We start from the raw sequence: 217958 nt of genomic DNA on the forward strand, positions 1-217958 counted from the left end.
AAGATTTATTTGTAATCCATGCACAAATCCAGCTGATTGACGCTGTATGTGCCCTGCAGGGGTTTGGCAGGGAATACACAGCCACGTACCTAAAAGGGTTTTGAGTAGGGATGAGCGAACCGGCTAAGGTTTGGGTTCGTATAAACCTGAACTCTCAAGGTTGTATCCACCCTCTCCACAGAGCGGGCAGACAGCGGGAATCAGAAGCCGATAGTTCAGTCTCATACGAACCCGAACTTCAGCCGGTTCGCTCATCCCTAGTTTTGAGAAGTGAAAGTTATCTCTTCTATGTAACAACTCTCGTAATGTGAATGATTTCTGTGACAGTCTGTTTTGCATAGACCGGAGATCTGAGAAGAGAAATCCTCATTACGGTAAATAATTGGGGACAATATTTGATTATAAGGATGTGACTCCTGTTGCCATATGAGCAGTTTGTTTCTTATACTACTTTATACGCTCACACCCTGCTGGAGCACGATATGTCAAAAGGTATTGATCCCAATGGGTCTCACTGCTGGGATCAGGGGATATAGCTGGGGAAAGGATCTACTCCCAGGCTGTCTGCTCTGTCTGTCTAGATCACGGGTGCCAAATCAGCCCCCCCAGCTATTACAAAACTACAACTCCCATCATGCCTGGACAGCCAAAGCTGCCCTCCCTTCCTCCCACCGAGAACTAACTCCTCCTACAGGGGCTAAACTAAACCCTCCTGTGAGTAGAGGGGCTGAGTGTGTGTAAGAGAAAGAGACTACGAGATAGGATAGAGAACTAACACCTGTAACTGGTCAGCACGTAACATGTGGTACAAACAATTTAACCCTTCCACTCCTTCAGCTGTGCAATAGGGTTGATACACTAGTGACACCTAGTGGGGAAAACACAATACTACATCTCCCACTTGGGTGAACCTGAGGGAGCATTTTACTAAGGTGCCGTACACATCACCCTGTGGTGGGACACAGCTAATGTAAGTGGATCGGGTCACGTTGTGTCTTGCAAGTGGCCATGACTAGTGTTGAGCGAGCTTGCCAAAAGTTCAGGCTTGGCAATGTTCGCCTGCACCCAAACACTCAGCGTTTGACTCCCAGTGTCTGGAGAAGTTGGATGCAGCCCTATGGAGCCCTGGAAAACATGGATACAGTAATTGGCCTAGGCTGTATCCATGTTTCCGGGAAGCCCTAGGATTGCATCCAACTTCTCCATAAGCCGGGAGTTAAATGCTGAGCATTCGGGTTTGGATGAATGGTGCCGAACCTGAACTTTCAGGCAATTTCTCTCAACACGTCATGACCCAATAATCACCCCTCTCTGATGGATTTCTGGTCACGGCCAAGTGTGAATCTCAATGTAAACCTGATCAATTATATTAACTGTGAGACAGAAAGAATCAGGGAACGCAACACATCAATCTTTATGTCCCATGTATCGGCCAAAGTGGCCATGTAGCCCTAGCCTTATTCCACGGGACGATTATCGTTTGGATAATCGTTAACGATTAACGATCTCAAACGACCGCTATTGCGAAAGACCTGAAAACGTTCACTCATTTCCATGGAACGATAATCGTTACTTATGATCGTAATTGCGATCGTTTCTCTTCGCTATTTATTCGCTATTGCGTTCGTATCTATTGAGAACGACCGAACGATGTCTTATTCAATGCGAACGATTTGCGAACGAGCAACGATAAAAATAGGTCCAGGTCTTATTAAACGATCAACGATTTCTCGTTCGGTCGTTAATCGTTAACTGCATTTCAACCGAACGATTATCGTTCAGATTCGAACGATTTAACGATAATCTGAACGATAATCGTCCCGTGGAATAGGGCCCTTAGGGTCCATTTACACAGAAAGATTATCTGACAGATTTGAAGCCAAAGCCAGGAATGGATTTGAAAAGAGGAAAAATCTCAGCCTTTCCTTTATGACCTGATCTCTGTTTATAGTCTGTTCCTGGCTTTGGCTTCAAATCTTTTGCAGATAATCTTTCTGTGTAAATGGACCCACGAATTCTGCGCACGGTCCGTACACATGGACAATGTACTACGCAACGGAATTCCTGGCATCATCATTTATCATGATACCTGGTGCTCCGAAATTGTTAAAATCTTCGCGCTTCTGTACTGTCATAATAAATAAGGATGCTGGGAATTCCAAATTCTGTTTCGTATTTACGGACGGTGCGCAGGACGTGTGAATGCCCCCTTATAATATAGAGTAGTATATATGGTTGGCGTCTACACCTCGTGGTTTTGGCAGGACTCTGAACTCAACACTTCTAACAGACATCTACCTCTTCTGTATAGTCGGACACATGGCGAGACTTGTGGTCAGGGGGTGATTGACGTGTGAGGCGTACAGACATGGCAACCGATGTATTAAGGAGACATACAAACAATATGTACTTTCCATCACCTATAGGTCTAGTGATATTGCAGCAAACAACCCATGACACAAATCAACCGGCTGGTAGCATAGTGTCAGACACTCCTACCAGTCACATACTGGGAGTGATACCAGCGTAGTGACAAAGCTGTGGGAACACGACCTGTAATGTCACTAGACGAGACCTCCTACATGACATGCTGCTGCTGCTGTAACGTCCTGTGCTGATCACTAAGAACCTGGCTGTCAGGCTGGAAACTTCCTCTCTCACTGTAGTGAACCCAGAGCTCGCAGCGGATGGAAACATGCTAGGAAGGTGAGTCTCACGGTGTGCAACCATCAACGTTACAAGAGATAAGCGCAACGGGGGCATGCTCCAGTCCGATCGGCCAGCATTTGACTGCTGCATCCATGGGCTGCATCCAGCTTCTTCAGCCATCAACATCCGAATGATGGACAAACGGACTCGAGCATTCCCCGTTGCGCTAATCTTTAAACGTTACGTCATTTAGCGCAGCTATATGTGCCAGATGTAGCAGAGCCGAATTTGTAATTTCAATTTTTTGTTTTGTGCATTGTTTTATCACTATGCCAAATCTAGTGCCAAATCTACTTTTTGGGTTCTTTTTTTTAATTTTTTTAATTTTATGGAATTGAATATGGAATATAGAATATTTATATTTCTCTAAAAGGATATGCTTACAGGCTGCTGATTTTTATCTTCCTCTTTTTAAAGTTGATTGGAAATATCTAGAATAAATCTGCAGGGTGTGAACCTATCCCTAATCTAGAGCTGGAATTTATAGGATTTGTTAGAACCCATAAATTTGGATTGACGAAATGAATTACGAGCACCATAATTGCTCTATATAACATATTGCGGCTATGTTAACACATGGCCGTATTTATTGGATGGCCGTCATTAGTCAAACAACGGCCGTCATTTTAACGGTGATGTTTCCACTTTAGGAACATAGCGGGAAAGGCGGCCATCTTCTTTTAATCATCGCCACGAATAATGATCATGATCTATATAACGAATTTCCCCATTCCGTAGTGGAAACCTAGCCTCATAGCCTTAAAGGGGAGACCAGAGGTTTGCAATGTGGGATGTTTGTTATATGACAGCACGGATCATTGACGCCATATTGTGAGACCAGGCCTCCATACACAGCACCACTCCAACTAAAACAGTGCGACCAAGATAACAGTATATAGGGAACTCTTTTAGGATATGTTCACACATAGTAGACTGTAGGGTTCAGATTTATGCAAGACAATTCAGAGAGTTTTAACATTCACTTTATTCTTCTTTCAGTCACCAGAGACAGCAAAAAATCTAAGCTGCAGATCTTACCTTAAGGCCATGTTCACACACAGTATTTTTCTCAGTATTTTACAACCAAAACCAGGAGTGGATTGCAAACACAGAAAGGCTATGCTCACACACACTGTTAAAATTTAGTAGATGGCCGTCATTCAACAGCAAATAATTGTCGTTCTTTTAAACAAAGGCCGTTATTTTCCATAAAATTACGGCCATCCGCTTAATTTCAACATATGTGTGAACATAGTCTCTTTGTGTTTTCAATCCACTCCTGGTTTTTGTTGTAAAATACTCAGCAAAAATACTGCGTGGGAACATAGTCTAAGGGCCCTATTGCACCGGACGATTATTGTTCAGATTATCGTTAAATCGTTCGAATCTAAACGATAATCGTTTGGTTGAAATGCAGTTACCGATTAACGACCGAACGAGAAATCGTTGATCGCATTATAAGACCTGGACCTATTTTTATCGTTGCTCGTTCGCAAATCGTTCGCATTGAATAAGACATTGTTCGGTCGTTCGCAGTAGATACGAAAGCAATAGCCAATAAATAGCGAAGAAAAAGTGTCGCAAATACGCTCATAAGTAACCATTATCGTACCATGGAAATGAGTGAACGTTTTCAGGCCAGGCCTTTCGCAATGGCGGTCGTTTGAGAACGTTAATCGTTAACGATTATGCAAACGATAATCGTTTGGTGCAATCAGAGTGGATATAAAAGGGGGTTATAACACTCTTTCTATGTGTGTGTGTGTGTGTGTTTTTACACTTGTGTTTGCTTAAAAAAGCAGCAACAAAAACTGCATATGTGAATTTAGCCCTAATATGGCGTCAAACAGACCAAGTGGGTGTACTGACAATGAAATAGCCTGGATTATCTGACAAGCATATGACGGCCCTATTACATGGAGCGAATATCGTGCAAAAACTAGTGATAACAAGTCCCATGTCCGTAAATGTTGGATATATTTCCGCACCTATATACCTGAGTATTCATTCGTATTTCTTTAAGTTTATGATCCGCACAGGGATTAGCCCCATAGTCATTCAAGCACACTGCTGCTTTCCATGCTGCGGCCTAAAGTGTGGAAACTCTATTCACTGGAACTGAGATACGGAATCGGCGCTGTATCCGACTAAAGAAAAAATATTAAAAAAAATAAAGTTAGAAAACATAAGAAGCAGATTTTAAAGGGAAGTTTCACATTGTTATCTCTGTTCTGTTTGTCTTGTGAAATTTCCCTTTGATATTACAATTCGGGGCAGGAAGCAGCGGCAGATTATCAGATTTTGGTCGGTTGTACAACCATTGTGTTATGGGGGAACCAACCCAGCCGGGGACTGAGCTATGAGGGACTAGGACCATAAAGAAGGATCTGTTCACCTTTTACCATCTGTGGAACTGGTAACCACGTTCCTCCAGCTATACAGTTATGACCCCCTTTAAATGCAAATGTCTGCAATATACTACAGATGCTGTATATAGAGGATTGCACTTTGTTGCTGTACGCTGCTTTTTTAGTTTTCTTATGGCATCAGTGTATGTGTGAGGCGACATCTGCCAGGCGGCACCTGTACACAGCCTGAAAAGTGTGTCCTCCTCACAAATTATAGCTGAAGGTTTGACTGTGTGTAGGTAGGATAACTGTGTGTAATATGTGGCCATAGGGGCCTGATAGATAACCTTTGCAATTATGGCATAAATAGCCGTCCTATGGCGGTGTAATAGTCACACTATAGTGTAATAGTCACACTATAGTGTAATAGTCGCACTATAGATGTGTAATAGCCGCGCTATAAGGGTCTGTTCACACGTACAGACTCGCTGCGTATTTATCGCTGTGAGTTTCTCGCACATAAATCCGCAGTGATACTGATTGCTATCAAGTCAATGTATATGTATTCTCGCTGCGTGTTTGGTGCGATTTTTACATGCGAGTTTTGATTTTCACATGATTTTCACTGGCGAGTTCAACACCACAAAAAACGCAGCTACTTTCAGGCGAGTTTGATGCGAGTTCTGTGCGAGTTTTACGCAGCGAGTCTGTACGTGTGAACAGACCCTAAGGATGTAATAGGTGCACTATAGGTGTGTACAGCCGTATTTTGATAATTACTGGTGTCCAAAAATATGGCCGGAAAATAGACGTAGTGTGATCACACCCTGAGGTCACCATCTACCACAGTCTCTAGTTAAGAAGTCTCAGCCGACTAAACTGAATTCTGAACAGAGAACTGGAAAGGTGAAATCCTACAAAGGTGGATATATACATTGTATTGTTTTGTGCTGGATATGTTGGTGCCATATATACATCATGGAGAATATGTAGTAGTAAACTGTGCCAGAGTATACACATAGATAGACACATAGATAGAGAGATGACATTACATTACAGAGAGAGAGAGAGGGGGGGGGGGGGGGGAGATGGACTGAGCAGTTATGTTAATATGTGATAGATAGATAGATAGATAGATAATAGATAGGAGATAGATAGATAGATAGATAGATAGATAGATAGATAGATAGATAGATAGGAGATAGATAGATAGATAGATAGATAGATAGATAGATAGATAGATAGATAATAGATAGGAGATAGATAGATAGATAGATAGATAGATAGATAGATAGATAGGAGATAGATAGATAGATAGATAGATAGATAGATAGATAGATAGATAGATAGGAGATAGATAGATAGGAGATAGATAGATAGATAGATAGATAGACGATAGATAGATAGATAGATAGATAGATAGATAGATAGATAGATAGATAGATAGGAGATAGATAGATAGATAGATAGGAGATAGATAGGAGATAGATAGGAGATAGATAGATAGATAGATAGATAGATAGATAGATAGATAGATAGACGATAGATAGATAGATAGATAGATAGATAGATAGATAGATAGATAGATAGGAGATAGATAGATAGAATACATGTGGTTTAGGTAACCATCATATCTTCAGCTTCTATATAACCTAACCCAAGTGCCTTCCAGCATTTTGTATATAATATTATTGTATAAAAAGTGTGAAAAGTTGTGAAATTGTTGGTGCAAACACTATTGATCGTGTCTCAGCAGCATTGCCGCAATGCAACGTTGTATAATATGTCTTTGTAACCTCAGCAAATGGATAATACAATGTAGCTGCTATAAACAAGGTGCACATCTAATATACAATATAATGCAGATAAATACTTCTATCCATTGAGGTTCCTTAATAGATTATGGCGGTAATCACAATGCCGGCACATGCTCCATATTGGTAACACAGCTACTATAGGGGACATTATTTGCAGTTTTCACTTTGGGGGGTGTAGTGTCATTTCCCATAAGCCTGAACCATTGGTTTTTAAGTATTTACAGATTGTCTATACCCAATAATGATTGTACAGCCTATACATATCTATTATCTATCTCTCTCCTATCTATCTATCTATCTATCTATCTATCTATCTATCTATCTATCTATCTCCTATCTATCTATCTATCTCCTATCTATCTATCTATCTATCTATCTATCTATCTATCTCCTATCTATTTATCTATCTATCTATCTATCTATCTCCTATCTATCTATCTATCTATCTATCTATCTATCTATCTCCTATCTATCTATCTATCTATCTATCTATCTATCTCCTATCTATTTATCTATCTATCTATCTATCTATCTACCTCCTATCTATCTATCTATCTATCTATCTATCTATCTATCTATCTCTCCTATCTATCTATCTATCTATCTATCTATCTATCTATCTATCTATCTCCTATCTATCTATCTATCTATCTCTTTCTCTTCTATCTATCTATCTATCTATTTATCTATCTATCTATCTATCTATCTATTATCTATCTATCTATCTATCTATCTATCTATCTATCTATCTATCTATCTCCTATCTATCTATCTATCTATCTCCTATCTATCTATCTCTTATCTATCTATCTATCTATCTATCTATCTATCTATCTATCTATCTATCTCTTTCTCTCCTATCTATTATCTATCTATCTATCTATCTATCTATCTATCTATCTCTTTCTCTCCTATCTATTATCTATCTATCTATCTATCTATCTCCTATCTATCTATCTATCTATCTATCTATCTATCTATCTATCTATCTATCTATCTATCTATCTCCTATCTATCTATCTCTTATCTATCTATCTCCTATCTATCTATCTATCTATCTATCTCTTTCTCTCCTATCTATTATCTATCTATCTATCTATCTATCTATCTATCTATCTATTATCTATCTCCTATCTATCTATCTATCTATCTATCTATCTATCTATCTATCTATCTCCTATCTATCTATCTATCTATCTATCTATCTATCTATCTCCTATCTATCTATCTCCTATCTATCTATCTATCTATCTATCTATCTATCTATCTATCTCCTATCTCTTTCTCTCCTATCTATCTATCTATCTATCTATCTCCTATCTATCTCCTATCTATCTATCTATCTATCTATCTATAAAACGGCAAGAGTCTGCAGCACACCGGAGTAAAGGTGAATAATGTTTATTCCATCATCAAGGTACATACAACGTTTCGATTCAATTCAGAATCATTATCAAGCAATGATTCAATGATTCTGGATTGAATCGAAACGTTGTATGTACCTTGATGATGGAATAAACATTATTCACCTTTACTCCGGTGTGCTGCAGACTCTTGCCGTTTTCTACATTGGGGATCCTATGCCAAAGGACTTTCACTGCACAGCACCCATTGCTTTGGATTTGGATGTGCGGCTGCTACCTTGCTCTATCTATCTATCTCCTATTATCTATCTATCTATCTATCTATCTATCTATCTATCTATCTATCTATCTATCTATCTATCTCCTATTATCTATCTATCTATCTATCTATCTATCTATCTATCTCCTATCATCTATCTATCTATCTATCTATCTATCTATCTATCTATCTATCTCCTATCTATCTATCTATCTATCTATCTCCTATCTATCTATCTATCTATCTATCTATCTCCTATCTATCTATCTCCTATCTATCTCCTATCTATTATCTATCTCCTATCTATCTATCTATCTATCTATCTATCTATCTATCTATCTATCTATCTATCTATCTATCTATCTCCTATCTATCTATCTATCTATCTATCTCCTATCTATCTATCTATCTATCTATCTATCTATCTATCTATCTATCTATCTATCTATCTATCTCCTATCTATCTATCTATCTATCTAGTGACACTTGCTTAATCCTGCACATACACCCCCCACTATATTGTCATACTATGTAAGTTTATTATCAGGATATTTTCTATGAGTTATATTGGTTTTACACACTATATATATATATATATATATATATATATATATATGTAAAGAGTTGACCGCCTGTGATGCCTAGAGCTGATCGGCTGCACCCGGCCCTATGCTTGTGGTTTTCCTGATAATGGTGACCGTGTAAGCTTCAATGTGCGGGGGGGGGGGGCTGCAGATCCTGGGGCCGGCGTGTACTTTCTACAACAGCGCTACTCAAAGAAGAGCGCCTTCTATCACTTTTTTTCTTCTTAATTTAGTGTCACTTTAGATCAGGGATGGGGAACCTTCGGCCCTCCAGCTATTGCAGAACTACAATTCCCATCATGCCTGGACAGCCAAAGCTTTAGTATGATGGGATTTGTAGTTTTGCAATAGCTGGAGGGCCGAAGGTTTCCCATCCCTGCATTAGGTCTGTAAGTAGTTCCTATGGGGGAGATTTATCAAACATGGTGTATAGTGAAACTGGCTCAGTTGCCCCTAGCAACCAATCAGATTCCACCTTTCATTCCTCACAGACTCTTTGGAAAATGAAAGGTGGAATCTGATTGGTTGCTAGGGGCAACTGAGCCAGTTTCACTTTACACCATGTTTGATAAATCTCCCCCATAACTTTATTTTAACATTAAAGTAATAGAATTGGGGTCCTTAGATTTTCAGTTCAGACAGTTACTACTTAAAGGCCAGAATTCATGGGTGTCCATTCTAAGCATGCCTGCACCCACACAGGAGAATGACTATAATTGTGCAGCGTGTATACCCTGTATTGTATCCAACCCAACATAGACCAGATGGGCTACAGGCTACAAGCTTAGCAGTGCATGCTGCAATGTTGTGCCATAGTGACTTAGTTGTCTTCAAAGCTCCATAATGTTAATGTAAATATATATATTCTTTTAAATTAGATCACCCCACCCGCCCAAAAAAACAATAGTCCCAAATACTCTCACATTTTTAAAGGCCTTCCTTCTTTCATATACCCTCTTCTCTAGACAAACCACAACATTAATACTAGCAACTAGTCGGCGCGGTCTCCTGAACCCAGTACCCGGCAATTAAGGCTAGGTTCACATCACGATTTTGCAATCCGTCTCACTGTATCCGTTTTGCAAAACGTACAGAAAAACGCGGTGAACCATATTTTTGTGTATGTTCCAAAAAGTCCAAAAAAAAAAAGGGATCTGTTTTGACCCTTTCTTTTTTTTTTTTTTTTTTTATAATGTAAGGCTGGGTTCACACTATATTTTTACGATCGTTTTCTTTTTTTATCTGTTTTTTTGCAATTGTGTGCATCCATTTTGATCAGTTTTTCCATTGACTTCCATTATAAAAAAAAGGATCAAAACGGATGTAGTTGACATTTTTGTGTCCACTAAAAAAACAAACGGATCAGTTTTGATCCACTTTTTTTACAATGGAAGTCAGTGGAAAAACGGATCAAAACTGATGCACACAAATGCATCAGTTTTTTTCATCCGTTTTTTTTTGCAAAAACGTTGTGTGAACCCAGCCTTTGTCAATGGAAAACGGATCAAAACAGATGGCATACAACAACATCTGTTTTTACCATCTGTTTTTGCATCCGTTTTTTTTTTTCATAGAGCGAATAGATTAAATGGATAGTAAAATTGTGATGTGAACCTAGCCTAACTTAAGCGCCTGATACAAGATTCGTCAGATCAATACCTGTAGGATCCTCATCCTCCGTTACCAGACCTAGTATACATTTCTAGGGCTCCACTGGTATGACCACCCCGTACACTTTCTGTATCTTGGCTATCACCTCCTTCCAATAACCCTCTAGCTCAACGCAACTCCACATAAAGTATATGATATAGTATCAAATAATATGATATATATAAGTATATGATATGTGCATCTTCTGAGCCGCACCGAGGACAATTGGAGTCTGCACGTAAGCCTATCCTATGTAAGAATCTAGGTGTTCTGTATACTCGGAGTATATAGAGAGACTCTGTGTGCCTCAGATACAGCCAATTTAGCGTTTAAGCAAGTATATCTGACCATTGTTCATCAGTAATCTGGCCCACGTCAACTTCCCATTGACTACCAGGGGACAACGTGTAAGATAGCAATCTAATAGTACTTATCAGCTGCTGTATGATCTACAGGAAGTGGTGTATTCTTTCCAGTCTGACACAGTGCTCTCTGCTGCCACCTCTGTCCATGTCAGGAACTGTCCAGAGCAGCAGCAAATCCCCATAGAAAACCTCTCCTGCTCTGGACAGTTCCTGACATGGACAGAGGTGGCAGCAGAGAGCACTGTGTCAGACTGGAAAGAATACACCACTTCCTGTAGGACATACAGCAGCTGATAAGTACTAGAAGACTGTAGAGTTTTAAATGGAAGTCAATTATAAATCTTTATAACTTTCTGACACCGGTTGATTTTAGACTGTGACTGGTCTCTAGAATGTGCTAGGAAAAGCACATGCAAAGGTTTCTTTACTAGCTGTGAGCCACGTGATCAAAACTTTTTACACTTTAAAGGGGGAGACTCATCAAACATGGTGTAAAGTGAAACTGGCTCAGTTGCCCCTAGCAACCAATCAGATTCCACCTCTCATTCCTCACAGACTCTTTGGAAAATGAAAGGTGGAATCTGATTGGTTGCTAGGGGCAACTGAGCCAGTTTCACTTTACACCATGTTTGCTAAATCTCCCCCAAATTATACACTCTAATAGGTCAAGGAAATGCCTTATAATCTGTATAATATTGAACAGACATGGGGAACCTTTGGCCCTTCAGATGTTGCAAAACTACAACTCCCATCAGGCCTGGACAGCCAACGGCTGTCCAGGCCTGATGGGAGTTGTAGTTTTGCAACAGCTGGAGGGCCTAAGGTTCCCAATCCCTGACATAATATACAGGAAGCCCCATCTATACATGAGTTGTTGACATATTGGTCAGCCATGCATGACAATGGGAGCTCCCCCAGTGATCTCACTATGAATGTCTTGCAGCCCGTCTTCCCTGATCGAAGCGTGAAACCCTTATTAGTCACAATCTGCCCCTCGACTTCCTAGATTAGTAATAAGAATAATAGTAATAGTAATCCCTGTGTGTTCTATCTCTAAACTCAGCAGGGCTCACGTACAGCAGTGCTAAAAAGTTTGTGAACCCTTCGTTTTTTTTTTTTTGTTTTTTGTTTTTTTAGATTTCTTCCTAAATTTGTCTATCTCAAAATTTCAAAGAAGCTTCAGGAAAATGATCCAATATCACATGCAAAAATATAGAACATTTTGAAGAGTTTACAAACTTTACAGCATCACTACTTTAACCCCTTACAGATCGGACCAATTGTCACTTTTGTGTTTTTGTTTTTTTCCTCCTCGCATTCTAAGACCCATAACTCTTTCAATTTTCCGCCTACAGCGCCATGTGGGGGCTTGTTTTATTCAGGAACAGGTGTACTTTGTAATTGCATCTTTCAATCCGCCATAACATGTATGATGGAACCCCCAAAATATCATTTATGGGGTGAACTTGGGTCAAAAAATGCGATTTTGCAAAATTTGGGGGCTTCCATGTTTACGTAATGCACTTTACGGTAAAACTGGCATTTTTCTTTATTCTATAGGTCGGTCTGAACACAGCCATATGCATGTTTACTAGGTTTTCTAATGTTTTACTATTTTTATTAGCAGAAAAACTTTCTTTTTGCAAATAGGTATATTTAAAATGGCCCCATTGTGACTCTTATAGCGCTTTTATTTTTTCACCTACGGGGTCGTATGGGGCATCATTTTTTTGCACCATAATCTGTCGTTTTTATTAGTAACTTTTTTTTTAGATCAGACAGATTAATCACTTTTTATTTTTTTTTTTATAAATAAAATGTAATTTAAAAAAAAGCAATCCTTGCGTTTTTTTAACGTTTTTTGTTCACGCCGTTCACCGTGCGGGAATAATATTGTTTTATTTTAATAGATCGGACGATTACGCACGCTACGGTATATTATATGTTATTTAACTTTATTATTTTTATGTGTTTTATGTATAAAATGGGAAGGGGGGTGATTTTCACTTTTACTGGGGGAGGGGCTTTGGGATATTTTTTAAACTTTTATTATGTTTTTTTTAACACTTTTTAAGTCCCCTTAGGGGACTTTTACATTATTACATTAGATTTCATACACTGATCACTGCTATGCCGTAGCATAGCAGGGATCAGTGTTATCTGTGATCTTCTGATAGAGCCTGCCTGTGGCCTGTGGCAGATAGTATACCTCCGGTAGTCAGGCAGTGCGATCGGTTAGTGGCAGGAGATGCTCCTGTCACTTACACTTAAACACCGCTACCTGCCATTGAGGGTGAGGGCCCGGCTACTGATAGCAGCCGGTCCTCACCCGCTCTGAAGTGAGCTTAGCACCTGAGCTTGCTTCAAAGCATGGCCCCCCAAGCTGGGCGTACATGTACGCCCTGAGGTGCCACGTCCCCTTAAAGAGTTAAAGGGGCACTCTGGTGCAAAGAAAAAAAAAATTTCTTATAAACTGGTGTGAAAAAGTTATACAGATTTGTAAACTTTCTATTTAAAAATCTCCAGCCGCTGCATGTCCTGCAGGAAGTTATGCATTCTTTCCAGTCTGACACCTCTGTCCATGTCAGGAACTGTCCAGAGCAGGAGAGGTTTTCTATGGAGATTTTCTGCTGTTCTGGACAGTTCCTGACATGGACAGAGGTGGCAGCAGAGAGCACTGTGTCAGACTAGAAAGAATACACCGATTCCTGTAGGACATAAAGCAGCTGATAAGTACTGGAAGACTGGAGATTTTTTTTTTTTTCATAGAAATGAATTACAAATCTGTATAACTTTCTGTCAACAGGTCATTTGAAACATTTTTATTTTGTTGGAGCCCCCCTTTAACCTGTTCAGAATAAACAGATGAGTGAAAGGAGCTTTAGTATAGACCGCCTCTTAGAATAACATATATATATATATATATATATATATATATATATATAGAGACAATGTATATACTATTTTTGCAGATAACAATGGATGGTGAATTTTGTCCAACACAATATTCTTAGCAGCAGCATATACCAGTCCGTCCCCTCCGTACAGCCACAGTTCTTTTTCCTATGGCTTTGAACCTAACCACTGGTGGGAGGCAATGGCTATATATAACCAAGTTCTAAGAACGCTCTGGGTAAAAGCACTTTAAAGGATGTTACTACTATTTCTACAACCCGACTATGTAGCAGAGCTGAATGAGTTATTTATATATTGTCTACAGTGCATAATAGTCATCCATACTGCTAATTCTATATACATTCCATTGTAACCTTAGGACAAGGTGGTATTTCATCATATTTAAAGGACCTTATCGACCCCATAATAATTATTTATATTACCAATTTTGGTTCACATTATTAATTATTATTATTATTTTTTTACAATTAGATGATATAGATGATAGATAAATTCAGACTAAAGCTAAAGCTGTCCATATAGTTCAGATCAGAGCCAACATTTGTGTAGATGCCACACATACACACTTGTCTCAGCTAAACATGGGTGTATTCTAAATGGGGACAGACTCCTCTGGTCGCAGTTTATCTCCCCAAGAAAAAAGGGATTGTGCATGTTGAAATCAAGCATGCTCAGAAACTTCTTTCCCCTGACACCTGCCATCAAGGCGGACCCATATGTGCACTAGATGATCAGCTGATCCCATTGAAATCGGGGCATCTGGCAGATTTTAAATTGTTTCCAAATCAACTGGTTTCAGACAGTTATACGGATCTGTAAATTACTTGTATTTAAAAATCTCAAGTCCTCCAGTACTTATCAGCTGCTGTATGTCCTGCATGATGTAATGGATGTTTTCCAGTCTGACACAGTGCTCTCTGCTGCCACCTCTGTCCATGTCAGGAACTGTCCTATAGAAACCTTCTGCTCTGGACAGTTCCTGATATGGACAGAGGTGGCAGCAGAGAGCAGTGTGTCTGACTGGAAAGAATACACCACTTCCTGTAGGACAAACAGCAGTTGATAAGTAGTGGAAGAATGGAGATTTTTATATAGAAGTAATTTACAAATCTATGGAATTTTCTGATACCAGTTGACTCAGTAAGAAATTGTTTTCACTGGAGTACCCCTTTAGGCTAAGTTCCCTATAGATAAACAAAGGCCATTATTTTAAATGAAAAAATTGCATTGAAGTCTATGGACAACGGCCAGAAATAAATGACTTGTACATTATTTTTCTTTTTCAATACATTGTGTGAAACAACGGCCATTGTTCGCATTCCCTTCAATGCAAATCATTGGATTATGAAAACAACGTCCGTTCTTTTCCTAAAAAGTACAGTGTGTGAGCCTTAATGTGTATGACTAACTCTATCTATAGGGAACCCCAAACAATGACGCACTCCCTCAGGGTTAACCCCTTCTTTTACACATGTGGCCGCCCTTGTGTCTCACGAGAGGTGCACTTTAAATCATGTGCCTGTGCTTTTCCAGTGTGTCAGCCATTTCTGTGACCTGTCGCTTCCTCTGTAGATCAGCAGTTCTCCCATCACCCACATGAAATAATCTAACCTGTGTATTATCGGTAATGTGGAACGCACGCATCATGCAGCGCATGAATAACTTTCCGCCTTACAGGAGAAACATTCATGTATCTGCAATGTACATGCCATCATTCTATTCTTTCACTTCTATCTCATACGTCTCTATCCAAAGTTTTTTTAATACCTTAATGTTAAAAATTAACGTCCAACTTTGATCTGATCATAAATCAGCTTAGGAGAGCATTCAGGAGAAGAGGAATTAGGGCTGGAGACTGCTTAGGAGAGCATTCAGGAGAAGATGAATTAGGGCTGGAGACTGCTTAGGAGAGCATTCAGGAGAGGAGGAATTAGGGCTGGAGACTGCTTAGGAGAGCATTTAGGAGAGGAGGAATGAGGGCTGGAGACTGCTTAGGAGAGCATTTAGGAGAGGAGGAATGAGGGCTGGAGACTGCTTAGGAGAGCATTTAGGAGAGGAGGAATGAGGGCTGGAGACTGCTTAGGAGAGCATTTAGGAGAGGAGGAATGAGGGCTGGAGACTGCTTAGGAGAGCATTTAGGAGAGGAGGAATGAGGGCTGGAGACTGCTTAGGAGAGCATTCAGGAGAGGAGGAATTAGGGCTGGAGACTGCTTAGGAGGGCATTCAGGAGAGGAGGAATGAGGGCTGGAGACTGCTTAGGAGGGCATTCAGGAGAGGAGGAATGAGGGCTGGAGACTGCTTAGGAGGGCATTCAGGAGAGGAGGAATTAAGGCTGGATCCTCTAAACCTCTCAGTAGCTCCTACTCCGTGTCCTCAGCTTTGCATACAGAGTAATGCTGGGTTTACACAGAGCGATTATCGGGCGAATTCAAACGATAATCGTACGTGTAAACGCGGCGAACGATCGAAAAATCGTTCATTTTGATCTTTTAACAGGTTCATAAATCGTCGTTCACCAATCGCAAAAAATTTGCCGATCGTTCCGTGTAAACAGTCGTCGCGCGATAGTCCGGCCGCCCGCAGCCCCGCCCGCCGCCCGGCCCCCCGCTCATCCGCAGCCCCCTGCGCCGGCTCGATCGCCGCCCCTGCCGCTCTGATCGCCACCCCTGCCGCCCCGATTGCCTCCCCCGCTGCCGCTCCGGCGGTGGGGGGGGCGATCGGAGCGGCGGCGGGGTGGCGATCAGGGCGGCGCAGGGGGCTGCGGTTGAGCGGGGGGCGGGCTGCGGGTGGGCCGGGCTGCGGGCGTACGATCGCAAAACGATTTTTCCGTACGATATATCGTACTGTCTAAATGCTGATCGTTATTAAAAAAAATCGTTACTTCGAAATCGTTAATCGTACGATCGGGCCAATAATCGCCTCGTGTAAACTTAGCATAAGGGTACTATTACACGGAACGATAATCGGCCGAATTGGCCCGATTCGGCCGATTATCGCTCCGTGTAATAAATGCAACGATCAGCCGATGACAACGATCATCGGCTGATCGTTGATATAGGTTAGGGTCCTATTCCACGGGCCGAGGAGGGCCCGATCAACGATGTAAACGAGCGGCGATCTGCTAGATTCCACGGCTATTCCACGGCCCAATGATCGTTGAGCGAGGGCTGCAGGGACATCGTTACCGATGTCCTTGCAGCCCTTGCAGCAGCATCATACATTACCTGTCCAGGCTTCTTCTTCGCGCTGTCTTCATCCCCGGGTCACGCGCGCTCTATCTTCTGAATGACCGGTCAGCTGACAGGCCACACTCAGCCAATCACAGGCCGCGGCGGTCCCGGCCTGTGATTGGCTGAGCACTCCATCAGCTGACCGGTCATTCAGAAGATAGAGCGCGCGGGACCCGGGGATGAAGACAGCGCAGAGAAGCCTGGACAGGTAATGTATGATGCTGCTGTCAAATCGTCAGTTGCCCGCCGGCACCGCTATTCAACCGTAGTGATGCGCGGTGGGGGAACAATGATTTTAGGTCTGGCCCTAAATGAACGATCAGCCAATGACACGATCATCTGCTGATCGTTCTCTCTATTTCACCGAACGATAATCGGCCGAATGGGGCCAAATGGGGCTGATCCGGCCGATTATCGTTACTGTGGAATAGGGCCTTTAGAAAGGGATCATAGAAAAGGTTAAACAACAGAGTCTTCTCTGCTACACGTGGTGTCATTGTTTGGATTTTTAAAGGGATCCCAATCTTATTAATGCTATTGGCAGATAACAGTATAATAACTCTTATTTCCTTATTTCTGGCAGATTTTTTACTACTTAAGGATTTTCACTACTGGAAACAACACAAGGAATGGGAAGCTTGCCCAGCAAAAGGGGATATTCCGCGATTGCGACCACCATGTCCAACACTCAGATGGGCCCGGCTGGTAAGAATGGGGACTCCTACCACTCACTGATATATATTTATTTATTTTTCAATAAATCAACAGTACAGGTGATTTTAAGAATCTTTGTAATTGGGTTTATTAGGCAAATATACCATTATCTGCATTCAAAAAGACTTTCCCCAGGTCCCCCCCCCCCTCCTCTCTCTCATACACTGCTCATTATCAGGAAATCTCGACTCTTTTACATCATTCATGCCCTGTGTAACCTATGGAGAGGGGAGAGGGAGATTAGTCACCAGCAGAGAGCAGAGAACAAAGGATTACACAGTGGGACCTGTGTGAAAGCCGGTATTCAGAGGTCAGGGAGGTCAATGCTGACTTCAGAGGAGATAGCCCGGTGATGTAGCTGTAAATTAACTCTTTGTTGTCCTGTTTTGGTGCCTCAACTCCCTCCACCCCTCCCCTCTCCATAGAGAACCATGAAGACAGGGGGGGAGAACTTCAAACTGCTTTCTCATGATAAAAATGCATTTTTCGGCTAATAAACCCAATTACAAAGTTTCTTAAAATGGCCTGGACTATTAATTTCTGCAAGAAAAATTAAACAACAGTTACACTTTACGTAATTTCTGTTACACTATGTTCCCAACAGGGTAAGGCTATGTTCACACAACGTAAAAAATAGAGAAAAGGCGGCCGCTTTTGCAATTTTAAAAAATTTCCATTATTGCCGCGATTTATCTGACTGCAATGCAATGCAGTCAGTAGGAAGACAGACGTCCACAATGTATTATATGACGGACATTATCGCAGCGGACGTCAAAATAATGATCATGACAATTATTTTCGAACGTCTTTTGCAAACAGCGGACGTTTTTTATTAGTTGTTCACGCACAGTTTTTCTTTTGTCACCGTTCTTTCTCCGTTCAATTAAGCCGCATCCAAAGTCCAATTAGTAATCCAAACTAGTATAATGTACCAGGAGCCGTCATTGCACAAGGGAAGCCAGACAGCTAAATGACGTCCGTTATTTCAGACTCAAAATGACGGACGTCATTTTAAACGGAGCTAAATAGCCTTATCCAATATTATGAAAATCATAGCTTTTTTCTTTCAAAACAGCACCACCCTTATCCTCAGGTGGCTTGTGGTGTTACAACTTGGCTCCATTCACTTCAATCTGAACTGCAATACCACACCCAAACTGAAGACATGAGGGGTGCTGTTTTAATCTTGAGACTTGCTACTCTAGGGGGCAGCATCTCTTTAAATAAGATGCCTAATTTGGGATCAATGCATCAGTACCCCCCTCCCCCACAGGCAGGGTCTTAAATAGCCTAAGTTTCAACAAAGGGGATATTAGGAAATTAGAGCAAGTCTTGTGCTCTGTTAAGTTATCTGCATTGGCGTAGTCCCGGAGGACCCCTTTAGTCTGAAGAACCCTCAGCATTGCACACACAGCCCCATTAGTTCTACTGCGGCAAACAAGATGGTTCTTCATCTTCTCTGAGGGTTCCGAGTGTGGAATGAGTTTCTGGGCAGAGTTTATAAATAAATTGTTAGAATTACGGAGGATTGTAAACCAGTGCAGTGTCCTACCGCGCCGTGCCAGGGTCCACCTCCCCGCAGTGCTCACTTTTTCCATCGCTCATAGTGAAAGATAAGATAATAATATGCAAATAGGAAAGAACAAGGAGGCCTGTGTTAGTTGTTCTCTGAACCCAGTGAGGATGTCTATACAGCTCAAACATTTTTTTTAAGTATTCCAGTATTTATCAGCTGCTGTATGCCCTGCAGGAAGTGGTGTATTCTCTTCAGTCTAACACAGTCCTTTCTGCTGCCACCTCTGTCCATGTCAGGAATTGTCCAGAGCAGCAGCAAATCCCCATAGAAAACCTCTCCTGCTCTGGACAGTTACTGACATGGACAGAGGTGGCAGCAGGGAGCACTGTATCAGACGGCAAATAATACACCCCTTCCTGCAGGACATACAGCAGCTGATAAGTATTGGAACCCTTACATTTTTTAAATAGAATAATTTACAAATCTATATAACTTTCTGAAACCAGTGGATTTGAAAGAAAATTTTTTTTGACAGAGTACCCCTTTAAGTGTTTAAAAAACATTTGTTTGTAGTCTGTTATAACGGAAACGCATAGATCTGCGTAAGAATCGTAGACAGCAAACATATAAAAAAATGACATAACTTTGAAAATTTCTTTTTAAATACAAAAATCGTACTAAAGTCCCAGCAACAACGGGAAGAGAAGTGTTGAGCTGTGTCAGCAAATTCCCATGTGAGCCGCTGCTAAATAACTTCTTTTTAGTCCAGGACCCACTTTTTTCTTCTTTGGCCGTTTATGCCAATTGTCTCTTAAAATGGCTGGTGTGCAAATTGCATCGTAGCATTTTCTACTGCAAAAAAAATAAAAAATAAAACATGAAACGGCTTTAAAAAAAAAATTTTAAATAAAAAACAAGCTCAAAAAAATTTAAAAGCACAAATGAGTGACAAAAATCTGACTTTGCATGTAGTCTGAAGGTAGACATAACCTTTAAAATGGGCTCTGTTCCCGCTCTGTCCTTGGGGCAGGAGACAGACTTCTATTGAAGTTTATGGGACCATCTCCTGTATTGAGATAAGGAGAGAAGTGCTCAGATGCGTGCTTCTTCCCACTCATTCTAGTGATCCTGGTTGTGTGTAAATGACACCTTAAAGTGACACTGGCCCCCTCTTTCTGTATGAGGACCTCACTCTACACAGCTGTAAAGCCTAAATTCTGCAGTTTTCATACCTTACTTTATTACAGATTTCTTGGTGCAGTGAAAAATGCTTTTTTTGGGGCGGATTGTGCCATCTGGGCGGGCTTTGCCACTTTGCCCCTCCTACATTGACACTGTAGGCCCTGCCCCTCCACGACCTCATTGGAATGGGCTGACCTAGAGGGGGTTGGGCCTAGACTTCTTGGTTGCCCGTTCCAATGGTCGCCGGGGGGGTGGGCGGGGGGCTGGGTGGTTGGATGTGGGGGGGATGCAGATGATGTCACAGAGGGAAGAAGTTGGATGCAGCCCTAGGGAGTCCTGGAAAACATGGATACAGCCATAGGCCATAGACTGTATCCACCAGGACTCCCTAGGGCTGCATCCAACCTCTTCAGCCCCCGGTAATCAAAGGCTGCACGCTCTTCTCTAATGTTGATATATTATAGCTGGTGGCCACCAGAAGGACATCTACTCATAGCAATATATCATGTATTACTGATGGACGTGAATGTAATATGAGAAGCCTCCTTCCATCTTCTGCACACAGATCCCTATTTAGAGAACTGACTGGTTTGCTGTAACATACGGAAGTGTGCAGGGTGTCTTTCCCACTCGCTCTCAGTGTCCCGCTGCTTCATTTGCAGAGCTTCTTCCTAAGCTGTCGGACATTTTCTAGAGCGCTTTACAGACATGGCTTTCTGTTTTTCAGCAGTCAACAAGTGCGTGTTTGTGGCTTTGTACAATTTCCCAGCCGTTGGCCAAGGTGATCTCAGCATCCGACTCGGGGAGCAGCTGAACGTCCTGTCCGAGTAAGTGACCTCAAACTGCACAGGCTGTATCCATTATATAGGTAGATGTAATTACACTGTATATGTTTTCCGTAGGTATCAACCCAACTGTAACATGCTCAAGTCCGAACATTCCGCATTGGATTCTCGGTAGCTGAAGAAGTTGGACGCAGCCCAGGGGAGTCTGGGAAAACATGGATACAGCCATAGGCCATAGGCTGTATCCACCAGGACTCCCTAGGGCGGCATCCAACCTCTTCAGCCACCGGTAATCAAATGCCGAATGATCGGACTTGAGTTGCTCCAGCTCATCTCTAGAACAGAGAGTCCAATGGAGAAGCTGCAGAATGGTAGACAGTCCATGTTCTACTCTATGGTGCATCACTATGGCTCTGTATCGGGACAGTATTCTTGCATTACATCTAGGGCATCAATATATAGTAGGAGAACTAAAGGGATACTCTACTGCCTAGCAGACTGCTATGTGCCCCATTACAGCTCCATACAAGCTCCATTGTGGTCTGCGTTCCATTCATTGTATGATTTAGGCTATGTGTATATATTCACACACATTAAAAACACAGAAAGGCCACGACCACACACCGTCTGTCTTTGGCCGATTTATTAATAAAAGGGGTTAGACCCAGCTCGGTATAGGTGACGTCCACGATCATGTTATAAGACTATGACCAATGCATGTTGTTTTCATAGGGACGGCGACTGGTGGAAAGTAAAGTCGGTTTTTACTGGAAAAGAGTGCTACATGCCTAGAAATTATGTCGCCAAGGTGTACAACAGGTAACTATACGGATGGTGTCACCAATGCAACAACTGGACAAAGTCAAAGAAATATGGGGGCATGGGTTCAAATCCAAACGGAAAATATCTACATGATATGTTTGTTTATTATTATTATTATTATTATTTGTATATCATTGTTATTCATTATTATTATTGTTATTATTATTATTATTATTTAAATATTAAGATTTATTAATATTATTTGTATAATATTATTACTTATTGTAATTTGTATATAATTCGGATTTATTAATATTAATATTTGTATATTATTATTTTTTTTATATATTATTATTATTATTATTAGTAGTAGTAGTAGTAGTAGTAGTATATTGCTAATATTTTTTTTTATTATTTATGCATTATTATTATTATTTCTTCTTCTTAGTATATTATTATGATTTGTTTGTATATTATTATGATTTATTATTATTTGTATGTTACTATTTTTCATATATTATTATTATTATTTGTATATTAAGATTAATTAATATTATTTGTATAATATTATTACTTGTTATTATTTGTATATAATTAGGATTTATTATTATTAATATTTGTATATTCATATTTTAATATATTATTACTAGTATATTGTTAATATTTTTATTATTATTTATACATTAATATTATTATTATTTTATTATTATTTTATTAGTATTTTATTATTATTTATTTGGATATTATGATTTATTATTATTATTTATATGTTACTATTTTTCATATATTATTATTATTAGTAGTATATTATTCTTATTATTTATACATTATTATTATTTATTTGTATATTAATCATATTGTGGATAAGTATACTATATATGTGCTAAGTTACTAGTAGCACTTAGAGTTCTACAGTGAAAATCTTTTTCTTTCAAATCAACTGGTTTCAAAAAGCTATACAGATTTGTAATTTACTTCTATTAAAAAATCTCCAGTCTTCCAGTACTTATCAGCTGCTGTTTATCCTGCAGGAAGTGGTGTATTCTGCCCAGTCTGACACTGTGCTCTCTGCTGCCACCTCTGTCCATGTCAGTAACTGTCCAGAGCAGTAGAGGTTTTCTATGGGGATTTGCTACTGCTCTGGACAGTTCCTGACATGGACAGAGGTGGCAGCAGAGAGCACTGTGTCAGACTGGGCAGAATACACCACTTCCTGCAGGACATACAGCAGCTGATAAGTACTGGAAGACTGGAGATTTTTAAACAGAAATAAATAACTTTCTGAAACCAGTTGATTTGAAAGAAAAAGATTTTTGCTGGAGTACCCCTTTAAGATCTCAAAGCTGATATAGTGCATTACCTGCAAACATTGCATTACACGTACCCTGAGACAATCCCAGTATTTTTATATGTGTCACAGTATACAGAAGTGACATTATGCTCACACTGAACTTCCCCTATCCAAATATATCGCACAAGAACTTTCCACAACATGATGCCTAAGGAATCAGGTAGTTCCTAACCACAAGTTCCTCATGTTTTTTTCCTTTTTTACAGGTGGTTGTATAAGGGTATAAACCGGGTGAAAGCAGAAGAGTTACTTCTAGTGAGCTGCAACCGGAGCGGTTCCTTCTTGATTCGAGAGAGTGAAACCAGAAGAGGTACAGACCAAGTGTTTCTTCTTCTCTAGAAAACGATAATTCGTCCCCAATCACACCGAGAAATCTATAATGATAAAGATAACATGCAGCGTGATCAATGAACCGGCAGCTATTCACGCCAATACAGGGTAATGGGCAAACAGGATGGAGTAGCTCAGGATCAGACTATACAGGGTTAACTTAAAGGGGTACTCCAGCGGGGAAAAAAGTGCCAGAGATTTGGAATTTACTTCTATTATTAACAACAACCATGAAGACACATAGACCTGCACAGAAGCTGCATCCACAATATGGTGGACTATGGTCACAATCTAGATCAGGGATGGGGAACCTTCGGCCCTCCAGCTGTTGCAAAACTACAATTCCCATCATGCCCGGGCAGTCAAAGCTTTGATGCGAATTGTAGTTTTGCAACAGCTGGAGGGCCGAAGGTTCCCTATCCCTGATCTAGAGTGATGTATGCTGCTGTATGTCCTGCAGGAAGTGGTGTATTCTTTCCAGTCTGACACAGTGCTCTCTGCTGCCACCTCTGTCCATGTCAGGAACTGTCCAGAGCAGCAGCAAATCCCCATAGAAAGGAAAACCTCTCCTGCTCTGGACAGTTCCTGACATGGACAGAGGTGGCAGCAGAGAGCACTGTGTCAGACTGAAAAGAATACACCACTTCCTGCAGGACATACAGCAGCTGATAAGTACTGGAAGACTGGGGATTTTTTTAATAGAAGTAAATTACAAATCTATATCTGCTATAAGTCTCTTTGAGGGGGTCGTACTTTCAGAGAACGTGGTTGTCTGCCCTCAGGAAGTCCTCACACCTGTCACACAGTATGTGGTGTGAGCTGTGGAAACGATGCATTGTAGTAACAGGAAACCATACAGCCCGGTATTCATACGCAGGTGCAGATCACTATTCAGCCATTGTCATGTGTAAGTAGGTCCTATAGTGCATATCGCTGGGGGTTATGGTGGAGTATTAGTGTGATCCAGTAGAAGGGTACAATTATTTACAGGTATGGTGTTGAGGATGCATAGTTGGGAATCGGGGTTAGATACATTAGGGAAGCATTAGGCTTAGGCAGGGCCGGTTTTAGACAAAATGTGGCCCTGGGCAAAGTTGAAGGTGGGGCCCCAAATGCTAAAACATTGTAGCAGCAATTTAAGGTCCCGATACTTTTTTGTCAGCGGTTGGCGCGCTGCTCGAGGTGGGGTGATCTTCTGTGACCTTAAATAAGACCCCTCTGTGCCCTATATAGTAGATAGGTCCCTCTGTGCCTCCATAGTACATATAGTCGGTATCCCTCTGTAGGTAATTCTTCTGGTAGTTACCTCCACCACCCAGTATGTAGTATCCACCAATATAGGAGGCATCTCACTGTAGGTTTTACACCTGTTAGCTAGCCCCCTGATAGTTGCCCCCTCAGCAGATAGCATCTCCACTGATAGTTAAATGCCCCCCGCCCCCAGCACATAGCATCTCCCCTGTTCCCCCCCCCAGCACATAGCATCTCCACTGATAGTTGCCCCCTCAGCAGATAGCATCTCCACTGATAGTTAAATGCCCCCCCGCCCCCAGCACATAGCATCTCCTAGGGCTGGGGTGATGTGGGCAAAAAATAAAATCTCGTTTTTTCTTTTCTCGATTTTTTTTATTTATTTTTTGATGGGTGTAGTAGTATAGGCATAGTGGATAAGGGGTGTAGCAATAGTAGAAGCATATAAGATGAGGGGTGTAGTAGTAGATAAGGGGAGTAGCAGTTTTGGGAGTAGTAGTAGTATCAGGAGTGGAGGTAATAATAGCAATGGTAGTAGAGCAGTATTGGGGGTAGTAGTAGAGCAGTATTGGGGGTAGTAGTAGAGCAGTATTGGGGGTAGTAGTAGAGCAGTATTGGGGGTAGTAGTAGAGCAGTATTAGGGGTAGTAGTAGAGTAGTATTGGGAGTAGTAGTAGTAGACCAGTATTGGGGGTAGTAGTAGAGCAGTATTGGGGTAGTAGTAGAGCAGTATTAGGAGTAGTATTGGGGGTAGTAGTAGGGCAGTATGGGGGTAGTAGTATAGCAGTATTGGGGGTAGTAGTAGAGCAGTATTGGGGGTAGTAGTAGAGCAGTATTAGGAGTAGTATTGGGGGTAGTAGTAGGGCAGTATGGGGGTAGTAGTAGAGCAGTATTGGGGGTAGTAGTAGAGCAGTATTAGGAGTAGTAGTAGGGCAGTATTGGGAGTAGTAGTAGAGCAGTATTAGGAGTAGTATTGGGGTAGTAGTAGGGCAGTATTTGTGGTAGTAGTAGAGCAGTATTGGGAGTAGTATTGGGGGTAGTAGTAGGGCAGTATTGGGGGTAGTAGAGCAGTATTTGGAGTAGTATTGGAGGTAATAGTAGGGCACTATTGGGGGTAGTAGTAGAGCAGTATTAGGAGTAGTATTGATGGTGGTAGTAGTAGGGCACTATTGGGGGTAGTAGTAGGGCAGTATTAGGAGTAGTATTGGGGTAGTAGTAGAGCAGTATTAGGAGTAGTATTGGGGGTAATAGTAGGGCACTATTGGGGGTAGTAGTAGAGCAATATTAGGAGTAGTATTGGGGGTAGTAGTAGGGCAGTATTAGGAGTAGTATTGGGGTAGTAGTAAGGCACTATTGGGGGTAGTAGTAGAGCAGTATTAGGAGTAGTATTGATGGTGGTAGTAGTAGGGCACTATTGGGGGTAGTAGTAGAGCAGTATTAGGAGTAGTATTGATGGTGGTAGTAGTAGGGCACTATTGGGGGTAGTAGTAGGGCAGTATTAGGAGTAGTATTGAGGGTAGTAGTAGAGCAGTATTAGGAGTAGTATTGGGGGTAATAGTAGGGCACTATTGGGGGTAGTAGTAGGGCAGTATTAGTAGTAGTATTGGGGGTAATAGTAGGGCACTATTGGGGGTAGTAGTAGAGCAATATTAGGAGTAGTATTGGGGGTAGTAGTAAGGCACTATTGGGGGTAGTAGTAGAGCAGTATTAGGAGTAGTATTGATGGTGGTAGTAGTAGGGCACTATTGGGGGTAGTAGAGCAGTATTAGGAGTAGTATTGATGGTGGTAGTAGTAGGGCACTATTGGGGGTAGTAGTAGAGCAGTATTAGGAGTAGTATTGATGGTGGTAGTAGTAGGGCACTATTGGGGGTAGTAGTAGAGCAGTATTAGGAGTAGTATTGATGGTGGTAGTAGTAGGGCACTATTGGGGGTAGTAGTAGAGCAGTATTAGGAGTAGTATTGATGGTGGTAGTAGTAGGGCACTATTGGGGGTAGTAGTAGGGCAGTATTAGGAGTAGTATTGGGGGTAGTAGTAGGGCACTATTGGGGGTAATAGTAGAGCAGTATTAGGAGTAGTATTCGGAGTAGTAGAGCAGTATTAGGAGTAGTATTGGGGGTAATAGTAGGGCACTATTGGGGGTAGTAGTAGGGCAGTATTAGGGGTAGTATTGGGGGTAATAGTAGGGCACTATTGGGGGTAATAGTAGAGCAGTATTAGGAGTAGTATTGGGGGTAATAGTAGAGCAGTATTAGGAGTAGTATTGGGGTAGTAGTAGTAGGGCACTATTGGGGGTAATAGTAGGGCAGTATTAGGAGTAGTATTGGGGGTAATAGTAGAGCAGTATTAGGAGTAGTATTGGGGGTAGTAGTAGAGCAGAGGAGAGATATGGGGGTACTTTATCATACAGGATACTGTGTGATTCAGCACCCACCTCCATCATGTACTGCTCAGGGCCTGGTGCCCATAGATACAGAGGGAGGAGGGCCCTGAACAGTATATGGTGGAAGGGGGGACTGCATCATACAAGATCCCCTTCCCCCTTCCTGTATACTGTTCGCTAGGCTAGTATATGGGGAGGGGGTTACTGTTTTATAAAGACACCCGAGGCTCCGCCCACCCGCGGCCGTAAGCACCGCCCCCTGGCCGCAAGTCCCGCCCCCAGTCTCCGTGACCCTCTACCCCCCCCCCCCCCCGCGCCTCCCCAACACCCCCCCCTCTATTTCTTTACCTGGGCTTGCCGTTCCTCCTCCTCTGTAGGGCACAGGCAGCTCTGCAGGAGGGGCGCTCCGTCCTCACAGCTCAGCTCCTTCGTTCATTAGTGGAGCAGAGGAGCTGCTTGTGCTGCTCTGCTTCCTGCTCCACTAATGAAGGAAGGAGCTAGGGGGCCCCTGGGGGATGGGGGCCCTGGGCAAGTGCCTACTTTGCCCCCCCCTAACGCCGGCCCTGGGCTTAGGCTATGTTCACATCGGCATCGGCAACAACGGCCGTACTTAAGGCAGTGTGGAACATTGCCTCTTGTTCTATGGGATCCCATGCTGGCCCGCAAAGAACTCACATGTCAGTTTTCTTCAGTGAATTGCGGCCATAAGAAACTCTGTCAGTTCAGACAATGAAGCGAGCGGCTCCGGCCGCTTGCTTCATTGTGTGCTGCAGGGAGTTCTGATGCGGGCGTGCACTGATGCGCCCGCAGCAGAACACTATGGCCATAAAGATCCTCTTGGCAGAGACCGGCCGTTCCGTGACACGGGAACGGCCGGTCCGATACGACATGGGAACATAGCCTTAGAAAAACATGGCCACTTTCTTCCAGAAACAGCAAGACTCCTGTCCTCAGTCTTAATTTGGATTTTGCATCTCAGTTCCATTGAAGTTAATGGAGCTTAATTGTAACACCACACACAACCTAGGAATGAGAGTGGTGCTGTTTTTGCTAGAAAGTAGTAGATTATTATATTATTACATTTACTGCAACCCATGAAAACGCAGCTTAGATCTGCATCATTGTGGTGACTATAAAGCCTCGAGTTATATCTAATAAACCATTATTATTGCAGGCTCCTATAGTTTATCGATCCGGAAGTCAAATCAATCAACAAGGGATTCTATCAAACATTATCGCATCAATCAGCTAGAAAATGGCTGGTTTTATATTTCACCTCGTCTGACCTTTCCCACACTCCAGGATATGGTGGACTACTACTCCGGTAAGACCATGGAAAGATATACAAACCTAACTACTTCCTTAAAGGGGTAGTAAAGTTATATAGATTTGTAATTTACTTCTATTTAAAAATCTCCAGTCTTCCAATACTTATCAGCTGCTGGATGTCCTGCAGGAAATGTTTCCAGTCTGACACAGTGCTCTCTGCTGCCACCTCTGTCCATGTAAGGAACTGTCCAGAGCAGGAAAGGTTTTATATGGGGATTTGCTGCTGCTCTGGACAGTTCCTGACATGGACAGAGGTGGCAGCAGAGAGCTGCAAGAATACACCACTTCCTGCAGGACATACAGCAGCTGATAAGTACTGGAAGTCCACAGTCACCAGTATTGGATAGATCCTTTTATTTGTGCCCTTACTTGTTTTTTTTTTTCCCTCCCTAGAAATGGCAGATGGAATTTGTTGCATCTTAAAGGAGCCCTGCGTTTTACAAGTCTTCGCCTCTCCCTCCGCTCTGACGGCAGAAGCCACGATTGTCAGGAAGCCAACTCTGAATTGGAGAGACCTAGATAGGTAAACTGCAGATATGTTTTAAGGAATGTCGGAAAAACCTCAAGCTCCTTTTTAATCCTATCTGAACATTGCGGCCCAGACTTATTATTTAAAATTTGCCAGAATCTGGTGTAAAGTGAAACTGGCTCAGTTGCCCCTAGCAACCAATCAGATTCCACCTCTCATTCCTCACAGACTCTTTGGAAAATGAAAGGTGGAATCTGATTGGTTGCTAGGGGCAACTGAGCCAGTTTCACTTTACACCTTGTTTGATCAATCTCCCCCACTGTTTTATACAATTTAGAGCAATCCTGCTGGGTTTGACAAAGGGGTGTGACTCCTGTAAAGGGGCGTGGTCTAAATGCATCCAAAAATGTGCCAACATGCTGTTACCCTGATTTAAAGTAGGCCAACTAATACTTGTTTTAGGGTAGACTGTAGATTGGGAAATACGTAAGATTAAAGGGGTACTCCAGACATAAAATAGATTTAAATCAGCTGTTGTCAGATAGTTATACAGATTTGTAAATTACTTTTATAAAAAAAAAAATCAAGTCTTGCAGTACTTATCAGCTGCTGTATGTCCTGCAGGAAGGGGTGTATTCTTTCCAGGCTGACACAGTGCTCTCTGCTGCCACCTCTGTCCAGAGCAGGAGAGGTTTTCTATGAAGATTTGCTGCTGCTCTGGACAGTTCCTGACATGGACAGAGGTGGCAGCAGAGAGCACTGTGTCAGACTGGAAAGAATACACCACTTCCTGCAGGATATACAGCAGCTGATAAGTACTGGAAGACTGGAGATTTTTAAATAGAATTAATTTACAAATCTGTATAACTTTCTGATACCAGCTGATTTAAAACCCTTTTTCTTCCTCCGGAGTCCCCCTTTAATGGAGTTCAAGATATAGTAATAAATTCTGGATACGGTGCTCTCTTGTCTATGCTGACCATGTTTTTCTGTTCCCCCCAGCTCGGCTTTATTTAGCGAGGACGCCGGCCTCAATGATGACGATTGTCCGGTGAGCCTGGGTCTCCGGGAGGCGGTCAGCTCCTATATGTTTATGACAGAAGAGATGGACTCAATGACGGCTCTGGAGAGGGAGCATCTGTGGAAGACATAGCGGCCTCCCCTCTATATACCTATAGACTTCAGTGGATGAGCACTTGTTCAGGAAGACGTTGCAGGCCAGCGCTGTACGACCGGTGCCGCAGAGGACGGGACTATATTTATGGCAGCCGGGCTGCTTTATCATTTATTATGAGGAGATCTGCCGCCCTGAATGGTCCTTCATGGATATGGACTCTGTATACTAGAGCCAGCGACTAACTGAGTGACCGCAGATACAGACAGACTGCGGGGAATTCAGCGCAATAGAATATGGAGGTGAATGTGAATATAGTGAATATGTGTGCGAATGATGATACCAATAAATGACCAATAAACACTAATGGTGTCCAGTCCTTGAAACGTATAGAATATATATATATATATATATATATATATATATATATATATATAATTAGTGGTTCCTGACATGGACAGAGGTGGCAGCAGAGAGCACTGTGTCAGACTGGAAAGAATACACCACTTCCTGTAGGACATACAGCAGCTGATAAGTACTGGAAAAAGAGATCAATTTTACCAATGATACCAGTATATAAGTAACTATACCTAAAAACGCTGGGGTGAAGCAGCAGGTAAGGTGACAGTTTTGTGCCATGTGGCAAATCATTATTACCACCACATAATGACTAATACCACCATACTGTTACTGAATAAAATCCATTATTTAAACACTTATATTACCCATAATACCAGTGTACACATAATACCGCCACACCAAGAACAAATAATACCGTCACACCATTGCCATTACTCTCACCACGCAGTAACTGTATTGTTACTGAATGAAATCCACTATATAGGACCGTATAAGTGACCGTATAGAGGGAGATCGAGGTCTATGCACTGCAGACCTTATAAGTGATTACAGTGCAGTTACAACCAGTGACATACAAGGGCATCTTCTCTGCATGAATTGCAAGTGGTGCTTTTGCTAATCGATGTTGTTTGCTTTTCCTTTTCTTCTTCATCTGCCTCAGCCCATCATGAAGACTTCTTCTCACTCTTCTCCGGAGAATTTACCAGACAAACATTTAAGGCTCCTCGCTCCAGCACTTATCTCTGTACAAACTCTTTATCTGTATTGCTTCTCTTGGTAACAGTGCTATCTCTGTGTCTCTATATACCCACTTTGGACCCAATATGGGCCTTCAAAAAGCAGGCTGCTTTGTGTCCCCATATAGGAAACATGCCTCCTCTGTACTTCCATATAGTATAGGAGGTCTTCTCTGTGCCTCCTTATAGTATAGGTCCCCTCTGCGCACCTGTGTAATATAGGCCCCCCTGTGCCTCTATAAAGAAGTTATGCCTCCATATAGTAGTCATGCCTCCCTGTGCCCCCATATAGTAGTTAGGCCCCTTTGTGCATTGAGGTAGGTAGCCTCCCCCTCCCCCAGTTGTAAGCCCACCCAGTAAGTGATAACCGAAGAAGTACAGACCGAACGGAGCATGCTCGAGTTGCGCTATTGGCTGATCACATCTTTTGTGCGGCCCTTTAAATCATTGTTAGTCAACTGATTCGGTTAATATGTTGTAAGAACTTTCGTTATCGTTCGAGTGACCTGGTCACACAATTGATCAGGCCTTGTAAAGTCTCTGCAAACGCTCTCCAATCTCGCTGTCACCTGTGTATGCATTTGCCATTTCTTCCATTATCACACTGAATTGCAAAACAAAAACAAAATGCAATCAAGACGGCTAGTAATATAAAGGCAATGCAAAATCTTTGTCTAAAGGAAGCTTAATAGAGCTTCCTAACAGAGGGTGTTATCCTGAAGGCAACACATCACAGCATGTCATCAGGAGAGGCAGGACAGCATGTCATCAGGAGAGGCGGGATAGCATGTCATCAGGAGAGGCGGGATAGCATGTCATCAGGAGAGGCAGGACAGCATGTCATCAGGAGAGGCGGGATAGCATGTCATCAGGAGAGGCGGGATAGCATGTCATCAGGAGAGGCAGGACAGCATGTCATCAGGAGAGGCGGGATAGCATGTCATCAGGAGAGGCAGGACAGTATGTCACCAGGAGAGGTAGGACAGTATGCCATCAGGAGAGGCAGGACAGCATGTCATCAGGAGAGGTGGTACAGCATGTCATCAGGAGAGGCAGGACAGCATGTCATCAGGAGAGGCAGGACAGTATGTCATCAGGAGAGGCAGGACAGTATGCCATCAGGAGAGGCAGGACAGCATGTCACCAGGAGAGGCGGGATAGCATGTCACCAGGAGAGGCAGGACAGTATGCCATCAGGAGAGGCGGGACAGCATGTCATCAGGAGAGGCGGGATAGCATGTCACCAGGAGAGGCGGGATAGCATGTCACCAGGAGAGGCAGGACAGTATGCCATCAGGAGAGGCAGGACAGCATGTCATCATGAGAGGCGGGATAGCATGTCATCAGGAGAGGCGGTACAGCATTTCATCAGGAGAGGCGGGATAGCATGTCACCAGGAGTGGCGGGACAGCCTGTCATCAGGAGAGGCGGGATAGCATGTCATCAGGAGAAGCGGGATAGCATGTCATCAGGAGAGGCAGGACAGTATGTCATCAGGAGAATCGGGATAGCCTGTCATCAGGAAAGGTGGTACAGCATGTCATCAGGAGAGGCAGGATAGCATGTCATCAAAGGAGGCAGGACAGCATGTCATCAGGAGAGGCGGGACAGCATGTCATCAGGAGAGGCAGGACAGCATGTCATCAGGAGAGGCGGGATAGCATGTCATCAGGAGAGGTGGTACAGCATGTCATCAGGAGAGGCAGGACAGCATGTCATCAGGAGAGGCAGGACAGTATGTCATCAGGAGAGGTGGGACAGTATGTCATCAGGAGAGGCGGGATAGCATGTCATCAGGAGAGGCGGGACAGCATGTCATCAGGAGAGGTGGGACAGTATGTCATCAGGAGAGGCGGGATAGCATGTCATCAGGAGAGGTAGGACAGCATGTCATCAAGAGAGGCGGGACAGCATGTCATCAGGAGAGGCAGGACAGCATGTCATCAGGAGAGGCGGGATAGCATGTCACCAGGAGAGGCAGGACAGTATGCCATTAGGAGAGGCAAGACAGCATGTCATCAAGAGAGGCGGGATAGCATGTCATCAGGAGAAGCGGGATAGCATGTCATCAGGAGAGGTGGGATAGCATGTCATTAGGAGAGGCAGGACGGTATGTCATCAGGAGAATCGGGATAGCCTGTCATCAGGAAAGGTGGTACAGCATGTCATCAGGAGAGGCGGGATAGCATGTCATCAAAGGAGGCAGGACAGCATGTCATCAGGAGAGGCAGGACAGTATGTCATCAGGAGAGGCGGGATAGCATGACATCAAAGGAGGCGGGACAGCATGTCATCAGGAGAGGCGGGACAGCAAGTCATCAGGAGTTGCGGGACAGCAAGTCATCAGGAGAGGCAGGATAGCATGTCATCAGGAGAGGCAGGACAGTATGTCATCAGGAGAGGCGGGATAGCATGTCATCAGGAGAGATGGTACAGCATGTCATCAGGAGAGGCAGGACAGCATGTCATCGGGGGAGGCGGGACAGCATGTCATCAGGAGAGGCGGGACAGCATGTCATCAGGAGAGGTGGGACAGTATGTCATCAGGAGAGGCGGGATAGCATGTCATCAGGAGAGGCGGGATAGCATGTCATCAGGAGAGGTGGCACAGCATGTCATCAGGAGAGGCGGGGTATCATGTCATCAGTAGAGGCAGGACAGTATGTCATCAGGAGAGGCAGGACAGTATGTCATCAGGAGAGGCAGGATAGCATGTCATCAGGAGAGGCAGGGCATTGTGTCATCAGGAGAGGCGGGACAGCATGTCATCAGGAGAGGCAGGACAGTAGGTCATCAGGAGAGGCGGGATAGCATGTCATCAGGAGAGGTGGCACAGCATGTCATCAGGAGAGGCAGGACAGTATGTCATCAGGAGAGGCAGGACAGTATGTCATCAGGAGAGGTGGCACAGTATGTCATCAGGAGAGGCAGGACAGTATGTCATCAGGAGAGGCAAGACAGTATGTCATCAGGAGAGGCGGGATAGCATGTCATCAGGAGAGGCAGGACAGCATGTCATCAAGAGAGGCGGGACAGCATGTCATCAGGAGAGGCAGGACAGCATGTCATCAGGAGAGGCGGGATAGCATGTCACCAGGAGAGGCAGGACAGTATGCCATTAGGAGAGGCAGGACAGTATGCCATTAGGAGAGGCAAGACAGCATGTCATCAAGAGAGGCGGGACAGTATGTCATTAGCAGAGGCAGGACGGTATGTCATCAGGAGAATTGGGATAGCCTGTCATCAGGAAAGGTGGTACAGCATGTCATCAGGAGAGGCGGGATAGCATGTCATCAAAGGAGGCAGGACAGCATGTCATCAGGAGAGGCAGGACAGTATGTCATCAGGAGAGGCGGGATAGCATGACATCAAAGGAGGCGGGACAGCATGTCATCAGGAGAGGCGGGATAGCATGTCATCAAAGGAGGCAGGACAGCATGTCATCAGGAGAGGCAGGACAGTATGTCATCAGGAGAGGCGGGATAGCATGACATCAAAGGAGGCGGGACAGCATGTCATCAGGAGAGGCAGGACAGTAGGTCATCAGGAGAGGCGGGATAGCATGTCATCAGGAGAGGTGGCACAGCATGTCATCAGGAGAGGCAGGACAGTATGTCATCAGGAGAGGCAGGACAGTATGTCATCAGGAGAGGTGGCACAGTATGTCATCAGGAGAGGCAGGACAGTATGTCATCAGGAGAGGCAAGACAGTATGTCATCAGGAGAGGCGGGATAGCATGTCATCAGGAGAGGCAAGCCAGCATGTCATCAGGAGAGGTGGGACAGTATGTCATCAGGAGAGGCGGGATAGCATGTCATCAGGAGAGGCAGGACAGCATGTCATCAGGAGAGGCGGGACAGCATGTCATCAGGAGAGGCAGGACAGCATGTCATCAGGAGAGGCGGGATAGCATGTCACCAGGAGAGGCAGGACAGTATGCCATTAGGAGAGGCAGGACAGTATGCCATTAGGAGAGGCAAGACAGCATGTCATCAAGAGAGGCGGGACAGTATGTCATTAGCAGAGGCAGTACGGTATGTCATCAGGAGAATCAGGATAGCCTGTCATCAGGAAAGGTGGTACAGCATGTCATCAGGAGAGGCGGGATAGCATGTCATCAAAGGAGGCAGGACAGCATGTCATCAGGAGAGGCAGGACAGTATGTCATCAGGAGAGGCGGGATAGCATGACATCAAAGGAGGCGGGACAGCATGTCATCAGGAGAGGCGGGACAGCAAGTCATCAGGAGTTGTGGGACAGCAAGTCATCAGGAGAGGCAGGATAGCATGTCATCAGGAGAGGCAGGACAGTTTGTCATCAGGAGAGGCGGGATAGCATGTCATCAGGAGAGGTGGTACAGCATGTCATCAGGAGAGGCAGGATAGCATGTCATCAGGAGAGGCGGGATAGCATGTCATCAGGAGAGGTGGTACAGCATGTCATCAGGAGAGGCAGGACAGCATGTCATCGGGGGAGGCGGGACAGCATGTCATCAGGAGAGGCGGGACAGTATGTCATCAGGAGAGGCGGGATAGCATGTCATCAGGAGAGGTGGGATAGCATGTCATCAGGAGAAGCGGGATAGCATGTCATCAGGAGAGGCGGGATAGCATGTCATCAGGAGAGGCGGGATAGCATGTCATCAGGAGAGGTGGCACAGCATGTCATCAGGAGAGGCGGGGTATCATGTCATCAGTAGAGGCAGGACAGTATGCCATCAGGAGAGGCAGGACAGTATGTCATCAGGAGAGGTGGGATAGCATGTCATCAGGAGAGGCAGGGCATTGTGTCATCAGGAGAGGCTGGACAGCATGTCATCAGGAGAGGCAGGACAGTAGGTCATCAGGAGAGGCAGGACAGTATGTCATCAGGAGAGGCGGGATAGCATGTCATCAGGAGAGGCTGGACAGCATGTCATCAGGAGAGGCAGGACAGTAGGTCATCAGGAGAGGTGGCACAGTATGTCATCAGGAGAGGCAGGACAGTATGTCATCAGGAGAGGCAGGACAGTATGTCATCAGGAGAGGTGGCACAGCATGTCATCAGGAGAGGCGGTACAGCATGTCATCAGGAGAGGCGGGACAGAATGTCATCAGGAGAGGCGGGATAGCATGTCATCAGGAGAGGCGGTACAGCATCAGGGGAAGTTAGCAGAGGCTCAAGGGTGGTCCTGAAGACATGTGCTGGGCTCAGCAAGGTGAGTATATTTTATTATATTATTTCATACCGAGATGGACTCATGTCAGCAGGGATAGCCTGCTAAACCAATCTCTGGCCACATCAGTGTCCCATCTCAATCAGTGATTGGCTAAGCAGGCTGTCACTGAAGAGTAGAGTCTTTCATAGATGTAGAAACTTAGAGGGAAGAGCAGGGCACCAGAAGATGTCACACTGGGAACTAAATACAAAAAATGTTAAATACTCAGATAACCCATTTAAGGCTGGATTCAGCCATTCCTTGTTCGCTTCTTGAAACACGGACGGCGAATCTTTGTACTGAACTGTTTCTCCGCACGGCATGATGTATCAATATCATGTCGGGTGGCGGGAAACAGTTTGAATCTCTGCGACAGAGCTACGTGGCTCAGTCACCACAGTCCCGCAGAGTTTCAAACAGCACATACAGCAGCTGATAAGTACTGGAAGACTAGAGATTTTTAAATAGAAGTAATTTGCTAATCTGTATAACTTCTTGCACCAGTTGATTTGATTTTTTCCCCTCTTTAATTGTAAAGTGTAATTGTAATTTCATGAAAACTTTGACTATGTCAGCAGTTTTCATCTCTGGGGTCTGGGTGCTAAAATCCCACCAGTCTTCCCATCTCTCTCTTCCCTGCAGGACACCGGCTCATAGGCTTTCTATGGAGACTTTGGGGAGAAACAGTGCCCAGCTAAGCGCTTCTCTCTGCTCCTTCTACCAATGGGTAGGGGGGCAAGGTTTCTGCGGCATGTTTTTGAAATGACAATTTCACAGCCTTAGCCGTGTAAGCCCCAGCTAGAGAGTCCTGGCTGAAGCTTATCTCTCCTAGAGCAAAGGGATCAGGTTGTGATTTTCCATCATGTCCAACGCCTATCACCTCAGACGTCATCCAGAGCCCCATACATTCTACGGCCAAGTAAAGTATAAGGTGTATGGAAACCTTAAGGCTGGATGTATTCATTCTGATTCTGGCTGAAGACAGCTGTGGATTTCCCATTGTTTTCACTGCGCTGTGGTAAGGGTTGGTGGGAGGAGAGCTTGTCAGGCTTTATCTACATGAAACTGAAATTGCCTTGATCCTCCTCATCTTTTTTTTTTTTTGCACCTTGCCTTTGTATACATAACGTGAGTAGGTGGGCAGCATTATGAAAAACCTGCGGTGTGTCGCTGTGCGTTAGGAACAAAGTAGGGTACATTCAGGCATAATAAAGTAATTTTATCAGAAAAACGTAAATGTCACAGACACTTCATACAAGGCGGAAAAGACATTTTAAGTCGGCACGTAAACAAGTTCCTAACAATGATCAATCCATTAACCTAGGTGCTGGATCGCAAAGAGTTTTAACATTATAAGAGTCAACATTATATATATGGCCAAACTGCGCTCCACGCTCCCTCCTTGGTCTTTTCTCCGTCCAGAAAAAGAGACCAAACACAGGAAGTCCCCGTCCTTTGCCGCTCACACAAGGAAAGACACCTGTCCATCATGCAGGTTGTATATCAGCTGAGGACAATAATTTAGGCTAATTATATTATTACCTATTACTAATTTTATTATCAGCTCTGCAGCTTACCAGGAGACAATGCTCTTTGTTATGTAACAATTCAGTCAGTATAATATCAGTGTATGGTTACAGAGGTTTTGGTGCTGTGTTACAGGAGAGCTGACCGTACAATGCAAGCAGCCCCAGGATTCTCTGCTACTGAATGTGAATGGGCAGCAGCTGTATTATTAAGCTGTATAGACTTGTCCCGCTTTGTGTAGAATGCCTGCCAATCAATATCAAGCCATGTCTGTGAGCGTGCAAAGGACTGGGACCTGTGTCTGGTCTCCTTTTTTGAACAAATATTGGCACAGAAGGAGCATGGAGCAAAGTAAGGGAGACACCTAGTTGACATATGTATAAAGTCTATTTAAACATAGAAAACCTAATAAAACTGATTTATCTGTTGATTTCTTAATTTATTTATTTTTTAAGCCCCCCTGAAAATATAAATTACTATATGGAAACTATAAAAAAAATTATAAAAGTTATTACAAATGGCTGAAAATTAGTCCTTGTATGATAGAATGAATAGTTGGTGTTGGTACAATTATATTCAGCGTTATTCATGATATATTTTGGTGCTTCTAACAAGGGTTATCTACATAATATGAAGAATAAAAGTTTTCTGACCTGATCACAGCTACAATTAAATATTATATAAATCAATATAAAGTGACATTTATTGTGAGGTTAAATAACAGAGTCTAAAAAAACTAAAGTTACCCTGCAGTCACATTAAAAAGACCCATTTATTTTATTTTTTATTTATTTTATTTTTAAGGAATAAAATATTAAATTTATCATGCAGTTAAAAGAGATACACAATGTATATAATGAACAAATATAAAAAAAAAATACAAACATAATAAATAGAATAAGGTCTTTTTAAGCTATACATTAGTGTATTTTCAATGTATTACTTGTTTCTTTTCACTCACAAAAAAAAATAAAACGAAAAAATAGCTGCAATAATTGTTTTAATTTTAAATGCAAAATTTAAGCTTGGTTTACGTACAGCAAAAATAAAAGCTCAAGACGGCCATAATTGTGAGTGAAAATAAAACAAAATGTGTGGACGATTGAAAAAAACAAAAAAAAACAAAAAAAACTGGCGTATTTTGCTAAAGCATTTGGTAAATGTATTTATTATTTGGACGGTAGTAAACAATTACAGCTGTTATTTGGCAATTTCCCATTGACTTTAGTATAGCACATTATTAGGCTATGTTCACACAACGTTTTTTCAACTCCGTTTAAAATTTTGAGTCTAAAATAATGGACGTGATTTAGCTGCCTGGCCTCCCCAATGACGGCTCCTGGTACATTATACTAGTTTGGTTACTAATTGGCCTTTGGATGTGTCTTAATGGAAAAGTCCATTGAGTTTAATAGTAAAAACGGAGAAAGAACGGTGACAAAAGAAAAGCTGCGTGTGAACAACTAATAAAAAAGACGTCCCAAAATAATTGATATGATTATTTTGACGTCCGCGGTGAAAACATCCGTTATTCAATACATTGTGTGCATTGGACATCCGTCTTTCCATTGACTTCAATGCATTGCATTGCAGTCAGTTAGATCGCGCCAATAACGGACGTTATTTTAAATTGCAAAAGCTTTCGCCTTTTTTTCCTATTTTTGACATTGTGTGAACATAGCCTTATATTGAAAATACCGCAAACCGCAAAACTACTGATGTCATTTTATATTCTTTTACGGTGTGTGGACATAGCCTTCAACTCAAATTTTTGATGATATATTTAAGTATTAAAATGAAATATATATTTTTTTGTTTGTAAATATTTTGATTTATGGTGAAGTTGTTTATAGTTTGAAAGCAAAAACATTTTTCTATGCAGAAGTATAGAAGCCCTGTGTGAACATGAACATTTGTGAACGTATAGAGAAATGCTAAAACCAAGTCTAATTTAAAGTGTCACTTTTTTTAAATTTTTTTATTTTGACACTGTCAAAAATTTCGATTGGTTGGGGTCTTTGTGCTGAGACCTCCACAGATTCCTAGAATGAGTGGAAAGAAGCAATTGGCTAAGAGTCCGAGCACTTTTCCCCCAGCTCATTCTACTGATGGTGGGGACAATCAGACCCCAACTGATCAAAACTTTTGTCCCTATAACATATAAAAATTTTATTTCAATGACAGTCAAATTTTAAAGCTGAAACGTTCCCAACAGTCTCTTTGAAGAGTAAAGAAGCCGTGTGGTTATACGCAGAATTCAAAGGCCTACAACCTCTTTCTTCTATTCCCGCTCTGCTGTGATAACGTGACTTTCTGTTCTCCTTAGTTTTTATTATTCTGCTATCGACCACAAGGTATAAATTAGTGTAAGAAGCAGAGACCAAAGTTCTGGGACACTGTGGTACGGTCATCGCTGTAGTCTTACGTGGTCATCGCTGTAGTCTTACGTGGTCATCGCTGTAGTCTTACGTGGCCATCGCTGTAGTCTTACGTGGCCATCGCTGTAGTCTTATGCGGTCATCGCTGTAGTCTTATGTGGTCATCGCTGTAGTCTTATGCGGTCATCGCTGTAGTCTTACGTGGCCATCGCTGTAGTCTTACGTGGCCATCGCTGTAGTCTTACGTGGCCATCGCTGTAGTCTTATGCGGTCATCGCTGTAGTCTTATGTGGTCATCGCTGTAGTCTTATGCGGTCATCGCTGTAGTCTTATGCGGTCATCACTGTAGTCTTATGCGGTCATCGCTGTAGTCTTACGTGGTCATCGCTGTAGTCTTACGTGGTCATCGCTGTAGTCTTATGTGGCCATCGCTGTAGTCTTACGTGGTCATCGCTGTAGTCTTACGTGGTCATCGCTGTAGTCTTATGTGGTCATCGCTGTAGTCTTACGTGGTCATCGCTGTAGTCTTATGTGGCCATCGCTGTAGTCTTACGTGGTCATCGCTGTAGTCTTACGTGGCCATCACTGTAGTCTTATGCGGTCATCGCTGTAGTCTTATGTGGCCATCGCTGTAGTCTTATGTGGTCATCGCTGTAGTCTTATGTGGTCATCGCTGTAGTCTTATGCGGTCATCACTGTAGTCTTATGTGGTCATCGCTGTAGTCTTATGCGGTCATCGCTGTACTCTTACTGGCTCAGTTGCCCCTAGCAACCAATCAGATTCCACCTTTCATTCCTCACAGACTCTTTGGAAAATGAAAGGTGGAATCTGATTGGTTGCTAGGGGCAACTGAGCCAGTTTCACTTTACACCATGTTTGATAAATCTCCCTCATAGTCTGTACAGAAATTCTTATGACTGCAGCGATGATAATAGACATTAGCAATTAAAGGCCAAATCATCAGATTTGGGGATGACCACATTTATTGTTAGTTCACTCAACACCAGGCTAACTATTAAAATATAATGTTAGTTGACCCACATGGTAAATACTGTAAAAAAATCAGTTCCATAATTACATATTAATGGGGACCATGGTATTCATAACAGATGTATTAAAAAGTTGTGTGTACCTCAAAATGGTATTGATAGAAAATTACAGCTGCCCCTGCAAAAAACAAGCACCCCCACCTCTGTTCAAATATAAAAAAATATTTTAAAAAAATCACCACCAAAATAAATTACAAATGAGAATGATATATAATTGGCAGTGCCACATTATGCTGTCAGCAATTGTTATGGTGTTTATCCTAAAAAAAAGAAGAATGCTAGAAAATATTGGCTGAATTTTTTTCCAACCTTCCAAAAGATAGAAAGAAAACATCAACTCATGGGGGGGGGGGGGGAATAAATAAAATAAATTTATATATATATATATACTGACACTGACACAGTGCTCTCTGCTGCCACCTCTGTCCATGTCAGGAACTGTCCAGAGCAGGAGAGGATTTCTTTGGGGGTTTGCTGCTGCTTTGGACAGAGGTGGCAGCAGAGAGCACTGTGTCAGACAAGAAAGAATACACCACTTCCTGCAGGACATACAGCAGCTGATAAGTACTGAAATACTTGATATTTTTAAATACACGTAAATTACAAATCTGTATAACTTTCTGACACCAATGGATTTGAAAAAAAACAAACAAAAACAAAACAAAACATTTTTTTTACTCCAAATTACCCCTTTTAGTCATTTATTGAAAACAAAACAATAAAAAGACCCTGATGTAATTTGCATATTTATTCACATTGGGACATTTACTATTGAGTCTAAAATGTGCCACTTTTATACAGAGTATTTATCTGTTTTTTTTTTACCCATGACTAATTTTAGAAAATATTCCTAAATTTGTGGGAAAAAAAGTCACAAAAATGTTGCAAACAAATTCCCCTGGTACTGACCAGTCGTAGGCCCACAACCAGTTTGTGTGACTTTTCAAAAGTCGCCAATGATAAATTAGGCACAAATGCAGGATTATGCAAATTTTTGGGTGAATACTCAAAACAATATGGGTTCATAATTAGAACTTAGACCAAAAAGCTCAAAAAATTTAATTATTCACCTAAAAATAGTCACAAAGCCCTTGATAAATTTCCTTTTTTTTTTTTTTTTTTTTTAAACCTTTTTTATGTTTTTTTTGTTTTCACTTTACAGTGTGAGCCCAGCCCAAGCACACTATAGTAGTACATTACCAGCTCGGCCACTACAGTAGTGTTATAGAAATATAAGGCTGGGTTCACACTACGTTTTTGCAATCCGTTTTTTTAATCCTTTTTTTTGCAAAAAAACGGATGAAAAAATGGATGCATTTGTGTGCCTCTGTTTCGATCTGTTTTTTCATTGACTTCCATTGTAAAAATAGAATGGATCAAAACCGACACTTTTTTTTACGGACACAAAAGTAGGGTCAGCTATGTTTTTGTGTATATTAAAAAAAAACACGGATCCGTTTATTTTTTTACAATGGAAGTCAATGGAAAAACGGATCAAAACGGATGCACACAAATGCATCCGTTTTTTGGCAAAAAAAACGAATGAAAAAAACGGATTGCAAAAACGTAGTGTGAACCCAGCCTTAGAAGATATTCCGGGTTTTGAGGGGCAGAATTTTTTTTATTTTTTTACTTACATTCTTACTATGCTGTAACTCACTGAATCGTGATCTGTGAGTCAAGCATTTTCCTGAAAGCTATCTCTTTCAATTCGATATTTCCGCCCTATGATCTGAGCCGGTTTATGATCATCATTAGAAGCTTCATTTCCTTTTTACAAGAAAAACAAGAAAGAGTTTCTATTTCTTCCCCTGTGGGAGGAGAAGGTGGCAGAGAGTGATTCTCTTACAGACAGGTGAGTCAGTGGAGAGAGCGGCCTACTCCCTCCAGCTCCGCACCGGCCCGCACCGCCTTACATTCATTTTAAAGAGAATAACCACAGGGGATTCCTTTTTTTTATCAAGTTGTTATTTGACTGAATTTTTTTTTTTACAGCTGAAAATGAGGTGGAAAATATCTGTAAACCACAATCATTCCAGATAGTTCAACCTGTTCCTCTCACAATTTGTCACTTATCTGTAAGTGTAATGTTAGTAAAAGGGAACCCCTATGAGTGACAACTGGAAGTAACTTGCCCCTAGCATTTGAAAAAAAACAAAAACAAAAAAGTTCTGAAGATGAAGATGACTTCTATCGCGACTACAAGAAAAAAAAAAATCTTTGCATGCATTGGTATTCCACTCAGGCAATGGTGCCGCTATGGGCCATAAGAGGCTGCAGTCTTCACCGGTGCTCGGCACACAAGAGTGCCATGCCAATGCTATTGATAGCACCGTCCCGGCCCGTTACCCGTACATAGAACGTCGCCGTACACAGGAACCGGGTCGCAGTTCAAAAAACGGACCGCAGCACCGGATTGCCTGTGACGGCGCACCTGATGGTACATCCTCTTTAAGTAGGCTTCCCATAGTAATTCCCATAGTGGAGAAGGCCAGCTCTACAATAGGTGGCGGCTGGAGGGGTCAGGTAGAGATTGGGGGGCCTGTATTCACCTATAACCTTATCCTTAGCTGCTATAGTCCCTATAGATGACTGTATTACCGCTATACATCAGAATACTTTTGTACCGCCCTCCTGATATACTAATCTTTTAATGCCATATACTTTCATTACTGTGGCAGCCTGATGCTTCATCCCTCAATGTTTTTTCCAGTCCGCGTTCTATAAGATAGCCGTGTATGGAAAGCACGCTACGTTTTCTTACAGATCTCAGTGTCTTACTATGGTGCTACATACACGTCCCCTCCTCGGACAGCGGTGACACACAAGTCCCAATAGATGTATGATGTCCCCATGATCGGTAGATTCTGAGCAGAAAGCGAAAACCATAAGAAGCAGGCGGCTAACAGGATTATTTTTAGAACCATTTGATCAGCTACATGGAAGGTCATAGGTCAACATCACAACGTTACAGCGTGTGACCCTGAGAATGTGCTGATCAGAGAGACGGATCTCTGTACGGTGACCAAAGAGGCAGAGAGGTGGGGTTGAAATCTTGTTTTTATATTAACCCATTAAGGACTTGGTACATTCGCTTTAAGGCCTAAAATAACAATCAGGTGCATCGCTTAATGAATAGAACGGCGAGGGTGAGGAGACGCCGCTACTACGGTTCTTTCTTTGAAACGCTGCCTGGTCCTGCGCATGGCGCCGGTTTATTCCCAAGCATTGGCCCAGCATGAAGCACTAGAGGCAGGCCTGCCCATTAGTATCAATGGAGCCACGTCACAGAGGGGAGGGGAAACGGTCACACTGGGGGCCAGCAGGCCGTCCTTCCGTGCTTCATGCTGGGCCACTGCTTGGGAATAAACCGGCACCACGTACAGAAACCAGGTGACGGTTCAATAAAAGGACCATGGACGCAAATCCCCATAGAAAACCTCTCCTGCTGTGGACAGTCCCTGACATGGACAGAGGTGGCAGCAGAGAGCACTGTGTCAGACTAGAAAGAATACAACACTTCCTGCAGGACATACAGCAGCTGATAAGTACTGGAAGTCTTGAGATTTTTTTAATAAAAGTAAATTACAAGTCTCTGGCACCTTCTGGCACCAGTTAATTTGAAAGAAATATATATATATATTTTGTTGACTACCCCTTTAACGTGCCTGTTTTAGTATATATTTCTAATGTTAATGTTCTAACTCTCCATTGTGCTATACCTCTGTTATGCCTCTTGGGGGTAATTTAGCTATTGGTTATTAAACTTTAAAGAGGACCTGTCAGGCTCCCGACCCACCGTTACAGCCCCCTATACTCACGTGATCCCGCCGGGTCCCGCTTCTGGATCCGGTCGGGTCACGGAGATCTCAGCCGCTGCAGCCTGGCGCGCGCGCTCCTCAGATGAGTCCAACACTCATAGAGAATGACAGGAGAGTCCAGCGCTCCGTCGGGCTGCAGCGGCTGATATCTCTGACCCGACCATCTCCAGAAGCGGGACCCGGCGGGATTAGGTGAGTATAGGGGGCTCTAACGGAGGGGTCGGGAGCCTGTCACCCTGGCATGGGGGGTGACAGGTTCCCTTTAAGGGTTTGTTAAGTGATGTATTCTTTCCAGTCTGACACAGTGCTCTCTGCTGCCCCCTCTGTCCATGTCAGGAACTGTCCAGAGCAGGAGAGGTTTTCTATGGGGATTTGCTGCTACTCTGGACAGTTCTGAACATGGACAGAGGTGGCAGCAGAGAGCGCTGTGTCACAATGGAAAGTATACACCACTTCCTGTAGGACATACAGCAGCCGATAAGTATTGGAAGTCTGGAGTTTTAATTTTTTTTTTTTTGCTGGATTACCCCTTTAAAAGAGTGGACCGCTCCTTAAATCTATCTGAACTACAAGTGGAAACATTTCACAATGGTTTATGGTTTTATGGTCTGATAAAAGTAAAACGTTTGATACAATAACAAGTGTTTATAAGGTCCTTGCACCACAAGCAGAAGCGGTGATCTATTCTGAGAGAGCATGACGGCTCTTTGATGCGGTTCACAGGATGAACTCATTTTGTTGACCAAATTTCCAAAACATTAAAGACCACCAGCGATAGAGAACAACCGTCACTTCACGTCCTATCACTTCAACCAGTGCAGAAGAGGACTTATATTACACTGACATGTAGTGCTCCAAAAACCCGGATGAAGTGCAACACAGAACTCTTCTTACATAGTTACCAGGCAGCAATAAAGAGGATGTACCACTAGGGCCGGCCCGCCCCTAGTGGGAGGAATCCCCCGCCCCTGTATCACGCGGCTCCATTGATTCTAATGAAGCCGCGTCATAGAGGGGAGGGAATTCTATCCCACTGGGGGACGAGCTGTCCCGCCTCCTGGGCTTCAGCTCCGGCCCGGGACCCGTGGATAGAACGGCACTGTACAGAGGAACCGGGCCGCGGCACCGGCTTCCCTGTGACGGCGCTGTTCTATCCCTGGGTCAGATTAAAGAGGATGTACCTGATGGTACATCCTCTTTAAAGTGATCAACACTGATCCTCTGGTGGCAATGGCGCCTGTCAAGGGGTTGGATATGATAGGCAGCGAGTGCACAGTCAGATCGATTCCTCCAGTCGTATGGGTTCAGCCCCAGTGTTTTCCGTGGCTGATGTTTCAGAGGAATCTGCCCTTTTAAAGAGAATCTGTCACTAGGTTTATTCTGCCTTTAATGAGGGGAGCATAAACTAGTGACAGAAATGCTAAACAGATCGGTGTATTACTTACATCATATTGTTCAGCCGTTCTCCTAATATGCAGGAGAATAGAATTCTTAGCCCAACCTCTCCCCCCGCCCTCCAGCTGCTGATTGACAGTTGACTGCCTATAGACAGTATGGATAGATAAATGCCAATCAGCAGCTGGTGGGCGGAGTTTTCTGCTTCTCATGAATATCCAGGACTACTGGGCTCATGCACATAATGGAGAGGACTACTTGTTGTCCATGTTATTCAGGAGGAGATCTCTAGATCAGCTGAACAGAACAGTGTAAGTGATCCCCAATCACTGCCAAAGTAGATATTCTAAAATTTCCAACCAAAAGTATTGTCACAGAAACGGAAATTAAAACATAACTTTTATTATAAATATTTAAAATGACTCTTGTCAATACTCAAATAGAACATATAAACAAAACAATTATAACGATTTAATCTATGATAGACAGACAATCGCCACAAATGCCCATCCCTAACGGGGTATAACGTCGTATATATGCCTACACTCGGTTATCCCTATAATATGTGGGTGCAGGTGCGGGGACTGATACCAGATGAATAGACGGTCTAGGGGTCCTGTAAACACTATTCTGGACCCTAAACTAGACCTGCCCTAGGCGGAGTAAACACCCTAAAAATTACGACCCCCGCTCTGAAACCTGTTCTTTCTCCTGTGCCTAGCCCACTAACTATCTCACTAGATGGAACAAAGGCTATCTAGTCTGAAGTATACTAGTAAGTAGAAGCTATTCTAAGAACAATAAAGCAAAGGGATGGGTGATGATTATGTACTAGATATATATGTACACTAAATCTGATGAAATAACTGATTACAGGATGCAAATCCCAGGGCTACCTGTAACACCTATGGTTACTTACAATACCACAACCCGCTGTGGATGACACAGGCGCAGCTTCTGTGCCTGTGCCATCCTGGATCATTAATTAACCTAGCTGCAGCAGCAGGCATAGGCTGCAGCAACGTTAATTAACTGTGGAGCGTCGGGAGAAGGTTAAAGAAAACATTTTCCGCCGGAGTACCCCTTTAACAAGAATTATTGTATAAGCTGTAGTAAATTCTAATTAGTATTTTAGAACTATATTATTATACTTTGTTAGGCTCACAGTGTGGCTCGCTGTAGGTCCTCTAACAAATATCTACTAAGAGGATGTTGTTTCGCAGTCAGTGACCACAGGAAGGGGATGTGCTGCTCTTTGACACACAATGCTTAAAAAAAAAAAGCAAAAAAAAAAAAATACTCGACCCAAATGCTAAAAATAGTAAGAAGGCCACCTAAAATTATACCAGTCCCCCAGCCTTACCTAGCCCCCAAATATAATGGTACATATATCACATGGTGACCTACTATCCCAGTTCATGAATGGAAACCGTGCTGATTCAGGTGAGAACGACTTGACTGTTAGAATAAAAGTGATATGCAGATGTAATATGGAATAATTAGACTTCTATGGGGCCTCTGGTGTACCAGTCAACCTCCGTGCAGACTTCAGGGAGACCTCTGGTTTTCTTAGCTAGTATCGGGACTCTGCGATCGCTTTGAGGAGCCCCAATGGTGAACAGAGGGAGAATTCTCCCTCTGTCCTTCCTATAGATGCTGCAATTGCAATTGAACGCAGCACCTATAGGGTTAACTGTTGGGATCCACTTTGCTGCAAGCCTTTCCTGCTCTCCCGATATTCCCTTTAAAATTATGCTAAAAGGGTGTGGAGCAGAAGACAACAAAACCCTACTGTTCTCTGGCGTTAACCTCCTCACAAATGTCTGCGGAAATGGTTGGTGATTGGTATATACTCCTTCCTCCTGCCATCTTGTATACTACCAAGACTCGGAAAGAAAGGAAGTTAGTTCCAGGGGGGCAGGAGATTTGAGCCACTCCCCCTACACCCTTTTTAAAGGGGTTTTCAAGAAATATTGATCCTCAGTCGTGCTACTGGGGAGGACATATCAGTAATGTATACTTGCCTGTCCCGTTTCCCTGACACTGCCGCATCCCGGGCCACCTGCTCTGCACCGCTGTCTTTGTTTAATAACATACAATAACATCCTGCTATTTTCTGTGGGAGCAACAGGTCATCATGTGCAGGGCCGGACTGGCCATAGGGCACTTCTGGCAAATCCCGTGCTCCTCCTGACCCGGCGACTGCTGTCCCTACCGTAGGGAAAAGGAGTCACCGGGCCATGAGGAAGACCGGTACAGGAGCAGGCCGGTACAGGAGCGCACAGTGGAGAAGCTCCTGTGCCGGAAGTCCCAGGGAGCTCTATGATGCGCGCGCGATAGGACGCCACAACACCGGCAGCCGCGCATCATACAGCGGCCAGACCATGAGGAGGGAGGAGCGTGATGTTAGGTGAGTTGGTTTCTTTTTTTCTTTTTCAATTTGCCTTGCGCGGGGGAGCGCCATCTATAAAGGAGGGGAACATTTATAAAGGGGGGAAGAGAGGGGGTCCATGTATAAGGGGGGGGGGAGAAGGGTCCATGTATAAGGGGGAGGGGGAGAGAAGGGGACATGTATAAGGGGGGGAAGAGGGGACCATCTATAAAGGGGGGAAGAGAGGGGCCATATATTAAGGGGGGGGGAGAGAGGGGGTCCATGTATAAGGGGGGGAGAGAGAAGGGGACATGTATAAGGGGGGGAAGAGGGGACCATCTATAAAGGGGGGAAGAGAGGGGCCATTTATAAAGGGGGGAAGAGAGGGGCCATCTATTAAGGGGGGGGGAGAGGGGGTCCATGTATAAGGGGGGGGGAGAGAGAAGGGGACATGTATAAGGGGGGGAAGAGGGGGGCATCTATAAAGGGGGGGGAGAGGGGACCATCTATAAAGGGGGAACAGAGGGGGTCCATGTATAAGGGGGGGGAGAAGGGGCCATGTATAAGGGGGAGGGGGGGGGAAGAGGGGGCCATCTATAAGGGGGTGGAGAGGGGCCATCTTTAAGGAGGGGAGAGGGGTCCATCTTTAAGGGGGGGAGAAGGGGCCATGTATAGGGGTGGAGAGGGGGCCATCTATAAGGGGGAGGGAGAGGGGGCCATCTATAAGAGGGGGCCATCTATAAGGGGGGGGGGGGAGAAGAGGGGGCATCTATAAAGGGGGGGAGAGAGGGGGCCATCTATAAGGGGGGCAGAGGGGGCCGTCTATAAAGGGGGGGAGAGAGGGGGCCATCTATAAGGGGGGAGGGGGCATCTATAAGGGGGGCAGAGGGGCCATCTATAAGGGAGGGACAACATAGGGGGAGAGGGGGCCATCTATAAGGGGGGACAACATAGGGGGAGAGGGGGCCACCTATAAGGGGGGCAACATAGGGGGAGAGGGGGCCTATAAGGGGACAACATAGGGGAGAGGGGGAAAGGGGGCGATCTATAAGGGGACAACATAGGGGGAGAGGGGCCTATAAGGGGGGGCAGCATGAGGGGGGCATTTATAAGTGGGACAACACAGGGGGCCTTCTATGGGGGGGTATGCATAAGGGGACAACATGGGGGGCATCTATATGGGGACAACATGGGGAGACAACATAGGTGGCCATCTATAAGGGGGACAACACAGTGGGGCCATCTATAAGGGGGATAACAAAGAGGGGCATCTATGGGGGGGCATGTATAAGTGGAAAAACACAGGAGCCATCTATAATGGGGACAACACAGGGCGGGGAGTAGATAATAGGGCATGCATAGAGGGGGGCATATACTATAGTGGGCTACACAGAGGGGGGCCATCTATAAGGTGGCTACATAGAGGGGGGCATATACTATAAGGGGGTCACATAGAGTCAGCCTACCCACTAAATGAGGGTGTAAATGTGCAGTTTGTAGAGAGATGAGGATGGTGAGTGAGGAGGCTAATATGTCTGTCTGGCAGATTCTGTGGATTCATGGCTTGGAGAAGTTCTCATAATGGCCCAGGACAGATGGAGAAGAAAATGAAAAGGGAAGAACTCCGATCAGAGAAGACGTCTCCTGTGAGTCACCTGATGTAACTGCACTGTAATGTATATGGTGTACAGAACCTGTGTGGAACTGGGTCTACCTCTATATAACTGTATGAGGTGATATTGGTCTTTTTAAAGTGGATTTTATTCAGTAGTAGTGGCGACATTAGTCAGCATGTGGTGGTATTAGTCAGTATGCGGTGACATTTGTTAGTATGCGGTGGTATTAGTCAGTATGCAGTGAGATTTGTCAGTATGTGGTGGTATTAGTCAGTATATGTGATGGTATTAGTCAGTATGCAGTGGTATTAATCAGTATATGTGGTGGTATTAATCAGTATGCGGTTGTATTAGTCAGTATGCGGTGGTATTAGTCAGTATGTGGTGGTATTAGTCAGTATATGTGATGGTATTAGTCAGTATGCAGTGGTATTAATCAGTATATGTGGTGGTATTAATCAGTATGCAGTTGTATTAGTCAGTATGCGGTGGTATTAGTCAGTATGTGGTGGTATTAATCAGTATGCGGTTGTATTAGTAGGTATGTGGTGGTGGTGTTAAACTCAACACAGTGGTAATAACCTGTAACTGCAGCACCGCGACATAGTACAGAGACAGAAGCTTCTGACCCCATTTACTGTGTTATTATCTGTAATTCCAGTCATGGCCGTGATGCGCTCACAACATTGTCTCATAACTTTTCACCGCGTGACGAGTGGGCCTGTGTGCTCGGAAATGCCAAGGCTGATTTTCAGTCCCAGTCTGGCCCTGATCATGTGTAATGAAACCACAGACAGCGGTGCAGAGCGGCAACCTGGGATCTGGCAGTGGTGGGGAAATGGGACAAGTGAGTATACATTACTGACATGTCCCCCGCACCCCCGGCAACATGCTCAAGTATCAATTTTTCCCAATCTCTTTGAGTATACACATATCCTGACACTTAATTATGTTCATCTTTAGAATAAGGCCACATATAACTATAGAGCAGGAAGTTATGTATTCTTTCCAGTCTGAAACAGTGCTCTCTGCTGCCACCTCTGTCCATGTCAGGAACTGTCCAGAGCAGGAGAGGTTTTCTGTGGGGATTTGCTGCTGCTCTGGACAGTTCCTGACATGGACAGAGGTGGCAGCAGAGAGCACTGTGTCAGATTGGAAGGAATACACCACTTCCTGCAGGACGTACAGCAGCTGATAAGCACTGGAAGACTGGAGATTTTAAAATAAAAGTAAATTACTTAGGTTCTATTGTAACCTAATAAGGTCAGTGAGGGCCTCATGAACTAGTTTTTATTTCCTTTAAAACATCAGAGGAGGAGGTTACCTCTCAGCAATGGATTCTGCAATGGAACTGATGGTGGTGATAAGATCGCTATCTGAAAACTATTATTTCAAAAGGGAAATTAAAAATCAACATTTTTTTTCAGTTGAATTGATGTTAATTGCACAAATATCTGGAAAGTGATACATGTGGTTCCAGTGGTGAAGTGTGAGGCGTGGGCGTGCGATGCAGGGTGATGGTAAAGCATTGTGTATAGACGAAAAGCAGTAAACTTCAAACTGTTAAAGGGGTCGTTCAGCAAAAATATTTTTTCTTTCAAATCAACTGGTGCCAGAGATTTGTAATTTACTTCTATATAAAAAAAAACTCCAGTCTTCTACTTACCAGCTGCTGTATGTCCTGCAGGAAGTGGTGTATTCTCTCCAGTCTGACACAGTGCTCTCTGCTGCCACCTCTGTCCATGTCAGGAACTGTCCAGAGCAGCAGCAAATCCCCATAGAAAATCTTTAATAAAAAATATTGAAACAGAAAACCTCTCCTGCTCTTTAAACTGGAAAGAATACACCACTTCCTGCAGGACATACAGCAGTTGATAAGTACTGGAAGACTGGAGATTTTTAATAGCAGTAAATTACAAATCTCTGACACTTTCTGGCACCAGTTGATCTGAAAGAAATTTTTTTTTGCTGAACTATCCCTTTTAGTGGTCAGAGACTGCAATCAACTAAAACAACACATTTCATTGCCAATCTAAAGAGTCATAGAGGCGTGGCCAGGACAATCAAGTGCTGTGGCCACGCCTCTTTGACTCCAGAACAATAAGTAAAAGCATCTTTTTAGGTGACAGAGATGAGTGAACCTTGAGCAAGTCCGAACCCCAACGGTGCGACATTTTATTACCAGTGACTGAAGAAGTTGGATGCAGCCCTAGGGAGTCCTGAAAAACCTGGATGCAACCTATGGCCTATAGCTGTATCCATGTTTTCCAGGCAGCATCCAACTTCTTGCTGGGATTAGTTGATGTGAAAGAAAATTTTTTTTGGTGAACAATCCCTTTAAACAATACAGATGAGCAAACCTTGTGCATGTCAGAAGCGAGAGAGGGGTAACTGGCGTGAAAGGTTATCGGCCAGGGACGTTTTAGGGCCCTATTACACGAGGCGATTATCGTGCGAAAAATCGTTATATCGTTCTAATTTAAACGATAATCGTTCTGTGTAATTGCAGGCAACGATCGAAAAATCGCTCGTATGTCGTTGATTTAGATCTGAACCTAAAATCATTGTTAATCGTTCGCTGTAATTCCATATTCGTTCGCTCAAGTTCCGCATTTGTTCACTAATCGTTCAGTGTAATTGCACATTGTTCATTGTTTTGCTGTTTTGCTGTAACTAATGACCATTGTTCTGTGTAATATGGTGAACGATTTTAAGTTAACGATAAACGATCTCGTTTGTGATCGTTTATCGTTAGACGTTAAATATCGCCCCGTGTAATAGGACCCTTAGAATGACATCTTTTTCTGATCTCCTTATTAGCTATCAACCAGTGTCTGCAGCTGTGATAGAGCTGATAGATTTCCCCATAAACTGTATTCCCCACCTATCCATAGGGCAGGTAATAAATCCACCAGTTCCTCTTCATCTACATGACCATGAGGAGTTTGTATGGAATGACATTTAAAGGGGCACTCCAGCAAATTTTCTTTCTCTTTCAAACCAACTGGTGTCCGAAAGTTATACAGTACAGATTTGTAATTTACTTCTATTTAAAAATCTCAAGTCTTCCAGTACTTATCAGCTGCTATATGTCCTGCAGGAAGTGGTGTTTTCTTTCCAGTCTGATACAATGCTCTCTGCTGCCACCTCTGTCCATGTCAGGAACTGTCCAGAGCAGGAGAGGTTTTCTATAGGATTTGCTACTGCAAATGCAGAGGTGGCAGCAGAGAGCACTGTGTTAGACTGGAAGAATACACCACTTCCTGTAGGACATACAGCAGCTGATAAGTACTGAAATACTTGAGATTTTTCAATAGAAATAAATTACAGATCTGTATAACTTTCTTACACCAGTTGATTTAAAAGAAAAAAGAAATGTCACCAGAGTTTCCCTTTAAGGCTGAGAGATCCTGTATGGCAGCACAAGGTATCCTTACATATGGTGCCAAATGGTGGTGACTTCGGAGTTACAGAAAGTTTTCTTTCTCATAGATTGCAAAATCCTCCATATGTATAAGTATTAGGTTAAGCGAACGCATAGATTTCCGTATAAATCCATGAACGTCATAGAAATAATCTTGTTCAGATGCATAGAACGGCTTCATAGCAACAAAAAATTGTGCAACAAATCTTCCACCCGTGTGCATGGTTTAGCGGCGTCCCTGGCTATCTTTGTCACTGATTTTCCTTTTCCTTTCCTTTTTTTGTCTCTTTTCTATCTGAAGATAATTTTTGATCAATGTTGCCCCCTGGTGGATGACTCTAGGTACTGTCATTGTCACAATGCACTGGAAGTGTCTGCGGCTCGCTACATCTATATTTGCTTTCTTCAAATATTTTTTAATAAGACACATGATAAACGCTTCTAGTGCACGGGCATCAAACCTTCGGCCCTGCGGCTGTTGCAAAACTACAATTTCCATTATACCTGGACAGCCAAAGCTACTAAAGCTTTGGCTGTCCAGGCATGAAGGGTATGTGTGTCTAGATGTCTGTAAACTGCAAAAAACAAAAGAGAGACTACATTGTTGCATACCTCGAGATCCTTTAAAGGGGTACAGTAGAGGATGTAGTTATATAGACTTGTAATTTACTTCTATTTAAAAATTCTCCAGTCTTTTAGGACTTATCAGCTGCTGTATGTCCTGCAGAAAGTGGTGTATTCTCTCCAGTCCATATCAGGAACTGTCCAGAGCAGCAGCAAATCCCCATAGAAAACCTCTCAGTCTCTGGACAGTTCCTGACATGGACAGAGATGGCAGCAGAGAGCACTGTGTCAGACTGGAAAGAATACACCACTACTGCAGGACATACAGCAGCTGATAAGTACTGGGATGTTTGAGATTTTAAAATAAAATTCATTTACAAATCGGACTTTCGGACACCAGTTGATTTAAAAACTTTTTTTTTTTTATCACAGTATTACCCCTTTAAAAAAATCTCTTTAATGGATGTGATAGCCTATGGCTATATATGTCATGAAGCTTCATTGTCACTGGATCATTTTGGGGCAGAAATACAAAAAGATCCTTTCTCCCCTTCACCTACTACTTCCCCTAGAGTGAGGGCACTGCTGGCCGCCACCTGACATCCATTTTTGAGAATTGGGTGGCTGTCAGCAGCACCACCACTCTGCAGGGAGCTCAGGCAGAGGGGAGGAAGACTGACAGTCTACTGTGTATATTCACAAGTCACTTTTACCTATAAAATCAAAAATTTACATTTCCAATATAAAACCCTCATTGAATAAACCAGACGGAGTGAACTTGAGCCAAGTTTATTTCTGCAAATGAGCAATCACATCCTGCTACAACCTTATACATCTCCCGTCCCTCTACATATTATACAGTGCAAAACAAAGATATGGAAGGTTACAGCGATCCAACAGCAGATCCGATCAGTCGGAGGCGAATAAATGTGAGAAATAATACGTAGCGTTAAAAACTCTGCCGAACAAGGCGAGTAAAGGCGCCGCTCGTCCCATCGATGCTTCATTGGTTGTAACTGACATAGGCAGTAATAGGAATAACGGCCACATACCTCTGATTTAAGGCATTTCATAGCACAACAATCAAGTGTACAACCATTTGCTGCAATACAGTATGATGTAAAGGCAACAACGTACAGGAAATAGGACTCTACAGAACAAAGGGGAGTCATTTAAAGGGGAATTCCAGATTAGAAAAATAGAGCTACCTTCTTTCAGAAATCCTGTTTTTTTTTTTTATTATGGTACTGGTTCCAAGTAAATTATTTTCTAATACTGAATATCCCCTTTAAGGCTACAGGCCTCACTTACAGTGGCCATGCTATACACAAAATCCAATCAGAGTCCATCTTTCATTTTTCGGTTTACAATATGGAAGCTGAACCCTGACTGGTAACCATTCATGACATTGGTCAACAAATCAGGGCGAGCCCATGGTGTATGCAGCAAGTCCGGAGGGCCGTAAATGGAGAAATTGTAACCGATCACATGACACCATTAGGTCTGTCCGGTGATAATGTCCTTTAAAGGGTTTACTCATCAAAATTTTTTACATAGAAGCCGTCCAGTAAATCAGCCGGGTGGCTCCTGTCCGGCTTCAGAAACCCAATGGGATGGCTAATACACGAGTAGTCGAATAAATGGCAGGCCTTGTAGTTCATGAAGAGCCCAGGCACTCTAACGCAATGGAGGGTTGTGTGAAATCTGTATGTTTCAATAGGTTCTTAAAATTAAAGGGGTATTCCAGCCTACAATGCTTATCCCCTATCCAAATGATAGGGGATAAGTTATAATCACGAGGGACCGGACTGATGGGACCTTCCTGTGGTCTTCAAAAAGAGGCCCCAACCTGTTGGAATGGGGTGGTGGGTCACACATATGCACTGCCACAACACTCGGCAACTCCCACAGAGGAAGGGTGGAAAAGGGAGACTCAGGTCCCCATTCTCAAGATCATGGAGGGTCCCAGAGTTGGACCCCCTGTGATTATAGTCGGACAATTCCCAAGGTTGGTTCCCCACTTTGGACATTTGGCGTATCCAGAATACATGACATTAGTGACATTGTTTTCTCCATTCACTTTTATGGTGAAGGAAACAACTGGGCAACTGCCGGGCCCCCTCATGCTTTACACCGCATAAACTTTTAACAAGAACAGGTTGTGGTTTTCCTTTACAGCAGAAGCTATGACGCACAATGGATACCAGCGGTGCCTGTCTTATCCTATTGACTTGTTGGGTTCCGCTAAGGTATTTAGGTGTGAACAGAGACATAAGATGTATTCCTTTGTGGAATCTTTTGGTCATTGGATGAGGGCAACCAAGCATGCTGGAGTCTGATCATTTAGAATTTGATTACTGGTGGTTGAAGAAGTTGGATGCCGCCCTAGGGAGTCCTGGAAAACATAGATACAGTCTATGGCCTATGTCTGTATTCATGTTTTCCAGGACTACATAGGGCGGCATCCAACTTCTTCAGCCACCGGTAATCAAATGCTGAACGATCAGGTTCCAGTTGTGCTCATCTCTACTCCTTCTACAGTAAACAGTAAAATGGATGGTTCTAAAATGTTCGGATATTCTGTCTGTAAACACCCAGAGAGACCAGAAGCCTCACCGATTGTTTTTTCGAAACAGAGAAGTCAAAATTTCGGGAGAGGTGGCTCGCCGCTCTATCTGGCTTATTGCAGGAGTTAGACTCAATAAACTTACAATGGAGCCTGTCCCCTGTATCAATAGTAACATGTTAGTAACATCACGTCCCAGGTCCCCTCTCCTACCAGGAAGCGGCCTGGACCGGAGCTGCAGGATACCGGCAACAGCGCTGGGGCGGGGGAGGAGAGAGCATGTTACTTCTTCCATCCTCCCCAGCAATATGACAAAAATCAACCCAGCCCGGAGTTTTCCATTAACATGAGGTAGAGGATATCTTGGTGCGGCCGAATCAAATCTTCCCCGGCACTATGTTCCCCAGACGCAGCTGTATTAGTTAGTACACAACATGCACGCTGCCCTTCAAGAATTCTCAGAGGACACCATTATGGTGGCTACTTTCATGAAACCATGCGATCAGCAGGCGATTTAGGCCACATTCAGATGTTGCAGATTTACTGCGACAATTTACAGTACAAGTGAAAGGAGTTTACAAAATATATTGCTGCACTTGGCACAACTCTGACGCCTCACCCACCTCAGCCCAAGTGGCACGGTAGACTATGGCATTCAGCTAGAATTACCAGTGTTCTGATTCTGACAGTGTGTGTTACATGATGCACCAGAAATGGAGAATGCAGTATGTACATCTGCGTCATTAGTGGAGATTAGCAAACTTTTAAAAGTTCGGTTGGTTTCATTGAATTTTAAAGAAAAGTTTGGGTTTGTCTGAATCAAACTTTAAACAAACCGATTGCAGGTGTTTAACTGTTTTAGTGCGGTTTAGCAAGTTTACTCATCAATACTTACCTGTCCGTCCTCCCCCGGTGTCCTGCGCTGATTGCAGCCGTCTCCACTTCCTGACTGAGACCAGAGTGAGCGGACTGTAACCCTTGTCTTGGTAGTTACAGCCTGCTCAACCAATCACTGGCTGCAGCGCTATTCCATCTCAGTAAGTGATTGGTTGAGCAGGCTGGAGGCGGCTGCCATCAACGGGGGAACCGGGGGAGTGCGGACAGGTAAGGATACCCTGATTTGTTTTCTGAGTATTAAATTGTGCAGCCGCCATCTTGGATCAGATTTGCTACAAACTTTGCAAAAAGTTTGGTTCAGTACTAAACAGAACGTTTTACCAAGTTTGAAAAAATCTCGGTTGGTGAAGTTCGGTTCGGTCCGGTCATCTCTAGTCATTTCTATAACTATACTATATGGGCCCTATTCCACCGGACGATTATCGTTCACATAATCGTTAACAATTAACGATCCATGGAACGATAATCGTTACTTATGATCGTATTTGCGATCGTTTTTTTTCTCGCTATTTCGTTCGCATCTACTGCGAACGACCGAACGACGTCTTGTTCAATGCGAACGATTTGCGAACGAGCAACGATAAAAATAGGTCCAGGTCTTATAAAACGATCAACGATTTCTCGTTCGGTCGTTAATCGTTAACTGCATTTCAACCGAACGTTTATTGATTTCCAGAGACCAGGATCTGCATATCAATCCAGTAAGACAGGTAACCCATCATATTTCATATATACGTGTCTATGAAAATTATAATGGCCGCTATCTGTTACTCACATTAGAGAACAAGCTTATTCCAAGACAGATGAATAGAATACTGAAGACTAAACATGGCGTCTGATGGTGTTATCGCCCACACCATGTGACTCCGGGCATTCATGTAACACTATTGATATCCCGAGATATACTGCTAACATATAGCTATGGTAAGTTTTGGGTATGTTCACACAAATGGATCAAATTTGTATGGAATTTTATTGGGAAAAAAAAAATAGTAACAAACCTGTAGCGCATCTGCCATGTGAACATACTCTTTAAATTGTAAATATTTGAAATTGTGTGATTTTCTATTATAATAACCCTTATAAGCACATAAATATAACAACGCAATTTAAAAACCTACTATACTTAAAGGGGTTGTCCCAAGATGAAATACTCTGCTACCTGTGCATAAAAAGCATCCAGATGGTGTGACTGAGCTACTGAGCATGTGCGACCACCAGCTCTGACTCATTAGGTGGACATTCTGGGACGGAATCAAAACGAAGGCAATGACAAGGGTGTAACAGCGATATCTATAGAAAGAAGCATTAAAGAAATGATTACAATTGAAATCATGTTCCGTTTTGAGTGATCTATAGGTAAATTATTTATTTGTGGGACAAACCCTTTAAATATACCTATAGTAACATAGTTGGTAAGGCTGAAAAAAGACCTATACGTCTATCCAGTACATTTAATAATATTACCAGTAATACTAATATTTAAGGATCTTTGCTGCCTCTTGTCCATTTTTTTTTTATAGAGGTTTAAAAAATAAAAGCTGAACTCTGATTGGTTACCATTCTACTCTGATAAAAAACAAAACATACTGAAGATGTTATTGCGGGCTCATCGTTTACAATAAATACATTAGATTGTCTGATATCAAAGAGTTAAAACGTCCTCACAGTGAAACCTAATAAATAAGACCGGGCAGAAACGGCCTCACTATGTAATAAAGTCAGTGCAGTCAATGGGATATAAACAAAGCAATAGAAGGTTAATATTAAAATATCAGGTTTCACAAGCTAGAAAAAGTATAATACGTACTGACTCGCTGTTAAATATGTTTTATAGCTGTAGCAAAGATAAGCTGGTGCAACTCTTCAGGAGTCGGTGGTCCTACAAAGGACTGAGGAAGAAGCCTCGAACCAGTAAGAAAAGTTGTCAGCAGATAGTTCTATTAAAGGGGTACTCCAGAGGAAATAAAAATGTTTTCAGATAAAATGGTGTCAGGTTATACAGATCTGTAAATAACTTCTATTTAAAAATCTCCAGTCTTCCAGTACGTATCAGCTGCTGTATGTCCTGCAGGAAGTGGTGTATTCTTTTCAGTCTGACACAGTGCTCTCTGCTGCCACCTCTGTCCATGTCAGGAACTGTCCGCATAGAAAACCTCTCCTGCTCTGGGCAGTCCTGACATGGGCAGAGGTGGCAGCAGAGAGCATTGTGTCAAACTGAAAAAATACATCACTTCCTGCAGGACATACAGCAGCTGATAAGTACTTGAAGACTGGAGATTTTTTTTTAAATAGAAGTAATATACAAATCTGTATAACTTTCTGACACCAGTTAATCTGAAAAAAAAATCCAGAGTTCTCCTTTAACTTCCCCTCCAAGAAATCCTGCCTTAAAGAGGTATTCCTGTCCGAACAAGGATGGACTATAGCAAGCTGATTGGTAGGGGTCCACCTGCTGGTACCACTACCGACCATAAAGACACATCAGAAGTTTAGATTGGGTGTCAAAACCCCCTTAGATGGCTGAGCCTACTGAATGAAGTACTTGCTGAAAGTCTATGAGAGTTTCATCCCATTTGTTCTAATGAGTAGCTTGGCTCCCTCTTACTTAAAGGGGTACTCCGGCCTGGTCGTATTTTTCAGGTATGGCAGGGGGGGGGGGGTATGGATAGCAGAGGTCACTTACCTCCCCGGTTCCAGCGCCGGGTCCCGGATCCCCGTATCCCTGTCCGCTTCCTGGTATGAGCCGCCGCACCAGACGGCAGCCGTAGCGGAGTCCCGCCTCGACCGCTGAATGGCTGAGCTGCCTGGAGACGTCACATCTCATGCCGCAGCTCACACCAGGAATCGGCTGTGGGCCGGGGAGCCGCGATCCTGGACCCGGCGCTGGAACCGGTGAGGTAAGTGACCTCCGCCATCCATAACCACCCCCTCCCCGGCCATATCTGAAAAATACGTCCGGGCCGGAGTACCCCTTTAAACTTCTGACCTGTCTCTATGATATATCAGAAGTTTGCTGAAAGTTCACATCCTGATGCCTCTCTGGCTACAGTTTTCCTATATACCATATATTAAATAAATAAAAAGCGACCCCCAACCATCCTCTTAAATGGCAAATCCTGCTCTGCTGCATAATAGTAATAGTATAAATAATGGAAATGTACTTCTACCAGCAAATCAATAAAATGACCAGTTTATCCTATCATCTAGTATGCGAACAAGAACACAGTGATCAGACTGTAGAGGTTATTCATCACTGATAAACCAGTAGCCACGTGGATGACGTCGCAGGCTCAGCCCACTGCCCCAATATTAAGAAGAAATTTAAAAAAAGGCATTTACAGTATATTATTGCAAATTATTATTATTGTTTTTTTTTAGTAAATGTCCATTATGTAACAAGTAACAACAAGCGGAAACATTCATCAGTAGACTTATATGTCAAATAGACTTATATAGATTTAATAGATGAAATCCACCAAGATTCTTATAATGAGTTTAGGGAGCTGTGAGTTTGAACAACCACCCAATGACCCATGAGCAGCGTCCAATCCTGACACGCTCCATCGTCACTGACAACTAAACTTTATTCTGAAAAGTTTAAACTGAGCCGTGGCACCAGAGAAGTGTCCAGGAGGAGGTGTCCATGACTCTCTCCCACCTGACTCAGCTTGACTGACATGTTTCTTCCTATACACAAAGATGGGAGAGACCTATCAATTAAGCTGAGCCATGGTCTTGGGAGGGGGAGCCATAGACCCCTCCTCCTGGACACTTCTCTGGTGCCATGGCTCAATTTAAAATCCACCAAGGGCAAAGCCCCTAATCAAAAAAACTCAGAAGCTAATATAATACTAAGATAAAGTTAAAGCTTTTTCAAGAACATTATAGTCAACAAGTGCAGCATATCTATCATCTATCACAGAATTTATAATGATTGCTTTAAAGGGGTACTCCGGGCCGGGGGGTGTTTTGGTGGATCGCCGGGAAGGGGGTGGAAATTGAAGCCGGAGGTCACTTACCTCCCCCGTTCTAGCACCAGTGCCCCGTTCGCGCCTCCCGGTACTCAGTGGCCGTAGCGGGGTCCCGCCTCAGGACTCCGGAGTGCCGCCTCGGCCGGTGAATGGCAGAGCTGCCTTGAGACGTCACGTCTCATGCGGCAGCTCTGACCAGGACGCAGCCAGGGGACGGGAGAACCGGTCGGCGCGATGCGGGCACCGGCGCTGGAACGGGGGAGGTATGTGACCTCCGGCTTCAATTTCCACCCCCTCCCCGGCGATCCACCAAAATACCCCCCAGCCCGGAGTACCCCTTTAAAGACAGTGGAGAACTGGTGACACGTTCTTAAAGGGGAACTCCGATGGAAAATGTTTTCTTTCAGATTACCTGGCATTAGAAAGTTATATAGATTAGTAATTTACGTCTGTTTAACAATCTTAAGTCTTCCAGTACTTATCAGCTGCAGGAATTGATGCATTCTTTCCAGTCTGACACAGTGCTCTCTGCTGCCACCTCTGTCCATGTCAGGAACTGTCCAGAGCAGGAGAGGTTTTCTATGGGGATTTGCTACTGGTCTGGACAGTTCCTGACATGGACAGAGGTGGCAGCAGAGAGCAACGTGTCAGACTGGAGAGAATACACCACTTCCTGCAGGACATACAACAACAGATGAGTACTGGAAGACTTGAGATTTTTTAAAAGAAGTATTCCAGAAACAGCACCAGTATTTGTATGGCTTTGCAGCTGTCCCGACATAAATGGAGCTAAGCTGTAATACCACACACAACTATTTTATGGAATAACCTCTTTAATCATGGCTGACCAAGGTTAATTTAACCACATTTCGTACACCAGTATATAACAGGGTTTCCTACTACTGGGGACCTGTATAACCTGCTTAAATCAGTGCAGAAAGCAGATGTTTAGTATTGAATTCCTCTGCACTGCCCCTACAGGATAAAATAAGCATTACAAGGTAAAACGAATGGACTGCTGGAGCAATACATGGACAAGTCACAGCTTCCAAAACAATAGGGGCTCTTTGCAGACGCTTTTTAGCTTATTGATGGAAGTCCTGTGTTGTTTGCGTAAATAAGAAAACTCCTTTAAATCTGAAGTCTTAGACTATTCCATCAGTAGCTTTAATTATCAAGACAGCACTGGTTAAAAATAGATGGCGTCTGCTCAGACAGCGGATACACTGATCATATATATAACATTATTCAAGTATTTAGTTATTATTCATAAAATGTACCTGGACAAAAAAAATACACTTTCAACCTCAAGTATTCATATGGTTTTGTCAATATGCTTAAAGGGGTATTCTAGCAGAATAAATTTTTAATATTTTCTGGGGTTGGTAAAAAAATTAAGAAACAAGTGATACTTACCTACCCCCACTGCCTACCACAACTCCCTATTCCTGACTGAAGACAGGACTTGTTCGCTCAGCCAATCACTGGCCACAGCGATGTGCTGTCTCGGACAGTGATTGGTAGAAGCTGCTGAGACATTTCAACTTGGAGGAGGCAAAAGTTGCTGGAATAGCAGCTGTGGAGGACTAGGACAGGTAAGTATTACTTAAAAAAAATTTTTCTACCTGTAATACCCCTTTAACAAATACACAATGCACAAGCAATGTGGAAACTGTGGAGCACGACATGCCATTGGTGATCGGCTACGGTGTGCAAGGGTGGACAGGCAAACTACAGTGGGGCTGCTCACCATCAGAATAAAGTAGGGGGCTACCAGACACATCTAAAACAACAGTTTTAGGCTACAGCAATGTTGCATTGGTAGAAAAAAATTCAATTTTCAAGGCGTTATCAAAACTGAACCTCCACCGATTGGCAAAAAGTTGCCTTCTCCGATAAGTCACCGAAGATGGATGTTGGCTTGTCAGACGTGAAACCTCAGAGAACTCCTAGAAGAACACAAGCTGGTGGGGGCAGCATTATGGTCTGGGGGAGGTTTTGGGGGAAATTTTTTGAGTCACTCAATGAGGAAGGCACTCTCAACTGATCGGGTATGAATCTATCCTTGCAGATCACGTGCACCCATACAAGACAATGGGATCTTCCAGCAAGACAATGCGACACGTCACATGGCTCGAAATGTCCGACATTGGGTGGAAGAGCATGACCAAGACATCAAAGCACTGACCTATCCCCCTAACTCCGCAGACATGAACCCAATTGAGCACGTGGGACCACCTTGATCGTCATGTTCACTCTATAGATCCTCCCAACACACCCTCCAGATGTGGGATGCTCTACCTACCTACCAGGACCTTATTAAGTGACTCCCAGCCTGTCTAGCTGCTGTGCGTGCTGCAGCGGTTACTCTGGATATTAGCTGGTGCTTCCCTTCTCTCATCTTACAGGCAATATGTGAATGTTCAAGAACTGAGATGAGGTCTATCTGGATTAAATAGTAAAAAAAAAAAAAGGTAAAAGGGTGGGGGGGATACTGCCAAAGCCTTATTATCTGGGGGTCACCTGATCTCCCTGATATCTCTGTACTGTGTAATGCTTCATTTCTCCAGTGGTGGTGCTGTAGGAAAATCGAACATGTTTTGCAAGGTTGTTCCACAGATCATAGCTGATCTCTGGGGATCTCTGGAAAGATTTCCGCTTCGAAAATTTACTTTAATTTTTATGCGGAACTCTCGCTGAATTCTCACAAACTACACTGCGTGTAATTCAGTGAGAACTCCTCAGTGTGCACATTCGCTTACAAGTCAGGTGATTTAAAAAAAAGGGACTTAAATCCCCCTTTAGTATTAAGAATAACATGAAATTCCTCTTTTATTTTTAAAGGGGTACTCCAGCAGAAAAAAAAAAATCTCTCAAATCAAATGGTGTCAAAGATATATAGATTTGTAATTTACTTCTGCCACAGTGCTCTCTGCTGCCACCTCTGTCCAGAGCAGCAGCAAATCCCCATAGAAAACCTCTCCTGCTCTGGACAGTTCCTGACATGGACAGAGGTGGCAGCAGAGAGCACTGTGTCAGACTGGAAAGAATACACCACTTCCTGCAGGGCATACAGCAGCTGATAAGTACTGGAAGATTGGAGACAGAAGTAATTATGAAACTGTAAAACTTTTCTGACACCAGTTGATTTAAAATGAAAAAAAACTTTTAAAATCAACCGGTGTCAGAAAGTTATACAAATGAGTAATTTACTTTTGTTTAAAAAAAAAAAAAAAAATTACCCTTCTAGTACAAAAATACAAACTTCAATAGGATATTTCTTTGTTGATTTTGCCTCAAAAATTTACAGGTCACTGGAATTCGGATCATGATCAGAAATGAGTAAAGCCTGATATTAGGAGGAATTCACCCTGAAGTGGAAAATATTTCAAATAGAACATAAAAAACCATCAAAAATAAAACTCCATGCTAAAAACATTACATAACACTGTTGAACCTTTCCAATATACCGAGCAGCAGACTGAAATTTGCAAATGATAAAAACATTTTTTCCCCCATCAAAATGTTCCATTACACCTTTTCATTGGATTCTTACAAAATGAAGAATTTCCCATAAATAAAAAAAATGCCAAAAAAATCTACATACAGATGTATAAATCTCCCTGCATGTACACAAATAGATTTTTTTTAGTTTTTTTTTTTTTTTACACATGCAGAATGTTCAGGAATTTGCAAAGTATAAATGTAAATGAGTTTCTCTTATTTTCTGTCTGTTCCTGTGGCCAATTTAGTAAAATAAAAATTGAAATAATAACCATATTTTACAAGAATTGAAAGGCCTAGAGAGCATAGAATTTATTAATCAAACTCAGGCAATTAAAAAAGAATAAATAAATTAATAAATCATGATCATAACGTATTACAGTATTCCAGTATGAGACGTTACGGGATTTCCATGTATTCTTACTAGTTACTTATCCGTTCTCTTACACCGTGACATTCAGCGATACCTTTGCAATATTTTTTTTTATAATTTTTTTCATTTTTGCTTTCTTTTCAGGTTTCTACATGAGTACGACATTTACCAAATAGTGTCAATGGGTGAATTTTAAATTTTTTTAAATTTTTTTCAAACTCCGTCCTCGTCTCGACACAAGACAGCAAACCGAGGAAATCTCCCTTTTGATCCGTGACGACTATTCATGAACGCGGGCAGAGAATGCCAAAAATTCAATAATCTATAGTTAACAACATTTGTATGTAATAAGAATTCTGACCAGCAGGGATTGAACCAAAAAAAAAAAAAAAAATTCAAAAAAACAAAACAAAAACAAAACAAAAACAGTGAGTTCCTCTTTGTGCATTTAAGTGGCAAGCCATACGGAGGAACAGATGTTTTTAAAGACCTTCCGTGACTATTCTTTGCCTTTTGTGTGCTTGATCTCTTTCCGCTCAAATACATTTAAGAAAACAAGTCTGAAAGTATCGGACTCCGATGGAGAAAGCTGGTTTCGAGGCAAGTTCTCAGCTACAGTCGTATTTTTTAAATTTTTTTTCAATTTTTTTTTTTTCTGAAGAAAAAATTTCCAAGCAAGTTACTCGGCGCTCACAAAGTGAACCGAGGAAATGGCACACTAGAAAAGATACAAGTATGAGGCAGTAAGAATGAAAGAGGCTCCATTGTGTAAGGCCATCTCTGTATACCGTAAGGTCTTCCTTTGCTCGTAAAAATCTGGGACCGCCGTTGACCAACGTCTGTTTCCAGTCTGACCAGTGGACTTTGGATCCCAGCATCCTGTTAGCCCTCATAAAAACTAAAGAAAACAAGAGTGTTCCCGATCCTGTCATACCCATTCTTGGACTGGCCGTTTGTAGTAGGTAACGTTTTGTTGTACGCCTTTGTTTTTAAATTGGAAAATAGTATATACCAAGACCAGGATGCACAGGGACAATATACAAGGGATTACCACTGCTATAGCGTTTACGGTGCTTGGCACGTCATTTATTGTCACCATGATGTCCACATCATCGTGCGGTAGGTGTCGGTCTTTGCTGTTGTCCACGTCTTTTTGGTTGCAGCCCATCCAGTCTTTTACGATTGACCTTGGGTAACCCACTTCCACAGACAGCTTCTGGTTATCAAATTTCCAGTATTCCTTTCCTTTATAGAAATAAGTATAAGCTGTGAAAGACAAAGACCCGGAGTTATGTAAGAAAATTATAGCAAGGCCGCAACGGAGTAATCAGAGGGTTTGCTTACCTTTACCTGCATGAGAAAATTTAATGGACAAGTTTATGATATTAGCAGTTTATTTCCTATGCTAATGATGCTTTTGGTGCACTGGGGGCGGGGCTACCACCTTGACTCGCCCGCCCCTATAAATGATTCTCAGCAGAGCAGGCCAGTCGGGGCGGATCAGTGCACAGGGGGCAGTAGCCCCGCCCCCAGGGCATCGAAACGGATGGAGGAAGAAGGTATGAAGCTCACATAGGGACATATCAGCAGGTTAGATGCTTTAAAGTTCCTCTTTAAAGTGTCCCTCTATTATCTACAGCAGGGATGGGGAACCTTCGGCCCTCCAGCTGTTGCAAAACTACAATTCCCATCATGCCTGGACAGCCAAAGCTAAAGCTTTGGCTGTCCAGGCATGATGGGAATTGTAGTTTTGCAACAGCTGGAGGGCCGAAGGTTCCCCACCCCTGATCTACAGCAAGATAGAGATTGCAGCCAGCCAGAGAGTGAAACACTTGGCCGAGTGCTTCTCCCGCTTTATCTAGTGATCATTGGGGTCTAAACACCCAGACCCTGACCAAACATTGTGAAATGTATTTTAAAGTGACCGTGCCGATTTATTAAACTCAATACGGTAAACACACATAGGGGCATTTCCGTGACTCTTTAGTATAGTCTTGACGTCTTGTTAGGTGTACACAGAAGTACTTACTCCCTTCTTTGCTCACAAAGGCTCCTTGGGGCGCTTCTGGGATTCCTTTCCATACAGTTATGGACTTTGGATAACCAGGATCAGCCGTCCTCTTCTCTTCATTGTATCTCCAGTATCTGTCCCCTTTGAAGAAGTAGGTTTTGCCGACTGGTTCCCATCTCAGAGCCGTGTCGATACCTTCCCGCGGGAGACAACTCCCCAGCTCCACCAAACTGTGAGGGTACCCGGGCTCCGCCGTCACCTCTTTAAATACCCAGTATTTGTCTCCTATATTGGGAACCGAATACGTCAATTATCATTCCGAGAACTTATCATCACTTTTTATTGACTTTATCACAGCGAGAACTGGAGATTGGGGGTAACGCTACCGGAATGAACCGGCAAAAAAAAACGGTGGAAAATATGTCAGGGACGGTGCATGTCCTAAACATCGGGGAAAGTGCCGCCAGACAGCAGATATCGCTAGTAGAGACGAACGAGCCTTGGGCCCACTTCAGCATTTGACTACCGGTGTCCGAAGAAGGTGGATGCAGCCCTAAAGCTGCCTGGAAAACATGGATACAACCATAGGCCATATCCATGTTTTCTTGGACTCCCTAGGGCGGCATCCAACTTCTTCAGCCACCAAACGATCGGACTCTCAGCTGCGCTCATCTCTAGTCTTTGCTAGTCAAGGCTCCTCTGACTTGATAGTCAGGGGCACAGGGTGGTCTTCAGCCACCCATGTTGTAAGTAAGGAGTCTGCACCTACATATATACAGACATACAGTCAGGTGATGCAGGATTAGAATCATATGCAGGAAATACCTTTAAAGAAGACAAATTTCCCGTCTGATCTTTCGTAGGCGGCATCTATTTTTGGTGGGAGTCCTTTCCAGAACTGTTCAATTTGCATTGGATATCCTTCCTGGACTTTGTTATTACGAAGCCGCCAAAACCATCGATCCTGGAGGAGAGAGGAATAGCACGTGTATTTACACTTATCATGTGATCACTTTTAAGGTAATGCTCATTAGAACGAGCTGGGAGAAGTGCATGGCTGAGCTCTTCTCTCCCTGACTCATTGTGATCTCTATTTTGCTGCAGGCGATGGGCTCCTACCACAGCTACTTTCTTGCAAAAACAGCACCACCCCTGTCTTCAGGTTGTGTGTGGTATTACATATCAGCTCCATTCACTTCAATTGAACCGCAATACCACATCCAAACTGAAGAAAAGAGTGGAGCTGTTTCAGGAAAAAGTAGCCGTGTCTTTCTAGGCCTGGATAATCCCTTTCATTTGTGTATTTGGAGATGAAAACAGCTCATAGGTGGCTTCTGAGTGAGTCCCTATGACATTTCAGATGATGACTATTGGTATGATACAGGTCACCCACAGCAATACTTGGTTGTCATAGTGGGAAAGAATATTAAAATAAGTATATAGCAAAATGTATTCCATCATTAGCTAATAATATCATCTAATGCAGCAATAGCTAGCAGTGTATACTGTATATACTGGTATGTGGACACGTGATCACTGCTATATACAAGTTAGTGAGCGCTCTGACTATGTCCTGATGTCACTTCATTTCAGGAAATCTGACAGATACTGTATAAATAAATGAGTAAGATCCCTGGACTCGGCCCATGGTGACTGGAGAGTGGGCCGTGACTGGCACAAACACATTGAAACTCCCCCTTACTGTTTTAATTAGCAAGTGGAAGAAGAGACGTGAAAAATCCGCCATAGGATCACACACAACATACCGCAACCCGGGAACAGTAACATATGTGTGTGTATAGGTGCGACTGTGAAGAATATATCTCCAATATAGTAGAGTATCATAGACTAATAGAGAGCTCTGCCTATCTCCGGGATTGTATCTATATGAAGGAGGTATTATCTACATCTACAGCAGGGATGGGGAACCTGTGACCCTCCAGATGTGGCAAAACTACAATTCCCATCATGTCTGGACAGTCAAAGATAAAGCTTCGGCTGTCCAGGCATGATGGGTATTGTAGTTTTCCTACAGCTGGAGGGCCGCAGGTTCCCCATACCTGAGCGAGAGGGAAGAAGGTTTCAACACCAAATGGGGATTCTTTACTGTAAGAGCATTGAAACTATGAAACCTCAGAAAGGAATCCAGAGAAAATCTTCACACGTCCGTGGACGTCCATAGCCATTTATACGGTCAGAAAAGACGGATCAGGAAGCCTTTCAGGAGGCTTACGGAAACCGTCAGTATTTCTTGACCATAAAAACAGAGGGGGAAAAAAAACATACTCATCAGCTGCTCCCCTCTGGCTACACCTTCTTTCTTTCATCTCTGCAAGTGAAACATTGGGGTTGCCAGCCACAAGTGTGATTGACAGGGCTGGGAGCTAATGGCTCCTGGCCCTGTCAAACACTGCTCTGCATTTAACCATATGCGCTCCTGATTAGGAGCACATAAAGTTGAATGTACCAGCATCAGCACCTGGCAGCACTTGTCTGGGCTGCCAAGTAGTGCATCCAGAATTGCGGAAAGTTTCTGGATGTGCATCCAGAATTCTGGGTGCTCCCATAAGGCTTATTTTCCGGCACAGACACCCTTCAGGATTTGTCAGTGCCCAATAGAACCCTATAAGTCAGAAGATCTATCTGGGTAGATTTTTCTAACGTGATGAGAGGGTGGTTTCTGCCTTCTTCTGGATAAACACTGCAGAAAAAATTTGCAGTCTTATGGTCTTCCTGTAGTGAAAGGCAGTATGTCTCGTTATAGCAAACCCTGTGGTCTGGCATGGAATTACAAGTCAAACCTTATCAATTACTTCCATATGAATCAATAGATTTCACATGACCGATCTATACAACTATAAAGCCCAATAGAATTCCTATGCATTTACATACAGTACACAATATATACATTGGAGTTGTGCATCCGTAAGTACCGTACCTTAAACACAAACATTTCTCCTCTAAAAAGGGCGACAGTGTTAAAATTTCCATCACATATGTTGGGCCTGTTGCCGGGATGGGAAGGCTTTTCTCCAGGCGGAGGCCTCGGCCTCGGTTGTCTTTCATGCTTTCGTTCTGATGTAGATTGTATCCTGCGCGGTGGAAGTGTAGGCAAAGGTCTTGTAGGTTCTAGCGTTTCTGCAGGGGGACCTTAAAAAGGATAAAAAAAGATATCACGTATCAATATGAGAGCTCTATGCAAGCTCCAACCACCTGTAAAAGAATATAGTGGAAATTTAAAGGGGGGTTTCATTCAATAAGTGGAGAAAGGTTAAACAGGGATGGTCGTTTCTTCGTCTTCGAGCTTACTTCCAGATAGACGTGAAAACTTGACCACGGTCCTTGTCTTACTCATCTTCCACATCTTGCCAGGTACCTAGGAACACTGGAACCTGGTAAACCATCAAAGGAGTAAGTTACTCACTACTGTGTGATATTATAGTGCCAGAGATGAGCACAAGTAGAGCACGCTCGACTCCGATCATTCGGCATTTGAAGAAGTTGGATGCAGCCCTACGGAGGAAAACATGGATGCAGCCATAGGCCATAGGTTGTTTCCATGTTTCCCAGACTCCTTAGGGCTCCAGTGGTGCTCATCTCTGTATAGCACGAACCCCCAGAAGATGAGGCACCGCTGAAAATATTCCCCATTCCGGGAATTCTCTGTTTCTCATCTCCGTCTCTGTGATTCCGCGGCTTCTACATCTGTTTGTTACATAAACAAATTTGAGCTAGGACAATCTGTGTCGTCTCGGTGAGTCAGACGGACTGCTTGGGTTGGCTGTGTTGGCAGTCACGTTGACTTACATAAGAAGCACAGGGCTGCGTGGGCCACCAGTGTTACAGCCTGATACGGGATCGGGAGGCTGCATGTGTACCTGAGCAACGTGAGGAGGGATCCATCACATAGAACTACAGCTGATCCCCATTAGAGCTGCGGGGTAGAGACTGGGCTGCACTCAGGTTCCCACTGCCATAATACAGATGTCTTAGATTTGTACAATGGCCGCATGTCCTGATCCCCATCTGACGGCCACATCCATCTTCAGATTTAGGACTCCCCGGCCCCCTCTGACCTGTTTAAAGCCACTGGAGGTGGTCGGGAAACTGATGTGCATGGGACCCTACTGTACCCTGAAAGATGGAGACAGAAGTATTAGTCATGTTGGATTTCGACGGCCCAGCTGATATATAATCCTCCACCAGAGGAGTCCTGTGACGGTTTACACTCTCCATATAGTCACATAAGCATTCATATGTATGGGGGACTGGGGATCCATACGTATGGGGGGGACTGGGGATCTATATGTATGGGGAGACTGGGGATCCATATGTATGGAGGGGGGGACTGGGAATCTATATGTATGGGGAGACTGGGGATCCATATGTATGGAGGGGGGGACTGGGAATCTATATGTATGGGGAGACTGGGGATCCATATGTATGGAGGGAGGGGGGGACTGGGAATCTATATGTATGGGGAGACTGGGGATCCATATGTATGGAGGAGGGGACTGGGAATCTATATGTATGGGGAGACTGGGGATCCATATGTATGGAGGGGGGGACTGGGAATCCATATGTATGGGGAGACTGGGGATATATATGGGGAGACTGGGGATATGTATGGGGGGGACTGGGGATTCATATATATGGGGAGACTGGGGATATGTATGGGGGGGACTGGGGATTCATACATATGTATGGGGAGACTGGGGATTCATATGTATGGGGAGACTGGGGATATGTATGGGGAGACTGGGGATATGTATGGGGAGACTGGGGATCCATATGCATGGTGGGTAATCCTGATGTACTCCTATGTCAGAAACTGTTACTGAATTCAGTGTAGAAAGCAGCAATGGATTATGGTTGTATACCCTGTGCCTATGTAGAGACCTTAGAAGCGCTCCCATTACTCGTCACTAGGGGTCGCACTAAACTGGACAAAAATTAACAGAAAAAAATAAATCTACCTCTTCAGCAACTCTGAACACTGTTCACACTAAAGTTTCCAGGTGAAATATGGACTTGTGGACGTGTGAATCAGGCCTTAGGATATGTTTCCACACTTTTTTGGCCATTTTACGAACGCCTTTTTGAACGGCTATTATTTTGGAAGCCGTAAGACAAATTATAATGCAGCCGAAACCTAACAAACAAGCGGCCAAACAGAGTGACTGTCAGACCATAGCCAAAGGTGACTAGAGAGGAGGAGGGATTGTATATTAGTATATATCCATGATCAGCGGCAGGGCGTTTACTTGGAATGGCTTGTGGTTTGTTTCATTTTATGTTATTTTTCATTACTTTTACTGATTTTGGGGTCTAGGCCTTATGTCCTGTTTTTACAGGACAGACAAGCAACTCACTGGGAAAGCAGCTAGATGCTGCCAATACAAGTCTATGGGGGGGGGGGGGCTGAGGAGTGAAATGTGAGAAGTGAAAAGCTAACTGTAAAGCCCCTATTACACGGTGCGATGGAGAGGAGCAAATGAGCACTGTCACCGTTTGCTTGCCCCTCCTTCCCTGCTCACTGCCGGCGTTATTACACACGTTGGCAGTGAGCGGGTAAGAGCAGGAGGGGCCATGGAGGGTTGCAGGGGGCTAGATCCTCCGGCCAGCCCATAGAAAATAGCAGTGGTCCTATTCCTCGGAGCGACGGCAGCAGATCGTTGCTATCTAAAGGCCCTATTCCACAGAACGATTATCGTTCATAAACTCGCTCCAACGACCGCTCGTTAACGATAATCGCTTAACGAGCGGTCGTTGGAGCGAGTTCATGAACGATAATCGTTCTGTGGAATAGCGCCTTAAGTTGTTTGTCTTTCAACATGTTGAAAGACAATGACAGGATCAGCCGATATTGTTCATGTCAGCTGATCATTGTCTTCTATTACACCAGACGAGCCCCTCGCCCCAGGGCTTGATTCACAGTTAAAAGAGTATCTGTCACTAGGAAAAACTTTCATGGCACAGAGACATGTCATGTGGAAAGTTTTGTTTGGCCGGGGTTTGAGTGTTCGGACACGGCCAATGAGGAGAACCGGTGGGAAGATGACTGTGCTGTTGTGTGTTCCTCTTCCCGCTGGACGACCCCATAGACATACACATTGCGGCCGTCCAGGTCACCTAACACAAACCATGGTGAGAATGTGCTGTACGCTGACTTCTCCAGGCTCATTCTCATCAGTCATGGACGCTGAAAGCTCAGACCCAAACCAATCAGAACTTTTGACATGTTTCTGTGAGATGTCAAAAGTTTTCTCTACTGAAAGGTACTCTTTAAACTGTTCACTACTGCTCTGTACTGTCCTCCATGCTGCTGCTTATAAGGAGTATTATAAAGACAAGGAAGAGCATAATCCCATCTTCTGAGTGGGCAGTGTATGCCAGACATTATACAGCCTGCTAGTCCAGGGACAACTGCTGTATACATGGCATATAATGGTGCCGCACCTTAAAACACACGACTTATCCTAAAAAGATACCCGCAATAAAAGGTGTTCTCTAAATATAACCCTTTAAATGGGGAGATTTATACAGATTTGTAATGTACTTCTATTAAAAAATCTCTACTCTTCCAGTACTTAGCAGCTTCTGTATGTCCTGCAGGAAGTGGTGTATTCTTTCCAAGCTGACACAGTGCTCTCTGCTGCCACCTCTGCCCATGTCAGGTACTGTCCAGAGCAGGAGAGGTTTTCTATAGGGATTTGCTGCTGCTCTGGACACTTCTTAACATGGACAGAGGTGGCAGCAGAGAGCACTGTGTCAGACTGGAAAGAATACACCCCTTCCTGCAGTGCATACAGCAGCTTATAAGTACTGGAAGACTGGAGATTTTTAAATAAAAGTCCTTTACAAATCTATATAACTTTCTGACCCCAGAAGTGTATGGAGTACCCCTTTAATATATATTTTCTGTCAAATGTAACCATGTCGTTTTATAGATTCTGATTCAGTAGTGGAGTTCTCCTTAAAAAGATGAGTAGCATTGATATCCCAGGTCCTTTACTGTAGTCGCTTAAGTGTGAGGGATCTCAGCATTAAATAAAAAAAAAAATGGCGCCCCGGCAGCTCCACTAATGTAAAGCCTTTTATCCGGTGTCATCCGAGGCGACTGCGTTTAGATAAATGCAGAATTTACTGCCGACTGCAAATTACACTCAATTCCAGTTTAAGGTAAAAAGCGATTCCTTGAGTAGAATGCGCAGACATCATAGATAACGGAGATTATCGCCGCTGCACTAAGAGGCGACTGTGATTTATACGCGGTATGAAAAATACGAGGGAATAAACCAGGAAGCATTGGTAGCAGATAAAAACTCGATTTACCTAGAATTTATTTGATGGGAAGAAATTAAGACCCTTAAGGTTCAGTTCACACGTAGCAGATTTGTTGCAGGAATTTCTGCATAAGGGTTTCAATCTTCGGAAAGCCTCTAAAACACAGACGTCAAACTCGCGGCTCTCCAGCTGCTGCAAAACTACAACTCCCATCATGCCTGGACAGCCTTCGGCTGTCCAGGCATAATGGGAATTGTAGTTTTGCAAGTGGATTCATTTGTGGATTCTCATTTCTGGATTCGTTTTTTCCCCCTATTTTTTGACAGATTTAATTGAAAAACACAACTGGTCCCACAAAAAACAAGCCCTCATATAACTTCATATAATGAAAAGTAAAAGAGGGGTGTTAAAACAAAACTGAAATGTGGCTGTGTTATTAAGGGGTTAACGTGAAGGTCCACCCTAACGATCATTTAGCATTGTTTTTATTTGTCACAACTGGTCCCACAAAAAACAAGCCCTCATATGACTTCATATAATGAAAAGTAAAAGAGGGGTGAAAAACAAAACTGAAAAGTGGCTGTGTTATTAATATGAATGTCCACCCTAAAGACCATTTTGCATTGTTTTTATTTGACTGTATTGGCTAATTTTGTTATATATATAGACTTGTAGAGTATAAGATATATTATGGATTTGTAGAGGATAAGATATATCATTAAATATTGAATGGAATTTTAGAGAATAAGATATATTATAAAAAAAAGTTGGAATAAAATTGGTATGCCTTTTAAAAAAAAATGTAATAGTATTAACCCCTTAGCGTAATTCGGTGTAGATGTATGCTCCATATGGGCAAAGAGTGGAGTCGGCTGCATATATAGTAGTAAGTGGCATTGCAGGTGACTCTGATCTTAGCTGTTTAGCCACCTAGGTGCCATGATTAAAGGCAACCAGCTCATTATATACTTTTTAGGGCCCTAATAAAGGGGATGATTATCATGTGAAAAATCATTATATCGTTCCAATTTAAAGGGGTTATCCAGTGAAAATCTTTTTCTTTCAAATCAACTGGTTTCAGAATTTTTTTTTATAGATTTGTAATTGACTTCTATTTAAAAAAAATCTCCATTCTTCCCATATTTATCAGCAGCTGTATGTCCTGCAGGAAGTGGTGTATTCTTTCCAGTCTGACACAGTGCTCTCTGCTGCCACCTCTGTCCATGTCAGGAACTGTCCAGAGCAGGAGAGGTTTTCTATGGGGATTTGCTGCTGGACAGTTCCTGACATGGACAGAGGTGGCAGCAGAGAGCACTGGAAAGAATAAGGGATTGTACTGCATTATCCAGACACAGCTGCTCGCCCAAACAACCCCACCCCTATCTAAGACTAAGAACAGGAAAGGTAAAAGCTTTATTGTTTGGTCAGTCATACTGTATATTTAAAGGAGAAGTCCGGCGAAAATTATTTTTTTATATGTTATTACTTATGGAAAGTTATATAATTTTCTAATGTACATTAATTATGGGAAATGCTCATATACTGCTATTTCCCTTAATTTAGTGTATCAGGAAGTGTTAGAATTATCTCTGAAGCAGTGACGTCACGACCAACGGTGTAATTCCTATGGAGTGTCCAGCAGGGGGCGCTCTATATATATAGAAGTCAATGAGTACCATTGACTTCTATATATAGTGCGCCCCTGCTGGACACTCCATAGGAAATACAGTGTATGTAATGTAATGTAATGTAATGCACTGTACTGTTGTGACTTTATGAATACATTTATGGAATACTTTGGGGAGCAAGTGTCCTTGCTCCCCAAAGTATCCCATAAATGTATTCAATGAATACATTTGCAGGGCACCGAGCAGGGAGGGAGAGAGGTGCCATCTACCTCCCCCTCCTTGCTCGGTGCTGGGCACATATACAAAGTACTACTCCCCCATTATCTGCAGATAATGGGGGAGTAGTACCTGTGCTATCCCTATCACCGCCCGCGCCGCCGCTCACACAGGGGCTGCTATTCATGCCCCCCGCCGCTGATTCCTCGCCGCCCGCGCCGCTCCTAACTACCCGCCCGCTCGCTCGCCCGCCCCGTTCCTGGCCGCCGCTCTCTGCTCATGCCGGCCGCGTTAGCCCGCCCCCACCCCGGCCGGGGACACCAGGAAGCGCCGTGCTCCCTGCCGGGGTGGGGGTGGGCTAACGCGGCCGGCATGAGCAGAGAGCGGCGGCCAGGAACGGGGCGGGCGAGCGAGCGGGCGGGTAGTTAGGAGCGGCGCGGGCGGCGAGGAATCAGCGGCGGGGGGCATGAATAGCAGCCCCTGTGTGAGCGGCGGCGCGGGCGGTGATAGGGATAGCACAGGTACTACTCCCCCATTATCTGCAGATAATGGGGGAGTAGTACTTTGTATATGTGCCCAGCACCGAGCAGGGAGGGGGAAGATAGATGGCACCTCTCTCCCTCCCTGCTCGGTGCCCTGCAAATGTATTCATTGAATACATTTATGGGATACTTTGGGGAGCAAGGACACTTGCTCCCCAAAGTATTCCATAAATGTATTCATAAAGTCACAACAGTACAGTGCATTACATTACATTACATTACATACACTGTATTTCCTATGGAGTGTCCAGCAGGGGCGCACTATATATAGAAGTCAATGGTACTCATTGACTTCTATATATAGAGCGCCCCCTGCTGGACACTCCATAGGAATTACACCGTTGGTCGTGACGTCACTGCTTCAGAGATAATTCTAACACTTCCTGATACACTAAATTAAGGGAAATAGCAGTATATGAGCATTTCCCATAATTAATGTACATTAGAAAATTATATAACTTTCCATAAGTAATAACATATAAAAAAATAATTTTCGCCGGACTTCTCCTTTAAGTAATATCTAACATCAGACAAATAAAGCTTTCCCGCCAGGGCCCCATAAATAAGACTTTCAAGATTTTAACATGAAGGTTATAATTTCCTGACATGATGGAACAAGTAACTAATGGCAACCAATCAGCGGCGCTCGCCGGGCTGTTCCGTACATGTTAGCAAATGTCTGATTGCTATGGAGTACTGTATATTAGCCGTTCTGCAAATTGCCAGTAAATTACCATCTGGGACTTGTGAAAAGCGTTTAATGTCTCGTATGGTTGAAATGCAAAGTTTACGCCAATTAATACTGTCACACAGACGTAACAGGCTGCTGCGGGGTACAACTGTGTGCTGGGGGGGAGGGCATTGTTTATTATTAAAAGGGAAGGGGATTTTTTTTATAAGGTTACAAAGAAATAATATTTTCTAAAAATAGCACCACCCTTGTTGGTTGACTGGATCTGGTATTGCAGCTTAAATAGGATGTACCATCAGATACACTCTCTTTAAAATAACACATAAATTGAACGGCGCCGGCATGGGGAAGCTGGTGCCGCGGTCCTTTTTTTGAGCCGCGGCCCGGTTACCGCATACGGCGCCGTCCTATTCATGGTTACAGGGCCGGGTTGAAGTACTGGAGGCGGACCGGCCCGCCCCCAGTGGGAGGAAACCCCCGCCCCTACATGACGCGGCTCCATTAGAAGTCCGTTACATGCATTTCATGTCTGTGTTCTGTGCAGAACACTGAACGTGGCCGGATTCACACTATGTAAAACACCAGTCGTTTAACAGAATGGCCGGTGTTAGTGAAGAACATCCCGAAAGGAACTGCAGTACCAGCCATATGATCTTTGTTTGTGCTGAATCGGGATGCGGGCGCAGCCAGAGCTGCACTCTCTATTGTGTAACCTGTCAGGCTTGTGCGGCCACTATTCAATGAATAGTGGCCGCACAAAACTGACATGTCAGTTTTTTGTGCGTCCGCTAGCGATCCTGGACAGAGTGTATACTAAGTGTAAACACTCCGGCCGTGATTCTATAGACGGCAACACAATATAAATTTCCTATTAATCACGACCATTGTTGCAAATCGGCAACAACGGGCGTGATGATTAGGAAACTTACGTTGTTGCTGCTGCGCTGGACAGTTCCTGACAGTTTGCACTATTCACATTCATCTTTTCTTGGTATAAAGTAGTATGGAGCAGTGGGACAAGAACTGCTATGTGAGGAAGGGATCAGCAGAGATTTTGTAAGGGAAAAAAGCAGGAGAACATGCTCTGATTGGGTGAGAAACACAATGTCAGTGTCCCTCTTGGAGGTACAAGGTATCAGGAGTTCTGAGAGAGTTAGGGTAGGGGACACAAGGTAACAGGACTCTGAGAGGGCATAGTTGGGAGGACACAAGATGGCAGGAGCTGTTTGTGTGGGTAGGGGGAGACACGGCCTGCAAAGGACAGTGTAGGAAATGGGTGCTCGGGGGCAGGGCTAAGAAAATGGGAGGAGCTAGTAACAAAAATAAATAAAGCTACAAGATTTCCCTGACCTCCCCCACAGAGTCCACACAGGCCGGAGCTTTTCAGGTTGTTCACTAGCCACTAGCTTCAGAGAGATAAAAAGATACCCAGAGACACTCTAGTTAGTGTTCTACTTCAGCTCATTGGTGGCTGCACTGCTTATTACTGCTGTGTAATGTCCTCCATGTTGAAAGAGATGAGAAAACAGAAAACCTGTGTGTGCAGCATATGGTGCTCAGCTTGGGGGGAACTACCAAATAGGTTATCCAGGGTTAGAAAAAGCTCAGTTACCTTCATGCAAAAACAGCACCACCCCTGTTGTGTGTGGTATTACAATTAAGCTCCATTTACTTCAATGGAACTGAGCTGCACAACCCCACCCAAACTGAGGAAAGGGTGGCGTTTCTGGAAGAAAGCGTTGATCTTTTTGTAAGCCTAGACAACCCCCTTAAAGAAGAAACTTGCAGAGGGGAAAACTGTTAGCAATACCAGATAGGTTCCTCTGATGGGTTATTACCCATATACACACATGATGGCTTAGTCCAGTCAGTCACCTGCGACCACGGAGGTGCTTTGTTACAGGTGCATATGATGGGGTAACGTGTGTGCACTTACCATAAATTTTTTGAATTCCCAGTAGATCATCCTGGGGAAGTTTGAAGTTATGGGTTTCCATATATTGATAGAAAGGAGCCATTATGGCGCTGGGATCGTTGGAGTGCTCCAAACCCAAGGCGTGACCAAGTTCATGAACAGCAACTAGAAAGAGGTCATTACCTGCGGAGACAAGAAAAACTGTGAGCATTGGAGCGGAGGGAGAGACCTGTACTATATCATTCAGTAAGAACTATATAACGTATAATGGAGCCTTCACTAAGGGTTTGCTTACCAGCTATAACAGCTTCAGTGGAGTTCCATGTTTTGTTAAAGTCTACCTGTTGTGAAAATGTTTTTAATGAAATCACCAGGTTGTGATTGCAAGCAGAACTGCAATATACTCGCTTAATTTATACATGCAGCCACTAGGTGTCTCCCTTCCTGTGCTCCATGCTCCCCCCTGCTGATATTTGCTCTTTCCTCTGTTCAGAAAAAGAGACCAAACCCAGTAAGTCCCCGTCCTTTGCCGCTCACACGAGGAAAGACCCCTGTCCATCATGCAGGTTGTATATCAGCTGAGGGCAGCTAATTATATTAATAACTTGTACAAATTTGTAGCTTACCAGGAGACAATGCTCTCTGTTATGTAGCAATCCAGTCAGTATAATGTCACTGTGTGGTTACAGAGGTTTTGGTGCTGTGTGATAGGAGAGCTGACTGTACAATGCAAGCACCCCCAGGATTCTCTGCTACTGAATGCAGATGTGCAGCAGCTGTACATATGCGCAGTAAAGACTTGTGCTACTCCGTGTGCTCTCAGGAATGGCGGCCAATCAATACCAAGCCATGTCTGTGAGCGCTCAAAGGACAGGAACGTCCTGTCTTTCGTCTTTGAACAGAGAAAAGAGCAAATATTGGCACAGAGGGAGCATGGAGCCCAGGAAGGGAGACACCTAGTGGCCATATGTATAACGCTGATTAAAAGCAAATCTGTACTAACAGCCACCCACCCCAAACCACTGATACCGTTCTCTAGTCGTCACAATGCCATGTCCGATTCTGGGGTCAGCCTTCCTCTTAGGGCTAATATTATAGTTAAATACAAGATTTATTCCACTGGTACAACGAGGCGGGGAGTCAATGGGACGAGGCCTAGAGCATCCGTGCCCCAGGTCTACAGCGCCTCTGTTATTTATTAGGACCCTCCTGCGCTGGATGGAGGCGGGAAGAGAGGAACTGCAGATGCTCTAGGCCCCACCCCATTGACTCCAAGTTGCTGGAATAAAACTTGTTTTTAAATATATTACTGGTGCCAGGAGGACGGCCGACCCCGAGACCAGACATAGCATGGTGACGACTAGAGAACGGTTTGGGGTGGGGGGGTGGCCGGTACAGATTCGCTTTAAACATAGATTAACTTTTTTTTTAAATTAAGAGAGGATATTACAAAACTGCTTGTTAATTTCTTTTAAAAAAATTTGCCCACAGTGCCTCTTTAGCTTTAGTGGTCCAGACATGATGGGAATTGTAGTTTTGTAGGGTCCCCACTCCTGATCTATGATATTATATGGTAAATGTGCTTTCAGTACATCCATGGTACAGGCAAAGAGGTCTCTAAGACCATATTAGCTGGTTAAGCACTGCAGAAACCCGCTTTACTCCATAGGATCTACCAACGTAATGGCACAATCTCTTTAACAACAAGGGATTTAGCAGTCAAGAATTAAGGTGACGGCGCTTAACAAGGGATGAAACCACAGCCGTTCTTCATATGTGTCTTCAATGCTTATAAGTGCATGGACGTCCCTGAAGGCTCCGGGGATGTGTAGTTTATTACATGTTATAAGGGCATCATATACTCTATCTAAGTTGTACCAGGGAAGACACACCACTCTTTAAAGGCATCTGGCGATTTATTTATCTTTATTTTTTTCAAATTAACTGGTACCAGAAACTTATATACGTTTGTATTTTAGTTCTATTTAAAAATCTCCAGTCTTCCAGTACTTATCAGCTGCTGTATGTCCTGCAGGAAATGGTGTATTCTTTCCAGCCTGACACAGTGCTCTCTGCTGCCACCTCTGTCCATGTCAGGAACTGTCCAGAGCAGTAGCGAATCCCCATAGAAAACCTCTCCTGTTCTGAACAGTTCCTGACATGGACAGAGGTGGCAGCAGAGAGCACTGTGTCAGACTGGAAAGAATGCACCACTTCCTGCAGGACATACAACAGCTGATGAGTACTGGGAGACCGGAGATTTTTAAATAGAAGTAAATTATAAATCTGTATAACTTTCTGACACCGATTGACCTGAGAGGGGAAAAAAATCACCTGAATGCTCCTTTAACATACAATGTCCTAAACCAGGAATGGGGAACCTTCGGCCCTCCAGCTGTTGCAAAACTACAATTTCCATCATGCCCATCATCCCAGATCCCAAATAATAGTGTAATTTAAAGGACCACTGTAAGGGGCTTTTTTTCTGGGGCAGATGCAGTCTTATATAAGGACCCTGCTCACTGTCAGAGCCAATAACACCTCGAAGAGCTGAGGAAAAAGGTGAAGACCTGTCATTGTAAAGCCTGAGGCCGGGGATTCAGCAGAATGTGATCTCATGGAGTTAAAAGCAACGTGATGACATGATAGTTATCATGAATCATTCCAACATGTCACGTATCAGCTGCATCTAGGGCGACCACAACTTCTGGGAACAATAAGCCATGGGGCAATGGGACAAAAAACGTTCATATACATGCCTTGTACCACATTGTGTGTATTTAGACAAGGGCATGGTTCAGTGCTTAAAGGGGCACTCCAGAGGGAAAAAAAACTGTTTTCAAATCAACCAATGTCAGAAAATTAAGTTTAAGTGACCTATCAGTGACCGACTGAGCAGGCAGTTCTTATGGGGACTGAGAACTAGAAAGTAGTCGTGATGAGCAGGAACATCTGGATGGCAACAGTACGGACAGGGTATCTTTTTTTATTTTTCCAACAACCCATTTAAAGGTAAAAGAAGTATCTAACCTGCTGATATGTCATACAGCGCGCAGGGCTCTGAGGATGAGGGTAAGTCTCTTTGTGTGCTTTGTAGTACACAGTGTTACCTTGGTTTAAGAGTAACTTGGTTTAAGAGCGTTTTGGTATAAGAGCTCACAGTTTTTCAAAATTGTGACTTGGTGTAAGAGCATTGCTTTGGTGTAAGAGCTCCCTGTACTGGGTGGGAGGGGGAGTGGGGGATGGGCATCGTCTGCATAGCGGGGTCTACAGCCCTGTACTCTGACACAGGAAGTCTCCCTTACCTTTCAAATCATAGCAGATCCACTTCAGGCTGGGGCTTACATCAGGGGACAGGACTGTGGGGGTAATCTCTCCATAGCTGTAACCCCTCTCTCCCCGGACAGAGAGTGCTGCATGTATGTGCCCACATCTGCCCTGCTCATTCCTTCCTGCTCCCTGCAGTCTCTGTCAGTCCTGATTGGTCCATGCTGAACACCCTCCCCCCTTCCCCATTGTTGTCATGTGACCACACAGACCTCTGCCAGCAGCCCTGATTCTCTATTCTAGCCTGTTGTACTACGCTACTGCATTATGGGGATCTGCAGTCCCATCCTGTATCTACAAACTGCTGCTGTGTTATCAGGTTTATGCCCTTACTATACATTATACACCACATGCTGATACTATACTGTACAGTAATTTATAATATCACATAATCTGCTGTTTCTGAATGTTTGTTTCATTCGTTTTACCTGTTATTCAGAATATAAAATCATTATTTTTGGGGTGTGGAACCAATTGTCTACATTTCTATGATTTCTTATGGGAAAATTTGCTTTGGTTTAAGATTTGGATTTGGTTTGGATTACAAGCGCGGCCCCGGAATGAATTATGCTCGTAATCCAATGCACCACTGTATTACATATGTAGACACTTGATAAAGAGACCGGATCGGTCTTGAAACGCGTTGTGTCGCTGGCATAATTCTTTTAATAAATTTTATGATATTTTATATCACTATTACCTCTTGGACCTGCGCCTGTTTTACCCGCCTTGGAGTGGAGGAGGATACTGACAGAATGCTTGTTGGTAGAGATGAGAGCATCTGCAGCATGGTTGAATACCAGTGGCTGAAGAAGTTGGATGCCGCCCTAGGGATGCATCCAACTTCCGCTATGAGTAATGAAACAATGGGACTTCAGTTGCGCTCACCTGTACTTGTTAGCAGTCAGATGGGCCCAACTATAGGACCGTCTCTGGTTACCCGTAGGCCCCATGCATTATATACCTGTAAGAAGCAGTTATACAGGCTCCATAATACAGGCCAGTATCTGTATAGGCTCCGTGCTCATGAAGCTCACCGCTCACAGCAGCCGCCTCTTTCCTTATCGTCTCCTCCTCCTGAATGCAGCCTTATTATAAAGCCTATCCCCGGGAGGGAGGAAACTATGGGAAGTCATTTACTCATCCTTTAATGATACAACCGCTAACAATTTACTTTGTAAATAGGGAAATAAAACATAGAAAAGCTTATTTAATAAGGGGAAATAAATGCAAATTTCTGCATCTTAGCCGGTCACCCCAATGGGTATAGGTACTCTCGACATATGCTAATAACAGTCATACGTCTTTCCCAGCCTAAGGCCTATACCTGCTCTCTGCTGCCACCTCTGTCCATGTCAGGAACTGTCCAGAGCAGGGAAGGTTTTCTATGGGGATTTTCTGCTGCTCTGGACAGTTCCTGACATGGACAGAGGTGGCAGCAGAGAGCACTGTGCTGACCTATAACCTATACCTATGTTGTTATACTCCTAGTAATTCCATTAGTTAGGCCACATTATACCCCCATGAACCAATATAATACATACACCATAAAAGATATCTCACCATCATGATTAGAATTCCCAAGAGTCCAGGGCTCATCCGAATCAAAATGTGTATCTCCCCCTATGCCAGGTCCAGGGAAATAGGCATGTGCTAAAAATCCACCCTCTCCGTCAAATGGCGAGCTGTCCCCGTGAAATCCAGAGGCAAAGAATATCATAATGTCGGCTTCTTTATGTGACGTTTTAATTTCTTGATAGGGGATTTCTTCGAATGTAAGAGGAGTCACCTTCTGCCACACATCGAAGGCCTGGCGGATTGCTTTTCTAGTGTCCAGTTCTCCTACTTTAGGAGTATAATTGTGTATGCTGGAAAAGAAGACATGGAAGATATACAATGAACGCCAAAGGATGTCAGACAAGGCATCTATAACATGCTACCTCCACCTATGGCCCACAATTCTGCTGGAAAGTTTTGAGCACAAACTGTTAACAACTTTATTGCACTGATTCTGAGGTTTAAAAAGCATGAAGAATTGTGAATACAGCTCTGGACTACAGCTTAGGTTAATGGAGTATTCCACTCAAACAAAACTTTTCAAATGTTGCTGCCCATTATGAGACTAACAATTCCTTTCACACTTGTTATTATCAATTCAGTCTCTTTCACTCAGTTCTGAGATACAGCTGGCAGGCTGTATCTGCAACTCTTTTTTTTTAGATTCTTTGTAATGCTGGGAGGGTTAATCTGAGCTTATCAACTCGTTTACATCAGCTGTCTCAGAAGGAAGGGGGGGGGGAGAGGGAGATGGAGAGAAAAGCTCAGACACAGATTTTTGTGTCTTCACCAGAAAGCAGCAGCTCAGAACTGGGGGAAGGAGACTGAATAGATAATAACAAGTATGGAAGGAATTGTTAGTCTCACCATGGACAGCAACATATCAAAAGTTGTTAAAGCGGAATATATCTTTAATGTTTTTATACAGTTAGGCACCCTTCACAGGTTAGGAAGATTTCTGACCCATAGGGTTCTATTGGGCATGGATACCCTTCAGGATAGGACATGTTCTATAACTTTCCAGGAAGCCCCATAGAACCCTATGGGGGCTTCCGGAATTCAGGAGGCACTGCATGTTCGCCCTGGCCAGCGCTAGTACCTGGCAAGTGCTGCCGGCTGCTGATACTGACCCTTTAACTGTATGTGCTTCTAAACAGGAGCACATACAGTTAATGCAGCATTGTGTTTGGCAGGTTCAAGAGCCATTGGCTCCCAGCCTTGTCAATCACTCTTTCGACCAGAGACAGCATTATACCTCCAGCCACAAGAGGCCCCTTGTTCAATGTGGAATAAATACATATTGTGCATCTATCACAATGGAGGGGTAGAGAGGAGGGCGGCTCCAGACATGAGCGGCACCATTAGCTTTGTGGTCACAAGCACTCATCTCTCTCCGAGCAGAACGTACCTGTATGTAATGTGTTTCTGTCTCCACTTCTGGCCTGTTAGTGCATATCTCTTGTTTCTTCTTTTATGGCTTAAGTGAGGAAGGTCAGGAACCCCGCAGCGAGGCTTTTTCATCCACCTACATGATCATGACGATGGAAATAAAGAGCAAACACCACTGTGATCACTGATCCAAGGAGCCAGGAAACACGTCAAAGTTAAAAGCGGCCATGACAATAGACCTGACACTTGTCTTTGATTGTGTAGAAGATTTCAGCTTTTCTTAAAGTGTCACTGTCGTTTAATTATTATTATTTTTTTTTTTGCAGAAATCAATAGTACAGGCGATTTTAAGAAACTTTTTATTTGGGTTTATTAGCAGAAAAATGCATTTTTATCATGAGAAAGCAGTTTGAAGCTCTCCCCCCCTGTCTTCATGGTTCTCTATGGAGAGGGGAGGGGTGGAGGGAGATAAGGCACCAAAGCAGGACAACAAAGAGTTAATTTACAGCTACATCACCAGGCTATCTCCTTTGAAGTCAGCACTGACCTCTCTGACCTCTGAATACCAGCTTTCACACAGGTCCCACTGTGTAATTCTTTGTTCTCTGCTCTCTGTTGGTGACTAAACTCCCTCCTCCCCCCTCCCCTCTCCATAGGTTACACTGGGCCCGACTGATGTAAAAGATTTGAGATTTCCTTATAATGAGCAGTGAATGAGAAAGAGGAGGGGGGGGGGCGACCTGGGGAAAGGCTTTTTGAATGCAGATAATGGCAGATTTGCCTAATAAACCCAATTATAAAGTTTCTTAAAATCGCCCGGACTATTGGTTTCTGCAAAAAAAAATATAAAAATATGACAGTGACACTTTAAAGGGGATATTCAACCATAAAAGTTTTCTTTCAAGTCAACTGGTGCCAGAAAATACCAGAGATTTGCAATTTACTTCTATTAAAAAAAAAATCTCAAGTCTTCCAGTACTTATCAGCTGCCGTATGTCCTGCAGGAAGTGGTGTATTCTTTCCAGTCTGGAGTGCAGGAGAGGTTTTATATGGGGATTTCCTATTGCTCTGAACAGTTCCTGACATGCACAGAGGTGGCGGCAGAGAGCACTGTTTCAGACTGGAAAGAATATACCACTTCCTGCAGGACATACAGCAGCTGACAAGTGCTGAAAGATTTGAGATTTTTTTAATAGAAGTAAAATTACAAATCTCTGGCACTTTCTGGCACCAGTTGAATTGAAAGAATTTTTTGGGGGGAGAATAACCCCTTTAAATGACGGCCATTGTATTGGATTACACGTCCTATACAGCAGACCGGCTCATTGCTTATTCTGCACAATATTTAATATATATATAATAAGTGCGCTATAGGGTTCCTAGATTTAATATAGACTCAAAGTTAAAAAAGCTATGAAAATTTCATGGAGAACATTGTGAGAACTTGTAGACCTGAAGGTGTGTGAAGCCGGGGAATGTCCTATTCCTATGTAGAGCAGTAACATATACAATTCCAATTTTACCTTTATTAAAAGAACCAGTAGGTGGGATGGGAATGAATGATGTATGGGGCTGGATTGGAGATTACATTATTTAAAGGGTAAAAAAAAAAAGTTTTCAAATCAACTGGTTTAAAAAAGTTATACAGATTTGTAAATTATTTCTATTTAAAAATGTCTAGTACTTATCAGCTGCTGAATGTTCTGCAGGAAGTGGTGTATTCTTTCCAGTCTGACACAGTGCTCTCTGCTGCCACCTCTGTCCATATCAGGAACTGTCCAGAGCAGCAGCAAATCCCCATAGAAAACCTCTCCTGCTCTGGACAGTTCCTGATATGGACAGAGGTGGCAGCAGAGAGCGCTGTGTATGGGCAGGTTAGGGGGTTTGATCTGGATATATAGGTGAATATAATGTGTAAGAATGGAGGCATTATTCTTCTCTATGGTGATCATCCAATTGTTTCGGGTCAATGATTATTGGTCCCACGGTTGTAAAGTTCACCACGGCTAAATAAAAATTATCCTTGGCGACTAATGGTAATTGGCGCGACATGATATTCCCAGGTGGTGCAGGGCTGGAAGGAGGTTCTCTATGTAGAAAAAATGTCATGGCGTTTAGACCAAGATGTACAGAACGGTCTGTGACTGCCATGGGGATGCCAATTATGTGGACGTTATATGATTTAAAGGGAATGTGTCACCTACATTTTCTTTTAGTCAGATACTAAAACGTATTCTTTAATTCTAACCTGTTTCTAATTTCTGACTACATTTTTTTTTTATTTCACTTTTTGTACATTGTTATGAGGGCAGCCATTTTCCTTGGTCTGTTTTTAACAGCATTTAGTGACATGCTTTACAGCAAGCCTCATGGACATAGACAACAGTAGACTGTCTGTCCCCTTGAGTGTGAAGCATTACTGAGCGCTCTCTGTGACCTGTGTAGAGGTCATTTCACAGGGAGCTGCTATTGTTTCCTCTATCTACTGGTGTCACATGACGCTGCAATGCTGTACAGATCACTTTACAGCAGCCTCTTCTTATCATTACAGACACAACAGGAAGTCTCAGCTTAGTTTTAGCCCCAGTGGTGAGAATGAAAACTGCAAGATGTCGATGTCAGGATTATTTTATAATATAGATAGAAAAATAGAAAATTAGAAAACGTGTCGCCAAAAATTCTTTAAAAAATTTGTCTAACAGAAAAACATAATTTACACAATAAGTAATTTTCTAGTGACACTGTCCCTTTAAAGGGACTGTCTATTGATTCTTCTGAGTAAATGTAGCTAGGTAGTGTACCATCCTGCCCCAATTTGCCACTGCCACTCTGAGGTGTTCAGCACTACAAAAACATGACCACTTTTTCCCTCTCTTGTCTCCAGTTCAGATGTGGTTTGCAATTAAGCTCCATTTACTTCAATGGATCTGAGTTTGAAACCATACCCAATCTGGAGGCAAGAGAGGGGGGAAAGTGGCCATGTTTTTGTAGCGCTAGATAAACCCTTTAACACATCAAAGTGCTCACTGAGCCAATCAATGACCACCGTGGTGCAGGGCAGGCGAGTACACATTTTTTCATCTTGGTCTGGACGCTTTTACACATTGAACCCAGACAACTTTTTTATGACAAACACAGTGGAGACCCACCAATGACTGACCGAACAGGAACCCGCCGTTAGCAGCGGGGACTGGGAATCATTGGAATGGCATCTGCAGGGGATCAGGGCAGGTGAGTATGGCTTCCTTTGTACTTTTACAGCACATATTAAATAAGTTCTGTGCTGTTGGAATACTCTTTAGGGTACGTTCACACTTACCGGATCCGCAGCGTATTTTCTGCAGCAGATCCGCAGCAGATTTCATTTAAATAACTGAACACAGCATCAAATCTGCACCATCAAATCTGCTGCGGATCTGCTGCGGATCCTGTAGGTGTGAACGCACCCTCAAAAAGGCAGTTACATGGCAAAGCCCTGAGAATCTTTGATCGCAGCCATAACAGGGGTAATTAACAGGTTTTGCAGCATCAGTACTGGGTTAAAGATGCTGCCAGATAAACATGGTGGTCATTTAAGTCAATGGTTGTTCATGTAATACAAATATGTTCCGGATGCTTGTTCTCTAAGGCATATAAAAAACAAGTATGTTGGTATGACAAGCCCTTTAAATGTGTGACAGCAGTCAGTACTGGGGTATGGATTTATTACTGTGGAACACGAGGATTACTATATTCTTTGAGGGTGCGTTCACACCTACAGGATCCGCAGCAGATCTGCAGCAGATCCGCAGCAGATTTGATGCTGTGTTCAGTTATTTAAATGAAATCTGCTGCGGATCAGCTGCTGATCCGCAGCGGATTCGTAGCAGAAAATACGCTGCTGATCCGGTAAGTGTGAACGTGTACCTTTATGGTGCGTTCACACCTACAGGATCTGCAGCTGATTTTCTGCAGCAGATTTCATTTAAATAACTGAACACAGCATCAAATCTGCTGCAGATCTGCTGCAGATCCTGTAGGTGTGAACGCACCCTTAAGGACTTTTTTCTTGCCTCTCGTGGTTAATATATGACAGTACTCACACCCCATCTGATCCCACCACATACCCCCATGATTTAGTATATGACTTACTCAATGGTCATTTGGTCCAGCACTCCAGTCACCGGGATCCCGTAGAACTGCTGCATTGTGGCCACTGCAGACTGCATAGCTTTTCCTGAATGTAAAGCTGATATTCTGATATCGTATGGGAGCAAATAGCCATACGTCTTCAACCAGCTCTGCCGAGAGAGAAAAGAAGTCAGACATGAATCTCGGGAAGGTCTTAAATATATCTTTTATTGCTTTAGTCGCGGCCAAATGTCACCTGAAACCAAGGTGTCAGCACTTTCACGCTGCCCTCACCGCCAGCGGTGTGAAATATCAACAGTGAACTATAATCTGGAATAGAGATGAGTGAATCTCGAGTATGGAGTCCTGGAGAACATGGATACAGCCATAGGCCATAGGCGATATCTATGTTTCCAGGATCTTACTCGCCGTTCTTTTCATACTGCACTGTTTCGCATTAAAGTCAAGGCAAACACCGTCCATTGTTTCACACAATGTATTGAACAAAGGCCGTTGTTTGCTACTGCCATCATAATAACCAGTTGGTGAGTTATCTCTGGCCGTTGTCCATAGACTTCAATGCATTTTTTATTCAAAACAATGGTCGTTGTTTATACGTTGTGTGAACATAGCTTAAAGCTGCATCAAAGATATCTGAGCTATATCATAGACAAAACAGGTCAGAAACAACACATATAGAATAGTGTGAGATCTATATATCTAAAACAGTGTTCATGGGGATTTCTTTTGCTCTGCACAGTTCCTGACATGGACAGAGGTCCAACATGATACATACACAATAAGCCTATAAAAACGAGGCGGGAAATATACTGCTCCTGTACAGTAGGGCTCTAAGGGTCTGATCCGGAGTGTGTTCCAGCTCGGATACCCTGGCTCCCATGGATGGTGATATGTTCCCCCTTCCCTCTTGGTCTCGGCCCCTCTGGGCCGCTCGCAGCCTGCTTCCATTCCTCATTCAGTCAGATAGTCCTGTGTCAGCGGAAAGGATCTGCATATTCATGAGAAATCTGGTGTCTAGTCCCCCGCCCAGAGGCTTCTCACATACAGAGATGTGAAAGGTGAAGAGTGTAAAGAAATTGCAATTTCTTTTTCTGTCTCTGTAAATAATGACATCACCGATATAATACGGTGGTGGCAGGATGCTCGGCACAGTACTGAGGGATGGGCAGGTAACAAGGCCTCTAGGTCACTAAGGTCCTGTACACACAACATTATGGCTGTCACCGTAACTCCGACTCATATAACTATGGGCAGAACTACTCCCATCATTGGATATCTGTGGATGGAAGGTTTATTCTGGATTTTGGTTCTGTTTGATGTTACTCTCATTGAGTTTTGATGCTTTCCATATTATAAAGCGCTTGGTGCAGGCACTGGCCAACATTGGAAATGACCAAATTCTGTATACTAACATGTGCACGGCCGTGTCCGTTACCCTCTCCCTGCTCTGGCTCACACTGCACTGTGATCATCTCCCTTTCTCTCAGCCTTATCTTTCTCTCAGCTTTCTCTCTGCCCTATGGCAGCTTCTCTTGCTTTGAGTTGGCCTCCTGGAGGTTCGGGCTCCCTCTAGTGGCAGGCATGCACCTGTCCACCTGTATTTATAAGCTCAGCCCACAAATTCAGGAGCCTTCTGGCATGTTCTCCTGAGGGTATATATAGTCTCCACCTCCTCACCTCTTTACTCAGTTGTTGCTGTTTGTCAGTCAGCAACCATGTCTGTGCTCCCTGTCTCTCCGCCACTTCCTAGTGACCTTCAAGCTATTTGGATCTCATCCATTCCTAGTTCCAGCTCAATTCCAGTGTGAACTACATCCTAAAGCTGCATCCTGCACTTCTACCACAGAGAAAGAGTACCTAGTCCCGGACCTGCAGCAGTCCTTCAGTCGGTGGTCACCGTGGTCCTTCCCTGAGGGTAGTGACCTGGGAGTTTACAGCAGAGAAGTCCACCCTGGTAAAAAATTGGGAGCTCCTTAGGGCCCTATACCACAGGAGCGATAATTGGCCGAAACGGCTCCATTCGGCCCCATCCGGCTGATTTTCGCTCCATGCAATAGAGAGAATGATCAGCCGATGATCGTGTCATCGGATGATCATTCATTTAGGTTCAGACCTAAAATCGTTGTTCGCCAGTGCATCACTACGGTTGAATAGCAGTGTGGCGGCCCGGTCCCGCGCAGTAGCATCGGCTTCGGAGCGCGGCTGTCTGAACTTACAGACTGCTCAGCCAACCACTGGCCGGAAACGCCGCGGCTGAGCGGTCTGTCAGTTCAGACAGCTCGGCTCCAAGTCAATGCTGCCACGCGGAACCGGGAGAAGAAGACCTGCAGCCCGGACAGATAATGTATGAAACAAGGGCTGTAAGGACATCGGTAACGATGTACTTGCAGCACTTGTTTCACAATCATCGGACCGTGGAATAGGCCCAGTAAACGAGCGCCGATCTAGAAGATCGGCGCTCGTTTACATCGTTGCTCGGCCCGTGGAATAGGACCCTTAGACTCCGCTCCTCAGGGAAGGAACGCGACCACACCTCGGTGATCCAGAGGATCCTCCTCCTCGTGCTTGGAGCATCCATTACAACTGCTCATAGGTCTTGGGATTAGGAGTATAAGGAGTGCAGGTCTCTGGATAATTTAAATATTTTCAACCAATAGGGATTAGTGTTGAGCCAGTAAAGTACTTGATCAAGCATGGGGGTGCTCGATCGTGCTCAATGCTCGACTGAGCACCTTGTGGTACTCGAGTAAAGGGAGCCACCATACAACTTTAATTATATCTCCCCCCCCCCACCACCACCACTGCAGTAAATTATTTCATTTTTTTTCGTCCTAATTTCTGTATATTTCGTCTTTTGAAGGAATGTATAAATGAAATATACAAAAATTTGAATGAAAAAAATTCAATCGGTTTCTGCAATACACATTAGAACTCGGGCAGTATGTCGGCAATAGTTCTAATGCGTCTTGCAGAAACCTATTGCATTTTTTTTGTTCAATTCTTTGTATATGTTGTTTAAAGATCCCTTCAAGGGACGAAATACCATTGATTTCAATGTGGTTGGTTAATCCAGTTGAGCACTTAAGCATCGAAAAATGCTCAACTTGAATAATGAGTATCATGCTCGCTCAACACTAATAGAGATGCATGAAGCATGGGAGGTAGAGAAGCAAAGCACGCCATCACTTAGGGAGTCTGTGGAACACTGCAAGTCTACCCAGATTTCAGCTGAAAATGACAGCAGGCGGTCACCAAGGAGTCCTGGGACTGGCGCTAAAGAGGCATGAGGACGGGTGGGTATATAATGGGAAGTGTATTGCCTCATTCCTCCAGTGGTGGCACCTGCTTACAAGTTCTGCCACAGATTACAGCCGATCCCCGGCGATCTCTGCTGCAGAACAATCTTTGTGGTATACCTCATCTCCCCAAAAGTGATTGTCCCACATTAAAAGGACATAAAATGATGCGTCCAAACCAGATGAAGAAATTTCCCAAGTGACTGGAGCTGTTCCTTAAGACGTGGAAGGAACTTGCAGCTTCTTAATGAGCTATTAGGTGTTAGTACAGCACTTATTAGTGATTGGTGTAATGAGTTGAAGCCTCATTAGTTTACCTTATGTATAGCTGAGGATATCTTTCAGTATAATAGACCCGTCAGTCCTTACCATATAGCTTTTTTTTTCTTTTTTTTTAGAAGGACCATCAATTAATTTCCGAACTTACTTCGAGTACTTTGTGACGGATAAAGTTTTAATCCAAACTAATTATGTAAAACATCTTACGGAACAGGCGGCTAATTAGCGCGAATCCTCATGTTCTATATTAGCAATTTGTTAGCGCTCTGTATTGTATAGTGTTAGCGTTCATTTCATCACAGCAAAACCCTGGGGACGACAAGTGACATGAAAGAGTGATAGGAATTGACTCATAAGGTATAAAGTGTCAGATACATACAGGTTGCCACACATTCTGCATCTTAAAGGGTTTTAAATGATGAGTTTAAAGGAGAAGTCCGGTGGAAATTTTTATTAAAATATTGTTTTGCCCTCCAAAAATTATACAAATCCCCAATATACACTTATTACGGGAAATGCGTATAAAGTGCTTTTTTCTCTGCACTTACTACTGCATCAATGCTTCACTTCCTGGATAACATGGTGATGTCACTTCCTGGATAACATGGTGATGTCACTTCCTGGATAACATGGTGATGTCATTTTCTGGGTAAAATGGTGATGTCACGACCCGACTCCCGGAGCTGTGTAGGAAGTGACATCACCATGTTATCCAGGAAGTGACATCACCATGTTATCCAGGAAGTGAAGCCTTGATGCAGTAGTAAGTGCAGAGAAAAAAGCACTTTATAAGCATTTCCTGTAATAAGTGTATATTGGGGATTCGTATAACTTTTGGGGGGCAATACAATACTTTAATAAAAAATTTTGCCCGACTTCTCCTTTAAGCTACTTTACATCTTTTTCTTATTTGTTCTACAGGTTTTATGGATGGTGTTTTATCCGCGTTTACTAGCTGGTGGAGCTTAGCGAGAAAGGGAACCTGAAAAACCAATGTGATGGCTATAAGTGCTCCATATCTGTCTTCTAAGGGTGTAACTATGAAGGAAATAGGCCTAGCAAAGGGGTCTCCAAACTGCGGCCCTCCAGCTGTTGCAATACTACATTTCCCATCATTCCTGGACAGCCAAATCCAAAGCTTTAGCTGCCCAGGCATGATGGGAATTGTGGTTTTGCAACAACTGGAGGGCCACAGTTTGGAGACCCATGGCCTAGTGTCTGGTATGGGGTCCTGCACCCAAGGGGAGGCACATAGTCAGCCATGGGGCGCAGGTAGTGATAACCATGGATAATACAAGGGAAGAGTGGAAGGCCAGTGGATTCAGGAGATGATACAGGTGGCAAAATGATGGTAAACTTTCATCAGCTCTGCGGACACCCATCTGTATACAGCACCCCTGCGGACACCCATCTGTATACAGCACCCCTGTAGACACCCATCTGTGTACACCACCCCTGTAGATACCCATCTGTATAAAGCACCCCTGCAGACACCCATCTGTATACAGCACCCCTGTAGACACCCATCTGTATACAGCACCACTGCAGACACCCTTTTGTATATAGCACCCCTGTAGACAGTAGACACCCATCTGTATAGACCACTCATGTAGACACCCATCTGTATACACCACCCCTGCAGACACCCCTCTGTATACAGCACCCCTGTAGACACCCATTGATAGCACGGCACCCCTGCAGACATCCATTGATAGACAACATGGCACCCATGCAGACACCCATCTGTAGACAGCACAGCAACCCTGTAGACACCCATGTAGACACCCATCTGTAGACAGCACGGCCCCCCTGTAGACACCCATCTGTAGACAGCACGGCCCCCCTGTAGACACCCATCTGTAGACAGCACGGCCCCCCTGTAGACACCCATCTGTAGACAGCACGGCCCCCCTGTAGACACCCATCTGTAGACAGCACGGCCCCCCTGTAGACACCCATCTGTAGACAGCACGGCCCCCCTGTAGACACCCATCTGTAGACAGCACGGCCCCCCTGTAGACACCCATCTGTAGACAGCACGGCCCCCCTGTAGACACCCATCTGTAGACAGCACGGCCCCCCTGTAGACACCCATCTGTAGACAGCATGGCCCCCCTGTAGACACCCATCTGTAGACAGCACGGCCCCCCTGTAGACACCCATCTGTAGACAGCACGGCCCTCCCTGTAGACACCTATCTGTACCGAGTCCCATTGCACACAATGGCCACACACTGTACATGATTTTTCGGTGTGTAACATAGCCCAAACTATGTGCCGGGACCATAGCCTGTGCATACGGCTTTAGATCTATATTCTATAAGAATGCAGACGTCAGATGTCTTTCTTCTAAATCCCGTAGGAAGCCGTTCACATATCACTATAATACACGGGGTTAAAAAGGGAAGAGGAAAAATACTTTAATGGCCGGAACTATTGAGTGCGCCGCTGTTTCTAAATTAATAGTAACTACCTGTGAAGCATCTCGCGCGCAGCTAAGAATAGCATGCAGATGCTACACAATTCCAGCCTCCTGTGGGAGAGGAACGGCCACGAGCCGAGTGTTTTCATCCGTCTAGCAGGATCAGAACAATCACCAGCTGTTCCTCCTATTGCTATGTGGCAGAACTTAATATTATGTTTTTATATTTCTTTCTCGGCGTTATTCGGACACATTGTGCAGCCATGTTACATCGGGAAAATATATCTGCAGAATGAGCAGACAATGGTGGTCAGGCGTGAATTATTTCCATTGCATTGCATTTGATGTGTATACTTCCTAGAAAAACACCGTAGGGGCATAGCTATCATGGGGGCAGACCACGCGACTGCTATGGGGCCAGTGCAGCAGGGGGTGCACATACATTACCCGATGGCCGACACAGTCCCTCGACGTTAAGTTCTCCCAACTCCCCATGAGGCTAGTGACTTCAGGTGCTGGGGGTCTGGGAGAACAGAACACCACAGGACTGTGCTGGATTCATGGGGCCTCATACAGTTTCTTGCTATGGGGCCCCATGAATCCTAGCTACGCCCCTGGTCCACCGACACCAATTAGTTTAAATCAACTTTATACATACGGCCACAAGGTGTCTCCCTTTCTGTGCCCCATGCTCCCTCTGTGCCAATATTTGGTCTTTTCTCTGTTAAAACACAGTCTCAGTCTCTCGGGCGCTCACAGACATGACTTGGTATTGATTGACAACAATTCCTGGGCGTGCACAGTGCGGGACAAGTCTTCACTGTGCATGCGTGCAGCTGCTGTGCGTCCACATTCAGTAGCAGAGAATCCTGGGGGTGCTTGCTTTGTGCGGTCAGCTCTCCTGTCAAAAAGCACCAAAACCTCTGTAACCACACAGTAACATTATACTGACTGAATTGTTACATAACACTGAGCATTGTCTCTTGGTAAGTTGCAGAGCTGATAATAGAATGAGTAAAAGGGAATAATATAATTAGCCTCAATAAGCTGATATACAAACTACATAATGGACAGATCTTTCCTTGTGTCAGCGGAAAAGGACGGGAACTTCCTGTGTTTGGTCTCTTTTTTGGAACAGAGACCAAATATCAGCAGAGAGGGAGCATGGAGCACAGGAAGGGAGACACCTAGTGGCCATATGGATAACATTAATTTATATATAGAAAACGAACTGTGTACTGCCAAACTGCTTACAATCACAACTCCTTTTTTACTTTTTTTTGGGGACATATTTTGATATAACAGGTATACGCACTCTGAATACATACCAGGCTGGAAAGGAGACCCCAAAACCCAGATGCCTGTATAACCACCAGGGTGGAATAGCAATGACATATACTGTGGCAGCCGGTTAGACCCAGTCATTTTTTTTCCCCCGTTGACGCTGACAGTTTTCTAGTACGGCGAGGAGCGCGGCCGGCATAATGTTCCCTTTCTAGTGACTGACTTTTAAATTGAAAAAAAAAAAAAAAAAAAAAAACAACACTGAATTACCCACTGACTATAGTGAACTGCTCTGAAAAACCCTTTGAAGGGGAGGGATAATAAATCAGGACGCACCCTGTACTTTAAGTCTTTCAATAATTAAAAGAGCGGCATGAATGCAGATGTAATATATCATCGTATCTCGCTTCCTCGCTACTAAACAATAGGAGCGGCTCCGGCACGTGGGGCTCCGACGACACCTAATGTATTAGATGATGCCAATCTCCAAACTGTCTAATATGCAAAATTACAATAATGGATCGCCACATCAGGCGAGGAACGACGGCGAGAATGCAAAACAAAATCGCGGTGTGCTCGATAGATGGAGGGATTCTAGAGAATGTTAAAGGGATTGTCAGAGAGTAGACTTAAAGGGTCCACTAGAAACCTCACCCCTCTTCCTCAGGGATTGTCTAGTATAAAGGTGTCAAACTCACGGACCTCCAGCTGTTGCAAAACTACCATTTCCATCATGCCTGGACAGCCAAAGCTTTAGCTTTGGCTGTCCAGGCATGATGGGAATGGTAGTTTTGCAACAGCTGGAGAGCCAAGGTTCCCTACCCCCGCTTTAGAAGGTATTACTAAGTCTAACGGTCCGTTTACACGAAGCAATAATTCACCCAATCGATCGTTTAACAATTTTGAAGCAATAGTTTAGTGTTTATAACGATCAGCGTTTAGACGAATAAATCGTTAGAAAATTAGTTAGAAAAATCGTTATTGTGATCGTTTTTAAGATCGCTTAAACCCATCTCACACATAGGGTGAATCTTCGAAAGACTGTTTACACGAAGCGATCTGCGAATTTTTAGTGAAAGACCGGCGACGATTTGAGAACACGTTGAAAGATCACAATGAACGATTTTTCGCTTACCGCTTGATCGCTCGCGGTGTTTACACGAGCCGATTATCGCTCAAATGCGATCATCGTTATTGCGAAAATTTGAACGATAATCGTTCCGTCTAAATGCACCATAATACATAGGACGATTATCCTGCAAAAAATCGTTATATCGTTCGAATTTAAACAATAATCGTTCTGTGTAATTGCAGGCAACGATCGAAAAAAAACGTTCCTGTGTTGTTGATTTAGATCTGAACGCAAAATTATCGTTAATCGTTCGCTGTAATTCCACATTCATTTGCTCATGTTCTGCCTTTTTTCACTAATCGTTCAGTGTAATTGCACATTGTCCATTGTTTTTCTGGGATCATAGTAACTGCACATTGTTTATTGTTTTGTAAATGATCAAAGTTACGATCGCAGTAACGATCGTAACTAACGACCATCATGTAATATGGTGAACGATAAACAAACTCGTTTGCGATCGTTTATCGTTAGTCGTTAATTGTTAAAAATCGCTCTGTGTAATAGGACCCTAAGGGCCCTATTCCACCGGACGATTATCGTTCAGATTATCGTTAAATCGTTCGAATCTAAATGACAATCGTTCGGTTGAATAGCAGTTAACGATTAACGACAGAGCGAGAAATCGTTGATCGCTTTATAAGACCTGGACCTATTTTTATCGTTGCTCGTTCGCAAATCGTTCGCATTGAATAAGACGTCGTTCGGTCGTTCGCAGTAGATACGAAAGCAATAGCAAAGAAATAGCGAAGAAAAAACGATTGCAAATACGATCATACGTAACGATTATTGTTCCATGGAAATGAGTGAACGTTTTCAGGTCTTTCGCAATAACGGTCGTTTGAGATCGTTAATGATTATGCGAACGATAATCGTGCGGTGGAATAGGGCCCTAAGTCTAAGGAGAGGAGGGCTGGGTGTAGAAAAGTAGTAAGGAAGAAGCTGTGGCCTCGGAAGGACCTGCGATGGCTCCATGCTGTGGTTAAGCAATCTTCGAAGGTTTGGCGGTAATGGCTTTATAGAGAGGCGGAATATACAAATTTACTGTAATATCAGGTTTCCTTCCTACACGCAGAGCAGACAATGGAGGAAGCATCTTGCAGGACACTTACTGAGAGCTTTGCTTTCTTATTGTGCATTTCTATAATATAGAGGAATCGGCGTCTAGAGATGGAGGTGAAGAAGTCTTATACATAACCACCCGGCCGCTCTTCAGGCCTCCCATGAGATCGCGTATCCCAATTTTTGTTTTATAAGTTAGCAAATCATTAATAAAATCCCCGAACAGCTATGAAATCCTCTTCTCCTTGACCGCAATCTACAACTTGTCCCTCTTCTTCTATCCCCATACTGGTATATATGTAAATCTATAGGTCGGTGGTAGAGTATAAGCCATGTTGTGCAGCCTCCAGTAATATTCTGCTATACTCTCTCTTGCTTAGACCTGATCCCACTTGAACGCTGATCCCTGCTGATTAAAGATGAGTGAACCTCAGGCCAGAGACTGCTGCCATGTTTTCCAGACTCCCTAGGGCTGCATCCAACTTCCTCAGCCATCGGTCATCTTTACATGTAAGTGATTTTGTGGAAAGGGGTTGAGGAATGGACAATGTTGTGTTCATTTTTTCGTCCTTTCCCTCCGAGAGTCCCCCACCACCACCCCTCCTTTGGCTTTGAGACATAGACCATGCCTTGCACATCAATCACACTTAGGGCCCTGTTACATGGGACGATTATCATGCCAAAAATCGTTATATCGTTTGAATTTAAACGATAATCATTCTGTGTAATTGCAGGCAACGATCGAAAAATCGTTCGTGTGTCGTTAATAGTTGATTTAGATCTGAACCTAAAATTTGCGTTAATCGTTCGCTAATTGTTCGCTGTAATGCTGGGTTTACACAAAGCGATAATTCGCCTGATCGTACGATGAACGGTTTTGAAGTAACGATTTTTTTTATAACGATCAGCGCTTAGACGGAAAGATATATTGTATGGAAAAATCGTTTTGCGATCGCTTAAGCCTATCTCGCACATAGGTTAAATCGGTGAACGACTGTTTACACGGAACGTTCTGCAAATTTTTTGCGAACAACGATTTAAGAAAGTGTTGTAAGATCAAAATGAACGATTTCTCGCTCGCTGCGTTTACACGTACGATTATCGTTCGTATTCGATCGTTATCGTGCAAATTGGCACGATAATCGTTCCGTGTAAACGCAGCATAATTCCACGTTCGTTCGCTCAAGTTCCGCGTTTTTTCACTAATCGTTCAGTGTAATTGCACATTGTTCATTGTTTTCCTGAGATCAGAAGGAATAAACGATCATAGTAACGATCGCAATAACGATAGTATCTAACAACCATCGTTCTGTGTAATATGGTGAAGGATTTCAGGTTAACGATAAACAATCACGTTTGCGATCGTTTATCGTTAGTCGTTAAATGTTAAAAATCGCTCTGTGTAATAGGACCCTTATACAGTTGAGCTCCACCTCCTGGACACTTGCACTTTATATGTGTCAGGAGACAGGTCCAATTTTTTTTTCATGTAGTGAATAATCTTCTAGAATCCTATACATATAGGGACCACATAACATGTGGACTCACACCTAGTACTGTGTTTCTCTGAAAATGAGACCTAGCTTCATCATTCAGTTTTTTGGAGTTGGAGTGCAATATAATCCATACTGCAAATATAAGCCCAGGTTACAGTCAGCTGACCAGATCCCTGACACTGGGTGCTGAGCATCAACCAATCAGGCCAGACTTGTTATGCTCCGCCCCCACCTGCTCAGCACAAGCTGCAGGGGAGGCAGAAGGGGTAAGAAGATGCACAGTAGGGACATTGTATATGGCTGTATGGAGGGTATGTGGGCAACTACAGAGGGGGGAGGGAGGTATACAGTATGGAGGCTACCTGCAGAGGGGGATGTATACAGTATGGGGGAACAACTAGAAGGGGATGTATACAGTATGGGGGAACAACTAGAGGAGAGATGTATACAGTATGGGGGGAACAAATACAGATGGGGGAACAAATAGAGGGGGGATGTATACAGTATGGGGGGGGGAACAACTAGAGGCAGGATGTATATAGTATGGGGGGAAACAACTAGAGAAGGGGGAGGTTTAAGGGGGGACTACCTGCAGGGGGGGTGTATACAGTATAGGGGGCCTTTCTGCTGAGGGGGTGATGTATTCAGTATGGGGGGAACAATTAGAGGAGGGAGGTATAGAGTATGGGAACTACCTGCAGAGGGGGAGGGAGGTATACAGTATGGGGGAGTGGAGAGGAAGAGGGAGGTATACAGTATGGGGGAACAACTACAGAGAGGGGAGGGAGGTATACAGTATGGGGGAACAACTACAGAGGGGAGAGGGAGGTATATAGTATGGGGGAACAACTACAGAGGGGAGAGGGAGGTATATAGTATGGGGGAACAACTACAGAGGGGGGAGGTATACAGTATGGGGGAAAAACTACAGAGGGGGAGGGAGGTATACAGTATGGGGACTACCTGCAGAGGGGGGAGGAGGTATACAGTATGGAGGCCTAACGACAGAGAGGGGAGAGATGTATAAAGTATGGGGGCCAAACCACAGAGATGTCTCTGTGCGGAGATGTCTCTGTGCGGAGATGTCTATGTGCGGAGATGTCTCTGTGCGGAGATGTCTATGTGCGGAGATGTCTCTGTGCGGAGATGTCTATGTGCGGAGATGTCTCTGTGCGGAGATGTCTATGTGCGGAGATGTCTATGTGAGGAGATGTCTATGTGCGGAGATGTCTATGTGCGGAGATGTCTCTGTGCGGGGATGTCTCTGTGCGGGGATGTCTCTGTGCGGAGATGTCTCTGTGCGGAGATGTCTATGTGCGGAGATGTCTATGTGCGGAGATGTCTATGTGCGGAGATGTCTATGTGCGGGGATGTCTCTGTGCGGAGATGTCTATGTGCGGAGATGTCTATGTGCGGAGATGTGCCAGACTATACTACATACTGATCGTGGAGAACGTACGTTAGCAGACATTACACTGAATGACTTTCTAAAAATATCAAACCACTGGGTAGATTTAGTTGTTTCGATTGCCGGGTAACATGGCAGTAAGGGCTCCTACATCACAAATTGTACATTGTTATTTTCCCCCCATGCAATTTCTGTGAGCCAGAGAATCCAAGCCATCTGGTGCCAAATCATCACTATGAGGGCGGTTACATAAGGATCCATGCATCATCCCGCCAATGGGCCAGGTGTGTGAGGAAGATTGCCGGCAATGAGACATGACGGGGACGCTCTGCCTGCTGTACACTACACTTCTTTCTTTACTGTCTTCCTATAAGTGGATGGAAGAGTTGTATATTAGAGATGAGCGAACCTTGAGCATGCACGAGTCCATCCGAACCCGAACGTTCGGCATTTGATTAGCGGGGGCTGCTGAACTTGGATAAAGCTCTAAGGTTGTCTGGAAAACATGGATACAGTCAATGACTATATCCATGATTTCCACATAGCCTTAGGGCTTTATCCAAGTTCAGCAGCCACCGCTAATCAAATGCCGAACGTTCGGGTTTGGATGGACTCGTGCATGCTCAAGGTTCGCTCATCTCTATTGTATACCTATACAAGGGAATGTACCATCTGACAATGACAATGATTATAGAATAATCCTGATATCTTGCAGTTCTCATTCTCACCACTGGGGCTAAACCTAAGCTGAGATTTCCTGTTGTGTCTGTAGTGATAAGAGGAGGCTGCTGTAAAGTGATCTGTACAGCATTGCAGCGACATGTGACACTAGTAGATAGAGGAGACAATAGCAGCTCCCTGTGAAATGACCTCTTTACAGGTCACAGAGCGCGCTCAGTAATGTTTCACATTCATCTCAAGGGGACAGACTCTGTCTATTGTTGTCTATGTCCATTAGTCTTGCTGTTAAGTATGTCACCAAATGCTGTTAAGAACAGTCCAAGCAATATGGCTGCCCCCATAACATTGTACAAAGAGTGAAATAAAATAAATTACAGTCAGAAAATAGAAACAGATTGGAATAAAAGGAAAAGTTTTAGTATCTGACTCTAATCAGTAAAAGAAAATGTAGGTGACGCATGCCCTGTAAGTGGTGCCAGGTTAAGAAACATGTATATATCAAGGCTTCCTTAAGTACTAGCCATAGCGGCATGGGATCAGTATCAATAACAAAGACTGCACGGACGCAACTGAAATACATTGGATTTACTTGCGTGATGACATTGTGAAGATGGATATATCTGGCTTTAAAAAAACGGTTTTAATCCCCCAGACTTGCTGGATTCCGATTCTATTTATGTCGCTATGTACATTGCCCTGAGACCGGGCTGGAGGACACAGGCTTCGCCTAAGGAGGAGTGAGCTGGATTTCTATTGTTATATAAACATGGATTTTTTTATGGCAGTATTCAATGCAATTCAATGTAATCTTCTTTCGAAGAGTAAGGGGGAAGTTCCTGTCATAGACAGCTACCCCATGTGTACTGGTACCAAACGGGGTTATGCAGGATTAAAAAAACACTGACACCGTGCTCTCTGCTGCCACCTCTGTCCAGAGCAGGAGAGGTTTTCTATGGGGATTTGCTGCTGCTCTGGACAGTTCCTGACATGGACAGAGGTGGCAGCAGAGAGCACTGTGTCAGACTGGAAAGAATACACCACTTCCTGTAGGACATACAGTAGCTAATAAGTACTGGAAGACTGGAGATTTTTAAATAGAAGCAAATTACAAATCTGTCTAACGTTCTAAAACCAGCTGATTTTTTTTTTTTCAAAGGAGTACCCCTTTAAGTCTGTTCTAGTAAATGTAAGCATTAAAATAGACATTGCACTTTGGGAAGCTGTGGGCATGAGTAGCGCAGCAGCTGTGGCACCATGTAGTAAAGGCACCATGTAGTTATTCCCGCTCGCTCGTCTACATGGTGTCACATCTGCAGCGCTACTGGCACAGGCAGCTTCACCATGTATCATATCTATTCTAATGCTAACATGCATCATATAGACAATAGGTTGCCTTAGAACTCAAAAACACAACTTTCAGGGGGGAAAAAAACTGCTGTTTTGTCACTTTTTGCTCTGCTGAAAATGATAACTTCCCCCTATGTGTATGGAGAACATAGCTCCAAGGGGAGAATAGCTCCATATGTCATAATACAGGACGTGCATATACAGGGTGGTCCAAAAGTAGGTGGGCAGTATGTGTAATAGGGTTATGAAGGGGGAGATTTATCAAACATGGTGTAAAGTGAAACTGGCTCAGTTGCCCCTAGCAACCAATCAGATTCCACCTTTCATTTTCCAAAGAGTCTGTGAGGAATGAAAGGTGGAATCTGATTGGTTGCTAGGGGCAACTGGGCCTGTTTCACTTTACACCATGTTTGATAAATCTTCCCCTTCATAACCCTGTTAGGGCCCTATTACACAGAACGATAATCGGCCGAATGGGCCCTATCCAGCCGATTATTGCTCCATGTAATAAACACAACGATCAGCCGATGACAACAATCATCAGCTGATCGTTGATATAGGTTTGGACCTATAATTGTTGGGCACCGACCGCGCATCGCTACGTGTAATAACGATGCGCGGCCGGCAGCTGACTATTTGAAAAACGCATACATTACCTATCCATGGTCCAGGGCTCCTCCTGCGCTCTGCTTCTCCCCGGGTCCCGAGCGCTGCAGCTTCACAGAGGCCTGTCTTAGCTGAAAGGCCACTCAGCCAATTACTGTCCGGGACCGCCATGGCTAGTGATTGGCTGAGCGACCTGTCAGCTAAGACAGGCCGCTCTGAAGCTGCAGCGTGCGGGACCCAGTGGACCAAAAGAGGAGCCCTGGACCATGGATAGGTAATGTATGCAGTTTAAGCAAGGGCTGCAAGGACATCGGTAACAATGTCCCTGCAGCCCTTGTTAAACGATTATCGGGTCGTGTAATAGGCATAGTAAACAAGCGCCGATCTAGCAGAAAGTTATTATCGGGCCATGTAATACTACCCTTACACATACTGTCCACCTTCTTGTGGACCATCCTGTATAGTAAGATCTGACAGAAACCCCAAAAGAAAAGAGGTTCCTCACCCCCAAACTCTGAGATCTGTGTCGGATCCTTAGGTCCCAGTCACACAGCGGCGGTAATCTCCCTCTCTTCTTACTGATATTGGATAAATATAATGTGACATACAGACCAGACATCAATGCGATTCACCTCCCCGGAAGACGGCAAGACGCAAAGTAACTAAATTACCCTGTAAAAACCTAAATTTACCACTGATCTTTCCTGCCACAAAAGAAATTGCAGATGAAACACTTATATTCCAACAATATTACGCTCCGCCTGCCGCTGCGTTCTGTGATGGGGTCTGGTGACTGCGCTCCGGCTTCTGCTTTTATGTAAATGAAGCTTATTCTATAAAAGTATCCGCCTGTCTCATATACTTTCTGCTTCCACAACACATCTCTCTCTGCCTGATGTCGGTCAAAACATTCTCATTGCCCCGTACATCCATACGTAAGTCCTGGTAATACAGGGCCGAAACTCAATCATTGCTAACCTAACATCACATGGCCACCAGGACCCTTGATCACTATTAAAGGGGTACTCCAGAGACAAGCATTTATTTATTTCAAATCAACTGGTGTCAGAAAGGTATACAAATTTGTAATTTACTTCTATTTAAAAATCTCCAGTCTTATCAGCTGCTGTATGTCCTGCAGGAAGTGGTGTATTTTTTACAGTCTGAGACAGTGCTCTCTGCTGCCACCTCTGTCCTTGTCAGGAACTATCATGGGGACTTGCTACTGCTTTGAACAGTTCCTGACATGGACAGAGGTTGTAGCAGAGAGTTCTGGCACTTTCTGACACCAGTTGATTTCAAAGAATTTTTTTCCCACTCAAGTAGTCCCCTTTAAATCACAGTTAGGCTATAATAGCTGCACAGCAGTTTCCCCACTCCCAGTATCTTATTGGAGATGCTGCCATGCGGTGGGCGGGGGAATTCCACTACAGGTCTTCCACGTCCGGGTATTCTATGAAACACGGAACATGGGAATAAGGCCTTAGTCTTGTGTGTCTCCATGGCAACAGACTACATACGAACCCTGTGTGTAGTCAGATCCTACAGTCATGGGTTATCTTTCTGCCTCTTCCTTTCGCTATTCTTCAGACTAGAGGGGGTTAGGCTAGGGTCTAAAGCTTTGGCTGTCCAGGCATGATGTGAATTGTAGTTTTCCAACAGCTGGAGGGCCAATGGTATAAGGATACTCTTATGGCACACATATAGCAATAGTCTGCAGGCCAGTTAAACATGGAGAATTTTTCAGCACATACACATTATACTTCTAGGCGATGATGGTTGGAGCGTCTACTTTTGAGATCCCCCAAAAAGTAATATTACCTGCCCAGCTAAAAGAGGTATCTGGTAATTCAGTCTTCTCAGTCCACAGAATAGAGCGGCCCGGGTGCCGTGCCCATAGCGGTTTGGCAGGCTGCTGAGATGAAGGTAAATTCGTGCCCGCTCTATGCAATATGCTATAGCACTGATAGGACTTTCGGCTTGTAGACATTATTCTGATGAAATGAGCTCTGCGGGAAGCCAAGAAAAGCTGAGGTAGAGGCTGTCGGTGTATGAAGAAACATTTATACTGGGAACGTCTCTCATACGCACTTTCTGGAATACATTCTTCTCTTCTTAATCCCATCGTCGTACATCAATTTAATGGTGTGTTAGAAGAGGGAAAAACAAGGATTTCCAACTTAAAAGTTACTAACGTACAAAACTTTATTTTACACGGTGCTATTTGTGTTGTTATTTAGATGACACGTAGGCGAGTCCCCGAGAGAGAAAAGAACGTTATTAAATTATGTCTCCAGTAAGGGCAGCAGTGCAGCTACATGGTGTCCCCAGTAAGGGCAGCAGTGCAGCTACATGGTGTCTCCAGTAAGGTTAGTACTGCAGCTACATGGTGTCCCCAGTAAGGTTAGTACTGCAGCTACATGGTGTCCTCAGTAAGGTTAGTACTGCAGCTACATGGTGTCCTCAGTAAGGGCAGCAGTGCAGCTACATAGTGTCTCCAGTAGGGGCAGTAATGCAGCTACATGGTGTCCCCAGTAAGGGCAGTACTGCAGCTACATGGTGTCCCCAGTAGGGGCAGTAATGCAGCTACATGGTGTCCCCAGTAAGGGCAGTACTGCAGCTACATGGTGTCCCCAGTAGGGGCAGTAATGCAGCTACATGGTGTCCCCAGTAAGGGCAGTAATGCAGCTACATGGTGTCCCCAGTAAGGGCAGTACTGCAGCTACATGGTGTCCCCAGTAAGGGCAGTACTGCAGCTACATGGTGTCCCCAGTAAGGGCAGTAATGCAGCTACATGGTGTCCCCAGTAAGGGCAGTACTGCAGCTACATGGTGACCCCAGTAAGGGCAGTACTGCAGCTACATGGTGTCCCCAGTAAGGGCAATAATGCAGCTACATGGTGTCCCCAGTAAGGGCAGTATTGCAGCTACATGGTGTCCCCAGTAAGGGCAGTAATGCAGCTACATGGTGTCCCCAGTAAGGGCAGTAATGCAGCTACATGGTGTCCCCAGTAAGGGCAGCAGTGCAGCTACATGGTGTCCCCAGTAAGGGCAGTAATGCAGCTACATGGTGTCCCCATTAAGGGCAATACTGCAGCTACATGGTGTCCTTAGTAAGGGCAGTACTGCAGCTACATGGTGTCCCCAGTAAGGGCAGTAATGCAGCTACATGGTGTCCTTAGTAAGGGCAGTACTGCAGCTACATGGTGTCCTCAGTAAGGGCAGTACTGCAGCTACATGGTGTCCCCAGTAAGGGCAATACTGCAGCTACATGGTGTCCCCAGTAAGGGCAATACTGCAGCTACATGGTGTCCTTAGTAAGGGCAGTACTGCAGCTACATGGTGTCCCCAGTAAGGGCAGCAGTGCAGCTATATGGTGTCCCCAGTAAGGGCAGCAGTGCAGCTATATGGTGTCCCCAGTAAGGGCAGTAATGCAGCTACATGGTGTCCCCAGTAAGGGCAGTAATGCAGCTACATGGTGTCCCCAGTAAGGGCAGTACTGCAGCTACATGGTGTCCCCAGTAAGGGCAGCAGTGCAGCTACATGGTGACCTCAGTAAGGGCAGCAGTGCATCTGCATGTTGTTTCACACACTCTAGCACTGGAAGGGGGAAAACAAAAGTCTTCCGGGACACACATGAAATTCTATGAGTTTTTCTACCTTTTGGGCTGGGATACGTAAAAGAATATTATAAAGAAAGAAGTCGACATTGGTAAAGCCACTGGGAGCTGTATCCAGGGTACGGGTGGGAGATCCTTACCCCCCTCCCCCCACTGTGAAATATTTATGTCCTGCCTTGAAATCCCGTGTGTTTCGCCTTCTTCCCACTGAAGAGCTCTGCATTATCATTAATAGTTAAACAGGAGCGGCCGTTCTTCTGCCATCCGCACAAATGCAGGCCAGAGAAGTGCATTGCATCCCGGGCACTTACTGGGGCTGCCATGTTGTGTCAGGGCTCGTTTGATTACAGGGAAGCTTAATAGCTTCTGAAGTCAAAGGGCTATTCGCTTTAGTCCATGGTTGTCAAAACTGCAGCGCCCATCGCAATTACGTCTGACCCGGGAACTTGTCAGCCCCGTTCTTCATGTGTCCGTCCATCAAATTAACACCTGTCTTATATAATGGGAGCCGGGGAAAGTGTTCACTACTTTATTATGTGCATAAAATCAGCCAGGAGAGCGGAGCGGCCCTGTTTACAGGTGGAGGATTCACAGCAAAGTGCATTACAATGCAAAAATGTGCACGGGTGAGGGCATGCTGGGAAATATATGTTCTATATGCTCTATACTGCCACAAAGTGGTAAAAGCTTGGCACTGCAAGGGGTAAAATCCCTACATGGCTGCAGAAGTTGGATGCAGCCCTATGGAGTTCTGGTGGATACAGCCTATGGCCATAGGCTGTATCCACCAGGACTCCCTAAGGGCCCTATTACACGGGACGATTATCGTGCGAAAAATCGTTATATCGTTCGAATTTAAACGATAATCATTCTGTGTATTTGCAGACAACGATCGAAAAATCGTTCGTATGTCGTTGATCGTTGATTTAAATCTAAACCTAAAATTAACGTTAATCGTTCACTAATCGTTCGCTGTAATTCCACGTTCGTTCGCTCAAGTTCCGCATTTTTTCACCAATCGTTCAGTGTAAGAGCACATTGTTCATTGTTTTCCTGAGATCAGAAGGAGTAATGCCCGGTTTACACGTAACGATTATTGTGCGAATTTGCATGATAATGATTTCGAAGGATAATCGTACGTGTAAATGCAGCGAACGATCAAGCAACGAGCGAGAAATTGTTCATTTTGACCTTTGAAAATGTTCTCAAATCGTCGTTGGTCGTTCCCAAAAAATTCGCAGGTCGTTCAGGGTAAACAGTCGTTAACCGATTTAACCTATGTGTGAGATAGGCTTAAGCGATCGCAAAACGATATATCGTTCTGTCTAAACGCTGATCACTATAAAAAAAAATCGTTACTTCGAAATCGTTAATCGTACGATCGGGCGAATTATCGATCCGTGGAAACCCAGCATAAACGATCGCAATAACGTTCTGTGTAATATGGTGAACGATTTCAGGTTAACGATAAACATCTCGTTTGCGATCGTTTATCATTAGTCGTTACTCGTTAAAAATTGCTCCATGTAATAGGACCCTGAGGCTATGATCATATAATGTAAAAAATGTGTTGCATTGAAGTCAATTCGAACAACGGCCATTGTTCACACAATGTGTTGAACAGCCGTTGTTTGGGACAGGCGTGGAAATAATTGGCATGTCAATTATTTCCGGCCCTTGTGCATTGAAATTAATGCAGTTTTCAGTGCAACAACGGCCATTGTTTTACATTACAACGTTCGCACACTGTGTGAACATGACCCAAAGCTGCAATCCAACCTCTGCAGCTGTGAAGAGTCAAATGTCAATTGTTCGGGCTCGGAGAACGTAGCCGAACCAGAATAGTTCTGCATCTCCGCTCAACGTTATTCAGCACATCTGATGAAGATAGGATAGCTTCTATGGCTCAATGTGTATTACGGCCAGCGTTGCCTGCCTGCATTGCAGCTAATAGAAGGTGGATGGACAGTAACAAATCCAAAATTGTGATCCAACAACGGCCGATACAGTGAAAAATCCACAATAAATCTACAACAAAATTTGCACAATTTGGTGAATTCATTTCAGGAAATCTACAATATTTGGATGTCCAACCTCTGCCATGGCAAAGTCAAGTGGCTCAGGCCTTAAAGTGTCACTGTTGTGTAATTTTTGGGGGGGGCATAAATCAATAGTCCAGGCGATTTTAAGAAACTTAATAATTGGGTTTATTAGCTGAAAAATGCTTTTTTATCATGAGAAAGCAGTTTTGAGCTCTCCCCCCTGTCTTCATTGTTTACTTGTGGAGAGGGGAGGGGTGGAGGGAGATGAGGCACCAAAACAGGACAACAAAGAGTTAATTTACAACTACATCACCGGGCTATCTCCTCTGACAGTCAGCACTGACCTCTCTGACCTCTGAATACCATCTTTCACACAGCTCCCACTGTGTAATCCTTTGTTCTCTGCTCTCTGCTGGTGACTAATCTCCCTCCTCCCCCTCCCCTCTCTATAGGTTACACAGGGCTCGACTGATGTAAAAGAGTCGAGATTTCCTGATAATGAGCAGTGAATAAGAGGGGGGGGGGGGAAGTCTTTTTGAATGCAGATAATGGCATATTTGCCTAATAAACCCAATTACAAATTCTTAAAATCGCCTGGACTATTGATTTCTGCAAAAAAAAAAAAAAAAATCACAGTGAAACTTAAAAGGGGATATCTGGAGAGCAGGAGAGGTCCTACCATTTCTACCCTCCGGCGCTCCACTTCCTGCGTTTGCCCGTCCGTGCTGATACTTCTGCAGAGTGGGGGGACATGCTGCGAGCAGTGATCACTAGCCTGATGTTATCGATATCAAAGCTATTGGACATTGCGTATGGACATGGTTTAGCTAGCACACAATGGCCGCAACATGCTTCTGCCCTCTCATCTGCGGGAGTTATACGGGCAGACTGGGGAAGTGTGTCTAATCACAGTCAGAACATATGTGTGTTTTAAACATGGGCGCCTTCTTCTAGAAACAGCTCCACTCTTGTCCTCAGTCTGTCTGTGGTTTTGCACCTTAGTGTTACTAAAGTAAATGGAGCGGATATGCAATACCATACACAACCTAAGGTCAGGGGTAGCGCTGTTTTTAAAAAAGGAAGTAGCTGTGCTTTTCTAATGAAAAATGCATTGCGTCACACAAGGAATACCAGGAATAGGATTGTGAGGGTTCCATTGTGCTAAAGCTTTGGCTGTCCAGGCATGATGGGAATTGTAGTTCTTCAACAGCTGGTGGGCCGCCAGTCTGACTCCCCTGTTTTATGGTAAGGCCCGGACATGCACTATGTGCAAAGATGAAATTAAAGGGGTACTCTGGCAAAAAATCTTTTTCTTTCAAATAATAAATTGTTTTGTAATTTACTTCTATTTATAAATCTCCAGTCTTCCAGAACTTAGCTGCTGTATGTCCTGCAGGAAGTGGTGTATGCTTTCCAGTCTGACACAGTGCTCTCTGCTGCCACCTCTGTCCATGTCAGGAACTGTCCAGAGCAGCAGCAAATCCCCATAGAAAACCTCTCCTGCTCTTGACAGTTCTTGACATGGACAGAGGTGGCAGCAGAGAGCGCTGTGTCAGACTGGAGAGAATACACCACTTCCTGCAGGGCATACAGCAGCTGATAAGTACTGGAAGACTAGAGATTTTTTAAATAGAAATAAATCTACAGAGCTTTGTGACACCAGTTGATTTGAAAGAAAAAGGTTTTCTCCGCATCACCCCTTTAAAGGGCAAAATCTGCATCTAAAAGCATGCTGGTTCACATCACGGATATCTCTACAATAAAGCCGTCCTGAGGCTCGTGGCACTCGGCCGTTTTTAGTATAAGAAAACAATGAATCCCAGCAGCTGGGGCCAGGAGGGACCCACCTGTGTACCATCCCCTCCTGGCATCTGACCCATCACATTGTTACAGCCCCTGTGATCTGCTGATGCCCAGGTATAAGCCAAGCATCCTCCGTCTGCAGTCACATGGAGAACTCCGACAACTAATTGATTTTCGTTCAATACGCGGAAAAAAACGTTGAGAGTGTAATGTTATCATGTCAAAACTGCTAAAACCGGGAGAAACGGGAGACGGGCAGTGTTTGACTTCTCCTATGACGGCTGTAGTGAGTGCGAATAACAAGTGTTACTCAGCCATCGCTATGTAGGTCTCACTGCCCACCAGCTGTAATATATACAGTATGGAGATAGGAGATCTGTCAGTATAACACAGGGGCAGGGAACCTTGGCCCTCCAGCTGTTGCAAAACTACAACTCCCATCATGCCTGGACAGCCAAAGCTTTAGCTGTCCAGGCATGATGGGAGTTGTAGTTTTGCGACAGCTGGAGGGCCAAGGTTCCCCATCCTGGTATAGCAAAAAGCACAGAGTATATTTATTAGTATACTGCACTATTTATAGGTTATAAGGGTTCCAGCACTTATGAGCTGCTGTATGTCCTGCAGGAAGTGGTGTATTCTTTCCAGTCTGACACAGTGCTCTCTGCTGCCACCTCTGTCCATGTCAGGAACTGTCCAGAGCAGTAGCAAATTCCCATAGAAAACCTCTCCTGCTCTGGACAGTTCCTGACATGGACAGAGGTGGCAGCAGAGAGCACTGTGTCAGACTGGAGAGAATAATACACCACTTCATGCAGGACATACAGCAGCTGATAAGTACTGGAACGCTGGAGATTTTTTTAATTACAAATCTATATAACTTTCTAACACCAGTTAATTAAAAAAAACATTTTTTTCTTCAGTGTACCCCTTTACATGTAGTAAACGAAAACATAAAACGCAGTGCGAACCCAGCCTTAAAATGACTGTCCGATTATTAACACTGCAGCATGTCAACGTCCGTCATAAAATTTGAAAGTTTAAGGGGTTTATCCAGCGTTAGAAAAACATGGCTGCTTTCTTCCAGAGACAGCACAGGTCAGGTGCAGTTTGCAATTAAGCTCCATTCACTTCAATAGAACTGAGTTGCAAACCCGAACTGGAGACAAGAGCGGTGCTGTCTCTGGAAAAAAACAGCCATGATTTTCTAACGCTTGATAATCCCTTTAACCAACTGGGAATACTGGTAGATATTACACAAAAACTATAGATTTTATGTAAATTATTTTACTCTAAGGAAATCCACAGCACTAAACCAGCACTGTAGTCTACATGATTTGGGGAAAATTTTTGCAATGATTTTTCAGCAAAATTTCAAAGCCGTTCCGACCCTGTGGGTAGCGTCAGACATAGCACAATATTTATGCTCGAGTTCAATGGTTCGGCATTTGATTACCGGTGGCTGAAGAAAATGGATGCTGCCCTAGAAAGTCCAGGAAAACATGGTATACTACCTATGGCCTATGTATCCATGTTTTCCAGGACTCCCTAGGGCGGCATCCAACTTCTTCAGCCCCCGGTAATCAAATGCCGAACGATCAGACTTGAGCATGCTCCATCAGGATATAATTCCGTATTACCAGGTATATTACCCACCGACCGTCTGGCCACACTGCGCATGCCGTACGTTACCGGTAACCTGACCCGACATTGGCTTGTATTCATTCTGCAATATTTGCTGCATAGGTAATGAGCCTCATCTCCATACTGCACGCAGGGGGCAGCCATATCCTGAACCCATGTTAATCAGATGTTTAACACTCCTTTGCATATTCCCTGGTGTCTGGCAGACATGGATCCGACCATCTCCAGTACATGAGGTGAGACGGCTTCCAACCTTACAGTCTTGTCTGTCCAACCCCGCACATCTTGTATCGTTCTATTGTGTCTGACAGCCAGATAAAGAGATCTGATCTCTGAAGAGGAAAAAATCCTTAGTACTTAGTACTACTACTTCCACCAAACCTACAAAATAAAGAAAAAGGTACATTTTAAAGGGGTACTCCAGAGGGAAAAAGGTATTTTTAAATCAACTGTCGGAAACTTATATAGATTTGTAAATTACTTCTATTTAAAAATCTCCAGTTTTCCTATACTTATCAGCTGCTGTATGTCCTGCAGGAAGTGGTGTATTCTTTTCAGTCTCTGCTGCCACCTCTGTCCATGTCAGGAACTGTCCAAAGCAATAGCAAATCCCAATAGAAATCCTCTCCTGCTCTGGACAGTTCCTGACATGGACAGAGGTGGCAGCAGAGAGCACTGTGTCAGCCTGGATGGAATACACCACTTCCTGCAGGATATACAGCAGCTGATAAGTACTGGAAGACTTCAAATTTTCAAATAGAAGTAATTTACAAGTCTATATAACTTTCTGACACCAGTTGATTTATTTTTTTTCTCTCTGGAGTACCCCTTTAATTCATCCTCGTACAGAGCGAACGCCTCTCACTAGAGGGATCAATAGATAGATACTGTACATAGATCATTGTCTGTGTTTCCTATTTTGATCGAGTAAAATCAAAGACTTTAGGTGAAGAACAAAAAGGATGACTTTGGTCGAAGACAAAGTCTAATCCGCCATCATGTAGGCGCCCTCCTACAACTTAGTCATCCCGACTGATTACTGTAATGAACACCGCACTGAAAGTCACAACATACCCCAAGTCCACCTCCCTAAATCTATACAACTTTATCGCTCCCGTACGATTTGGCGGTTGAGCACGGACGCTGATCCCATCTTATCTGTATGCCATGCCGGCTTTGGCTCCTAATACACTTGACAGCAGAAACATGGCCTTATGGGAGGATGACTTAATGTACTTACTCATATCAGCAATAACACATTCTGTTCCAGCACTGACTTATACAGCCGCTCTGAACCACAGGTCCCAGGCACATTGGAGTTTGCTTTATTCGTTTAATTCTTTTTTATCAGTGACGTTTGTTTCCATGGTTGATGCCAAGATCTTATTAGTATTTGGTCGTCAAAGTCAGCAAAGCCAAAGCTCCTGTTATTTGTCCTGGACCAGAAATGTGAGAAATTTATGGAGAACGTTCTTGCACACTGAATGCGGATCCTACTCATTTACATAGAGATGAAAGATGGTAAAATAATAGAAAGCGCCGTTAGTTGTTTATCATCTGTATCAGAGGGAATACAGGCAAACCCTCCGCAGGTGTGGACTGCACTACTGCATATGGCAGAGGCTCCCAACTTATTCTACATAGTCGGGCAGGGTGCCGTGAGGTGAGATGAGTTTATTGCCTCAGGTGGCATATTGCAGAGTCCCTAAGGGGGACCTCTCTTGTTCTGTACTGTTGGCCCCATTGACCCTATGACATACAGTTGATAGCTGGACATAGATTTGAAATACAAGGACCTGGAATACAGTAATTATTGGTTACTGTCTGTATATCTATTATATAGAAGTATACAGTACACTTTACGCTGTAGGCTGTACTCTACTGTATGTCTAATATATAGAGGTATACAGTAACTTTACACTGTAGACTGTACAGTATGTCTATTATATAGAGGTATACAGTACACTTTACACTGTAGACTGTACAGTATGTCTATTATATAGAGGTATACAGAACACTTTGTGTTGTAGACTGTACTGTACATTATGTCTATTATATAGAGGTATACAGTACACCTTACGCTGTAGACTGTACAGTATGTCTATTATATAGAGCTATACATTACACTTTACACTGTAGGCTGTACTGTACAGTATGTTTATTATATAGAGGTATACAGTACACCTTACGCTGTAGACTGTACTGTACATTATGTTTATTATATAGAGCTATACTGTACACTTTACCGTGTAGACTTTTTACTTATGTTTTTCAAAAGGGGAGGGGGACACCATTTCAGTTTTAGTCATCACAAAAGCTAGAATCGGCCCTATGATGGTGATGTCTGGATGGGATTACTTCACTTTCTTATTCAAGTTACAGTGCTAGAGCATATGAAACAAAGTATTGGTAATAGGGCAGGGCTTAATGTACCCATACACATTAAAGGGTTTCTTTGATTGCTGCTCTTCCAGCAAGGTAGGCCACAAGCAGTAGTGGATTATAATAGGGGTGTTTCGGGCAGCAGCCCGGGGACCTGAGCTCCTGGGGGGCCCATGACCACCCAAAAAGACTTATACTTTCAGTGGTGTATTGTCTCCTGGCTACACTTCTGCCAGGATTTGCAAAAAATCACTGCTTTTTACCGCAATTTTGCACAAAAGAGGTCATTATGACATTATATATCCTGTACTATGAACACCCCGCTAGTGCTGCCATAGTTACAATGGGGTGGGGGGCCCAGGCTCGGTGAACAGCACTGAGCCTATGGTAAAGTTAATCCGCCCCTGGCCACAAGCATTTGACAATTACCCCAAAGCCATTCACCAGTCAGACCTAAAGCAGAAGTCTGCCCAAAACAGAAAATACACTGCAGGCAGGGAGTGCGGAAACACAATAAAGAATCAATACTTACCTGTTCCTTACAGGCTACCCGAGTGCCACCCGACTGCCAGTTTCTTCTGGATTCACGTGTCGTCATGACCCAGTGGGAAGGGCTCACTCAGCCAGTTAGTGACTGAAGCAGTGTCCTGCCCCAGTGAATGAGTGACTGAGCAAACATTCCGGAGCAAAAGCTGCATGAAGCCGGCGGAGGTCCAGGAGCGGTGATGCAGCACTGCAGGGCACTTAGACAGGTAAGTATAGATTCTTTACTGTGTTCTCCCCAGCCCTAGCCTGCAATGTATTTTTTGTTTCGGTTGGACTTCTCCTTTAAGAGGACAAGTAAGCATCTCTTTGTTTTCTACTGGACTTTTTCCTTCATAGATATTCACACAAGCTCTCTGATGTTTAACACTTACATTTCTAGGTATGCTACCCCTTTAAACACTCAAAGTGAGCGTACATGACCAGATACAGTAAGAATAAGAGAATCTGAGATATTGTTTGACTTGCAGATTGTACAGAGCTGATTAAACTATGATGTCACCTGACACCTGATGTCACTGTCAGATGACTCATTCATACATGCCAGAAGCTCGTGACATCCAGTTACTATAAAAATATGACAGCTTATGCTTTCCATTTATCTCAGCTATATCATGGATGCCGCTATCTGAGGAAGGCGAGAGCGTGCAATTACGGGCGATGTAAGTGATGGGTGTTCTGAATCCTGGCCAAATCGACACCAATATAAAAGCGTTAATGCTAAATGATGGTCTAAAGGGTTAGTCCGATGCCAGCGCACTCTGAGAACTACAACGCCTTTGCCAAGAGTCTCGCATGATTGTGATTTCTGAAGGCATACACTGGAATAGTTATATAATGTAGTGGTATTATGTAAGTAACGGTGCAAGCAGTACTAGGAATGGAAATGGAGTATTCTTTCCAGCTTTCCAGTACTTATCAGCTGCTGTATGTCCTGCAGGAAGTGGTGTATTCTTTCCAGTATGACACAGTACTCTCTGCTGTCACCTCTTTCCATGCCAGGAACTGTCCAGACTCCAGACCAGGAAAGCATTGTTATCGGGTTTTGCTATGAGCTCGTAGATCGAGGAACTGCTTTGAGTTCTCCTGAAATTAGTAGGAGCTTAAACAGGGACTCCAGAGAAAAAAAAAGGTCTTCAAATCAATTGGTGTCAGAAAATTACACAGATTTTTTAATTACTATTAAAAAATCCGAAGTCTTCCACTACTTATCAACTGCTGTATGCCCTGCAGGAAATGGTATATTCTTTCCATACGACATGAAGAGAGAAAAGAGTTGTTGCACCTCACACCTATGGCTGACACTAATGCCTCTCGGCTACATTTCAAAACCAACGCCAGGTTGTTGCTATATAATTTGATCAAACCATATTGCCTCATGTACCACGTGCAGGTCCCTATACTAACTCAAAAATGTGTCGGACAGCGACCGCCAACCCCGCAAATCGAGCGCAAGCAGGGAAGGGAGGCCATAGAATGGCCCTGCAACCCCAATGTCACAGGACCAATCCCCAAGGCCCCCCCAAACCCAGCAGGCACCGCCGGCGGGGAAAACGTCTACCAAGCAACACAAGTGTGAACATGGTCTTACTATTTACCAGTGTCAGCCATAGGTGTGAGGTGCAGCGCTCCTTTCTCTCCTTGTCGGTATATTCTTTCCAGTCTGACAGTGCTCTGTGCTGCCACCTATGTCCATGTCAGGAACTGTCCAGAGCAGTAGCAAATCCCCATAGAAAACCTCTCCTGCTCTGGACAGTTCCTGACATGGACAGAGGTGGCAGCAGAGAGCACTGTGTCAGACTGGAAAGAATACACCACTTCCTGTGGGACATACAGCAGCTGATAAGTACTGGAAGACTGGAGATTTTGAAATAGAAGTCATTTACAAATCTATACAACTTTCTGACACCAGTAAATGTAAAAACATTTTTTCCCAGAGATTTAATATAATATTATATTATACTCATAACTAGTACTATATTAGCTTAGCTTGACGATAAAACTGGATATATTATTATATTACCCAACAACCCAAAGTATAAAACATATATCATTTGTAGCCTGATGTAACGTGAATATAAAGCTCTTTGTTGCATAACACATCCGCCCAGCACTTCATACACCGCAACTCTCAGCCCTAAATCCCGTTCGTGACGCCTGTGGCTGGCTCTTTGCCTGATCATCTTAGTGATGAAGCTCCTTCCAGAAATCTTCACTTAGATGTAATTATTGCAGGAATTCAGCGGAGACGGATAAAGCGATTTCCTGCATTTAGGCGTCCTTAGAGCTTGTGGAAATGGAGTATTAAATACTGGGGAATGGTATGAGAAGGTAATGACGATTTTTAGCAATTACAACAATAGAACCCATTATTTGGTGAATGTGGTATAGGCGCCACTTTACGCCAGGTTCAGTGAACCTGATGAAGATGGCGTCAGGCAATTGGCGGTTTATGACCTCATCGTGACCACACATGGTGCTCTGTCATACAGCTGTCAATGACGGGTTGTGCTATGCTACATTATCGACATTATGTTTGCAATAATTGATAGCATTAAATGACAATGCCGTCCTCATAATGGCCCATAAAATCAGCTGGAATTGTCATGTGATCTGTCACTAATGGGTTACAGCAGGGATGGGGAACCTAAAGCCCTCCGGCTGCTGCAAAACTACAATTTCTATCATGCCCGGACAGCCAAAACAAAGCATTGTACAGTATGTCTATTATATAGAGGTATACAGTACACTTTACGCCGTAGACTGTACTGTACATCTATTATATACATGTATACAGTACACTTTACGCTGTAGACTGTACAGTACATCTATTATATAGAGGTATACAGTACACTTTACGCTGTAGACTGTACAGTACATCTATTATATAGAGGCATACTGTACTGTAGATTGTACTGTATAGTATGTCTATTATATAAAGGTTTACAGTACACTTTACTCTGTAGACTGTACAGTATGTCTATTATATAGAGGTATACAGAACACCTTACTCTGTAGACTGTACAGTATGTATATTATATAGAGGTATACAGTACACTTTATGATGTAGAGTAGACTGTAAGCACAGTATGGCTATAATATAGAGGTATACAGTATATTTTGCGCTGTAGACGGTACTGTACAGTATGTCTATTATATAGAGGTATACAGTACACTGCACTGTAGACTGTATTATACAGTATGTCTATTATATAAAGGTATACGGGTGAATGTAGTATAGGTGCCATTTGACACAGGGTTCCGTGAACCTGATGAAGATGGTGATTTATTAACCACAATCTGACCGCACATGGTGTTCTGTCATTGATGTGATGTGTTGTGCTATATTATTTACATTATGTTTGCATAACTGATAGCATTAAATGACAATGCCATCCTCATAATGGACAGTTCTTGGCATGGACAGAGGTGGCAGCAGAGAGCACTGCACTTCCTGCAGGACATACAGCAGCTTATAAGTACTGGAAGACTGGAGATTTTTAAATAACAAGTAATTTACAAATCTATATAACTTTCAAAAAACCAGTTGATATGAAGGAAAAAGATTTTTGCCGGAGTACCCCTTTAAGCAAATACTTGCAACTACTGACAATCTTATGACCTAGAGGCCACTCCCACGAGGATCTCCATATGTACTGCACTCACATAGACAAATGATCTTAACTAGAGATCAGCTTGACGGGAGCATGTTCAAGCCGGATTGTTCAGCATTTGAATATCGGTGGCTGACTGAGTTGGATGTAGCCCATGACTGTCTCCATGTTTTCCAGGACTCCTTAGGGCTGCATCCAACTTCTTCAGCCACCAGTAATCAAATGCCGAACGGTCAGACTCCAGTCGCACTAATCGCTAATCATAACAAAACCAAAGATCTACAGACATAGGTGTAACTATAGAGAACACGGACGCTGATGCCATCCAGGGTCCTGGTATTTTTTGGGACCCTCTGGCCCTTACAATACGGCCGGCACTATGTGCTATATGGAGGCGCTCTTACATACGGTGCACTAAGCCCGGAGCTTCCAGTTACACCTCTCAGGTGGTAAAATGACTGAAAACTCTAATGAGCGAATCCAGGAAAAATAATTTTAGATGGGGATAACTGCGAACGTGACTCTATAACATGTCCCGACGTTCCTCTAAACTCTAATTGGATGAGTCAGAGAGACAGGTAAAGGGCCCCGAGGACAAATCCTCAGCATAAAATCTCCCTTTCTCACAGTTAACAGTCCTCTCACATAGGCAGCAAAGTTCTGTGCCAAAATAGTGGGTAATGTCGCCTCTGGAGCCGGTTATTCTCAGATCTCGGAGTGGCCATTATGTGATGACTAAGAACAGCAAATGACTTTTAAGAATACGAGAAGTGCTGCTCTAAGAAAAGTGCCGCGCTTACAGGTAACGCTCGCTAACAATGTCCTCCGTACTACAAGAGCAGAGAGCGCCGGCACTTGAAGGAATTGTACATTCCTTGAAATAGTTCACATTTAAAGGCACACGGTACAGAATCTAGAACCTGTCAGACAGGTAGACGACTAGATGTTCCGGAGATGTTCAAGGCCTTCTCTTCATCACAATTCACTTCAGTGCAGCGATCCCTTAGGCTGGGTTCACAGTGAGCTTTTGCAATCAGTTTGCAAAACTGATACATTTGTGTTTTTCCATTGACTTCCATTATAAAAAATGGATCAAAACACGTTTTTGTGTACGCTAAAAAGAAGGGTGCACACAAATGCACCTGTTTTTTCATCAGTTTTTTTTTTGCATAAAACAGATGGGGAAAAAAAAAAGATTAAAAAAACGCAGTATAAACCCAAAACTATGAAGACGTGTAAATTTCTTCTATTTAAAAATATCCACTCTTTCAGTACTTATCAGCTGCTGTATGTCCTGCAGGAAGTGTTGTATTCTCTCCAGTCTGACACAGTGCTCTCTGCTGCCACCTCTGTCCATGTCAGAAACTGTCCAGAGCAGGAGAGGTTTTCTATGGGGATTTGACGCTGCTCTGGACAGTTCCTGACATGGACAGAGGTGGCAGCATAGAGCACTGTGTCAGACTGGAAAGAATACACCATTTTTGGCTATGCCGAAGGGCTCATGACCAGAGAGGAACCAAACTACAACAATCCTTGAATGAGCTGCCTCATCAAGACTACCCCTACGTCATAGGCCCCAAGAAAACAATTCATTTTGCAAAAATATGGTGTCTCCCCTTCATTTCAATGGCAGGCATGGAATACTAACCTTCCCAGTTTCAATACCTTGTTTTCTATGAATATATTTAGTTTTAGATATTATTATACCTTCCCTCTGCCAACTGTATTACTCCAACCAACAAAATGAATACACTATATACTCAACTACAGCCGCCCATCAACCCTGGCCACAACTAGTCTTCATAGGAACACATAGTAGATCCCATTGCATCATATACATACTGCATCCACCTTTTCTGCATGTTTTATATGTATATATATATTTATTACTGCTCAGGTCCCATTAGTGAACATGGAGCGCACTTCTTTTAACTATGTACAGCGTGAATTATCTGCATGCATAGTGCTCTCTAAATATTTAATGGTATCCCTATATTGTGGTCAATGCAGGATTATGGGGAATGTATGAAGTTATCTGTCCATACACTTTTCATACCAGGTGCAAATGGTCCTAAATTTCCATTTTCAAGCCCTTAAAGGGGCACTCTAGCAAAAAAATTATATATATATATATATATATATATATATATATATATATTACATATACATTACATATTTCAAATAAACTAGTGTCAGAAAGTTATATACATTTGTAATTTACTTCTATTTAAAAATCTTCAGTCTTCCAGTACTTATCAGCTGCTGTAAGCCCTGCAATAAGTGGTGTATTCTTATCAGTCTGACACAGTGCTCTCTGCTGCCACCCGTGTCCATGTCAGGAACAAATCCCGATAAAAAACTTCTCCTGCTCTGCACAGTTCCTGACATGGACAGAGGTGGCAGCAGAGAGCACTGTGTCAGACTGAAAAGAATACACCACTTCCTGCAATACATACAGCAGCTGATAAGTACTGGAAGACTGGAGATTTTTTAATAGAATTAAATTACAAATCTACATAACTTTCTGACACTAGTTGATATAAAAAACATTTTCTCCAGAGTACCCCTTTAAGATCAGACCAGGACAAGGGGGAGCTGTACAAGGAGAGGCTTTTATATAATATAAGGAACAAAAGAAGGAGGCGCAGAAGAGGCAACGGTGAGTACAGAAGAGAGGGAGATTAATAATGCACAAGGCGCTGTAAAGGGCACAAGACAAAGTCCCCGAGAGATGTAGCTGGTATTGTGGAAGCACAAAAGGCGGCCGACAAGAAATAATGATACATTCAATTATAAGAGAATGGTGCAGCCCCGCAGACTGGAAGCGACTCCTCATGTGCCGATGTGCAGGGAGAGAAACAAAGCTGCTCCAAAGACTGGGAGGCGAACATAGCCACCAAGATAACCATAACTACTGACCAGACGGCACCACTACTAAGGCTGCGGCCTGTGCTGTCATCTGACCAGACAGCACCACAAGTACTAAGGCTGCGGCCTGTGCTGTCATCTGACCAGACAGCACCACTACTAAGGCTGCGGCCTGTGCTGTCATCTGACCAGACAGCACCACAAGTACTAAGGCTGCGGCCTGTGCTGTCATCTGACCAGACAGCACCACTACTAAGGCTGCGGCCTGTGCTGTCATCTGACCAGATAGCACCACAAGTACTAAGGCTGCGGCCTGTGCTGTCATCTGACCAGACAGCACCACAAGTACTAAGGCTGCGGCCTGTGCTGTCATCTGACCAGACAGCACCACAAGTACTAAGGCTGCGGCCTGTGCTGTCATCTGACCAGACAGCACCACTACTAAGGCTGCGGCCTGTGCTGTCATCTGACCAGACAGCACCACTACTAAGGCTGCGGCCTGTGCTGTCATCTGACCAGACAGCACCACAAGTACTAAGGCTGCGGCCTGTGCAGTCATCTGACCAGACAGCACCACAAGTACTAAGGCTGCGGCCTGTGCTGTCATCTGACCAGACAGCACCACTACTAAGGCTGCGGCCTGTGCTGTCATCTGACCAGACAGCACCACTACTAAGGCTGCGGCCTGTGCTGTCATCTGACCAGACAGCACCACAAGTACTAAGGCTGCGGCCTGTGCCGTCATCTGACCAGACAGCACCACTACTAAGGCTGCGGCCTGTGCAGTCATCTGACCAGAGGGCACCACGAGTACTAAGGCTGCGGCCTGTGCCGTCATCTGACCAGACGGCACCACAAGTACTAAGGCTGCGGCCTGTGCCGTCATCTGACCAGAGGGCACCACGAGTACTAAGGCTGTGGCATTGGATGGAATAATAAATGCCATGAATGGCATTACATGGGACATTGGCTCATATGGGACATTGCTGTGACTGGCTGAGATTGCCCATTGCCGTCACTGGCTGAGATGGGACATTGCTGTGACTGGCTGAGATGGCCCATTGCCGTGACTGGCTGAGATGGGATATTGCCGTGACTGGCTGAGATTGCCCATTGCCGTCACTGGCTGAGATGGGACATTGCTGTGACTGGCTGAGATGGCCCATTGCCGTCACTGGCTGAGATGGGATATTGCCGTGACTGGCTGAGATTGCCCATTGCCGCGACTGGCTGAGATGGGACATTGCTGTGACTGGCTGAGATGGCCCATTGCCGTGACTGGCTGAGATGGGATATTGCCGTGGCTGGCTGAGATTGCCCATTGCCGTGACTGGCTGAGATGGGACATTGCCGTGACTGGCTGAGATGGGACATTGCCGCGACTGGCAGAGATGGGACATTGCCGTGAATGGCTGAGATGGGACATTGCCGTGACTGGCTGAGATGGGACATTGCCGTGACTGGCTGAGATGGGACATTGCCGTGACTGGCTGAGATGGGACATTGCCGTGACTGGCTGAGATGGGACATTGCCGTGACTGGCTGAGATAGGACATTGCCGTGAATGGCTGAGATGGGACATTGCCGTGACTGGCTGAGATGGGATATTGCCGTGACTGGCTGAGATTGCCCATTGCCGTGACTGGCTGAGATGAGACATTGCCGTGACTGGCTGAGATGGGACATTGCCGTGCCCAGTGATTGGCTGAGCAGGCAGGTCCTGCTCCAACCTTTTATCTTACATACAGGCAGAACAGATGAGCACAGAGGGACTGGAAGACTGAATAAGCCGTGACGGACCAGGGGTAGGTAGGTATCACTCTTCACACAGACTGAGAGTGAGGAACCAGTGCACATCTAGAACAACCTGGGGAGATTTATCAGGTTTGTAGTAACCAATGAAAATGGAAGACAATAACTTTTTCAAATAGCTGTAAAAAGTTCATCTATTAGTCCAAACAGTGCAAAAATATTGCGTCATTTGGCTAAGAATATCTATAAAGCCACTATGCTCATAAGGGGTGTGCTCCACTGCTGTGATAGAAGGGCTGCCGTTATACATACCGATTGCCATGGCGGGGGAGCGTTTCATAAACACAAGAGATGAGCGCAACTGGAACATGCTTGAGTCCAGTCGTTCTGCATATGATTACCAGTGGCTGAAAAAGTTGGATGCAGCCCTAGGAAATCCGGAAAAACATGGATACAACCTATAGCCTATGGCTGCAACTATGTTTCTTGGATTCCTTAGGGCTTCATCCAAGTTCTTCAGCCCCCGGTAATCAAATGCAAACGATTGGACTCGAGCTGCTCCATTCGCTCTCATCTCTATTGAACACTTATAATATAGTATAATATAGTATTTAGTTCTTTACATTCCCATATTGGTGGATGACATGTGTATCCGTAACTACAGTGGATAATGGATATGGTGGCCTTGCCCGGTAAGCACTATATCACCTACGTAGAACGGGCGACTCTTCTCTAAGCTGCGGCTGATGAGGGTTACAATCGAATCTTTCCCCTCTCATCATTATTATAATGGGGGGGGGGGAGGGGGGGGTCAGACCATGTATCACAAGGGGACGAGGCTTCATTCAGTCCCCCAGGAATTGAGAGATACGATTATAAATTATACACAGCATCTTCAGTCCCACGGAGAGAAATGACAAGAATATATTGCACCAGGTAAAAATCAATGATAATCTCTTCTGGGAAAGACGGGGAAACTCGCTGTAGCTTCTTACCTCTATTACTAGTGAAGGGGCCAGGATTACTGAGAGAAAGGAACTAAGCAAACCAATGGGTAGAATGTCTTCATAGAACTTAGATCTCTACAGGACGCATATCCTGGGGCTACGTAGTGATGACCCTATCATACAGGCCAACAAACCATCAACAATATACCCTGGGCCCTTTTTATATACCCTGTAAAGCCCTCCAGCTGCTGCAAACTACAATTCCCATCATGCCTGTGGGCCAAAGGTTTCCCATCTCTACTTTAAGGAGTCTAAACATCAAATAAGTTTACTATACCTCCTTATGATTCCGGTCTATTACTGTCGATACGGTACATATAATGGTCAGCCAAACACCTATTTGGCCGCCAGCCAGTTGGAAACCCCCCATAGGTCAGCCAGTTCCAACATCCGACATTAATCTGTATCTAAAGCTGGCCATACACATCAAATAAATGTATGCCGAACCCACCATAGGTGATCATCCAATGTGTACGGTGGATTCCTGAGAAGGAACGGCCAGACGGATTTCAAAGTACCCAATCCTTTTGTTCTAAGGGCCCTATTCCACAGTAACGATAATCGGCCGGATCAGCCCCATTTGGCCCGATTAGGCCGATTATCGTTCGGTGAAATAGAGAGAACGATCAGCCGATGATCGTGTCATCGGCTGATCGTTCATTTAGGGCCAGACCTAAAATCATCGTTCTCCCACCGCGCATTGCTACGGTTGAATAGCGGTGCGCGGCGGGCGACCGACGATTTGACAAGCAGCAGCATCATACATTACCTGTCCAGGCTTCTTCTCCGCGCTGTCTTCATCCCTGGGTCCCACGCGCTCTATCTTCAGAATGGCCGGTCAGCTGACGGAGCGCTCAGCCAATCACAGGCCGGGCCTATGATTGGCTGAGTGTGGCCTGTCAGCTGACCGGCCATTCTGAAGATAGAGCGCGTGGGACCCGGCAGTGAAGACAGCGCGGAGAAGAAGCCTGGACAGGTAATGTATGATGCTGCAAGGACATCGGTAACGATGTCCCTGAAGCCCTCGCTCAACGATCATCGGGCCGTGGAATAGCCGTGGAATCTAGCAGATCGCCGCTCGTTTACATCGTTGATCGGGCCCTCCTCGGCCCGTGGAATAGGACCCTAAGGGAAGAGAAGATGATGCTAATACAGCTTCTGCTCATAGCTGACACATGCCTGCACGAGCCAAGCATGATGGGTTGGGAGTAGTGTTGAGCGGACTTGCCAAACTGTTCAGGTTCGGCAATGTTCCCCAAATGTGAACACTCAGCATTTGACTCCGGACGGCTGAATAAGTTAGATGGGGCCCTAGGGCTTCAAGGAAAACATGGCCTATGGCTGTATCCATGTTTACCAGGACTCCTGGAATCCAACTTCTCCGGCCACTGGAAATCAAATGCCTTACGTTCCGTTTCTGGGAACATTGACGAACCTGAAAAGTTCGGCCAGTCCGCTCATGACTAGTTGGGAGAGATAGGGTCCTATTAAACAGAGCGATTTTTAACGATTAACGTTTAATGATAAACGATCGCAAACGAGATTGTTTATCGTTAACCTGAAATCGTTCACCATATTACACAGAACAATAATCATTAGATACGATCGTTACTATGATCGTTATTGCGATTGTTACTATGATCGATTACTCCTTCTGATCCCAGCAAAACAATGAACAATGTGCAATTACACTGAGCAATTAGTGAACAAATGCGGAACGATTAGCGAACCATTAACGATAATTTTAGGATCAGATCTAAATCAACAATCAACGACATACAAAAAATTTTTGATTATCGTTTACATTCGAACGATTTTTCGCACGATAATCGTCCCGTGTAACAGGGCCCGTAGTGTTGGATGAATAGGTGTATGGCCATCGTAAGAGGTGTTTTCCAACAAGTTACGGCCTATTCAGGAAATATGTTATTACTATAGATGAGCGAACCTCAAGCGCGCTCGGGTCAGCCCGAACCTAAGCGCGCGTCATTTCATTACCGATGGCTGAAGAAGTTGGATGCCGCCCTAGGGAGTCCTGGAAAACATGGAAACAGTTTATGGCCTATGGCTGTATCCATATTTTCCCAGATTCCTAGGATGGCATCCAACTTCTCCCACCACCGGTAATCACATGCCGCACGATCGGGTTCGGACCAACATCAGCGTGCTAATACTAATATTTATTTGTATGGCGCCAACAGATTCCGCAGCACTCATCTCTAGTTACTATTTGCCCTTTAAATCTCTGATACCACTAAAATGACTGAGATGTGACTAGAGAACGGACAGAGGATGCTTTACATAACACATCTAAAATGATGGCTGACAGCAGCGACGGATAAGAACCACAATGCATAAGAGCGTGTCCTAGATAAGGCGTCCTAAGTCTATGGCCTTATGATTAGGTTTTGGTCTATATATCTGGTGACCTCAGGAGATTTTTACAAGCAGATTTCCCTAAGAATTATCCCATGACATAAATTGCTGCGTTAGATATGGCGAGTGGTCGGTGAGTGCGGATCTTCTCTGACGTGTTTCTTCTTACCGGCAGATTTGTATTGACAAGGCTGCAACCACAGTGGTATAGTATATCTGCTTCTATGTATCCCAGTGTCTTCCTTGTTTTTTAGCAACCATTACTATATGAAATATATTTGTTTTATTGCTGTGGGATACAAAGACGAGAGCCGGTCTCTGGATACAAATCTATGCTATAGGGAGAGCACTGAGGAGCTGCATGCTGCGTCATGGCTACAGGAGACTATAAATATATATATATATATATATATATATATGCGCCATACACAAGGTTAGGTAGAGCAAGGCATAGGGTTACGTTCACATGTGGCAGGTTTTGTAAATCCCCTTCACTTGTATTGCATAGTAGTCTGGTGCAGATCCAATAACTAGCCATAAATAGCCTCAAACCTGGGCATGCCAATGGGTAGCCTCAAACACAGTCTAGAACCCATATGGTGCCAATGCCAGATCCCGCCCCAAATCCACATCTCACCCACCAGTAGTGTAAGGGCATGTTCACGTGGTCAATCCAGATCAGCATTTTCCAGTGTGGCTTTTAGCTATATAAACGCAAACGCCAAACGGTTTCATCGATTGGGGTCTCATCTGCTAAGATGGATCAGGAGAACAAACCAGATCAAATCAAAGTTTTCCACATTTGTAATTTACTTCTATTTAAAAATCTCCAGTCTTCAAGTACTTATCAGCTGCTGTATGTCCTGCAGGAAGTGGTGTATTCTCTCCAGTCTGACACAGTGCTCTCTGCTGCCACCACTGTCCATGTCAGGAACTGTCCAGAGCAGCAGCAAATCCCCATAGAAAGCCTCTCCTGCTCTGGGCAGTTCCTGACATGGACAGAGGTGGCAGCAGTGTCAGACTAGAAAGAATTCACCACTTCCCGCAGGACATACAGCAGCTGATAAGAGCTGGAAGACTGGCCGCACATGGCTCTGTGTAAATGGATTTTGTGCGGTTGAAAATGATGACCCAGAGAAGAGAGAGAAAAAGTTATACAGACTTGTAAATGACTTCTATTAAAAAATCTGGACGTTTGCTGCATATATCTGGGTGGATACTAGTTTTCTGCTATCTAGATAATAGACAGCATTAATAAATCTGCCCTGCTGTGTTCTTTGCCTACAATAATGTGGGCTTCACACTGCGCTGCAGACGCTCCCTGAATGATAGATGGGCTCCCACCGCTTTTTGCATAAATACGTGAATGTAATTTCTCCAGTGCGAGAAAACCTTGCGGAGCTTCATCCACCATGTAAGAGAGACTGGCCCAGATTTACTATTGTCTGCCCAGTGTCCCACCGTATGATGGGGATTCTATTTCCCATGGTATTTATTATCCTTCTGCATCTGCAAAGGGCCGACTGATTTCCATCTGTGCTAAAAATGGCGCCGGACGTCTATTCAATGAATCCATTCTCAATCGCAAATCAAATTCAATTTATTTACATACCTTTCAAATCAACTGGTGCCAGAAAGTGCCAGAGGTTTGTACTTTACTTCTATTAAAAGTCTCCAGTCTTCCAATACTTATAAGCTGATGTATGTTCTACAGGAAGTGATGTATTCTCTCCAGTCTGACACAGTTCTCTCTGCTGCCACCTCTGTCCATGTCAAGAACTGTCCAGAGTAGCAGCACGGACGATTATCGTGTAAAATATCATTTTATCGTTCAAACTGAGCGATAATCGTTTCGTGTGAATGCCGGCAACAATCTAAAAATCGTTTGTGTGTCGTTGATTGTATCTTTTGAGCTGAACCTAATATCACTGTCACTTGGTAACCTGAAATTGTTATTTGTTAGATATAGAAGAGTAATACATATTTTGGATACACCTGTCACTGTTCTCCTGTCTGTGTTATCTATATACTGGTGTCACCAGTCACTGTCCTCCTGTCTGTGTTATCTATATACTGGTGTCACCTGTCACTGTCCTCCTGTCTGTGTTATCTATATACTGGTGTCACCTGTCACTGTCCTCCTGTCTGTTATCTATATACTGGTGTCACCAGTCACTGTGCTCCTATCTGTGTTATCTATATACTGGTGTCACCTGTCACTGTGCTCCTATTTGTGTTATCTATATACTGGTGTCACCTGTCACTGTCCTCCTGTCTGTGATATCTATAAACTGGTGTCACCTGTCACTGTGCTCCTGTCTGTCTTATCTATATACTGGTGTCACCTGTCACTGTCCTCCTGTCTGTGTTATCTATATACTGGTGTCACCTGTCACTATCCTCCTGTCTGTGATATCTATATACTGGTGTCACCTGTCACTGTCCTCCTGTCTGTGATATCTATATACTGGTGTCACCTGTCACTGTGCTCCTGTCTGTGTTATCTATATACTGGTGTCACCTGTCACTGTCCTCCTGTCTGTGTTATCTATATACTGGTGTCACCTGTCACTATCCTCCTGTCTGTGATATCTATATACTGGTGTCACCTGTCACTGTTCTCCTGTCTGTGTTATCTATATACCGGTGTCGCCTGTCACCCTCCTACTGTTTGCGTTATCTATATACTGGTGTCACCAGTCACTGTATTCCTGTCTGTGTTATCTATATACTGGTGTCACCTGTTACTATGCTCCCATCTGTTATATCTATATACTGGTGTCACCTGTCACTGTTTTCCTGTCTGTGTTACCTATATGCTGGTGTCACCAATCACTGTGCTCCTGTCTGTGTTATCTATATACTGCTGTCACCTGTCACTCCAGTCTGTGTTATCTATACACTGGTTTCTCTGTGCTCCTTTCTGTGTTACCTATATACTGGTGTCACCTGTCACTGTACATCTGTGTTATCCATGGCCGTTTTTCAATGACACATTCCCTTTAAGTGCGCAAATCTCGGTCTACAACCTTCGAAGCCGCCGTGTGACACTACACTGATACTACGCAGGATCTAACCATTCATGAAATGGAAAAGCTGTGAAGCTGTAGATCCTGTGAGCCGGATGGTGGATGAATCATGGAGGGGAGCGTAGTGACCCAGCTGTGACTTTCCACACCTGGAGCCTGCGTGATGTGCAGGGGCAGATAACAAGTCCCAGCTATTCACTGCTGTTCTGCAGATATGGATCCCACCCAGCAGCATCTTCCCACTAAATATAGAACATTGTGACACTACAACTCTCAGCATGCCCAGACATACTATGGTTGTAATTGTGTGCTAGAAGTTGCAGTGTCACCTGAGACCCGCAGGCTGGAGACCCCCGCTCTATACACTGACAGAAGTCGGGTGATACTGCTGACATACACTGGAGACCCCCGCTCTATACACTGACAGAGGTCGGAGTGACACTGCTGACATACACTGGAGACCCCTGCTCTATACACTGACAGAGGTCGGAGTGACACTGCTGACATACACTGGAGACCCACAGGCTGGAGACCCCCGCTCTATACACTGACAGAGGTCGGAGTGACACTGCTGACATACACTGGAGACCCGCAGGCTGGAGACCCCCGCTCTATACACTGACAGAGGTCGGAGTGACACTGCTGACATACACTGGAGACCCCCGCTCTATACACTGACAGAGGTCGGAGTGACACTGCTGACATACACTGGAGACCCGCAGGCTGGAGACCCCCGCTCTATACACTGACAGAGGTCGGAGTGACACTGCTGACATACACTGGAGACCCCCGCTCTATACACTGACAGAGGTCGGAGTGACGCACATTGTATTTATAGGCCTTTGTTCTCTCTGCAGTGTTGGATACGCTTGTATTTCCCAGATAAGCTGCCAGTAGCCGTATCTCAGCATCCTCTCCATGTGCACATTGTCTTTCTGACAGGTTGATCACCAGCCATGTAACAGTACTTATCAGCTGCTGTATTTCATGCAGGAAGTGGTGTATTCTTTCCAGTCTGATACAGTGCTCTCTGCTGCCACCTCTGTCCATGTCAGGAACTGTGCAGAGCAGCAGCAAATCCCCATAGAAAACCTCTCCTGCTCTGGACAGTTCCTGACATGGACAGAGGTGGCAGCAGAGAGCACTGTGTCAGACTGGAGAGAATACACCACTTCCTGCAGGACATACAGCAGCTGATAAGTACTGGTACTGAAAGACTTAAGATTATTAAAAAGAAGTACATTACAAATCTGTATAACTTTTTGAAACCAGTTGATCTGAAAACAATTTATTGCTATAAGATATAACCTAATATATTAAGATAATACCCTAGAATATTCAATGTCAGGGTTAAATGGGTTGTTCACCAAATGTTTTCTTTTTTTTTTTTTTCAAATTAACTCATCCCAGAAGTTGCCGGAGACTTGTAATTCACTTCTACATAAAATATCCAGTCTTTCAGTACTTATCAGCTGCTGTATGTCCTGCAGGAAGTGGTATATTCTTTCCAGTCTGACACAGTGCTCTCTGCTGCCACCTCTGTCCATGTCAGGAACTGTCCAGAGCAGGAGAGGTTTTCTATGGGGATTTGCTGCTGCTCTGGACAATTCCTGACATGGACAGAGGTGGCAGCAGAGAGCAGTGAAAAACTTCCTGCAGGACATACAGTATGGGAAGACTTGAGATTTTTTAATTTGTAAGTAAATTACAAATCTCTGGCACTTCCTTTCACCAGTTGATTTGAAAGAATATTTTTTTTTTTGCGAACTACCCCTTTAAGTTATATCAGATATTATTATTATATATGATATATCAAATACTAGAAAATAATAAAAGAAAGAATTGAAAGCTTTTCTAGCACTAGTATACACAATATAGGAGAATGTCTGCTCTAATTGCCTAAGGAAAGACGCCGTCAGTGAAATATTCTCTATTCTGCTACAGCCAAATAAACCATAAAGCTCGATGGACTCATTGAAATATTTCTTGGACGGCAGAATAAACATAATTAAAGGGGTTCTCCGGAGTAAGCAAATAAAACCCATCTAACAAACCGCGCAGCGTAATGTGCAATGTAGTGCTTGGATCTGGCTCTGGGGGGAGGGGGGCAGGGTTCGATTGTCTTACACCAATCCCTAAGTACGTACGGAATATCATCAATATGGACGGATATATGTCGGCAAACAGAACTCGAAGAAACGGTTCCCGAGATGAGAACCGAGAGACCGAAGTACAAGAATGGATGTATTGGGAATTTTTTATAATAATACAAATGCTCAGTAATATAAGTAAAAAACAAACAAACATATAAACACTGCAAGAGCACAGCAGACCAGGCCGGGGGGGTTCTGCATTACACTGGTAACATACTGGGGCACAAATACCCTTTCCCCCAAAAATAAGACATCACCTGAAAATAAGACCAAGTTATTTCTGAAGTTTTTTCTGAATTGCTAAATATAAAGCCTCCCCCAAAAGTACGACCTACCTAAAAAGGTTGTTTTTAGCCCACCGCCATTGTCCCCTACTTTCACCGTCTGTTGCAGAGCAGCTGCATGCAGGACATGGAGACCGTCACCTGGGCGCTGGTGGCAGGGAATCACAGCTACTCAATACTCACTTCCTTGGTAATGCTTGTTCTACAGGTCCCCTCTTTCTTCTTCCCCTGCTCTCCTAGATCACCATACTACAGGTCCCCTCCTCTCCTCCTCCTCTAGATCACCATACTACAGGTCCTCTCCTCTCCTCCTCTAGATCACCATACTACAGGTCCTCTCCTCTCCTCCTCCTCTAGATTACCATACTACAGGTCCCCTCTTATCCTCCTCCTCTAGATTACCATACTACAGGTCCCCTCTTATCCTCCTCTAGATCACCATACTACAGGTCCCCTCTTATCCTCCTCCTCTAGATTACCATACTACAGGTCCCCTCTTCTCCTCCTCTAGATCACCATACTACAGGTCCCCTCTTCTCCTCCTCTAGATCACTATACTACAGGTCCCCTCTTCTCCTCCTCTAGATCACTATACTACAGGTCTTCTCTTCTCCTCCTCTAGATCACTATACTACAGGTCCCTTCTTCTCCTCCTCTAGATCACTATACTACAGGTCCTCTCTTCTCCTCCTCTAGATCACTATACTACAGGTCCCTTCTTCTCCTCCTCTAGATCACCATACTACAGGTCCTCTCCTCTCCTCCTCTAGATCACCATACTACAGGTCCTCTCCTCTCCTCCTCTAGATCACCATACTACAGGTCCCCTCTTATCCTCCTCCTCTAGATTACCATACTACAGGTCCCCTCTTCTCCTCCTCTAGATCACCATACTACAGGTCTCCTCTTCTCCTCCTCTAGATCACTATACTACAGGTCCCCTCTTCTCCTCCTCTAGATCACTATACTACAGGTCCTCTCTTCTCCTCCTCTAGATCACTATACTACAGGTCCCCTCTTCTCCTCCTCTAGATCACTATACTACAGGTCCTCTCTTCTCCTCCTCTAGATCACTATACTACAGGTCCTCTCTTCTCCTCCTCTAGATCACCATACTACAGGTCCCCTCATCTCCTCCTCTAGATCACCATACTACAGGTCCCCTCTTCTCCTCCTCCTCCTCTAGATCACTATACTACAGATCCCCTCTTCTCCTCCTCCTTTGGATCACCATACTACAGGTCCCTTATTCTCCTCCTCCTCCTATAGATCACTATACTACAGATCCCCTCTTCTCCTCCTCCTCCTCCTCTAGATCACCATACTACAGGTCCCATCTTCTCCTCCTCCTCCTCCTCTAGATCACCATACTACAGGTCCCATCTTCTCCTCCTCCTCCTCTAGATCACCATACTACAGGTCCCATCTTCTCCTCCTCCTCTAGATCACCATACTACAGGTCCCCTCCTCTCCTCCTATAGATCACCATACTACAGGTCCCATCTTCTCCTCCTCCTCCTCCTCCTATAGATCACCATACTACAGGACCCCTCATCTCCTCCTCTAGATCACTATACTACAGGTCTCCTCTTCTCCTCCTCCTCTAGATCACTATACTACAGATCCCCTCTTCTCCTCCTCCTCCTCTAGATCACCATACTACAGGTCCCATCTTCTCCTCCTCCTCATCTAGATCACCATACTATGGGCCCCATCTTCTCCTCCTCCTCTAGATCACTATACTACAGATCCCCTCTTCTCCTCCTCCTCCTCTAGATCACTATACTACAGGTCCCATCTTCTCCTCCTCCTCATCTAGATCACCATACTATGGGCCCCATCTTCTCCTCCTCCTCCTCTAGATCACCATACTACAGGTCCCATCTTCTCCTCCTCCTCCTCCCCCTCTAGATCACCATACTACAGGTCCCCTCTTCTCCTCCTCCTCCTATAGATCACCATACTACAGGTCCCATCTTCTCCTCCTCCTATAGATCACCATACTACAGGTCCCCTCTTCTCCTCCTCCTCCTCTAGATCACCATACTACAGGTCCCCTCTTCTCCTCCTCCTCCTATAGATCACCATACTACAGGTCCCATCTTCTCCTCCTCCTATAGATCACCATACTACAGGTCCCCTCATCTCCTCCTCTAGATCACTATACTACAGGTCCCCTCTTCTCCTCCTCCTCCTATAGATCACCATACTACAGGTCCCATCTTCTCCTCCTCCTATAGATCACCATACTACAGGTCCCATCTTCTCCTCCTCTAGATCACTATACTACAGGTCCCTCCTCCTCTTGCTTATTTCTCTACTCTGCACTGACAAGTCTCACACAGACGGCCCACAAGTCCATCATGTGGATCCACAGGGACAAACGGGGACAAGGAGAGAAAGAGTCATGTGTCTTGGAAGAACTTTTCTCTATCTCTTCCAGCCACATTAACAATATATGCAGAAGTCCATAACCTCAATCAGAATTATTCTGCAAGCCGCCTCTTTTACCGCCTCACGTTTTCTTACACAGTGTTACATTTCTCGGATGGACCGGCATCCATCAATACTGCTATTTCTGATGCATTCTTCTTCTTCTTCCCTGGTGAATGAATAAAATTCAGTGGAAATGGACTTTTCAAGAAGAAAGTAACAGCAATCTTCAGTCCACTACTTTAATGTCAAGAATCACATATCATTTGAAGTTCTGATATTGGCCGTTGTGGTGGGTTATGGGGAGAGATGGAGCTCGGGGGCCTAAATTATGGATAAAATATAGAATAAAATAGACAACCCTATCTGGTGAGCGGCTCCACATCACACTGCAAGCTGCAATACGTGGACTAGGGAAAAAGCAGGCTTGTGAATTTTTATCTTCAAAGGTTTACAGTGGCAGTCAGAGCTCGATGCCGTCCGTCTGTATCGAATAACAATTATATCGACATTTAGGACCAATATTGTTAAATACGTGTTGTGTATAAGGGGAAGCATAGATACAAGGACAGATGAATGTAAAGTCTGTCTATGTGGCTCCTGGTCATTTTCGGACACAACCCTGAACAAGCTGTAATGTAGTCATAAATGGGTCTACTTAAAGGGGAACGATCAGCAGGTTAGATGAATCTATATCCCTATTGTACAGGGGACACCGAGGAGGAAGATATGTCTCTAATCTTCATCCTCAGCACTGTTCTGGTGCACTTAGGGTGTAATTACACGGGCTGATGGGGGCCTGATAATAACTGTAATTTACTGGACCTATTCCACAGCCAGATTATCGTTTAACAAGAGCAGCATGGACATCGATACTTGAAGCCCTTGCTTAAACTTTATACATTACCTATCCAGGCTGCAGGGCTCCTCTTGTGCTCTTCTTCTCCCCGAGTCTCGCGCGCTCCAGCTTAGAGTGGCCTGTCTCAGCTGACAGGTCGCTCAGCCAGTCACTGGCCACGGCGGCAGCTCAGACAGGCTGCTCTAAGCTGGAGCGGGGTAGAAGAAGAGCGCAAGAGGAGCCCTGCAGCCTGGATAGGTAATGTAAATCATCAGTCGCCGGCCACGCACCGCTATTACATGTAGAGATGCGTGGTCGGCGCCCGACATTTATTCCACGGAGCGATAATCAGCTGAATCTGGCCAATTCAGTTGATTATCGCTCCGTGGAATAGGCCCCTTAGTCATGTGCTCCACAGTCCGATGAGACCGTTAGGAGCACAGCCCGTCCCCATAGCACCAATCTGCCCCGTTCTAATGATAATGAATAGAGCGGGCTGGCCGGGGGTCTCACTAGACCATGGAGCCGACAACTAACTGCACCAGAATTGCGTAGGGGAGGAAGATAAGACACATACCTTCATCCTCTGCGTCTCCTGTGCAATAGGGACGTATCAGAAGGATAAATTTGTCTAACCTGCTGATGTTCCCCTTTAAGGCTGGGTTCACACTACGTTTTTCCTAACGTATCCGTTTATATTTGGTTACTTTTAACAGACAGAAAAACGTAGTCAACACTATTTCTGTGTACGTTAACAAAAAAAAAAAAAACGCATACGTTTCTATCCGTTTTTTTTTTTTATAATGGGAGTCAATGAAAAAACCTATCCAAACAGATGGCACACAACAGGATCCGTTTTTGCATCTGTTTTTTTTATAAAACGTATATGTTAAACAGATAGGAAAAACGTATTGTGGACCCAGCCTAAAGGGGCTTGTTTTATTTTTTATCCACATGGGTAATAGGGAGCTGTCCGTGGGGGCCTGATCACTACGATTCTTAATGGTCATGAGTATGGGAGACCCAATCCCCCTGTTAGTATGCAGCAGTGGTAGAATATGCAAACTGCGAGGCTTGTTCAAACTCTACAGGACTGTCAGAGATAGCTCATGACCTTTCCTAAGGTCATCATGAGAAACCCCCTTTAAATACTAAATAGATGTATCTGGAATGGGGAAACAAATACATTTGTCTGGGAATAAAAACATTTTATATGATTTCCTACATATTATCCTAATAAAAATGATCCAATATAAAGGGGTTGTCCCATATCTACAAGGTCATATGGCGAGGGCCCAGCTCTCGCGGATTTTGTCTGTCTATGTATGACAATTAAAGGGGTACTCCGGGGGGGGGGGGAATCGTTTTTAAATCAACTAGTGGCAGAAAGTTTTACAGATTTTTAGTTGCAAGAATTATCAATCCTTAAGTCTCCCAGTACTTATCAGCAGCTGTATGTCCTGCAGGAAGTGGTGTATTCTCTCCAGTCTGACACAGTGCTCTCTGCTGCCCCCTCTGTCCATGTCAGGAACTGTCCAGAGCAGTAGCAAATCCCCATAGAAAACCTCCCCTGCTCTGAACAGTTCCTGACATGGACAGAGGTGGCAGCAGAGAGCACTGTGTCATACATACCACTTCCTGCAGTACACACAGCAGCTGATAAGTACTGGAAGATTTGAAATTTTTTAAAATCTTTTCTCCACTAGCAGTCACAACATCCCCTTTTTAAAAACAATCAGGGGGTCTTGCGAGCTGGACCTGATTCCTGGAACGCTTTTCAATACAGGGAGTGATGAGACAATCGGATCGGGGATTCAGGGTGTGAGTACTATCAGCCCTTTAAGTCAGTCATCAATAAACGCGACTGCAACGTGCAAGCTGATTGTCAATGCATGATGGGTGTTGTAGTTTTGCCACAGCTGGGGGGCCGCAGGCTGGGGAACAATACTCTACAGCATGGATGGGGAACCTTTAGTTGTGCCGAGGTTGCAAAACTACAACTCCCATCATGCCTGGACAGCTTTAGCTGTCCAGGCATGATGGGAGTTGTAGTTCTGCAACAGCTGGAGGGCCATTGGTTCCCTATCCCTACTCTACATCTGCAAAAAGTTGTGTATACCATTAGAAGGACAGCATATCAACTAGTGTAATAGGTACAATCACTATATACGACCAATGGAAGGGAGCAGGGTTCCATCTGCAATAGAATGTACTACCGCCAAATAACTTAATGGAGTTTGCCATGTGTTTACTAGACTCGGGCACGTGTACATCACCTCCTGCGATGACATCTGGGCAGATCAGCATGTTTATAGGAGAGGTCTCTGTTGGATTGTGAGTAATGCTGCTGCCAGCGATACACTAGTATATCATGAAGGAAGGAGATTTCATTTCACTCTTGTTGCCATGAGGATGAGCGGAAAACAATGCGAGAACTGTCACTGCTGCAAAATCTCGCCATCTGGACAGGAAAACGTATATGTTCTACATGGGGCTCAGATCCACTGTACTCAATACAGGAGCGGTCACAAGGAAGGGTCCCTTTAAATCGGGGATGGGGAACCTGCGGCCCTCCAGATGTTGCAGAACTACAATTCCCATCATTCCTGGACAGTCGAAGTTTTAGCAGGACTCACAGGCTTTCTCTATGAGTGGTGGGGGAAGCAGGACTCACAGGCTTTTTCTATGAGTGGTGGGGAAGCAGGACTCACAGGCTTTCTCTATGAGTGATGGGGGAAGCAGGACTCACAGGCTTTCTCTATGGGTGGTGGGGAAGCAGGACTCACAGGCTTTCTCTATGAGTGGTGGGGGAAGCAGGACTCACAGGCTTTCTCTATGAGTGGTGGGGGAAGCAGGACTCACAGGCTTTCTCTATGAGTGGTGGGGAAGCAGGACTCACAGGCATTCTCTATGAGTGGTGGGGGAAGCAGGACTCACAGGCTTTCTCTATGAGTGGTGAGGGAGCAGGACTCACAGGCTTTCTCTATGGGTGGTGGGGAAGCAAGACTCACAGGCTTTCTCTATGAGTGGTGGGGGAAGCAGGACTCACAGGCTTTTCATGAGTGACGGGGGAAGCAGGACTCACAGGCTTTCTCTATGAGTGGTGGGGAAGCAGGACTCACAGGCTTTCTCTATGAGTGGTGGGGAAGCAAGACTCACAGGTTTTCTCTATGAGTGGTGGGGGAAGCAGGACTCACAGGCTTTCTCTATGAGTGGTGGGGGAAGCAGGACTCACAGGCTTTCTCTATGAGTGGTGGGGGAAGCAGGACTCACAGGCTTTCTCTATGAGTGGTGGGGGAAGCAGGACTCACAGGCTTTCTCTATGAGTGGTGGGGAAGCAGGACTCACAGGCTTTCTCTATGAGTGGTGGGGGAAGCAGGACTCACAGGCTTTCTCTATGGGTGGAGGGAGCAGGACTCACAGGCTTTCTCTATGTGTGATGGGGAAGCAGGACTCACAGGCTTTCTCTATGAGTGGTGGGGAAGCAGGACGCACAGGCTTTCTCTATGGGTGGTGGGGGAAGCAGGACTCACAGGCTTTCTCTATGGGTGGAGGGAGCAGGACTCACAGGCTTTCTCTATGTGTGATGGGGAAGCAGGACTCACAGGCTTTCTCTATGAGTGGTGGGGAAGCAGGACTGGCAATGTAAAATACTGAATGAAATGGAAGAGAGCTATATATCTCCAAGCAGCATATCAGGAGAAAGAGGAAAGTTTGTTAAAGTAATGTTTTTGCAAAAACTTGGGATTTGGTTGTCCAGGCATGATGGGAATTGTAGTTCTGCAACAGCATGTTTGACATGTGTGCCTTACATAATACCAAGGAACATGATAGATGATAAAATGTGTCTTGCTATTGTCATATGAGAAGCTCCCCCTGCACACAGAGAGGTCTATGGCCACTTAGAGGGCAGGATTATCTGGCAACGTGTTCTTCGCAGTGATGGCGTCAGCCGCGGCTCCCTAGCCTAATGCCGGCGGGCCGTATAATGTTTACGTTAAATGTATCTAATGCATTTATCAAGAGTCATTTTTCTGTTAAATGACTTTCCAGTTCGATGCTGGAGGAGCAGGCGGCTGATGTCATTATTGATCGGTGATTTCATCTTATTATTGTTTGGAAATTTTATCCCCCAGTAAAAGAAAGAAATAAAATCTCGACTTTCACGTCATTACTAGTGAGCTCTTCTCGATAAGCTTATGTCACTTCTATCAATATCGTCTGAGCAGAAATCTGGTTTGGTCGATAAAACATCGGTAGGATTAAGGGAAGGGTTCATAATAATGGTGCCAGGTAGCGGTGGGTTAACTAGGTAAGACCGGGCAGGCTGAGGTGCCAGATGACTGCTATGACTAGTGGATATACTATATACCAGCCTGTTCACTTCCACATCTTTTCCATCCAACCCAGAATACCAGGACAACTTTTGCAGCCATGACTTGCCTCAACAGAATCTCCTTCCAGCACCCTTCCTACATCTATACCCTATTTAGCCCCCCAATGTACTTAGGTCTTCCTATGGCCTAATACTATAATCAGCCCCCACCTGTGCCAACACATAGTTGTTTATCCTTCCATGAGCCCTCACACTGTAGTTAACTCCATTATGCCCCCACACTGCAGTTAGGCACCCAATCTGCCCCTGCGCTGTAGTTATCTCCATCATGCCCCTGCACTGTAGTTAACTTCATTGTGCCCCTACACTGTAGTTAGGCATGCTTTGTTATCCCATACTGTAGTTAGGCACCCCTTCTGCCACTGCACTGTAGTTATCTCCATTGTGCCCCTGCACTGTAGTTATCTCCATTGTGCCTCCTCACTGTAGTTATCTCCATCGTGTCCCTGCACTGTAGTTAACTTCATTGTGCCCCTACACTGTAGTTAGGCATGCTTTGTTATCCCATACTGTAGTTAGGCACCCCTTCTGCCACTGCACTGTAGTTATCTCCATTGTGCCCCTGCACTGTAGTTATCTCCATTGTGCCTCCTCACTGTAGTTATCTCCATCGTGTCCCTGCACTGTAGTTAACTTCATTGTGCCCCTACACTGTAGTTAGGCATGCTTTATACCCCCATACTGTAGTTAGGCATGTTTTGTGCCACCATACTCTAGTAAGGCCCCTGCAGTGTAGTAACTCCATTGTGCCCCTGCAGTGTAGTTAACTATATTGTGCCCGTACACTGTAGTTAGCCATGCTTTGTGATCCCATACTGTAGTTAGGCACCCTTCATGCCACTTCACTGTAGTTATCTCCATCTAGTGTGCCGCGACACATGGTTGGGTGTGCCGCGGGGAAAGTTCCCCAAACTATGGTGCCCTGTGAAACAGGAGAAAACAATGGGGGAGAGAAACCTGGGGATGGGGGAGAAACAGGGGAGAGAAGCAGGGGGGAGAAGCAGGGGGGAGAGAAACATGGGGATGGGGGAGAGAAACAGCGGAAAGAAGCAGGGGGGAGAGAAGTTTGGTGGAGAGAAGCAGGGGGGGAGAGAAGTATGGTGGAGAGAAGCAGGGGGGGAGAGAAGTATGGTGGAGAGAAGCATGGGGGAGAGAAGCACAGGAGAGAAGCAGGGGGGAGAAGTATGGTGGAGAGAAGCACAGGAGAGAAGCATGGGGGAGAGAAGCACAGGATAGAAGCATGGGGGAGAGAAGCACAGGAGAGAAGCATGGGGGAGAGAAGCACAGGAGAGAAGCATGGGGGAGAGAAGCACAGGAGAGAAGCATGGTGGAGAGAAGCACAGGAGAGAAGCACAGGGGGGAGAAGAAAACAGGCCCAGGATTCACATAAATATTCAGTATAAATACATTTAGAATCTATATTATTAAAGAGTCACTGTCGTATTTTTTTTTTTTTTTGCAGAAATCAATAGTCCAGGCGATTTTAAGAAACTTTGTAATTGGGCTTATTAGCCAAATCTGCCATTATCTGCATGTAAAAAGCCTTTTCCCAGGTCCCCCCCTCCTTCCTCTTTTTCATCCACTCTGAAAAATCTGAAAATTGTGACTTGTTGCAGGAGACGTCCCCTGTCTGTTCTAGGGAGAGGGGAGGGGGGAGGAGGAAGGAGGGAGTTAGCCGGCAGCAGAAAGCAGATAACAGAGGATTACAGGCACGGAGCTGGGTGACAGCTGTAATCCGAGCTCAGACAGGTCACTGGTGACTGTCACAGGAGATATCCCGTGAGGGATTTGTAGATTAACTCTTTGTTGTCCTGTTTTGGTCTTTTCTTTAGCTCTCTCCATAGGAGAACAATGAAGACAGGGGGGAGAGCTTCAAACTGCTTTTTCATGATAAAAATGCATTTTTCGGATAATAAACCCAATTACAAAGTTTCTTAAAATCGCCTGGACTATTGACTTCTGCAAAAAAAAAATTCACGACAGTGACACTTTAACTATATGTATAAAATGTACTTGTAGTGTCATTTTGTGCCATTTTGGTTGGTGGTGTGCCCCAGGATTTTTTAAGTACAAAAAGTGTGCCGCGGTTGAAAATCACTGCTGTATATACAGGCCACGCCATTGCAGAGACTCCCTTGTGTCCCCACATTTTATATAATCCTTCTACGTGTCTCACACTGTACACACACACCCTTGTTCGCTAACTCTGTATATTCACTGCCCTTCTGCCCCAACATTTTATATGGGCCCTCTTTTTATCCCATAGTGTATATACCCCCCCTTGTGCCTGTGCTCTGTATAAAGGACCATATGCTGCCCATATACTGAAGATGTGCTGTATAGAGGCCCCATTGTGCCCTAACACTGTATAAAGGCTCTAATTGTACCCCCACATTTTATATAGTCCCCCTTTCCCTGCACACAGTTATAGACACCTTGCACCTTGATAACATTTTCCAGGTATCCATAGGGGGCAATGAATATATTCCAAGGAGCCCGGAGGAAAATGCATCTTTCTGTCTACTCTTACTGTATTTATAGTACATGCACTCAGCTAAGACCATGCAATGTAATGGGAACGCGCTGAGTTTTCGGCAGGGGTTCATATACAGTTTTAATCTTTGAAGGTTCTCCCGTCCCTTAGGTGCTGTAGTGTAAATCGAGCAATCTGACGAAGCATCTGTATCAGAGGAGCGTGCTAATTCAATCATTTCTGACTAATGGAAAAAGCTATGCAGTAATAAAGAGAACCCAAAGAAGCACTATGCATAAGAGGTGCGCCATAAGGGATTCTCACCCACAGAGGAGTACATAGAAACAAGAGCCTGGTCTGCTTCTATCTCTACTCATTCTCCGTACCCCTTGGAGCGGGGTCCCACCTTTATAGCAAACACATGGCCAGGCTTTATGGTGAGTACGCCATTGTACATTCCTGTAAATTGTGACGGGGGGTGAAAAATACAACATAACTGCAAAGAAGCCCTCCCCAGCAGCTCGGGAGCTCCTCCCACTTTACATCAACCAATCAGGTTCTACTCACAGCTAATGGCAAGCGGCTATAAGTAAAAGAGAGGAAGGGTAAGAGCCCATCCTCCTCTCCTTTAGAACACCTCCCTTCTTCCGCTACCATGTGAGGTCTCCAGGTGTCTACTGGGAAAGAGTGAAAACGCCTTTACAAGCATTGGTGACGCATGTCGCGGGGCTACTGCCAGCAGGAGATATACTGAAATGAATAATAAAGAGAGAGAGAGAGAGATGGCAAAGCTCCCGAACAGAGTGCGAGAAATGATCTATTCTCTTTATTCACCCATGTTGTGACGTTCGGGACCAGATGGTTGTGGTGGTTCACACCCGCTGGACATATTAGTGCACAATGGTGCTTGTACTATTGTTTTATAATGTGTATTTTATGTGTTATAGATATAATTACAGTGTGATTTCTATTATATATATATATATATATATATATATATATATATATATATATAATTACAGTGTGAGCTCCTTGAGATATAGATATATATATATATATATATATATATATATATCATTACAGTGTGATCTCTATTATGTATATACAGTGGTACCTTGGTTTAAGAGTAACTTGGTTTAGGAGCTCACAGTTTTTCAAAATTGTGACTTGGTATAAGAGCATTGCTTTGGTGTAAGAGCTCCCTGTACTGGGTGGGAGGGGAAGTGGGGGAGGGTCATGGTCTGCATAGCGAGGTCTGCAGCTCTGTACTCTGCCCCAGGAAGTCTCCCTCACCTTCCAAATCATAGCAGATCCACTTCAGGCTGGGGCTTACATCAGGGGACAGGACTGTGGAGGTAATCTCTCCATAGCTGTAACCCCTCGCTCCCCGGACAGAGAGTGCTGCATGTATGAGCCCACATCTGCTATATCTGTTATATATATGATTACAGTGCGATCTCCATGTTATATACAGTGCGATCTCTATGTTATTTATATATATGATTACAGTGCGATCTCTATGTTATTTATATATGATTACAGTGCGATCTCCATGTTATTTATATGATTACAGTGCGATCTCTATGTTATTTATATATATGATTACAGTGAGATCTCTATGTTATTTATATATATGATTACAGTGCGATCTCTATGTTATTTATATATGATTACAGTGCGATCTCTATGTTATATATATGATTACAGTGCGATCTCTATGTTATATATATATATATGATTACAGTGCGATCTCTATGTTATATATATATATATATGATTACAGTGCGATCTCTATGTTATATATATGATTACAGTGCGATCTCTATGTTATTTATGTATATGATTACAGTGCGATCTCTATGTTATTTATGTATATGATTACAGTGCGATCTCTATGTTATATATATATATGATTACAGTGCGATCTCCATGTTATTTATATATGATTACAGTGCGATCTCTATGTTATATATATATGATTACAGTGCGATCTCCATGTTATATATATATGATTACAGTGCGATCTCTGTTATATATATATGATTACAGTGCGATCTCTGTTATATATATATGATTACAGTGCGATCTCTATGTTATATATATGATTACAGTGTAATCTCCATGTTATATATATATAATTACAGTGTGATCTCCATGTTATATACAGTGTGATCTCTTTATTATATAAGAGATGGCAGTGTGCTGTCCTCCTGGACACAGTAACCCTGCAGTGCAGTATACAGCAGTGTACGGCTCATGGCTCTCTCAGCCTCCACACTTGAGGCCTGTGGTACAATGAGCCTCCTCCTGATAACAATGACTTGTTAGAAGGCCAGAATGCTTGTCTAGCAACAAATGATGCTGATGTATGACTAGTGCCGGCCGCAGCCAATCCCGTCGCCTCCTCCTTCCTTATAGTGCTGCTCCGTCTATTTATACATTGTCTCCTGAAATATCTATTTATGGAAGACTCTGAACCCCGTAGATCCGCTAATGCCGATGCCGCTGCCGCCACCGTCCTCGCTCCGCTTTCTGCATTTTTTCCAAATTACAATCCGTCATTATCCAAAGAGAGAGAGAGATCGTCTTCCCAAATACTGGGGCACCACGTACCCCACATCATCCTGAGTGACACAGCCTAGGAGCTGCAGATGTAGCAGAGCTGGATTTCTACCCTACTACTATGTTCTTCACTGTCTGCAATTACCTGCAGTCCTATGTAAAACAACAAGCTAAGGGACTAATCTGCAGTCCTATGTAAAACAACAAGCTAAGGGACTATGTAATACAAAATATGACACACACTGAGTTAAAATAAATGTGTTACCTTCACAGCAGTCCTATGTAAAATCAGATATTGTATAGGCAGACCTGCAATCCTATGTAATACAAGAAGTTACATACACTGATAGGAGAGTGAGTTAAACACTTACGTATAAACCTGCAGTCCTATGCAATACCAGACATGAAAGAACAGGTCTCATACTATACTGCTGTATGTTAAAACTGCATGGTTGGTTTTAGTGCAGTCCTATGCAAAACCATAGGTAACACTATATTGCAGGGAGTTAAGATTACTTGATGGGTTTACCTGCAGTCCTATGTAAAAACACAGAAAACAATCCATATATTTATAATAAATAATGTTGTAGGTTTACCCGCAGTCCCATGTAAAACAACGGAAAACAAACCAGATATTTATAATTAATAGCGCTGTAGGTTTGTCTGTTGGAAAACAACAGATAACACGCTATACTTTCAATAAATTGTCTGCTCTGTTAGTTTACCTGCAGTCCCATGTAAAAAACCTACTATAAATTCAGCATGTTAAGACTGATCAGTTGGTGTACCTGCAGTCCTATGTAAAAGCACAGATACACTATATTTTCTGTGAGTTAAGACTCCTCAGTTGGCTTACTTGCAGTCCTAGGTAAAACCAAAGACAACACACTATGTATCCAGTAAGTCTTCTCAGTTTCCTTACTTGCAGTCCTATGTAAAACCAAAGGTAACACTATATTTTCAGTGATTTGTCTGCTTAGTTGGTGTACCTGCAGTCCTATGTAAAAACCTAAGATAACCTACTATATATTCAGTGAGTTAAGACTGATCAGTTGGTTAACCTGCAGTCCCATGTAAAACCACAGATACACTATATTTTCAGTGAGTTGAGTCTGCTCAGTTAGTTTACTTGCAGTCCTACGTAAAATCACCAATAACACACTACCTTTTCAGTAAGTTAAGACTGCTCAGTTAGTTTACCCACAGTCCCATGTAAAAACTAAGATAACACACTATATATTCAGTGAGTTAAGACTGCTCAGTTAGTTTGCCTGCAGTCCTATGTAAAGTCACAGATAAAACACTATTTTAGTGTATTAAAATTGCTTAGTTGATTTAACTGCAGTCCTAAGTAAAACCACAGATAAAACACTATATTTTCAGTGAGTTAAGTCTGCTGAGTTGGCTTACCTGCAGTCCTATGTAAAACCACCAATAACACACTATATATTCAGTCTGTTAAGTCTGCTTAGTTGATTTAGTTGCAGTACTGTGTAAAATCACCGATAACACACTATATTTTCAGTAAGTTATAATTGCTTAGTTGATTTACTTGCAGTCCTATGTAAAACCACTAAAAAACACACTATATTTTCAGTACGTTAAATCTGCTCAGTTGGTTTACTTGCAGCCCTATGTAAAATCACAGATAACACACTATATTTCCAGTAAGTTAAATCTGCTCAGTTGATTTAGTTGCAGTCCTGTGTAAAATCACCAATAACACACTATATTTTCAGTAAGTTAAATCTGCTCAGTTGGTTTACTTGCAGTCCTATGTAAAACCACCGATAAGAGACTATATATTCAGTGAGTTGTCAGCTCAGTTGGTTTACCTGCAGTCCTATGTAAAACCACTGATAATGAAGATAACTCAGTAGAAGGTGCAGTCCCATGTAAAGGCTTGCACTGATCCCTGCTGCACCTGTGTGATGGTGGATGGAGCTGAGGCTGTAGTGGGCAGGCTCACCATGACGGGCAGCCCGCTCCTCTATTGTCTCACTGGAGATGATCGCCGTACAGCAGACGCTATTGGGTTTCACTCTAAACACATAATATGTCACAGGGCCCGGCACAGTAACCGGAGCCGTCCTGGAGAAGGCAGCGCCTCCTCGACATCATGGCGGATAATGGACGGCTGGTGTACCTCTCCCTGATACCTGATCCCAGGGTAAATAACTGTACGCTCCACAGACCCCACACAGCTATATACATTGGTATACTCCAGCAGCATGAAGGCCTCTCATTCCAGGCCACAGTCACCGACTACTACCGACAGAGACAGATACATATATACAGATACATATAAAGAGACAGCTACATAGACAGAGACAGATATATGTATCTACAAAAGACCCCCCATCCCCTAGTTACACCGAGTTATGACAGAACGATTGTTATTAAAGCTCCATAGGCCAATAATACACATGAATACCAGGGGTATATATATATCATACAGTATACAGAAGCAGCGCCCTGTCTGCCAGCATCATGTTATGTGTCTACAGCAGCTACATGCCCTCCCATAATGCAGTGCAATGTGTGCCACCCCTCCAGGATGGGCACCATCACCAATACATGTGAGAGGGGGAGAAAGAGATAGAGAGAGAGATAGATAGATAGATAGATAGATAGATAGATAGATAGATAGATAGATAGGAGATATAGATAGGAGATAGATAGGAGATAGATAGATAGATAGATAGATAGATAGATAGATAGATAGATAGGAGATAGATAGATAGATAGATAGGAGATAGATAGATAGATAGATAGATAGGAGATAGATAGATAGATAGATAGGAAATAGGGAGATAGATAGATAGATAGATAGATAGGAGATAGATAGATAGATAGATAGGAGATAGATAGATAGATAGATAGGAGATAGATAGGAGATAGATAGGAAATAGGGAGATAGATAGATAGATAGATAGATAGATAGATAGATAGATAGATAGATAGATAGATAGATAGGAGATAGATAGGAAATAGGGAGATAGATAGATAGATAGATAGATAGAGAGATAGATAGATAGATAGATAGATAGATAGATAGATAATAGATAGATAGATAGATAGATAGATAGATAGGAGATAGGGAGATAGATAGGAGATAGATAGAAAGAAAGATAGATAGATAGATAGATAGATAGATAGATAGATAGATAGATAGAAGATAGATAGATAGATAGATAAATAGGAGATAGATAGATAGATAGATAGATAGGAGATAGATAGATAGATAGATAGATAGATAGATAGATAGATAGATAGATAGGAGATAGATAGATAGATAGATAGATAGGTAGATAGGAGATAGATAGATAGATAGATAGATAGATAGATAGGAGATAGATAATAGATAGATAGATAGATAGATAGATAGATAGATAGATAGGAGATAGATAGATAGATAATAGATAGGAGATAGATAGATAGATAGATAGATAGATAGATAGATAGGAAATAGATAGATAGATAGATAGATAGATAGATAATAGATAGATAGATAGAAGATAGATAGATAGGAGATAGATAGATGATAGATAGATAGATAGATAGATAGATAGATAGAAGATAGATAGATAGATAGATAGATAGATAGATGATAGATAGATAGATAGATGATAGATAGATAGATAGGAGATAGATAGATAGATAGATAGATAGATAGATAGATAGATAGATAGATGATAGATAGATAGATAGATAGGATATAGATAGATAGATAGGAGACAGATAGATAGATAGATAGATAGATAGATAGATAGATGATAGATAGATAGATAGATAGGATATAGATAGATAGATAGGATATAGATAGATAGATAGATAGGATATAGATAGATAGATAGGATATAGATAGATAGATAGGATATAGATATATAACGGTTACTAAACAGACAGATGTGTATAGATATTAGATGGATAAATAGACAGTAAAATAATTCCCTGCTTATAATATACATATTGTGCTGCTATATATATATATATATATATATATATATATATATATATATATATATATGTACAGGAAATACATGTCTGATTATATATTGATACAAAGTATGTGTATGTATCATGTACTGTGTCCTCTATGTGTGTATATATATATATAGTATAAGTAGGGGTGTTTGTGAGTGTATATGTATATAGATGGGTAGCTGTCTGTTATATGTGTATGTATAAGTAGGTGTGTGTGTATATGCATAGCTGTGTATTCTGTGTGTATGTGTAAGTAGGTGTGTGTATATGTGTATATGGATAGATACTTGTCTATGTGCTGACAGCTGACCCCTGTACACTGAGAGGAATGAGTTAATCCATCCAAAGTTTGAAAGAAAAATAAATCCTTTTCCATCCAAAGTTTGAAAGAAACAATAAGACTTTTTCTCATGGAACTTTCACTGAACTTGTTCAAGGATATACAGCTGGTTTCGAGATTATGGAACTCTCCTATGTGACTGAACCTGTTCCCAGCAGATAATAAACCTGTTCCCAGCAGATAATAAATGTTATTCTATAATTCTCATAAGCAGATAACAAATGTTTTTTAGCATCCTTATGTATGTATCAACATCCTTATGTAAACAATTTTAATTGAACATTTAATACCATATCTGTCAAAATATATCCGTAGTTATTAGTTTTTTGAAGTTGACGACGTATATAGTGTATGACTTTGCATTTTACATTCATATCCATTGGTTTTTTTTCTGTATAAACAAAGGTGGGTTCTCAGAGATAGTTGGAACATTGCTTACCTTAGAAAACTTCTGATATGACACTAGAAAGAATGTTTTGTCTCAAGAACTATTTCCCTCAGAGACATGTTTATCAGTGTTCAAGGACATTCTCAGAGGAAAGTTGCCTGTCTGTTACAGTGGGAATAATGTGAAAGTATCATTGCACAGAATGTGTTATTCTAACCTTTTTGAATAATAATAATGAATACTAATATAGATGCCATTGCGCATGACTGAATATCTAAATCACTAGCACCGCCTCATCTATGTCTTATTAGCATTTGTTACCACCCTATATTTTATCTGTCTATAAAATGTGATCACCATAATAAAAACTGGGGCCATTTACACCAGACTTGTTTGCAAGATACGTTGTCTGTGTCTTCATTCTAAGTGCATGGTGTGGGAGAGGGGATCCGGACCCATTCTCCAACTTAATTAGGAGACAGCCAACAACAGTAGGCCTTCTTTGGGAAGGCACCTCGACATTATTGGCGCCCGAACAGGGACACGCCCATTACATCGGGAGATCGGATGACCTGCACTGCTGTACCAGGGGAGAGAGAGGTGAACAAGGAGACCACAAAACCTGGCCAGGTAAGAGTAAAAAATTTGTTTACTCTTTTCTGTGCTCTCCTCCTTCACATTTTTTCTTACCTACCTCTGCAGAGTAAGTTATCAAAGTGAACTCACGATAGGCGTGTCAATTTGAACTTTGTTCTCCTCTTGTTGGCTGTTCTATGTCTGTTTGTCCTAACCTGTGAGGGTTAGTATATAGTAGGCGAAGAATTGCTCATTCAGGCTAAAACTGTTACCCAGAGCCCGGCCGTGGTTGTCACACAGATCCTCATAAACACGGAGCGTTGTGCAGTGGGAACAGTGCCAGTGCTAAAACCACCTTGGAATGAGCCTAGTAGCCTAACTATACAAGGACGCTGGACAGTGGTCTGGTTGTTTCCAAGGGAAAGATCTGTGATATGCCTATTACTGTCCTCTGTATACTTGGGGTAACTTGTTTTGCAATCTACATAGCAGCAAGAGTGTATTTCAACATAAGAGAAGGAAGCCCTGAACCGTGGAATATTCTAAGTCCCAGCTTTTGGTAGTGATCCGTGGTCATAAGTGTACAGGACACAAGAAAGAAAATCATCAGTTGATCATTCTGGGTGCCTCCTGTTATACGATCACGAAGTAATTGATCCGTGGTCACAAGTGTACAGGACACAAGAAAGAAAATCATCAGTTGATCATTCTGGGTGCCTCCTGTTATACGATCACGAAGTAATATAAAATGGGACACACAGAATCAAAAGGGGTTTCTGCAACCCACATAGTGACCTGCCGATATGGCAAAGAACAAGCAAAAAGGGCAAAAGCAATGTTGAAATATTTTAACATCCAACACGATGCTGTTTTTAACCCCAATACTCGGACTAAAGTCCAAGAAACAAGGGGAGGATTAATAATTGATAATGGGTGGACATGTCATGTGCCGGTTACCAGCAATATCTAGATAAGACAGAATATTGTAGTGTGTGTGGCAGACCCAAGCCACATCATTATGTTACACTATTGTACCCAGTTTATATCTGTATACAAACTCCAGATCCTGCGAAAAGCCAACCTACCTCCAATGGTGGCGTATAGACCCTTTGTTCTGCAGGAATCTTCCCTTTGGTCGGCTGTTGAAGTAGTTACTTTGATTTAAAGTGCCCCTTACCTGATAGTAAGACCAATGCCTTTTGTGGAGGTGGCAGCCTAACCTCAAATAGTGTACATTGCCATGTAAGTGTCTGAGTACAAAGCCACGTACTCAGACAAGGAGAACAGTCCAGCTCATTGCTAGATACAGTACTGAGAGAGCTGAATAGGTTAATTAATGCTGCGTAGTGAAGCAGCATACAAAGTACATAATGTGTGTTATTTGTTATGTTTTGTACAAGGCCATCAACCAGCTCTGAGGGCTGCAGATCACATGCAAGCAGCATTAGGAAAAAAAAAGAATCAGAGCTGTTAGTGTAATGTAATGTCCGCTCCTACATTATATACTGTCGTATTTCAGCCAGTCTTACTAAGCTGGTGTTCCCCTTTAGAAGTATGTTACGTGTTACAAAATGTTGATCATTTTCTGTTGTCCCGACCGTGGAACATTTGTTTATTTAGCTACGCCACTTTTTTGTAATCAGCCCTCAAAGATGGCGACTGAAAGCCAACCACTCCCACATATCATCCACGTCTGTATTATAATTGTGACGTCTCAAAACCATGCCCTAAGCCAACACCCCTATATCCGGTTATCTAGTCCGGTGGCCATTTTAACTCCTGGCATTTCTGTCCTCCGCCCATACTGCTTAGTGTCACTGAGGGGGCGGGCACAGGATTCTCCGATAGAGTCTAACAACTGTTTTGCACATTTATTAATGAATATTATTACCTGATGGAGAAGAAAGTTAGACAAAGGTATATTGTAAGCAGATTTTCTTTAAGTGTGTGTCCCCAACGTATGATATTTCTAAGGAGTAGTAACTTACTACTGTAATATATATGTATTGTTTTATCCCTAGTAAAGCCAAACCCATATCCATGGCTCCAGTCTGCACTCCTTATGCCCCCCAATATATATATAGCAGCCCATTTTGATGGAGTAGCCAATTTTGATATTTTAAATTGTGAAAGATGAAAATGTAATTGAAAGCTCAAATATTAATGAAAGTTTAAAAGTTTTCATTGTAGATTATCTCAGACTTTTCAAAGATGGATGACACAAGACGCAAGGATATATGTTACCGCCATGCAGAGTGACGTTCCACTGCAGAAACCGCTCCTGCCATAAGCTGGAGGTGAGGACAATCACTGAGACATGTAGGATGGTTGAAGGTAACTGTGCAGATGTCTATATGAAGCCCACCATTATGGGTTAATTGGCAAATTAGAGATTTGTTTGGTCCCTGGGCTTACCAAAAGCACTTGAAAAAAAGCTGCCATAGAGTGGCTGACGCAACGTTCACGCAGACAAACCCTGATGCCAAAAAGGGTGATGGATGAAGCTGGTGATGCTGTGGTTTCTGTGCTCTTCCCAAGGTAACAGCGTACAAAGCGTACAAGGGAATGGGGAGATGTTTCCAGTCTCTTCCTGAGGTAACCGTACATAGTGTACAGGTGGAGGGGGAGATGTGGATCTGTTTGTTTTTAAGTCTTTTCCAGAAACAATCAGCAACAAGCTGTGAGACCAGCGGATGGAGAGGAGGTACAGGGTAAAGATGGCAGTCAGACAGTAAGTAACTGTGTTTGCCGCCTGCCTTGTATCCCACTGTAAGTTGTCTGACAAAACCAGCAGAAGGAAGCCATGTGTAATGTGGTGTAGTATCCTCACATTGGGCGGCCCAGGGGACAACAAATATAGCAGAGAGGGTTGTGTACGGCTGTATCGTCTACACCTGCCATAACCTACTGTAAGTAACACCGTAAAGTGCCTGTCTGCATAGTCTGTCATCTTCCTGCCTGTTTCAGGGAATGTAAGTGGACGTCATCCACCTGCCACATGTGGCCTATATAGGTATCTCCTTGTTTGTATTGGTGTCTTCTTTACAGGTCAGCCAAAACTATGGGAGACAACAAAGCCAATGTCTGAGGTGATACTAGTGGCCTTAAAAGAAGCGATATAACTGAGGCCAAGAGTCCAAGTGTCTGTAAAGAGGCCTGTCAGTCAAAAGATGGGTTTAAGGATAAAGGATCCATACCAATGCTACTATTACAAAAAGGATCATATGATATATTATTCTAAAAAGGCTTTGAAACCTTAGGTGATGTATCATTTACACTTTGCTTTTATTTCTATGGTGGTTATTTTATGTGTAATATATGATGATCTCAGTCAGACAAGAGACAATTCAGTAGGATCCAAATATTATATCGGTAATAAGCGCCCAGTCACTTCATATTATTGGTGTATGTATAATACTATATGATTATGTACAGGAAGAGATGTGACCATGCGACCAGTCATTAGACCTGTGGGATCTAATCATAAAGACGTTTTCTAGGTACAAAATAAAGTAAAAAGACTAAAAAGAAGTGGAAATTTTGAGAATCCGGTACTGAAGATTGTGAATTCACTATCTGGTTATTATAAGTGAATCTAGTGGTTACATAGTAGGTCACATTGTGGAGATTTTATTGCATTTACCTGTTGTGCTGTTTTTAATTTATGTGTCAATCAACTTTTTATTTTAATTTTGCCATGAGATAAGATTTGCTCACATCTAAACTTTCCTTTTTCAGAAACTTTTTAAAGTCCTTGTTATAGAGTCACGTCTGTTATATACAGTGATAAGACAATAAGGTTTGGTTATTTTGATAAAATCCGGAGAGGTATTTGTCATATATATATGTTATTTTGGGTATTGATAATAAGCTTTTATTTGTTTTGTTGTAACTAAGCTGTATATTTATGTATACTGTACAGACTCACCCATTGTTTAGTATTTTCTTTCGGTTATTGCAGACCTACCTATCTCATCTGCTGTAAGTTTGTTCCGCCATCTATAACTCTCAACAAATTTTTTAGTACTTTATTTCTGTATCTTATGGTGATGCAAACTTGGGACAAATTAGTTGGAGCCACAGACTATTTAGATGATCAGATATTTGACATACTGGATATACTTAACACCTCAGTAGCAGTACAGAGGCAACTTATGGTAGTTACTAACCAGCACACTGTGGTGCTTGATTTTCTGACTGCTGCTCAAGGGGGGATGTGTCAGGTAGTTGGCCCTACATGTTGTCATTATGTAAATGATCAGGGAATAGTGCAAATCACAGCAGGACTGGATAAAATTGCACAACTAAGGAAAAAACATGATGAGATGATTCTGTCAGACCAGGATAAATGGTGGTCAGGGGCATTAGCTAGCTTAAATCCTGCAAATTGGTTCAATGGTATAGGAGGATGGTTCATGGGAATACTACAAACAGTTTTTCAGATCATGTTGTTTCTTTTATTGGTCTATTGTATAATCAAAGGATTATGCTGTTGTTGTCAGAAAGTTACAAAGACTAAATCTTATACTCTATAAGTAATGATGTTTGTTTCTTTTCCTTCTAGATTGGCGTTATGATGAGGAAATTTCTTGGAGGAGGATATGCCCATGTGGCTCTAGGTGATGGTGTTGGACCCAGAAGCATCCGCACCCTGACAACCCTCGCCGGTCAGAGAGTGTTTAGGGTGCATACTGGGATTTAATCCTGTCCAGGACCCAGATTTCTTCATCATCGCCAAAAAGGGGGGACACTGAGAGGAATGAGTTAATCCATCCAAAGTTTGAAAGAAAAATAAATCCTTTTCCATCCAAAGTTTGAAAGAAACAATAAGACTTTTTCTCATGGAACTTTCACTGAACTTGTTCAAGGATATACAGCTGGTTTCGAGATTATGGAACTCTCCTATGTGACTGAACCTGTTCCCAGCAGATAATAAACCTGTTCCCAGCAGATAATAAATGTTATTCTATAATTCTCATAAGCAGATAACAAATGTTTTTTAGCATCCTTATGTATGTATCAACATCCTTATGTAAACAATTTTAATTGAACATTTAATACCATATCTGTCAAAATATATCCGTAGTTATTAGTTTTTTGAAGTTGACGACGTATATAGTGTATGACTTTGCATTTTACATTCATATCCATTGGTTTTTTTCTGTATAAACAAAGGTGGGTTCTCAGAGATAGTTGGAACATTGCTTACCTTAGAAAACTTCTGATATGACACTAGAAAGAATGTTTTGTCTCAAGAACTATTTCCCTCAGAGACATGTTTATCAGTGTTCAAGGACATTCTCAGAGGAAAGTTGCCTGTCTGTTACAGTGGGAATAATGTGAAAGTATCATTGCACAGAATGTGTTATTCTAACCTTTTTGAATAATAATAATGAATACTAATATAGATGCCATTGCGCATGACTGAATATCTAAATCACTAGCACCGCCTCATCTATGTCTTATTAGCATTTGTTACCACCCTATATTTTATCTGTCTATAAAATGTGATCACCATAATAAAAACTGGGGCCATTTACACCAGACTTGTTTGCAAGATACGTTGTCTGTGTCTTCATTCTAAGTGCATGGTGTGGGAGAGGGGATCCGGACCCATTCTCCAACTTAATTAGGAGACAGCCAACAACAGTAGGCCTTCTTTGGGAAGGCACCTCGACAATATGCCCCGGTATGCGGCCGGTACAGTCCCCCTCCCCGGTGTCGGTCTCCGGTGTGTCCCCGGTATCTATGAGCTGACAGCAGACCCCTGCTCTTACAGTCCGCTCCCCCTCCCCGGTGTCGGTCTCCGGTGTGTCCCCGGTATCTATGAGCTGACAGCAGACCCCTGCTCTTACAGTCCGGTCCCCCTCCCCGGTGTGTCCCCGGTATCTATGAGCTGACAGCAGACCCCTGCTCTTACAGTCCGGTGTCCCGGTGACCTACCTCCACAATGAAGGTCTTCTCTTCCCCGAGCACGGAGAGCAGCGCACACTGCACGAGCACGGCCCACGTCCTCAGACACAGTCCCAGCAGCTTGAGTCTCCGTCTCCTGATTCCAGGTTCGGCCATCACGCTGGCTGTGGGTGGAGGGAGCTGCGGCAGCTACATGGGCATCACCGCACACACACACACACGGCCGGGGATGGATGGAGCGGGGGGTCTCCGCCGCCGCCGCAGCTCGCGAGAACGATGAGGGTGAAGCCGCCGCCGCCCCCGTTATTTGGTAGGCATGGCAGCCCCACGGGCAGGTGAGGCGCCCATCCCCGGGACAATAGCGGGGAGGGGCGGGCCGACCTCGGCGTACCGAGCAGCCAGCTCTCTGTCACATCACACGGCGGCTTCTCATAGTAGCGAGCGGGGGGAAGAGATGATGCCCTAGTAACAGCGCACCGAGGAGAAGAGTCACACGGCGCCGGCCAATGGGAGACGGGGGGCGGGGCTAGTGCTGGAGGGATACAGGGAAGAGAGCGGCGGCCAATGGGAGAGGTGAGAGGGCGGAGCTAGTGCTGAAGGATGCTGAGCGGGGCGCCTGACTCCTGCACTGCCCGGTGATGATGAGTGATGTGTTATTATACAGAGCATCACCATCCATATCACTGCTACCTATATCACCTGGATATCATCACCATCCATATCACTGCTACTTATATCACCTGGATATCATCACCATCCATATCACTGCTACTTATATCACCTGGATATCATCACCATCCATATCACTGCTACTTATATCACCTGGATATCATCACCATCCATATCAATACTACTTATATCACCTGGATATCATCACCATCCATATCACTGCTACTTATATCACCTGGATATCATCACCATCCATATCACTGCTACTTATATCACCTGGATATCATCACCATCCATATCACTGCTACTTATATCACCTGGATATCATCACCATCCATATCACTAATACCTATATCACCTGGATATCATCACCATCCATATCACTGCTACTTATATCACCTGGATATCATCACCATCCATATCACTGCTACTTATATCACCTGGATATCATCACCATCCATATCACTAATACCTATATCACCTGGATATCATCACCATCCATATCACTGCTACTTATATCACCTGGATATCATCACCATCCATATCACTAATACCTATATCACCTGGATATCATCACCATCCATATCACTGCTACTTATATCACCTGGATATCATCACCATCCATATCACTAATACCTATATCACCTGGATATCATCACCATCCATATCACTGCTACTTATATCACCTGGATATCATCACCATCCATATCACTGCTACTTATATCACCTGGATATCATCACCATCCATATCACTGCTACTTATATCACCTGGATATCATCACCATCCATATCACTGCTACTTATATCACCTGGATATCATTACCATCCATATCACTGATACCTATATCACCTGGATATCATCACCATCCATATCAATGCTACTTATATCACCTGGATATCATCACCATCCATATCACTGATACCTATATCACCTGGATATCACCATCCATATCACTGCTACTTATATCACCTGGATATCATCACCATTCATATCACTGATACCTATATCACCTGGATATCACCATCCATATCACTGCTACTTATATCACCTGGATATCATTACCATCCATATCACTGATACCTATATCACCTGGATATCATCACCATCCATATCAATGCTACTTATATCACCTGGATATCATCACCATCCATATCACTGATACCTATATCACCTGGATATCACCATCCATATCACTGCTACTTATATCACCTGGATATCACCATCCATATCAATACTACTTATATCACCTGGATATTATCACCATCCATATCAATACTACTTATATCACCTGGATATCATCACCATCCATATCAATACTACTTATATCACCTGGATATCATCACCATCCATATCAATATTACTTATATCACCTGGATATCACCATCCATATCAATTCAATTCAATTAAAAAAAGCTTTATTGGCAGGTCCAAAATAAACATTTAGCATTGCCAAAGCAACAGAGTATAATAGATGGGGTGTGGGGGAGAGGGGGGGGAGTCATGTGGGGAGCAGGGTGGATATGGGGTAAGGGGCAGGATTGGGGGATCATAGGGTGTATAAAAGTCCATGGTATCTTATAATCCTCTCAGCCGGTGGCAGGTGGAGACATACTGGGCCGCTACTTTCATGGTGGTCTCCTCTTCCCCCAGCAGAATGTGGAGTTTCCGCTCCTCATCTATGGAGGTGAAGTCCGGGATGATGGTGGAGAGTCTCTAGAAGTAGGTGACCCTGGGGGATGATGGTGGAGAGTCTCTGGAAGTAGGTGACCCTGGGGGATGATGGTGGAGAGTCTCTGGAAGTAGGTGACCCTGGGGGATGATGGTGGAGAGTCTCTGGAAGTAGGTGACCCTGGGGGATGAGTATTTGCTGCAGTGTAGCAAGAAGTGGGCCTCATCCTCCAGGTCTCCCTGCTCGCAGTGCCGGCACAGTCGGCTCTCCCGCGGCTTGTATGTCTGTCTGTGCCGCCCCGTCTCTATCTCCAGGCTGTGGGCACTCAGTCTATAGAGGCTTAGGGACTGCCTGTGTTTGGGGTGGTGCAGCCTCTCCAGGTATGGCGCCATGGTGTGGTCTCTCTGCAGTGACTGGTAGATGGTGAGTTTCTGGGAGTTACTTATTTCTCTCCTCCATTCCTCTGTATATTGCCCCTGGTATGTCTCTATTGCCCCTTTTATTTGGGCTTTTGTCAGGGCATGTTGTGGGGTTTGGCTGGACTGGTGGTGGATGCCCTGTTGGGGGGCACATTGGGCCCCATGGCTCAAGGAGGCTTTGTGGTGATAGGAGTCTGGGTTGCTTCTCTGTAAGTGCGCCCAGAATGAAAGCGCCCTCTTCTGTACCTGGAACCATAGTGGGAACCTGCCCAACTCTGCCCGACACGCCATGTTGGAGGTGCTGCGATGGACCTGGAGGAGGTACTTGCAGAACTCCAGATGAAAGGTCTCTGTTGGACTTGAATCCTATTTTGACTGGTCTGGGTAAGTGGCCGGACCCCAGACCTCACTGCCATAAAGCAGGATTGGGGCAATGACACCATCAAAGATTTTTAGCCAAACCCTCACTGTTGGTTTGAGGTGGTACAGTTGCTTTCGTATGGTATATAAGGTTCTGCTGGCTTTTCCTTTGAGGACCTCTATGGCACACTTGAAGCTCCCTGATTGGTTAAGCACCAGGCCCAGGTACGTGTAGCTGCTGGTTTTCTCCAGTGCTGCCCCGTTTAGTGTGAAGGAGGAGATGGAGACTTTTTTCTGACCCTTCCTCTGGAACACCATGACCTTGGTCTTCTTAGAGTTGATGGGTAGTATCCAGGTGATACTACTTATATCACCTGGATATCACCATCCATATCAATACTACTTATATCACCTGGATATCATCACCATCCATATCACTGCTACCTATATCACCTGGATATCACCATCCATATCAATACTACTTATATCACCTGGATATCATCACCATCCATATCACTGCTACCTATTTCACCTGGATATCACCATCCACATCAATACTACTTATATCACCTGGATATCATCACCATCCATATCAATACTACTTATATCACCTGAATATCACCATCCATATCAATACTACTTATATCACCTGGATATCACCATCCATATCAATACTACTTATATCACCTGGATATCATCACCATCCATATCACTGCTACCTATATCACCTGGATATCACCATCCATATCAATACTACTTATATCACCTGGATATCATCACCATCCATATCACTGCTACCTATATCACCTGGATATCACCATCCACATCAATACTACTTATATCACCTGGATATCATCACCATCCATATCAATACTACTTATATCACCTGGATATCACCATCCATATCAATACTACTTATATCACCTGGATATCATCACCATCCATATCACTGATACCTATATCACATGGATATCACCATCCACATCAATACTACTTATATCACCTGGATATCATAAACATCCATATCAATACTACTTATATCACCTGGATATCATCACCATCCATATCAATACTACTTATATCACCTGGATATCATCACCATCCATATCAATACTACTTATATCACCTGGATATCATCACCATCCATATCAATACTACCTATATCACCTGGATATCATCACCATCCATATCAATACTACTTATATCACCTGGATATCAGTGCTACCCAAATCACCATCCATATCACTGCTACCTATACCACTTGGATATCACCATCCATATCAATGCTACCTATATCACCTGGATATTATCACCATCCATATCAATGCTACCTATATCACCTGGATATCATCACCATCCATATCACTAATACCTATATCACCTGGATATCATCACCATCCATATCAATACTACTTATATCACCTGGATATCATCACCATCCATATCAATACTACTTATATCACCTGGATATCATCACCATCCATATCAATACTACTTATATCACCTGGATATCATCACCATCCATATCAATACTACTTATATCACCTGGATATCATCACCATCCATATCAATACTACTTATATCAACTGGATATCATCACCATCCATATCACTGCTACCTTTATCACCTGGATATCATCATCATCCATATCAATACTACTTATATCACCTGGATATCATCACCATCCATATCAATACTACTTATATCACCTGGATATCATCACCATCCATACCAATACTACTTATATCACCTGGATATCATCACCATCCATATCAATACTACTTATATCAACTGGATATCATCACCATCCATATCACTGTTACCTATATCACCTGGATATCATCACCATCCATATCAATACTACTTATATCACCTGGATATCACCATCCATATCAATACTACTTATATCACCTGGATATCACCATCCATATCAATACTACTTATATCACCTGGATATCATCACCATCCATATCAATACTACTTATATCACCTGGATATCATCACCATCCATATCAATACTACTTATATCACCTGGATATCATCACCATCCATATCAATACTACTTATATCACCTGGATATCACCATCCATATCACTGCTACCTATATCACCTGGATATCACCATCCATATCACTGCTATCTATATCACCTGGATATCACTCCTACCCACATCACCATCCATATCACTGCTATCTATATCACCTGGATATCACCATCCATATCAATACTACTTATATCACCTGGATATCATCACCATCCATATCACTGCTACCTATATCACCTGGATATCATCACCATCCATATCACTGCTACCTATATCACCTGGATATCACCATCCATATCACTACTACTTATATCACCTGGATATCACCATCCGTATCACTGCTACCTATATCACCTGGATATCACCATCCATATCAATACTACTTATATCACCTGGATATCATCACCGTCCATATCAATACTACTTATATCACCTGGATATCATCACCATCCATATCAATACTACTTATATCACCTGGATATCATCACCATCCATATCAATACTACTTATATCACCTGGATATCATCACCATCCATATCAATACTACCTATATCACCTGGATATCACCATCCATATCACTGCAATTATATCACCTGGATATCATCACCATCCATATCAATACTACCTATATCACCTGCATATCATCACCATCCATATCATCACTGCTACCTATATCACCTGGATATCACTCCTACCCACACCACCATCCATATCAATGCTACCTATATCACCTGGATATCACCATCTATATCAATGCTACCTATATCACCTGGATATCACCATCCATATCAATACTATCTATATCACCTGGATTTCATCACCATCCATATCACTGCAATTATATCACCTGGATATCACTCCTACCCACATCACCATCCATATCAAGGCTACTTATATCACCATCCATATCAAGGCTACTTATATCACCATCCATATCAAGGCTACATATATCACCATCCATATCAAGGCTACTTATATCACCATCCATATCAATACTACTTACATCACCTGTTTATCAGCTGCTGTATGTCCTGCAGGAAGTGGTGTATTCTTTCCAGTCCAAATCCCCATAGAAAACCTCTCCTGCTGCGGACAGTTCCTTACATGGAGGTGGCAGCGGAGAGCACTGTGTCAGACTGGAAAGAACACAGCACTTCCTGCAGGACATACAGAAGCTGATAAGTACTGGAAGACTGGAGATTTTTAAATATAAGTACTGTAAATTTAAAAATACTGTAAAACAAGTATGAAGGTACCTGCTCAAATCTGGATGGCTGATTTTGGCGCTGACCTATTGTACACACATCTCAATAAAGACAAGAGGTCAATATCTGCCAAGAATTTGATCGGCCCTATAGGATTTGTTTGTCGACCAGTTATCGACATGAGAGCGGGTTCTCACCTTAGGCATCCTGTAGAATAGACAAACGGCCGTTCTACGTATACAGCACATTGGAGGCTGCTGAACAGGAATAGGTAGTAAAGTGACTGCTGCAAAAGTGGAAAAAAAAAAACATGGGGAGATTTATCAAACATGGTGTAAAGTGAAACTGGCTCAGTTGCCCCTAGCAACCAATCAGATTCCACCTTTCATTTTCCAAAGAGTCTGTGAGGAATGAAAGGTGGAATCTGATTGGTTGCTAGGGGCAACTGAGCCAGTTTCACTTTACACCATGTTTGATAAATCTCCCCCTATATAGTCTGTGTTACTTATCTGGTCAATGAATTAAAATAACATTGAAATAGTACCTCATCCATTTCATTAGAAAAGGCCACAACGTGTGATTGTTGTAGATCCCGTCGTAGAGCTCCATTTACATCCATGAGGCTTTGTCTGGTACTACAACAGACAAGAGGGATCTTTTAAAGGGGGACTCCAGAGGGGGAAACAATCAAATCAACAGATGTCAGAATGTTAAATAGATTTGTATATTACTTCTATATAAAAATCTCAAATCTTCCAGTACTTATCAGCTGCTGTATGTCCTGCAGGAAGTGGTGTATTCTGTCCAGTCTGACACAGTGCTCTCTGCTGCCACCTCTGTCCATGTCAGGAACTGTCCAGAGCAGGAGAGGTTTTCTATGGGGATTTGCTGCTGCTCTGCACAGTTCCTGGCATGGACAGAGGTGGCAGCAGAGAGTGCTGTGTCAGACTGGAAAGATTACACCTCTTCATAACCCATTATATGGTAACAAGAAGGGAGCTGTAAAAAGTACAACTTGTCTCGCAAAGAAATAAGTGATGAGATTCTATAAGAATATAAAGCAGATGGATATAGAAATGTGAGCATCATATGTGTAGGTGTGTACATTCTGAAGTTTTGTGAGGCATATGGAGCAGAGACACTATAGGAGTCATTTTCCTTAGACTTTATGCATGTACTATTTCTGATTATTTGGACATTTCTTAAAGGGGTACTCCAGCAAAAAAATAATTTCTTTCAAATCACCTGGTGCCAGAAAGTGCCAGAGATTTGTAATTTACTTCTATGTAAAAATCTCCAGTCTTCCAGTACTTATCAGTTGCTTTATGTCCTGCAGGAAGTGGTGTATTCTTTCCAGTCTGACACAGTGCTCTCTGCTGCCACCTCTGTCCATGTCAGGAACTGTCCAGAGCAGGAGAGGTTTTCTATGGGGATTTGCTACTGCTCTGGACAGTTCCTGACATGGACAGAGGTGGCAGCAGAGAGCACCGGTCAGACTGGAAAGAATACACCACTTCCTGCAAGACATACAGCAGCTGATAAGTACTGGAAGACTGGAGATTTTTTTACATAGAAGTAAATGACAATTTTGCTGGAGTACCCCCTTCAAAAATACCTTGAAACCCCTCGGGGAGACAACTGCCAATTTCACATGACAGAGGAATGAACACAATCTATCCCGACCTCCCAATGACAATTGGATTATTTCCTTGGATCAATCACAGCACTTTTGCTATTAACTAATTACAGTTATTGAGTTTTGTCGTCTCTTTTGCATTTGTGACTAAGAATCTATTAGCGATGAATTGGACAGAAATTTGCAAAAGGTAAGATTGACAAATCAATGGATTTTCCTTACAGTGATCTTACCTACATTATGAGGGTACTGCATTTTGATTAAAGGGGGACTCCGGTGAAATCTTTTTTTCTTTCAAATGAACTGGTGTCAGTAAGTTAGATAGATTTATATTTTACTTCTATTTAAAAATCTACAGTCTTCCAGTACTTATCAGCTGCTGTATGTCCTGCAGGAAGTGATGTATTCTTTCCAGTCCGACACACTACTCTCTGCTGCCACCTCTGTCCATGTCAGGAACTGCACAGAGCAGGAGAGGTTTCCTATGGGGATTTCCTGCTGCTCTGGACAGTTCCTGACATGGACAGAGGTGGCAGCAGAGAGCACTGTGTCAGACTTGAAAGAATATATATATATATATATATATATATATATATATATATATATAGTATAAATTTCATCTTCATTTATATATATATGTTTAGTAATGCACTCTTCATAGAACTGGCTGTGTTGGTTGTGTTGTATAGAATTAATCAGAATAATTGCTTTAAATTGTTTAATATTTCCTCTGTATTATCTGTTTATGTTTTTTTACATGCATTTATTATCTAATTCCATTGATTTTACAGTATTTTGGCTCCAGTAATTCATTACATTCTGAAGTCTGCTGTATGGTGATTAACTCATTGATTAGTTGATAGGACTAATAATTCATCAGTTGTTTGGTATTTTTCGGTAGCTTTCAGTTCGCCTTGTTTACTACGCACCATTTTTGCGCCAAAAGCTACACATAACTCTGAATTGGCTGACACAGTATAGTTACATTGCCAGGCTGTCTTGAAAGTCCAGCCTAATTTGCATATAGTAAGTGTCATGTCAGGTGGTGTCAATGTCTTCAAGGATGCACACCAATCCCTTGCAGGAAGAAGCCAGACATTTCAGTAGAACAACCTGCTATGACAATCAAAGCTAAGCTAAGATCCATAGAGGAATGGCACTTGGAGAAGAGCTAAGGGTCCCTTCACATGAGATACATGTCCACACATCCTGGGCCCCCACACAGTACCCTATAACCCTAGCAGATATACCCCTGTGTAGGTCCCCCTATATTAGATGGACCCCTGTGTAGGTTCCCCTATAGTAGATGGCCCCCTGTGTAGGTCCCCCTATAGAAGATGGCCCCCAGTGTAGCACCCCCTATACTAGATGACCCCCTGTGTAGCCCTTTTATAGTAGATGGCCCCCTGTGTATATCCCCTTATAGTAGATAGCCCCCTGGGTAGTCTCCCTATAGTACATAGCCCCCTGTGTAAGTCCTCCTATAGTAGATGGCCCCTGTGTAGTCCCCCATTAGTAGATGGCCCCCTATGTATATCTCCCTATAGTAGATAGCCCCTGTTTAGTCTTCCTATAGTACATTGCCCCCTGTGTAGTCTCCCTATAGTAGATGGCCCCCTGGGTAGTCTCCCTATAGTACATAGCCCCCTATTTAGTCTTCCTATAGTAGATGGCCCCCTGTGTAGTCTCTCTATAGTAGATGCCCCCCCTGAATAGTCTCCCTATAGTACATAGCCCCCTGTTTAGTCTCCCTATAGTAGATGGCTCCCTGTTTAGTCTCCCTATAGTAGATGGCCCCCTTTTTAGGTCCACCTATAGTAGATGGTCCCATGTGTATGTCCCCCTATAGTAGATGACCCCCTGTGTATTCTCCCTATTGTAAATAGCCCCCCTGTGTACATCCCCATTTAGTAGATAGCCCCCTGTTTAATCTCCCTATAGTAGATAGCCCCCTATGATGGTCCCTGTAAAGTAGATAGTTCCCTGTGTAGCCCCCCTTTAGTAGATGGCAACCTCCTGTGTAGTCCCTCCTTTGGTACATGTCCCCCTGTGTAGTTCCCCCTTTAGTACATGGCCCCATGCTGGTGATAAAAGATCAAAATAAAAATGAAAAAACTCACCTTCCACGTGCTCCACTATTGCTGCTGCTCCCCTGGTGCACGCTCTCCTCTTCTGTCTTCTGGCACAAGCAGCATGTGTTACAGACACTGCCTGCGCTGAAAGTCCGGACACCTGTTAGAACTCCGGGAAAAGTTAATGCGCTCAGGGAAGGCCAGTGAAGGATCTCTCTGCCTGTCATTCATCCTCTATGAGCACGCTGACAGGCAGAACGCGGTGACTAGATAAGGGTGGGGAGCCGCCCAGATGACTACTTTCCCACCACTGCCTGTCACGCGCCCGGGGGATTAAAGTCCTTTTTAGGGGGTCCACAGCTACTGTTGCAGCTGCCCGATTTAACATATCTGTTTTTAAATTTTTACTTTTAACCTACACAAAAAAGTGGTCAATCAAGTTTTTGTGTATGCTAAAAAAAAATTTGTTTTGATCCATTTTATTTTTTTAATAATAAAAGTCGGTGGAAAACGGATCTTTTTCCCCTGAATCATGACGCCATCACAACTTGGGGGAAAGTGACTTTTTAGCGGTGGTCCTGAGGCTGGTCCTTCTGCTCATCGCAGGCTCTGGGAGAGGTAAGTTGTTACTTGCAATCAATTCTCGACCCCCGCCCCCCACCCACCCAAATCGCCGGACTTCCCCTTCAAATTCCCGTATGGATTCAATCTTCCATCGAAAAGTCCAAATGTGCTGCCGGCAACACCGAAACACCATGGTGGATGTCGACCAGTAGGGAACCACTGTAGCATATAACTGGATCACCCCAAGAGAGGACTGCTGCAGTGCGGTAATGTGCCGCTCTCGCTTACATGGCTCCCTAACAATAAATAATAGAATATATTGATGCGGTGTACACCGAGCTCCGTGTAAGCGCGTCTTCTTATATAAATCAGGCGGATATTCCTTTACCAGTCTTTGGATTAGGAGGGAGTTCTGTGCCAGGAAGCCGAATATCTGGAAGCATGTTTATGTATTATCCGGCTACCTACCCAACACATACACTGTTTCAATCCTATATGTCGAAATATTAGCACGCTTATTAGACCTGTCAGCCGGCGCTCACTTCCGATGAGTCACCCTTCTCTGGATTCACTGGCCTCACTTATCGGTGACTCAGACTTCAGCGGCAAAATTCAGCGCTCATCTGTTTTAAAATGTCATTTCCCGAGAAAGATTTCAGCTACGATACATCAGTGTTTGGGAATGGAGGAAAAAATTTGGAGCTGATGGAACGTCATATTCCCACCGCGATGATATAATACCGTACAGGACACATGCCGTCTAATTGTGTCCTATAGTTTTTATACAAAGCAACTGTGAAAGCCCCAATGAAGGAAAGGGGGGACCCCTAAAAAAAAACCTATAAAAAAAAAATGGGGGGTTCCATTTTTATTTTATCTGTCTATCTATCTATCTATCTATCTCATATCTATCTCTCATATCTATCTCCTATCTATCTATCTATCTATCTCCTATCTATCTCCTATCATCTATCTCCTATCTATCTCCTATCTATCTATCTATCTATCTATCTCATATCTATCTATCTATCTATCTGTCTATCTATCTATCTATCTATCTATCTATCTATCTATCTATCTCCTATCATCTATCTCCTATCTATGTCCTATCTATCTATCTATCTATCTATCTATCTCCTATCTATCTCCTATCATCTATCTCCTATCTATCTCCTATCTATCTATCTATCTATCTATCTATCTATCTATCTATCTATCTATCTATCTATCTATCTATCTCATATCTATCTATCTATCTATCTATCTCCTATCTATCTCCTATCTATCTATCTATCTATCTATCTATCTATCTATCTATCTATCTCATATCTATCTATCTATCTCCTATCTATCTATCTATCTATCTATCTATCTATCTATCTATCTATCTCCTATCTATCTATCTCCTATCTATCTCCTATCATCTATCTCCTATCTATCTATCTCCTATCATATATCTATCTATCTATCTATCTATCTATCTCATATCTATCTATCTCCTATCTATCTATCTATCTATCTATCTATCTATCTATCTATCTATCTATCTCCTATCTATCTATCTATCTATCTATCTATCTATCTATCTATCTATCTATCTCCTATCATCTATCTCCTATCTATCTATCTATCTCCTATCATCTATCTATCTATCTATCTATCTATCTATCTATCTATCTATCTTATAGTAAAGGTATATTGGTGGTAAAGATAAGTTTGATGTATCCATAAACCTACATGTACTACAAACTCCCAATAATGATAGAAAAGCACCTCTTCTCTATGTGATAAAATAAATGGATTTCTCTATTAGTCAGCGACTACTTCACCCAGCAATGCATCCTATAATACACACTTTTACTTCCTCTCCACCAGTGAAGCCCCTAAGTAAAGTCATGTTGGTATTCAGGAAATTATAAGCCCCAAATTCTTTACTGGACTTAATACATCTGGTTGAGGAGCCGTTCTCGGGCCGTTAGCTGAGTGCCTGTAAATCACTACATTCGGGGTTCCCACCAGCCACAGAATGAAGTGAAATAGCAAAACTCAATTTGGATGTGAATGGTATGGGGCATCTATCACCTGTTGGCGCGCAGACTACTCTTTCATTTTCCTCTTTCTTTGATGAAAATTATATCCCGGTGCTCGGGGAAGTGACAGGAGATGTGGCGGTGCGGCCGCCCACATTTATCATGGCTCCGGAGAATTCCATATCCACTGACATTTCTCAATGTGTTGAGCTATAGCCATATATTTTTTATATTTTTTTTCCGTCTCCTCACCGATTCTTCCTGGATGATAGGAAAACAATATTATTTTATTTCTCGTTTTTTACTGGACCACCCGGTGTTCACTGATGAATGGCGCTAAGGATATAACCAAGTATATATAACAACCGCACCAGTGACAACCGCACTCATTCAGTCTCCCATTCTGCACAGGGAAACCAGAAAATAAAGGGATGAGACTGGTTATTATTTTTACTGTCACTACCTCATCCATGACTCCAAAGTACTAAAGGATAAAACCTGTAGAGATTGGGGGAGATTTTTCAAACATGGTGTAAAGTGAAACTGGCTCAGTTGCCCCTAGCAACCAATCAGATTCCACCTTTCATTTTCCAAAGAGTCTGTGAGGAATGACAGGTGGAATCTGATTGGTTGCTAGGGGCAACTGAGCCAGTTTCACTTTACACCATGTTTGATAAATCTCCCCCAGGGAGTCGGCCTTGGCCATTTACCCGTCCGTACACATCAGAGATTTATTAGTGGTATCCACCCTTTTACCAGGATCTGCAGACAATCTTAAAGGGGTACTCTGATAAAAAAAAATCATATCCACTGGTGTCAGAAAGTTATACAAATTTCTAAATTACTTCTTTTTAAAAATTTGCAGTCTTCCACTACTTATCAGCTGCTGTATGTCCTGCAGGAAGTGATGTATTCCTTCCAGAGGGCACTGTAGAAGGTACCATCCAAAGTAAGGGCAGCCTTGAAATGCCAAATAAAGGGGTTATCCAGGGCTACAAAAACATGGCCACTTTTCCCCCTACTGTTGTCTCCAGTTCAGGTGTGGTTTGCAATTAAGCTCCATTTACTTCAATGGAACTGAGTTTGAATCCCGACCCAATCTTGAGACAAGAGAGGAGGAAAAGTGGCCATGTTTTTGTAGTGCTGGATAACCCCTTTAAAGGGTGTACTCCAGTATTTTTTTTTTGTTTTAAAATCAACTGGTTTCAGAAAGTTATACAAATTTGTAAATTACTTCTATCTAAAAAAAAAAATGTCCACTCTCCTAGTACTTATCATCTGCTGCAGGAGGTATTGTATTCTTCCCAGTCTGACACAGTGCTCTCTGCTGCCACCTCTGTCTGTGTTAAGCAAATCCCCATAGAAAACCTCTCCTGCTCTGGACAGTTCCTGACATGGACAGAGGTGGCAGCAGAGAGCACTGTGTCAGACTGGAAATAACACATCACTTCCTGCAGGACATACAGCAGCTGATAAGTACTGGAAAACGAGATTTTTTTTTTTTAAGATAATTAATTTACAAATCTGGCACCATTTTATTTGAAAGAATTTTTTTTTTGTTTATGAAGTAGCCCCTTTAAGGCTGGAAAAGACATGTATATTCCCCTGTGGAAACATGATATATTTTGGTGGGAAAATTTTTTAAAAGTTTTTATTAGAGGTTATGTTTTATATTGAACAATTACAGTGAGACCTAGAATACTATTTGATTGTAACATGTCTATGGAATTGTAGGTATTTTGATTATCAGACAGGTACATCTGTGCCCCTCAGGCCTGACTACTACATGATGATACATCACTGTGATGGCAATGTCATGGCCGGGCAGTGATCCAAGGATTCCCCAGCACCTGCCGCAGCTGGACTGTTCAGATGTATAGGCCGGGAATAGGGAACCTTCGGCCCTCCAGCTGTTGCAAAACTACAATTCCCATCATGCCTGGACAGCCAAAGCGAAGCTTTGGCTGTCCAGGCATGATGGGAATTGTAGTTTTGCAACAGCTTGAGGGCCAAAGCTTTCCCATCCCTAATAGATTTGCTGTGGATTTTCCACAGGGACATTCGTACAGCTCCAATGAAGTAGATGGGATTTTTAGTAATTTAAGTGACTCCCTACAAGGGATCCTGGGTGGTCGTGTAATGAGAAGGAATTGAGCAATAGCCTCAGGCTGCAGAGTTTGCTGCGCACCAATGGGTTATAAGTAGACGGCAAGGGAACATCCTAAATAATAAAGCGTTCCTGACAGCCCTGTCTGTGTTAGACTGAGACTATGGATGACAGATCCAGCCCCAATGAGCGCTTTACTCTATTAGGCAGTGTATTCCTGATCTTATTGTCCCAGGCCTACCTACTACATCATGAGTAATACTGCATTTTGGCAGAAGGCGCCAAACGGGAAAAATCTGGTATTTTTTTTTTTTGTTTTTACATCAAGATGCTACTTATGATTTTGCATAGACCAACTTCTGAGCAAGTCACACGCTAAAACTTCTACTAACCGTCCTTGTGTAAGGGTAATATTACACGGGCCTGATAATAACTAGTGATGAGCGAATAGTGAAATATTCGAATATTCAATCCCATTAAAGTCTATTCGATTATTGAAAAACATCTATTCGACCACTTGGAGGTAAAAAACGGAAGCTGGGGGATTTGAATGGCTTATCAAATATTTATCGAATATTCTTCGAACTATTCGATAATATTCGATAGATCGAATACCTTACTATTCGATCGAATATCTATTCCATCGAACAGTATTCGCTCATCACTAATAATAACTGTAAATGAGCACCGATCTGCTAGGTCGGCGCTCGTTTTCTGGGCCTATTACACGACCCGATAATCGTTTAACAAGGGCTGCAGGGACATCGTTATTGATGTCCTTGCAGCCCTTGTTCACTATGTTCACACTACGTATATGTCCGGCCGCATATTTTCGCGGCCGGACATATACGTGTTAAACTACGGCCGGGAATTTACGCAAGTTGCGGCCGGCTACGTACGGTCCGCGAACTTACGCCCGTAGTCTACTTACGCTTCCCGAGCGCCCTACGTAGCGATCTGACAGCGGTCTTTTACTTGGAAATCTTCGCCTAGCCCCGGACACCCCACAGAACCTTTTGGATCGGCACAAAAAGCTGCAAAATGAAGAAATCACCACTACGTACGGGACCGCATGTTACGCTACGGGGGTAAGTTACGGCATTTTCAGCCTCAAACGATGGTCTGGTTCATTTTTTACGGCGCCGCGTGTGATCCGGGCGTAAGTTCGTACGTAGTGTGAACTGTGCAGCCGTACTTCGTATACTTTCCATTGTACGCAAACTACGTAAGTCTCCGGCCGCTTATTCACGGAACGCGGAGACTTACGTAGTGTGAACACAGCCTTAAACTGTATACATTACCTATCCATGCTGCAGAGCTCCTGTTGCGCTCTGCTTCTCACCGGGTCCCGCACGCTGCAGCTTCAGAGCGGCCTGTCTCAGCTGACAGGCTGCTTAGCCAATCAATGGCCGCGGCAGTCCCGGCCTGTGATTGGCTGAGCGGCCTGTCAGCTCAGACAGGCCGCTCTGAATCTGGAGCGCGCGGGACACAGGGAGAAGCACAGCGGACCACAAGAGGAGCCCTGCAGCATGGATAGGTAATGTATTCTTCTTTGCACATCATCAGCCGCCGGCCGTGCACCCCTATTACACGTAGCGATGCGCAGTCGGCGCCCGACAATTATAGGTCCAAACCTGTATCAACGATCAGACAATGACAACGATCATCAGCTGATCGTTGTGTTTATTACACGGAACGATAATCGTTCGGATAGGGCTGGTTCGGCCGATTATCATTCCGTGTAATAGGGCCCTTACAGACAGCGAATGTGCTACTCAACTGCTTTGACTTTGGGCCACACCAGGGAGTCTAAATGCCCTCTAGGTCTTCATCCTGTATCGCTCTCTAGGATAAGGAAGCTGGAGTTCTGCAAATGAGACAGGCGAAGGGTCAGGGTAGGCGGCTTCAGAGGCAGTTAAGACAGCCCGAGTTGGCAACAGGAGAAGCACAGTACAGACGAGGGTCAGGCAGAAAGCATCATTTAAAGAACAGGGCAATTCAGCTAAAACATCAGATAGATACCTTGGATTGGAATGCTAGAATCCAACAATGCTCAGGCAGGGCGGAGAAGGGAAAGCTGGTTGGAATAGGTGCAGGTGGCTTTGGCATTAGCAAGTAGAGACAAGCTGTCTGTATAAATCAAGAGCAGTTGGCCGCCTGGTGGCCAGAGGTGTCATTGCAGCAGATAAAGAAAGAAGATGCTGGAAGACATGAGGACGCTGTTGGAGACAAGCAGCCCCAGGACAAGCATGGAGCATAGCAGAAAACAGGTTTACCTATACCCCCACATGGTTTGGGTTATCCCTAAAGGAGTTGTCATTACATGTCCTGAATAGGTGATGAATCTGTCTTCATAGGAATGATCATTATTTAACCCAGGTAAAAGAAAAGTCTGATTGAATCTTTTGCAATGGCAATAAAATTAATGTTCCTGGCTACACCTTCCCTATGTAAATAGTGGCTGTGTGGTCAATAATGATGAATGCAGGAAGGTTATCTATGCTTCAAAATCTATTGTAAATGGCACCAAATGCATTAAAGGGGAACCTGTCACCCCCTGTGCTTGGGTGAAGGCCGCCCGACCCCCCGCTAGAGCCCCGGATACTTACCCCATCTCGCCAAGTCCCGTTCCTGGAGCTGGTCCCGGGGCGGAGATATCCCCATCTGAAGCCCGGCGCGTGTGCTGCTGAGATGAGTCTGACGCCCATAGAGAATGAATCGAGCCGTCATTCTCTATGGACGTCAAACTCATCTCAGAGGCTCCAGGAGCGGGACTTGGTGAGACGGGGTAAGTATCCGGGGCTCTAGCGGGAGGTCAAGCAGCCTTCACCCCGGCACAGGGGGGGGACAGGTTCCCTTTAAAACAACAAAGGAGCAGTAACTTCCCCTCACTGATCCTGAGACCCCCACCAGCGCCTTTTACATTCCTAATGTCAATCATCCTGTGGGCAACCTGGTCTTCGTTCTGAAGCTAAAGTCATGTGACTGCTGCAGGACATGGGTCTGGCATCAGTCATAGGACCACAATGACAGGTTTACAAAAAAAAGTTTTCAAATCAACTGGTGTCAGAAAGTTATACAGATTTGTAAATTACTTTTGTTTAAAAATCTCTAGTTCCAAAAATCCCCAGTACTTATCAGCTGCTGTATATCTAAGGCCCCGTTCCCACTCAGCAAAACTAGCGGAATTCCGCGGCGGAATGCCGTTAGCCTCCCGCTCATAATGGGAGTCTATGGGAGGTGCGCGCTCCTGCCCTGTCCGCGCTGAAGAATGAACATGTTCATTCTTCAGCGCGGACAGGGCAGGAGCGCACGCCTCCCATAGACTCCCATTATGAGCGGGAGGCTAACGGCATTTCGGGGCGGACAATTCAGCCGCGGAATTCCGCTAGTTTTGCTGAGTGGGAACGGGGCCTTACAGGAAGTGGGGTATTCTTTCCAGTCTGGCACAATGCTCTCTGCTGCCACCTCTGTCCATGTCAGGAACTGTCCAGAGCAGGAGAGGTTTTCTATGGGGATTTGCTACTGTCTCTGGACAGTTCCTGACATGGACAGAGGTGGCAGCAGAGAGCGCTGTGTGAGGGCGGGTTCACACTACGGAATTCTCGCAGACAATGTCCGCGGAATTCCGTCAGCTGTCCGCCCGCACGGGCAGGCGCCTTTCCGCTGGCTCCATAGACACCATTCTATGGGCCGGCGTATTCCGCGATCCCCTGAAATAAGTGACATGACACTTCTTTCAGCGTATAGCGGAATACGCCGGCCCATAGAATGGTGTTTATGGGGCCGGCGGAAAGGCGCCCAGATGTGCGGGCGGACAGCTGACGGAATTCCGCTGACATTGTCTGCGAGAATTCCGTAGTGTGAACCCGCCCTGAGACTGGAAAGAATACACCACTTCCTGCAGGACATACAGCAGCTGATAATTTCGTGGGGCTTCTCCTTTAATGTGTTTTTCACCTGTCCTCAAGATAGGTGATAATTGCTATTCAGGTTGATGGAGGTCGTCCTAGCTGCTAGATCACATGTTTCTTTTCATTCCGAGTCAATGGAATTACTAATGATAATACAACATTCAGCAATTTTCTTTTTTATTAAATCTCTTTTATTGAGAAAACAATAGGAGAGAACATGCACATTATATGGATGGAGATAGAAAATCATAGAGACACAAAGTCATTGCAGTGCAAAACTGCAATAATAACGAGAAAATGTATGTATAGGGTCACCTAATGTTCACGTATTCTCCTCAGTGCTATAGACTTTGAATGGAGCAGGAGGACACAGGCTTGGCTACTGCTCCCTTCTCACTCTTCTTTGTCGCTGTCATAGCAATTGATGTGAGTTCTACCCATCTAAGGGTCCCCTTACACTTTATACAAATTTGACTGCATCTGTTCATTTCATTTCATAAGACTGTCCCGCCCCGGGCTCTGATTGGCTGAGCAGGCAGTCACCCGGGTATGTGATGTTGCAGCTGAAAGAGCTGCAGGTGGATAGAGGCTGTGTAAGGGACTCAGGACAGGTGCTACAAGGCACAAGAATAGGTAAGTATACTTTGTTTATTCTTTTTTCGCACCCCCTGTATCCCTCCCATTTTTCACTTTCATGGGCATTCTCCTTTACACGCGAATGGTCACTTTAAAGGGGAACTCATTTTTTTTTCTTTCAAATCAACTGGTGTCAAAATGTTTTACATATTTGTAAATTACTTCTATTTAAAAAATCTCCAGCCTTCCAGTACTTATCAGCTGCTGTATGTCCTGCAGGAAGTAGTGTTTTTTCCCCACACTGACACATTGCTCTCTGCTGCCACCTCTATCCATGTCAGGAACTGTCCAGAGCAGAAGCAAATCTGTGGTGGTGCGCTGGCCTGAGGGGAGTTTTGGTGGTAGTGTCCCTGCTGGGTCAGCTGGTACTGTGGTGTGGTAGCTGAGTGAGTCTAGGGTCACTTGGGTACTTGTCACGTAACCGGGAGTGGTGTAGGACCCACCCCAGACAGTTTGGCTCCGCAGCAGCACAGTAAGAAAGTTTAACCCAAGTGTACGGGTGAGTGTGGGTGTGGGTGCGTAAGGATAGACCAGAGTCCAATGCTTTAAAAGAATAGAACAGTTTACTTGAGAGAATGTAGTGAAATACAAAGAAAGTAATTTGGTAGGAACACAGTCCAGTGCAATACAAAAAGAATACAATTTTGCACTCGTACAATTTTGCACTCGGGTGCATTTTGATTCGGGTACTTGTAGTGGCGATAGAAACAAGGTGCTTTGGAGAAGAAGGAGCTTTGCAGTAGAGAGAGTAAAAGAGAATGGTTGCCTGAGGGGCCTTGTCCAATGTAGAAATGTACTCTGCCTGGAACAGTAGAGGTGTGTAGAAGAGAAATAGAGAATACTCATACTCACGGATGAACTCTAGTCTAACTGCCTTTTGTCCCCTAGGCGCGGGCTACGCCGACTTCCAACACTTCCCGGTTGTCTGGCACTGCGCAGTGGAACACGTAGACTTTCTGTACCTTTGTTCCACTGGGGTCAGTTCCTATGACAGCTTAGGTAACTGTCCTGCACTTTTAGAGAAGTTCCTGGCGTGGACAAGGTGTTCCCTGTGTGGTTTCTCTCCCCTTGTAGAGTTCTAGCACTGCATAGTGGTTCTGTTGCTCATTAGAAAGAACTGTGGTTGCTTAGTTGTGTCCCTGTCAAACGACCTGGCCAAAGCCAGTCCCTGGCTTGGCTTCAGCAGAGACTTGTCTATTGTGCTCCCTCTCACACTGACTACAACTGACTAACTCCTCCCACCGGGAATTAACTCTTTCCTATAGGCGTCACTGTGTGTGTAGAGAGAGAGAGAGAGAGAGAGAGAGAGAGAGAGAGAAAAAAGATAGGGTGAATAAAGGAGGGAAAGCACCTGTGAGTTGGTAAAGGACAAGACGTCACACACAATATTTAACCCTTGCTATACTTCAGCTGTGCATAGAATAGGCTAACAAACACAGTAGTGACACCTAGTGGGAAAAACACTAACTGCATTGGATACCTCATCCCACTTGTGTGAACCCAAGGGAGTTACCTTACTCAGGTGCAATAAAGTTTTAGGTCCCGTACCAGGTCACCACAAATCCCCATAGGAAATATTTACTGCTCTGGACAGAGGTGGCAGCAGAGAGCACTGTGTCAGACTGGAAAGAATACACCACTTCCTGCAGAACATACAGCAGCTGATAAGTACTGGAATTACAAACCTCTTTAACAAACTATTTTCTTTCTCTAGAGTACCCCTTTAAAGGCCATTGGTCACCTTACAGTTATCACCTATCTAGCTGACAAGTGAAAATACGTCAGACCATAGGTTTTTAGATGCAGAGGTGCAGGGACTATAGTATAGAAGTGTTGCCCACGTGTTGGTGTCCACCCGCTCGCGTCACACAGCAGTCACCAGGGCGCTTGGAGGATAAGATTGTAGATTTTAGGTAACTTGTCATTTCTGGGCACTTTAGTCTACAAGAAAAAAAAGCCACTTAAACTCCGCACTAACTCTAATATAACATTTCCAGACAGACAAAATGTATTGGATGTGAAATGATAATTTGCCATTGCTTGGTCCAGAATGTGTCTGTGGGGAAATTAGAAAAAAAATCTAGGACAAATAATGCCGAGATCATTAATCTAATCACAAAATCCAATTTAGTTGCATGGCTCCTTGTGTCCCGGAGGAATCAAATTGGGCAGTGTGCTATTATTAACACCTGTTCTAAATAATCAGGATTTAGATTCCGCTTTACTTGACAAGGATATAGTGATCGGTCACAGAAACGGTGAGAAACGTTCATCTAAAAAGAGGAAACAAATCAAAGCTTGTGATGACCAGTTATAGCGGGATGTAAATTATACAGACACCATCATAAACCTGTAATAGAAGAACAGTGCATAAATAGAGTCAGATAGTGATCGACCTCCTCCGACCAACTCATTAAAAAAAAAAAAAAAATTGCCATGGCACAGAAGTTTTTTTTTTTTAATGCCGAGACCCCAACCAGGAGATTGACCAGGGAGTGAAATGCACTACTTGCACCAATGCACTTCTCCCGGCTTGTTCACCTGAGCAGTAAAGCCCTAACCAATCAAAACTTTTGACCCTGTTGCCCTTTAAAGGGGTACTTCAATGAAAAAAAATGGTAAATGTCTTCTATTTAAAAATCTCCAGTCATCCAGTACTTATCAGCTGCTTTATGTCCGGCAGGAAGTGGTGTATTCTCTCCAGTCTGACACAGCGCTCTCTGCTGCCTCCTCTGTCCGTGTCAGGAACTTTCCAGAGCAGTAGCAAATCCCCATAGAAAACCTCTACTGCTCTCCACTCTGCAAAGAATACACCACTTCCTGCAGGACATACAGTAGCTGATAAGTACTGGAAAACTGGAGATTTTCAAATGTAAGTAAATTACAAATCTCTGCCACTTTCTGGCACCAGTTGATTTGAAAGAAAAAAAATATAACTGGAGTATCCCTTTAATAACAGTGCTTATTTAAGGCACTGCTATAGGGGGTGCAGAATTAGCAGCTGCAGTCCAGGTCCTGGTGCCTGCGGATCCCAAACACGAGAATGGCCTATGGCTGTTTCCATGATTTTCATCCATCTTCTCCAGCCATCAGGAGTCAAATGCCAAGCGTTCAGGGTTTCTCAAACTTACTGTAGTTTGCTCATCTCTATAAATAACCCATTGTAGGTAAAGTGCCTTGTAGCAGATTTGCTATGGGGTTTAGGAACTTTAACGGGGTTATCCGGGTAACAAAAAACAATATTCTAAACAATCCCCCTTTGCAATACCACCCTATGTCTGATATATAACCTATCTTGCCTTTTTTTCTCATACTTACCCATTCTGGACATCTAAAATCATCTTCTCTGTGTCAACTCTGACAACGTGCTGCTCCCTCCCCCCCCCCCCCCTCCTTTTGTAGACACAGGACATGTGATCTCCTCCCTGGGGGCTGGGTTAGCTGTCTATTGACTTGGTAACCCGGCCCCCTGGATACATCATCTGCACCTGTTCACTGCTAGTGAAAGTTAAAGGGGTTATCCAGCGCTACAAAGACATGGCCACTTTCCCCCTACTGTTGTCTCCAGTTTGGGTGGGGTTTTGAAACTCAGTTCCATTGAAGTAAATGGAGCTTAATTGCAAACCACACCTGAACTAGAGACAACAGTAGGGGAAAAGTGGCCATGTTTTTGTAGCGCTGGATAACCCCTTTAAAGTGCTGCTTCCATAGACTTACATGTGTCCCCAATCCTAGGTTTCTGTAATATAAAAAGTTATAGTGCTATCTCTGCTTGCTGTCAGTGAATGCAGACATATGTAACTGTCTTTGTGTCACAGCTCTGTGTATTCTAAGTGTTATGGATGTTCTTAGAGTCTGGATAGAATTTTTTCATTCACAGTCATCAAGCAGAGATCTAAACCTACACCCCCCCCCCATCCCCGGTAAACAGATGCCTGTTATGCAGTACATAGCTACACCATGTGTGCGTCAGCTCTGCTACATCATCAGCTAGTGTAGCATACATACTGGGGCGATGTGATGCAAAATCAGTGAAAAAAAACAGTCCTGTGGTTACTGTGCCATAGTAATGACAGCAGTGGGCAGGAAAGAAAGCTAAGGGGGCGAGTACACAAATGGACCAATCAGAGAGATGCATGATGGGAAATGTAATATCCTGGCCGCCGCCATCTTGGATATAAATCGGCTTTTAGAAAAACTTGTAACTCAGGAATGGCAGCAGCTAGAAAGACAGGAGACGGCTCAAAATACTTTAGGTTTAGCATTTAATTTTTTTAGCTCTTAGGTGGATTGCCAGAGCGAGCTGTCACCCGAGAGACAAGAGTGACAGCTTGCTTAGCCAATTACTAGCCCTGACGCTGTCCCATCTTAGTCAGTGATTGACTGAACAGAATTTTGGCACCTGCAAGGACCCAGAGGGAACGCGAACTGGTAAGTACGATGAGCTAATTTTTTTCCAGTACTCTAGCCTGTTCCCCCTTGCCTAATGCAGCAATGTATCTCAGACTTCTACATCTTGTTGTCTTTCCTACTGTTACATAAGAATTCTCAATATAATTGCTGGGAAGATAATGCCCGGCTTCAGCATACACGTCCGTGTTAGGAAATAGTCGCACTTCTGGAATCTTGTCTGCGGCGGACGTGGGAGCAAATAACCTGTCATTACTCTCTATCCGCTCTCACACTGTACTATTCCCAATCTTAGACCTATAAGTCTTGTGCTTTCTCCTTCCGTGGAATAGATGTTAATTTACAATCAGAATTCTGGTTTATTCAAGGTCGTCCCTTCTATTCTGATTCCGAATCCCGAACGTAATTTAGTTTCATCAGCAAAGTTTCTCACACGGTGTATACGCCAAGGTTATTAATAATGAACCGGAGAACTGACTTGGGGTCTTTGCTCAGAGTCATATTACTAAACAGATTGTTCCGTGCGTGAATAGAGAACATTTGTACCGTAGACCAAGGCCAATGCCTTCAGAGGCGAATTCATCTAAAAAGAAATAATCTTCTGACTTATCTACATGAACTGGAAGAAAGATACTAGTGGGAATCTATAAGCTGAGGCCCCCTACTAGTTCCTGAACAAAACGTGGTGCATCATGTATTACCATAGGCGTTCTTTGCATGGGATATCCTCTAAGCAGGACCTGGTGGTCGGCCATGAACACTGGAGTTGGGGTATACTGCTCTAAGGGATGCAGCAAAGACAAGGAGCAGTTGGGAGAAGTCATCATGGCAGTCTGGACAGAAGGCAGAAGATAGGAGACGTGAACAGCTGCAATCAGAGACAATTCCCCCGTTGTTACTGGATGTAACTGCACTGTATTCACTTATAATGTTTGCAGTGCACTTGGGTTGAGGTGGAACTTCTATATGGTCACAGTATGAAACTATTATCAATTTTATGTGGCATACACAGTATATGTGGCTATGATGTGGAAGAATATTTTGGCCCTTATATAGAGTTAGGCCATGTTCCCACTGCGTAAGTTTTGTAATAATGATAATAATAATGGCCGTGATTACTACGATGCTTTCGTAGTGCTGCCTTCTAAGGAATCTTGTTTGTACCTTCCCTATATGGTGTATCATCATGCAGTGTACAAGTAACCTTATTAATTGGCTGATGTGCATAGATAGGTTTGACATATACATTAGAGGTTTTCCAAATACATGTAGAAAACATACACCATGCTAGTCAACTAATATTAACATGGTGGTTACAAACATGAAGTGACAGGATGTGTGATGCCCCCATCAGGAGGGGCAATCTCAGTGCAAAAGGAACGAGGGGGGGGGGGGGGGGGTCACTAAACAATACAACTACTTTAAAAGGGTTGTTCACCCCAAATTATTTTTCTTTCAAAAACAAATTCAACTTTCAAAAAGTGCCAGAGGTTTGTATTTTACTTCTCTTAAAAATCTCCTGCCTTCCAGTACTTATTAGCTGCTGTATGTCCTGCAGGAAGTGATGTATTCTCTCCAATCTGACACAGTGCTCTCTGCTGCCACCCCTGTCCATGTCAGGAACTGTCCAGAGCAGCAGCAACTCCCCATAAAAAAACCTCTTCTGCTCTCCAGGCTGGAAAGAATACACCACTTCCTGCAGGACATACAGCAGTTGATAAGTACTAGGAGACTTGATATTTTTTGGTGAACTACCCCTTTAAAGTTGCTGAGGTTCTACCTTTAAAGGAAAGCGTGAATTTCTATAATTTTTTGTTTTTCTTTATAACTATCCACAAAATCAATCACGTATAGGCTATTCGCAGTTAATGCCCCTTTTCCTATCATCATTTATATGACATATAACAGCATTGTATTAAAGATCCGAAGCTCATTGACTTACGGTATGGAATTAAGTAAATGGTTGGTTTCACATTGTATCTAAACACTTAATAATCATAGCTCATTAATTTCTAGAGATAATAAAAAATATAAACAGCACACTCCGATGCAATAACTCAATATAATTCATTACACCCCGAGGGCTTATGCAAATTACACCCACAGGCAGAATTCCCTGGCTCAAAGACTATTCGATTGCTGCTGAAGTTTAGATATGCAAAGTAAAATTATAGCAAACTACTTTATGAGCAAAGTGCCTCCAAGGAGCCTCCATCTTCTATACAAAATAAACAAAAAAAAAACCTTGGAGAAATAAGCTGCCGGGTATTATTTGTAAACAATAACTTGTTAGAGGCTACCATGACCGGGAGAAGAAATGTAATGTGTTATAATGCAAATATAAAGGAGACCAAATGGTTTATTCTTCAATAAAGGTTGAGCTGATTTGACGCTTTCATTCCCCGTAGAGCTAGGATTTAAAAAAAAAAAAAAAAAAAGTTGAATCTAAAATACGGTAAAATTTGATAAAATTTGGTCAAATTTGATCGTTATAGACCTATCGTAATCGGTGAGAAAGTCGCAAATAAGGTGTCCATGTTATAAGTGGTGATAACGGGCATAAATTATAATTGATGGGGTTTTTCTTTTACATTTTTAGGCTATGTTCACATAGCGCAAGAGACCGGCCGTTCCGTGACCCGGCCGGTCTCTGAAAAGATAATCCCGGCCGGTACTGCAATACCGGCCAGATGATCTTTCGGGCCACAGTGTTCTGATGCGGGCGCATCCACTTTGCACTGCATGCTATGGAGCAAGCGGCCGCATCCGCTCGCTCCACAGTGTGCACTGACATGGTTCAATGAATAGCGGCCGCAGAAAACTGACATGTCAGTTGTTTGCGGCGCTGCTAGGGATCCCGACCAGAGCGTATACTATGTGTATACGCTCCAGCCGGGATCCCATAGACAGCAATGCAATGTATATTCTCGTAATTATCACGGCCGTTGTACAATGGCCGTGACTTTACAAAAAATATAAGCTGTGTGAACATAGCCTAATACAGGCCAGCCTGGTTTTGTTTTTTTATGCTTTTTATGTGTTTTATATGTTTCTTAAATCCCTTTTTAGTAATTTGGGCTATGTTCACACAATGTTGTTTTTCGCCTTAAAATGATGGCGGTCCAAAAATACATCCGAAAAACATTGCGTGAACATAGGCCAAATCTGTTATTTACTAATAAGGAATTTAATGAACACATAAAACAGATAAACAAAATGACGTCCATCTAAAAGTATGGCTGAAAAAGGATACTGTGTGGAGGTAGCTTAGGCTAGGTTCAAGCAAAGTAAAATAAAGAGTTAAATACGAGTGAAAATAAAACAATGTGAGAATGGGAGGAAAAAATGAACTTATTTTGCAAAAGCAGGTGGTAAGGAGGATGTTCATTATATGGACGGTCATAATCGATTTCGTCCGTTATTCTGTACTGTGTGCACTTTCGGACAATTTCCTATTGACTTCAAAGGAGATTATTATTACGAGGGGGTGCTGATAAGTCTTTGGCTTTACCCAGAAAGAAACAAGATAGGAAGATGAGACTTTACATGTATTCCACACACTCTCCACCCAAGTTCTGTAAGCCTTGCAAAAAGAAAGATTTCGGTTGTGCCCCAAACCAATTATCCCTAGCGGCCATGGCATCAGAAATGGTGTGAAAGTTTCCTTGAGGTGTTTTTTGAGGTTTGGAAACAGGTGATAGTCGGAGGGAGTGAGATCTGGTGAATAAGGTGGGTACCTAATAAGCCTACCTCCACCAGTTTTGCCGTGGTCGCTTGTGCAGTGTGAGCGGAGGCGTTGTCTTGCAGGAACAAGGTTCCTTTGGACAGCTTACCGAACCTTTTGGCCTTCAGAGCTGCCTTCAATTGGTCCAAAAGTTCAATGTTATACCTTGTATTGATGGTGGAACCATTTTGAAGGTAGTCCACTAGCAGCACACCCTCCTTATCCCAGAATGCCATCACCTTAGTGGCTGATTTTTGCACCCTGAACCTCTTTGGATGAGGAGAACCACTGTGCCTGCACTCTTCTGACTGCTCCTTGGCTTCAGGGTCATACAAATAAATCCACGTCTCATCCATCGCGACCGGTCATTTAAGGACCCACTTTGCAGATCGCTTCTTCATGTTCAGATGTTCATGAATAATGACACCAACACGTTCACGAGAAATCCCCATGATGTCTGCTATTCCTTTATCTGAAATTCACAGATTCTCCAATATGAGATGGTGCACATCATCGACGATCTCTAGAACAACAACCGTTCTCGGTTGTCCAGGACGTTCCTCATCATTGGTGCTGAAATGACCCGTATTATATTTGGTAACCCAGCTCTAAACTGTAGAACAGCATTGATCCCGAAATGTCTGCGACATATCACCATGAATATCCTTCGCAGACTTTCCTTGCAGAAACAAGAATTGTATCATTCCCTGTGAATATCGCCTTAGACTCCGCCATTTTGTTTCCCTCTCCGCCTAGATCACTGTTGCCATAAACTACATACACAAAATTTGGAAAACATACAAAAGACACATGTGTTTTCATGTGATGTAACATTCGTTACCATAGAAACAAAAAAGAACACAAAGCCAAAGACTTATCAGCAGCCCCTCGTATATTTGAAAAATAATAAATTTTTTTGGATGGACGTCATTTTGACACCAAAACGTGTACGGTTCATGCAAATGACATTTGCATTTGCATAAAAAGTTAAGATGTTTTACCATTCCTCCTCTTTCCTGCAAGTCCGGCTCCTGGACCCGGTCCCCGGACGGACATATTGGCGCCGGAAGGTGAGTGCACGCTGTATGTTAATTACCTGAGATGAGTCTGATGCCCATAGAGAGGGACTGGAGCAGTCATTCTCTATGGGCTTCGGACTGACCTCTGCTGAGCGTCCAGGAGTGGGACTTGTAGGAAAGAGTAAGTATCCAGGGCTCCACCGGGGGGGGGGTCAGGCGGGCTCGGTGCCGTCATCCCAGCTGACAGGTTCCCGTTTAAGTCCACACCAAGTATGTGTGAACGTAACCTTGGGATTTCTTAGGGAGTTTTACTTTTTACTATACTATTATTTAAAAATGTACAGGCCTAGGCTTACTTCTTGGCCCCATTTTGAATATTAACACCACATTTTCTATGTACCATTACTGTGGAACAAACCAAGTCATTATGGAATCTTTAGATATTAGGAATAAGGTTCATCTATCAAATGGTGCTGACCCCTTTAAATGTCACATTGGGGGTATAATGCACAAAGCTAAGTTTGGGGAGCACTAAACTCAACCATTACCCTACGTGAAGAAAAGCCTAGCTACTTTTTTTCTTTTTATTATACCTTGCCAACACACGCTCATTCAGCCAACAGCCATTCCTCCGAACTCGTATACAGTAATGCACAGCTAGAGCTATACAATTAGAAATTAACAGTTGTATAAATGTATAACAAGGCCTGTCAATCAACATGTGCCATTAGTCTCTTGACAAAAAGGTATTAGGGCATTAGGGCCCTTGTGTAAATGTAACCTCTCCATTACTTATAGTTAGGCCCTGAGTAAGCAGTTTAATATGCCTGGAAAATGGTGGCCGTTACAAATTTTACATTTTTGCAGCTTTTCAATTTAAATAAATTAAGGGAGAAGAAAATCTGAATCAGGACATTCGGGTCACACAAATCTCACATCATTCGCACTTTGTAAACAATGCTTTTCTTCCACACATACAAATAAAAGACACAATTCAGACACGGCAAAGAATGTTGAAAAATGTGGTTTATTGAAGTGTATGTGTACACAGCAACACTCAGGACAGGAAAAACCCCCAGTGGAGGAAACCTGTAGGGAAACCATGGCTGCTGTGTTACCCTTCCTCTGGGCATACTAAAGGAGGTTACTGTATGTATGTGTGAATGTGTGTGTAGTATTTGTGTGTGTGTGTGTGTGTGTGTGTGTAGCATTTGTGTGTGTGTGTGTGTTTTTGTGTGCATATTTAGAAAGGATATATTTTATCCAGGTGGTCTTCTCCTTGGTGGTCTTGGGGGGAGGGGGTGGCCATCCTCTTCTCTCGTTGTTATTCTCCCTGTTCCCCATTCTGGCAGCAGTACATCTAAATTATGAAAACAAATGACGTGGAGAAAAATAATGAAAATCTTACCTGTTTTACCAGATTCTACATGAACTTCCCATTAAAGAGGAATTCCCACAATTTAAACGTTTCATAACAAGATTTATCTTTTTTCGCCATACAACTGATACACTTACCATAGATGATTATGAATCTGCTGTTCCGGGTTCCTCCTTGGTGTCTGCCTGGCACTGGATGGTCTCTTCCCCCTGGCAAGGGCGGCGGATGGTGTTGCAGAGAGAGCAGGGTAGAGGGATGGTCCATGGGCCTCTCAGGATGTAGTCGTCATCGTCCCTCTTGTACCAGCGTATGGCCCAGCTGTGGTGGTCCTTCCTCTCTCTCTGCCAAGCCCAGTGCTCAGGGTCTTGTGCCATGGTCTAAAATGAAACATCAGATAAATTATTATAGTCCACACAGACTTGTAGTCACACTTTATTATTTTCCTGATTTATGTCACTAACCAGATCACAGGTGGTCCGGGCAACCCAAGCTCTGAATCCCATCCGGAGGAGCAGCTGGTTGCGTAGGTGGTGAAAAAAATCCTTCATCGCCGTCCAATTCCATCCGAAGGCCCATGGGTAGATCTTCTGCCGGTAGAACATGTCCTCTTCAAACTGGTTGGCCAAAAATCTGAAAGAATAGAGAAATGGTCTGAGATCCGATAAATCCTATGTACATAGAGGAAAAGTGATTTCTGCCTATTCCAGACTGCTACCTTCTCCTGTAGGGACAGAAGTGACGTGAGGGATGATGCACACAATATATACACACACATTAGCAGTAATAGAAACTCACAGAGCTGGGAAGAAGAACGTGCTATATTCCTCCGTACGCAGGTGTGCTCGTCTAAAATACGTGAGGACCATAGCCAGGAGATACTAGAGATGGGAGAAGGAGCGTTAGCCGGTGGTCATATGCTTCTTATCAAATCACATTGTGCTATACATATACATGGAACTGTGTACAGCATACATGAAGATAAAACTTATAGCCAGGCATCTACTGCAATCTTTCCCTCATACTAATACCTTGTCCGAGATTATAAAGCAGCTATCCCTGGCTAGAAAAAACTGGATGTAGTCGTCGTCTATAAAAATAACAGAAATAGGATCATTTAATAATAAATTCCTTCCAAAACATCTATAATGTCTATAATATAGTAAAATAGCAATGAGCGTATATGGTACTGGCCCATTATATACTATATTCTATACTATACATTATATGGAAGTGCTCTGTAATAAGTGTGTGTGGGGGACGGTTCTGGTGCATTATATCAGTTTGGCACTTGTACATTTTTCAGCCCATCTGCCATCAAAATGTGACCTGTGCACCAGTTGTAGCATAAAACACATAAGCGGCTGTGTTCATGTGATGGTCAAAAAACACTTTAAATTTGTATTGAGCCAATAGTGTCACATAACCGTGCCTGTAAATTTCAGGTGTTAATATCTGGTCCTTTATGTCATTGGAAGGAGAATGAGATTTACCAAGAAGTCTGAAGAAAGCCGCCCGTTCTTCTGGCTGCGGGATGTCGTCCTCCGTCTTCTTCTTCTTCTTCTTGGGTTCCTCCTGGGATGTCGATGCTGATCTGAGATAAAAAGAGGAAGCAACTATAGTAACAGATCTCCTACACTCCAACATATACTGGTCCATCCTACTGACAAGAGACATAATGATTTGGAACCCATGGAGGTCTATGGTGCCGTATGATAGCAAATGTGCCTATGGCTATGTTCACACAACGTTTGTGTCCGTCATTTTGAGTTTAAAATAACTGACGTCATTTAGTGACATGACGGCTGCTGGTACATTACTCTAGTTTGGGTTACTAATGGCCCTTTGGGTGCTGCTTAATTGAAAAGTCCATTGAATTTATTAGTAAAAATGGAGAAAGAACGGCGACAAAAGAAAAACTGTGTGTGAACTAATAAAAAACGTCCGCCATTTGCAAAAGACGTCCGAAAGTAATGATCATGTTCATTATTTTGACATCCGCAGTAAAAACGTCTGTTATTTAACACATTGTGTGCATTGGACATCCGTCTTCCCTTTGACCTTAATGCACTGCAGTCAGTTAAATCGTGGCAATAACGGACGTTTTTTAAAAATGCTAAATCTTCCGCCTTTCCTCTATTTTTGGCGTTGTGTGAACATAGCCTATAGGTGATGACACCGTTCATTTTTATTTTTGAGTTTATGTTTTTTCCTCCTCATCTTCCGGATGCCATCACTCCGAATTCTTTATCTACAGTCAGAGCCGTATGGATGTTCTTTTTTTCCTTTTTCTTTTTTTTCTAAATTTGTTTATTCTGACTCTTAAAGCTTCTTTTTATTCTTCTGTCTCTCGGGCTGTTTGAGGGCTGATTTTTCTGCCATGATGTGTAGATTTAATCGGTATCATTTTGTTCCCTTATTATCAATCGTTCTCTTATATGTGATGTGACAAAAAAATCTGTAATGTTAGTTTGGAATTTTTTTCTGTTTGCATTGTTTAAGTACTGGAAGACTGGAGATTTTTAAACAGAAGTAAATTAAAAAATCTCTGGCACTTTCTGACACCAGTTTATTTGTAAGAATATTTTTTTCTGCAGGAGTGCTCCTTTAAATCGCCCCTCCCAAATGGAGGCAGCAGATCCCCCCCACATGTAACACAGACAAACAAGAAAAAGGCCAGAACAACCAATACCACTATTCACAGTATACAGATGCACATTGCCAGAGCTAGAATACAAACAAAAAACTGTGAAGTATAACAGCAAGTGCCAAGACATATGAATAATATAGATATTTAGAATCGCAAAACCGCTATAGAACAAAATTATAAAAATGAGGTTCCTGGCATACTAATGATGGACTTCAGTTTTTTTTGTCTGTATTTCAGTCATGGCAGCGTGCACTTGCATAGTGTGAATAGTGGTATTGGATGTGCCAGTGTTACACTGTGGGATATATAAGACTCTGCCAGTGTTAGAAATGGCCGATCACTCTAATAGAGAAGCAGGGGTGCTGCTGCCCTCTCTGTGCCCCTGTAAGACTCTGTGTGCTACAACTACAAAGGGCGCAGAGCCCCATAGACAGCAGCCCTGTTAGCCGCCATTATATAGTGTTTGTTATGTTATGTTACAGGAGACGCTACATTATACAGTACGGCTATGGGGTCCTCATTGTAACTGGATGGAGAGTTAGAGATCAGTAATGATGGGAACACTCGGACCCCAATGAATCAAAACCATTGACTTGTCCTTGTGTGCTGCATAGTGACCAGGATGCTTTATGTATATATTGTAACAATGTTCAGTGAAAAATTATTTGGAGAGCGCCCCCTAATCTTAGTGACAAGCAACTGGTTTAGGTATGAAACATAAGACTGTAAAAAATAGTGCAATAGGTACAAAACCCGGCAACTGTTTATGTTCATGTCAAGAGTATATAAAACGGGGGGCGTGTCTGGCTGCTCTGCAAGATGGCCGCTTAGCAGAGGAGCTCCGCTCACTACCGCCAGCTACATCAGCTTTACCCACCTCACAACACCCGTTATCCACCAAGCGGAGGGGGAACTGATCTGGGAACACCGCAGCTATCTCCGATGCCGGCTCTCGCTGCCCCCGGGCGATCGGAGACTCTGGAATCAGTGCCGGCTGAAGGCCTCCACAGCAGCAGCGCCCGCCATTTTGGACGCGGGGAGAGCGGGCACAGGATCCTCCGGCGCGGCTCTAAGCCGCCTACGGCAGACCCTCTGTCCCTCGGACCGCAGTGAGTACCGGCGGCCCCCCTCTGCCTACCCTGCGGCCCCTGGTCTACCTCACCTCGGCAGTCGCAGGTCAGCAGTCGCAGGCCCCCTGTCACGAGCTCCTGGGCGCCATCTTGATTCCACCGGCATAACAGCGGCAGCTGAGCTCCCTCCTCACAGCACAAAGAAGCAGCGGCTCCAGTCAGGCTCTCCTCCATCTACAGACTGAGCCTCCGGACCACCTCAGAGCACCGCATCCCTTGATCTCTGGGAGCACTCAGCTGCCATCATTAGCAGCCCGACGCCATCTTAAGTTTGATACAGGGTCCGCTATAGAGGAGATCTCTCAGACACTGCTACAGCACCATAGGGGGTCTCTGTCCCCTCTCCCCCTGGCTCCTCACCCATATACTCATAAACACTGGCTACCTATCTCCTGCTCCCCTAAAATGGATAAGACAAGACACCATTGAACTGTACAAAGGTGGGACATACCACCATCATAGTCACCACAGTGCTGGAGAAAACGAGGCCCCAGACAACCCCTCTGCTGAGGGAAACAACCTTGCCAACCCCTCTTACTGGGGCTGCTATCCCTCTATCATTACCTCAGCAATCTTTACTACGATTTTTTGGCACTAAAAAAGTGGCTCTAACGCTCACTACCGGAGGCTTACGCACAAGTGCACGCTCACCTGACACCCTATACGATAATAGAGCTGATCTAGACTGCGCTACTGATACAGCCATGCCCTTTAAAAATTCCAAAAATGCCAACTCTGCTAAAAAAGGGACAGCGGCCCATACCCGCCACCATGGAGGTGGACACTCACAACATGAGGATGACTATGGCCTCACTCCTTCCATTCTAGCGCCCTCTAAGGGATGGCGCTCCTCCTCTGAATCATTCCAGGAGGAGGTCCTAGACCCACAAACATCCCCGGCACCACCTGAATGGAAGGCATTGCTTCAGGCCTTACCCACCAAAGCGGACTTTCAAGCTCTAGTCTCGGAAGTTAAAAAGGCAACCCCTTCCCTGTCTCTTTTAAGGAAGGTTATTAGCCTTAGAGCGCGTATTAAGAACCTCACTCTACATAAGATAGAGAAACTGCTTTTATATACGAGGCAGAAATATTATGAAAGAGGTAATAAAGCACATACACTTCTTGCTCAGCAATTGAGAGACCGCACTGCACAACAAACGCCTCATGTGATACGGGACAGTGACGGTACTATGATACATGACCCCTCGACCATTGCTGAGAAATTTCAGAATTATTTTGCCCGCCTATATCACCTGCCCTCCACGTTACCTGAGGACCACACAGAGCGTACACAACTCTTTGACTCCTTTCTTTCTGCATGTCGGCTACCCGCACTGCCCCCGGAGGCTCATGAGGACCTAAATGCAGATATATCGGGGGAAGAGTTAGGAGATATTTTGAAATCCTTGCCCACGGGCAAATCCCCGGGACCTGATGGGTTTACCTATATGTATTACCTTACCTTTGCCCACATCCTGACCCCCCACTTGCGTTCCATGTTCAATGCATTCTTGTCAGGTGTGCCACTCCCTACAACACTGACCCATGCTTATATCTCCCTAATCCCTAAACCAGGGAAAGACCCGGCTGACTGCGGAAGTTATCGTCCTATCGCTCTTTTAAATGCAGATCTGAAGTTATACGCCAAGGTGCTTGCCTCCCGCCTGTCGAGATGGTTGCCCCAAATTATAGATAAAGACCAAGTAGGCTTTGTTCCGTGTCGACAGGGGGGGGACAACACCAGAAGAGTAATAGATCTGATAGACGCAGTCAACCAGGAACACGGATCTGCACTACTACTAGGCCTTGATGCAGAGAAGGCCTTCGATCGTCTGGGATGGCCCTTTATGACGAGAGTCTTGGAGACGTTTGGCATCCGGGGGGCTTTTCTCAGGGCGGTCGGGGGCCTCTACTCTACTCCAAGTGCCTCCATCAAACTTCCTCACGCCATGTCACGTACGATTCCTATACATAATGGCACCCGCCAGGGGTGCCCCCTCTCGCCGCTAATCTTCGTAATGTGCATCGAGCCCCTGGCGGCTGCCATACGCAACCACCCCGACATACATGGGATCCGCGTCCGGGGGAGAGATTACAAGCTGTCCCTCTTTGCCGATGATATACTATTGACCATTACCCAGCCACATATCTCCCTCCCCAACCTCCATACACTTCTGTCTACCTTTAGCCGTATATCTGGCTACAAAATAAATGCCTCCAAAACTGAAGCCCTTCCCATAAATATACCTGAACCTCTCCTGTCTACCCTCCGCGTGAATTTCAATTATAATTGGAAGGATTCCTCTCTAAAATATTTGGGGGTACAAATTACAAACTCTTACCCATCCCTGTATGCACATAACTTCCCGAAATTATTTGCCGAAATCCGATCCTTGCTGGACAAATGGAACGCATTACCCATCTCCTTGCTAGGGCGAATAGCGGCAACCAAAATGACGATCCTTCCTAAAATCCTCTACTACTTCGAGACCCTCCCAATTCCCGTGCCTATGAGTGCACTAAAGGCAATCCAGACCTCCGTCCTGCGCTTCGTGTGGGGACACAGGCGACATAGAATTGCCAAGAACATCTTACAGGCTCCTAAGTCTCTAGGAGGATTAGCCCTGCCTGACCTTACCTGTTACTACTGGGCGGCTCATTTGCGCCATATACAAGCTTGGGCAGCGCCTCTGGCCTACACGAAGTGGATGATGCTTGAGAAGCTCTGGATCGCCCCGATACACCCTAATTCCCTCCTGTGGACCAACCCGACTACGCCTTTGCAGGGTCCACTCCTGGGGCCCATAGTACACACTCGACGAATATGGCAAACGTGTATAAAAAAGTTCCCTCTAGCTTCTAAAAATTCCCCTATGACGTCCTTCCTATACCACCCAGACTTCCCGGCCAGTGTGACTAGCGGCTTGACTAGGGTCTGGCAAGCTAGCAAACTATTTAGATTTGCAGATATTGTAGACCCTAGAGATAGAACCCTCCTGCCATTCGCAACCTTAGCCGCCAATCATGAACTACCTCCAGCAGCACAATATCAGTACCTCCAAATTAAGCACTTTATGATTACACTTTTCTCTTCCACTAAGGTCTCCCTACCAACAGCGTTCGAGAGATTATGCAAATCGGGGGTTTCCACCAAAGGCTTAATTTCCGATATTTATAGCATCTTGAAGGGTCCTCCCCCTGATGACGAGATTAGATATCCATACATGTCGCAGTGGGAGGTTCTCTTTGGGAGGCGCTTGCCCCAACCTATTTGGCAGATGATATGGGACAGGGCTGCCAAGACGTCTATATGTACGACCTATAAAGAAAACCAATATAAGCTGATGTTGCTCTGGTACCACACACCCGAAGTTTTACATGCCATGAATCCGGCCCTACCCAAGACATGCTGGAGGTGCGGCGGGGGAGTGGGCACTATCCAACATATATATTGGACATGCCCTCTGATAGCTCCGTACTGGGTAATGGTGCAGAACTTAATTAAGGAACTCAGCAATCTAGAGATCCCCCTGGATCCGGTTTTCTATTTATTTAATGTGCCTCCCACAAAAATAGGCCGGAAAACCATGAAATTGTTGCTCCATATCCTCACGGCAGCAAGATGCTTGGTGGCCCGATTCTGGAAGAGAACAGTAGTACCCACCAGGAACGACCTGTATGCTCGCATCCTAGATGTTAGGAATATGGAACAGTTGACTGCTATGCTCAACAACAGGTTAGACTACCTTAAGCAAGTCTGGTCTCTATGGGATATATACTGGGCTGAAAGAGAGTCAGCACATGTCCGGATCCCGCGGGCTGGGCAGGTATAGAGGGTGCGACCCCCTGTTCCACTTCCCCTCCCCTATGTATCTCTGTCTTGTTGTTTTGTCTCCCCATCCCTTTTGCGACTTGTTTTACTTTGGTTGCGGATATTTGTTCACCCTACAATGTTTGAGGTTAATTTGTCACTTACTTTTCCACAAAGCACAATTTTATGGAGCCTTTGAGTTAACAATGCATTCCACTGTAAGTAACACTGCGCCACAGGCATTGTTCCCTCTGCCTTCTAAATGGTACTAGACTATAAATGTGTATACTGTATAAAATGTAAAATGTTTAATAAAAATACAATTTAAAAAAAAAAAAAAAAAAAAAGAGTATATAAAACGTGTCTATCCTAATATTTAGGATACTAAGAAAATTTAGTGCTCTCTGCTGCCACCTCTGTCCATGTCAGGAACTGTCCAGAGCAGGAGAGGTTTTCTATGGGGATTTGCTACTGCTCTGGACAGTTCCTGACATGGACAGAGGTGGCAGCAGAGAGCACTGTGTCATACTGGAAAGAATACACCACTTCCTGCAGGACACACAGCAGCTGATAAGGACCGGAAGACTTAAGATTTTTTAATAGACGTAATTTACAAATCTGTACAAAACTTTCTAGCACCAGTTTATTTAAAAAAAAAACAACAAAGGGTTAAAAGCCAGTTTTTTTATACTATTGCCACCTATTTGCATTTAGTTTAATACTCTTGAAAGGAGTCTAATAGCTAACAATAAGATCTATCAATAGCCTATGTATTCTGCTGATACAATATGAGACTATAACACCAGACATATAGCGGACATTTACCCCCCCACATTACCAATGCTCAAACCCAATCTTACTGACAGTAAAAAAGAAGTATATGGTAATTGCCGCGATAGAAATGTGAGTCCTGAAAAGATATAAGGATACAACGGCAATAATAAGAGACCGGACTGATCGTCAAAACATACGTCTAATGTCGTATACAGAGAACGGACAGGCTAGAGATAGATCTTCTCATTGTCTCTAAGTATACAAGGCTATGAGATAAACATGGCCGACTGTAAGATGAAAGTGAGGCTTGAAACACACAGCGGCGTTCAGTTGCTTAGTAACAGTAGTAGGAGCGATCCCCTGACTCTGCCCAATAGGTGTATACAGTCTAATATATTATACCTGGTTACTTGTGGATAATAAAGCTGCTCTCTATTTAACCTTGTCCACACAACAAATAGGACATTGAGGTGATATTATATATATATATACGCTTTTACGCCATATATATATATATCTACCATCTGTGATGACTGCCCCTAGTGTTATAGCGCGTGTTGGAGATGCCCCCAATAATTTGTATAAAAAAGTCCCAACATGTTATAATGACTGTGATAAGTGCCCCTAGTGTTATAAGATATAATGGTAGTGCCCACCGTTATAATACATGTAATCACTCTTTCCAGGGTTATAGTATATGTAATACTGGCCTAATTGTTATAAGACTGGGGACAGTTATCATATAACACTGGGGACAGTTATATAACACTTGGGGCAGTTATCACATACAGCACTGGGGGCAGTTATATAACACTTGGGGCAGTTATCACATATAGCACTGGGGGCAGTTATATAACACTTGGGGCAGTTATCACATACAGCACTGGTGGCAGTTATATAACACTTGGGGCAGTTATCACATACAGCACTGGGGGCAGTTATCACATAAAGCACTGGGGGCAGTTATCAGATACAGCACTGGGGGCATATATATTGTAACACTAGGGTAGTTATACATGGAGACCCTCACCTCCTCTGGTGCTTGTATATAGCTGGGAACGCCCTCTAGTCCTCCTCTACCACATACTAATCTTGGTAATGTGTACTGAGTGCAACCAGAGGCCCTCCCCCCTGGCAGGGACACTAAGGGGCAGTATCTTGGCTCCTCCAGGTGACATCACAAGCCCCTCCCAGCACATCTCCCCAGACCCCGCCCCAGAGGTGTGTGTGTGTACTGCGCATGGCTCCATTTGGTAAATGTGTAAAGAAAAAGACGTTCACAGTTAGTGATATAGTGATGGACGTCTTATACTTACGACTCCTCTTCATAAAGGGCCATTAGTTCCTTCTTCCTCTTCCTCATCGCGCCTCCTCTTCTCCTCGTCTCTAAACCGTCGATACCGATTGGGTCTCTGTCCAAAAAAAGTGCCTTCCTGTCGCCTGTAGGGAGCAGTAAGGAGCCGGTCCAAACTCTGAAAGAGCAATGGCAGACTGGCACCAACTGCCGTTTCTCTCCCGCCTAAGTTCAAATCCAAACGCTCTACTGTTGCCATGGCTACCATTGTAAACAACCTAGCGGTCAATTTAAAGAGACAGTACATTGAAATAATGTTATACAGCAGTACAATATACTGCACTGTATGATGAGATCTTCCCAATGGGCTGACATGTGGAAAACAGCAGACTTGTTACAGTTGGCCAGATGCAGTATGTGGTGCTGAAATTCTGCTGTTAACTTGCAGGTTTTAAGACTTTCTTGACCCCACAATTTTCCATCTTTGGCTTATGATTTCTTTCGAATTTGTTGTTTATTGAAATTTTTATATATATAAAAAAGGAAAAACAATAAGTACAATCAATACGACTCAACATTATTCGTTTATGAAAGGTGGCAATTATATTGACTATTTAAATTTGAAATCCACTTTTCAATATGATAATACAATGGTTTCTTCCTTCTCACCTTTCTAATACCTGTAATGTTTTTGTTTTTTTCACTGACAAAACCGCACAAAAGCTTTTTTTTTTGCCGGACACCTTGTACTTTTTATTGCTATCTATTAGTTTACCATATAATGTATTTTTTGCAAAAAACTGATGAAAAAAAACGGATTGCAAAAACGGACTGTGAACCAAGCCTTAGTCTTTTGCTCCACGGTCCTTTGAGACCATTAGGAGCACTGCCTGCACGCATAGTGCCGATCCACCCCCAGCCGGCCAACCGCTTTCTAATGATAATAAATGGAGCAGGCTGACCAGGGGCTGGCCGGATTGGTACTATGGGGGCAGACAATGCTCCTAAAGGGTGCCCCGGTGCTCCTAATGGAGCAAAAGACTAACTGCATGAGAGCCAAGGGAGAAAGGTAAGAGACGTACCTTCCTCCTCGGCATCTCCTATGCAGTAGGCACATATCACAGATTTGATTCATTTAACCTGCTGATAGTTCCCCTTTAAACTTTTTCACCTATGGAGGTTTTTGAAGGCTTCATATTTGTGCTGAGATTTGTAGCTTTTGTCAGTACCACACATATTGCCATAATGTGTCAGTTCTCTGCTTGTAGAGTCTGTAAGCAGAGGCGGAACACTGATCAGAATACAGGGAGGTAAGTATTTTATCTCCAGCAGTGAGGGAAACTGATCAGGACTGCAGAGGCTCAGATTGGTCAGAGACAGGTGCCACCCCTGTCACTGATATTTAAACATTTAAGGGGTTACTTCGTCATGTTGCCAAATCTATACACTGTACTTGGTTCTGTTGCCATATCTATACACTGTACTTGGTTCTGTTGCCATAGCTATACACTATACTTGGTCCTGTTGCCATATCTATACACTGTACTTGGTCATGTTGCCATTTCTATACACTGTACTTGGTTCTGTTGCCATATTTAGGTACTATCCTTGGTTCTGTTGCCATATCTATACAGTAACCTGAGTTCTGTTGCCATATCTATACAGTAACCTCAATTCTGTTGCCATATATTTGTTATAAATTTGGTTCCATTTAATTGGCTAGTTCTGTATTCATACCTAGAGATGAGCAAATCTACAGTAGGAACAAAGTGAAGAAGTTTCCCAGGATTGGATCCACCTTTTTCAAGCACCCGGAGAGGAGCGACAGGGAGCGGAGCAGACTGTAAATGGTGCATCAATGCCACTTTGTATTCATGCAGTAATCTTGGTTCTTTTATTTTAGTTGTGCAGTGAGCTGTTCTGTTACCGTACGTCATCCCTGTGTTTTGTTCTCATACTTTATGTATCCACTGAGCGTGTATTTTCTAAACCTCTCTTAGGTACATTTGTTCGGCATTTGGTTACGAGTCCTTGAAAACATTGATATATCCTATGGCCTATGGCTGTATCCATGTTTTCTAGGACTCCTTAGTGCTGCATCCAACTTCTTCAGCCACCGGTAATCAAATGCTGCATGCTCGGGTTCAGATGGACCAGAGCGTGCTCAAGGTTTGGTCATCTCTACAAATAAGAATTAGGTACATCGAAGTCCAACATGATTGATACTTCAGTAATGCTATAAGATAAATGCTTCTTTTTATGGTCCTGCAGACTCTGTAAAGCTGAGGGCGCATGTTTCTGTAGGGCAGGTCTTGGCAAAATGACCCTAAGGGCCCTATTCCACCGGACGATTATCGTTCAATCATTCAGATCTAAACGATAATCGTTCGGTTGAAATGCAGTTAACGATTAACGACCGAACGAGAAATCATTGATCGCTTTATAAGACCTGGACCTATCTTTATCATTGCTCGTTCGCAAATCATTCGCATTGAATAAGGCATCGTTCGGTCATTCGCAGTAGATACGAACGCAATAGCGAAGAAATAGTGAAGAAACAACGATCGCAAATACGATCATAAGTAACGATTATCGTTCCATGGAAATGAGTGAACGTTTTAAGGTCTTTCGCAATAGCGGTCGTTTGAGATCGTTAGTCGTTAACGATTATGCAAACAATAATCGTCCGGTGGAATAGGGCCCTTAGAACAATAGGGCAGTGCTGATGGCACTGCCAATCCCCAGAGATCCCCATTGGTCCTTAGGCTTCATTTAATTAGGAATTGATGTTAGAACCAACCACTTGCTACTTCCTTTTGAAAGATATCCAAATAATTTTGTAGACATTATTGAATATATATTCCATGTGTGTGACGATAACAACAAAAAATACATAACATCCATGCCCATGTGGGTTTCAGCGCCAGCCTCTGTCCATAAAGTGCGGCGAAGGATGCGCTGTTGACCCTGATTTTGTGCATGTATTGTTTATTGTCTTGCACTGGTCTGAACACTGCTTGATTCCTTTCCTTGCCAGGTTAATTGGATTTCACCACACTGTTTCTCTTGCGGACTTTGTTCTAGGCTGCAAAAAGTTAGCCTGTAATCTGTGTGGTCTGAATGGCCGAGGACTAGTCCAATCATGCCCTGGACTGGGACTCTGCCATCACATAAGAAGACCTCTGACCCTCCATTCAAGGCTATGCTGAAAGTCTATTAGATATCTCCGGTTTTGAACTGTATGTGCCTGACCATTGTCTCTGAGTGCACTGTTGCGCAAGCAGGCACTGTCGACCAGTTGGCGATGACCGCCTAGGGTCAGGCAGGCAAGTAGACAGGGACAGTTTTGCGGGGCTGACTATCATGTTTTCCCAGCCTGATCTCTCTCGTCGTACAGATCTGACACATATAATCACTGGACACGAACATGTTGGCTATTAATCATCTTCTCTGGTGGGCCCATGACCCTAGTCCGACATTGGAGCCATATACCTATGATCAGGACATAATAAATAATCAATGAAGAATCCTATTTAAAGGGGTTATCCAGCGCTACAAAAACATGGCCACTTTCTTCAAGAGACAGCACCACTCTTGTCTCCAGTTTGGGGGGAGGTTTTGCAACTCCCATTGAATTGAATGGAGCTTAAACCACACCTGACCTGGAGACAAGAGTGGTGGCGTCTCTGGATGAAAGTGGCCATGTTTTTGTAGGGCTGGATAACCCCTTTAATGATTGCAAGCAAAGATTGTGAATCGTAAGGAGTTTATACAGAAAGTATAGCAGAGAATTGTCTAATTTTTCATTATACAAGGAATAACCTTAATACTTCTTAAGGAGGTCAAACTATTGGAACACACTGTGGAAACAGACAATCTGGACATAGCCTGAGGCTGTTCTAGTAAGATATGACCTGGAAATTATAAAGTGATTGGGAAGAAGTTGCCAGCCAAGCTTTGACAACTGTCTGGACGGAACATTAGAGGATTTATGAGAAGACTTTCCTTTCTATCCATGGTGGACACAATTAAATTCTCTCTATTATTCCCCTCCCTGTAATAATTCCAGTTGTAGGTTACCTAAGGATACATAGAGCAGACGTCTGCACTCGCTGTACTCAGCTCGGCTCTGCACTAGAGCTAAAATGAATGGTTTCGTTCAGCATATGATAGGCCACCCACACAACCAAACATAAATAATTCACTGTAACCAAGATGGAGCATGCACAACATGTACAGAGCAGAAGCTAAATGGGGGCAGGAGAGACACAAAGCAACATCAAAGCAGCCCCTTCTGTACAGGTGCACCTCCGACTGAGCGCAGCTCCGGAGGTCCTTGCTTCTGTTCACACCCAAGGTTGACCTGTCTGCAGACGCTTGTCTGGATTGCCTTGTATCTCTTGTACTTCACTGAGTAAATGGATGATTGTAGTCCTCCTAATTATCGTCTCTTCCTGAGCGCGTACTTGTTCAAGCACTTTACTGAACGCGGCCATTGATTTCTGAAACAAAATTAGCAAGATTAATACCGGGAAATTAAAACAGGACATTTCCACAATGTGTTGTTTGCCTCATCCCATGTGCAAATATTTAGAGATGAGCACAATTGGAGAATGCGCTGGTCCGTCCGAACCCGAGCGTGCGTCATGAATAACGGCGACTGCGGAAGTTGGATGCAGCCCTAGGACTGTAAACAACTTCTGCATCCACCGGTATTGATGCACGCTCGGGTTCAGACAGACCAGTGCAAGCTCGAGTTGTGCTCATCTCTAATATCAAAGCAATAAAAAAATTATGTGCATAAAACGCCCCTAATAAGAGAATGTTCCCCTTTGCATGTGCCATGACATCCTGGTATCCCATTAACGTTCTGCATGATGTTTGTCCCCAGCCTATTCCCCTCAGCTGTTTAGTAATATAGCAGATAAAGGGCAAATATATATGATAGAGAACAAGGCCCAGCTCTGAGCTTTAGATATTGTGAATGGCCCGATCCCATCTCATCTATATTCCAGTGTCGCCTTTTACTGTACTCTTGTCAATGATGATAAGGAGGACACTGCTGGAAAGTGATCTGTACAGAAAGTCTCAGCTTAGCTTTAGTCCTAGTGGTGAGAATGAAAACTGCAAGATCTCCTAGTTATTTTATCATATAGCTATAAAATGGGAAATAAGGGAAAAAAACAACAAACCTATGTTTAACATAAAAATTTAATTTGAACAATAGATTGTTTTCTTCTGACACCTTTATATAATAACAGTATATAGTATGTTATTAGCTTACCTGGAGCTGTTATCCATTCTGCAGTAAGAGCATAGACATTGTATGGCACTGCTTCTTAGTCACTGTACAGTATATTATTTTGCATTATATAGGCAATGGCAATGTCAATCACTCTGGAGGAGGCGGGGTGGCCTGAAGATACATCGTAGGGATGGGAGAGCCGGAGAGTGGGATGCCGGATCACACAGCAGCGCACTAGGTATGTATGCACTGCTTGTGATCTGGAAACTAACAGCACTTATATATGCATATCTGTGCTGTCTGTTTTTATGACCGATCTCGCTGATCTGAACTCATTTGTATCCTTGCACGGCCCCATGTCGGACCTTAAAGGGACTCTGTCAACTACAACCTTTCCCCCTCAAAACCCTAAACTAAAGTCATCTGTAAGCCTTCGGCTGTCCAGGCATGATGGGAATTGTAGTTTTGCATCAGCTGGAGGGCTGAAGGTTTCCTGTGTCTTCTCTACATGATACCTGAGCATTGTGCTACAAGTACAGAAATAAACCCAGATCCTACAAAGGCATGTAATAGTAACTAGACTATGTATGTGCAGTTAGTGACGTTAGCTTAGAGTGATGCTCGTCTTCTCTCTACATTTGAATATTTTATATCCCAGCCATTAGCTTCTCCATAGTAAGGACTCAGAGACTGGAATTAGTCATGTATAGGCATCTTACAGACCCTGCCCAAGCATCGGCTACTGAGATTTATGCTAAATCAGAAAAATGAACGGGACTTTATTAAATTGCCAAAACACTTTGTTTCTCCTCAGTCTCCTTCTCGCGAAAAACCATTAAAATATTTCCTGAATGCCGGAAGATTCTATAAAGAATAAATATCTGCTTGATGTGACCATTTATGCTAAATTGCCTGGAAAGCAATTTCTGATGAAAAATCGCTTTCTGAATTTTCCAAGAAATGTGCGTGAAATCTAATAATTGTGTGCAGAACCTCGCAGGACCTCACATAAGCTCACAGTAAAACCATAAGCGGAATATTTACTTAAGTGGCGGCTGCTGGAGTAATAACCGGAGCTGTATTTATGGCCTCACATACGACGCCAATGGAGTCGGTATATGTGTGTACAAAGAAAGAAAAAGGCCCAATCAAAGCACTTATATATACTCCCCGGGAAGGCCAATGCACATTTTACAACTGCAGACTATACGCTTTATAAATGGCCGTCCTTAATCAAAGTCTCCATCCTGTATTTCATCCAAAATACAGTGGTACCTTGGTTTAAGAGTAACTTGGATTGAGAGCGCTTTACAAGAAGAGTTCACAGTTTTTTTTTGAAATGTAACTTGTTTTAAGAGCATTGCTTTGGTGTAAGAGCTCCCTGTACTGGGTGGGAGGGGGAGTGGGGGAGGGGCATGGTCTGCATAGCGGGGTCTACAGCCCTGTACTCTGACCCAGGAAGTCTCCATCACCTTCCAAATCATGGCAGATCCACTTCAGGCTGGAGGTAAACTCTTCATAGCTGTAACCCCTCTCTCCCCGGACAGAGAGTGCTGCTATACTGTGTCCACATCTGCCCTTCATGCTCCCTGCAATCTCTGTCAGCCCTTGTGTTTCCCATCCTCTCCATTCCTGCTATAATCTGCCTGCACTTACACTCAGCTATATAGCTATACTCACTGCTGCAATAATGTGCCTACACTTACACTCAGCTATACACGTTGCTGCTATAATGTGCCTGCACTTACACTCAGCTATACATACTGCTGCTATAATGTGCCTGCACTCACACTCAGCTATACATACTGCTGCTATAATGTGCCTGCACTTACACTCAGCTATACACACTGCTGCTATAATGTGCCTGCACTCACACTCAGATATACACACTGCTGTATGGAAAAGTTTCTGTCACTGTCCTCCTGCTCAGCTCTGTGATTCTTACTACCGGATTGGTTCATTCTGGACACCCCCCCCCTTTCCTCATTGCAGTCATGTGACCACACAGACCTCTGACGGCAGCCCTGCTTCAGCCTCCTGTACAACACTATTGCGTTATCTGGGTCTGCAGTTCCATCCTGTATCTACAAACTGCTGCTGTTTTTCAGGTTTTTGCACTTACTATACATTATACTCCACATGCTGATTGCTATACTGTACAGTAACTTATAATATCCCAGATTCAGATGTTTCTAAATGTTTGTTTCATTTGTTTTACATGTTATACAGAATTAAAAATCATTATTTTTGGGGTGTGGAACCAATTGTCTGCATTTCTATGATTTCTTACGGGAAAATTTGCTTTGGTTTAAGAGTGATTTCCATTACAAGCTGAGTCCCAGAACAAATTATGCTCGTAATCCAAGGTACCCCTGTAGTCTGCTTCTGGCCAGGTGCATAAATGCTCATTCTGTCCAGGATTGTACGAAAAAATAAGGCTGAATTCGGATACATCAGGTGTTCAGTCTAGAGCTGCATCTGTAGCGTACCAGCACAGGTGTGCCACTAAGTCTTTTATGCACCTGGGCAAAGTAACGCAGTCAGGTTCCCACAGTGGGATGAAGGAGAGTTGTAGTGTTTGTTTTTCCCACTAGGTGTCACTACTGTGTTTTCTGTATTCACAGCTGAAAGAAACATTGGGTTAACTATCACAGGTGCAGGTGTTTTCTCTCCTTTTTCCTATCCTATCATCTCTCTTCTCTTTCCTGCACACACATCTCCACCAATCACAAGTAACCTAGTTTGTCCTCTATAAAAGGGAAGTTAGTTCTTGGTTGGAGGTCTCAGAGGAGTTCTCTAGTCATTTCAGTGAGAGACAGTGTTCCTAAATTAGTAACCACCGCTAGCATGCAGTGCTCGACCCCTCAGGAGGAAAGGACATCCTTGTCCACGCCAGGGATACTCTCAACAAGAAACAGGGCAGCATACCTGAGTAAGGTACTGGCCCCAGTAGGACGAAGCTGCAACTCGCCTACGTATCCTACTGTAATGCACGCCTGTTATAAAAAGTTTCGGGAAGTCTGCTCAGCCCAGTGCAGGGACCTCGGACCTAGTACTACCCTAGCAGGACGGGTATCTCAACACTGTAGGGCATAAGGCGGTCAGATCAAGTTAGGCATCTATACGTGGGTATGAGTATCTTCTTCTTCTCTTCTGAACTACACTATCCTGGCAGTACACAGCTACCTTGGACAGGGCCCTCAAGACGCTCCTTTGCTCTCACTCCTGCAGTTACCACTTCTTCTACCTCTTGCCTACACCTGCAGTTACTGAAGCTTTATTGTTGTATCGCACTGAAGAATTTAAGTAAACAGATGTTATTTTGGTTAAGCTACTGGACTCTGCCTATCATTCTGCACCTTCACACCAGGTTACACTTGGGTTATCCAAACCTGCAGAAGCAGTGCCTGTCTGACTGAGGGTCAATACCAACACCACTCCAGGCTACTGTGACAAATGACCCTACACCCACCTAGCAGCCACAACACCGCCAAAGCTACCCTGGCCAAAGGTAACCCAACCGCTTTGCGGCACATCCATGTGTTTCGGTACTGTGACTAGGTCATGTGATCATAGTGTTTCATGCACACTCACTAGTCCTGCAGCTCCATCTGTTTCATTCCAGCGCAGCTGCTTCCATGTGTTTCTGTACTGCGACTAGGTCATGTGATTGGCAGCCTGACCCACAGAAAATCACAGTGTTTAGTGTGCAAGAGGAAATGGTCTGTACTGGGTTTCCTCACTTCCTGTAAGCTACAAGATGATATCATCCCCTATCAGATCCCTCCTGGCAGCTTCACCATAATAATAGCCCATACTGTTGAAGCTTTTAGGTGATTTTTTTTCTCATCAATATATCTCATCTCAAAATATATGTACCCTCAGTAATAGGATAAATAAGTGCAGATAGATAGATAGATAGATAGATAGATAGATGATAGATAGATAGATAGATAGATAGATAGATAGATAGATAAGAGATAGATAGATAGATAGATAGATAGATAGATAGATGATAGATAGGAGATAGATAGATAGATAGATAGATAGATAGATAGATAGATAGATAGATAGATAGATAGATAGATAGGAGATAGATAGGAGATAGATAGATAGATAGATAGAGTCCATAGTAGACTGTAATGACTGGTGGGTACAGACCAGGGCCGCTTTAACCAGAGGGCACATGGTGCACGTGCACCGGGCCCACTGGTTAAAGGGGCCCCCCCAAGCAGGCCGGCCATTGCTATGTGCGACCATTGCGGTCGCACAGGGCTCCGGCCACCAGCCTGCCAAGGGGGCGCCATCGGGATGGGTAAGTTACCCATCCATGGCGTCCCCTGCAGGGCCCCCCCGCCTGCTGCTGCGCTCTGCACTGTAGCTATGAGCGCTCGTAACGAGCAGCAGCAGCAGCAGCAGCAGCACTGACAGGTCGGGAGCCATTGGCTCCCTCCCTGTCAGTCACCCTTGTGGCCGCAGGCAGTGCTTTGCCTGCGGCCACAAGAGGCCGCTCTTCCGTAGTGGTATCGGTGCTGAGTGACGTCACTCAGCGCCGACACCGCGAGAGGGAAGAGCGGCCTCTTGTGAACGCATAAGAGTGAGGTGAAGAGAAGAGGAACACGCAGACCCAGGTGAGTATAAAGTGTTTTTTTTTTTTATTTGCTATATGGGAAGGGCGAGCACAAAGTGGGGCTATATAAAGGGGGGGGGGGCAGCACACAGCGGGGGTGTATACTACTAGGAGTGCCACAGGGGGGGGGTATATATAACTCGGGGAGGGCACAGGGGGGCTATATACTACTGGGGGGTGCACAGTGGGGTATATATAACTGGGGGGAGTGCACATGGAGATATATATAACTGGGGGAGCGCACAGGGGGTATATATATAACAGGGAGCGCACGGGGGTATATATAACTGGGGGAGTGCACAGGGGGGTATGTATAACAGGGAGCACAGATGGGGGCTATATACTACTGGGGGGTGCACATGGGGGTATATATAACTGGGGGGCCACATAGGGGGTATATATATATAATTGGGGGAGCACACGGGGGGTGTATATAACAGGGAGCATAAAGGGGGGCTATATACTACTGGGGGGGTGCACAGGGGGTATATATAACTGGGGGGGCACACAGGGAGCTATATATAACTGGGGGAGTGCAGAGGGGGGGGCTATACACTACTGGGGCGCATAGGGGATATATATACAACTGGGAGGTGCACGGGGGTATATATAACTGGGGGGCGCACAGGGGGTATATATAACTGGTATATATAACAGGGAGCGCACATGGGGGCTATATACTACTCGGGGGCGCACAGGGGATATATATATAACTGGGGGATGCACAGGGTATATATATATATATATATATATAAATGGGGGGGTGCACAGGGGTTATATATAACTGGGAAAGCGTACTGGGGGGACCACAGGGGATATATATACTACTGGGGGTGCACAGGGGGACTATATACTACTGGGGGGAGCACAGGGGATATATATACTACTGGAGGGTGCACAGGGGGGTATATATACTTCTGGGGAATGCACAGGGGGACTATATACTACTGGGGGGAGCACAGGGGATATATATACTACTGGAGGGTGCACAGGGGGGTATATATACTTCTGGGGAATGCACAGGGGGACTATATACTACTGGGGGAGCATAGGGGATATATATACTACTGGAGGGTGCACAGGGGGGTATATATACTTCTGGGGAATGCACAGGGGGACTATATACTACTGGGGGGAGCACAGGGGATATATATACTACTGGAGGGTGCACAGGGGGGTATATATACTACTGGGGAATGCACAGGAGGACTATATACTACTGGGGGAGCACAGGGGATATACATACTACTGTGGGTGCACAGGGGGAGTATATACTACTGGGGGAGCACAGGGGATATATATACTACTGGGGGATGCACGGGGGGGGTATATATAACTGGGGGAGCACAGATGGGGCTATATACTACTGGGGGAAGCACACAAGGGGTTATATACTACTGGGGGCAGCACAATGGGGTCTATATACTGCTGGGGGGTACACAGGGGGTATATATACTACTGGGAGCAGCACCTAGTGGTCTATAGTACTGGGGCAGCACACAGCTGTGGGGGAGCACAGAGGGGTGTAACTACTATATAGGGGGAAATAGGGGGATAACAACTATATAGGGGTATATAGGGGGGTAACTACTGTATAGGGGTACAGGGGACCTTACTACTGTATGTGTTGGAGCCTAAAATGTTTCTCTGGCAGATTCTGGAGAGAAGATTCACAGCCAGGAGAAGACTTCAAGGTGGCCCAGGCTGGATGGAGAGAAAAAGAAAAGGTGACAGACTCTGATGAGAGAAGACGCCCCATGTGAGTAAATGGATGTAACTGTTATAGGCCTGTAGTGATAGTGGTCATGGTGTGGCGGTATTATATAATGGTATCATTGGTGATATCGTTATGAGGTAACTACCGTATGTATTGGAGCTCTTAATACAGTGTGGGGACATTTTCAGGGGATTATCCTGTGTGTGGAGCTCCGATTCTGATAACGCTGGGTTGGGGGGGGCCCACTCTTGAGGCCTGTGCACTGGGCCCACCAATGTATTAAAACGGCCTTGGTACAGATCCATTATGCCGCCTATCTAGCTTGGTTTTGGTGCCAATCCTTAGGGCATTGTCTGAGGGGTCCCCTGGTTTTCACCCTTTAAATCTACAGGGATTTGGGTTTTGTTACTTTTGTTAGCTGTCTGATATATAAGGTGACGAATGATGATTGACTTATCATTCCTCAAGAATTTTGCTGTACACATTGTCCCTTTAAGAGGCAAGAAGGGAGCAGAAGCAACAATAACACGAGGAAGCAGAGACCTGGTTAAATGGAGCAAATGTAACTCTGCATCAGTGCTGGCTGGAATGAGCAATAGGCTGGTGGGAGCGAACCACTGGTGTTACAGGGGGCAATGACAAAGATTGAGTTAAAGATGCACTTTGAATTTTTTTTTTAAGGAAATCAACAGGAATTGTGATTGCAAGCGGTTTTACAATAAACATGCCTTATTTTTTTTCCCTATGTTAAAATCAATGTTATATATACGGCCACTAGGTGTCTCCCTTCAATACTCATGTGTAAAACTGCTGCATGTCCACATTCAGTAGCAGAGAAGCCTGGGGGTACTCGCATTGTACGGTCAGCTCTCCTATCACACAGCACCAAAACCTCTGTAACCACACAGTGACATTATACTGACTGAATTGTTACATAACACAGAGCATTGTCTCCTGGTAAGCTGCAGAGCTGATAATAGAATTAGTACTAGGTAATAATATAATTAGCCTAAGTTATTGTCCTCAGCTGATATACAACCTGCATGATGGACAGGTATGTCTCCTTGTGTGAGCAGCAAAGGACGGGGACTTCCTGTGTCTGATCTCTTTTTTGGAACAGCCCAGCAGTCTGTTTCTGTATTTAATCCCTTATGTTATACTACTGTGACATTTATGGCTGTTTATTAAAGATAATTGGGGAAAAACACTAAAAAAAATATTGTATATACAAGAATAATAAGGAAACATATAGAAGCTATTCTTCATGTACAGCAGCTTGTCCTCAATTAACCTCCCTATATTCTACTCTACAATACTCACACTAACCTATTCATTTACATATAGGACCACTTTCTGGTGGGTAAAAAGAAACCACCTCACCATGGGATGTGCACCCTCCTTAATAAAATAAGAACAATAGAACAATACATTTTAATTCCTCAGTGTGATTCCAGTTCTATTAATAACAAGCCTGGAGACAGTTCATCAGAAGACAAAATCTGTACCTGCATCGCCACCTAGTGGTGAAATGATATACTGTTTATTGCTATAGACTGCGTCAAGTACACGTACCAGCTGCTGTGCCTGGGATCTGCAGAGAAATGAGATGCATCACAGCTGGGACACAATGGAGACCTACTAAAAATCATAGTATAAATCAACACAATATGTAACCTGTGCAAGAGCTATGACAGCATTTCCAGCTCTCCTTCCACTGTGTTTTAGCAATCATAGGGGTCTCAGCAACCAAACCCCACCAATCTAAACTTCTGACATCACTATAACATGTGGGGAGTAAATAGGTTTTATCAAATTTGATAGGTTTCCTTTAAAATATTTATTTTTAAAGAAAGGGTTGTGATTGCAAGCAGTTTTGCAATATACGTTAATCAACGTTATACAAAAAGAGACCAAACACAGCAAGCCCCCGTCGCTTGTACACTCAGAGGAAAGACACCAGTCCATCAAGCAGGTTGTATATCAGATAAGGACAATTAACAGTTTTGGTGTTGTGTGTCAGGAGAGCAGTTTTGGTGCTGTATTTAGGGAGAGCTGACCGTACAATGCGAGCACCCCCCAGGCACAGTGAAGGGAGACACCTAGTGGCCATATGTATAGAGTTGATTTAAACATAGAAAAATAAAATAAAGAGAGTATATTGCAAAAACTGCTTGCGATCACAAATATTTGCGACAGTGCTTCTTTAATTGACTAAACATAGTCTAATAGGGACTACATTCAGTCTATATCTGTAAACATATACTTTGGTGCTAAAAAAGCACAGCATACTTTGCAAAAAGAACAAATTTGGGACATGCATTGTAGTCACTATTAAGCAATAGGTTGGGCAATACAACTGCAATCTGTGCAGAAGACATGACACCCAGAACAATATACAGGATGGCCATAGAGATGTAGGGAATACATTTACATAATGTGTTGCGTACCAGCGTGCAGAGCATTATGGGAGGCTCACGTGCATGTCAGACACTGCCTGGGGTGCATTCACACGCTCTGTAGTTCACCGATGCTACGAAGCGTAAAGCTGCAGACCGACATCGGGTACTCCGAGCGTTATGTGTCATTATAGTGCCGGGAGCTCCGAACCTATTTGAATTTTCCTGCACCATTTATTACGGGGACCCCCACCAGTTTGTTATCCCCCTATCCTGTACATAAGCAATACCGTCATCAGATGGGAAAATCCCTTTAAAGGGGGACTCCAGCGAAAATCTTTTTCTTTCAAATCATCTGGTTTCAGAAAGTTATATAGATTTGTAATTTAGTTGTATTTAAAAATCTCCAGTCTTCCAGTACTTATCAGCTGCTGTATGTCCTGCAGGGAGCGGTGTATTCTTTCCATCCAATGAACTGCTCTTAGCAATGAGTGGCCAGAAGCAGGTTGTCTTCATTCACTGTACAGTGGTGGCAAGGTGTAACTGAAAATCAGCAACCATTTAAGTGGTACTTAAGAGGGAAAAAAATTAAAGTTTTTAAAATTAACTGGTGTCAGAAAGTTATACAGATTTGTAAATTGCCTCTTTTTAAAAGTATTACGTCTTCCAATACTTTTCAGCTGCTGTATGTCCTGCAGGAAGTGGTGTATTCTCTCCAGTCTGACACAATGCTCTCTGCTGCCACCTCTGTCCGTGTCAGGAACTGTCCAGAGTAGTAGCAAATCCCCATACAAAACCTCTTTTTCTCTGGACAGTTCCTAACATGGACAGAGGTGGCAGCAGAGAGCACTGTGTCAGACTGGAGAGAATACACCACTTCCTGCAGGGCATACGGCAGCTGATAAGTAGTGGAAGACTGAAGATTTTTTTATAGAAAAAAATTACAAGTCTATATAACTTTCTGAAACCAGTTGATTTGAAAAAACAAGATTTTTGCTGGAGCCCCCTTTAATTTCTGACTGATGCCTCTTGTAGTTTATCATATAAAACGTATAAATGTTTCACAGAATAATGAAGAGGACAGACATAGACATTTTCACCATAGCATGGAAGGTTCATTTAAGGCTAATTCTCAGTTTATTCAGGAAATAAACAATAAACCTTCCTAGCACTTGAAAGGCTGTGACATAATGAGTGCTAGCGATAAATGAGAAAGCGTTCGGCAGCGATGACACACTACACAGGATGTTATGAAACGCTATGTGGGTTGTAGAGTTATATAATGCCGAGCTAAAAGAATAGATAATAATATATGCAGGGCCGAAATAAATAGAAGGCATAATAGAAAGCATATAATGTATGGATTAGAGAAAGAAAAATACACAGGGCCAGGGACGGGGAATATTTGGCCCTTTAACTGTTGCAAAACTACAATTCCCATCATGCCTGGATGATGAGAATTGTAGTTTTGCAACAGCTGGAGGGCCAAGGCCTGTCCCTGCCTTAGGACAATGGGGGGATTTATCATCATGTACCCCTAGTGTACGACACAAACAGACTCGCCTCTTCTGCGGCGTATGGCTGGGGGGGGGGGGGGGTCTCCTCCTGCACCTGATTTCTTACGGTTTATACCTGGAAATGCCAGACATACACCAGGCAAAAATCTTCATCTGCTTCAGAGCACTCAAGTGGGAGCTGGTGCAACTGTAGTTATAAGTTTTACTCACTAGGTGTCACCACTTATGTTCTTATCTATATTGTATGTGTGAAGAGCTAGCTGAAGTTGTGAAGGGTTAAATTGTTTTTGTCACATGTGTGATGACCAGTCACAGGTGGGAGTTCTCCTCTGTCCTAGCCTGTCTTCTGTCTCTCTCACACACACACACACACTCAGCCTCACCACTCACAGAAAAGTTAGCACGACCCCTGTAGGAGGAGTTAGTTTTTGGTGGGAGGAAGTTGAGAGGAGTTAGTGGTTGGAGGTCCAAGCGCACGGATGCATGAGAACCTGTTTAGTTACAAAGTTCTCCTACTAAACACTAAGATAACTATGCAGTGCTAAGCTCTACTAAGGGGAGAGAAGCCAAACAGGACACACCTGCCCACGCCAGGAAACTCTCAAAAACGTGCAGGGCAGTTACCTGAAGCAATAGGAACTGACCCCAGTGGGACAAAGCTACCATTAGAAAGGTCTACGTATCCTACTGCGCAGCGCAGGATGACTGGAAAACCTCGGAAGTCTGGTACACCCAGATAACTGACGACTGGGGCTTGTATTATAGTAAAGGCATCCGTGAGTATGAGTATCTTCTTATCTCCTCTACCTTATCTACTTCCACTCCTGTTCCAGCAGAGCACACTTACTACATTGGACAGGGCTCCTCTGGCAACTCCTCTTCTTTCTCTCCTACACATCTCTGTACACTTGGGCTGTTCTCTCTTTCTGTGTGTGGTGGTACCAGCAGTCCAGGGTGGGTCTAATACCACTCCAGGCCCAAGTAAACACCCTCGAGACACAACACCATCCAGTTACCACTGAGTACCCAAACCCGACCGACCACCACATCACCGTATACTGCGCCCACTGCTGGACCCTGCAGGTATAGACCGGGGACAAGACATCACGTTTTTTAAGAGAAATTGAAGCCTGCCTGATCTACTAAATTGAGGGAAGTAGCAATATATATGCGTTTCCCATAATTAGTGTATGTTAGGAATTTGTGTTACTTTGCTTATGAAATAACATGCCGCAGAATCTCGCCTGGCTCAATGTCGCACAGTGTCTCTGCTGTGATGCGTCATGTAGAGAGTATCCCTGGCGTGGAGAAGGTGATCCTCAGAGGACGTCCTCCTGAAGGCTCTAGCACTGCATGCTTGCAGTAGCTACTTGCATAGAAGAAATCTGTTTCTTGGTCCCTGACAAGGGTCCTGGCTTGAGCCAGGCCCTGGCTTCACTGCAGCAGGAACTGTCTCTCTGTGTGTGTCTTTCTCCACTGACCTAACTAAAAGACCATCCCACCAGGAACTAGCTCCTTTTTATAGGGTTCTCTTAGCTAGTGTAGGATTGGTGGGGCTGTATGTGTAGAGAAGTGATAAAGCAGGAAAAGAGGGAGAATACCTGCACATATGAAAGAATGAGAACAAACATGTGACATAAACAACTAACGCGTTGCTTCCTTCAGCTGTGCAAGACATACACGAAATACAGTAGTGACACCTAGTGGGGAAAGACAAACACTACACCTCTCCTTCATCCCACTGTAAGAACCTTAGGGACTTACTTTACCCAGATGCATAGAGAATTTAGTGGTACGCCTCTGCTGGGACACTACATCTCTATGGGATGGCTCATGCGCCTCTGCTTCCGTTGCTCTCTGCTCAAACAATTAACATGTCAATTCCCAGCAGGATGAAGCAACTTGTAACTTCTCTCACTAGAATTATAGAAAGAAATAAAGACCCTGCACATGGTCCACTCCTCCTCTACTTATACACTCACTACTAGTTTGTGATTGGTGGAGTGAGCATGGGGGACAGTAAAGTAACACTTTTGGAGACCTTTACAGTGATTGGACAACAAGCCAACTCTCAAATGGTGGCAGGCAAAAAAAAAAAGTGTGCCTAGGCTGTTGACCCTTGCGTATAGTTCCATTCAGCTGTGCTTTGCAATAGTGTCATAGCAGACAGTGACACCTAGGGACCAAAATGCAGTACTACCTTTACCATCCACAGAATACCCAATAATTCATGTTCTGACCTACACATACCCAGAACCAGAGCCACATGGATTCTGGGACACTGCACCTGGACAGCTAAAGCTTTTGGCCAAGGGTTTTCCATTCTTGCTCTAGAGCAGTGATTTTCAACCTTTTTTGAGCCGCGGCACACTTTTTATACTTAAAAAATCTCGGGGCACACCACCAACCAAAATGGCACAAAATGACACTAAAACAGTACATATTATACATATAGTTCACGGAGATCACTCTTGGGGGTTTTAAATCAGCTTCTTATCACCACAAGAGCTGCTTTAGAGTGAAATATGCCTGGCAGAGGTCCTTTCAATAAATTATTTATTTTAAAAGAGTGAAATAAAAAAGGATAACCCCCTCATATATACAATCCCATGTAACCTCATACATACAGTCCCATGTATTCCTATATATATATATATATATATATATATATATATATATATATACAGTCCCATGTAAACTCATACATACAGTCCCACGTATATGAGCACATAATTATAAGCACCATATACTGTGGTGATGTGCACTGTATAGCGCCACAGTATATGGTGCTGATAATTATGTGGCTCATATACTGCAATATAAAGGGGTACAATGAGAAGTACTATGGCCATGAGGCCAGAGTACAAGTGCCCCCTGCTTTGCCCTCATACAGTAATAATACCACTTGCAGTATGCCCCCATATAATAATAACGCCCCCTGCAGTATGCCCCCATATAATAATAATGCCCCCTGCAGTATGCCCCCATATAATAATGCCCCCTGCAGTATGCCCCCATATAATAATGCCCCCTGCAGTATGCCCCCATATAATAATGCCCCCTGCAGTATGCCCCCATATAATAATAATGCCCCCTGCAGTATGCCCCCATATAATAATAATGCCCCCTGCAGTATGCCCCCATATAATAATAATGCCCCCTGCAGTATGCCCCCATATAATAATGCCCCCTGCAGTATGCCCCCATATAATAATAATGCCCCCTGCAGTATGCCCCCATATATTAATAATGTCCCCTGCAGTATACCAATATGCACCAATAGTTAAAAAAAAACAACAAAACATCATACTCACCTAATCCGCGCTGTGTGGCTGCAGGCAGCAGCTCTCCTCCTCTTCAGGCTCCATCCTGTGAGCCGCGGGGACTGAACCTCCGGCAAACGTGATGACTTCACATATCATCACGCCTGCCGGAGAGGTCACGTCCCGGCGTCCCATAGGCTGCTGGCATGAAGTGCCGCGGCCTATGGGAGTGAATGTCAGAGCAGGACGCTGACAGGTCCTGCTCCGGCATTCTGCTCGATTGAATGTTTCGCCCGCTCACTGTGTGAGCGGGCTGGAACATCAAACCGATCGGCATATCCCTAGAAGCTGCGCGGCCGCAGCTTCTAGGGATATTAAAGGGACAGTGTCGCATTTCCCAACCGGCACCCCGGTTGGGAAACGCTGCTCTAGAGGATCCCCTCTAGAAGGCCTCCTTTTTGCAAACCCATCATAGTAACATCTGCACTGCAGTGATGATCATCATTCATTGTAAAATTCTCATGACAACTAAGCTTTTTGCAGACTAATATAGACTGATAGTCCTTAGTTTGCATGGCGGTAAGCCTACGACCTAACATTAGGAGTGCATCTCAGTATCCGCTCACAGAACATAAACTGTTCTCAGGCTATACCCTTACTTTGGCATTGTTAGGATGAGTTCTGCAGCTTGTACTGGGACAAACTGGAGAAACAAGTTCTTGTGCCACAATCTGCCCTAGACTCCATACATACATAATACGAGGAGAGTTTGCCC

The 217958-nt window shown here is 43.7% G+C and overlaps 3 protein-coding genes and 1 long non-coding RNA gene across 11 annotated transcripts; 2 read left to right on the forward strand and 2 right to left on the reverse strand.

The window, feature by feature from the left end:
* Positions 1 to 2614: 2614 nt before the first annotated feature.
* On the forward strand, positions 2615 to 30784 carry SLA2 (Src like adaptor 2). Of its 2 annotated transcripts, none has more exons than XM_069952612.1 (8): positions 2615 to 2706; positions 17826 to 17947; positions 21382 to 21481; positions 22172 to 22258; positions 23759 to 23862; positions 28689 to 28838; positions 29237 to 29366; positions 30315 to 30784. In XM_069952612.1, exons 2-8 carry the CDS (start codon positions 17872 to 17874, stop codon positions 30463 to 30465), a joined length of 798 nt encoding a protein of 265 aa, XP_069808713.1. In that variant the 5' UTR covers positions 2615 to 2706; positions 17826 to 17871; the 3' UTR covers positions 30466 to 30784. The 2 variants fall into 2 exon arrangements, with proteins under 2 accessions (XP_069808713.1, XP_069808714.1); XM_069952613.1 differs by lacking the exon at positions 2615 to 2706 and adding an exon at positions 5949 to 5979.
* A 35356-nt stretch (positions 30785 to 66140) lies between these two features.
* Positions 66141 to 165852, reverse strand: MMP24 (matrix metallopeptidase 24). Of its 4 annotated transcripts, none has more exons than XM_069951532.1 (9): positions 165814 to 165852; positions 90876 to 91024; positions 86764 to 86880; positions 85362 to 85666; positions 80493 to 80654; positions 71131 to 71342; positions 69018 to 69156; positions 68211 to 68477; positions 66141 to 67447 (listed from the first exon to the last, which is right to left on the reverse strand). In XM_069951532.1, the coding sequence occupies exons 1-9, from the start codon at positions 165820 to 165822 to the stop codon at positions 67110 to 67112; spliced, it is 1698 nt and encodes a 565-aa protein (XP_069807633.1). In that variant the 5' UTR covers positions 165823 to 165852; the 3' UTR covers positions 66141 to 67109. The 4 variants fall into 4 exon arrangements, with proteins under 4 accessions (XP_069807633.1, XP_069807635.1, XP_069807632.1 ...); XM_069951534.1 differs by lacking the exon at positions 165814 to 165852 and adding an exon at positions 165467 to 165495; XM_069951531.1 differs by lacking the exon at positions 165814 to 165852 and adding an exon at positions 158934 to 159514.
* LOC138771751 (uncharacterized) lies at positions 152009 to 158547 on the forward strand. Of its 3 annotated transcripts, none has more exons than XR_011359673.1 (2): positions 152009 to 153044; positions 157555 to 158547. It is a non-coding gene; the product is annotated as an uncharacterized lncRNA (long non-coding RNA). The 3 variants fall into 3 exon arrangements; XR_011359675.1 differs by lacking the exon at positions 152009 to 153044 and adding an exon at positions 153053 to 155287; XR_011359674.1 differs by lacking the exon at positions 152009 to 153044 and adding an exon at positions 155296 to 156250.
* Positions 165853 to 188599: 22747 nt separating the features above from the next.
* On the reverse strand, positions 188600 to 198779 carry LOC138772501 (speedy protein 1-B-like). 2 transcript variants are annotated; one of them, XM_069952933.1, is made up of 7 exons: positions 198438 to 198772; positions 190250 to 190350; positions 189788 to 189846; positions 189555 to 189637; positions 189221 to 189389; positions 188897 to 189136; positions 188600 to 188741 (listed from the first exon to the last, which is right to left on the reverse strand). In XM_069952933.1, exons 1-6 carry the CDS (start codon positions 198482 to 198484, stop codon positions 188906 to 188908), a joined length of 690 nt encoding a protein of 229 aa, XP_069809034.1. In that variant the 5' UTR covers positions 198485 to 198772; the 3' UTR covers positions 188600 to 188741; positions 188897 to 188905. The 2 variants fall into 2 exon arrangements, with proteins under 2 accessions (XP_069809034.1, XP_069809035.1); XM_069952934.1 differs by lacking the exon at positions 189788 to 189846 and having other exon boundaries at positions 198438 to 198779.
* Positions 198780 to 217958: the final 19179 nt, after the last annotated feature.

Source organism: Dendropsophus ebraccatus, chromosome 14, assembly GCF_027789765.1.
Source record: "Dendropsophus ebraccatus isolate aDenEbr1 chromosome 14, aDenEbr1.pat, whole genome shotgun sequence".
Classification (NCBI taxonomy): Eukaryota; Metazoa; Chordata; class Amphibia; order Anura; family Hylidae; genus Dendropsophus; species Dendropsophus ebraccatus.

Coding starts and splice junctions, on each gene's coding strand:
- SLA2 (XM_069952612.1), top strand. CDS start 17,872: ATGGGAAGCTTGCCCAGCAAAAGGGGATATTCCGCGATTGCGACCACC. Junction 22,259..23,758: donor GTCGCCAAGGTGTACAACAG/GTAACTATACGG, acceptor CCTTTTTTACAG/GTGGTTGTATAAGGGTATAA. Junction 29,367..30,314: donor AATTGGAGAGACCTAGATAG/GTAAACTGCAGA, acceptor TGTTCCCCCCAG/CTCGGCTTTATTTAGCGAGG.
- MMP24 (XM_069951531.1), bottom strand. CDS start 159,059: ATGGCCGAACCTGGAATCAGGAGACGGAGACTCAAGCTGCTGGGACTG. Junction 86,881..90,875: donor CTGGACCAAATGACCATTGA/GTAAGTCATATA, acceptor ATGATCATGTAG/GTGGATGAAAAAGCCTCGCT. Junction 67,448..68,210: donor CTTTGTGAGCAAAGAAGGGA/GTAAGTACTTCT, acceptor TGTCTTTCACAG/CTTATACTTATTTCTATAAA.
- LOC138772501 (XM_069952933.1), bottom strand. CDS start 198,484: ATGAGGAAGAGGAAGAAGGAACTAATGGCCCTTTATGAAGAGGAGTC. Junction 190,351..198,437: donor GCCCTTTATGAAGAGGAGTC/GTAAGTATAAGA, acceptor TTTTTATCTCAG/ATCAGCATCGACATCCCAGG. Junction 189,638..189,787: donor GCTTTATAATCTCGGACAAG/GTATTAGTATGA, acceptor TCCCATCTCTAG/TATCTCCTGGCTATGGTCCT.